We start from the raw sequence: 279161 nt of genomic DNA on the forward strand, positions 1-279161 counted from the left end.
TGAGAATGAGGTGGAGTAAGGAACATAATTCCAAATGCAACATATCACTTGGTTAAATCTCCTGGAAATAACTTATGACACCGGGTATTTGGATGAAACAGAGTTGGCTTCTTTTATGACATTCTTGTTTCCCTGCCCATATTTTAGTTCTCTTTTTCTGAGTGCTTTACTCTCTTCTTGATCTACATTTCACATGTGAACATTTGCAAATATTAATACTGTTCCTCCATTTGCACCCCTTTAAGGCACAAGTCAAAATGCTCCCAGATATATTATCCATCTTTCATGTTTTTGCCCTGCCTTGTCCTTGGGTTTTTTAATTCCATCCTATAGAACAAAAAATGCATGAGTATATATAGTTTGAAATGGATCTGAAGAAAGAGGCTTAAATCATGTAATATGTGAAGAAGTCATTGTATTTCTTAGGAACATTTCCTATACTTCCATACAATAAATGATTTCACAAACTGTCGTAAACATGGTATCAATTGCAGCCCCAGCAGCCTAAGTTAATAAGAAAAAAATTTCATTAAAAATAACAGGGGCTATTGTTAGTAGAGAATTACCAAATTGTTGACCACATTATTTAGCAACAGGTTCTCCAGATTAGCTTTCATTTTATAAACCTAAGCACTTCATAAAACACTGATATATATGTAACCCTTTCCTCTCCTCTATCTGAAACACTTTCCTCCCTCCATGCTCCTCCCAGTTCTGCTTTTCCCTCCTCTGGTTTGTCTGGCTTAGCCTTCGGATTGTGTTAATCATCAATTTTCCCAGAAGTCTAACCTGACTCCCCAGGTCTGCATAGCAAACCCACCTCTGGGCACCCAGAACACTGTATACTCCACCAATTGCAGTTTGTTGACAATTCAGTCACAGATCTTCTGTCCACCCTTACTCCTAACCATGTCCACACATGAAATGAGCCATCTAACAATGAGAAGGTGAAATCTGTGGGTCTCCCTAACTGTGTTCACAGTTCCTCACCTGTGTTCCCATTACCCATCCTCACAGCCACAGCCTACCTGAGTTTTGTCATCACCCAAAAATCATGAACCCTGATATTCCATTCCTTAGCCATATCCTCACATCTTCTTGGTTTTCTCGTTTCATTATTTCTACTAGTTTCAGGGCCTCACAGAATAGTCCCACTACTTGGCCCTCCGTTTTTGTTTAACAATCAGCAGCATTTTGTCTTTTCTGCCAAGCCTATAACCATGGATGTATTCTCCTAACCCTGCTCTATCAGATAACTTGATTACCTGTTTGTATTTTGAATATTTGAGTTTGTATCTTTATACCTCATTTTTCATGAAAATTCCAATTCTTACTCAATGCTCCAATCCCCACTCTCCATCCATATCCCTGCCAGTGGTAGACCACCGACACAACTCTGGCAACTCAGAATTGGCATCACTGCCATCGTGGCTTCCAAATTTATTGAAACACCACTTGGTAAACCTCTAGCTTCTCCTGGATCAGCACCCACAGCCATTCCCACAATAATTTTTTTTTATCTTAGGAGGTTTATTCCAACGAAGCAGGAACAGGATGGAGAGGAAGGGGAAGGGAGGGGGGAAGGGAGGCCGGAGGAAGATGGGAGAGCAAAGAAAAGCAAGAGAGAGAAGAGAGGGGTAAGAGCGGGGTAAGAGCGGGAGGGATAAGAGCCAGGATAAGAGCCACAATAATTTTTTAATGTATATAATTTATCCCCTACTCCATACTTCCTCATTCCTTTTTTTAAGATTTATTTATTTGAGAGAATCAAGTTGGCGGAATAGGTAAGGAAACGTTTAAACAGATGGAAAAACATTTAATCAGGATGAAGCAGAGAGGACATATTTCAGGAACTAGGAAAGGACAGAACAACAGCAGAGGAGAACCTGGAGACTGACAGACACAGGAAAGCAGCGGACACAACAGTGTGGTGTTACAGTGACTGATATTCCAGCAGCATTCAGCTAACAGCAATCTGAACTCCACCAGCAGCCAGAACTCCACCAGCAACCAGGTGGGAAGGCACTTTCACTGGGAAATGAACCCAGACAAAGAACTGTCAGTCCTGCTGGTCTGTTTGATTTCACGAAGAGCAGAGACAAAGCAGCAGATCCCAGATGGGCAGTGTGAGAACAGGGTGGATTTCATAGCCCAGTCAGCCCCTAGAGCTGAACTGGGTGCCATTTTGCCTAGGAGGCAAAGGCAAGGGAAAGGACTGAGCATACGCTGAGCTGGGAGTGAACTCATTTCTGACTCAGTGAATTGCAGCAACGTGGCATTCTACAGGTTCCACCCAAGACAGGTTTGGGTAGCCCTCAGACCTGATGGCCAGCAGATCAAGAACTCTAGTAGTGGTACATCAGGTGCCATTTTGCACACTGTGGCAAACGCTTTAGGACTGCAGGGGACAACAGTGAACTGCGCATGTGCTGAGCTCGCGAGAACTCACTGAGGTCCGTGGATTGCACTTGTCCCACAGGAAAATAATACCGACTGTGGCATTGTACGGGTCAAAATAGGTCTGTGCAGCACCCAGACCTAATGTCCAAAAGGTTCCAGCAAGGTCAGCGCCACCAACAGCCCAGCTATATAGGACACCTGGTGTCTACCTAATCCTGGGACCTGTTCCAACAGGGAAGTGGGAGAAAGGTTGCAGAGACAACAGTGCAACCTCAGCATGATAGCACAGGAGGTGGAGACTGGTGAACCAGGAGCTGGGGCTGTGGAGAGCATGGTGGAAATCTAACATAAGAACCCAGACGTGGAACTCACTGGAGGTTGTGGCACAAGTGGCTGCAAGGAAAAAGTTGTGTATCAACTGCAATAAGTAAAACCGCATTGTAGCCCTGTGGGTGACACAGCTTAGACACCTGCCCCCAAGGAGAAGACTCTGCTAACCAGAAGTACAATGACCAAGAGCAAAAGAAGAAACAAAGGCACAATGAATATTACCAAAACTCCCCTGCAAAGGAGCAAAACCCTATGTCAACCTCAGAGTTAACTGAGGAAGACATCAAGAAAATGGGGGACACAGAATCCATAAAACTCATTTTAAAGCTTCTGGTCAACAATGAGAAGCATATACAAGAGTTCAAAGAATTTAAGGAAGCAATAAAACAAATCATGGCTGATATATCAGAAATTAAGAGCACAGTGGAGCAAATTAAAAGTACAGTGGAGAGTCTCCAAAATAGAATGAAGCAAGCAGAAGAAAGAATCTCAGAATTGGAAGATATTTCCTGTCATCAGGGGGAAGCAAACAAAAAGCTGGAAGCAGAGCTGTATCAGGCCAAAAAAAGTATTCAAGAATTGAAAGACACTGTTAAGAGGCCAAACATAAGAGTTATGGGAGTTCCAGAAGGTGCAGAAAGAGAAGCTGAGTTTGCAAATGTATTTAATGAAATAATACAGGAAAATTTCCATAATCTGGGGAAAGAAATGGGAAACAAGATCCATGATGGGCACAGAACTCCCAACAGGCTTGATCAAAAGCAATCTTCACCAAGACACATCATCATCAAGCTCTCTTCAATTGAACATAGGTAAAAGATCCTTAAATGTGCACGTGAAAAAAATCAATGGACATATAAAGGAATGCCAATTAAACTCACAGGAGATCTCTCACAGGAAACTCTACAAGCCAGAAGAGAATGGAGTGACATATTCCAGATTCGAAAAGAAAAAAAATGTCGGCCTAGGATAACATACCCAACAAAGCTTTCTTTTGTCTTTGTAAATGAAATAAAATTCTTCCACAGTAAAGAAAAGTTAAAAGAATTTGCCTCTTCCAAACCTGCCCTACAAATGATACTTCAAGATGTTCTCTTGACAGAAAAGAGGAATAGCACCTACCAAAACCAAAGGCAAATGGGAAGAACATCCCAGTAAAATGACAACAAAAGACTAAACCAATGAACAACCTATTCCTAAAATGAGAGGACCAAAGTACCACCCATACATATTAAACTCTGAATGTAAATGGATTAATCTCAATCAAACGTCATAGATTAGTAGACTGGATTAAAAAACAAAACCCTTCTATTTATTGTCTAGAAGAGACACACTTCACCAACAAAAATCAGCAGAAACTGTATCACATGGGTTTTGTTGTTTTCTGTTAGTTTCATCTCTTCAAAACATTTTCTCCTGATTAAATCATTTAATGACTCATAGATCAAACAGTAGCATCATGTTCTTCAAGAAGGTTCGTGATTTTCATTTGTCCAGCTACACATTAGTCATTTAATAGCATGTTATTTAACTTCTTGGTGTTAGTAATTTCTTTTTTCTTCCTGATGTTGATTCTGCTTTGTGACTTTTCATTAAAGGGGATGTATAGTAGCTGTGTAACGGAGACTGTCATATCTAGTAACATGTTATTTAACTTCATGGCATTGTAAATTTCTATTTTTCTTCCTATTGTTGATTTTATATTGTCAGTTTTCATTTAAGGGGATGCACAGTAGCTGTGAAATGGAGACCTACATATCCGGATGTGAGGATATAAGGTAGTACGCATCTCTACTTCCAGACAAAGTTGGACTTAAAATAAAACTGTTTACTATATCTTGATAATAGGATGCTGGATTCTCTACCATTGTCCATGCCTGCAATTATGGACATATGACTGTGTATGAAGAACTATACTTGAGTAATGAGACAGAGGAACTCTGGGGTGACGGGGAAGTTGGAGGGCAATAAGGGAAATCCCAGAAGTCTATGAAACTGTATCATAAAATGATAATAATAATAATAATAATAATAATAATAAAATGTAAAAGAATTTTTAAAAAGATACATACTACAAAAAAAAGATTTATTTGTTTGAAAAGTGTATTCACAGAGAGGGAGCAATGGGGGAATGGTCATCCATTTGCTGTTCACCCTTCAGATGGCCACAACAGCTGGGGCTCAGTCAAGAGGAAGCCAGGAGCCACAGCTTCATCTGGGTCTCACACATACACTGCATGCCCAGGCATATTAGCAGAGAGCTAGATCAAAAGTGGAGCAATTGGACCCAGCACAGCAGCCTGGTGGCTAAAATCCTCGCCTTGCATTCGCTGGGATCCCATGTGGGTGCCAGTTCATGTCCCAGCTGCTCTACTTCCAATCAAGGTTCCTGTTTGCAGCCTGGGAAAGCAGTCGAGGACCATCTGGGAACTTGGAATACTGCACACTTGTGTGGGAGACCCACAGGAGGCTCCTGGCTCCTGGATTCAGATCAGCTCAGCTCTGGCCATTGTGGCCACTAAGTGAGTGAACCAGTGGACAGAGAGTTTTCTCTCTGTCTCTCCTTCTCTCTGTAAAATCTGACTTTCCAAAAACAAATAAATAAATCTTTTTTAAAAAGAAAAAGATAAAAGAAGAAAAAGTGGGGCAACTGGGACTTGAACTGGCATCCATATGAGATACTAGCACAGCAGGCAGCAACTTAACAGTTATACCACAACACCAGCTCCATGTTGCCTCATTCTTTGTCCAAAGGGTGAGATTATATGAGGAAACATCAGAAGGTTCATGGGAAATGCATATTATGAAAAAACTAGACACATGTCCAAAAATCTTTGCAACAAAATTAACTTAGCTTTTAATTTTTTTTTGCAATGGCAGATATACAGAGAGGAGGAGAGACAGAGAGGAAGATCTTCCATCTGATGATTCACTCCCCAAGTGACTGCAACAGCTGGAGCTGAGTCAATCCAAAGCCAGGAGCCCAGAGCCTCTTCTGGGTCTCCCTCATGGGTGCAGGATCCCAAGGCTTTTGGCTGTCCTCAACTGCTTTCGCAGGACACAAGCAGGGAGCTGGATGGGAAGCAGGGCCGCCGAGTTTAGAACCAGCAACCATATGGGATCCTGGCGCTTGCAAGGCAAGGACTTTAACCACTACGCTATCGTGCCCAGCCCAGCTTTTAATTTTTTATATGCCTCTTCAATGGGTGTGGAGAGAGAAAGAGGGAATGAATAAATTCTCTAATGTCACTTATTTTTTATTTTAGTTATTTGAGAGAGCACTCTAACCCATGAGGCTGGCTGTTCAAATGTCTGCAACAACTAAAGCTGAACAAGGCCAAAGCAGAGGGCCTGGAATTCAATCTGAGCCTACACAATGGTGTCAGACACAACTACCTGAACCATCACCTACTACCTCCTAGGATACACATTCAGAAGAAGAATTGGGAATACAGGAATAGCTTGAACCCAAGCATTTTCATGCCAGCAGGCATCCCAACTGACAGTTTAATTGCTAGGTCAAATGTGTACCTTGTGACGCCACCTCTTATAAAGACAGTAATCACATTTGGTCAGGCCTCATCCTGACGACATCATTTAATCTTTTTAAAAATATTTGTTTATTTAAAAGGCAAATTTTACAGAAAGAGAAGGAAGGGTGGGGTAGGGCGTTCTATATACTCATTTACTATCCAAATGATCACAACAGCCAGAGCTGAGCTGATCTGGAGCCAGAATCCAGGAGCTTCTTCCAGATCTCCCACCTGAGCGCAGGGGCCCATGGACTTGGGTCATCCTCTGCTGCCTTCCTAGGCCATAAGTAGGGGGCTGTGTCAAAAGCTGAGCAGCTGGGACACAACATCAGCACCAAAATGGGATGCTGGTACTGAAGGCAGAGGATTAGGCTGATATACCACCACACAGGCTCCCATCATTTAACCTTAATTACTTTCTCATTATGAAAATAGCCATAATGAAAATGGTGTTTAAGACTTAAGTATATGAAAGCAGAAGTGACATACACTATAGCAACTTTAGAACGTTTGTGGAAATGGAATTAAAGGTTAAGTTTATTTTGGTGCAAAAAGGTTTGAATTTCATGCATATCATTTTTAGGCTTATTATTATTATCAGCATCATCATTTTATGATAGAGTTCCATAGGCTCTGAGATTTCCCTTATCCTCTCCCCAATTCCCTCCCCCCTCACTGAGTTCCCCTATATCATTACTATAGTATAGTTTGTCATACACAGTCATATGTCCATAATTGCAGGCATGGACAATGGCAAGGAGTTCATCATCCTATTTTTAAGATACATTTAAAAGTTTCATTGGGAGTCCATCTTTGATCTGGAAGTAGAGATGCATACATTGTATCCTCACATCTGGATATGATAGTCTCCATTACACAGTTACTATGCATCCCCTTAAATGAAAAGCCACAATACAAAATCAACAGCAGGAAGAAAAATAGAAATTTACAACACCATGAAGTTAAGTAACATGCTACTGGATATGATAATCTCCATCACACAGTTACTATACATCCCCTTAACTGAAAAGCCAAAAACGAAAAACATCCCAGTAAAATAACAACAGAAGACTAAATCAATGAACAATCCATTGCTGAAATGACAGGACCAAAGTACCACCCATTCATATTAACCCTGAATTAAATGGCTTAAACTCAATCAAACGTCATAGATTAGTAGATTGGATTAAAAAACAAAACCCATCTATTTTTTGCCTACAGGAGACACATTTCACCAACAAAGATCAGTGGAAACTGTATCTCGTGGATTTTGATGTTTTTTGTTAGTTTCATCTCTTCAAAACACTTTCTTCTCATTATTCACTAATTCATACAGATCATACAGTAGCGTCATTTTCTTCAAGAAGGTTCTTGATTTTCCTTTGCATTTCTTCAGCAACACATTAGTCATTCAGTAGCATGTTATTTAACTTAATGGTGCTGTTAATTTCTTTTTTTTTCCTGCATATCATTTTTATGATCACTTTTTCACTAAAGTTATTGAAGACCTCTCATACATCAGTCTATAACACATGGCCCCAGCAATTTTGATCCGTTCCCTTGAATCCTGGAAAATGTGGGATTCTCCCTCCCATTGATAAAGCACCTTCCACTTGGAACCTCATGCCCATATGCCTGTATATCATCCTCTGCAGAATCTTGATCCAAAAGTAAACCCACGCTGTCTCTCTTCTATAAAGAACATGAGACAAGAACAAGACAGCACCCTAGACCTCAAAGAATGTTGAATATGCTTAGAGAAACCAAATTAAGAGAAACAGGGGCAAATATTGAAGATGGACAAGACAGGTAAAAACTTCAGACCAATCCAGCCACATTAATTTACCATTCAATCATAAAATATCAGTACTGAAAGAGACGACAAGGTCATCTGATATTCCTGTCCCAGGCATGCAACCAACTAAATGGACCAAGAAAGACAGCTATCCAGCCTCCCATTAAAAACTTCCAGAGACAGAAATTCCAACAAGTTTCCTTCCCAAATTGGCAGTCTCAGTACCCTTAGGAGCATTCCAGAAGGGATATATTTTGATGGTGAGCCAACCCTTTCAAATTTCTCCTCTTTCTTAAAATGTCTCATTCAAAAAGACCACAATGCAATCAGCTAAAATTATTTTCTGGAAATGAATGTGCAACTCTGGGGAAGTGCAATCAGCCACAGAACTAGCATAGTTCTGATATCTCAGTTCATTTTTGGAGTGCTTGATGGCTCATGAGTTATACCCTTAGAAAGTAGAATGGCTTTTGCCTTGTAGCCAAAGGCAACCTGAACATTCTTGGACACATACACACATCTACACATACACATTCTGCTTCAACTGAAACTTGTGAAAGCCCTCTGCTTTTTTGTTTTGCCCTGTGAGGCTCCATCTGTAAGCTTTTGAGATTTGGTTGTCCTTCTTGATAAAAGTCATCCAACCCTATACCGTCACTGCCAGAGGCTATGCAACAAAGTCATTAGCCCTGGACAGGCAGCCAAGTCCAACACAGGAATCGCTAATCTGATGCTCTCTGTTGGCCATAGAGCAACTTTACCTCTTGCCTGGGCATCACAGATAGACAAAATAGCCTAAGAACGAGGAACACTACACAGGGGCCTGCAGAATGCCCTAAGGAAGAACCCTGCCAATGAACATGAGACCATCTGCAATCACCATTAGTTAAGATCCCAGTTATAAATATTTCCCTGTGATGCCGCCAAACTGTATGTCCAAGATATATATCCCCCAGATTTTCCATTGCTAAGATAATTTTCCTTCTTGGAAGGATTTAGTCACTAAAGTGTATGAATATGTCTTGAAGATATTAGAAAACAGTATCCGGGGGTATTTTAAAGACAGGGGGCAAAAGTAAGGACAGAACTGAGACACCAGACCACTAATGCTACAACCATCAATAAGGCTGAGTTCTCTATAGCCAGGACCACAAAATAAGAGGAAATGAGAGAAAAAGTAGGAACACAATTTAGTTGCTTTGAAGATGATGCATATACTTATGACACTACTGTTGCATAGTTGTTAAAATGACTGTAGTTTTATAAAATAAATAAAATAATTTGATGTGTAATATACTTAAAATCATTATGCTCTATCAACTTCAAAAGACATGGTGGCATAAAAGTAAAGAGTACTAAATGGGGATAATTTTCCCTCATTTCTCTAAATGAGAAATCCAAGACCCAGAGAATTTTACTGATTTTACAAAATCTCACAATTTCAAAATGGCTAAGACCAAATCCCCTCCCAGGCCCTCTATTTCTATAATATGCTTTTTTTTCTCCGTAAAAGGGAAAAAAAGTTCTACATAGCTTATCCACAATTCCATCAGTTTACTGCTTCTCTTAGAATATTCTTCCAAGTTACAATGCCACCTTCCTCTCCTTGAGCAAATTCTACAACAAATTTAAAATTTTTGAAGCCTTCCTGTCTCTACCTCCATCATCATAATTGCATATAAGTAGCTCTGCAAAAGTATTTATATAATATGACAACTTTTCAAAATGAACAGTACCCAAGGGAATCACTACTACAACAGGTATAATTCATAAGTTTTGCAAGTTGTTCAATATCCAATTAGGAATAGAATTTTGCATTAGTTATGACTGGTCTGGTGTGATCTTCAAAAAAAATAACCACTTTCCTAGATTATAATAGTCAAATAAAGTATTCTCCATAGAAAGAGATTTAAACAAAACACTTCGGCTACAGAAACAGATTACCAACTTACTAACTTTATATGAAGCTCTTTGGAACACAATGTATCTATTAGGAAGAATGGTTATAGCAGTGTTGTGCGTACAGATGTAGTACAAGTCCTGTCTGCTCCACTTCTGACACCTTCCTGCTTAGGACAGCAGAGAACAGCCCAGGTCCTTGGACCCCTGCATTCACATGGCAGGTCCAGAAGAAACTCCCAGCCCTTTGCTTCGGATCAGACCAGCTCCAGCTGTTATGGCTATTTGGGGAGTAAACCACTGGATGGAAAATTCTCTCTCTCTCTCTCTCTCTCTCTCTCTCTTTCTCGTGTGTGTGTGTAAATCCACCTTTCAAAAAGTAAGTCTTTAAAATAAAACAGAAAATTATTCTCCATGCCCTGCCGCAATCAACATAAAAAACTTCCACAGGGGAAATCAATGCATCCCATAGTTGCATCTAATGACAAGCTAATGTCTTCATTCTGACTAACTCTCGAATGAATATACATAAAAAAATTCCTACAGTGATGAACTGAAGAATTAGATTCAGAGTTCTGAAAGAAATAAAGCCACAGTCACGAGTGATTTAGGGGAGAAAATAAGCAGTCTGGTTCAGAATCGAGGTCTAAAAAAAAGAAAGCTAGGAAAGCAGACAGGGTACACAGGCCAGGTATGACAAGCAGGGAACAGGTGGTGAATCAGGCAGCATACTGTTTGCTGTATGCAGCTATCAATTAGCTCTCAATTACTATAAGCCTTCCTTCAGCACAGGAGAGAGACAGAGAGAGATGAGAAAAAAATGTTTGTACAGGAGTAATTCAAAAGTTCATGAGAAACTGAATTAAAAATAGAAGTGTATGTAGTTCAGGACATCCTCTAAGGGAAAACACATTTTCATCATTTTGTCCCCAGACCCTATGTCATCCAGGATCTCCTTCCAGCTGTGTAACTGAGGCATCTGAAATCTCCCAAGATGTCAAAACTTGATAATACTCTGGTTTATTCCAAATAGCCTTTGACTCCCTTAATAGTCCATTATAAATCTATTCATTTGTCCAAGGTCTTGAACTCTTACACAATTGAAGTCTATGCTTTATTGTAGAGGATGGATGTTCTATAAAAGACACTCTAGGAAGGCTTTCCTTTGTATTTGCTCTGAAGCTGCCTATCTCAGACTTTACGCATTGCTTCTAAATTCTGTCATAGTGGGATTTGATACCAAGCACACGCTTGTGCCTTAATGATTTCCTTAACTTTTAATGTACCTCCTTTAACCCACGTGTACAGGATGGCTGGAAAGCCAGGCAGATGGGACTGTCACAGTTTCTGCCAGGAAGGTTGCCGCAATTCATTTGGGGTACAGGGCACAGCACCACACCTGAGCAGATCATAAACATCATACACTGACCTGTCACGGTTCCACAGCTGGGAAGTCTGACATCAGGTCACCCACATCCGGTACGTGGACAGAGCCTGCCTCATGGATAGCACCTTCTCACTGTACGAACCCACATGAACAAGCGGTCACTCTTCCCATGATCCCTCCCCCAACCCCAGATCTGGGCTGTTTGCATGGACACCCGTAGCATCTGCTTGCTTTTTTTCTTTTTTTTCTTTTTTTTTTTTTTTAATTTTGGGATTTTTCATTTGAAGATAACCTTAACACTATTAAATTCACAAATATGTTAATTTAAATACCCAATCCTATTTGTCTAAAACACACATTGCAAACATACAAATATCTATTCTCTCCACATACCAGTACCCATTCATATCATTGTTTGGAAATGGTGGAGAATAGATTCCTCTTAACCCACAAATCAATAGGTATTTCTTTACAGTTAACATTAGCAAAATTCATACAAAATAGTAGTTAACAATGATCTTCTTTATCTGTTAACTCACAAGGAAACACTTTCAAAACTGCATTGTGTTAAAGTTTCTGTACTAAAACAGAAAAACTGAACTACACAAATATTGAAAAGTTAAAAAATTGCTTCACTTTTTATTCCTGGTAACACTACCACAATTTACAGGGCAATATACCTGATGTAATGAAAAAACAGACAACGCTACAACAGATAAAAGACCTCAGGAATGCACATCTAATTGACACTACATTGCATTAATCAATAGCTGCACTTTTGGCAAACTGTGGCTATGACGGTCCTAAACAAGAAGGGTTTCCTGTCTACGTTGCACTAACTTTTCTGACTATGGATCATCATTCCTCTTGTGACAGATTTTTACAGTTCCTCTAATGCATTTGGGACAACTGTCTTAAAGTAACCCGCAGCTTTCCTGACAGCTCCTCCCTCTCTCTCCTGCTAAGAATTGTAGCCCTTTTCTGCTGCTTTTAGAGCCTTCTGCTATCATATCTACCACTCCCACCACCAGATCCATAACCACCACCATAGGGACTGCCCAAGCTTTTCCCACCAAAACTGCCCCCCTTTCGTGGGACCATAATTTGATTGTTGTTGTCCACTATAATGTCTGAAATCATTGTAGTTTCCACCACCACCATAGCTGCCTCCAGAATTTCCTCCTTCATTGTAACCATCATATCCTCCTCCTCCACCACATCTACCACCTTGGTCCACCGCCATGGCCTCCCCTGCCACTGTAACCAGGACCATCGCTATAGTTGCCACCATCAGCTCCAAAACCATTATATCCACCATCACCTCCTCCAGAACTTCCTCTGCTGCCACCACCACCACCAACATAACCTCCTCTTCCACCAAAGCTTCCACCATGGCCTAAATTACCTGCAACATTTCCAAAGTTTTCTCCCCAGCCAGATCCACCTCCACGGTCTCTCAGTGATCCAGCAGCAGACTGCATCTCTTGTTTAGAAAGGGCTTTTTTCCCTTCACAACTATGCCAATTAGTAGTGTGGTATTTCTGAACAACAATTTTGTCAACTATATCATGATCATCAAATATTATAAAAGCAAATCCTCCCTTTTTTGCCACTCTGTATTCCATAACTTCTATGGTTTCATTCTTGCCATACTTCTCAAAGTAGTCTCTCAAATTATATTCCTCTGTATCTTATTTAATACTACCAACAAAAGTCTTCAATCTTAGATGGGCACCAAGCTTTACCAAACCCTCTCTAGAAAAAGCTCTCTTTGGTTCCATGACACGCCCATCACCTTGTGTGGTTGAGCACACATTGCTGCACCCACCTCTTCAACACAAGAGTAAGTCACAAAATTAAAGTTCCTGGAACATTTTTGAGGGGGTCTCTCATTAGCGCACAATCTGTCAGTGTGCTCCATTTCTCAAAATGTTCTCTCAAACTATCATCTACAGTTTCAAAGCTCAGACCACCAATAAACAGTTTCCTTAACTGCTCTGTTTCCTTTGGATCATGACCCTCCTCTCCCCAGCACCAGCAGCCAGAGTCAGCTGGGGGCGACCAGGCAGCTGTTTTACATCCATTTTGAGACCAGACCTGACTCTTCCAACTTGAGTTCAATATCAGCATCTTCTTGATTTCTCATCTCATCACGCTGTATTATATTCTGTGTCATATGATCTGTGTCATATTCTCTAGCCCAGACCATAGCACCAAGAGCACCAAGAGCAGCCTTCTTGTCAGACACATCACCAGGACACAGCATGCAGCCCAGAACAGTACAACAGAGAGCCCCTTCTCACCAATGAGCTCCTGATGGTCTCCTTCACATAGCACTAACTCCTTTTGTGAGGGCTCTGCCTTCATGATCAGATTGCCTCACTAAAGCCCTGACTCCTAATATCATGAACTGGAGGATTAAGAATCAACACATACATAGGAGGGGGAGAAAAGGTGGAGGGACACAAACATTCAGGCCATTCCACAAATTTTCAACAAGAATGACTGTCCAGGGCCCAGTGCAGTAGCCTAGCAGCTAAAGTACTTGTCTCATATGTGCCAGGATCCCATATGGGTGACAGTTCTAATCCCAGTGGCCCTGCGTCCAATCCAGTTCCCTGCTTGTGGTCTGGGAAAGCAGCTGAGAAAGGCCCAAAGTCTTGGACCTGAACCCATGTAAGAGACCTGGAAGAAGATCCTGGCTACTGGCTTCAAATCAGCTCAGCTCCGGTCGTTGCGGTCACTTGGGGAGTGGATCATCAGATGGAAGATCTTCCTCTCTGTCTCTCCTCCTCCCTGTATATCTGACTTTCCAATAAAAATTTCAAAATTAAAAATAAAAATAAAAAAGAGTGTCCACTCAAAGTGACTGTAAAGACCTTAGATTCAGAGTCCTCACTTTATGTCAAGGTGCCAAATCCAACCAGAGAAACAATCTAAATAGATGAATGGTAACAAGCCCCTAGAAACAGCATCCACACAGCAAATTTTTTGCTAGACTGTGGGCATTAGCTACCTCTCTCTAGCCCTTTGCTTTCTTCTGGCCTATCCATCCGCTTATTAAAAATGAGCTGTCATTTTTTCCAGAAAGTTCCATAATCCCCCAAGTCTAGGTTGGTCAGGGGGACTCCAGTAGCGCCCACTATTTCACTTGCTATCACAACACACCATGCATGGCCTTTCTCTTATCTATATCATATTTTCCAGACCAGACTGTAACATCAACAGCAGTCTTGTTGCATATTGTTAATACCCAACAAAGAGCCCAGAAACATTTGAAGCATGCATTTAATAACCACTTTTGTGATCAATAACAAATATCTCTAACTAATGTACCAAAGTTTAAAAATGTATAACCTTAACAGTTTTGTAATCTATATTTGACTGGTTTCATGAGGAAGCTTCCATCATACCATATACTTGCCTTATAGTCAGACTCTACACTCTTACCATATCTCATAAATTGATCCAATCTCATAATTCAATGATCAAAATGAATACTTCACTGAGGATTGCATGGAGAGACATAGAAGAATGTTTATAGTCTCATACCATAGCAAGATCTCCTTGACCATCCCAACGTTTTCTATTTCTTTCTTGAAATTCTGCTTGCATTGCCTCCTCGCTCAACCTGTTTCTCACCAACCTTGCCTTGGACAGAAATATTTGCTCTAACCTGCTTTTTTGCTATCATCACTCAGCTCCAAAAAGAAATGATTCAACCTGGGATCCATGGTCCAGAAAATAAGAAAGCTGACCCAGAAATACATTTTAGATGGGGATTTTTTTTAGAAGACTTAATCAACCTGACTAATTCCACTTGAAATCTATTTTGGGGCTTCAGATCCTGAAAGACTGGCTGAAAGAGATTTCATTTCATGCCGGTGGGCCTGTGACAACCATGTCAGGCATGGGAAGAGAGAGAGAGGTTGGGGCAGAAACTGTTTCGAAGCATGTTTCAAGCACCTTGAGGTCTCTCCTGCCAGCTGGACATAAAGTATTCCCCCAAACTAATTGGCAAGGTCAACCAGAGGAGCATCAGTCTGAACACATAGGATGAACACTGCCATTAAGTGTTGCTTATGCAAGTCCAATATCCCCAGGATGGACAGACATCCGAAAAGGAGAGACAACAGTCAGGCTGGAACCCACAGGAATGGCCCAAAGTTGACCCCCACAGGCAGAAACCTTTCTTTCCATTATGAGAGTCCCAGCCCTACTTTTCACTGCCACTTCTGTCATTCAGTCAGGGCCAGCCAGGTGACCCAGAACAATCTCCCTGGCTTAAAATCTCCTGATAAGGACACTAATTTTTTCTGTGAAATACTTCCACACAAGACCTAGATTGGTGCTTGATTAACAAAGGAGCCAAGTGGACACATCAAAGAAGCCATTACACTGAATAAAAACAGTAGGAAGCACTAATGTAGCATCCCATGTGAAACCTTTCACATGGGTTGTCACTCTTGTCACAATCACCCAGCACAATGTTGTATCCATTTTGCACAAGCTCTGTGGGCTCATGTTAGGTGAAAATGTCATTGACAAGTAGGTAGCAGCATGTATCTCAACCCATTTTAGCTATTAACCAACTGTACTCCATTAGTTTCAAGCGAGCCTTGAATGGAGGAGGGAAAATTCCTTCTCCAGCCTCCAACAGGTAGACCTGAGATCAGGCTTCTGGTTGGTGCCTCAATCTCCCATTTGGCTGAGCAGCCACACCTTGCATTTCCTACTAAAAGTGCTCATCAAAGAACTTCAGAGGCCAAAGATTAAGTGCAGACCAGGATTTCCCAGTAGCAGCATTGTTGATACTTTGTTGGAGAAGTGTCCTACATAGTAACCACTGGCCTGGACCTATTAGATGCCAGCAGTGCCCCCTACTACTCCTCTACCAGTGTCCCCCCAAAATGTCTCCAGACATTGCCAAACATCTCTGAAGATATGCAAGAGAGAAGGGAGGAAAGGCGGCAGATTCATATCACTTAAGAACCTCCAAAGGCAAGCAAGCAGACCGTAAGAAGGCCATTCAGACACAGAGGACAGGGAGCAGCCACCCTTTTGTCTGTCTCTCTCTCTCTCTCTCTCTCTCTCTCTCTCTCTCTCTCTCATATGTGAGGCTCCCCCAGCCACAAGGTGCCCCTCACTCTGGGTCCCCGACTGAGGCATTCATGGAGATGTTTTTGCCTGTTTCTGCTCAGATCTAAGTTTCATGCCAACACGGGCTCTGTCTCCACAGGCCTAGCACACAGCCTAAGATTTTTGCTCAACTCATACTCTTCTTTATTTTTCATTTGTATGCACTTATTTGAGAGATAGAGAAGCAGACAGACACAGAGAGACAGGCCTTGATTCCCAAATGTCCAGGCTGGAGCCAGGAACTCAACTCAGGTCTCCCATGTGGGTGGCATGAGCCCAATTACTTGGACTATCAGTGTTGCCTCCCACAGTCTGTATCAGTAGAAAGCTGGAGTGGGGAGCCTGAGCCAGATATCAAATCTAGGCACTACCACATGGGATATAGGTGTCTTAATTGCTAGGCCTAACAGCTGACCCTTCATGCTTTTCTTCAGATAAAAAAAAATAAATTTTACTGACTGTGTACCTTATGCCAAACATTGAAAGAAAAAAATGAAAATGATGAATGAAAGAAAATATAGAAAATAAGCTACATATATAATCTATTATGGCCATAATTATTATCTCAATACCAAAACATCCTTAACAATACACTATAAAGACAAACATTTTCAAATACCTGCTATCCTACGTAATTTACTTTACACTAAAACTTTTATGAACATATTTTCCATCTGTACTGATACCGGAACCTATTAAAGACAGGTTTAACTTTAGCAAGCATTATCAGGAATATCAATTAACACATTTCATGGATGGAGAAAGCGTGGCTTAATGTGTTGACAGAAAACCAGATAGAAAGACTTTTTTGTGGTGCAGTCATGACTTTAACATAACCTTGATCATTTGCAAATTCCTGGGAACGGGTCCTCAAGTCTTCCGTTCTTCCAGGACAGAAGCAACTGTGAGACCAAAGAGATAATTCCTTATGGTCCGTAACCTGGATTCTACACAAAGAAAGAGCTAAAAGCAGATGCTACTGGCATCAAATCCATTATAGACTATTATCAATAACCCCATGAGGCCTCCATTCCCACAGAATCATCCTAGGAGGCATTAGCCTAATAAATCAGGCACCCACTGTCTTGTCCTGCTGCCAGCAGCCTTGGATTTCTATATGGATGGCCATGCTGGAAATCAATTCATTAGATAGCTACAAAGAGCCTGTTACAATCAAGGATGTGCAATCTGGAAAAGACCCAAATCTAGGCAACTTACCCAGCACTCTCAATTAACACTCAACACCAATCCTCCCATGAAAAACAAGTGACCTCAAAGAAGGACAGGTCCAACACTCGTGACCCGTATGAAGCCACAGAAGGAGAACAGATGGAGAAGTAACCTCAAATGAATGCTCATAAAAAGAAAATCAATTATCTACCTTCTGTGCCATTGGCTCTCTCAACCCAACTCAGCCCACAGCTGTGAGAGACAGGGGGCATCTGCCCAGCTCACCAGTACTCACCTCGAAGGCACTGATGGAAGCCAAGTGCACAAAGCCAAACCTGTAATCCTGGCACATCTGACCTGAATAAAGAATTTTTTTTATTTGTGACCTTTAAAACAACAATCAAACCATAGCTTTGGTAGCATACCTGGCAAAATTGTCCAAGATGGCTGACCCCTCTTAATTCTAGCTCTTCATCTCCTAATAAAATGGACCACTCGCCTGATCTCACCCTCTGATCTTCAATGTCCTCACCTACACAATAGGGACAAAACCTATCTATATGTAGGGGAGGAAGTCTTGGAAGAGGGAATGAAGTAACAAATATGAGGCACGGTAGAAATTTACAGATATGAGCTCCTCTGCTCCTTAAGAATATCAAGTCACAGAGGAGAGACCAGATTTGCATGCATAAAAATCAACTCAACCAATTGCTTGGTGGTGAAGGAAGGTACACAATTCCTAAAAGTTTGACAGTCCCAGCACAGGACTCTCCAGAGGCTGAGACATAGGAATTTTATATTAATATAATAAGCTCCATTAATATTCTTCTGTTGTTATTTTAAGTAATATAGGTCTTGTACACACATCCCTTATTCCTGTTCCCAGAGCTACGTTGAGGACAATACCTCTAGAACTTTCCAAATACTAAAAACAAAAAATTTAGAAGATCCCAAAGTTATAAATTGTGGTTGGAAAAGATTATTACAAGAATGACTGGAATTAATGGAAGCAGAGAACTAAGGTCATGGGCAGGAACCTCCATTTCCCTGAAAGCTTCCTTTTTAGCTCAGGGAGCTCAACATGTCTCCCACTCTTTCCTCCCCAACCACTCACTTGCTTTAGTGTTGTCCCTCCCCTCTTATCTGCCTTCTGCTCCCAGACACTATGCTGCCACCTGGGTCTACCCGTGGGAAACGTCTACCTGCCCAACTCGCTCAGAACTTCCTTCTTACAGGCCTGAAGAACAGCCACTATTCAAAGCACAACGAAGAATCCACCAGGCCACAGAGCCAGCCCCTGTCCCCTGGTTTTCTTTGCTAACATCCTCTTGCTTATACCATTACACAGAAACCCTAAAAAATGTCATGGGGGTGGGGGAGTCGGGGGTGGGAAGGGGATAAAGTCCTCCTGCATCCTGCTGCGGATGCACAAGGTGCTGTACGCTACAGGCAGAGTTCGGGGAACACGCAGGCTCAGTCAGGTCCACGTGCAGCAGCAGAGCCAGGCCTAGCTGCAATGTCAGAGAGAGCATGTCATCCACAAGGGAAGATCAATGTGCCTGCCAGGAGCAGGAGAGACATCAGCAAGTCACTCTGGCCAGCTCTAAATCTAGGAGGTGTGACATTTGGCAGGCAGACATGGACATCTCCCTTGTTTTCTTTCTGATAGCAACTCTGGACCTAGCGCAGCCTGGATCACTGAATCCATTCAGGTCCAACAGCTCAACAGAATGACTAGCTCCACACAATGGAGGCATCCTCCACAGCAGCCTACAACCTGCAGCTGGTGGTCAAGCTCCACCTGGAGCGCTGCTTTACCCCACCTGATTAAAGGACTCACTAGACAGCTGTGAAGTAAGGAGTCCATCATGCGCCCCACAAGGCCTGACTGTGATGAGTGCATCAGCGTTAGCTTCAGAGGCCAGAGGCTGCCTCAGGAAAAGCTGACCAGATCCCCATCCCTTCCCTGGCTGTCATTCAGGAAAAAGAAATTATGGATACAATTATAAATCCTGTATTCCAAACACAATGCCAAGGCCAGGGTCCTTTCCCAAATGTCCCACGGTTTTGCAGAGAGTGACTGGGTGTACCCTGGACTACACTAAAAGGCAGCTAAGCATGCTGACAAACTTTGACCTGCAATCTCTCCCCTTTTATACACCCTGCCACCTGCCTGTATCCAGGAACTACTGTTTCTCACCTAGCAGAAGCTCCTCCCCAAACCCCACCGGTTATGCAGATCTCACAACTGCTTCTACACATGCTATTACCTCTGCCCAGTGTGCCTTCTCTCCCTCTCTGTTCTTTTGCCCATCAAGGAACTCCCACTTGAGAATCAAGATGGCAGAATATGATAAGGACATGTAAAAACAGGCAGAGATGTATTGGCCAGGGTGAAGCAGACAGAGTAGATTCCAGAAAACAGGGGAGGACAGGCCAGTGGCAGACAGGCACTGGAGACTGGTGGACACAGGGAAGCACTGGAGACAACAGAGTGGTGTTTCAATGGCCATACACTCCACTGGCAGTCAATGAGTGGTGATCTGAGCTACCCCAGTGGCCAGAGCTCCACCAGCAGCCAGGTGGAAAGGCGAGTTCACCAGGGAAATAATCAAAAAGCTGAAAGCAGAGCTGGATCAGGCTTAAAAAAAAGTATTCAAGAATTAAGTAACATTACTAAAAGGCCAAATATAAGAGTTATGGGAGTTTCCAAAGACGCAGAAAGAGAAGCTAGGTTTAAACATGTATTCAATGAAATAATAAATGAAAACTTCCCTAACATGGAGAAAGTATTTGGAAACAACATCCAGATCCAGAAGGGGCACAGAACTCCAATTAGGATTGACCAAAAGTGACCTTCACCACAATACATGATAATCAAGCTCTCTTCAGTCCGACATAAGAAAAAGATTCTTAAATATGCACATGAAAAAAATCAATTGACCTGTAGAGGCTCACAAGTGACCTCTCAGAGGAAACTCTACAGGCAAAAAGAGACTGGAGTGACATATTCCAGATTCGAAAATCAAAAAATTCTCAGCCCAGAATAACATGCCCAGCAAAGTTTTCCTTTGTCTTTGAAAATGAAATAAAATTCTTCTACAGTAAAGAAAAGTTCAAAGAATACACCTTTTCCAGACCTGCCCTACCAGTGATACTTAAAGATGGTCTCTTGACAGAGAGAAAAAGAATAGCACCCACCAAAACCAGAGGCAAATGTGAAGAGCATCCCGATAAAATAACAACAGAAAACTAAATCAAGCAATGAACAACCCATTGCTAAAATGACAGGACAAAATCATCACCTATTCATGTTAACCCTGAATGCAAATGGTTTAAACTCATCAATCCAACAGCACAGATTAGTGGACTGGATCAAAAAACAAAAGCCATCTATCTGTTGCCTACAGAAGATACATCTCACTAACAAAGATCAGAGTAAACTGTATCTCATGGATTTCGATGTTTTTGCTTTCATTTTCATTTTTTCAAAACACTTAAGATGATATATAGTAACTGTGTATTGGAGACTATTATAACCAGATGTGAGGATACGATGCAGTATGCATCTCTACTTCCAGATCAAAGATGGACTCCCAATGAAGCTTTTAAATATATCTTGACAATAGGATGATGGACTCTGTGCCATTGTCCATGCCTTCAATATCAAGATACACTTAAATAGCAGAATGATGGACTTATGACTGTTTATGAAGAACTATAGTATTGTAACAATATAAGGGAAATCAGTGGCGGGGGAGAGAATTTGGGAAGAGGATAAGAGAAATCCCAGAGCCTATGGCACTGTATCATAAAATAATTTTAAAAATGAAAAAGAAAGAAAACTCCCACCTCCATATTCAACTGCCTGAGACCTTCTTGGATCCTCACTCCCAGCTCTTCCTGACCACCCTTGCCTCCCCACCTTGTAACGCTCCTCTCATCAAGCATTCCCTACACTCTCTTGCACTTGCCTTGACACAGGTGTCTGCTCAGGGGCTGCATTTCTTTGAGGTCAGGAGTATTTAATTATGTTCATCTTCACTTCATTGGGTTCTGAGTCCCAGGTAGCACAATCAGCATTTTATATGAATTGATTACACTGACCAAGGTCAGGGTCCATCTCCTGAATTATTTACCTCTCTTCCAAAAGCAACATCACTCAGCCAGATTCACTGTATCCCTGCCCTGCTTTCCATAACAGGGAGGGAACATACAAAGAATTCTCCTTGCTGACTATTTTCCTCGAAGCTCTCACTTTTGATAAACTTCCAGGACAGACCACATAAAGAAAAAATTTGTGAACAGAGCTATGGAGCCAGGTTTGGTGGCAAGAAGGGCACCACCATGCAAGGAGACATTGGACCTCAGAGGCAGACTCCTAATTAGAAGGAATGTCCATACTCTCTGGCCAGCAGTCTGGACACATTAGACCTTTAACCAGCCTTGCTGGCCCTATACCATCTCTTTCTTCCAAGGATTCTCAGATTTGCAGAAGCATTTATCCAATGGGAGACCGCAGACCAGAGGCAACCCCAGAAAACAGGATGTGACATCACACATCTTTATCGCATTGGCTTCTGATGGCAAACTATTCTTCTGCAAAATTTGGGGATGCATTTCATAACCCATCTGATTTCCCACAGAGAGAAAAGGAGGACATGGGCGCCCCCTTAGCCTCACTGCTCATATCCCTTGCAGCATTCCCCAGCACTTGGTTCTGCAGAACAAACTGGAGCCAGAGTTGAGTGTGGAGGGGCTTATGGTGAAGCACTTTTGAGGCTATTATCTGATTTTATGTGACATCCATACGTTTACACTAAGCACAGTACCCTGAGCCAATTTGCAACTGCAGAGTTGTTTCAGCCATCTTATTAACTTTGTACAATCCTATAAATGAGGCAGACTACAGATCCCACTAATAGTGGGTAGAGTAAGGACCAGAGATCGACAGCAGTTAAGTCAGAGAGCAAACTGTCACCACAAAAGGGTCCAGGGCCCCGAAGTTCCAGTTTAGCATCCACAAATGAACTCTACTCATCAATTATAAACCCTGCATGTTTTGAAACAAGCCAATACTGCTTGCAAGTGGATTTCACTTTATAGAGGAAAGGAATTAATATGCATGCACACTCTGTCCTGCCAAAACTACCTATCAGGTAGCCATTTTTGACCAATAAAGCCCTGTCCAGAGTCCTGCCTAGTGGCTTTACACCGCAGTTTGTTGATTATGCTCTAACACAGTTTATCCCTTCATGCAGAGGACAATGTCAGACAGCTTTCCTTCACCACTGTCCCCTGAATCCAGAGGCACATCTAATCCTACCGCAAAATCACATGCAAAGAGCACGAGTGTCAGCTGGAGAAATGGATTAATTAGACAAAAGAAGCCTGGGAAATAAGGGTCAACGTTTCCACAGTTCAGCCTCAAAACTGTCCTCTCCCTGCTGCCTCCTGCTGCATTCCTGTGCCCTCAGGACTACACCCTCCCCACCCCACTCGACCCTACCTCACCCCACTCAGAAGCTGCTGGAATAGTAGCTGTCTCCAGTGAGGCAGAATGCAGGGCCAAGAACTGAGCAGTCCTCTGGAGAGCCCCATGTACGACTTTCCATTGGCCAGAAGATAAAAGCAAGCCTTTACCCACTTCTTCACAGGTGAAGCTAGAAGCGATGCAGAAACAGGCAGCTAACCTATCTCTGTCTGAATGGAAGACATCTGCTCAGTCATCCTTAGGCTCCCACTCCAGAATGTTTTACTAACACTCAAAATGGGAAGCCAAGCCACATTCCCAGCGTAATCTTGTAATGGTTGTTTTTCACTTTCACTTCATCAAGCGCTTCCTATTTGCTTTGGCATTATTTTACATAACTTACGTTTACACATTATATATAATGTACATATTTAGTCCTCACAGTAACCCAATGAACCAGCGATAGCTGTATCTCCAGTGCTGCAGAGAAGAAAACTGGGGTACATAAAGCTTAAAAGACTTATCAAAAGTGTAAGAGCCCCAACTCAACTCCAGACCAGAGGAAATCACACCAACTATGAATCATGAGTTTTTCTGCTGCTTTTATGCTCATAGAGAGTGCTCCTCTAACAGCACTTGCAAACACTTCTTAGCGACTTTTTCCCTTTTTCTAGATTGATAGCCCCTTAACAGTCAAGTCCAAATTTTACCCATCTTGAATACATATATTGCATATAAACACACACACATAAACCCTTAACACAATTCATGGCACATGATATACAGAGTTAATAAATGTTCAGTGCTTACATTAAATTATCCCCATACAATTTTTTTGTTATAGTCCTATTTTATAGGTAAGGAATTATGTATGTATTGTTTTGATCACAACTTGAAGTCAAGAGGTTGCCTCATTGCAAAAAGCTTCCAGAATGAGTCAAAAAATAAAAAAGGAGTCCACTCAGGACAAAACACCAGAAACCATAGCTTTAGAAACTTCCAAACCAAATATGTTAAAGCCCCAGAAAAAAGTTTAGGGAACCAGTCTGGGGAATCAATTTGAGACAATCCCAGTGATGGTCACTGATAAACTGCCAGGAGAGGCAGGAGCTGCTCTCCAGCAGGGCTTTTCACAAAGCTTGTTTCATCTCGGACCGCCATTCAAACCACCTGGGAAGCATGCTTTAAAAAACAAGACAGCACCAAGGCCTCACGCTGTTGCCAGCTCTATCTGTCCAGAGTGGGACTCCAGCTCATCAGCAACATTTTACAGCTCCCAAGAGGTCCAGACCAGCAGGCAACATGAGCTGGAGGGGTAGTCCAGGTGCGCCACACCCACAGCAGGAAGCATCTGTTGGTGGACTCCACAAGCTTTCCTCTAACCACAAAGGTACTGGGCCTCACATGGAAATGGAGTGTTTCTCAGGTGCCTTGCAAAGAGCAAGATGATGGGTGAGGGCTGATTGTGGCCCACCCAGGAGGCAGAGCCAAGCTAAGCCCATAGCAGGGAGAGGCCAGCACAGGTGAAGGCTGGGAAGATCACTGCCTCATCAATTGTGACAAATTAGGCCCTCACCAACCCTGTCACACAGTGAGTCACCCTCCAACCTCACCCACACAACTAAACAGCCCACCTTACTGAGCCCACAGCAACCTCCTGGCTCAGCCTGAAGTGGGAACTTTAGGAGTTGATTGCAAAGAGATGATTGCAAAGCCAGAGTGATACCTGAATTGTTCACTCCAGCGTACCCTGTGCCTCAGACAATACCTGGAATATAGTCGGTTCTCAATAGATATTTGTCAAATGAGTAAAGAAATTGGAAACGCTACAAGCAAGACAGCCAAAAATTCTCAGAAACTCAGAGAGAAAAGAGCAAAACCACAAACATTTCAAAAGCACTTGAGACTGCTTGTTTCAACCAATAACCATCTTATTAGAGCCACGAACAGCTAAATGACCCATGTATTTTTATAGTTTCATGTACTTTATGTCATCTATTTCTGTAATGTCCAGGCATGTGCCCAATATGTATAAAGTGGCTTTTAATGCATAACTCAATTGGAGTTTCAGAATAACCCCAAAAAGGTACAAAATGGAATTAATTCAACGAAACAAATGAGAAACGTGTAATTCATAAAATAACTGGCCAAAGTCAAAGAGTTAAGTGGTATTGCTACCTAAAAACCAAGTCTGCATCCTTCTTACTCAGGTTCTACAATATAAAACGTCCTGGGAGAGCCGGGAGAATGGGAGTGAAACATATGCACAAAATGCCCTTCCTCCCCTCAGTTCCTCACGCCCGGGTCTGGGCCCGGTTCCTCACTGATAAACTGCCAGGTCTGGGCAGTTGACATTAACACCTGACCTTGTCATGCTCTGAGGGAGGCATGGGAAATCCTAACAATCTTAACAGATTCAGGGACCAGGATGGGAGCAAGGTCCTCTCTAAGGGGCCCCTCATCCATAGCCATTGCAAAAAAGCAGGAAGTCAGGTAACAAGCAAGATTCTAGAGACAAGGGTCCCTAGACATGGAGTCGCCCAAGTCTGACTCCAGCCATCTGCACCACAGAAGGAAGAACCACACCCCTGCAGCCAGATGACACATGCATGGTCCCTGGAGGGAGAAGAGGGGCAAGTGTCTTGACAGGAACTGTTATAATTCAGACTACAGGCACTGTGACAGATCTTTGTATGAACAGCCCTATCCCACCCCACCTCCTCCTCTGTGGAACATCGCACTAGCCCAAGGAGACCTTCAAACCAGTAAATCTACTAATGTAAAATCAACCAGCAACTCACACACCTCTGCCCACAATCTCCAGGTGTCAGCTCCTCTGAGATGAAGCTGCTGCCCTCCTAGCCTGCTCGTGTCCCTCCACTGTGTTCTTGAGCACTCTGTACTCCCCTCTGGGACACTCCACACCATGGCAACACAAGGCCGTTATTCATGTATCTACCCCTTCTGTTAACGCAGTGTCCCCTGGGGCAGGGTTTGGGTTTTAAGCATCAGTAGCTGTGTCATACCTTGCATGTAACTGGTTCTCACACCAGTGGTCATTGCTAAACTCCAACTCTAACAGCAAATCAAGCAACATCACCCATGTCTTTAGATGTGGGGATGCACTTCTGGTTTCACATGGGGTCAGCATAAGCTGTGGTAGGCTCTGGGACCCTCATGGGCCTCTCCTGACTCCGCCAGCATGAGTCCTCAGGCATACATCTGTGTTGTTCTTACCACTTCAGTACTCAGCCCTAGCTCTGACCTCCAGAAGTGAGATGAAGCATCTTCATGACTGTGCTGACTCTTATTAAGGAAGACACACAGAATGGCCTATTCATCAGGGCAAACAAGAAACTAGACAGGCAAAAAAGGAAGTACTTGATCACTAGCCAAGGATTTTGCAAGGCTTCTATTTATCCAAATTATTTTGGCATTATTAACTGTGCTTCAAACAGTCATATGGAACTGAGGGAAACGAGCAAGGTTAAATGAAGACCCAGTGCTGTAGTTTTCTGTAATTACCACTCACTGCCCAAGGCTGCAGTGAGCTTCCCAGCAGCAACCGCTGCTGGTCCGGGGACTCCGCATGTGAGGTCTGAGTGCCATCTGTAGCTTCAAGAAACAGTGCTCATAGGAGTAGTAGACTCAAGCTTGGAGAGGACCATAGGATAACAAGATGAAAACAGGGAGGGGAAGCAGCATGCTGGCATGGCAGGTTAAGCTGGCACCTTTAATGCCAGCATCCCTTATGGGTGCCAATTTGTATTCTAACTGCTCCATCTCCGATCCAGCTCCCTTCTGATGCACCTGAGAACTCAGTAGAAGAGGTCCAAGTGCTTTGGCCCCTACACCCACATGGGAGAACTAGATGAAGCTCCTGGCTCCTGGCTTCGTCCTGGTCCATTGTAGCCATTTGGGCAGTGAACCAACAAATGAAGACCTCTCTCTCTCTCAATATATCCCTCTCTCTCTTCCTTATATAAAAAAATATATAATTTTTTTAAAAAGATGAAAACAGGGCCCAGCGCGATAGCGTAATGGCTAAAGTCCTCACCTTGAACACGCCAGGATCCCATATGGGCACCGGTTCTAATCCTAGCAGCCCTGCTTCCCATCCAGCTCCCTGCTTGTGTCTTGCGAAAGCAGTTGGGGACGGCCCAAATCTTTGAGACCCTACACCTATGTGGGAAACCCAGAGGAGGCTCCTGGTTCCTGGCTTCAGATTAGCTCAGCTCCAGCCATTGCGGCTGCTTAGGGAGTGAATCATCGGACAGAAGATCTTCCTCTCTGTCTCTTCTCCTCTCTGTATACCTGCCTTTCCAATAAAAAAAATAAATCTTTTTTAAAAAATGAAAACAGAGGGTAGTGCTTGGGTGTTCGGATCTGCGCGATCAGGCCACCGGCGGCCCAGAAGCCTAGGGGTACTGCTTTCCTGCATCCAGACTTCCCACAAGATGAACCACAGTCAAGTTCCAGCTCACCACTTACAAACCATGAGACTGGGAGCAAGCTATTCAACCTCTCTGATGGTGAAGTGATAGAAATGGGGATACTGACCACAGTCCTAATAAAACATGAGATGAGATGGTGGGTCTGAAAGAATTTGAGGAGTTCGGCAGGGCAAGGAACGTTTGATCTCGGTTCCATGAGCATGTGGCAGTGCCGCACGGAGGTTCTGGGGGCAGCTGGGTTTGGGGATTCTCTACAGGCTTGGTGCTGTCCACAGTCTCACTCACCTGTCACAAAAACCCCCAGCACCCTTCCGATCATCATCTCTTGTGCCCGCACAGTTACAATGTCCCATGGCTATGTTACCCAACCGGAGGGCATTTTCTTTGAATTATTCACATCTCACAGTTCTGATCAACCTCGCCTTTTGGAAGCTCTTGACTTGGTCCTCACAACAAGACTGCACTTCCTGGCTTTCTCTTGCCCCTCAGCCTGACCCTCACTTATTTTCCCAGTTCCAGCCTCGGCCCCTGCTCTCCTTGGTCCCGTGGATCCATTGCCCTTTGGTTTCACTGTCACCTGATGAGGACTCACACCTCCTCTGGCCCCTCCCAGGATGCAGGCTAGAATGTCCAGCACCACCACCCCCGCCCCCGGGTGTGTGCAGCTCAGAAGGTTTAAATGGGATTAGCCATCATTCCCTCTAACCAGCTTGTCTACCCACTCAACACTCAAGCTGCATGTGCTTGCTCTGTCCACTCGACATTCCAAGATGCAGAGGGAGTGAGCATGCTGGGGAGCAAATGCCTGCAGACGGGCAATGCAGCAGTAAGAAGGACAAAGCCTCTGCCTTCTGGAATGGGAGAACTCAGACAACAAACGGAAGGGAAAGTGCTGAGAACAACAGCAAAGATATTCTTTGAGATACCCACCTCATAGCACAGAACCAGGTTTTGAGTCCAGCTCTGCTTCCTATTCATCTTCCCAATAATGTGTACCCTGATAGACAGCACACAGTCATGCAAGCACAGGGGACCCTGTTACAACTCCTAGCTTTGGTCTGGCCCAGCCCAAGCTGTTATTATATCCCCAAGATATCGGGGAATGAACCAGTGGATAAAAGATCTGTGAGTGTGTGCGTGCATGTGTGTCTTCTGTCTGCTTTTCAAATAAAATGGAAATAAAGAAAAACAAAATAATTGAGAACTAAATATAAAATATGTCAGCTAGCAATAGGTGCCTTAAAGGAAAATGTAGCAAGTTTAAAGGATAATATCCATGGGAACTCTATTTTACACAAAGGTTTAACCTATGAGTCCACAGGCATTCTAAGAAGCCAAAGAGATGGCTCAGGGACCTGGTTCCCTGCCGCCCTTGTGGGAGACCTGTACTGAGTTCCAGAACCTGAACTTCAGCCTAGCCTACACTCATCTGTTGTGGACATTTGCAGAGTAAGTCGGCAAATGCTGACCTCTCTCTCTCTATCTCTCTATCTCTCTATCTCTCTCTTTCAAATAAATTAAAAATAAGCGAGCAAATAAACAACTTTTATGATACATAAAATAGAGACAGCAAAGACAGATGACCCTTGCCATGGGGTCTGACTATCAGAGCAGAGAGGGATAGCGGCCGTTATAGTAAAGTGCAGAACCAAGGTTTTCTTGTTAGCAAATGCATCATATATTTGTACTGGTGGAGGGGATTCAGAGGAGGAAAATTTAAATATTCTGCCAGGAGAAGAAGACCCAAGTGTGGCAGTGAAGCCCCTGGTCACAGATCATTCTTGGGAACCACAAGCACAGGTGGGGAGTTCAGCTTCAGACAGGACAGCGGCTGTTCTCTGGGACGCCTTCTCCCTGAACCCTAATCTCTCCTCTCCAGTTCAGATTCCTGAGATCTGAAAGCTTGAGGCAATCACTCTGTGGTCGTTTATTCACTCTAGAAAATCAATCACTTTTAGCACATGTTCTTCATTCTCACTGCTGTCACTCAATCACCAAATCATTACAAATCTCCTTATCTATGGAAGATGACAAGACACATTTGTCTTACAGTCAAAGCACAAGCTCACAGAGCTGCGACCTGCCCAGATGAGCAGGAAGACCAATCTTTCCCATCATCCCCTCTCCACTCTGAGTGGAGCACCAGACTGCACACGCAGGCCAAGGTTCAGCTGTGGAATAATGCAAACTTCCTGACACCTGTCCCCACAGTCTCTGAGGTCAGAAGGCTAGTCCCGGTCACCTCCTGTCCATTCAGGGACACACACCTGGGATCCTTGCTGAGGATTGCAAAGAAGTCCCCAGTGGTTACCTTGATCGTCAATGTCCAGTGGCAGGCAGGGAGGAGAGGAGATGATTCCCCAAGAGGATTTTATAAGCTAGGCCTGCAAGAGATGTTTATGGCCACCACTCACTGCAGAAGGGCCGGGAGTGTCTGGTCTACCTACATCCCCAAGAAGAGGAGAAACCGATTTTTAGGACAGTAATGATACATGAATATGTTACTGGCCTGGGGTAATTACATGGGTTTTTTTTTAAGATATTTTTTAAGATTTATTTTTTTTTTATTGGAAATTATTATTCACTCCCCAAGCAGCTGCAATGGCCGGTGCTGCGCCAATCCTAAGCCAGGAGCCAGGAGCTTCTTCCGGGTCTCCCACAATGGGTGCAGGGTCCCAAAGCTTTTGGTCATCCTTGACTGCTTTTCTAGGCCACAAGCAGGGAGCTGGATGGGAAGTGGTGCTGCCGGGATTAGAACCAGTGCCCATATGGGATCCCAGTGCGTGCAAGGTGCCACTAGGCTACCGCACCAGGCCATAAGATTTTTTTTTAATTGGAAAGGCAGATCAGATTTACACAGAGAAAAAAGGTCATCTAACTGCTGCTTCACTCTGGTCTCCCTCGCAGGTACACAGTTCCAAGGCTCTGGGTCATCCTCTACTGCTTTCCCAGGCTATAAGTAGGGAAGCTGGATGAGAAACGGAGCAGCCAGGACGTGAATCAGTGCCCACATGGGATGCTGGCACATGCAAAGTGAGGATTTAGCCATTGAGCCATCACGCCAGACCCTAATCACTTATGTTTTACTAAGATAAGCTAAGGATAAGAGATTAGCAGTGATACATAGTCACCATGTTACCGGACGCAGCCACACAGGTCAGCAATCAGCCTCCTGACTTTTTCCCTTCCCCTCTCTCCCCTGGCCTCTCTTCCCTCCCCTCTCTCCCCTGGCCTCTCTTCCCTCCCCTCTCTCCCCTGGCCTCTCTCCCCTGGCCTCTCCCCCCTGGCCTCTCTCCCCTGGCCTCTCTTCCCTGGCCTCTCTTCCCTGGCCTCTCTTCCCTGGCCTCTCCCCCCTGGCCTCTCTTCCCTGGCCTCTCTCCCCTGGCCTCTCTTCCCTGGCCTCTCTCCCCTGGCCTCTCTCCCCTGGCCTCTCTTCCCTTCCCTCTCTTCCCTGGCCTCTCTCCCCTGGCCTCTCTCCCCTGGTCTCTCTCTCCTGGACTCTCTTCCCTGGCCTCTCTCCCCTGGCCTCTCTTCCCTGGCCTCTCTCCCCTGGCCTCTCTCCCCTGGCCTCTCTCCCCTGGCCTCTCTTCCCTTCCCTCTCTTCCCTGGCCTCTCTTCCCTGGCCTCTCTTCCCTTCCCTCTCTTCCCTGATCTCTCTCTCCTGGCCTCTCTTCCCTGGCCTCTCTCCCCTGGCCTCTCTCCCCTGGCCTCTCTTCCCTGGCCTCTCTCCCCTGGCCTCTCTCCCCTGGCCTCTCTTCCCTCAAACCCTCCTGCCCTTTTTCTTCTTTTCTATTCCTGATCTTTAATGTTTCTATAAGATCTTCTTTTTTCAAGTTACCCCCTACCTCCCCACCCTCTCAAAAAAAAAAATGCTGCATGTTCCTCCACAGCCTTCAGAACCAAGTCCTAACCCTGGAATTCCACAGCAAGACCCTCACCCCAGCCTTCTGGCTCTTCCACTCCTATTCCCAACATGAAGCAAACCCATTCTGAGCCCTCCATGTGGGGCTGCTGCAGTAGCATGGTCTGTCCACTGGCTCACTCAAACCTTACTCAGGATTCAAGACCCCATTGATTTGCTACCCCCTCATGAGCCTCCACGGGCCACCTTCTTCAGCTGAAGTCCTGCAGTACACCTCTTTTCTTCCTGGACACTTGGGACACTTCCTGTGGCTCGCTAACTCCCACCTGTGTCAGCCTTCAGGCCACAACCATGCTGTGATTCCCAAGAGCAACAACCACTGTCTCTTCTTCCTGGATCCCACTCTTGCACCTAAGTCAATATACTCTGCAGGAAAGGTGGCTAAAGGAATAGATGCCATCAATGCACAGGCTTGTCCTAAGATGCACGAGGAAGCGCTCAGAGCTGAGCTTAGTGCCCAGGCATAACATTTTCAGCCTGCATGATTAAAGACAAGGACATCCTTAAAGACATGTCTACGGGAAAGCTAACTGCAGCTGGCCAGCAGAGTAGCCAAGAGACACAAAAAGCACCACAGAAGCACCTGAGCCATGATGTGCCCTCAGCAACTGCTACTTCCTTTTCCCAGCCACCCCACCTGAAGCTAATGACACAGAATGACAGCGGACAACCCTGTTAGGGGACCGAGTTAACAAATCTACCTTCCATACTGAAGCTCAGAGACCCTGTTCCAGGATGCTTCGTTCTTTTGACAAGGACTGATAACCCTAAACTGAAACGAGCCTCAGGAGCCGGTGAGGTGCTAGCACACTGGAAGTCAGAGTCAAGCATCACCTCCAGCCCAAAGGTTTGATCTCAGCAGGATACTGGAGATTGCCTGCCACATTTTCCAAAGGAGGGTGAGTGTTCAACCCTACAGAGCAGCAGGTCCAGCAAGCCCCCCAGTTCAATAGTCCAATGGTTTTGAATTGGAGCTGTCCTTTGTTTATCTATCTACCTACCTATTTGTTTATTTGTTGAAAGGTTGTTTTATTTAAAATTAAAGGGAATAGCACTGTGACACAGCAGGCTAAGCCTCTGCCTGCAGCACCTGTATCCCTTAGATGCCAGTTCCTCCACTTCCTTCCCAGCTCGCTGCTAATGACCTGGGGAGGCAACAGAGGATGACCCAAGTGCTAGGAACCTGTACTCATGCGGGAGACTCAGAAGTTTCTGGCTCCTGGCTTCAGACTGGCCAAGCTGTAGCCATTTGGGGAGCCATTTCCTTCTCTCTCTCTCTCTCTGTCTCTCTCAAACTCTGCCTTTCAAATAAGAAATAAATAAATCTAAAAAAACTAGTGGGCCCTGGGAACAGAGTTAGTTCGTTCCAGCCCCCAGCATCCAGGTGATGATTTTGTCCTTCTCTATGATGTGGACAATGACTCCCATGCCCGACACCACATCCCAGCATGCAGCATTCATAATGGATTGGCAGGGGACTTCAAACAGGTGTTTTGCATCTATGTCGGGCCTCTAGAGTGACTTACACATCCCACACATTCATTCAGCACAAGTACCATTGACTATAAAGTCATCAGGTGTCATCAGACAGCCAATCAAGGGCTTAAGCCCCTGGGTGCAACCTAGCAAGGACTGGCTCAGTGTAGCGCGGGCCAAACCATCTCTCATACAAGAGGCTGGCCCCCACGCTCATGAAGGTATAAGACTTGATCTACTGACCTTGCTTCTGCTCAGAGCCAGGCTTGCTGGCCCAGCATCATGGCACTACTGCCTGTCAGCAGATCCAAGGGCAGAAGGACACACTGCGACAGTATACCAAGCAAAAACAAAGACCAAGCCAGGGAAGCCACCAGCGTACTGCCAAGGGGATTTAAGGCGTGAGAACTGCATATGTCCATCTCCACTCTCCAGGTCTCTTTCAGGGTTCAGTCGCTCCTCAAGGCTCCCACGTGACTGCCCAGTCGCCTTATTCCAAGCCTGCTCTGTCTCTGAGATACTCACCTGTAGTAGCGCATGTGCAGTGCTGCTGCCTGCTGTCCCTGTATTTCACAGATGAGAACACTGAGGCCTGAAAACGGCATTCCCAAGATCACAGAGCTGGTTGCTGGCAGAGCAGGAAGGCAGGACTGGAGACTCCGAAGCCACCTTCCTGCCCATGCCTCCCAGGCCTTTCTCAAACAATAACCCACCAGGCCTTCACAGCTCTGGCTGCAAAGGAAGAAGAGTCGGAGTATGGTAAGCCGGCACTGGGCCCAGTGGCTGTGCTTCCCTCTGCATCCGACTTAGAGAGCCTGTTACAGTGTAAAGGCACCAGGAGGAGCGTGACAGGTGAACATCACCCTGATGATGCTCCTGTCCTACGTCTATGGTCTCAGGGGGCCTCCACAGGAGCAGGGCCTTTCACAACTCAAGAAGGACCAACCGGTCCAGGAAAAGGCTTGTATACAACCCCTGCACACTCATAGCACCAAGCCACGCACCCAGCCGCCACCCAACACCGAGTGTCCAGCACCAGCCCTGGCAGAGAAAACTGCACCTACATGGCACAGCCACTCGCCCTGAATGTGTCCCAGAGTGTCCATGCTGGATCCCTGACCCATGACTGGGCCCAGCTGGTTCTCATTCGCTTCTGAGGCCAGACCTGCTGTGTGGCTTCATTTAATTGTGTATTTTGATGGTTTGATATCTGTAGCCAGAAGCCTGCAGGCAGTAAATGCCCTTTTCCATCAGTTCAAGCAAGACAATGTACCTGTCATGGTAGTATTTGCTTCACTGCGCCGCTGACTTATTTTAAGAACTGAATCTTTCCTGTTACTATATTTTTCACTCTAGGATGTGTACTCCAAGACTGACATTCAGAACGCGAAGCAAGGAGCATCCTCGCACGTGAGCACATGGCGCCACCTAGTGACCCCTTTCTCAACAGCAGCCAAATTAAACGGCGGGCCATCTGACAGCCGAGAGTGTTCTGCGCCTTGCATGAGAACACGCACATGGATTCTCTTCTCACATAACAGATCTTGCCTAACAGCATTATGCTCACTTTATTTTTAAAATGAGCAGGTTAAGACGCAAGGCCCCAGCGAGAAAGCTGAGTACGTTTTTCACTTACCAGTTGCTTCATACTTTCCAGCTTTGGTGGCTGTCATTTATGAATGATGAGCTCATGAGAGAGAAGGGCTAATGCAACCTGCAGAAGCGAACAGAAAGAAAACCTCCTGTGGGACCTGATGCCATCGTCTTGGCTTCATTCAGCTTCTCATACCAGCACCACTAAACTCGGGGTGTAAGACTATGCTTACGGCCCCTCTAAGCAGGCTAAATTCCAGAGTTCAAGATCTACCAGTTGCCAAAGCAACTCACATGCAAGGAGGCAGAGGCCTTTTCCCTGTGCTGGGGAGAGGGAGAGATGGCACTGTTCACATCCCTCGAAGCCCAATGGCCCCTGCCTCAGTAGTGCGAGAATCGTGTCACCCTCCTCTCGGCACTCTGTAGTAGTGCTGGTCTTATAAACATCTAATTCAGAATCTCTTGAGCCTGGCACTGCTGGCTCGGATCAGGCTTTGCTCCTGGGGTGGCCGTCTCTGTGTGCTCTAACAAGCAGAACACATGAGAAGCCAGGAGCAGCTGTCACACCCTCGGCCCAGAGCCCAGCAGAACAATCCTAACCTCCACAGACCCTGCCCAGCGCTCCTGCCCTGGGCCTGCAAAACCACCCCCTGGCTGATAACTCTCACCTCCAAGGCAAATGCTGGCCACTGCACTAGGAGAACAGCCACCCACCACCACAATGACCACATCCCCGATTTACAAGGTACAAACTGCCCAGTGGTCTAAGAGAGAAGACATGGCCCTCCCTTAAGGCACAAACAGTGACCTTCAAGGCCTTATTCAGGTCCACAGCCCAGAAGCTAGTTTATGGTGCCTCTCTAAGGAAACAGACTACAAGTGACAAAGATGAAGTTCAGAGATGCTGGGCCGGCGATGACCCAGCTACCACCTGGTAGTTTTCCTGACTCCTAATGCTCATCTTCACCTCTGCCTCCCGGGGCCCAGGACAGTCTAGGGGCCCCGGAACTGCTGGGGCACACCTGCACTATTAGAACACATCCCGACAGGGGCATAAAGACTGCTGCTGTTCTCCATAGGAAGACCCATCCACAGTGCCAGTGCTCGGGGCAGGCGATGCTGCCACAAAGACACAGAGAGTCCTGGGCTTGAATTCAGGCCCTGTGCCAACACCCTGGATTCTGGTCATTTGTTTGTAAGACAAAAAGATTGGGAAGATCAGCTGGCACATGAGAATCACTTGGGGAACTTTGGGGAAGCAATGTTAGCACCCTTTTCTCCCAGACTCACTGGGGCCTGGGTACTGGGATGCAGAGCTGGAACTGAGACCCATGGGGCCACAGGCACTGTACTTCTACTTCAGCCCCAGACCACTCAGGTTGGAAGCCACCTGCAAAAACTGTCTCCTAAGACTGTCCTAAATGTCTTGAAGGATTTCATGGAGCTCCGTCCCTTGCACCTGGCCTCCGTCCCCAAAATGACCAAGTCCAGGATTTCATTAGTCTACCAAAAAGGTAACCGGAACGAACCGCATCCTCCCGTGGTACAAAGAAGCTGGAAACCCCTGGGAGACCTGGGGAAGTGACAAAAGACAGCTGTGCTGGCTGAAAGCCCGCCTTCTCCATGTCTCCCACTCCCTCCTGACCCCGAACACTTACCCCACCTGACACCAAGAGGATTCATTCTAAGCCGTGATCTTTCGGGAGGTGAGAAACCCTGCTCTTTCTGGACTCACTTTCTTGGCTCACTGACTCCTATCTCAGATCCCAAAGTCGAGAGACAACATCTCACTCAGCAAGTGCCCAACAAAACCACAGGGCTCAGCAACCTAAGAGCCCTTGCACTCCAGCCCCCTCTGTGCCCCCTGCTCCCCGTTTCCTGGAGTGACCCTCTGCAACAGGATGGCCCCTGAGCCCCCACTCACAGGGAAGGCACCCAGTATCCACTCACACTCCCCAGAGGCCAGGCTCCATGCACAGCATTCACAGGCCTGTTCCATCCACGCTTCAGGATGTTGCATCCCCCGTTCACTACATCGCACCCTCCGTTTTGCTCCCTCGACCCTACTAATCACCTGGACGTCTGCATCCCACACTGGTCTGTAAGCGCTACAAAGCGGGGACCACAGCTTCCCACTAGATCACAGATGCTCTGGTGGAGGATGAGCTGAGAAACCATTTCCTGGGCAATGCGTGGCCATCTTGGGTGCGATCTGGCCATGAGGGCTGTGGAAGAGAGGATGCTGGGAGCATCGTGTGGTCCACAAGGCCAAGCGCTAATGAGAGCCCAAGGCCTTGGGTCTTCATCTGGGCCACGCAGTGGTCAGCACAAGCCGTTTCCATGGAGCTGTGTGAGCAAACACAGAGTGGGTGAGTGGAATGGATAGGAGCTAAAGCAGTCACCAGAACTCACAGAGGCAACCAGCCTTTTCTGATTGTATTCACTCAGGAAACTGACAGACAGTGCTCCGAGGCCCCAGTCCAGTTCCCTGCCTTGGCCAGGCTGGGCCCAGGTCCCATGTGAGTTGCACTGGAGCAGAAACCTGGAACCTGGAGCGGAACCAAGCATCAGGGAGAGGCAGAGCAGATGCCCACTGCAGCAGGGCTTTTGGTTTCACTGGATGATATTCCCTGCGAGAGACGTGTTACGGGTGGGGAGGGATACAGGACACAGTAGATACTGAGAGGGCAGGTGGAGAGGGGCTGGCTTAAGTGAAAGGTCCAGGTGGGTAGCAGAGGGGGAATGGGGACCCCCCCCACCATGCTGACCGCACAGCCACAGAGTCACTCAGCCCCTCTTCCTGGGTGATGATGGGAGCCTGTAAAGCTAAGAAGTTTCTTTGCAGACACTAAGGGGCAGAGCCAGGCTGGGACTGGGCACTGGGTCCCCGAGACAAGGAAGCCGCAGCTCCAAATCCTGTATAGCCTGCCCTCCTCTGCATGTCAGCAAAAGTGAGCTGGGAACAGGTGTAACCTATAGGCAGGATTCAAAGCAAGGCAGACCCACCCCCAACGCCACTGACCTTCCACTGCCCTGGTCAGCCCCCGGCCTCTGACCTGGAAGCCATCAGCTCTCTCCTCTCTGTTGGTCTCGAGGCTCAGGGGAGCCCACCAAGCAAGAGCTGAAGTGTGTAGGTGACGCACGCCCAGCAGGGGAGGCTTGGCGGGGGCTCACCTCGCCCTTCCTCTCCTTTCCTCCTCAGCCCTCCAGACTCCTGGTTCCCAGAGCAGCCCAGGTGGCGCTGTTAACCGGCCCAGCCCTGCACCCTGACCCAATGGCATCATGCATGGCCTTCGTACAACTATTTCCCAACTCAGAACTGAAGTTCATCCTCCAATTCCATCGTATAGCCCAGCACCTGGTCACAAACCGGTCCAGGAAAGGGCTGTTGGTTGTGGAGGAGCTGAGGATGCAGAGGTAAGTCTCCCCACACTTTTAGAAGGTGGGCGCATTCCACGAGGCCCAAGTAGACCAGGCTACATTAACCGCTGAGCTGCCACCAGGAGGCCAAACGCTGCCATTCCCTGTGCCCCCAGGTCTTGCCTGCTGAAGGCATAATCAGCCCTGTGTGCCAAGGCATCCAGAGGGTACAACGGCCCCGTCCACCAGGCACCCAAGCAGTGGGAGTGGATCTGCTGGAACCAGACCCTAGGGCCCCAGGACCCCCGCTTCTGAGCCCTCACCCCACCCTCAGTGTTTTGGCTCCCTACAGCCTCTGTGCATCACTGGGAAGCCCCGATACTGGGCCAGCTTCACTAGGTTCAGCTGCTCTAACCTCTTCCTGGACACTCAATGGAAACCTTGAAGGCAGGAAGCACACACACCTTGTCCACTTTGAACCTCCTGCACCTGATCAAAGGCACGCTCGAGGCTGCCCAAGGCACGGGGCCACACCTGTCGCATGCCTTTGCTCTGGTCGAGTAAAGCAAAAATGCACACTTCCTCTCCTCCTGGCCCCTGCCCTTCTTTGGCCATCCGGGGCTCCTTTCCCTTGGGACCATCTGCTGTGGGGTTGGTTCCCTGACCGCCCCCATCCTATGGGCCTTTGCTCCCCACACCTCCAGCTAAGCAGGGCAGATGCACCTGACGCCCACCTGGGCTTCGGAGTCGGCTTCTACTTGGACAAGTTCAGAAAGCCCCTTTGCCAGGCTCTGCCGTGGGCAGGTTGGTTGGCTGGCTCACTTCTGTGTGTGCTCGCTGCATGTCTGCCTTTGTTCTCTGAACTTTCCTTAACCAACTCACTAAGACAGGAAGCAAAACCGCTCACACTGCAGGGCAGAAGGCCGAGCCTTCAGGGTGGCGTCTGCCACCAGTTCATGTAAGATCTGACGCCAGTCCACCTCCAGCTGCCAAGGGACCAAGTGTCACCGCACTACAGTGGAGCTAGGGCACAGCACCAGCTTCCGGGGTAGGCAGGAGCGACACCTAGGCTCTAGGCCCCAGTCGGCCTTAACCCACCACCCCACTGCTTGTCAAGGGCTGAGCTGTGTCCCGCAAGTTTACATGGGAAACCCTAACCTCCATACCTCCCAAAGTGACCTCAGTTGGGTTAGAGTGAGGTCATCAACATGGGTCCTGACCACGCCAGGCACCAGCGTCAGGCTGAGACCCTGCAGGCAGCAGGGCCGGGAAAGATGAGTCAGAAAGCCTAGGCTTCGCACTGGGAGGGTGGCATCGCTGGGGTGTCAGGCGCCCCACGTGCTGAGAAGAAGGGCCCCTCGGCGTCCCGGCGCAAGCCTGGCACACAACACCTCCGCGCACCGGGCCTGGAAGGCAGGCCTAGGAGAAGGCCAAGGGGAGCCGGTGGAGCTGAGGCGGCCCGGCGAGGAGAGCCCTCCCTCGGCACGTCGGGGGACGCTCCCGGGTGCGGGGACGCCGCGGCACGACCGGCGGGGCTGCAGGAGAAGCCGCGCGCCCCGGTGCGCCCCTCGGGCAGGCCGGTGACGGGAGCCCGCGCGGCGCCCACGGAGCGGGCAGGCGGCTCTGAGGGCCGAGCGGCTGGCCGAGGAGGACGCGGCCGCGGCCACCCGCCACTCACCGGCCACTGGGAGCACGCACGCTCCCGCCGCGGCCCTGGAACAACCGCGCGACCCTCGGCACGGGAGCCGACCCCCCGAGCGCGCTCCTGCCTTCACAGCACGCGAGGCTGACCCGGGGGCGACCTCGGTCACCAGGGCACCGGCTTGCTTTTCTTTCTTTCTTTTCCCCCTTTGGCTTTTCATGGTCTTCCCCGCCTCCTCACCGCAGGCAGAGGCTAAAAGGGGTCGTTCCTTCCGGACCGCTGCAAGCCGCTTTGCTAGTTCTCACGTCTTGGATTTCTGGTGTCCGCCAAGAAAGGCAGGCTCCATAGCTCAGTGGTTAGAGCACTGGTCTTGTAAACCAGGGGTCGCGAGTTCGATCCTCGCTGGGGCCTATTGCTAATCTTTACTTTTTTTTTTTGGTCACAATTTTCTACAGTCGACACAGACAACACCGGGATGGAAAATGCAGTTTCTGAAAACATTACCTCTGGCAGAATTGAAAATTGAGTCTGAACCAGAAGGTGACGGACTTCTGTAATTTGCTTTAGAAGTAACCTGGACAAGAGAATATTCCAGAACGCGTCAACAAGGAATGAAGAAACTTGGCAGTAGCGGTATTACCCCGACGGACTGGGGCGCCGGAAACGGCTGGCTCTTCCCGCGGCCGTCAGAGTCGCCCCCTCAAGCCCCTCAAGTCCCCCAAGCCGGAGCGGCCGGCCTCGCCGTGAACTCGGCCGCGGCCAGCTGGGCTGAGGCGCCTGCAGTGCCGCCACGAGGCCGCCGGGCGGCGCTGTGGCCTCGCGCCCCTCCGCCTCGCCGCGGGCGCCTGCGCGACGGCGTGGCCAGCCGGGCCAGCGTGGCCAGCCAGCCGGACCCGGGCTGCAGCCGGCGCTGGGGTCGACACGTGGCGGCCCGGCCCGGCTCGCAGGCCCTGACCCTTTGGACTGGAGGCGGAGGGAGACCTCCAAACATAAACAGTCGCGGGCTGCTCAGGAGGTCGGAGTCTACAGCGTGTCCAGCCCCCCTTTTTCCCTCTTTTTTTCTTTGAATTCCAGAATGCCCCGTGACTGGTCGCCAGAGAAGCTGCCAAGAGATTTTTCTGATGCTCCAGTTTTGCCGGGCCAAGTTTCCCTTTCCCAGATCCCTGGCCTTAGTCTAGTGAAGGGCTCTGTGGACGGCAGGCCCGAGCCACACCTGCACCCCAATGATTGAAATGTGGCGAGCCAGCCTTGAGCGACACGAATTTAAGTCACTTGACCACCAAAAGGAGGATACAAGGGGGCTTTGTTCCTTTATTTGAAAGAGTCACACAGAGAGGAAGAAATACAAAGTGATCTTCCTGACACTGGCCCACACCTCAGATGGCCCCCTAGGCAGGGGGCTGGGGCTGGTTGGGCGAAGCCGGAGCCAGGAGTTAGAAGTTCCTCCATGCAGGTGTGGATGCCCAAGCACTTGGGCCTTCTTCCACTGCTTTCCCAGGTCATTAACAGGGAGCTGGACCAGAAGTGGAGTAGCCGGGACTTGAACTGGTGCCCATAGGGGATGCCAGTGTAGCAGCCTGGGGTTGATTATGCCACAGCTGTTACCCCTGTTGAGAATTTTACAATTGGTTACCTGTTGAGAGACAAAAAATGTTGGTTTTATTGGAGGACTCAAATGTCTAATTGCAATGAGGCTTATTTCTTTTTACTAAAATACCACTGGAAAAGAGTCAAGTCTGGTGGTGGTTGATTGCAGCTCTCCTTATCTTTCTGCAGGATGGCACAGAGTCCTGTGACCTTGCTTTCAGGTTAATTCTTAACCCGCGCGTCCATCAGATGCTCACAAACTGGAACGGGTGGAGAGAAGCTTTTCCACCTGTGTCTGTGTTAGAACCAGCAATGGTGCTTGCGGTGAGCCGCAAGCACCGCGTTCCTGGACATGACGTTACATAGCTCCCCCACACGCAAGCAGCAAGGGACTGTGTTTCTAAAACAGAATCCGCTTGGGAGTCCTGCCACCACCATCTGTCCTCTGGAGACACATTCCTTCGGCGGGTTCCGTTTGTCCTTCTGTGCTCAGGGTGTCTGTTGCTAGGAACGCTGTGGAGAGGGAGTGTTCAGAGTGCCGGGGATTGCGTGATGCAAGCAAAACATCCTCCAGGACGGTGAGGGAGCCTACACCACACCCAGGGTGGTGGCCTTTCCGCAAAGCCCTCTCAGGTCGCAGGACTGTCTCCTCCAAGGGACGTGGCCATCCAGGAACAGTGAGAAAAAGAAGCGTTCTGCGCCATCCCCCTACCATCAGGCCGCAACACCAGCTCCGGCCGACCTGTCCGCTTTCCTAACCCCTAAACCATCCTAGCCATATCCGTTAAGGTTCACGGGCATTATCTGCCATCTTGTAAGCCAGTGAGCCAGAGAGGGACATGCTGCCAACCCACCCCCCCCGGCTTCCCAACATTAAGGTGTCCATCGCTTCCCTTCTGCCCTATTCAAAACTTCCAGCCCCTTCTATTGAAACAAGAACCCAGAGCTCAAATAATTGCAGGTCGGACTGTATTTTTGCCATGTGTTTAAAAGAAAGATCCAGTGGGTCAAATGAGGCTTTGGGTCCAAAGGTTGAACGCCCCCAGGGTTTTAATACATCTTTCAACACAATGTTCCAGGATTTAATATTTCTCCAGATACCTTCCTCTGAGAAGGAGCTAATAGTGCGTTTGGTGGGACAGTTCAGATCCTACCTAGCACATCCACATCCCATACCCTGGTGCCTGGGGATCAGGTGCTGCCTCCACCTTTGCTTCTAACTGTAGCCTCCTGATGACACACATCCTGAGAGGCAGCAGAACGTGGGGTCCTGCCACCCACATGAGAGACCCAGGTGGACTTCCAAGCGCCTGACATCAACCTGGCCCAGTCCCAGCCTGCTGTGGGCATTTGGGGAGTGAACCAACCGATGGAAGATCTCATTTATTTCATATCAAAAATTTTAAAATAATAATAGGGTTGCTCAGATCCTGAAGAGTATTTGCAGGAGCTGCCAGGAAAGCTGTAGGGCAAGAAAGGAAAGGGTGCTATTTGGAGGATTAAAGGGATAAAATTAAAAGATCATCCAAAAAGCAATCTTCAGAAAATCATGGAATGCTTTGCAACTTTCATAAAGACTGAATAAAAAGAAAAAAATCAGAAATGTGATGGATTGAGGGGCGGGGAGGAGCGGGCACCGAAAACAGAGCCTGCTTTTATGGAAGTCTCAGAATCTGCCCAGGTGTAACCAACCCTAGCTAAGCAGTGTCACGTGACCTCAGTTTAGCCTTAACAGTTCCAGGATTTTATTGTTTCATTCCTCATTAGCCAAGTGGCCCCAAGCATTTTGATGGTTTGCATGATCTGAAGTACTTCAAGAAAACGGGGATCATTTCTTCTGTTCTAAGCCTTCTCATATCAACCCTTCACTACAGCCCCTTGGGGAAGGCAGGTGCCTGGGAGATGCCAACAAGGCAGCAGTCAAGGCTAGCTGAAAGGTTCCCTGCTGCCTCAGCCCTGCAGCCTGTCACCTACCTTGCTGAAGCCTCACTGTCTCCATCCTCAAATGCAGGTCTACAGCAGCCAAAAAGAGAAAGGTAGTGAGGTTTCAAGAGAAAGTACATCAAGTATAAACTTGGCACATTATAGGGACAAAATAAAAGAGTTAAGTTTATTACACTGTTTGCCAAGGCTAAGTGGTGGGTGTTGGAAGGATGAAAATGAACCCACACTGGGTTCACTTTGTGAACTTTGGGCTGGGGCAAAGGGGTACCACTTCAGAGGGTACTTCCACCTTCCATGGAAGCTGTCAATGACAAGCCTCCTTCCTAGATCCAGACGAGGCAGGGTGGAAATTACAGCTCTCAGGCAAACTCTGTGAGGCAGGCTAGATTTCCTAATGCCAGAGAAGCATCCAGAAGCTCAAAGGACAGGGGTTAGTGTGCACCAATGTTAATTTATTCCTTCAGCTCACAGGCATTTACAAGACATCCCAGAGACATCCCAAGGAATTCCAGACTGGTGGACCCAGTAGCCACCCAGAGAGACTTGCAGTGGGCAACATGGCCTGCCTGCAGAAGCATTGTGTATGTGTACAAAGCCCACTTGTCACTCCGTAGATGGCAAGCCTTGCCAGAGAGGACAACCATGAGAATCTTGATGGAAAGTCCTGCCCACCTGCTCCTTCCTCCACTCCAACCTCAGGATGAGCAGTAGCTCCCAAGTGACAAGCTGGAGTTCTCTCTGCCACAGTGCCCTGGGCCACCTTCACCAAGGGTTAAGGGAGACGACCCCCTGCTGGCCTCCGCTGTGCTGAAAGCCTTGTCCTGCCACTGCGGGCGTGCGGGCTCTTCTTCCTCAGCCCCTGGGAGGCTGGAAACCACGCTCTGGCTTTCTTCTTTCTCCCAGGCCCTCGCAGCCTTGTCTTGTTGCGTGTGGCAGAAGCCAGCTTCTTGGATGAGGCCCGGTCTGCACTGGAAGCCAAGGTGCCATTGGATGTTTTCCTGGCAGCTTTCTCTGATTGCTCCTTTAGCAAATCCAAGACCGTCTCTGGGGAACAAGCATTTGTTTGGTGAGAAATACAAATCCCTGGAAAGTAGCTAGAAGGGCAGCACCTCCCGGGAAACCCATAAGTGCATGGAGGCTTTCACTACCTGGTCTACATCTATGTAAACATACCGTCTTCCAGGCAAGGTCAGTGCAGAGATGCCTGACTGGGCGTGCTCCCTTCGATCTAGCAGCATCCTCTCTGGGTACCTCCTGACTTCCTGGTCTCCCTGAGGAAGACTTCCTCACCCTCGGGGCCCTCTGCATGCCCTGGGCAACCTTCCACGGCACAACCTCAGGGCTCCCTGTCTCTATACGGCCTGCCCGACTCCAGTTCATGTTTGACTCTGGAGTGCTCTGGATCACAGACCTTGGCATTCACTGCTGCCCACACCCTCCAGTGCCTGCCATAACATTAAGTACTGAATGAGTGATACATAAATGATGAAAGTTATGAATGGACAGACAGCAGGCCCCAGGAGAAGCAGGTGTCCTTCCCACTCACTGGGAGTCACGGAAGATGTAAACAGACTGAACAACAAGGAACAACCTCATTAAAACATTGTCTCTTAGGGAGGAAGCTAAGACACCCCACCCCACGCCCAGGATTAGACTGAGGGCACTGAGGCGCCTGTCTGTGGCCCTGGCAGGCTAAGCCCTGAATCTAAGACCCAAAGACAAACTCACTGGCAAGTGGCCGGAACGGAATCCGCTTACTCTTGGTTTGCACTGGCACTGGCTTGTGTTTGCACTTGCCTGGGGGTGCACGCCTAAAAAATGAAGAGAGAACAGGGTGAGGTCACAAGACTCCCAGGATTCCATCAGGAAGGCAGGTCACCAGGACACACACACTGGCAGTCCTTACCCAGGGGCGTGGAGTAGATACTAGAAAACCTGCTGTGAGCTCAGCTGAGGGAAGAAAGGGCACTTGAGATCCCCTGGAGACAGTAGGGGTTAAGAGCAAGGGCATAGTAACAGAACTGGGTCCTAACCCCAGTGACCAGGGCAAGGAAGACTTGTCCAGTCTTAATTTCTGCATGTATGAAATACAAAAAGTAATAGTACCCATCTTGCAACCACACAGTGAAGATTAAATGAGAGCTGGGTATCTGGAACGACACAAGTGACTGATTAGGAAAAAAAAAAGACAGTTGGAACACATAACAGGTGCTCTAAAGATGACAATAATGAGGAGGAGCAGGAAGAGGAGGAAGATGACGGTGGTGGTAGCAACTTCAAGAAATTGGGTGACACAGTCCCCTTAAATAACACCCAGCTCCCTGCCTCGTAACTCACTCAGTCTCAAATCGCTTGTCCCCTGGGTGGCTTTTCTGAGAAAACAGGGATGCTGGTGGTGGTAAGCTCTGCTGCTGGTCAGGGTAGAGCTGAAACTTCCCAGCAGCCCCCACTGCCTGTCTGCCTTCTCCAACTCTGAGCCTCATTCCACACCCCCAGGAAGAAGTAGCTTTATTCATTAGGCAAACCCCTAGAAAGTACCTAGACACTATTCTAAGTGCTTCAGAAATATTAACTCATTCAGTCTTCATACCATGCCTAGGAAGCAGGTGCTGTTATTATTCCCACTCAACAGACAGGAAAGTATGGTACGCAAAGGCTAAGAAATGGGCTCAAGCTCACTGACAAAGCCGAGATCTAAACACAGGCTCCCGAGTCTGGCTTGCTGACCACTATAGTTTGCTGCCTCTTAAAGATGGGCAGGAGGAAAAGCCAGGAGAGGGGGAAAATGTATCAGTCAACCAACTGCCCATGGGATGCAGGGACTGCATGCTGGGGCAAACGCAGGCTGATTAAGTAAACAGAGCAGGTCCGGTTCATTACAACAGAGTGGTACAGAGCCTGGGTGCTGGGATGGACGCAGCTGTACTGAGTGAACAGCTGATGAACTTTGACCAAGAGAAAGGCTTCCTACCTCAAGCCAGTCCTTTCACTTTCTCAGACTTCACTTCCTTATTCATGGACTGTGGCTGTCAGCCTGCACGGGTGAGGAATCTGTTAGCATGAAGTGAGAACCTGCACACAGCACTCAGCACAGCAGCTGGAACACAGCGATGACTCAGGGAACAGCAAACCCAGACAAAGTAAGTGCAGAAAGACATCTTCCGCATGGTACAAGGCTTTACAGCTGACACTCCCACGGATGCTCTTATGAGAGCGGAGTTCAGGACTGGCGCATTGGCTCAACCCACTAATCCTCCACCTCCAAGAGCAGCATTCCATATGGACACCGGTGCTAATCCCTGCTGCTCCACTTCCCATTCAGCTCCCTGCTTGTGACCTGGGAAAGTAGCAGAGAATGGCCCAAAGCCTTAACGCCCTGTACCCATGTGGGAGAACAGAGGAGGCTCCTGGCTTCAGATTGGCTCAGCTGTACTCATTGCAACCATTTGGGGTGTGAGCCAGAGGATGGAAGATCTTTTTCTCTGTCTTTCCTTCTCTCTCTAGAAATCTGCCTTTCCAATAAAAATTAATAAAAAAAAATTTTTTTAAAAAAGGGAGTTCAGCTAGCCACAAACCTATCAGGAAACTGCCAAAGAAGAATGACTTCACACAGGAAACTTGTTAGGGGGAAGAGCCGAATTCCTTAGGCAGGTGTGCCTGGCCCTGCTCCATCCCTGGTGCATATGTGGGATACACACGGAGGTAGACCCGGAACAGGAGACAGCCCAGTACCAAGTTCATTCCTCGACACTGTGCTCCACACTCAGCCAAGAATATGCAGCCCAGGATCCAGGTCAGAGCCTCTTGCAGAAACTTCTGACAATGCACCAAGTAGAGGGAGGCCTTGTTGTCAGATAGAAGCTGAGCTAGGCCAGAGCTGTCAGCCCAGAGCTCTAATCAATAACTTGGACCTAGTTACCTAATGTCTACTCAACTCTAACCCAAATATGTGTTGCATAAGCCTCAGAGGGAAGTTTTGCTCTGCAGATTTAATAGCTCAATCCCAGAAAGACTTCCCTGGTTTGGGTAAGAATCCTGAAACAAATTCAGCACTCGATCCAGAGTCCTCATGGTGGAAATACTGCACCACCCTCCCAGGGGCAGCCACAGTGACCACCTGCTCAACAACTCACCAGTGGCAACTTGTATTGTGGACCTGGGCTACTCTGTTGAAGGACTGTTAGCCTTGGAGAGAGGCGAACAAGGGAGAAGTTAACAGCCTGGTATGCACCAAGTGCCTGGATACTATAACTGAGTTCCAGAGAGGCCAGGTGGAGAGGCTTGAGACAACCCAGCCCAGGAGAGAGAGCACCAATATTCACTCAGCTGCTCACAGATGGACACCTGCTGTCAGATGAGCCCAGACATTTTCAGAAGCACATGTTTTTTTTAGGAGCCACAGATTGAGACTGGCTATTCTGAGTCTCTAGATCTTTATCTCCAACAGCTGCAAGACCATTTCCCGAATCTTCCCTACTTCTTATAAGTACATTGTTTTGCACGTTTATTTAAACCACTTTACATCTATCTTGGCAGGGGTAAAGAACCCACAGGCTGTAGGCCGGGAAAATAATTTCTTTTGGCCCTGCCAACACCAATTCAAGTGTGACTCAAAATTTAATAAATCCATAGTACGCTAGTTTTTAAGTTGATCATTTTGAATGACCCACGAATGATATTAGAAAAATCCAAATGGGTCTTGACAGACAAAAGATGCCCCACCTCGAAAAGTTTGCTTCCTCGATCATTCTGGTGATGCTCTCAGGGGGCAGAGGATGTGACTGCCATCAAGGTGAGGGCGGACAAAAATGCACCTGAGCTGAAAAGGACACCACAACTCACCTGGAGGGGTCAACAAACTTGTAAATAGATCCGTAGGCTGCATAGGCACTCGGGTATGAGGTGGCCAGGAAGTACAGCTCCCCTAAGGAAACAGGAGGAAGTACACTGTGATAACACATCAGGTCAGCTGAGCAGAGCTGCACACAAAGAAAGCCACCAAGAGGAGATTGCAGCCCTTGAATGCAGTAAGGCCCTGTTCAGGGCCCTGGATCCCTGGTTCACAGCCAGGCCTTCACTCCCCTGCAAGGGAGTAGGGAAAAGCAGTCATCAACAATGCCCCAAAGCTCAGAGTGTGGCCTAGCAGTGGTAACTGTATGTGAACTAAAAATGCCTCTCCCAGATCACCTCTTTGCTCTTGGAAGCTTTGCCTCTGCAAGCACCTGTTTCCTTCTCCAACTTGTTAAAAAAAATAAATAAATAAAAAGATTTATTTGTTTACAGAGTGAAGGAGAGACAGAGAGGAAGCTCCCCCATCCGCTGGTTCACTCCCCAACTAACTGCAATGGCCAGAGTTCAGCCAATCAGAGGCCAGGAGCTTCCTCTGGGTTTCCCATGTGGATTCAGGGGCCCAAGACTTTGGGCCATCCTTGACTGCTTTCCTAGGCCACAAGCAGGGAGCTGGAAGGGAAGTGGAAATCAGGGACACAAACAGGTGCCCACATGGGATCACAGGTGTGCAAGGCAAGAACTTTAGCTACTAGGTACTGCACCAGACCCACTTTACCCAACTTTTTCACGTGATGGGGATTCTCCAAGAGCCCTCTGGAGCCCACAGTGAGTAGACCCCTTCCTTAAGTGCTTGATTCCACCAGCCCCACCTGAGGGCCGTTTTCCCTAAGCCTCACTCTCATTTTCCCTCTTCCTTCTCCATTTCTTGACACCCTCCCCACACCCAGCCTGCCTGCTGCTTCCTCCATGCCCCCAAAAAGCATCTGTACCCATGTTCTCCCACGTGCAGCCAGTTTCTTGCTATGCTTTAATGCTTGGACTGTGGAAACGTGGCTCCTTTCTCACAGTGGTTCCACTTCGATTCTTGCTCTGTATGACAGCCACGCTAACATAGAGCTAAGAACCCAACTTCAGGACTACCAACGTTTCAGGAAATTTATAGTTGAGGGCCCTGTACAATAGCCTAGTGGCTAACGGCCTCACCTTTCATGTGCCGGGATCCCATATGGGTGCCAGTTCATATCCCAGCTACTGCACTTCCCTTCCAGCTCCCTGCTTGTCGCCTGGGAAAGCAGTCAAGGATGGTCCAATGACTTGGGACCCTGCACCCATGTGGGCGACCCAGAGGAGGCTCCTGGCTCCAGATTTGCTCAGTTCTGGCCATTGCGGCCACTTGGGGAGTGAACCAGCAGATAGAAGATATTTCTCTCTGTCTCTCCTCTCTGTAAATCTGACTTTCCAATAAAAATAAATAAATCTTAAAAGAAAATTGTAGTTGAGTTCTGGTAACACCACTGCATTATCTTGGGTGACCTCTTAATCTGCATAACCCTTGGATATTTAAAGATTTATATATATATATGTTTTATCATAAGAGAAATATTCACTTTAAACTACAGGTCTATTGCTTTATTCATGTGCTTCAATTTCAACGCTGTATAGACAGTCTCCTGGGGGCCTTTGTCTACTAATCCAACTCATGGAAAACTTAACCTTCCTGCTGCCTTCAGGGAAGGCGGATGAACAAGGTAGACAGGAATGGCTTCCAAGACCTATCTTCCCATCAAAGACACTTCAGTGTGAAATAGCAAAATGCCTTTCCAAAAGACCAGTAATGAGCTTCGGAGGTCTGTGCACTTAACAAATTTCACTAGACAGATTTATTTCTTTTTATTGAAAACACAGATCAGATTTACAGAGAGGAGACACAGAGAAAAAGATCTTTCATCCTCTGTTTCATTCTCCTAAATGGACACAACAGCTGGAGCTAAGCTGATCCAAAGCCAGGAACCAGGAGTATCTTTAGGGTCTCCCACATGGGTGCAGAGTCCCAAGGCTTTGGGCTATCCTCCGTTACTTTCTCACGCCACAGTAGGGAGACAGATGAGAAATGGAGCATCCAGGACATGAACTGGTGCCCATATGAGATCCTGGCACTTGCAAAGTGAGGATTTAGCCCTTGATCCATCACACCAGGCCAACCCTCAGATATTTATTTATTGGTAAAACGGGATCCCAACATCTCAAACGATTCTCAGATACTCAGAAGGGTCCTATAATCCTGGTTCCTGCTGGTGCTTTGGCTTGCAACACTGCTATTGGCTTGGTGCCTTGGTGCAATTACATTAAATTAAATCCACTGGCTATTGCCTTACATTCTCTTCCACGTTGGTTTGGAAGAAAATATCTGTTAAACAGCAAGTCCGAAAGACCTAGAGCTTTTTACACAGCGCTGGAGAGTGTCAACAACAGCTTTCCTTGAATGTGCAGAGAATGGTTCCAATGCTTGCCTTGGGCACACTGTGAGGTGGCATGGATTTCTCAGAGCCCCTTGCGTGGAGTGACAGCCACCAAAAGAGCTGTTGGTTTGTGGACAGATGAGTTACGCTGACTTCCTAAGTGGAGGCCACTTAGGAATGCCACGCACCAGGCCCCATGCTCATGTTCTTAGTGTATACATTTTAGGAGGACTTGAGGAACACAGGGCATACAATGTGAATTGACTGCAAGCAGCATCACTTTGGCCAGCCCTCTTGGGAACATGCCTCAGTGATTGACATTCCACAATCCTGACAGTTGGGCAGTCCCACACCTGCCATTCACTCAGGGATTCTTTATTCACACCAGCTATGAAACTCAACACAGGAAGTAAGAATTTTCCTCAACTGACAAGTGATAAGAAAAAAAAATGAAATAATGCTCAAATCTAAAAATGTCTCTAAGTGGAAAAGACTATGCTAAAGAGCAAAAAGTATGCAAGTGTTTGTGCAAAAAAAACTCGCAGCTTCCCAAGAAACAAACTTGCCTGGGGAACAGTCACTGGCTTTAGGGCTGCCCTTGGGCAGTGTTTGATTTAGGAACACCTTGGCCAACCCATGTCCTAAAATTGAGCCAAGAACACTGAGGTTTTTTGCAGTGAATGTGTTTTTGCAGCTGCCTGTTTTCTCCTGTAATACATCTGCAGGCACAACAAACCAATCCATCAAAGCTGGGGGCCCTGTGGTCTGTCCTTAAAGGTGACCCCAGTGTTCCTGGGCAATCCTGCCTCCTGGGGGCAGGGCAGGGCAGTGGGGAGAAGCCCACCACCATCCCCTTTCCAACCTGTGCTCACTCTACTTTTCTCTGTGCCTGAACTTTCCATCAAAATTCATGTTGATTTCTATTAGAAATGCTTGAATTTTCCAGAATGCCATCTGATCCTACAGAATGTTCACATCAAATTCTCTATAGGCTAGCTGAGAAGGGTCCCAGAGCTGCCTCATCTCTTCCTGACCTGCCCAGGGACAGGTCTACCAATAAGTCTGCCCACAGCTCAGAGCTGAAAGAACCCAAGCACCTACAGAGAATCCAGGTCTGGCAAGGACCTGAAAGGCCATTTTATCCTCATTTCTTACCTTTAAGCATGGCCATATCCACTGGCAAATACTGGACTTATTTAAAATGTGAAAATGTTATATTTCAAAATGAAACCTAGTCAAGATGAAGTTAGAAAAAAATTACAGATTGGGCATAAGCCACGGAGATTACAATGTTACAATGTCACTTGAGCTGCCCATGCTTCATATCACATGGCCTGCTGGAGTCCCAGCTCCTCAGCTTCTGATCAAGCTTCCTGTTGACAGACACTCTGGGAAGCAGCAGATGATGGTTCAGGTAGCGCGTCCCTGCCACCAGGTGGGAGACCGAAATCAACTTCTGGGCTCCCGGCTGAGGGCAGGCCCATTCCTGGCTGTTGCAAACATCTTGGGGTGAACAAGCAGAAGAAAGATCTCTCTCCACTACCACCACTCCATTTAAATAAAATTAAAACAAATAACTTTTAAGTCAGTTCTCTGTAAAGTATGTGGAAATTATTTTTTAAAGAATTATTTGATTTCAAGGTCAGAGTAACAGAGAAAGAGACAGCAAGAGATTGTCAATCTGCTGGTTCAAGCCCTGGTCTAAAGCTGGGAGCCAGGAGCTTCTTCCGAGTCTCCCATGTGGCTGCAGGAACCCAAGGCCTTGGGCCATCCTCCACTGCTTTCCCGTTTGCATTAGCAGCGAGCTGGATTGGAAGTGGAGAAGGCAAGACTAAAACCTGTGCCCTATGGGAAGTCATCACTGCAGGAGGAAATTATCTGGCTATGCCACCAAGCCAGCCCCATATTTAAAAGTTTTGTAGAGCTGAGCCTCTCTCTTTCTCACCTATGCATATGTGCTTTTCTTTGCCAATACCCTTAGTATATGCCTAGTCTGCCTACTGAGCAAACTCTCACCTAGTGTACTCTTACATTTCTCACAAAAAAAATACCTTGGGAGGACATTTGGGTACAGTAATTAAGATGCCCCTTGGGGCTGGTATTATGACTACTGCCTGAGTCACCAGCATTCCACATGGGTATTTATTTGTGTACTAGCCACTCCACTTCCAATCTGCTAATGACCTGGGAAAAGCAGTGGAAGGTGACCCAAAAGTTTAGGCACTTGCACCAAGTGGATGAGACCTGGATGAAGCTCCTGGCTTCTGGCTTTGCCCTGGCCTGGCCTGACACTGGCCATTGCAGTCATCTGCAGACTGAACCTGCAGGGAGAAGAGTGCTCTTCCCCCCCACCCTCACTGTCTCTCCATGTGTATGTGCATGTGTTTCTCCCTCTCTCTAGACTCCTAACTTTCAAAATAAAACATACACCTTTAAAGGAAAAAAGAGAGATACTACTTGACACACTTGTCAGAGTTCTGGCTTCTAATTCCAACTGCTCTGCTTCTAGTCCAGTTTCCTGTTAGCAATTAGCACAGCCAGGGAGGCAGCATGTGTTGGCTGAAGGTCTGGACTGGGTTCCCAACTCTGGCCTTCTGGCTGACTCGGAATGGCTTTTGTGGGCATTTAGCGAATGAACCAACTGATGGAAGATAAGATCTCGATCTCTCTCTCTCTCTCTCTCCCCTCCCCATTCCCAACAAAACTAAATAAATCATGTGTGTGAGTTTATTTGTTTTCTTATTATTTTACTTTTCCCTTGCTCACAGATGCTTCACGAAGTCAGGAAAGAGCCCAGCCCCACCAGCTGGTTTATCCTGAGCCATGCCCCTCCCACCTGGGCAGACTCCAACAGGATTCTCACACTCTGCTCACCTTGGCCCTGTGTCCTTTTTCTGTAACTGGAGTTAGAACAGATCAGGGACCAGAGCCAAGCCTCCTCAGAGGCTCAGACAGAGAAGTGGACAGCACAGTCAGGTGTGCGTGGAGGACATGGCAGTCTATTAGAACCTGCAGAGGATACCTGGCACTACAACAGAGGACAGAACTAATCAATCAACTACCCCAGCCATATGTTGGCAGTGAAAAACTGGGCAAATGGAGACTCTAAGGTGGACTATGTCAATCAGTGGATTCTGCAGCAACTTCATCGTGCTTGGAATGGTGGGATTGGCAGCAATTCAGAACTGTTGAACTATCAAAACCACTTGAACAAGACCCTCAAAACATGCCCCACATCAGGGACCTTGGGTGGGTGGGAGACTGGGTGGGGCTTCTCCCTTTATCTCCCCATTTACCCCAGATACAGAAAAAGAAGAAAATGTGGAAATAATAGTCTTACCCATTTCCTGTAGCCCTTGAACTTTGTGCCCTACTTAACCATGTAAAGACTGTCAAAAATAAAGAAAAAATTTAAACAAAAAGAACACATCAGGGAAGGAAGGGCTCGTGAACCTCCTTTGTTATTAAAAGAATAAACAGGTGACAGCATAGATCTTGACAATCCCTGGCCATGAGGTGTGTGGCTCAACCCAGAGTGGAGGTAGACATATTCAGTCCATTTCCATGTCGCTGAACTGAGCAGACTGATGGCAATGCAGGGGAGCTGCAATGCCCAAGTGATGTGGAGAATGTAAAGTGATGAGAAGGAATCCAGTTCCTGCTAAAACAGGACTAGAAGGCAGTGATAATGGGAGAACAGCGGTCGCCGTGTCAGCACAGCAATAGCAAGAAATGCTCACTGAGGCTGACCAACCTGACTTCATGTTTGTTACCTGCTTCGTCTTCGGCAAAGGAGATGATGAACTTGCTGTAGGTGCTGATCAGCCCTGGGAAGGCACAGGTCACAGTGCTGCCCAAGCAAATGTCCCGCTTCTTCCACTTCTTGCTTTTCCTATCTTCCTGCAAAGCCATAAGTCGACTACATGAAAAATAAAACCTTATATTTTAGGAATCCATATTGCCACTCTGCAGGAAATTTTTTCATCTAGAATCTCTGAATCCTCAAGTTCAAGAACTGGGTCTCCCACAAAAAGATGAATAACTAATGGTCCCCCCAAAAGCAAAGCTGCTCTAGATGGGGAAGTGTATACTTTAATATTATAAAACAAGTGTTTTGTTTCATTTTGTTTTGTTTTTGTCTCAGTTAAAGTCCTTGCCTTGCACACACTGGGATCCCATATGGGCGCCAGTTCTAATCCCAGCAGCATCACTTCCCATCCTGTTCCCTGCTTGTGGCCTGGGAAAACAGTCAAGGACAGCACAGACCTTTGGGACCCTGCACCAGGGTGGGAGACCTGGAAGAAGCTCCTGGCTCCTGGCTTCAGATTGGCTCAGCTCTGGCCATTGTGGCCACTTGGAGAGTGAATCAATGCATGGAAGTCTCTCCTCTTCTCTGTCTCTCCTCTTCTATGTATATCTGACTTCCCAATAAAAATAGAATCTTTAAACACACACACACACACAAGTTTGGTGCCCTGTGAAATTCGTACCACTGTAAGACTTACTTTTCTGAGTTCTGTGACCTGTGGCTAGTTGTCTAGCACATGTAAGCTGCAATTTCCTCATCTGTAAAATGGTAACTGTTGTGAAAGTTAAAACAACCAATCATGTAATAAAGACCTCACCAGTATTTCTGATAAGGGCTCACAATCCACTAGCTGTTACTATTACATTGACGTAATAGCAAGTAGTTGCCTCACAGCACACTTTTTATTCCACTCTATTATATAGAAGCTAAAAACAATAAACCAATAAAGAAACTCAATCTGAGAAAATAAAAGATACCTATTGTCTCAGATCAATGCTCATTCACATGTAAGACCCAACAGAATATTTTTTTAAAATAGCTACTAAAACCAGCGAGGAATTAGCAAGGCTGCCAGATACAAGATCAATATGCAAAAAAAAAAAAAAAAATTCTGCAGGATAAAGAATCATAAATTGAAATTTAACAAAATACCATTTATATAGTATCAACATAGATTACAAGACCCTGCCCTAAAAACTACAAACATTATAACAATTTACTCACAACATCCCAAAACTCAGTATCCATCACTAAAGAATAGGTGAATAAATTATAATGCCCTCATACAAATGAACACTGCCAAGCCATCAAGAAGAAAAACTACTGATACATGTTCACAGCAAGGATGAATCTCACAGACAACTCTCAAAGAAAGCAGTGCAATCACTATGATTCCATCCATATAGGAAGTTCCAGAAGCAGAACTAACGTCTGGTGAGAGGAGTTCTCTCTGGCTATTCTATGTGCAGGCACACATGAAGGGAATGAGAATGAGAGAGAGAGAGAGAGAGAGAGAGAGAGAGAGAGAGAGAGAGAGAGGGCTTTGACAGGTTAATAGAGAAGGAACCTTCAAGGATGACAGATAAGCTCTGCATTATGACATGATTAGTGGTGATACATTCATAAAACTTTATCCCGCCATGCTCTTAAGAGCTTGTAGTCCATCATATGTAAGTGACACCCAATAAAAAGTTGCAAATAACAAAGGTAGAGGTTATATTGGTCCTTCCTTACCCACTCATGAAGTCCCCAAAGATGTAGAAACCGTTCAGATTTGGAGATTCACATCCACGGTAGACATAGCCTCCTGTGACTGACTTCCCCACAGCGTGGCCATAGGCATAGATTGGCAGAACATCATCTGTCCAGGAGCAAGGCAAAGGTGTCAAGGGCACTTTAAGGAGGAAGAAAAGGGCTTTGAAATACAGTTGATTGGCTCAGTGAGGAATACTTTATCTCTTTAGTCATCAGGACAGATTGGCAAGTGAATTAGTCATTCTTCCCAATAAACCAATCATATTATGATCTGTTTTTGAAGTTAAATATTCTCACATATCTAGATTTTCCATCAAAGTTTATAGGGCAGGTAATCAGGTTTAAGGAGATGGAAAGTATTGTGAGGCTCTATACAACTGCTTGGTAACTTAGAGGACAGACACAACTCAGCAAGACTGATGGAGTCAGAATATTTGGCTCTTAAGCCAGGCAGAGTTTCCAAAGGGCAGTATGATTGTTGATTCTAGGCACTGCACTCACAGATGACTGGATGCAAATCATTTCAGGGGGCTGTCCCAGTGGGGAAATAAATAAGCTGGCAATTTTGTTCTGCCAGTTGTTCTCAAAATCATGTAACTTCTCTCGAACATATTTATGTTAAGAACATCTTACATCAAGGCCATTTCCCCAGTCCACTCAAGATTTTGATTCATTAGGTCTAAGCAAAGTCTAAGAAAATACATTTTAAGAAAAACATAAACTTAACTAGTTTTATTACCTATTCAATAGCCAGACAACACTCCACTTCACAAAACAGAATAAACATTCCTATGGCCCAAAGATCACTAATTTTACAGACAGAGAAGAGCTTCAAGAACACAAACTCAGAAACAACAAGCAGATTGGTCATTTGAAAGCTAATTTCCCCATAAGGTGGGACAGGGAAACCAAACAATAGACAAATAATTGATTGGTCAACATCAAGAATCTACTTTTCAGCAAATACTGCCAAGCATCTCTGGTGCCAGCAGTTGGAGGATCACTCAGAGAACTGCTGTCCCACAGGACACAAATAAGGCATCATTCAAACCACCAAAGGTGGTATTCCTCCTTCCGCATCCAAACCACCCATGTCATGCATGAAATCACCCAGAGAACCGCTTACTTACTCAGTGAGGTATTGAGGCAAAGCTTTCTGTCGTAACATTCAAAGCCTTCCTTGGCCCTCCAGCCATAGTTCCCTCCTTTAACAATGAGGTCAATTTCTTCAAACTTGTTCTGGCCCACATCCCCACAGAATATCCGGCCTCGGCCCTGGCGTGTGATGGGGTCCCCTCGGTCTACAGCACAGCGCCACATGTTTCGGACCCCATAGGCATAGACGGCGGGGTGAGCTCCCGGCTCGGAAACAAATGGATTGTCCAAGGGGATTCGGTACTGCCTGCCACCAGAGCCTGCCCCATTCACGTCGATCCTTAATACTTTTCCCAGCAGTGAACTTCTGAAAGATGGAAGGCCAAGAGGCAAGCACAGGTGAACAAGAGCATTAGAGCAGACCACTTGACAGGCCTGACTGATCATTAACACTGGCAGGAGCCACTTGGGGAAACACGACTTGCATCATTCTTTTAAATGTATACAAGAGATTAAGATTTGCCCATTTAGGGACCAGAATAGCATAGCAAGTGAACCACGTACTTGTGATGCCAGCATCCCATATGGACACCAGTTTAAGATTCAACTGCTCCACTTCAAATCCAGCTTGCTGCTAACACACCTGGGAAAGCACCAGAAAATGGACCAAGTGCTTGGGCCCTTGCACTCCCATAGGAGACTCAGAAAAATCTGCTGGCTCCTGGCCTCAGCCTGGCACAGCTTGCACTTATTTGGGAAGTAACCCAGTAGCTGGAAGATTTGTCTCTTCCTCTCTCTGTGTAACTCTGACTTTCAAATAAATAAATCAGTCTTTAGAGAAAGACATTTGCCCAGTTTTGGCTTCTGCAGAACTGCCAAGCAAGCACCCATATTACTTCTTATTAATTTCTCTTGGGTCTCTGACATCAAGCATAGTGCCTGGAACACAGTGCTCAATACTGTTGAGTTTAACTCAACTGGATGATCGGCATGGTAGAAAATGTCCTGCTAACATGCATTTGAAATTCTGGCTCCTTCCCTACATAGCACCCTGAGAGTGACAGTACATGCGCAGAGTATTAACTACTGAAATACACAAGGTCTGGAATCTGTAGGCCAGAAAACCAAACATCCCCCACCTGCCTCAGTGAATGGGAACTTAGCTTATGGTAAGCGATTTGGGTTTGCCTCCATCCTAGCGAGAGTGCTGTCTCAGGGATTCACTCCGAAGGAACTGCCCCCAGCTTACTTGTTCTGAGCATTTCCAAACGTGCCAAAGGGATCCCCGGCCTGCCCTCCATCCCCAGTGAATATATACATATAGCCATCCAAGCCAAAGAGAAGTTGTCCACCGTTGTGATTGGAGGCTGGTTCTTCTATCTCCAAGATGATCCTAGATGCGACAAAGAAATTATACATTAGGGTTTGACCCAAGCTGAATATAGCCCCATCATCTCGTAATACCCAGAAGTGACAACAGGACCTGCCAAGGCAACCAAAACTCCCCACAGAGTTTCCATGAAGCAGGCAACTGTGGCACTCTAAGATACCCCATGTTCCCTGGTGTGACTCTTTTATGGGCCATTTTTTTTTCCATACTGTGACCTCACAAGCTGCAGCCCAGCCATGACATCAATTGTCCCTTTCTAAGGCTTGTCCCGACTCTCTGCTGCACCAGGATTCCTGATCTCTTCCTTTAAGCAACTCATCAGGACCTACTCTATCTGTTCAAGTTCTTTCCAGTTATAACATGTAAAGACAAGGCAGAAAGGAGAAGGAAAACAAGCAGAGGGGTAGAGCAGAAAGAACGTTTGAGTTTGAGGCCAACTTCAAGTGAGTCTTCATCTGACCATGGCCTTGTGCTGCAGCTTGCTGTGAGGATGGGAAGTCATGTCCTGGGATATAATGGCCATGAACTAATTAGAGGCTATTATTCTATTTGATGTATCAAGACTATCTGTGACAATTTCCCAAAACCCTAAGGTCACGGACTGTTGCTTATCCTCTACAAAAGCAAACAAGCGTGACCCTCATTAGGGGAGGGGATGACTGTGCCTCCACAAAGACAAGTGACTTGAGTGACTCGTGGGCTGTCTGATTTCTAATCAACAATGGTCCCTTTTTCAACTTCCTTGTCAAATGCGCTCAACCCAGTACGGCCCCCTCTTATCAACTCCAAGGACTGACTTGCCACTATATGGGCACACCTGACGGAGCTACAAACCCTCACCTGTGGATCTCACCTCTCAGATTTGGGGTCAGCTTTGTTGGGATCAGCCCGAGAAACCTTCATCTCACTAATTCGGATCTTTTCAACCTTCTTTCTGCCCAGAAAGGAATAATAAATATAGAACTTGCGGTTGCGACGGAATTGAGGATGAAAAGCCAAACCCAAGAAGCCTCTTTCATCTCCAATCCACGGAGTGGTCAGCACAGCGCTCTTGAGGTCCAGGAAGGGTTGCTCCAGGCGGCTGCCATCAGGGAGGTAGACCCACACCACTCCCACTTGCTCGGCCACAAAGAAGCGATGCGAGCCGTCCCCTGCATGGACCATGGCGACAGGGTTCCTCAGCCTGTTGGCCACCTCAGCAAGGCAGAGCTGCAGGCAGCCTTCATGGTCCTCAGCCACCACACCCAGCCTGCGGTTGAGCTGGTCGTTCCTCAAGACGTTGGGGAAACAATAGTCCCTGTCAGGAAGGTTGAGGAGGTGGCAGAAGCGGGCACTGTCCTTGTCCTGGGCGTCCTGGAGGTCACGGTCATTGGTCAGCAGGGAGATGGCGGAGTGGCAGTTAGAGTGGAAAGCAGAGCAGTAGTCAGAGCAGAGGCCTGGGAGGTTCCGGAGTGGCGTGTGCGGGTTCTCGGCGTCATATAGGTGAGCGGCATAGGGCGAGCACTCCTGGAAAGGGAAGGAAGCTGGTGTGGGTTTGAACAAGTAAACATGGGAAACTTCAGGCGCTGGGGGGGTTGTGACCAATTACCGGTAAGTCACTTCTCTGTGACCCAAGTTTTCTGCATAGTTAATTATTTAGAAAGGCAGAAAAGAATATGGATTAACCTCTCACTCTGCCCTACACTGTAGCCTTCTTAGCTTAGTTCTTGACATGCAAGTTCTATCAAAGAATGAATAGAGTTATAAGAAGACAGAACCAAATATTACAATCTTTCCCTTTCTTACAAATGTTAAAGTTATGAGATTTGATTTCCCTATCTAATTCTGAAGTAATTGAAGTAATTTGGTAGAGAGCGCATGTTCGTTGAATCTGGAGGTTGGAGCTACAGTGCTAGTTCCTTCAGAGGCTGTGCCTTTCCAGGTTGGAAATATAATTAAGATGATCAAAATGGACATTCAGTCTGTCACTGCCAGAGATTCAGTGTCTGAATCATCTCTTTACATGTTCATTAGAAATACTTAATTGTTTAACATATGCAAAGCATCAGCACTGAGGAGACCGGCCACACTTCCTGTGGGTACTGCTCTGTCTTACTGCCCCTGACTGTGGGCTGCCGAGCAAGCTTCTACTCAGCTCACTCAGCAAACATCCCTGCTTTCTGGGTGAGGAACCTCAGTCCAGGAAGCGTCTCCATTTGGAGATTCAACAATTGAGTCTCCTATGCGCACGGCTGGTGAAACTACTCATGCTAGAGCTCAGAAAATCACTCAGTACATGGACCAGTCCTGCTATTAGTTCCGTCTCATGACCAAAATGCCACAACTTGGAGTCTAAGCATCTAGATTTGTGTCCCAGGACTATATGACCTTGGACAAGTCATTTACAATGCTGGATTTCTGATAGCACAGAAGTCATTATCACTGCCTGTACAGTCTTTCCTGGGAACACACTGCATGTGCAGGGGAGGACTTGTTGATGTTCTTTTAAAGATTTTTAAAGTTTTATCTGAAAGGCAGATTTTTACAGAGAGAAGAAACAGAGAAAGTCTTCCATCCACTAGTTCACTCCCTAAATGGCCACAATTCCCAGAGCTGAACTGATCCAAAGCCCAGTCTCCCATGTGGGTGCAGAGTCCCAAGGCCTTGAGTCAACCTCTGTTGCTTTCCCAGGCCATAGTAGGGAACTGGATTAGAAGTGGAGCATCTGGGACACAAATCGACACTCCTATGGGACACTGGCACTGCAGGGCAGCGGATTAGCCTATTGCACCACTGTGCCGACCCCCATCCTTGTATATCTTTAACAAATGGACACAGGGACGCTTATTTGGCTGACATTTTCCTAGTGCCTCAAATCCACAAAAGAAAAAAAAATTAAGGATTTCTTTTTACTGCAAAGTCTGATATATAGAGAGGAGGAGAGACAAGAGAGGAAGATCTTCCATCCAATGATTCACTCCCCAAGTGAGCACCACGGCCAGTGCTGCGTCGATCTGAAGTCAGGAGCCTCTTCCAAGTCTCCTACTAGGGTGCAGGGTCCCAAAGCTTTGGGCCATCCTCAGCTGCTTTCCCAGGCCACAAGCAGAGAGCTGGATGGGAAGCAGAGCTGCCGGGATTAGAACCAGCGCCCATATGGGAACCTGGCGTGTTCAAGGCAAGGACTTTAGCTGCTAGGCCACCACACCAGGACCCAAAAAGTTTGTAAATCTCAGAAGTAATTGGTGTGAATGCTGTTCACAAAAGTCCTGCCACTGCCCACATGGTTATCCCAGGGTTAATTCTCCAGGAAGCTACTGAGGGCTGGACATTGAGGGGAAAAAGTGTTGCCCAGGGCTGCACTACCTAGGTGGCTGGCTCTGGGCCCAGCCTGGCTGTGACTTCTCCTGTACACTCTGGGAAGCTTGGTACTTTGTGTCCCTGGCAAGGAGTGTGGTGGTGACCAGCATGTTCCAGCTGAGTGGCAGCAAGAAGCATGAAGAGACAAGTGGTGGGTGGCGAGGCAGTTGTTGGGATGTGCTCAGGGGTGGTCTCGGGTCAGCCTGGACTTTGTCTTCTCCCTAGAGTGACCCTCCCCGGCATCACCTCCTACACCAGCTCAACAAGGTCAACCTCTGCCCCTGCACTGCTAAACACTATGCAGTCTGCAACCCTCGGTGTTCAGGCGAGGCCTCCCTGGGATGTGGATTTTGGCTGTGGGAGAGCCCGGAAAAGCAGAAACTCTGAGTCACCGCCACTGTGCTGCTTGAAGTTCTGTGACGCTGGGCAGGCAGGACCCCAAGGAAGAGGCTCCAGCCCCAGCTGCGGCACACAACACTCCAGAATCACCCGGGCGGGGAAGACTGGATCTCGGCAGAAACCCCCTCCATCTTGCACTCCACTGCGGTACAGGTTACAGGTGGGAGTTGAACCCAGCCCTTTCAGCACTGAAAGGAGGCCTCCCTCTCTTCCTCAGAAGAACCCCACAGGAAGAACCTGCAGTGCCTGTGGAAGCCTAACTCAGCATCCTCTCCCTTCAGTGGAGCCTGCAGCTCCAAGGTGAAGTACCTGGCTGGTGAGCCCCACAAGGACTGGGTCCCCTAAGTCCCTCCCCCCAATACCCTCCCTCTGCAACCCAGCACCTCAAACCCCAAAGGGCTGGCAGGTACCCTGCCCAGGGCTCCCTCTCCATTCCTTCAGGGCTGTGCCCAGGGCCTACCTGGCAGAGGATGTCTTTAATGTAACCTCCACATAGCTCATGGCCCCTCAGATCGAAGTAATCCATGATGTCCTGGTATCGGGCTGCGACACGGCGGTCCTTGTGCTGGTCACAGCAGCCAAAGGACTCATAGTCGGAGCAGAACTCAAGGCGCCGGGATGGCCGGAAAGGGGGCCCATAATCCAGGCACTGGGGGTGTCCCTGCAGGAAGGCCACCTGGCCCAAAAAGATCACAAGGCAGAGGCCACAGGACGACCAGGGGGGTCTACTACTGGGACCACCCCTCAGACCAGAATTAGACCTCCTGGCCATTTTAGCCCCGGGGACACTCTGACTACTGTTTGCTCAGGTTGGCTTCCCTGCTCTGCCCAGTTCCCTCCCTCTCTTCCTCCCCTGTCTTCTCTTCCTTCCTGCCCCCTGCCCCGCCCCATCCCCAAGTTCAAAGAAGGTGGATTCTGAGCAGTGACCTTCAGAGAGCAGTAGGAGGCATCCCTACCTGCCCCACTCCACCTAGGCACAATGCTGGCACAAGCTGAGACGCTGGGAACGCACGGATACTTAGCCTAAAGGTGCAAAAGCGTCTGTGGCAGAGGTGCTAAGAATTCCTGCCAAGCAGCAGGTGGGGAGGCCAGGAAAGTCACACATTTTATTATTTCTTCACACGCTGAGCAGCCCAGTCCCTGTGATTAGACTACATGTTACATGGTCCCAGACAGGACTGAAGGAAACCTCAGGGACACAGATGCAGGGCTGGGAAGATGGAAGCAGCGAGGGGCAAGGAGAGGACAGTGAATGAGAATGATGTTGTCTTGGTTCACACTGCCAGAACAAAACACCTCACCGGGTAACTGATGGCTAGTGGAAATGTATGTGTCATGGTCCTGGAGCCTGGGGAGTTCAACATCTGAACAACAGCAGGTTCTTCACTGCTGGTGCCTGCTGCTGCTGCGTGCTCGCAGGGCAGGAAGGAGCAGAGTCTGTCTTCCTATGGTGGAAGGGAGGGAAAGAACAAACCACTTCCTCCAGCCCTTTGGTTGGGGCCTAATCCCGCTAATTAAGGAGGAGCTCTTGGAGTGCCTAGCCCCTCCACCTCTTAATACACTGCTAGTTACTTTCCCCACACAGGCTTGGGGAAATAGAACCAGATTAGGGCAGGAGTGTAGCCCGGGGAAAACCAGGAGTCAACAAGGATGGTTGTCTGGGACATCTGGGTTGTTTCTGTGCAATGTCTGCCTGCTCTAGGGGCCCTCGCCTCACTCAGGGTTGAGATCACATTACCGTCTAGGAATAAGCTTTACTTTGTACAAGTGCCTTATATGTAGCAAGCCTATGATGCACATTTCTTGCAAAGAGGATGAACACTGGAGTCCCCAATTCACACAGTCCCACAACCAGTCGGAGGGGCAGCAGGCAGGAAGAGGGCTATGGGGACATGGGCTTACCTGCACTCACTCTCCCTTTTCTATCTCCACGGTTCTAGCCCACCCTGCTAAAGTTTCTCTCTGAGATACAGATGAAATATAAGCTGCTTCTTGTTCAGAGGCACACCCCTGGGGATGCCCTATGGGCTCCCCAGTCCCCAGCACAAACAGCCTTGACCAGAAAGTCCTCGAGAGAAACTTGTCTCCATCTTACAGGCACACACTCACAATGCCCTTGGTTACAAAAGCCCCAAAGAGTATTCAAACTACAAACTGCCTAATCCTGGCTTTCCAATTTGTCCTGCTCAGAATCATACCTAATTGGGTGCTGTTTACAACAAAAAATATGGCATCTGTGATTCATAGTGATGGTGCTGTTTCCACTGTGTTGTTTGCTTAAAGGTCAGATAACGTCACACTCTGGAAGCCTCGGATAGGAGGAGCAACACTTGGGCTCCTGTCAGCCAGGAAACTCAGGGCCACCCGGGCCTTCTCGGAAATGGGAAGCAACCATCGGGCCATGCAAGAATGGGCACATTCTCTCCTTTCATGTAAGACCTGGGACTATTTCTTACTCTTCTACTGACACACATTTATAACTCAATTTTCTTTCTGTCACGAAACAATACAGGTCCCCCTACTGTTCAAAGAATCAACACCCTGAGAGCCTGAGAGTACGCTTATTAAAATAGGTGACATTTCAGACAGTACTGCCCAATACTTGTGATAATAATTATGCCATAACTGATTGTACAAGAGGTGTTCAGTGTCAGTTCAGAATCTGTATTATGTGCAAAGTACTATGCTGCAAGAGAAATATCAGCAGACGACATGCTCTGAGAAGTATCGAGACAGGAGGAGGGGTCCTTCTATACTCATAATTTCCTTTCCAAAATTCCAACAGAACTTATCACCAAAATATTTCCTCGTGAAGCTAAGTCCAATACAGATCAATAAGAATCTAAAGAAAGAATATCAATTCAAGTGACAGTACCACATGGTGTATTTTATTACACAGTTTCAGAGAAAGATCTGCACATGGTAACTGCTGTAGTATTGTACTAATTAAACAAATGTTTTTCACTTTAAAAACTATTTCTTAATAAATGTTAGTGTTACAAACAAGAAAATACATACTTTCAAGGAGCAGACAGTGAAACTCTTTCTTTAGCAATAATTGAAAACAAAATACAAAAAATATACAAAAATAAATTTGTGTAGTTGTTAAGACAACAAATAAATATAAACATTAACCAATGAAATACTACTTGGTAGCTACTGTAAAATAACTAAATGTTATTATCAGTGTCCTGGTTTTACAATACTGTATTTTTTCACTGATTTCTTCATGCGCTTAATTTTTTTCCTTAACATCTGATGATCTTGTTTTGAGATGTATCGAAAATATCTACAACCTAGAGGGAAAAAAAAGTTTTAATACTTATTATCAAATTTTACATTTCTACATTTAAAAAATTTTCCTTCATCTCTAGCATACTAATGATAATGAAAACAGATTTACATTACTATACCAATATACCCTAAGCATTTAAATGTCATTAATGACTGAAATGTATACCTGTCAACATTTGAAGATGTTAGTGATCTCCTAAATTAAAACACATACTTTAGCTTATCTGCTACTCTCTGAAACCCTAGTTATAGAAGTATGCATGTTACATATTATAAATAGTCATATATTACATAAACCTTCTTCAAAAGCAAGCTACTATAATTCCCTTCCCAATGTCAGCTTGTAAATCAGACATAGGAGGAACATCTACAATTTAAAAAAAATGAAAAAAATAAAAAGCTATCTTTTAAAATTTTGGTGTTCAGGACTGGAAAAAAACACCAAAGGTGGGAAAATGTCACACATTTTCTGCTTCTTCAGCCATGTGGTAACTGTAACGCCGACAAAGGGGCTTAGCACTACGTAGTTTTATATTGCAAACAGAACGATCTATCAATACTGCAAAATAAAATAAAACGTCTGTAAGAAAACTGTAGGGCTGGCGTTGCGACAGTGCTGGCATCCCATAGGGCACTGATTCACATCCCGACCACTCCACTTCTGACCCAGTTCCCTGCTAAGGGCCCGAGAAAAGCAGCCAACGGTGATCCCACGTGCTTGGACCCCTAATACCCATGTGAGAGACCCAGAAGATGCTCCTGACTCCTGGCTTCAGTCTGACCCAGCCCCAGCTATTGTGGCCAGCCAGGGAATGAACTAGAGAATGGAAGAGTTCTCTGTTCTCCCTCTCTGTAACTCTTTCTGAAAATTCATTTCCATTACATTCTTGGCTTACTTCTAGGAAATTGCTAGGACATACTGTACCTTGAGGAATCATTTTATTAACCTAGAAAGCAGTATGCCAGCATTTCTAACACCTTAATAGCTGGATGCAAAGGTGTTTGGGTATCCCTAAAATAATTTCTGTTTCTGCTTTTAACTAGCCCTAACCTAGAAAGGGACTCACTACCACTCTAGTAAAAAAGAAAAGCCTGAGAAACAATGAAATTTTAATTTGGTTTAGGTATCCTAGAGAGTTAAGTCATAGACTACCAAGAAGCCAAAATTCCAAGGATCCAAGGACTTTCCAAAGAGAATCAGGCCTGGCTTGCTTTTAAGCAGAGTATGGGGGGGGGGGGGGCAGGCGGTGGAAGGCACAAAGCAATGACAGACCACAATTATCTGAATTCACTGAAGGAATGCTGGCAACCAGAACCAAGCAGAAAACTCCTACTGTAGGGTAGGTCCACTTTCAGGCCTGGTGACACCTGATAGTCAGGAAAAACTACAGAATGTGTAAGACACTTGGATGTAATGTTCACTGAACGGTTACAACAATTCTGGAAGCAAACGAGGACAGGTGTTCCAATATCCACTTCACTGAGAAGTTTCCCAAAGGGTGTCTGTCTGATAAAAGTTACAGGTGAAGAACTGGAAAGCAAATCCAAGTCTTTGGACACTGTGTAGACACCTAACATCTCCAACTACCTATGTTAGACAATTCTGTACTTAGGTCCAAGTTACACTTTTGTTCCTTTTCATCAGTGTATCAGATAGCAATTTTAAAATTTCCCAATTTATTAACTTCTTTCTTCCATGAAATCAGCATTTTTCCTGATCCCAGGAACTATCCTGATGACTGTGGGCACCTACTCTACAGCACTGTTACGGGAATGACACTGGTACAGGGCCATGGGGGCAGTGGCTCTCACACAAAACAGCCACTGAGAATACTAACTCCAAAATAAAACATACCCCAAGATAAGCCAAATCTCTTCAACAGATTATATATATATATATATATATATATATATATGTGAAAATAACTGTCTTGCAGCTATTAAAACACCAAAAATACAATCAGTAACTGCTGAAATACTCCCCAACAACAGATGGCTTTCTAGTAGAGTTCTTTGTCTGGTTTAGTCCTTTTCTTTCTGAACACATTTTGTACTTCCTGAACAGATTTTAGTTCCTGGCTATTTTTTTTATATTTCAGTGACACAAAGAGGTCATAGTTTTATCAGACAAAATGTACCATAAAGAAAAGATCACATTCTTTTGAAAGGACTTGCAATAAATTCAAGAAGGCATTGTTCCTCTGAAGGAGAGAAAACATTTCCTTCCTACAGGAATAGTTAAGTAAACATCAGATACAGTGCTAATAAATAAAACTGAGGTCAGTAAAGAATATTTTTGTACTTTCAGTGAAGTGGACAATATCAGTAAATTTTCTATACAGCACACTAAATGGCCACTCCCTGTGAAAGCAGGAGGCACCGGGTATCTTGAAGCCCTAACACTCAAGGCAGATCCTGCAGGCAAGCACCACAGAGAATATGAAATCACTGTTCTAACCCACAGAGGTTCCTGACAGGCACACTGCCTGGTTCCAACTCGGGATGCACTCTTCCCATTGGTGATAAACATTTCTTGGTGCACCTACCAAGCAGCTCTCAAATGCATGGCGTTCATATTATGTCATTTCAAAATCAGCCAGAAGCTTTGTCTAGACAAAAAGGAAAAAAAATCTACCTTTTCCTAACAGCATTCCAGCTACGAAAGCTTTCTCACAGGCCAAAGCTGTATCTTCTTTCCAATCACTTTTTGCCCAAAAGTAGCTAAAGTGAAAAACTGGCCACCAGTTCTTCCTGGAGTTCCACTCTTCTTGAACCCATGCACGGTGATTCCTGAAGAAGTCACAAAACGACGTCAGTCATGGGAATAAATTCACACTGTCAGAATTTATATTTAACTGTAGTCCGAGGAAAGACGACGAGGAAGATGTGTTCAAGCTAGCTTCTGAGCAAGGTCCTGGCATGGCAGAGGAGAGGTGGCAGCATCAAAGCACAAGTTTGTTCTCTTTGATCCTCACATTCCATCCTCAAGTAACCTCACCATTAGCTCATTAAATAGACTCAATATAGAGTCTATTGGCAGCACAGACTCTAAAGCCAGAATCCTGGATTCAAATCTCAGATCTTCCAGTTACAATCTATGGGGTCCTGGGCTTAACCTATCTCCAGGCCTCAGTTTCCTTATGGGTAGCATGATTAATGGTACCTGTCTCACAGCACTGTTACTGGGATTAAACTGCTACAATACTATGGGGGGGGGGGGGGAGCGAGATGGGGAGGGCTCTCACATAAAAGCAATTGAATAATGTCTATTACACAGTAACTATCCCAAAAATGTTAACTATCTCTCATTACTATGCATGTCACTCTAGAAGAGAGCAAAAGGCATAGTAGTTAAGACCCTACGTGCAGTGCTGCATCCCATTATCAGAGGGCCTGGTTCAAGTCCCAGTTCCACTCCCAAACTAAGCTTCCTGTTCATGGGTCTCCTGGGAGGTGGTAGGTAATGGAGCAAACTGGTTAGGCTCCTGCCACCTACTTAATACACCTGTCTTGGGTTCTGGGGTCCTTGTGTCAGCATAACCCAACTCCAGATGTTGCAGGCATTTGGGGGAGTCAATCCATAGGTGGAAGATATGTTTGTGTTTATATCTTTACCTCTACCATTTGAATAGGTAATTTATCTTTTTCTAGATATTTAAAAATATTTTTTAAATTTTATTTATTTATTTTTAAAGATTTATTTTTATTACAAAGTCAGATATACGGAGAGAGGAGGACAGACAGAGAGGAAGATCTTCCGTCCGACGATTCACTCCCCAAGTGAGCCGCAACGGGCCGGTGCGCGCCGATCTGATGCCGGGAACCAGGAACCTCTTCCAGGTCTCCCACGTGGGTGCTGTGTCCCAAAGCAATGGGCCGTCCTCAACTGCTTTCCCAGGCCACAAGCAGGGAGCTGGATGGGAAGTGGAGCTGCCGGGATTAGAACCGGCACCCATATGGGATCCCGACGGATTCAAGGCGAGGACTTTTAGCCGCTAGGCCACGCCGGGCCGTAATTTTATTTTTAATGATGTCTACACAGTTGCTCAGGGTGGGAAGGGTTGAGGATCAGGGGACTACAAGGGGAGAAACCATGCCCAGCCTCCCAACTGCCTCAGTATCAAGAATTGTTATCCAAACTAAGACTTCATTATTACACAAAAACTGAACACATAGGTTTTGACAGTTAAATTTAGCAATGCTGTTTATCAACAATTAAAAGGGCTGGTATTGTGGTACCACAGTTTAAACTGCTTCAAACACTTGCATCCAGCATCAGAGTACCAGTTTGAGTACTGGTTACCCTGCTTCTGTTTTCAGCTTTTTGTTAATGTGCGTAAGAAGGAAATACAGACTAATCCAAGTGCATGAGCCCTTGCCACGTGTGTGGTAGACTAAGTGGAGTTTCTGGCTCCTGGCTCAGGCTTGACCCAGACCTGACTACTGTGGCCATTGGGGAGTCAATCAGCAAATTAAAGATTGAAATGTCTCTCTCTGTGAGATAGAGATGCCTTTCCAGTAAGTAAATAAATAAGTAATCTCTTTAGAAATAACTTAATCGAGCACACACTTATTTAGCACCTGTGTTTTCCCAAGGATAGAACCTTCAGAGGTTCAAAAATTCATAGTACATTTCTTGGCTTTCAAGCATCTTACATATCTGGTAGGGGTTTATATCGTTCTTCAGGCATGGAAAGAGATTTATAGTAAGTCTGCCAACAAATCACACTGCCATGATCAAACTGTCTGTCCCCCCAAAATTCATTATGCTAAAACGAATCATCAGCATGCTGCCATTTGGTGTACCTGGAGGGTAATTAAGTCATGAGAGATAAATGATGAATCTGATTAGTGTCCTTATAAAAGAAACCTTGGGGAGCTGCCTTCCTCCCTTTCATTACACCATCTGAGAACACAGTAAGAGAATAAAGTCTGTGAACAGGATGCTGCCTTGCTGAGACACCAAATTTGCACATGGACCCTGCACTTCCCATTCTCTCTAGAACTCTAAACAAAAATAAATCTACATTGTTTGTAAGGTACATAATTTATGGTATTTTGTTAACAATAGGCCAAATAGACTAAGAATCACGAAAAACCATTCTATAAGCAGCACCATTCTATCTTCAAAGCCAAGTCATTTCTTAATCTTGATGCAACTTTGTACTGATACTAAGTTTCCTAAGCAAGTGAACTGCCTACAGCAGTCACTCAATGCTTAACGAAGGGGATTTGTTCTGAGAAATGTGTCATTAGGTGATTGCATACCAAATGCACTGACACAAACTAAGATGTCTATGATATCACCAGGTGATAAAATCTTACGGGATCACTGTCACACATATGGTCTGTTTTGGACCAAAACACCGTTTTATGGTATTTAATAAACTTTGTATTATGGTATGTTTTAAACATGTACATTACTATGGAATTAATATATATTTTGGGAACAAATGGTCCATGATGATGTTGAGAGGCTGAAAGGAAGAGCGTTTCCCATGTGAGCACAGACATGGGTGACACTCCTGAGTACCACAGACAATCAAGTTCACAGCTGACAGTGTTAAGCAAAGAGTTTGCAAATAACACAGGTTTATTACCTAGCAGTACTGTGCTAACAGAGTACTTACTTCATTAGCACAAAAAATCCTGATAGAACTTCTACCTGTTATGTTTATTTGTATTTCCTTTCTTTGGTATCTTTAGAAGAAAATAGCTGAAGATATTGTTCAAGAAATCCAAATTGCAACTGAAACAGGTGACAGGTATTAGGAAATATTACTTATAATGGCCTAATAATAAATGCCATGTATCTCATACTTACTGCATTAAAATCTGCTTCAGATATTTTGCCAAATATTTCCAAGCAGTTACATTCTTTGTGCACCCAGCAAAATCTAAGACTCCAAACAAAACTTCCAACCCCAGTTTATGGTGTTCTTCGTTTTCTGTAATGGTCATAAAAGCTCAAGTTTATATCTTATTGAATACACAAAGCTAAAAATATATACACAACTGATAAAACATGAGGGAATCCTAAGTCTTCTAGTTTGGTTAAAATTCACAGTTTATTATAACACAGTTCATTTAATGAGGTCTGGGGTGTGATCCCTACATAGGCTCGATTCCTCCACTTACACTGACATTACTGAAAGCGCTTGCTGTATTTGGACATTTTTCACCTTTTCTCTCAGGAAGATTTGTAAGTCTTGGTAACAACTGGGAAATTGTAAATATCATTTTTATACTGGGCTGAAGCCCAGTAGACTCAAATGAGGTGAATTATGCAAATACTAGTAATTTTTTTTTTTTTTTGCTAAATATTGTTAAAGCAAAGTTAGACATTCCCCACCATTTTTTTCTCTCCCTGTAAAGGGCCAGGTAACAAACAGTGTATGTTCTGCAAGCCCCATAGTCTCTATCACAACTACACAGTTCTGCCATCACAGTGCCAAAGCAGCCACAGATAATACATAAATGAATGAACTCCAACAGAACTGACTTATAAAAACAGGGAAGGGGTGGACCAGTCCATGGGCCATGGTTTACTGAACCCTATTCTGAACCCATGTTTGAATAGGAAAGTATAAAACAGGAATTAGGAGCCAGTGTGTAGCATGGCAGGCAGTCATCACCTGCCATGCATTAACCCATACTGATACCAGGTCAAGAACTATCTGCTCCACTTCCAATCCTGCTCTCTGCTAACATGCCTGGGAAAGCTGCGAAAGATGGTTAACTCTTGCTTGGGCCCCTGCACCCAGATGGGAGACCTGGAAGAAGCTCCTGACTTCAAGTCTGGCAGTCCCAGCCACTGTGGTGATCTGGGGAGTAATCAGCAGATGCAACACTTTCCTCTTTCATTCTCTGTAATGCTGCCTTTCAAGCAAATAAAAATAAATTAAAAAAAAAAAAAAAAAACTTACCTGATTTTCTAAGTAATGTATGGAATTCTAACATCAGCTTATGAGATGGTACAATTTGATACAAAATCTGAAAGAAAGAATAATCTTGCAATTTTTGTACACTGAAAAGGCAATTCTCAAATTTCAGCTTGCTTTCTTATTGCCTAGTGTGCTCTGTGTAAAGGAATTAAGGATTTAGAAAACACCTTGCTTTTATCCATTTTAAATCTGGGTATAGAATGTATTCTAATACTAATTTTTAAAAATCTCAGGCAACAAGATAGAGGACTTGAAAGAAATGTGTGGGGGAGGGTGTTTGTTGTTGTTTATCTTTTTTCTGTTGATTTTTTGGGCTCCATACACACACATATATTGCTTACCACATGACTGAGGAAAAAAAAAATAAAGGGAAAAATAATACAAAAAATATAGGCTTGATATTTATCAATCAGAAATCACAGAATATTTTAGAGATTGTGTTCTGAAACACTGTACACTAAGATTATCAGCAAATATCTTCACCTTTTTTTACACAACACAAATAAACACTTTGAAGAAATGAAGGGCTTTTAAAATAAATATATAAAAATGAAAAAAGTAAGATGTAGTATAAAATTATATTACTTATTTTAGCAATTTAATATTAGAAATCATTCTAGATCATGGCACAAAGGATGAAGCCACTGCTTGCAACACTGCATCCCACAGGAGTTCCAGTTCCAGTCCCAACTGCTCCACTTCCAATCTAGCTTCCTGTTAATAACCCTGGGAAAGCAGTGTCACCAACCAGGGAGACCTGGATGGAGTTCCAGGCTCCTGGTTTCAACACAGCCCAGTTCCAATCATTATGATTTGGAAATGAATCAGTGGAAGGTTTCATTTGTCTTTTCAAATAAGAACAGCAGAAACAGGACGCAGAAGAGAAACAAGAAAATCAAGAAAGAAGTGGAAGTGGAAAAACAGGAAGGGGAAAGAGGAATGAAAAGAAGGAGGAAAAGAAGAAAAAACCAGAAGAGCAGGAAGAACAAAAATGATAAGGATGAAGACAGAAAGAAAAACAAAGCAGGAAATGCAACAACAACAAAAAAGCAAATTCTTTTTTTATAAAGAAAAAAGAAGAAATGAACTAATTCTGCTCTCTCAAGTATTTGGTCATATGCTGAAATAATTTCCAACAAAATGAAAAGTAAATTTTGTTAATAACAACTAGGGCCGGTGCAGTAACGTATCATGCTAATTCTCTATTAGTGCCAACATGCCGTATGAGCAACAGTTTGTGTCCAGGCTGCTCCACCTCTGATCTGGCTTCCTGTTTATGGCTTGGGAAGCAGCGGAGGTGGCCCAAGTCCTCAGATCCTTGTACCCATTTGGGAGGCCTGGGAAGAAGCTTCCATCAGCTCAGTTCTGACTGTTTAAGCCATTCAGGGAATGAACCAGTGGATGGAAGATCAGTATTTCTCTCTTTCTTCTTCTCTCTCTATAACTCTGCCATTCCAATAAAAATAAATAAACACATAAATAGGACCTGGTGCAATGATTCATATAGCTAATCCTCCCCCTGCAAGTGCTGGCATCCCACATGAGCACCAGTTTTTGTCCAGGTTGTTCCACTTTGAATTCAGCTCCCTGCTGATGGCCTGAGAAAGCAGCAGAGAATGGCCCAAAGCCTCAGGTGCTGGAGACCTGGAAGAAGCTCCTGACTTCAGACTGGCTCAACTTTGTTCTTTGCGGCCATTTGGGGAATAAACCAACAAAAGGAAGATCTTTCTGACTCTTTTTTCTGTAAATCTGCCTTTCCAATAAAAATAAATCTTTAAAAATATACATATAAACCAACATCAACAATAAAAATCCAGCCAGCCATTGTGGTCATTTAGGGAATGAACCAGAGGACAGAAAATTCACTCTCCCCTGCTTCTTCTCTTGTAATTCCACCTTTCAAATACAGAACTAAAAAAAAAAAAATTTAAGATATATTTATTTTATTTGAAAGACAGTTACAGAGAGGCAGAGGAAATCTTCCATCCATTGGTTCATTCCCTAGATGCCTACAATGGCGAGGGCTGAGCCAGTTTGGAGCCAGGAGCTTTATTTGGGCTCCCACAAACGGAGCGGAGACCAAAACCTTCAGGTCGCCTTCTGCTGCTTTTCCCAGGCCATTAGCAGGGAGCTAGATCATAAGAAGAATATATTCAATGCCACTAAATTATAAACTTAGACATTCTAATTTTACATTGTACATATTTTATCATGATAATAAAAATGCTCAAGCAATATTATACATTACAACACCATGAAATGTTTATGTATACTGTTAATATTACATGTACTAAAAACTCTGAAACATTTTAGAAATAAACTAAACATTTAACTGAATATACAAACATGCCATGTTCATCTCTGGCATTAAGATGTCAGATCTCCCAACACAGAAGTATAGATGGAAAATCTTTGAAAAAAGTCTTATAAAAACAGAAAAACAGCAGCACCTACATATGGCCAACTGATTTTCAACAAAGTTACCAACAGAGAAAGATATCAATGGGGAAAGAGCAGCATTTTCGATAAACAGTGCTAGAAGAACCATCTGGAAAAAATAAACTTTGTCACTTAGAACTCAATGCTACACACAAAAATTACCTAAATATCAAAAACATAACACATTGTGTAAGATCCTATTCACATGAAATTCTTCAGGATGTAAAATTAATTTGTAGCCACAAAAAAGCAGATGAGTGTTTGCCTGGGGACTGCAGTGTACAGGGGATTGGTTTTATAAGGAAACAAGGCATTTGGGGGAGAGACAGAAATGTTCTTAATCTTAATTATCATGGTTATATGTTTTATATATTTGTTAAAATGCATGCAGGCACACTTACTATATATAAATTATTTCAAAAAAGTTGGCCTTCACAATACATTAACACAGAGTTTTCAAACAAGAGTGGAAACGGGTTTCCTAAAGACTGAACTCTACTCAGTCTTGGGCAATAGGAGCCAGCAGACACAGGACCTTTCTCTGTCTCCCTCAGAGCACTGTCCAACTAGTGTGATTTTCAGTGGACGCTATAACAGTTGAAAAGCAATGACCTGTCTGTGTTTTAACATAGACCCACCCACACACATACAAAGCTGTTCAAACATGGAGCTAAAACTTCCATACCTTTAGCACACTTAGCAGTTTCGCTCTTGGTGCCTTCTCCCTCTTCAGGAAGTTGTACAAATAGATATGGGCATTTGGATTTGAGGGAAACTTGTCATCATATGCATAATTAGTGAGGACCTTTCGGGCTTCTTCGTGATCACCACGAAATTCCAGCATCTATACAGAAGTTGTAACATCTTAGATAAATCATCTGACAGCCATGGAAAGGGCAGCTTAACTCTACTGCTGAATACAAAACTGACAAACAGGGCCACGCAGAGAACAACAGGAATGCTAACTTTTGCTTCCACTAGCATGTTATAACATCCATGCAACAATAAAGGTCTTTCCTTTACAACAGTGTTATTAAAATACACAATTTTAGAAATTATTTCCTGGCAATAGATTGCCACATGGCATTCACAAATTTTCACAAATTATTATAAAAATTTATTCCTAGGGTCCAATGTCAGAGCTGTATTTTCATGAATAAAAAGACATTTTTTAAATAACAAGACATTTTTATAAACTTCCTAAAAGCCATTTTTCTTAGTTCCATGTACTCTGGCCTAGTTCCAGATTTTGTCTTCTAAATTCTACCAAATCATTAAAAAAAAATCTTTCTGCTTTTCTTTTAACAAGAATAATACAGATTGACATTTAAAACTTTACTGTTATTTTATATATTTTGGACCTGATGAGTTATCCATGAGTTACGGGGAAAATAAATAAGAGAAACATTTATATTACACAAAATTTCTGTAAATAGGAAATATTCAAACTAAAAACAGACACTATGGTAGGCAGGGGCAGTTACAAGCTCCATTAGGCTCCTTCTGCTGAGACAAGATTAGGTAAGTGGTCTTTGTATAGGTTTATGACAAAATGGACATAATACTATTTTATAAAAAGTCTACATACCTCTACATAACTCTTGACAAATGGGTCCCAAACTCCAGGAGTTTTAAGCAATGCACACAGACTTGCAGATGTCTTGCAACTGAGGCTGAGCACATTCCGGGTTGCAGCGCCATAAGAGTAATCATTTTTATCTGTCCAAAGATGAAAATTTTTAATAAACATGGATGAAACTGAGGCATGTGCAATGGCACAGTAGCCTAATCCTCTGCCTAGGTGCTGGCATCCTGTATGGGCACTGGTTAAGTCCTGAATACCCCACTTCTGATCTAGTTCCCTAATAGCTTGTGAAAGCAGCAGATGGCCCATATGCTTGGGTCCCTTCCTCCACAGGGGAAACCTGGAAGAAGTTCCTGATCCCTGGCTTCAGACTGACCCAGCTATGGCCATTGCAGCCATTTGGGTATGAACCTGCAGATGGAAGATTTCTTCTGTTTCTCATTCTTTTTCTCTCTCTCTCTCTCTCTAACTCTTCCAAATAAAAAAACCTTTAAAAATAAACATGGATCTGATCTGAATAAAGATTTTTAAATAGTTAATAATAATAGTAATAATTCAAGGCATTGTGGAGGACCAGTAATCACATAACTTCCCATGAGAAAAGCTCAGATCCTGACAACTTCATCACTGGATTCTGATAAACATTTCAAAACATATACCAATCCTTCACACACTCAGAACATAGGGAACATTCCTGACCCCAATATTATTGATACCAAAATGAGTCAAAGACAATACATGAAAAAAGATCTTTATCTCTGATGAAGATGAATGCAAAATCCTCAACAAAAATGGTAGAAAACTAAGTCTAATAAAAAAATTACACACCCCATCTATGAAGTCAAACTTAGCCCAACAAATAAAAATTCAACGGCATAAATAAAATAAAGCTGTCCATTTAAATCGAAATAACAGAAAAAAAACCACATCATGATCTCAACAGATACAAAAAAGCAAGACAAAAATTCAATAAGCCTTCATAATGAAAACATTCAACAAGATCTTCCTCAATCTGTTAAGTATCTGAAAACATCTAATTAATGCCAAACTTAAATCAGAAACAAAACAAAATTTTCTCTTCTAGTATTTCTGGTTTTTTATACTGAAGTAAAAAACAAAACAAAAAAAATAAATAAAAGGCACCCAGACTGAAAATGAAGACCATTATTTGCATATGACATTGTCATGTACATACAAAACCCTAAGAATTCACTAGGAACTAATCAGAATACATAAATGCACTAATGAAAAACAAGACAACTTATAGCTTTACACACTTCAAGAAAGAATGTAAAATGGTGCAGCTACTCTGAACAGTCTAGAACAGTTACATTACCCAGTAATATCACACGTCAGTAAATACTCACATATGAAAAAAATTTTCACATGAATGTTTAAAGCTATATTATTCATCTAGGCAATGGCTCCATGGATGTTCATTTTAAGTGTATTTCTCACATCACAAATTTGTTTTATATACTTCTTTTTCACATACTTCGTAATTGTAAAGGTTTAAAAGGAAAATTACTTAGCTTTAAAAGTAACAGCTAACCAAAACACAAAACAAACCAAAGAGGCACTGGTATTTTTCATACCAATGGGTCAATTTTTATATATGTATCAGTATGAGCTTGGGAATGAGACAGGAAAATACATAAGAAATTAAGAAATGACACGGAACATTCTTTTAAAAAGGAAAAAGATTAGCATGTAGATCCATGATTAACCCTTTATAACTAAGAAGGTTTCCAGTCCCCAAGTACACCAAACCCAATCAAGAAAGAGGCATGGCAGCAAGGACAAAGCCCAAACTGCCATTGGGCATGCACACATGCACGGTCCTTAGGTGCTGGTTATATACAACTTGTCCTTCTATTCTCATTAAATAGACATTTTAAAATTATTTTATTCATTCAAGTTTCCCCCTGTTGGTTCACTCCCCAAATGCACCTTAAGGCTGGTGATGGACCAAAAGAAAGCTGGAAGCCAAGAACTCTAGGTCTCTCCAAATGCCTGCAATGCTGTGGGCTGGGCCAGGCCAAGACTAGAAGACATGAAATCGAGATCTCCCACATAAAGTGGCAGGGACATCACTTCCCACCTCTCGGGATCCACAATGCAGGAAGTTGAAGCCAGGAGCAGTTAAGGATCAAACACAGGAAACCAGAAAGGGGACACAGCTTTCTTAACTATTTGACCAAATAACTACCCCAAATGTATATTTTAAGCAAAAGATCATCAAAAAGTTTCACGGGGCTGGTGTCATGGCTCAGCAGTGAAGCCACTGTCTATAATGTTGGCATCTCTTATGGGCACCAGTTTGCGTCACAGCTGCAATCCTGATCCAGTTCTTTGCTAATATACTGGGAAAGCAGCAGAAGACAGCACATGTCCTTGGGCTACTGCACCCACATGGAAGTGCTGGATGGGGTTCCAGGCTCCTACCTTCAGCCTGGCCCAGCCCCAGCCATTGATGGCCATTAGGGTAGTAAACCAGCAGACAGAAGTTCACTTTCTCCCTCTCTGTCTCTGTCACTCCGTCTACCAAATAAATAAATCTCTTCCAAAAATTATCCTATTATCCTATTTTCATTTGTTGCTACTGAACAAAGTACAAGCTACAGAAAGGTATTGAGTCATCTACCTATAGCAGTAACAGTAAATATGCCATGTTCCAACTACTTTAATCATCAAATATTTGCATGACTTGTAACCAACCCTATGCCAAGAAAGCACATATTGACTTTATAATTGATCTAATCAAGTTCGGCCAGCAAGCACTTTTTTTAAAAGAAATATTATGCAATAAACTATGGCAAAGTAAAAGCAGAACAGAACAGATATGTGGTGTTGAAAGGGTGCTTTGTTTAAATGAGAAGGAACAACCTAAACCACATCTGAAAGAAGTCAGGATCATTAAAAAGCAAGAGATGCAGAGCTGATAAAGATGAAGACATTGACAATGCAGCTGACTTACTGGAAATAAGGCAGAGGAATGACAAGATCACCAAGACAAGTGCCTCGGGAGAGATCAACGACAGGGAGAGGGAAAGGAATGGAGATCAGTAAATCTACACGCCCAGAGACCAAGAAAATACTACTTATCACATAAGGATAATAAGGAAACACTTCTTACCATATACCGAGATAACACCTGGAGTGAAACTTGGATGGAAGTTATGAAAAACAGAAACGGGTTAGAGAAACTAGCCTGTAGCTTCCCCCTAGAGAAAGCATGGGAGAAAACTAGAAAAGTTGAAGATACAGCGAGTCCTACAGCTTAGAAGAATGCACATCTAGGGGGCACAAGATGATATTACCACAAACAGGAACACACTTTTGGAACTGAGTGGCCAATTTCTGGCATAGTCAGTAAGTCAAGAAAACCTTCCATTGTAACCTTATATTGAAATGAAATGACTTTAACATGACCTAGTCTTTGAACTTGTTAGATTCTGAGAAATAAAACTAAATTCTACTCCACATAGGGGAAAAAAAAAGGTTTAAATACATACATATATATGTATTACATATAGCACGTATTATAAGTATAAAGACTATAAGCTTTCTCAGAAATTGACAAAGATCTTGCATTGGCCAAACTCCAGCCAGGCTCTTCAGAGACCTCTCTGGGGCTAACTTCAACACTGACCTACAAAGACTTGAACAAGCATGAAGATAATTTCTAACGGCTCAAGGTCACAGCCCTAGGATGACAACAGTCCACCTTCAACCAGTAACCTGACAAGGTTACTGTTGGTTCCAGTTCACACACAAAGACAGGGGCTCATCTATCAATTGCCATGGGAGGGTGGGAGTTCACTGTCCATAAGCTCAGGGACCACACGGTTTTAACATAGACCAACTCGCCTTTCTGTTTTTGAAACTTTCCACTTCCCTGATTCTAGTCAAGGCTTCAACATACTGCCAACCCCTTCATTTTCCTCTGAAAACACCAAGTCACTTTTCACAAACTGAAATGGAATTTAGCTTCTTTCCCTTAGTATGAATATCTAACTATGTTTATCTTTGACAAAACTATGGTTTAAAAAAAAGCAATAGGTTGGGCCAAGGAAGTGGCATAGCATCCCATATGGTCCCCTGTTGGCATCCTGGCTGCTCCACCTTCCATTCAGCTCCCTGCTTACAACCTGTCAAAGTAGAGAAGGATAACCCAAGTCCTGGGAAACCTGGAAGAAGTTTTGCTTCCCAGCTTTGGATCTGCTCAGCTCTGGCCACTGCGGCCATTTTGGGAATGAGCCAGTGGAGGGAAGACTTTCTATCTCTAATCTCATCATAAATTCTGTCTTTCAACTGAAAATAAATAAATCTTAAAACAAACAAACAAACAAACAAACAAAAACAAGGCAATGGAAGCTAACACCAGGGCATGTAGGTTAATCCTCTGCCTGCAGTCCTAGATGTCCCATTTCCTAATCCAACTTCCTGTTATTGCACCTGGGAAAGCAGCAGTGACGGTCCAGATCTTTGGGCCCCTGTATCCATGTGGGAGACTCAGAAGCTTCTGCCTCCTGGCTTCCAGCCCAGCTCCAAACATTATGGCCATCTTGCAAGTGAACCAGTGGATGGAACACTCCTCTCTCTTTCCCTCTCCTCTTCTCTCTCTATACTCTGCCTTTCAAATAAATAAATAAGCCTCTGCACTCATTCTCAATTATCCTAAGAAAAAGATTTATTTATACTCACTCACCAAGCTTTGATAATTCCATCTTCTTTTCTGACCAAGCATAATAATCCAAAAGCCCTTTGTAGGCCTGAACAAGGTTGATTAATGTTTCCTGGGAAGACGACTTTTCACCATATCTCCATGTCTCTGCCTGAGTGAGGTTTCTGTTTGCATCCTCCAGCATTCCATGATGTACAAGATACAATGCATGTTGTAAGGAGATCTGCAATAGTAAGACAAAGCCCACAGGCATTTTAGTCATTGGACAGGGACGACTCGAAAAGACCAGTAAATACATGACATCTGCTGGGCTAAGACTTTGGTAGCATAGAAATAACAGGACACTGCCCAGCCATCAACATTCTCCACTTAACAAAGAGGAAAGATACAGGAAACAATACTCAAGATGAGAGCTAAATTATGCAAAGTCACAGTGTGATACAGTCAAAGAATAGAGGCTTTGAAGACAGTGTCTTGGCTTGGGTGTCATTTAAAAGCTAAATGAACTAGGCAAGTTACCCACTCTTTGCTAGTCTTGTCTTTGTGAGTCTCTTCTGTTATATGGAACAATCATGATTAATTCTCCAGAAGGGTTAAGGAGATAGTAACATCAGTGCCTGCTTTGTTAACAGCATTAACAAATGCTAGGCATAGCTTTAGCTCACATGGAAAGGACCAATGGTTTCCTATTACAGGAGGCACACTAAAAAATACGCAAGAATGAGTATTCCAAGAAAGGATGACATTAGTGAGAATACAATGAAACACATGGGTACAGCCAGATCACAACATTCAATGTTCTCATTTCAACCTACTGCAATGATTTCCCACTAATCCCAATCCCTCCCCCTTGCAATCCACATTCCTGTGGCTACAGAAGAAAGCACATTTTGCTACTCATTTGCATAAAAGCCTCCAATGGCTCACACTGCCCTCAGGATAAAACCCAAGCTCCACAGGTAAGGCACATGGGGCACAGCCAACCTCCTCTGTCTTCCATCAAAGTGATGGAACCAAAGCATGGGTCAAGGGCCAAGAGTCTTTATTACGCCCTGCCATGCCAGACCACTCTTTCCCCTAGTCTGCCTAATGAACCCTACTCATTTTTGCTTTTATTTTTGTTTAATTATTAATCATCACTTTCTATCTTTTCCTGGTTCACTCAGTCTCAAAACTCTCCAATTTCAGAGCTACATTACTACCATAGTGCCTGCAACACTTTATCCCACTTAAATGTCCCTTCTACTTCAATATCTCTATCTACGAATGCGTTGGCTGGGAAACTGCAAGGGCTTTCTATTTATTCTAATTATCACCCTGAGATGCTAAAAAAAAAAAAAAAGAAATTCCCTTCCAGACTTTTTACTTGAATTGAGTATATTGTATGAGAAACAAAACCAATTAATTTACTTAAAACTTTAAACCATCATATAGCTATCCAGGTTCTTCTTGGGGAAGGAGAAGACACACACAACATAAAGGCAGGCGTTCCTTCCCCCCTGGAAGGCTCGTCCTTGCATGGAAACAGAAGCTGACTCCTCTTTATTCCCATGCTTCTAGCATGTAAGTACTCTTAGATATCGAGAACTTGTTTTCTTTTTCTAAATTGTCATCTTAAAAAAACCTAAACTGGGGAAATCTGTTTTCAAAATCAGAAAGTGGCAGAAATACAAAATGGTACAACCATAGTAGAAAACAGTTTAGCAATTCTTACAGATGTTTAACATAGAAATGGAGCACAAAGAATTGAAGACAGGGACTGAAACATTAACCTCAATCCAATGATCATTGAGACATGATTCACAACAGCTAAATACAAAAGGAACACAGCAGATAGACGGATAAGCAAAAGGTGACAATCTGAATAATACTCAGTCATAAAAAGAAATGAAGTTCTGATGCGTGCCACAACATGAATAAATCCTGAAAATGTTATGCTAAATGAAACAGGACACAAAGGACTCCATTTATATCTAGAATAGACAAAATCAGACACTGAAAACAGACTGGAGGTCCAGAGGGGCTGGGGGGGGGGAGAGAATGGAGAATAGGTAGTTATTGCTTAATGAGTACAAAGTATCTGTTTGAAGTAACAAAGTTTTCAAAACAGTGGGACTCTTGGAAAAACAATGGGTATAACTGTAATATAACTACAATGTTACTGAACAGCATACTTGAAAATCATTAAAATCAGGAGGGGGAAGACAAAGAAAATGGTTAAAATCATGTTTTATGTTACACATACCTTATGACAATAAAAATTTAGGAAAATTTAAAAATTAAAAAAGAAACTTTAAAAAGAGTCAGAGAGTAGACAATTTTAGGTTTCAGCTTCCAGCTAATGTTCCTGCATAAAGTAGCAGAAAATGGTCCAGGTATTTGAGCCCCTCCATCCACATGGGAAACCTAAATGAGACTCCTGGCCACTGTGGCCATTTATGAGGGAACCAGCCCATAGAAGACCACAGAAGACTGGTATCACTCTCTCTTTGTAACTCTTTCAGATAAATAAATCTTTTTTTTTAAAAAAAAGCATAGTCACAAATTGGATAATAATGAATGTGGCTACATTACAATAAAACTCTATGCTCACTAAAAAAAATTGAAAGCTATACATCTTTTAAAACTTTATTGAGGGGTTGGTATTGTGGTAGAGGACAGTAAGCCATCATCTGTGATGCCAGCATCCATATGCGTGCTGGTTTGACACCCAGCTGCTCCATTTCTGATCTAGCTCCCTGCTAGATATGTAGCAAAAAAACAGAAGAAAATAGCTCAAGTTCTGAGGTCCCTGCAACCATGTGTGAGACCTGGCAACACCTCCTGGCTTCAGCCTGGCACAGCTGTGCCTTTGCAGCCATCTAGAGAGTGAAGCAGTAAATGAAATCCTTGCTCTCCCTCTTTCTGTGATTTTCAACTAAATAAAAACAAATCTTATAAAAGAAAAAAAAAACTTTATATTAAAAAATTGGGGGCAAAAATACACCAGAAAAAGAGGGAGATACACTATTTGTGAATGCCTCACTACCTTCAGACAAGACTTCACTAGCAACCAGGTCTATGGTGCAGTGGGCTAAGAAGCTGCTGGGAAGCCCACGTCCATATTTCAGTGTCCGAGTTCAAGTCTCGGTATAGCCTCCTACCAACTTCCTACTTATTCTCACTGCACTCTGGTAGGTGGCATCTGATGCTCCAGGACTTGGGTCGCTTCCATCCACATGGCTCAGGTACTTGAGTCCCTGGGAGCCTGACTGAGCTCCAGGCCCTTGGCCTCAGCCAATGTTCCTGCAGGCATCTGCAGAAGCAGTAGCAGAGAGAGCACCATGTCGCTCTTTGTTTCTATGCCTTCAAAATGAAAATAAAAACATAAACAGTTTTGTAAAAATAAATGTTACAAAAATAAAGACTTTCATTGGAGAATATATGAATTTGGAAAGAAGGTTCCACTTAAACACAAGGAACACTGAAATATTTTCGTGTCTTTAAATTGCCTATTTAGCTCTCTATTTTTACTAAAAAAAAAAAAAAATCCCCCCCCACACAACCAACTCTCAGCTCAAACGCTGAAGTGAACATATGAGAACGTGGCCCACTGACATAATGAAATGTAACTGCTCTCTCTGGTTTGGACAGCCAGAGAGACCCAGATGCAGTATCTTCACCTGACAACGTGACAAGTGACTAGAAACCAGGAAGTAAGGTTCTCATAACGCTTTCCGGAAGTTCAACTTCTTCACCCATACACCTTACCCTCTGTCCCACACTTTCTACATTATCTTCCATATAACAAATACAGGCAACTTTGAACATGAACACTGAAAACATGAATTCACAAAACTGACATTCTCACCTTTAAATAATTCAAAACACCAATATTTTTCATCCGGTCGGCAAAGGTATTGAAAGTCTCCACATTGCTTTTGGGATGATAAAACAGAATTTCACTTCCAAGCTTCCAAATAATCTGTCAAAGCAGAAATTACTACCGAAATGTGATTTCTTATTTTATCAAATTTCTGCCTACAAGGTTTTTTTCCTACTGATCACAACATTTTTTTAAAGATTTATTTTTATTGGAAAGGCAAGACATACAGAGAGAAGGAGACAGAACGATTCCCCCGTCCACCAACTTACTCCCCAAGTGGCTGCAATGGCTGGAGCTCAGCAGATCCGATACCAGAAGCCAGGAACCTCCCCTGGGTCTCCCACACAGGTGCAGGGTCCCAAGGCTTTGGACCGTCCTCCACTGCCTTCCCAAGCCACAAGCAGAAAGCTGGATAGAAAGCAGAGCAGCTGGAACACAAACCAGCACCCACATGGGATCCCAGCGCATGCAAGGTGAGGGACCCAGTCACCAGTCCATCACACCAGGCCCTGATCACAACATTTTATAACAATCTGCAATTGCTTTCCCTAGAGATTATGTCAACTGTACTTGAACTCCGCCTAGTAAAATTAATATTATATCTGATGTGACCAAGTATTTTCAATTGTTTAAACCAGAATACTAGATAAACATAACAGTGCCATTAAGTTAGTGGTCTAGAGGCAGTTATAACAGGTAATTAGCACAGGAGGAAGAATATTAAGGACAGTTTGGGTCCCAGCTTCTTACCACTACTGGCTTGATTACTAGGCTCATCTTTATCACTTGTAAAATGAAGGCAATGGATCTGATGTTTCCTGAGATTCCATCAATACTGACTATTAATTCTATATTTAGAATGTCAAATTAAAATTTTCCTTCACCTATGGGCACATCTTAATGAAAAACAGTTTCTCCTGACAGCACCAAACAGAACTTGAAGGTCTTCCTTTTTCATGGGAGTAAATGTCTATTTCTCTTACCCCAATTTAAAGTATTTTAACAAGACTCACCTTCCCAACTCAAAAACAGGCCTCTAGATTTCACTTGTAGAATACCAAGTTACAGTATTTGGACCCTTAAAGAAAATTCAAGTTATTCTTAAACCCAGTTGTTAAAAATAAATATTATAAGTAATCAGACCCAGGTGAGGTAGGACTGGGGTGAACAGAAAAACGTATATTTTTAACAAAAGCCAAGATGACTGTCTGGAAACCACTAACCAAATTCTTTCATTTTAGGGCACTGTGCTATGGCACAGTTCTGGCAGCATTGGTTTGAGTCCTGGCTGCTCCACTTTCAATCTTGCTCCCTGTTACTGCGCCTTGGAAGGCAGGAGAACATGGCTCAGGCTCTTGTGCCCCTGCCAATTTCATGGGAGAAATGGATTTCTAATCCACTGACCCAGCCCTGCCCACTGCAGCCATTGGGGAATGAAACAACAGATAGAAAATCTCTCTATCCCTGTCCCCTCTTCAATCTCTGTATGCTTACCTGTCAAATAAGCAATCTTAAAAAAAATTATTTAACAAAACAAAATCTGGACAGAGTTTATAACTTGTCCAGTGATGTACAGATCTACGTAGCTTTTGTTCCTAAACTAAATATTCAATGATTATATTTTTTCACATTTCTTGGGTGCCTTATGTATAATTAAGTGGTGCTGTGGTTACGTTATTAGTAAAAGCTATCTAAGACATTCATGTAAATTTATGTGTAAATAAACTTTTACCAAACAGATTTAATAGTATATTCCAGGTACTGCTTTATCTATGCCCCATGAAATTTGCATTCCAGGTCAGAGAGAAAACAATAATCAAGAAACATGATGACTGAATTGGAAAGTTTTATGGAAAAAGAATCAACAATATTGGATGATATTCTGCCAACTGTGCCTTCAGACCAGATGGTCTCCCCAAGAAACCGTTGAATGTATCTGGACAATAAGATGCTGGACTCTATGCTTTGGATCAACTTGGCTCTGGCCATCTTGGCCATTTGGGGAATGAACCCATGGACAAAAGACCTCTTTGTCTCTCTCCGTAAAATCTTCCAGCTACAAACAAATCTTTAAAAAAAAAAGTTCAATTTAAACAGATCAACTGTATTATCTAATTCAGTCTCAACAGAACTGAGGCCACCCTAAAAAAGCATTACTCTAGTTGGGAAGAACTCTTTTAAGGAGTTTTGTTGAAATACAGCAGAAAACCAGGACACACCCTGTAAAGCAAGTGGCAGTCAAGTGAACATTTTCAGACAGGAGAAACCACAGCCCACAGAGTAGGGAAAATAATGAGACAGGGAAATGAGGAGGAATAACTGGAATGAATGGATGAATACTAGGGAATCTGAGAATTAAAGAGTTCAGACTACAACAGGTTAAAAAAAAAAACTGTTCAGATACAAACTCTCCACCTAAAACTACTTGTAGTAACTTTGTTCATTTGATCCTACTGCTGAGTTCTGCTGGAGGGAGATCAGACTTGAAGTCTGTTTACCTCTGGTGCAGCCTGCTTTTTGTAGGTATCTGAATCTTCCAAGGTCTGAAAATAACTGTGCATGTATTCTGCAGCTTCCTGCCACTGGTGCTTCAGCAGAGCCGCTTGGATAAAACCCAGGCAAGTACTTGTTGTCACGGCAAAATCCTTCTTCCTCTTCCCTCCGATCACTACAAAGAAGAAAGAGAAGACCCTTTACTCACAGTAACTTCAATCCAAGTATTCAAACAGTTTCCTTCTGATAAGCAGGTTTCATAAGCTGAACAGTAGGAACTGTAGATCCCAACCCATTCCCACTACTAAAGCCAGCTTCACTGGGAAAAATTCTCCCATACTATCAACTACTTCCAACGAATGTTTCTGAAAATTCACTGTGATATCTTGGGCTACCAGAGTCACATATTCAATCTGCGACTTATACCTAATTCATTCATCATTTCTGCCTTGCATCGAACAATCTGCAGAAAACCTAAGAAGCCCTCAAAGGACACACCCAGGAACTTAAAACAAGCAGAGTCATTCCAGGCAAGGCTACCAATGTGCTGAAACCCTAAATGGATTTCTGTTTATTGCAAGACCAAGTTCAAGATATTCAATTATATCAAATGCAAATGGGATTAAAACAGTTAAAGATAATGACTTTTTTTTTTTTTAAGATTTATTTGTTTTTATTACAAAGTCAGATATACAGAGAGGAGAAGAGACAGAGAGGAAGATCTTCCGTCCGATGATTCACTCCCCAAGTGAGCCGCAACGGCCGGTGCTGTGCCGATCCGAAGCCGGGAACCAGGAACCTCTTCCGGGTCTCCCACGTGGGTGCAGGGTCCCAATGCATTGGGCCGTCCTCAACTGCTTTCCCAGGCCACAAGCAGGGAGCTGGATGGGAAGTGGAGCTACCGGGATTAGAACCAGCGCCTATATGGGATCCCGGGGTGTTCAAGGCGAGACTTTAGCCACTAAGCCACGCCGCCGGGCCCAGACACTGACTTTCATACCTCTGAAACACTGACAACCCCATGCTAACAGCATTTAGGCTGGGACCTATACTTCGGCATAGCCAGCAAAGCCATTGCCTGGGGCCCCAGCAGCCCATACGGGCACTGGTTGAAGTACCAACTGTTCCATTTCCAATCTAGCTCCTGTTAGAGCACCTGTGAAGGCAGCAAACGATGGCCTCAGTCCTGGGTCCCACACCCACACGGGGGACTGGAAAGAAGCTTCAGGCTCCTGGCTTAGGTCTGGCGCACCTCACTGTTGTGATCACTTAGGGAGTGAACCAGTGGATGAAAGACACCTCTCTCTTTAACTCTGCCTTTCAAGTAAATAAATCAATAGTTTTTTAAAAAGATCATTTGGGATTAGTAACAAGCATATAGGGAATTTATCCCATCGAAAAAACTGCATATGTTAAGCACTAGTAAAAATGGGGAAAATAGCTTTTCAAAAAATTTACTGACTGGGCCCGGCGGCGTGGTGGCCTAGCGGCTAAAAGTCCTCGCCTTGAAGGCCCCGGGATCCCATATGGGCGCCGGTTCTAATCCCGGCAGCTCCACTTCCCATCCAGCTCCCTGCTTGTAGCCTGGGAAGGCAGTTGAGGACGGCCCAAAGCTTTGGGACCCTGCACCCGCGTGGGAGACCTGGAAGAGGTTCCAGGTTCCCGGCTTCGGATCGGCGCAGCATCGGCCCGTTGCGGCTCACTTGGGGAGTGAAACATCGGATGGAAGATCTTCCTCTCTGTCTCTCCTCCTCTCTGTATATCCGGCTTTCCAATAATAATAAAATCTTTTAAAAAAAAAAAAAATTTACTGACTTACTTGAAAGTCAGGGCGAAAGAGACAAAATCTTCCAGGCACTGGTGCACTCCCCAAATGGCCAACAACCAGGCCTGGGTCATGGCAAAGTCAGCAAGCAGGCTCTCCATCCTGGTCTCCCACATGAGGGGCAGAGGCCCAAGTACCTTAGGTCATCTTCCGTCACACTCCCAGGAGCAGTCATAACTGGTCCTGTAACTCTCTACGGAAAGCCAGCTTGGCAAGTCAGCTTGGCAAGTTGCCTTTTGACCCACTGTGCCACAACACCAGCCCCAACAGATCTCTGAAAGTTATTACACGATCATTTTTGCCTGGAATTATTTCACTGCAATTCAACAGAAACTTCCTGGCATATGCTCCTCAGTGGCAGAATTTGTACCTTCTTCACCTGAGTCCTCAATATTCTGTAAAGTCAGAGATACAGGCACTCATCAAGTATTACTGGAAAAGTGTATCAACCATAAAATAAACTGTCCCATTTCGAAAAAAAAAAAAAAAAGTTTCTTTCTAAGATTTGCTTATGGCCTAGTTAAAAAAAAAAGTCTTGCATATTTCTATCTAGAAATTGAACCAGTTTAATTATTTATATTGTATCCATACTGAAGCTTACCACCTCCCTTCACTGCAGAGAGCATGTCAGACCACTTACCCACAGTTTCTACCAGCTTTTGAAGCCAAGGATAATGCATTCCAGTACCGGCAAGCACGGCCGCTTCCCCCTGCTCATCCTCCGATGCTGGCCTTGTGAATTCTTCACTGAAATCGCTCATACCTATTCCAAACTGAGAAAGTCAGTTACTCTCTGTACACTGTAGCCCCCATGCTTTGAAGGTACACAGATAAACAGCTGTGTCTTATAAATATCACTTGATCACAAAATTTCATCGTACCTACTACTCCTTTTCAAGTCAAAAAAAATTGTTTAACCATATTAGCAACAATCCACTAAAAAAAAACAAACAGAACTATTGTTTGAAGCACACACAAAGATAAATAACATACTACCTATTTTTTAAAAATCAGGTCTAGATGAGTAAAAACCAAATGTAAAGAAAAGTATAAAAACTACAATAAAAATAGTGGTAGTTCACATGTATTGGGTTTTTATTATAAAAGTATACTTACTACACAGTGTGCTAGTTACTTAGATGGTAGAAATTGAAAATGGCCTAGAAAAACAACATCGAACCACGTGGCAAGCAGAAACTGGGCATGTGAGGGGGAGGGGCGTGAAAGGCAGGCAGACCCGAAGGTAGGGCTGGGAAGGCAGAGATGTGGCATGCCCAGCGGGGACTTCATCCCCCAAGGATGCTTGGGCCGGACCCCTGTCGGGCCCCACGTTAAAGTGCTTGCCAAGCTGCCTTCCAGACTTCTCCCCACACGCCGCCTTGGGCGCAGTCCCACAACGCTGGTCTAGTTCGGACATCTTTCAAGTGGGTCCGGATCCTTGCCTTGGAGCTCTAATTACTGACTCTGCCGCAAACGTTGTCCACCGTACAGCCAGAACAAACATTTTAGAGGCAAATTCGGTGGTTGGTAGCACGAGTTTAAAAGAACACCTGAATCTACCGCCTAAAGAAGTCATTACACAAATCTCCCCCTTCCCAAGTCTTCAGACCCAATGGCGTCCCGCTGTTGCCACGGTAACCCAAGTTTTTCCCATTTTCCCCTTCCCTCCGCCGGTATCAGGGCATGAGAACACAAACGAATCCCAACACACCTGGGCCCTCGCCACTTCCAACGCAGAAGCCAGGAAAGACCTCCCCGGTACTTACCGGCCTGGGGGGCCAGAGCTCGTCGGTGAAGCCGAAGTCTGGCGGCTCCGGGGCCTTCACGGGAAGCCTCGGCGCAAACGCGAAGCGCCAGCGCTGCCGCTGAGCATGCGTGAAACCTGCCGGGGGCGTTCCCGAGGCGCAGACTCGGCCCCGCCTCCAATCCCTTCAGGGCCCGCCCCCAGGCCCCGGAAGTGGTTTGGGAAGTGCCTGAGGAGAGCCGCCCTCCCAGTGGTGTGTCCAGTTCTAGAAATGAGAAACTTTCATTGGAAATGGAGATGGCGATGAAAGAACAGAGGGTGGACGCCGAGCGCGGTAAAACAAAACAAAACAAAAAAAGCAAAATGTCACTTTGAGAAATTGGCTGTCTGATGGCCCGTTGATGTGTGCGCCGCGCGGTCCAGCTGTGGCTCTCACAGGTCAATACGTGCCTCGTCTTTGCGACCTTCGAAGTTCTCTTCTGTTTTAGCAGTGTTTCTAGGAGTTAATGATACATATTCTTCACTAGTCACAATGTGCTTGGGATTTAAATTACATTTCCCCTTCGGGTTGAAATCAAAGAGTCTTAGCACAGTGCAGTCCTGCGTAGGATCTCTGCCCTCCCGCGTGCGTGAAGTCCAGGCGGGGAGCAGCCCGGGCTTAACCCGGGCGTTCGGATCTGAAATCTGAGCTTCACTAGCGCAGCTTAACCTACTGAATCACAGTGCCATCTCTTATGGTCCTCTGTCATGGGTAGATGATTGGAGGATTTTTTTTTTCTCTTGTCATGTCAGCTTTGGTGTTCCTCATTTAAAATAGTAGTTTTAAAATAATAGTTTTGACGTTAGTTCTACATTGTTTCTTTTACTCTTTTGTTGGTGAGTCTTTCTGCCTGGGTTTGGTTCTGTGTTCTCAGTCAAGAACCCGAGGTGTCGGTGAAGATCTAGTGTCTCAGCGCTGCATGGCTTTGTAATCACTCATCTGCCTTCCCAACTCTGGCAAACCTTGCAGAGCCTCATGGGGCACCTTTGTACCCAAAGGGAATTTCCATTTAGGCTTTTAGTATGATGCACACACACACATGCACACCATAACTCAAACATCGTATCCCATGTAATGCCAACCATTTGACAACCTTTGATTCTTTTCTCTTTAACTCAACAAAACCACCCACTGAGCGTCGGCTGGAGTACACCTGTGTGTTTTGATCTCTGCAATCACAAGTAGCCTATTGAATACCTGGAAATACTTGCTGTAAGTAATTTTTTTTTCTGTTCTACTTTAGTACTCTTATGGTAGGAAATCAAATTATCAGTTGCTCTGTCGTGGTCCAGAGTAAAAGTACTAAATGCCTTCCATCTTTGTCCATCAATAGTGCTAGAGGTATCCACTGACCAGGCTAAATTACATAAAAACTGTAATGTTTCACATATTCAGCAGTTTCATTGTCTGTGGAATGCAAAATTAATGGAATGAATAAACCTTCAGATGAGTCTTTGAAAAATAGACTGACCAAAATTTGTAAGTCAGTCCTACTTAAGTAATGTTTTATCAGCATCTTTATGTCCATGACCTCTACAACATGTGGAAAAATAAAGTGACTCATGAAACTTAACTACAATTCAAAAGATAGGATCTTATGCTATTTTAATACTTTGTATAATTACAAAATTATTACAGAATAGCAAAAATATTCCATCCACAAATTAAGATATTCCCAACTATTTTGAAAAATTATTTTCTTCAGTCTAGCCCAAAGATTAGATTCACTTCAAAATGCCCTGGGAAAGACATCCCCTGAATCTCATGAAGTTAAGTTCATTGGTCTCATGTCACTGTGACATAACATAGTGCCAAGATTTCTAGTCTTTTTTTTTTTAATGATCTTTACATAGTTGATTAGGGCACAAAGGGTCAAGGGCTACAGAAAAGTGGGTAAGACCTGTTTCCACATTCTCGTTTTTCCTTCCTGTATCTGGGGGAAGGGGAGAGACAAAGGGAGAAGCCACACCCACCCTCCCTACCATCCCAGGTTCCTCGATGTGGGGCATGCTGAAGAGGTTTCGATAGTCAAACTGTTCTGAATTGCTGCCAATATCACCATTCCAAGCATGATGAAATCTCTCCAGAATCCACTGGCTGACATAGTCCGCCTTACCGTCTCCACTTGCGCAGACTTTCACTGCCAACACTTGGCTGGGATAGTTGATCAATTTGTTTTGTCCTCTGTTGTGATACCAGGTGTCCTCTGCAGGCTCCAATGTACTACCATATCCTCCATGTCCACTGCTCCATTTGAGCCTCTGAGGAGGCTCAGCTTTGACACATGCACTCCACGGTCAGACCATGGAACCTGCAATTCTCTTCCTGGTTGGGGTTCTGAGATCAGCAGTTTGTTTGAGGAGATCCCCAAAGACTTTGTCTGAAGTGATCCCAGACCAGAGTCTTGCCAGTACAGAGTTCAGCACAGATTGTTGCCCCAATCAGCCTAAATACATGCTGTTGTTTGCAATTGCTGGGTCAGTTCTGCCTCCAGCCTCATCTTCTACACAAACCAATGGGTGTTGGAGCCCATCCCAATCATGCCCAACACACATTTGGCCATGTAAACCAGTGGGAGCTGTAGCCTCACTGGGACAACCCCCAACAACCCTCACCAGGCTCGCCCCCTGCCTTGTTTCCCATGCTTGCCAGTATATCCAGTAGACTGGTCCACTCTCCCGCATCGCATTCAGCTCTCCTACATTTCAGTGAGCATTGAAGCCCAGTTCAACCCAACTAGCCTCACTATCCAGCCCACACGAATGTCAGCAGGTGCCACTCTCTGTCTAGCCATGTCTGCCCTACTCCTCGTTCTCCTTCTCCCCAGACAGAGTGGCAACCCAAGAGGGAGGTGCCCACTGTTTCCCTACTGGAACCACTCCCAGATCATGCACTCTCCAGGTGGTTCTGCAATATGGCTTGACAAAATTAGTCCCCCGTACCAGCATCTGCCAGCTGATGCTATGGCAGAACACAACCAACCCACACCCACTCTGACTTATACTTATACCAGTAGAAACAGTCAACCTAGCCTGGCTTTTCCCTGGTCCAGCTCACATGAGGGCCACAGGTGTTGTAGCCCTGCCCTTCTGGTCTGCCCCCATCCCAACTCACATGCTGCAGTGAGAATGGTGTTCCAACAGGGGAGCCCCATGCAGCCCCACTACCAGCGTTGCCCCCGCCCCACACTGGGTGTTGAGTGTGCCTGTTGGATGCCGTGGCCCAGTCTGGCATGGCCTATCTCACCTCAGCTTTTGCCATTGGGTGCTGTAGTCTGGCCAGGCCTGGCCCACCCCCAATTCCAGCTCAGGTTGGTGGGAGCTTCAGCCTAGCCCAGCCAGCACCCAGCCAGCTGTAATGTGTACTGGTATGTGTTGCGACCAAACCAGACCTGACATTCCATTCTGGTGCTCGGATTTGCCAGCAGATGATGTGAACTGGCCCTGTCTGATTCACCTCTGACCTGTGCCAAATGTATGCCGCTGGGTACCATTCCCTGGCCTGGTCTTGGCTGCTGCCTATAGTGGTTCTTGCACTTACCTGCAGGGACTATGTCCTGACAGGAATTTCCCAGACTCTTCCATCAGAACCTCTCCCAGTACCAGATCTTGTGCACATGGGTGGGTTCATGGGCCAGCCCTAATCAGTTCACCTCCTCACATAGCAGAAACAATGGCCTTTCCTGCCCAGCCTTCATCCCTTTCTGGTTATTATTGTTGGGTGTTACAGCCCAGTTTAGCCTGCTCCACATGTAGACACAGCTCACACCTGGCTCAGCAGGGGCAAAAACCTAGCCTGGCCTGTCCTACACCTACCATGGTTCTCACGAGCACCAGTGGATGCTGTGATCTGACCCAGTCCAGCGCACTCAGCCCCAGTCCACACTTGTGCCAAGGAACACTGCAGCAATGTCCAGACCAGAACACGGCCTCCATTCCAGTCCTGCGTCCATTTGAGACATACTGAATAAAATGTGTACTTATTCTGCTGACCTTTAATTACCAGTCCATATCAGGAGTCTACACAATTTCTCTGTAAAGAGACAGCTAGTAAATGTATTGAGCTTTTGTGGCCTGTCGGGCTGTTGTAGCACAAAAGCAGCAGCAGACAACCTGTAAACAAACGAGCAAGTCTCTGCTCCAGAAGAATTCTGTTCACAAAAGTCAGGGTCAGGCCTAGCGTGTTAGCTCAGCGGCTAAAATCCTCACTTTGCATGCGCTGGGATCCCATATGAGCACCAATTCTAATCTCGCTGCCCTGCTTCCCATCCAGCTCCCTGCTTGTGGCCTGGGAAAGCAGCAGCAGCAGAAGGCCCAAAGCCTTGGGACCCTGCACCTTCATGGGAGACCTGGAAGGAGCCCCAGGCTCCTGGCTTAGAATCAGCTCAGCTCTGGCAGTTGAAGCCACCTGGGGAGTGAATCATCAGACAGGAGATCTTCTCTGTCTCTCCTCCTGTCTGTATGTCTGACTTTCCAAAAAAAAAAAAAAAAAAAAGAATCTTTTTCAAAAAAGATTAAAATATGTAAAGTCTTTGCAATTCACATATATTTTTTACTTCTGGCACATCTCAGTTCAGTGTAGGCCCATTTACATGTAGCCAAAGCCACAGAAAGTAAGGACTGGAAAGCCAAGAGCCAGGAACTCTGTTTTTAGTCAGCACCCAATTTGATACCACATATTGGTACATTATTTTTTATAAGCAGGACTTAAATTTGTGTGGTAAGACTTAAAATACTTTTGACCAAAGCTCCTCTGGCACTCCTACAAAAGAGAGGAAGAATGATCAAAATTAACTTCAAAGACCCCAAGTTTTTGTACATATGATCAAAAGTTGAGTTTTTTGTTGTTGTTGTTGTGATAGCTATTAATTTCATTGGTGTTTCATATGAAGTCTTTAAAAAGTACAAGTGGTACATCATCATTAAGTTTCTTTACTAGCCTTGCTTTTATTATTTCTCATGAGTGTCTTAAACATTTATTATTATTTACAAACAAATAAATAAGAAGTGGCATTGCAGTGGATAACGATAGTGGGAATAAAACACAATTACAGTTCTGGATGGGGCCAGAATACATAGTTAGTTACATAAATGCTTCTTAGTAGAGCTCTGTTGGATTTTTGGGGTTGGATATTCATACTAGCTGCAAAATACATACTACCTCTGGCTCTGGCTATGGACTTTTAGTAGCACCCTCAGTTAACAAAAAGATAAAAGTTGCCCACAGGCTTTTCCAAATTCCTGGTGGAATGCTAGCACCTCCCCATTCTGAGGTGCACTGCTTAAGATTGCTGTTAAATCCAATCAGATAACAAAGAATTTGTGGTTTAAAATATCCTGTATTCTCTACTTTTACATATGCACTAAAAGGATTATAACATCAAAGTTAAAAAAACAAAAGCAAAAAAAAAAAAAAAACCCCTCAAAGAGATCCCAAGCTATTGCACATCTAAGAACCTGCTTTACTTCCCCCAACTTAAAGACTTCACATTTTTTTTTAAAGATTTATTTTATTCTGTGCTCGCTTCGGCAGCACATATACTAAAATTGGAACGATACAGAGAAGATTAGCATGGCCCCTGCACAAGGATGACACGCAAATTCGTGAAGCGTTCTGTATTTTTTTTTGTTGTTGTTAACATTTTGGTTACTCAGTACTATGTCCACTAATTCCATAACGTTATAAATTGTTGCTAATGTTATGTTGGGGCTTTTAATTGATCGGGATGATACTCTGCCGGCTCTACCTTCAGACCAGAGATGGTCTCCCCAACAAGCCGTTGAACTTATCTGGACAATAAGATGCTGGACTCTATGCTTGGTATATGGTTGCAATGAAAGAATCTCAATTGAACTTGAACTGTGGCAATGCAGCAAGGTGGAAGAATCCACCATGGGGGAGGGTCTGGGGAGGGGGGGGGAATCCCAGTACCTATAAAACTGTGTCACATAATGCAGTGTAATAAAGAAAAAGGTACATGCAACATTAAAAAAAAGATTTGTTTTTATCACAAAGTCAGATATGCAGAGAAAGGGAAAGATAGAGAGGAAGATCTTTTGTCCGATGATTCACTCTGCAAGTGGCTGCAATGGCCAGAACTGAGCTGATCCTAAGCCAGGAGCCTGGAGTCTCTCCACCCCCAGGTCTCTCACGTAGGTGCAGGGTCCCAAGGCTTTGGGCCTTCTGCTGCTGCTTTCCCAGGCCACAGCAGGAAGCTAGATGGGAAGCAGGGCAGCCAGGATTAGAATTGGTGCTCATATGGGACCCCAGTGCATGAAAGGTGAGGATTTTAGCCACTAGGCTACTACGCCAGGCCCCTCAAACACTTCACATAAAATAACAAAGATGAAGTAATTCAGAATCTTCATACTGACTTAGCATTGGTATAATAATATTTTTATGTGTGAGGTTAAATGAGTCATAATTTAAAAGTGTGATTTCCTGAAAATTTAATTACATAGGTAGCTGGCTTTCTATTCTACTTCTGTTGGCAGCATTGTCCTAAGGAAGCCATGAGAAAGACAAGACATGTGAGGCTCAGTTTAGATTCTATGTAATCATTCTGGATTGATGTCATTCCTCCATCCTCTTTTGTATTCCATACCACTTTGCATGCCATGTGACTCTAGATGGAAACAAGCTTTCATATGATTACAGAGAACTCTTATTTTCCAGTATGTAGTTGCTCAGTGTACACATTTGGGTACAGTCTTCCAACAGGTGTTGAAGCCCCCTGTTTCTCATTTTATACCACATGTATCAGTGAAAACACTGAAGATGCAGTTGGCTTGTTTGATCTCTCAGTGCTTGATTGACTGAGATGTTATCCTCAAAAAGCCCAGTTCTCCTCAGCACTCAGCGGCACTTTCGGGAGGTGCTTTGGTTCTTTCAAGCTGGCCGAAAAGGATGTTACCGGGCTTCTTTAGTGAGAGTAACTTTGCAGCATTGCTGCTGCCTTCAAACTAGCTCCTTTGTGATGACATCATTGACTGGCCAAGACTCTTGTTTCACCATCAACCCTTGAGTTGTCTGTATCAGCCAGAGATTTTGCTGTTTGTTCCAACAGAAAACATAAATAATCATTTTATATATCTCCTGTTTTGTTTTTTAAAAGCACACTATAGTTTTAATTTTAGCCCCAACGTTATAGATGTGGAATCCAAAGCTTGAATCTTAACTGCCTGCCCGTTGTCACCTTTAGGTTTTCTGACTGACGGCATTGCTGGCCTCTGCTGTTCTCATGGTAACGCAGTACTTCCTGTGTGAAAACTACCTGCATAAAGGCAGTGTGTGCTGTGGAGACAGAGCTGCACAAACCACACCCTGGAGTTTGTTCTGCATTTGTTTCAAAGCAGCAAATATTTGACTTCAATGGAAACAGTGCCAAGGTAAATTTGGCAGAACCGGAAACAGGATATTTTATATAAATCTATATACTTGTAGAAACTTTAGATGTTTGAATTTGTTTCTGGGTGTGGTAGAAATTGGAATAATATTCGCCACGACTGGACAAATAGACCATGCTGGTAGAAGATCTTACCTTGTTTATGACGCACTTCCTGTAGAATATTCTTTGACACGATTTTTTAAAGGAGGGATTTAACCTTATTGGTCATGCTCAACAAATACCTCTATTCTCCCTGGCTTTCTCCCTGGCTCTCACAACAGGTGCGTCTTTAAATTCCACATCAGTTATATGACCCCTTGATCTGACAGCTTTCTGTGTTTTTATTCTATGTAAGTCTAAGTTCTTGTGCTTGATTTTAAAGGGTTTTCGTAATGGATACATCTTTGTCACTCAATTTTTTCCCATTATGCAATACAATCCTTTCACTCTAGTAAGATTAGGTCTCCTTACTATTCTTTAAGCATGTTACCTTTAAAAAAACTAATTAACCTACTTTTAAAAATTATTTGAAAGGGAAGCAAGAAGGTGATACAGAGTGAGATCTCTCATCTGCCATTCTTTTCCCAAATTCTCTAAACAGCCAGAGCTGGGCGGGGAGGAAGGCAGCAGCCAGGAATTCAACATGAGTCTCCCATGTGAGCAGTAGAGAACCAGCCACTTGAGCCAGCATGTAGCACCTCCCCAGTTATGCATTAGCAAAAATTTGGAATTAGGATAGAGTCAGGACTTGAAGTGAGCACACCAGGGCACCCTAACCACTGCACCGTGTCCACTCCAACATACTGCTCTCTGCTGTGTCTATGTGGGGCTGTCTTGCTCCCTTGTCCTTTCTCTTCCCTTTTTATAATCTAAATCCTATATTTATGTACCTCAGATTCCACCACTTTCACTTGCTTTCCTCTTAAATATTTGAATGCTTGAAATATGTACCAAAATATATGTTAACAATTTGTGTGGCAGGCTGTTCTTACATCTCTCCCAACTCCCACTCCACCCTTATTCTTACTAAAATTAATAATTTATGTTACAGAGTTTTGCTTATCTTTTAAGAGTTTCCACCCCAAAGTATATAATGAGGATCCAGGTTAGTCTTCCTCTTTCAGGATAGATCGAAGATTAGGGTCCTGTGGGCATAGATGTAAAGGTGGGCCCATCTCTTTTTTTATTATTATTATTTTAATTTTTTTTTTTTTTTTTACTTTTAGATGATGTTAACATAGTTCATCAGAGTGGGATGTATCAAGGGTTAGGGGAAAGTGATCATTGTTTCCAAATATCTGTTTCTCCTACTTGTTTGTGGGGAGTGAGGTGAAGCAGAGGATAATGGGAGAAGCCGTACCTAACCTCCCAACCACTCCAGTACACAGGGATGGAGAATGGCCACTCACTGCAAAGCCAGGGTCCCAATGTGGTACATTCTCCAAGGGTTCTATCCACATGGTTTCGATAGTTCTGAAATGTTGTCGATCTCTCCAATCCAAGGATGAGGGAACCCTTTCAATGTCCATTGGCTGACATAATCGACCTCAGACTCCATTCGCCCAGATATTTGCTGTTAACATTTGGCTGGGGTAGTTTTCCAGTTTGTTTGGTCCTCCTTCCTCTTGGATAGTACAGATGTCCCCTGCAGTGCTCAGTGGGCTGCCTTATCCTCCATGTGGATCTGGGCCAGCTGTCCACTACTCCATCTTTCTCACTGAAGGGGACCAGTTCCTGCAGGTAGGCCAAGGACTCTAACCAGGTGACTCAGGCCCCGCTGGACTTGCTGCCCCCAAGGCTCATGGACCCATCACTCACCACGCAGGTGAGCTAAGAACCCAGGGCCCTGTGAATCTCCCTCCCCTCATGGACCTGGCCCCACTGTTCAGGCGTGCCAAGGACCCAGGCTAGGCAACCCAGGTCCTGCTGCCTCCTCGCCCTAGGGCTCGGAGATCCAATACCCACTGTGCAGGTGAGCCAAGTAACCAGGGGGTGTATCACTTAAAGAGTGATACAATGAATGACATTAGACTCCAAAAAAGAGGGAAGAGAGGAAGGAGATGCTAGATGCCCAGCAGGAAACAATACTGTGCAGGCTGACCTGACAGAGTAAAGAAATGTATCTTTGTTGTCCTTTCTCTCACATTTTTATGGCCAGTCATTGTGGTTTGGTTATTTTTGTTTTAATTAACTAAATTATTTATTTGAAGTAAGAGGAAAAGAAAGATCTTTCCTCAAATGATTCGTTTCCCAATGTAGCCCAAGGGCCACCATGGCTTGGGCTAGATGAGGCCAAAGCCATGATCCAGGAGTTTCAACTTAGTCCTCACAAGTGACTACTGCTTTCTCCAGGCCATTACCAGGAAACTGGGTCCAAAGTAGAGCAGCCAGGACTCAAACCAGCAACCATAAAGAATGCAGGTGTTGGGCCCAGTGTCGTGGCCTAGCGGTTAAAAGTCCTCGCCTTGAAAGTCCCGGGATCCCATATGGGCGCCAGTTCTAATCCCAGCAGCTCCACTTCCCATCCAGCTCCCTGCTTGTGGCCTGGGAAAGCAGTTGAGGACGGCCCAATGCATTTGGACCCTGCACCCATGTGGGAGACCTGGAAGAGGTTCCAGGTTCCCGGCATCGGATCGGCGCAGCACTGGCCGTTGCGGCTCACTTGGGGAGTGAATCATCAGATGGAAGATCTTCCTCTCTTTCTCTCCTTCTCTCTGTATATCTGGCTGTAATAAAATGAATAAATCTTTTAAAAAAAAAAAAAAGAATGCAGGTGTTATAGGCGGTGGCCATTGTCTGCTAGGCCACGCTGTTGGTCCCAGATGTTTTTATTTTTACTAAGATTCTGGCTACGACTTGCCTGATTTATAAAACATCAGTTATCTTGAAGGATTGCTGAATCTTTTCTCTTTTTGTCTAACCATACAGATTTTCTCCATAGAAATTATTTTACTTTGTTTAAGCATACGTGATGTTTAAATATTTAAATTGTGCGGTTTTATGAGGTTTGACACATGCAAACACACCCGAAATTGACAGGAGCTTGAGTGGGAGGAACTCAGAGGTTTTCAGTAATTGCTGTGTCAGCAGGTTTGCAGCCCTAACTCCATTCCCTACATGCCAATTCAGCACAACTGTTCTTCCATGATGCACCCAAGCTTCCTCCACCATGACAAAAACACCTCGATTGTTAACACATATGCACTGAGCTCTCTGTGGGGAGGTTATGGAAACCTCCCAGGAGATTATCATGTGCACAGAACCCTGCCCCAGCTTCACCCCCATTGGATATCCAATTGCCAAGCACAAGACCAAAAACATTTCCTCTAGAATCTTAAATATTTTCATTTAAAAATATTATTTATTTTCATTTACTTGAAAGTCAAAGAAAGAGTTTTTATTTGCTGATTTACTTCTCAAATTCCTACAACAGTCAGAGCTGGCCCAGGCCCAAACCAAGAGCCTGAAACTCAATCCAGGTTTCCCACACGGGTGGCAGGGACCCAAGTACTTGAGCTTTCATCTGCTGTCTTCTGGAGAACATACCAACAAGAAGCCGGAATGCAAAGTGGAACCATCACTCAAACTGCATCTCAAGTGGCAGCTTAACCACTGGTCCATACACCCACTGCACTGCTAGTAGTTTTACAGCTTCAGTTCTTAGGTTCAGATCTTATGATCTATTTCTATCAGCAATGTATGAGGGTTCTCGTTCATCCACATTCTTATTGGCACTCATTACATTACAGCTGTCCAGGGGATTTGAAGCAGTGTCTTATGGTTTTGATTTACATTGCCAAAATGCAAAGATAATGAGATTATTTTTCTGTCTGATTATTGACCATTTATATTTTTCATAGATGTAACTTACTATTCTGCTTGTCCTTCAATTTAAAAAAATTATAAAAATGTGTATTTAAATCATTTGCCCATTTTCCAATTGAGTTCTAAGAATTCCACTTATATTCTAGATATAAGTGCAAATGTTTGAATTGCAAATAGTTTCTCTGGTTTAGTGTTATTGCTTTCTCATTTTGCTAGTGTCCTTTGAAGTACAAAAGCTTTAAATGTGATGAAGTTGGGGCGACATGGTGGCACAACATACTAACCCTCTGCCCTGTGGTGCCTACATCCCATATGGACACCAGTTCACCTCCCAGTTATTCCAGTTTCAATCTGACTCTCTATTTATGGCTTGGGATATCAGCAAAGGATGCTCCAAATCCTTGGGACTCTGTGCCCAAATGGGATGCTCGGAAGAAATTCCTGGCTCCCAGATTTGGATCAGTTCAGCACTGGCTGTTGCAGTCATTTGGGGAAGGAACCAATGGATGGAAGATCTTCTCTTTCTACATCTTCCTCTCTCTGTATAAAATCTGTGTTTCAAGTATAAATAGATTTCTTTAAAAATGTGATGAGCTTCAGCTTTCTGTAACATTGTGATTGCTTATGAGTTTAGAGTATTGTCCAAGACACTTTTGCCTATTCAAAGCTTTATTCCTGTTTTAAGAGTATTACAATTTTGCTCATATTTGTATTTCTAACCTGCGAAATTTTTTTTAAGGATTTATTCATTTTATTACAGCCAGATATACAGAGAGGAGGAGAGAGAGGAAGATCTTCCGTCCAATGATTCACTCCCCACGTGAGCCGCAACGGGCCGATGTGCGCCGATCCGAAGCCGGGAACCTGGAACCTCTTCCGGGTCTCCCACGCGGGTGCAGGGTCCCAAGGCTTTGGGCCGTCCTCAACTGCTTTCCCAGGCCACAAGCAGGGAGCTGGATGGGAAGTGGAGGTGCCGGGATTAGAACCGGCGCCCATATGGGATCCCGGCGCGTTCAAGGCGAGGACTTTAGCCGCTAGGCCACTGCGCCGGGCCCTTGACACAGGATCTTAACCCTAGGCTAAATGCTCACCGTTGCTAAGTTCGGAAGATACTTAATGCAGAAAGGTAAATCTGTCACCCCATCTTGGACAAAAACTATAGCCCTTAATAACTATTTCACACCATTCTCTCGACATTGGGAGTTTCACCCTTGTCAACAAACAGGGTTCTTCCTGGGAGCTTCAGTGTTAGGTCTTTTGGCTGTTCTGGGCAGGCAGCGTGGCAGGTTTATAGTACATGTTAACGTGATTTCTGTTTCAGCTCTCACAGTCTTGTCTGTTATGGGTCAACCATACATCAAAACCCGAATGAAGTAAAAACCGTGTGCTCTGAGGCTTGGGATGTGAGAGCAAGAGTTCTAGGGTGGTTTGCCTTTTGCTTAGGCACATGGGAGATGGAAACCAAATTTTTATTCAGCTTCCTATCAGCAATGGGGAAGACTAAAAGGAGCAGGGTTTGAGAGAAGAAATACAGAGTTGGGTTTTCAGTGTACTGTCAGAGATGACTAAATCAATACCTAGCAAAAGAGAGGAAGAATGACAGGCACCCAGATGAAGGCCTGGGGAGTCCCTGTGCCTGATCTTGCAACCATAGGTCCTCTCCAGCCAACAGAAGCCTGCCGGGGCAGTGGGACCCTGTGGACAAAAACCAGTACCTCGCCAGCATCTTCTCCATTCAACTGCATGGGTTCCACGGAGAGACCATATTCTTCCCTTTCACTTTTTAGGAACCCAGTAAGTTTGGGAGATCAAGTGATGGGTTGGTGGTTGCCGGCCATGAAAAGCTGCTGGGCACAGACAAAGGCGGAGAGCTCCAGCCAGCATTGGAGCCACTCTTCCTCAGACTCAGCTGCCTCTGTCCCTTCCCCTTTGTACACGGAACACACAGACGCATGTTTGTATAAGAGTTTTGGGAGGAACTCTCCCACTAATCAGAAAGGAGTTGCAAAAATGGCCTGTCGCTTGATGGAGGCTCTACAAACTAGTGATGAGCAAGGGAACACAGCACCTGAGTTGGAATACTAGCTCCAACCCTCGCTAGGTGTGGGAATGACTCCAGGCCTCATCTCTAACATGGATAGCATCAGAAAAACCTACTATTATAAAGAGCTGTTGTATGAAGTTGAAGTGAATGAGCACATAGACTCACAACTGGGCAGAAGGAAAGTACGCAGTAAATGGCGGCTTATTAAACTAGCTTTCTCTACTCTCCTGCTCAGTCTTCCTCATTTTCAGGTCCGTGGGCTTCCACTAAGTTGAGGGTGATTTTAGACACAAACCAGGGCTTGCATGGCCCTGGCCCACCGCAGAGCTTGGTTCGGTGTCTCTATCATGAATGGTAAGCATAGAATGGGAGCTCAAGGGATTCCTCTCTAATGGACAATTCTCAAGATCTGAAAGAATTGTCTCCTGCCATCTGCTCCCCCCCCTTAGAGACCCAACTGGTCCCTAGCTCTAATGTACACCCCAATCCACTTTCCACCTTCCTTCCCCTTTCCTAATCTAAGGGGGTCACAGGGTGGGGATCCCAGCGAACCCCTGGGAATCATTAGCGAATGGAGCCTCGAAGCGGACCCAGCGGTAGGAAAGCCCCAAAGCAGCAATCAAGGGTGAGGGCAGGTGGAGCGCGCCGGTTCGAGATGGAGCGGACCCCGCGTCCGTGAGCGGGCGCGGGAAGGACTTGGCAAGCGTTCAGTGGCCGCTGACAACGAGGCAGGCACGTGGAGGGTCCGCTGCGAGCCGGACGCCGCAGAGGCCCGCGATTGGGCGAGCGCGGAGACCCAGAGTCGCGGTTGCCAAGGCAGCGAGCGGAGAAGGCCTCAGGCTGAGGAGGCGCCGCCGGTGCCCTCGGCTCCGGCCGCCGCCGCGTCCCCTGCCGGAGCCCCTGCTGACGTGTCGGCCGGGAACCGCTCGGACCCTTCGGGCGCCGCCCTCCGCGCCGCACCTCCCACCCGGCCCCCGCGCCCCGCCCCGGCGCCGCCCGCCCGGCCGCCTCCTCGGCGTCACAGGCTCCCCGGGGTGACCACAACATGGCTGCGGCGCCGGGGCTGCTTTTCTTGCTGCTCGTGTTCGGGCCGCCCTGGCGGGGGTCGGGCCAGCCAGACCCGAGCACCGATCGGCGCTTTTCGGAGCACAAACTCTGCGCGGACGAAGAATGCAGCAGTGAGTGCGCCGCGGGGTGGGCGGCCGGCCCGGGGTCTCCGAGGCTCGGCGGGGCGGCGGCGCCGCCCGGGCTGCGCGGGGTCTCGGCTCCAGAGCCTCGGAGACCCATCACGGTGTATGTGTGTGGTGCTGATGGTGGGGAGGTGGTCGCAGCCCGGGCCGGCGGAGCCCGGGGATAGGCAAGCCTTTGGGAGCCGGCAATTGCGCCCCTCGGCTCTGTCCCCAGCCAACGTGGCGGCGGGGGGCTGCACCTCCCACTTGTTGCCAGCGTTTTATTTTTCACTCTGCTGACCGGGGCGAGGCGTCCGGTTGGTCCCTGGTTCCCTCAGGGATAGCCGTACAGGGACCCCTTTCCCTCGATCCGGGGCTCTAGGTTGAGGGGCTTGTGTACCCCGAGATTCCTAGGCTGCAGCCGAGTGCTTCCTGCCCTCGCCACCAGGACCTCTGTGGTGCAGCAATTGGGCAGATGCGCTCGGTGCGTGTGTTCCCGGTGGCACGAAAGTGGCTCCTGGGCCAGGGCTCATTGGCACTGTCCCTGCGTCCTTCTTATCTGGGGTTTGAGTTCGTACTACCTTTGGAGCTGGGCTTGGATGTTTGGTTTGAGTCGGGAGGGCAGGTACGCAGTGGTTTCCGAGGGATCTCTAGGACTCTGCCTCCAGCCTTGTCGTTTCTGTGCGTGGAATCGTCCTTGCAAACTGCCAGGCAGGGCAGCAGGCGGGCCAGAGTCCGTGGCTCTGGAAAGAGGCCGAGGATCCGCACCGGCCACCTGGGACAGGCAGGTTCCGCTTCGCTTCCCAGTCCCAGCTTGGAGATGGGTGATGGGGAGAGAGCAAGTGTCTTCAGACCGAGATACAGAAGGTCGTTTCTGTAATCATCGTTATAAATGCACCAAGGGCCTTGTAAGCAGAACCGGCACTCGCCTTGGTTGTGTGGGAATCTCTGCCTTGGCGTTTGTCAGGTCTTAACCTTATAACTTACAGACCATCCTGCAGTAATGGTGGTTCGTAAAAATCATAAGCAATAGTATAGAAATACATTCATTCTAAAAGGGCCAGGAAGCCTACTGCTTCACTGTATGTATGTATTGAGGTTTGTTTTCTGAGAGTTGATACTTTGAAGGGCTTGTAGCACTGCAGCTGAACAGGAAAAGGAGGCCATCTCTTATCGGTGTTAAGGGGTTCCTAGAAATAACCCTCCCGCTGATGTAAAGGAGCACTACCCTGGTTTTTCCTTCAATTTGCTGTCTTGGAGCATTACCAAATGTCTGTTTGCCATTAGAGATGGCCAAGTGTTCGCAAGTCTTTCAAGCACTATCCTGCTTGGGTTCCTCCAAACCAGTAACCCACGTCTCTGATGCTTCTCCCATACCGAGATGCCTATTGGAAAAGCTGGATTCTGTGAGCGACCGGAGAAAGGCTGCAGGTTTCCAAACATTTGTAAACACAACAGGCATTACCTGGCTCAGTGTTGTGCTTTACCAAGTTTGAGTAAGGTTTTTCCTGAATGCTTTGCGAATAAGTGTTCCTCTGTGTGCAGTATGTTGTCCTCTGATGGGTTCCTACCGACCCTCCTATGGGTTCCCACCGACCCCAACAGTCCTGGTGGCGAGGGCAGGAAGCACTCGGCTGCAGCCTAGGAATCTCGGGGTACACAAGCCCCTCAACCTAGAGCCCTCGCCATTTCTAATTTCTGCAGAATTCCCAACCTTACCATTTTCATTGTCTTCAAGCTGGCTTCTTCCCCAGTTCCAAATGAAGGTGCTGACATGTCTGGAAAGAGTAGTAGTTGAGTTTCAGGACACAGTCCCTTCCAAATGTTTGTTCCCTGCATATCTATTTTTTTTAAAAAAAGATTGGTGTAATTGTCTTTTAGTGCTAATTGACTTTTAGAAGAAAAGTGATAATTTCCATTCCGTCCTTGTTTCTGCTATTAAATCGCATTTATTGTCCATTTAATCTTACATCAGAAACTATGTATGTGGTCAACAAATGGAAAAATACTGCTCCAACCAGTTTCTAGATGAAGTGTGATTTAAGTCCTGCGTTTTAAGCATGAAGGTATCTGTTGATCTATTTTCATCATTTCTGCTTGATCCCTGCCAAATGGAATGCCCACTTTTGATTTTATTTATAGAAAAATACAGCTAATGGCATTTCCTCTTTGTATTGAAACATCTTTACTGGCGGGTACAGTTAACCGTACTTACTGTAGGAACGTGTTGCCTTGTGATGTGATTGGATCTGTTCATAATAGGGTGTGATATCCTGTCCCATTTCTTTATTCCCATACTGTACAGAGAGAACAACTTGTCTCCAAATGAAATTGGTGATGTTTCTTGTTGCATAGTAGCAATTGCAGCCACTTAAAGGTAGTGCCTTTCAGTGATTAGTTCAAGTTAATTGACCCCTTGGGTGTCCCTGGGTGCTCTTCTCCAAGTAGCCAGGCTTAAGCCAGTTAGCACCTGCACTTGAATTCATCCATTAGCAAAACGAAGCTTTATATGATTATGAAACAGAAAAGACTGAGGACTAGGTTAGCAAGGGAATCAAAGGTTTGACTAGAGCCCAGCAATGTGTGGGGTGGCCACATTGCTTCTTGTTTCTCAGCATTCTTCTGGACCCCTCTCCCTATCTCATTGCAGAGGGTGCCATGATGTAAGCAGTACAGTGCTAAGGATTCTAGATACTCAAAGCATGTGAATGGAAAAGCATTCTGAGGGAGTACTAGAAAAAACATGGTTACTTACAGTGGGATGCTTAAGTTTCCTATAAATTAATATGGATTGTGAAAATTAAATCTGATATCTGGTAATTTTTTTTCCTGTCTTTGTATGCAGTGTTAATGTACCGGGGTGAGGCTCTCGACGATTTCACAGGCCCAGACTGTCGTTTTGTGAATTTTAAAAAAGGTGACCCTGTGTATGTGTACTATAAGCTGGCAGGGGGATCACCTGAAGTTTGGGCTGGAAGTGTAAGTAGAAAATTTGATATACTTTATTTTCTTGCTTTTTGTCGTGTTGTTTAGTACTGTAGATTTCAGTGACCATGATTCCTTGAGGCCTTTGATGGAGTTAACTTGTCCTCTCTAACAGACTGTGCTGAAAGATGATGAGCCCTCGTTCCTAGGCAGGCCTCAGAGCAGGTACTCAGCAGAGGGCTCTGAAATGCAGCTGGACTCATTCTCACTATTGCCCTTCAGCATCCAGTTCCAGGATGCTCTGTACACATTGAAGGTTGGGATGGTGAAAACCTGGGCGTTCTTGCCTTCCCTGCTTTAGAGTTAATCCTGTAACCTACAAATGAGGTAGTGGTGCAGACATACAGCTTGCCTCCTCCCTCCTGCTCTCCCTCCCTCCCTCCCTCCTTCCTGCTTTCTTTCTTTCAATTCATTCATTTATTTGAAAAGCAGATTGACAGAGACAAACATTCCATCCCCTGCTTCACTACCAAATAGCTTTATCAGCCACTTCTGGTCCAGGCTGAAGCCAAAAAGTAGGAACTCCATCCATGTCTCCCAAACCGCTTGGACTATCTTCCTTGCCTTCCCAGGCACGTTAGCAAAGAAGTGGGGCAGCTCGGGCTTGAACCAGTGCTCCAATCTAGGATGTTGCAGTATAGGCAGTGGCTTTGCTGCATCCAGGCATGCAGGTCTCTAATAGACTTTGTTTTTCTTCTTTTTCATAGTATTAATGTAAAGCAAAATGTGTCCACTGTATACCTTCTTGGTTTTTTTTTTTTTTTTTTTTTTTTTTTTGGCTTTATTTGTTTGCGACTTCTAGGGCATCCTATTCCTGCTTTTGGGATGCTGGTAGTTGGAGTTCCCTCGCTGACAGCCTCTTGCATGCCAGCGTGATGAGTGTCCTGGTATCAGACATGGCAGTCGGTAGCTGCCTCATGCTTCCATGTTTTGGTGCAAAGGTTCCCCAGAAGTGGCTCAGTTCAGTGGTGTTTGGGTTTTTGTTCTTAGCTTTCTGAAAAATGGGACATGTGGACTCTATTTCTTTAAATTAGTAGTGAGGGTCCTTGATGACTTTATAATTGTCCCCATTTGCAGACATTTCCAGTCCCAGTTGTGAACGTTTTCAGCCTTAATAAAACACCACACAGGTAACAGAAAAGGTTGGAGAAGGTTCTGTAGAGAAAATAGATTCATCTTGGTGGTGTTCAAGATCTGAAGGAGGAATCATGAAACACCAACTGGGAAAGTGCTACTCTGATATTTAGAGTGATGCCCTTGTTGAATTACTCCGAGTTTTTTCTGAGTCCATCAGATGAGATCTCTTGATCATCTTTAGGCGTGGGAATGTTTTTCCATGTGCCATAGCGGCATTTGTCCTGGAGTTGTGGCATTCCTTTCCCCTGCACCTCTTTGATGAGCGTTGGGATAAATGACCTTGACTTGCTTTTGCTTCCTACCACATTTTTGCTCTTGACCATGTTCAGTTCTCAAAATCTTGTCCATCTTTCTGGGTTGCTGCCCTCATTCCCCCTTCATGGAATACTGCCCTCAGCACCCAGTCAGGGGAGATCTTTGCTGTCAGATGGTCATCTAGGTGTTGTCCTGGTTGCTCTGTGTACGTGTGCTCACTCTTTGCATCATGAGTAGCATGTTTACTGCCCTAGCTCCCCGCCCAGGCCCAGCCTCTGCAACAAAAGGGCCCAGGGCTTATCTGTCTTGCTTGGGACAGACTTCCTTACCGGGTAGTGGCACTTAGGTGTGTGCTGATAATAGCACATGCAGAATTGGCTCTCTTGAGACTGTACTCTGTTTTCTTTATTAGTACCTCTGAAGGAATGCTGTGTGGAAGCCAAATTAGGCCCAAGATTACTTCTAATCATGAGAGCCCCTGATTCTGGAGTTTGGTTTGTCAGGTTATAGGAAATGGGCAACTACCCAATATATAAATTGCAAGTTTTTTTTTTTTTTGGTTGTTGTTATTTTTTTTTTAAAGATTTATTCATTTTATTACAGCCAGATATACAGAGAGGAGGAGAGACAGAGAGAAAGATCTTCCGTCCGTCCGATGATTCACTCCCCAAGTGAGCTGCTACGGGCCGATGCGCGCCGATCTGAAGCCGGGAACCTCTTCCGGGTCTCCCACGCAGGTGCAGTGTCCCAAAGCTTTGGGCCGTCCTCAACTGCTTTCCCAGGCCACAAGCAGGGAGCTGGATGGGAAGTGGAGGTGCCGGGATTAGAACCGGCGCCCATATGGGATCCCGGGGCTTTCAAGGCGAGGACTTTAGCCGCTAGGCCACTGCGCCGGGCCCGTTGTTGTTATTTTTTTAAGAACTACAAAGACAAAGAGATTGTTCATCAATTGGTTCATTCCCACAAATGCCTGGGTTGGGCCAGATTAAATCCAGAATCCTGGAACTCTTCACGAATTTGAGTATCATCCTTATGCAGGGTCCATACTAATCTCTGCCTCATTCCAGTTTTAGTATGCATGCTGCCGAAGTGAGCCTGCAGATGGCAGGGAGCCAAGCGCTTGTGCCATTCTCCACTGCTTTTCCAGGCACACTGGCAGGGAACTGGATCAGAAGTGGAGCAGCCAGGACTTCAGGGTCCATTCGTATGGGATGTCAGAATCTCAGGTGGAGGCTTAATGCCCTGCACTGTTAAACTGACTCCGAATGTGGACTCTTATATGACCCGTGGTTTCAGCTTGACAAAGAATAAGCAAACACAAATACAGTTGCTTTATCCAGGAGTCTGTGATTTCTTTCTCTTTTCTGGTTGTTCCCTTAGTACATTCTTCCTCAGGGACCAGCCTTGTGGCACAGCAGGTTACCCTGATCCAGCATCCTGATCATGGGCCTTGCAAGGCAATAAATAATGACCCAGCATTTGGGCCCTTGCCATCCATATGGGAGACAAGGGTGGAGATCATGACTCGTGACCTTGGCCTGGTCTCTCTGTCATTGGGCTTTTTGAATGAATAAGTATGTCTTTAATTTTTTTTTTCTCCTCAAAAGGGAGAGTTGTATTTTCAGTGTTTCCCCTCTTGTTTCCTGTGTATCTCCCTTCACATTTCATGAACCTTTACATTTATGAAATTAAAAAAAGAAGGCCTTGCACAGGAGCCTAGTGGCTAATGTCCTTATAGGGTCCCACATGGTCACCGGTTCTAATCCCCGCAGCCCCGCTTCCTATCCAGCTCCCTGCTTGTGGCCTGGGAAAGCAGTCAAGAACTGCCCAAAAGCCTTGGGGCCCTGTACCTGTGTGGGAGATCCAGAAAAGGCTCCTGGCTCCTGGCTTTGGATCGGCGTAGCTCCAGCTGTTGCAGCCGGTTGGAGAGTGAATCAACGGATGAAGAGTTTCATCTCTGTGTATCTGACTTTCCAAGAAAAATAAAATAAATCTTAAAAAAAAGAAATAAAAAATAACTCTTTCCCTAATCTCTAAAATGATTTTTATATCTGATTCTTAATGTTTATTCTGTAGGTTTCTGGTTTTGTTTTGTGTTTTTTTAATGTTTTTTTTTTTTTCCAACTGTTTAGAGCTCCAGACTTGACTTGCCAGTTTAATTGCCCCGCCTTCTCGCTTCTGAATTCATGTACTGGCGACGTGGTGGCCTTTTTCTTTTCTTTTGTATATTTGATTTACCTCTCAATCTCCTTTAATGATTGGGGCAGAGATTTACTGCTGTCTTTGAGACAGTAGCTAGTGGAAGTGTGTTTCTCAAGAGGACAGAGATGCTAAGTATACAACTGAAAGTACACATGTGATACACACTGGTGCTAAGAGATAAAACACTTTCTTTCGAGGATGTATTTGGCAGGAAGCTGAAGCCTGATGTGGCCATTAGTATGTATTGCGTTGTAACTTTGTCTACTCCTGAAGTGCCTGTAAATATAGTTGTTGAGAAAGTATAACACATAATATCAATAAGTATTTATCCCTTATTGTAATGGTCAAACACATCAGAAACTGTATGTTCATTTTACTTCCTAATTTTTATGACTTGTTTATGAATTAAGAAAGACTTGCAAGTATTAGTTTATAAGCTGTACTGTGAAATGTGCAGGTAATTTCTAGAAGTGTTTGGAATTATGCTTCAAGCTAGCTTTAATTTGCCTAGTTTTATTCATATTTAATGTTCTCCTATGCAGATATTTTATCTACTTCTAAAATCAAATTTCATGTATTTGAATGCCTATGTATCCTGTGTACCTGAGAGCAAGCTGAATATAGAAACAACTTTAATAGTTTTAGATCAATTTTTGTTGAAATAATGATAGCAGTATAATTATAACAGCAATTATGTATTCATTTTGGTTGTATCTTCCTACCTACCTATGTATAGATTTCCTGTCAGTGCTGAGAAGTGTCATGTTTTTATCTGTCTTATATAGAATTTGATTGATGTTTTACCTTTTAACAATTCTTTTATATAGGTTGGGAGAATTTTTGGATATTTTCCAAAGGATTTAATCAAGGTAGTCCATGAATATACTGAGAAAGAACTACAAATTCCAGCAGATGTAAGTTTGCATTTCTTTTTGTTCTCAGTTGCAAATTGGCTTATAAATCCATCAGTTGTGTTTAATTAAGAATTTTGGAAAATTTGAATGTATTTTAACCAGGGAAATAAAAAAAAAAATCTAACATTTGTGTCTCAGCTCTTAATTTTGATTTTTTTTAAGAGGAATCCCTCTAAAAAAAGGAAGAAAAGCTAGAAAAGAATTGAAGGGAAGGCTTGAGTATTTGACCTGGCAATTATGACAGCAATTTAGATTCCTGTGTTTTACATTGGGATGCTTGGGTTTTACACCTGCTTCTCCTCTGATGCCAGTTTTCTGCTAGAGAATACCCCGGGAGGCAGCAGGCGATGGCTCAGATGATTGGGTTCTGACACGCATGTGGGTGACATGGATTGAATTCCCTGCTTGTGGCTTTAGCCCTTGCTGGGGAGCCCCAGAAACATTTGGGGAGTGATCCAACAGAGGGGAACTCTGTTATTTGTTTCTCTTTCTCTCTGGCTATTGATTGAACAAATAAAAATTGTGGGGAAAAGAATTTTTAAGATTATATTGAAATTAGACGCTGGTCTAATATAGTGAAGCAAATGCCCTTGTTATATAGCGAAGTTATAAGCTCATATATGAGACTTTTTCTCTATACATATGTGAAAAAATAGGAGATCAATATTTTTGTATTTGGTTATTCAAGAAAGAAATAATTTCATTAACAAACTTATCACACAAAGGAGAATATATTCTGTTTGAAAACTACTCTCTCAATAGCAACTGGGCATCTAAAAACTGTAGAAATCAGGTTAAATTAATTAGCACTAAATTGTATCCTGGGTTCAGTCTTGCAAGGATTTTCTTATTGTTGATGTCAGTGACTTAACGGATTTTGGTTATATTATAGTTTGGAAGAGGGATTCTGGGAGCACTGAGTGAGGCCGAGCCTTGAGTCTGAAACACTGACTGCATGCTCTGTAAGGCATGTCTGCTTTCAAAGGCGCTGGGCTGGCTTAAAATGGTTTTATGACTAAGAAGACTGTTGTGGATCCTCATTGCAGCTGATTATTTTCTAAAGTAGTTAGTTCCCATCTTCATTTTAAAAACCTGTGCACAGAGCAGACATTTATAAATCTGGCAGACCAGGCCAGCAGTTGGGTTATGGTGGTTCTTTGCTGAGACTGGCAGTGTGGATCAACCGGAAGAGCTATTGCTCTTCTTACAATTCCCTGATGGCCTCAGGAGCCATGAAACTACCCCATTGCCTGTTGAGCTTTGCTCCTGAAGAGACTTCTGGGACATTAGGGTAAGGTAGCCATTCAGGGGAGCAGAGACCTCACCTATTTGGGAATCTGCCTTCTTATTATCCCTCCCATTGCATGCTTCCCTCCATGTTTAGAAAACAGCACAAAAATGCATGTGGTGGGGACTGGCATTGTGGCATAACAGGTGAAGCTGCTGCCTACAATGCCAACACTCCGTTTGAGCCTTGGTTCAAGTCCCAGCCACTGCATTTTGAATCCAGCTGCCTGCTAGTCTTCCTAGGAAAGCAGCAGAAGATCCTTGCTTCTGCCCCTGTAGCCATGTGGGAGACCTTTGTGAAGCTCCTGGCTCCAGGCCATTGTAGCCATTTGGGAAATGAACCAGCAGATTCAAAATATCTGTCTCTCCTTCTTCCTCTCTCTTTGTAACTCTGCCTTTCAAAAGTAAAAGTAATCTTTAAAAGCAAATGCATGTGGTAGAAAGAGAAAGCTGTGCGTTCCTCTGGCAATGGACAGGTCTTTGCAGAATATTGGCAAAGTTTAGTTAGGAGAAGAAAATTGCCCTTGTTGGATTTTTAACTTTTTGCCCAGTTTATGGCTCCTTCTATGCCAGTTTGCTTACTAGTAGGGCGAAGGGAGAATCTAGATTTATAAGTAGTCCCAGGAGAAGAGCTGAAGGAATGCCTGGAGCCCTGATTTACAGTAACGTGTATATCCTGCTGCACCTTGTGGTAGGTTGCTATTGTGGCAGTAAAACAGCAGGGAGCACCCTTGAGGGTATTTTCTGTCCCTTTTGCATTTTTGCTTTCTTTGTACTTGCATTTCAGTAAGGTAGTTCTTCTTTTCCTAAGTTTGGAAAGGCAGTTTTACAGAGAGAAGGAGAAACAGAAAGATCTTTCATCCACTGGTTCATTCCACAAATAGCTGTAATGACTAGAGCTGAGCCAATCCAAAACCAGGAGCAAGGAGCTTTTTCTGGGTCTTCTATGTGGGTGCAGGGTCCCAAGGCTTTTGGCCACCTTCTACTGCTTTCTCAAGTTCCAGGCAGGGAGCTGGATGGGAAATGGAGTAGCCAGGTCATGAACTGGTGGCCCTATGGGATACTGGTGCTTGCAGGGGGAGGATCAGCTAGGCCCACTATGGTAGTTCTTAAGCTGGTGTCCAATCCAAGGAAAACATGAGCTAGAAATCCCTGCAGCCATACCTAGAGGATGACAAGGTGACCGCCTGTTGTCCATCTGGGTGAACAAAACAACATAGTGTGCATCACACCTTGGGAGAGCATCCGGATGCTGCTCGACTTCTAGACAGATTGCTGTGCTGTAGAGCTCCAGAATGTCAGGCATAGATTTTGGGATTTAGTGGAGAGGGGCAAGAAATAATACCTCATTTTTTTCTGGTAGTGCTCATAACAAATTAAGAGATTCAGGTATGGGGAAGATGGAAGCCAAATATGTCACCTGGTATTTACAGATAGATTCCTTTGGAGTTAGTGAAATGAGCAGAAGCAACAGGTCTGAAAACACTACAGTCTAGAGCAACCCAGACTCAGCCAGGCCCAGACAGTGCTACCCAACTGCAGGCCCTCTGACAGCATACAGGGGCAAAGTATTTGCATTCCCTCCAGCAAATTTCAAACAGAAGCTAGGGGCCCAGCTTGCTAGCCACAGGAATCATTCCTGTCCTGATGAAGAGAGTGAAAGGAAGCTGGTGAATGTTACTCAGGAGGGCGGGCCCCCCCCCCCCCCCCCCCCCGGCCTTCCCACCCCAGGTGGGCCCGTGAATGGCCCAGAAGTGCCCTCTGGAGCCAGTCATGAATTTGAGAGCATCTCTGTCACTAACCTAAGTTTGGAGTTTGCCTTTGTGACATGTGATTCTTGTTCTTTTCTTTCCCTTACAGGAGACAGATTTTGTCTGTTTTGATGGGGGACAAGATGATTTTGATAATTATAACATAGAAGAACTTTTAGGATTTTTAGACTTGTATGATTCTGCAACTGGAGATTCAGAACAAAGTGGGAAACATATGTCTCCCTCTGGGGAAAAAGTTCCCACAGTATCCAAGGAAAGTGGCCTTGAACCTGAACCAGTAGAAGCCAATGCAGAAACAAATGAAAGCATGAGCTCTGAAAACACTAAGGATCTCGAAGCTTCATTTGTGGCTCAGAAGAACCCCGTTCCTTCAAATAGTGAGGCGCATGCTACTCAAGAGGACCTGTCTCCATTTGAACCTTTTGAAGAAATACTGCAAGATCCGTTAAAAGGGCCAGAAAGTGAGAACAACAAAACCAGCAACGGTTCTCAGGCTTCCAGTGGACAGGAGAAAATGGACGCATACAAACTCTTAAAGAAAGAGATGAGTCTGGACTTGAAAACCAAGTTTGGCTCCACTGCTGATGCGCTGGTATCTGATGATGAGACAACAAGGCTTGTCACCTCCCTGGAGGATGGTTTTGACGAGGAGCTGGATGCAGAGTACTACACCATCGAGAAGGAAGAAGAGGATGACAGTGAAGACTTGGACACGCTTCCATTGCTAACCTTCACGAGTGGAGAAGATGACAGCACTCCTGCGATGCCTGGAGTTGAGAAACACTCAACAGAGAAAGAGCAGCCTGCAAGCACAGAGCACGAGGTTGAGCTGACTCTGCCCCCTGACTTCAGAAATGACGATACGGATATCCTGACGGACTGGGGCGATACTCTCTTCTCTATTGTCACAGGGGGCAAAGAAAGACCAGGTCTGAGGGATCTAGAGGGTTCTAATTCAGAGGAAGAAAGGAAAGAAGATGATGACATGTTAGGCCCAGAGAGCAAGCAGGAGAAACCACCACCACCAACAGATCCTGTTGCCCTTGACGTTGTAGGAGACAGTCCTTTGAGTGCACAAGTACCCAACAGCAGTCCTGGAAAGGACTCAGAAAATGATCCTGATCTTCACCTGGAAGGGATAGGGAAACAAGTTCAGGAATCCCAGAAGGCCCTGGAGCAAGAGATGGCCGATTCAGAAAACAAAGAGCAGGATGGGTTGGCTGTGTACAGGCCTGCTCAAGTCAGCGAGCCCAGCTCTTTGCCAGACCCTGAGAAGGGTAAAGACACATTAAAATCAACCTCTGAGGACAAAGAAGATGGCCTAAATGAAGCAGCTGTTCATATCTCAAAAGATACGCCCCACGAAGTGAGACCTGTGAAAGAGATTCTGACAGGTGGTGCCGACAATGAATCTGCACACGGTGCTCAGGGGGGTCAAAGGAGCGAGGAAATGAGCAAGGAGGAATCCTTAGTGGTGGCTCCGCTCCTGGGCGATGCTCAGCACAGTGTATCTGTAGGCGATCCGGAGGAGGGAGAGGCTTCCATGAATCCGCCGGAGCCTCACTCACTGTCAGTGGAACATCCACAGGCGGAATTTAAAGACCCAGACGCCAAGATACAGGATCAAGCCAAGTCCTCCAGTTCTCCAGGTGGAGTGCCATTTCCAGAGAAATGGGGAGAAGAGGTTCCCGTTCTGGGAACAAATGTCTCTTGGCAACAAGACGGCAATGGTGCTGCTGCTGTTATTATGCAGGAGAAAGGGAAGATGAAACTGGCTGGGGATGAGGGCCAAGAGGACGCCACGCACACAGAGTTGCCTCATCACAAGACAGTGTGGGGCACCCAGGAAGTGGGAAAGACAGACCCAGCTGCTGGTGCACAAGTACCAGGCTTCCAGATGGAAAAGGCAGGTGCTGAAGAGGATGACCACCTATTCGAAGAGCTCCTGGAAGATGAAAATGCTCTAAGTGCAAGACAGGCTAAGGAAGAAGGTCTTGCGCCTCAGGACAGGAGATTCGATGTCAGTCTGCCGGTGCCTGAAGTGGTAGTTTTAGGAACAGCCAAGCCTGATCCCCAAGCTCAAGCAAACAAGCAAGAAACTCAGATGATTCCGGAGGCTGAAAGCAAGAGTGAACCTGCAGCCGAAGGAGTAGGTGGGCTGGGTGAGGAACCCAGCAGGATGGGACTGGCAAAGGAAGAAAGGCCGCAGGTTGCTGAGAAAGCTCAGAGCTCCTCTGAAGTCAATGACCTTCCTGATCACCAAACTCAGCCTCCAGAGTCAGGCCAAGTGTTCCAGCAAAAAGACGCTGCTTTCTTGAAGCAAGACCACCCCCAGGAGCAGCCGAAGAGCACAGAGCTCTCACAGAAACTCGGCAGGGAAACAGGCTCCGAAGAGGATGCTGAGGACGGGGAGAAATCCGCGGATGAGGAAAACCAGGGCTCTGCCTCTGAGGCGCTTGAAGATGACCTGCTCCCCGGGAGTCCCCAGATGCCTGCAGAGCCCGGGCTAGGGCCAGGTGGCCGCACTGAGGACCTGCCTATAATAAGCAGCTTCTTTAAAGACGAGCAGTCTTTGCAGCGCTTCCAGAAGTACTTTGATGTCCGGGAGCTGGAAGTCATGCTCCATGAAATGGCATTGAAGCTGAAGTCGGTCCAGCAGGAGAGCCTGCCCTATAATGTGGAAAAAGTCCTCGATAAAGTCTTCCGTGTCTCAGAGTCGCACATTCTGAGCGAAGCTGAGAAAATGCTTGATGCTCGAGTGGCCAAAAATAGAGACCTGGGAGTGAAGGAAAATAACATATTTGAAGAGGCTGCAGTGCTGGATGATATTCAAGACCTGATCTATTTTGTCAGGTACAAGCACTCCGCAGTGGAGGAGTCGGCCCCGCTGATAACAGCCCCACCTCCCGAGGAAACCTGGGGAGGACCCACAGAAGGTAAGGGGCCTGCCTCTGGTTTGGGAGAGTCAGACTGGGGCCCCAGGCTGGGCTGGTGGTGGGTGCTGTTTCTCTACAGTGCACATTTCTAGTTTGTAAAGTTCTGTTTACAGTTTCCAAGTACCTAAAGGAGAGAGTCCGTTCATGGAGGTCCCTATGGCCCTTCCTGCCCTCTCTCTTTTGAGTTAGAACATACAAAAGGGTTTATGCCTCCTTTAGGATGGTTGATACAAGTTAATGTTTTCAACAGAAAGCTATAAAAAGCTAAATGGGTAGGGGTGCAGTGCCTGCAGTTCCTGCATCCCATATGTGCACTTGTTTGAGAACTGGCTGTTCCATTTCTGATCCAGCTCCTTGCTAATGTGCTTGGGAAAGTACCAGAGGATGGCTCACATCCTTAGTCCCTGCACCCACATGGGAGACTTGGAGAAGCTCCTAGCTCCTGGCTTTGATTGACCCAGCTCTAGTCATTGTGGCCATTTAGGAGAATATACCAAAGGATGGAATATCTGTTAGTCTCTCTCTGTCTCTCCTTGTATCTCTGTGACTCTGCCTTTCAAACAAAAATAATTAAATCTTAAAACCCAACAAGAAAAGCTGATGTACAAAGTAGGCCTATTAGCAGTGCCCAGATTTCATAGGCCCTTACGCAAGGGCTTTGCAGAGCTTGGTTTGGATTGACTGATAATGCCTTTGCCTTTTATCCTGTGTGTGGCAAGTTCTTCGCTGCCTCTCGGGAGTCCAAGGGTCTTCCCTTCAGGTTCTCCACCAGCAGAAGCAGGAGGAACCTTCTAACTCAGCATTTGACCCACACAGGTGTTTGCCAAATCCACCCCCAAGGCAATACTGTGACATAGCTTTTTGGCTTCCTACTTCTATTGTGTTATTGTCTGAACCCTTATTTTTAAGACTGGGGTACTTGAACTGAGGCTAGATGGTACATTATGGGGACACATAGAGCCCCTGGAGAATATGTGCCCGTAAAGTATTTGCTTTTTGGTTTTTTTCTTTCTTTTTTTTTTTTTTTTTTTTAAACTAAGGTTGATTTGTTTATGTGAAAGAGTTATAGAAAGAGAGGGAGCCTAACAACGGACCAGAAATGGTCTCCCCAAGAGACTGTTCAACCCATATGGACAATAAATAGCTGGACTTTATACTTGGTATTTGTTTGCAAGGAAAGACTCTTGATTGAATTTGAACTGTAATACTGCATCAAGGTGGAGGAAGCCACGGGGGGAGGGCCGTGGGGGGGGATTCCCAGAGCCTATGAAACTGTAACATAATGCAAGATAATTAATAAAAAAAAATAAATAAATAAAAAAAAAGAGAGGAAGCATCAGAGTGAGGTAGAGGTCTGACGTCTGCTGGTGTACTGCTCAGATGGCCATGATGCTAGGGCTGGACCAGGCCTGGCCAGAGCAAGGAACCTAGAACTGCATCCAGGGCTCCCACCTGGTAGCAGGGGCCCTGGGCCATCCTCTGCTGCTCTCCCAGGCACACTAGCAGGAAGCTGGACTGGAAGTGGAGCAGTCAGGACTTAAACTGGCATCCACAAGGGGCGTAGACATCACAGGTATTGCCTTACAGTGCTGTACCACAGCTCTGAGCACTGGCCCTCTGATTTTGTTTTGTTTTGTTTTGTTTTTTAGGACTGGGGAGAAGGATGCATTGCATTTAATTAATGTAGATCTAGTTTGAGTAAAAACCCTACATTCTGAAGAATGATCAGGATAAAACATGAGTCTCCAAAGAAATCGATCTTTGCTGCGGGTCCTATTGGACTTTGGCTGGAGCCTCTTCCTTTGTACCAGTTCTGTGTGACAGGCGTGTATGTGTATGAAACAGCTCATGCTATTTCTGTGTGAGACAGATGTTTCACACGTATGCTCTTGATAGCAGTTCTTGTCTGTACATTTATCTCTGTGTTGGTTTGCCTAGGGAAGTTGTGGTAATCCTTACCCTAAATATTTTCATTTGTGAACTACTTTGGATTAAAGGCCATGTAGGTTAGTTATCCTTAAAAAGGCACAAAGGAATTGAAAGTCTTGCTTCCTCAACTGTTCTCCCAAATGCCTGAGCGTGGAGGGCAGCATTGTGATGGGGGTGGAGGGTGGGCCTGTGGGATCAGCTGAATGGGCGGTGTCCCCAAGCAGGACTAACTCAGTACCTTCTCTCTTGTAGAGATACAACCACCTCCTGAGGCTGACTTCCCACAGGAGAGTGTGGGAGACCTTACTGTGCAGCTTCCTGAAGAGCCCAGCGGCTTGGATCAACCCGTGCCTGGGGACACAAGTATCTCAGAAAAGCCAGAGCTGGAGGAGGCACTGAGTCCTGAGGAAGACTCAGGTCCAGGTAAATTTTGCTAATTTCCACTGTAAAGAAGAGGCATGTTCTCAAGAACTGTCAAGGGAGTTGTTGGCACAAGTAAGGAGTGCCGGGACTGGGGCGGGCATGCAGCTGCATACAATGGAAAAACTGTAGAACGTTTTAGGAGAGAAGCAGGCTATAAGATAATCAAAAGCAGGAAAGAGACAAGAGGCTACCACTGAGCTAACAAACCAGTGTTTGTCTGTCTCTAACTGTGTAGGTAATTTTAATCTAGAAGATTATTCTTGGGGCAAATACTTGACCCATCAGTTAAGATGCGTGCGGTGCCTATCGGAGTACCTGGTTCCTACGCCTGGTGCAGACGCCTGACTCCAGCTTCCTGTTAATCCACACCCTGAGAGATACAGAGGCAGCCGGAGGCAGATCTTCGTCTGCTGATTTTTATTTTTCCAGCAGCCTGTGATAGCCATTCTATGATATTACAAGCTAAAGCCAGAAGCCTGGAAATCAGTGCAGGTTTCCCATGTGGTTGGCTGAAACCTAAGAACCTGAGACATGTGCTGCACCCCAGGGTGCACGTGAGCAGTTAGCTGGATGGAAAACCAAGTAGGTAGGATTCGAAGCAAGCATTCTAATATGGACTGTGGGTGTTCAGAACAGTGACTTAACTGCTGTGCCAGCTGTCAACTTCCAGTATATTATTATTTTAAAAAATTATTTGAAAAACAGAGTTACATGGAGAGAGAAGGAAAGACAGAGAGAGCTTCCATCCGCCCATTCCAGATGCCTGCAGCCGGGCCGGGGGAAGGCTGGAGGCTGGAGCTAACCAGAGCAATAGCACCAGAAGCTCTCAGCAGGCCTCACAGGAAGGTGTGACCCCTGTAGGCTAGCGTTTGAGAACTGTCGCTCAAAAACTCCCAAATTCTGTTTTGCTTCCATTTCATCACCTTCTCTCCATTCCCCAAATAGAATACAAAGTCGCTCAGTTCTGTTGTTGTTGTTTTGATTCATTTATTTTTATTGGAAAGGAAGATTTACAGAGAGAAGGAAATATATAGAGAAAAATCGTCCCTGTTTTTGTTCACTCCCCAAGTGGCCACAGCAGCTGGAGCTGAGCCTGTCTGTCTGAAGGCTTGAGCCAGGAGCTTCTTCTGGGGTCTCGCATGGGTGCAGGATATCAAGGCCTTGGGCTGTCCTCGACTGTTTTCCGAAGGCCACAAGCAGAGAGCTGGAACCTGCACCCATTTGGGATCCTGGTGCATACAAGGCAAGGATTTAGTCATTAGGCTCTCGTGCCAGGCCCAGTTCCTTCATGCTCTCTGGACATGGTAAAGAAAAATGCATTGAGGAGATATTTCTATCCAAAGCATATCCTCTATGCTTGTCAAAAGCAATAGAGAACTTGGAGTATGGAATAGTCCAGTTTGACAGCTCATGGTCTACATCCAGTGGGAGACAACAAAACCATTTTTTAAAAAGTACAAAAGAAAAGCAGAGCCCCATCATGTACTCAGCTGCTGTCTCATTTTTGGGTAGCTTCCTTTCATTCTACCAGTACACCAGAAGCAGCTGATGGTGTTGTTTGGTCTGTTCGGCATGGTGATGTGATGACATCCTTACTGTGTTTTGTGTTTTGAGAGGGTCTTGTCTGTAAGTATAACTGTCTCAGCACTGGGCTAACTCCGTCTCCTGCCACCAACACACACACACACACACACACTCAACACACACACTCACACAGTTCCAATATACACACGGGGTAGGAGGGGTCAGCACACAGAGGAATTTAGCTAATTTGAGGAGGAATGACATGACATTGCATTCTTATGTAACTCTTTACTTTTTATTTATTTATTTAAGATCTATTTAGTTTTACTGTAAAGGCAAATTTACAGAGAGAAGGAGAGACAAAAAGATCTTTCCTCTTTTGGTTCACTCTCTAAGTGGCCGCAATGGCTGGAGCTGAACTGATCTGAAGCCAGGAGCCAGGAGCCAGGAGCCAGGAGCTTCTTCTGGGTCTCCCATGTGGGTGCAGGGTCCCAAGGCTTTGGGTCAGCCTTGACTGCTTTCCCAGGCCACAAGCAGGGAGCTGGATGGGAAGTGGAGCAACTGGGACACAAAACGGCATCCGTGTGGGATCCTGGCACGTGTAAGGTGAGGATTTATACTGGGCCCATAATTATTTGCTTCTAATCATCCCCCTCTTTTTCGGAACCCAAAAAGATTTGTTTGCTAAAGATGAATCATATGCCATTAAGATTTGTTACTGTTTTTGCTCAAAATTCAAGGAACTTATGCTCACGGGATCGAGAACAAGCTCTTCGTTCCATTCCTTTAGTTCTCTCACAAGATGACACTCATGCCTCTTACAGAGAAGTCTCTGCAAATGGCCCCGCATGCTTCTCACATGCTGAGGTCCTGGCCTGGTGGGGAAAACCTCACCAGTGGTTGAAGTCATGGGTCAGTACCAAGTGGCACCTCATTAGACAGAACAAAACCAACTTCTCACTGATTGTGTGTTGGACTTTTGCGTTTATAAAACGTGCTCCAGTCACACATAACTTCTTGAATTCCCTTCCCTTCCACCCCCTTCTGTGGCAATCCTCTGAGGAGTAGCTGGACTTGTACCTTGTCCGCAGAGTCACCATGCCGGTTCCCTACCCTGTGAGCGTTCTACTTGCTGGCCCCGGGCATTTGCTACATTCCCTTTTGTGCAGCTCTCCTTCATCCATTCAGAAGGCAGTCACTGAGCACTTGCCAGGAATCCGATGCTGGGCCAAACACCTGCAATCTGCAAGCAAGACACACTCTTTTTTTTTTTTTTTAAAAAGATTTTATTATTATTGGAAAGCCGGATATACAGAGAGGAGGAGAGACAGAGAGGAAAATCTTCCGTCCAATGATTCACTCCCCAAGTGAGCTGCAACGGGCCGGTGCGTGCCGATCTGATGCCGGGAACCAGGAACCTCTTCCAGGTCTCCCACGCGGGTGCAGGGTCCCAAAGCATTGGGCCATCCTCAACTGCTTTCCCAGGCCACAAGCAGGGAGCTGGATGGGAAGTGGAGCTGCTGGGATTAGAACCGGTGCCCATATGGGATCCCGGGACGTTCAAGGTGAAGACTTTTAGCCGCTAGGCCACCCTGCCGGGCCCAAGACACACTGTTTATACGTGACTTCATCAACACCAAATCAAATGATTGGTAGATGTAGCTGTTTCTCTTTGGAAAGAGTGCAACATTCTGTATTTCTCAATGACCACGAGCAAGTTTGGTTCCCGCAGCAGTTGCATGGGCAGGGAGTAATGGAGGGGACCGGTGGGGTGAAGAACTGGAGATGTGTTCACTCTCTTATCAGTGGGCGTGGTGATTCCCATTGGGATTTGGAAGTTTCTTCTTGGTGTCTTTGTCTTTAGGAGAATCACATATTCTAGGTCCTGTGACTGGGCCTTAGTGGTCACTGAATGTTAAACTGAGAATTCTCATTCTGAAGCATAAAGTAAAATATCCCTTCTCCCCTCAGTCTTAGGGCTGATTGCAACGGAAGGCACTCCTGTGAATGCTGTGGATGTGCAAAAGCAGCCAGAGACCAAGGGGGAGGAGTCAGCAAGTGCTACGCCTTTGGAAAATGCAGTTCTTTTAACATATTCATTCTTGCTTTATGTAAGCAACACGGTAAGTTTAACACATAATTTCTTCAGCCAACATATTGATGATTGACAGTTTTTAAGTTGATTTTGAGCACGGGGTAAAATGTCTATCTGATAATGACACCTGATTCCTTTAAAGCTGGCCTCCTAAATGAGCCACAGGTGTGTGACTTTCCTGTTGTCTTAGTTTAGCCCACCAACAGGCTTTGCAGTAGCAGGGCTGGGCCATCCGTGCACCTGTAAAGCATGGTTCCTGCCCCTCCAAGCCCTTCAGGCTGGCCGAGAGGTAAAGACAGCTCCTTGAAATGACATGTGATGTGGGCAGAGAGCAAGGTGTTTAGCTGGTGGTAGAATGCTAGATTGCATGCAATGGTTTGTTGTGTTTAATGGATGGCAGTTCAAGATTAACTGCCAAACATTTTAAGCGGAGATGAAGTTCAAATGGGAGTCTGATGAGTAGTTTCCTGTGGAGTGGACAGGCTAGGGGAGGAAGAAGGGGGAAGCGTGAGACATGGAGTCATGAAGAAAGGGGTGCAGGGAAGGCGTGAGTAGCTGGTGGTGTTAAAATGTGGAGCTAGAGCAAGTCTGTTGGACGGAGGCTGGGGCAGTTCCCGGGAAACCACGACGAATGGTGTGCGACTGACGGAGGTGGGAAATCCCTGCAAGGTGTGAAGCAGGAGGGGGACAAATAAAAAATATTTCTTAGAATTACTTTAAATAGAGTATTTATTTAAACTGATCTCTTTCTAAAGATTGTCATCATCCAAATCCTTCTGTTGGTCTAAGCTTTTTAGGAGGTAGCTCCCCCTAGTGGTATTTCTTGACAGTGATGATTTGTCTTAAGAAAATTGAGGGCTACAGTAAGCAAGCTTTTCCAAGCTGCAGGCCAAATTGCCCTTGGGGCTACTGAGAAATGATCCTCCTCAACAAGAGTGGTTTCCTCTAGGTTTTGTTCTTTCAAGAGGATTTTTCTGTTGTTGTTGTTTTGTAAAGTATATTGATTTTGTGCCAAGGTGACTGGTTTCAAATTCCAAAGTCATTTTTTAGAAGTCTGGGGCAAATGACTAACCTTTGACACTTTGAACTTCAGCTTTATCATCTGAACAAAGTAGATAATGCCCAATCAAGCTGATATGTGGATTAAATGAATTGATGATCTAAAATGTCTGGTGCAGTGCCTGGCATTTTGTAGGATTTCATCCCTCACCAAATGCTCAGACGGATGATCAGAAGGCAGATTTCAGACACTGAATGTCCTGCTGAATTCTTTGGAAAGGCCATGAGAATGAGAGTGACAAAAGAAAGCCAGGTCGGTTTTCTACACGATAGTGGTTTGTGATGGTGACAGCCACTTGGGTAAAGATGTGTGTGATCCATGCAGTTAGAATAGTGATACGCCCAGGGATCAAGGTAGCTTCCACATTCAGAATTTAGTCATCACCACTTGAGATATTTAACAGCCTCCAGCTTCAGGAGCAATCCTGTCTTTGCTGTATTTCCAGATGGTGATAGAGCCGTCTTGGCCTGGGCTGGCAGGCATGGTTGTGGTGTAGGGTGTGGTCTACAGTTAGGGTGAAAGGGAAAGGTATAGACTTAAGAGTAGGGTAGCGAGGCAGAAAGTTATTAAGCACTCTGTTGAAAGGGATTGTCCAAAAAAAATTTTTTTTAAGGGTTTAGTTATTTATTTCAAAGGCAAAGAGAAAGAAAAAAGAGAGAGTGAGAGCCACTTCACTTCTCAAATGGCTACAATGGCCAGAATCCAAAGCCATTAGTTCCCAGGAGCCAAGGGCTTCTTCCAGGCTCTTCTGTGTGGTGCATGGGCCCAAACGCTTGAGGCCATCCTCTGCCATCTTGTCAGGTGCACCAGCAGGGAAATGGATTGGAAATAGAGCAGCTGGGACTTGAACTTGTGCCTATTTGGGATGCCAGCACTGCAGGTAGCAGCTTAACTTGGCATACCACAGCGCTGGTTCCCTCAAGAAAGCATTTTAATGGCTCAATACATACATTATGTTATGCCTGATATAAAAAATTCTAAGAAGTATAAAGTGAAATTCTAATGTTTGAAAAGCTTCATGAAAGGGCTTGTCAAATATGTGTGAAAATTGGGAATATGGAAATATGTATGAACCAGTCTAAGTGAAATATCAAGTGCTATGGATATTGGTGTGGCTGACTGGGAGTAACAGGGTGTTAACTGAACCAGAAAAACTGTATCAGATGTCAGACTCACAGATCAATAAGTGATCAATAGTTAGTGGAATCTGACAGCAGAGACCTTAGAGGACTGCTTGTCAAATTTCTTACTCATTGCGGTCATCTCTTCTGCTACAGCCCTGATCATTGCATGTCAACATTTCCTACAGTGAAAGCACCTATCTTACAAGGCTATATGTTCCTCTACTTTTGTATCACTTAAAAAGAAAATTATTCGAAAAGCAGAGTGGCAGAGAGGGAAAGACAAAGAAAGAGATCTTCCCACTGGTTCACTTCTTAAGTGGCTACACTAGCCTGGGCTGGGCCAGGGTGACACCAGGGACCCAGAACTCCATCTGGATCTCCCATATGGGTTGCAGGGACCCAACCACAAGGGCCATCTTGTGCTGCTTACCCAGGTGCCATAGGAGGGAGCTGGATCAAGAAGCAAAGCAGCCAAGACTTGACCCATGGCTCTGATGTGGAGGCTTAGCATGCTGTGCCACAACATTGATCCCTGCACTCTTTTTTTTAAAAGATTTATTTTATTTATTTTTATTGGAAAGTCAGATATACAGAGAGGAAGATCTTTCATCCGATGATTCACTCCCTCAAGTGATCATGACGGCTGAAATTGAGCCAATCTGAGGCCAAGAGCCTCTTCCAGGGTGGCAGCCTCTCCCACGTGGGTGCAGGGTCCCAAGGCTTTGGCCCATCCTCGACTGCCCTCCTAGATCACAAGCAGGGAGCCAGAAGGGAAGCAGGACAGCAAGGACATAAACTGGTACCCATATGGGATCCCAATGTGTGCAAGGCAAGGACTCTAGCTACTAGGGTACCGCTCCAGGCCCAATTCCTTTACTCTTACATTGCACCCAGATGTCCTTCCTTATTTTCCCATTGTGGAATTTCAGATTCATGGCAATACAAAGGGACTCATATATAGGAGTGAAACTGTCTCCTTGAATGGTAGGCTTGTATTTTCTCTTACAAGAAGCTGCCAAGGGCCTGGCACAATGGCTCAGTGGCTAAATCCTCGCCTTGCAAGCACTGGGATCCCATCTGGGTGCCAGTTCATGTCCCAGCTGCTCCACTTCCCACCCAGCTCTCTGCTTGTTGCTTGGGAAACAGTAGAGAATGGCCCATAGTCTCGATGCCTTGCACCTGCATAGGAGTCCTGGAGGAAATGCCTGGCTCCTGGCTTCAGATCAGCTCAACTCTGGCAATTGTGGCCACTTGGGGAGTGAACCAGCAGGTGGATGATCTTTCTCTCTGTCTCCTAATCTCTGTAAATCTGCCTTTTCAATTAAAAAAAATATATATATATGTATATGTATTTTAAAAAGGAACCTGCCAAACAGTTCCCCATAGCGGCTGCCCCGTTTCCTACTCCACCAGCGGTGTGTGAAGCTTCCTTGCTGGCTCTTGGCGGTACATTTCAGCAGGCCTTGTGGGCACGCATGCATGTCTCTGTGGAGCCGACTTCCTGCTGATAGGAGGCCAAGCACCCTGTCACGTGCCGGCTGGTGCTCCTGTACAGCCATTCACTCCGGGGAGCGCCAATGCTTGGGCCTCCCAGTCCTCTCGACAAGCTGACAGGTGCTCTCTCCCCTCATCTTCTTGTTCTTTGTCTAGCCTTGAGGAATGTTTACTCAACACAGTACTGCTTGGACCCACAGTCCAGCCCCAAACTGGATGTGGATACCCCCAAGTAGCATCCCAGCTGCTAAGCCACATGTCTGCCCTGAGAGATTTAGACCCCAACTGAAACTTAGAAATGAAAACTACAGAGTTCCAGAGAAAATAGGCACAAAAGATGAGATTCTTGACAAATTCAGCATTGCAGATGAAGAGAAAGGTGAATGTGGAGACGGCTGAGGGACACCTTTCAGCGACTGGAGTCGCTCTAGAAGAAAAGAGAAGTGTTCTAGAAGAAACAATGCCCTCCCCGTTGCCCGAGTGTGGGAAAAGTAGACACTCAGAGATCTGGGAGGCCCACTGAAACCCCGAGCAGCGTAGAGAAAATACCAAGATATATCAAGGTCAAGTTACTCTGAGCCAGTGAACAAGAGCAGTCGGAGGAGAGAATGAAGGTGACAGCAGATCTCTTGTCAGGAGTACGGTATGAGAGAATAGAGTAATATCTTCCCTGTACCTTAAGAGCAATATTGTTGGCCTACCTTCACATATGCAGCGAGATACCATTCAACAATGAAGGTGAAGACTTTTTCTCACATACAAGAGATGAAACAATTCACCACCACATTTGTACCATGAGAAATGTTAGAGGAAGTCTTTTAGGGATAAGAAAGATGATAACATTGTGGGAATCCTGCAGCTGCCCATAGGTATGAAGAACACTGGGAGTGGCAACCCTGTGGGTAAATATTTCAGGCTGTTTGCTTGTTACATGTGTTACAAAGGCAACTGGCTATTTAAAGATCAATATTACCAATGTAACATGGAGTTTAGAAAAACACCTGAAAGTAAGTTGTAAAAATAATAGAAAGATCAAAAAGATGAGGAATGGTAGTCACTGTTTTAAAATTCTTATTCAAGACATGAAGGCATGTAGTGTCATTTGAAGGTAGAGTGGAATAAACATGTATTTTACAGACCCTCCAGCAACCACTAACATAGCAAAACCATATAGCTAATAAGCCAGCAAAGAAGATAACCTAGAATTATTTACAAGACTCCAGAGCAAAGTATATGACTAGGGATGAAGGGAATTTATTTCCTAATGACAAAGAAGTCAGTTAATTAAGAGAATAGTAGCATCCTAAGTACCTGTGCTCCTAAGATAGTATGAAGCAGGGGCCGGGGCCATGGCGTAGTAGGCTAAGTCTCCAGTTGTAGCTGTGGTATTCCATATGGATGCTAGTTGGTGAGCTGGTTGCTCCATTTTCCATCCAGATCCCTGCTTATGGCTTGGGAACAGCAGAAGATGGCCCAAGTCCTAGGGTGCCAGTACCCATGTGGGAGGCCTGAAGGGAAGCTCCTGGTTCCTGACTTCAGATCAGCTCAGTTCTGGCCATCGTGGCCATTTGGGGAGTGAACCACCAGATGGAAGATATTTTCTCTGTTTTCCCTCTCTGTAAATTTACCTTTCCAGTAAGAATAAATAAATGTTAAAAAAAAGAGAGAGAGAAACTAGTTAGAAAGGACAAATTAGTTTTCAAATAAGCAGAAGAAAAGAAGTAATAAAGATCTTTGAGAAGGTAAATTAGTGAAATGGAAACAAAAGAAAAATGGAGAAAACAAAACCCAAAACTGGTTCTTCAAGATTAATATACTTTATATGTTCTCAGTAAACACAGAAAAAGTATTTAGGTTAAGAAATCATTGACTAGTGATCTAAAAGCCAAAAAGCTAGCAAAAAAAGGGTTAAAATTTTTAAGATTTATGTTTTATTCATTTGAAAGGCAGAGTCATAGTAAGAGAGAAGGAGGCAAAGATGGAATAAAGATCCTCTAGCCACTGGGTCACTTCCCAAATGGCTACAACTAGCTGGACTGTGCCCGGCTGAAACCAGGAACCAGGAACTTCCTCTGGTTCTGCCATGTGGGTGTTGGGGCCCAAGGACTGCTTGCCCAGGTGAATTGCAGGGAGCAGATTCAGAAACGAAGCGGCTTGGACTTGAACTGTTGCCCATATGGGACCCTGGGATTGCTGGCAGTGGCTTTACTAGCTGTACCATAATGTCAGCCCCAAGGATGAAAAACTTAAATCAGTCTCTATGGAAGACTTACAGCCAGCATCATACTTAATACTGAATGACTGAATGATTTTTCCCCAAGACCAGAAACACAGAAGTCTACTGTCACCAGATAAAAATTTACATCTAAAAACAACCATGTTTTGGAGCCAGCATTGTGGCACGATGGGCCAAGCCAGTGCCTGCAGCACCAGCTTTCTAAGTGTCAGTGCTAGTCCTACCTGCTCCAAGGAAGTTTTACTTAGCAATAAAAACATAAACTTCTATACATAGTTTCACATATACATGCAGCTGGGTAGATGAATCTCAATTTTTGTTGAATGAGAGAAGCCAGAGAAAACAGAATTGATGATGTTTTCTTCCACATATATAAAACTTCGGAAAACACAAACCGTCATGATCCCAGTTCCACCTGGGCATGAGGCACCGAGAGGAGTGACAAGAGACATTGGGGTTACCAAGGCGGTTGAGGAGACTTTGAGAGTTTAAATGGTCATTATCTGAGTTATGATGATGGCTTCACAAGTCAATGGATCATTTAAGTGCATGTAATTTATTGCATAATTTTACCTTGACACTCTGAAAAATTCATTTTTCTCTTTGACTTGCTTAGATAAAAGTAGCATTCCAAACATACTTCTTCTGTCTCTTGGTTCAAATGTATTTTAGAAACCATACCCTACCCGATCCTATTTATATAGCCAGGGAAATATAGCCTAGCTGTATGTAAAATTATTTTACCTCTTACATACAGCTTTGTGATATACTTTGGCTCATTCAGCAGTTCTTTGATGGATATTTTGGTTGCTTGCAATCTTCTTGTTACCGTAAATAAGGCTATACATAAGGCTGAAATGACAATTTTGTGCATGCATCCTTTTGTTTTAGGATCTTTTTTTTATTTGCAAGGCAGAGTGGCAGGCAGACAGAGATCCTCATGTGCCCATCTCGCCAACATTTTTCTTTTGCTGCATTGCCATTGTTTTTGAGCTGTATCTTGAGAAGTGCTGTTGTTGAGTCAGCAGGTGAATTGGCAGATCATTCTGGGAGAGGCTGCGCAATTCTCATTCATGTAAAGTTGTGTCATTTTGTGTGATGATAGCCATGTTGGAAGAGAGGCTGTCTGCCTCACCTCTCTCCAACGGCCTGTTGTCAGCTGTTTGGATCTTGCCAACCTGAGTGAGAAATGATACCTGGTGTAGAATCTATTTGTATTTCTTTCCTGATGAGCGAGGCAGATGTTTCTGTATTCCTTATGTTTACAAGCCATTTGCATTTCTCTGCCCAAGATCAAGTCATTTCTTCAGCCCATTTTCCTTTAGGTTTGCTGGCCATCTTCGTGTGTTTGTAAAGCTCTTTGTATTTCAGGAATATTGTATCTTTTGTCTGTAACATGTTACATGTATCATTCCCTCAGGTTGTCAATGGCAAATTGTGTTTATTGCAGGAGGTTATAGGGAGCAGGGTAAATTATTTTAAGTCATAAAAACATACATTTTTCGTACATAGAAAAAGCCCATTTTTTCCTAGTACTTGTCTTTATTTTTTGCATTCAGGCTTCTGATCTTTGTAAACAATGAGAACCCCCCCACCCTTTTCTTGAACCATTTTCCATATGGCCGTGCTAAATATTTCAATGCCATTGATGAAAAAGTCGACTTCTCTTCCGCTGATTTTTATTCTCTTACGCCAGGTGTGCAACGCAGCTGCCTCCTGGCTTTTCTGCTCGGTCTCATGGTCTGCCTTTTGGGATTCATGGTCTACTTTTTTGGACTTCCACAGGGTCCAGCCAGGCTCTTGTTTCAGGGTTTTCCTTGTTCTTTTGAACTTGGCTCTATGGAACTGGAAGACACGTCTTTAAAGATCTACAAATGCCGCTTTTCTCACCCCAACGATAATTTTCCTCCCAAACATTTATAATACAAGTCAGTAACCTTACAAGCCTCATTACACCACTTAGGTATAGTGGTGATGATGGCCTGACTGCTTAGGACAGGACAGGAGAGGGAGAAGTGAGCCCAAGGAGGGTGTGGGCAGAAGGCAGGTCTCCGTCCTGAACCCGCGGCGGGCGGGGCTACAGGCCCTTCGGAGCCAGGAGGCATCGCTTCCGGGGCCTGGGCATGTGTGGCCATTGCATGGTGTGCCAGCGCAATCACCCGCTGGGGGTCTCTGCGCCCACCGCGTCTCTCCCTTGCAGCTTCCCCTGGCGTCTTCACTCCGCAGAGGGGCCCCTGGCTTCGCCGAGACTTGGGTTCTGTAGGTTTCCTTCGCCCTTCTCCCCCCGCCCCACCGGGAAGTTGGTTTCTTCCACTCTGGCTCCGCCCCCGCGGACCCGCTTCCGTGTCATCACGCCGACTGCCCCCTGGGGAGCAGTGTCGGGTGACGTGTGCCACCGGAGGTGTCCGGAGGGCAGTGCTAGTGCCGGGTGAAGGCCCAGTTCATTCCCGGTGACCGCCCCCCTGAGCCGGGGCCTTTCCCAAGGCGGAGGCGTTGAGAGGGGGCTGTCCGGTGCCTGTCGGCAGGGAAGCGTCGCCGCCAGCATGGACTCGGTGCCCGCCACGGTGCCTTCTGTCACGGCTTCCCAGGGGGACCCGGAACTCCTGGGACCACTGTCGGTGCTCTACGCAGCCCTGTTTGCCAAGCTCCTGGAGGTGACGGCCCCGTGCCCAGGGCGGGACTCCCGGTTCTGGCCGGCGGGTGGACGAGTTGCGAGTGGAGTGGGTGGGTGCCTTGGCTGGTGGGGCCGAGGCGTGCGTCCGGCCCAAGGCCGGGCAGGACGTGGCTGTGCTGTGCTTTGGGTCCACTGAAGAAACCTTTATCACCAGTTCATTTTATGGTGGAGCACTTAAAGCGATAGATCCTGCTGCTGCCTTCTGGTGTGCTGTTGTGGTCAAAATACACAGGGCATGGCGGCCCTGCCGGTCTTTGCCCTGTGGGCATCGCTGGGGAACAGGCCGGTGTGCTTAGAGTAGTGAAAGCAGTGTGTGGCAGGCAGGTGTTTAACTCCCGTCTTTGAGAAAGTGGTTAGAATCAAGGCATGGAGCTTTAGAGACAACAATTAAATTCCAAAGTTTAGCTAGACCAGTCACCTCCAACTGTCTGAATCTACTCAGCATTTCTTGTTGTTTTTCAAACCAGAAGAGTGGAAGTTATGGTTAAAGATCTTACATGGAGTAACACATTGTTGGTGTTATTGTCATGGTTAGAGATCTTACAAGGAGTAACACATTGTTGGTGTTTTTATCGCCATACTGGTTCTATATGCAGCCTTGAAAATCGATTATTTCTATAGTATGTTTAAGTCACTCCCTTAGGTGGTTTTGGTTTTTGTTTTTGTGGGATATATTAGTGTGATGTGGCAGGCCCCGTGCACTGCAGCATGAAAGGACTCGAGGGTACTCAGTTAAAAAGAATTTAGACTCAAGGGACTCCAAAACACCAGGCAAGACCAAGCAGAAGCAGGAGGCTGCTTGTACTAGCTCTTTCTGGAGGCTGGTGGCGGGGAGGAGGCTGGTCATCTGATGTTGGTTTAGAATTTCTAGGACGGCTCCTTGGAATACTGCGCTGCAGATTTCCTCACAGTTTCTCATCCTTTGTAATGCACCTGTTTCAGCTAGTTGCCACGCTGCCCGATGGTGTCCAGCCAGGACCTGATTTTCATGGACTGCCCTGGAAACCTGTTCTTCTCACTGCCTTCCTGGGAATTGCTTCCTTTGCTGTTTTCTTCTGGAGAACCATCCTCGTGGTGAGTAAACTAAACTAAACTTTGATGCGTGAGTCTAACCTTTTTTTTTTTTTTTCTCAGTTCCTAAAAGCTGAGTGCGTATAAATTTAGGCTGATCTTGTAAACTATACTAATTTGGTGTAATGTTTATGTTGGTAAAGATGAAAGCAAATGAGATGCATATGATCTCGGTGGAAAAACTTCAATTTATAAATCCTTTTATGAAACTGTTATAAGAAGTAGGAGTGTGTGTGTGTGTTCTACAAATAGAACTGGTAATTCATAAAGCCATCCTCAAAAATAGTTTAATAATGTGTATCAGAAGCCTTAAAATGTTCATATCCTTTTTACATCCTGTAACGTCATGTCTAAAAATCTGCTCTAAGGAAATGACCAATCCTGCGTTCAAGATCTTATACCAGAGTTCGGTGCAGCAGTATTTATTAGAGTGAAAACACAGCCTAAATAACCCTTAGGAGGGAAATGTAAATGACTGCACATCTGTATAACAGGCTGTTTGATGGCCTTGTTTATTTTGAAGACATTGGGGTACAGCAGATTCTCAATAGTAAGTGGGTGAAAGTAGACTCCAAGATGTCAAACTGCAGACAAGCTTTGTTTTATACACACACACACACTCTGAGAAAGTACTTAAAGGAAATCCAACAAAATGATAGAAATTCTTGTAACTTTTTGCTTGTATAGGAAAATTTCTGGAAAATTGAAGAAATAGATATTTTAGTGCAAAATATATATATATTTTTTCATAATATATATAAATATATATTATAAATATATAAATATATATTATATATAAGTATAATATAATACATATTTTCTGTGAACATTTTAAAGAAATCATACATGCATGGGTTTCAAAATTTTCGCCCCAAAATAAGCTTATCTTTTAATTCCATTTTCCATGAACTTTTTGAACTATGTAAGGAAGTCTGTATGTCATTCTGTTTCATAGTTACTTAACATAATTGGTAAACATTATTCAGTGTAAAGGAGCTTTGCAGATAAAAAGCCTTCAGTTGAATTTTAACAATTGGAGTTGCCAAAAGCACTGAATACCAATCTTTCTAAAGCTAAGGGTTTTTTTTTTTATAATTTTATAAATTATACCAAATGTAATTGTGTTTATCTTGTACAGCTGGGTCTATAATTGCTTGAAAAGAAATATTCTCTTGACAAGTTCCTGCTTGTTCTCCTTTGGGACTTCTCTAACCTCCTATAGCTGTTCCCCATGAAAAGGAAGGGACAGGAAAGGTGCAAACACCGTTCCCCTCTCCCTGGTCCCACAGCGACGGCCGGGCCTCTGGGCTTTCCTATGCTTTGTGTCCTGACACTGCTTCCCAGCCTCAGCATCTGACTTGGGCCCTTGGTCTTTAGTCTTAGCGTTTTCTCACTTTCCCCTGCGTGTTGATGGGAAGAAAGGGAGCAAAGGAAACTTTCGCTCTAATTAGCAAGGCTACGACATTAGATAAATAGTAATTTGTTGCTGTGTTGCAGTTTTCTGAATGCATTTTCCTCTAACATTATTGTAAATGGTATGTAGATACTATGATATTATTGAGATGCCACAGAGTCTTCTGCCATGGTCTGAATATTTCTTCATATCTTGGCTTACAGAGAAATTTAGTTATGCTTATATTTGTCATAATTAATTAATTTAGTAATGCTTATAATTTATAATTACTGATTTGGTTCTATTATCATGTAATTCATTGCTATCTTTGGGGAATGCCACATTTTTTTCCCTTGAAGGAGGGTATCGGCTGATATTCCTCTTTTTTTGGTAAGATATATGTGTATTTGAAAGAGAGTAAGTCAATCTCCCATGCATTGGTTTACTCTCTGAATGGCCCCAACAGCTGGGGCTGGGCCAGGCCAAAGCCAGGAGCCAGGAGCTTCTTCTGAGTCTCCCACTTGGTGTAAGTGCCCAAGCAGTTGGGCCATCCTCACTTCTCTTCCAGGCACATTAGCAGGGAGCGGAATTGGAAGTGGAGTAAACTGGGACTCCAACTAGTACCCAGCCAAGCTCTGCGGGTGTAGCTTAATTCACCACACCACAGTACCGGCCCAATACTTCTCTTGTTGGTTTTTTTCTCAAGCAATCTAACTTTTGAAACCTTTCAGATTTATAATCACTGATTTTAGTGATCTGAGAAAGTCAGATGATTTAGCTTATTGGATATTTCCAGATTGAGTAAGTAGCCAACTTGTAGTATGATTTCAACAATTTTTTTTCTTCTGGAGAATTAAAGAGGCATATCTTGGATAAAAATTGTATCTTTAATTTTGTTTCTGTATAGAGTCTTTTTGAAAATCATTGTTTCTAGACCTCTTTCTGGCTATTTGGGGGTTGTCAGATAAACCCTTTGGGTAAATAAAGCATTACTGTATTATTGTGAAAAAAATTAGCCACTTTAATAAAGTTAGGTGCTTACTTCTTAAGACTGGTGCTCATTTAATAGATTATTAAACATCTTTGGCTGAAAGTAACATACTTTAGTGCTTTTATTGATCGAAAATTGTTTTTGGGGTCACTACCAACTAGATTTGAGTTGTTGATTGACCTTTCCTTATTTTTTAATCTCATGGAATTATTATGCTGAGCCAAACCATTATTAAAAGTCTACTTGACTAAGATTTTGACCATCAGGAAGTGAATTCTGTTAGTAAAATGTTTTATACCAATTCATTTTATTTCTCTTCTAGGTAAAAAATAAAGTATATCAAGGTAAGTTTTCAGGCTTATTTTGTTATTTTGTTGTACTATTCTTCCTTTGTATTGAGTTTTAGGTGAAACAGAGGTAGATCTATATGGTGACTTCTGATGTCAGATTGACCTAACTCTCGAGGATTTTACTCTTGCTAGCTTGCTGGCTTGGAAAGTGGAATAGCTGGAGGTGATGAGGAGTTGGGTGATGGCGATTAGCTTAACTTGGTGCAGGGTAGCTCTGGATGTTGGAGTAATTCAGATTCCTTATGTGTGAACTACATGCCTGTGCTAATGATTTTAGTCATGTTAACTATTTGCTTAGATGGATGATCTGAGGAATAGAAGTGAATAGTAATATGCTTGAATTTTCTGCTGCTTCTTTTTTTCAAATGGTGTATTTGAAGTGATCCCATTTTCTGAGAAGATACTTGTGAAGTGAGCTATAACTTTTTGCTATCTTTCAGATCTGAAATATATTGATGGAATCTCACTGAGTTTTTAAGTTCAAAAATTTTACTCCCCTGTTGTTATTAGCAATAGATTACTATTTAAAAAGATTTTTAAAAAATTTTATTTGAAAGACCTGGCGTGGTAGCCTAGTGGCTAAAGTCCTCACCTTGCATGTGCCAGGATTCCATAGGAGCGCCAGTTCATGTCCCGGCTACTCCACTTCCCATCCAGCTCCCTGCTTGTGGCCTGGGAGAGCAGTCAAACACAGCCTAAAGCCTTGGGACCCTGCACATACTTGGGAGACCTGGAAGAAGTTCTGGCTTCAGATAGGCTCAGCTCTGACCATTGTGGCCACTTGGGGAATGAACCAGCAGATGGAAGATCTTTATCTCTCCTTCTCTTGTAAATCTGACTTTCCAATGAAAATAAATAAATCTTAAAAAAATTTATTTAAAAGGCAAATTTACAGAGAATGGAGAGAGAGTGAGATCTTCCGTCTGCTGGTTCACTCCTCAAATGGCCAACATGGCTGGAACTGAGCCTATCCAAAGCTAGAGGCCAGGAGTTTCTTTAGGGTCTCCCATGTGGATACAGGGTCCCAAGGACTTGGGCTGTCCTTTGCTCTCATCCCAGGTGATAAGTAGGGAGCTGGATTAGAAGTTGAACAGCTGGGACCTCAACCAGCAACCACAGGATGCTGAATTGTCAGTGGAGGATTAGCCTGTTTAGCCACTGTGCCAGCCCCTAGAATGCTTTCTAAAAATATTTATTTATTCATTTGAAAGTAACAGAGAATCAGAGTGTGAACTCTTCCATCTGCTGATTCAGTCCCCAGATGTGTGCAACAGCCAGGTCTGGGCCAGGCTGAGGCTGCGAGCTAGGAACTCCATGTGGGTCCTCAGTGCGGATGGCAGTGGCTGCAGCCCTGGCGCTGTCATCTGCTGCTTTAGCATCAGGGAGCTGGAGCGGAAGTGGAGCAGCCAGGATGTGAATCTGTACTCTAATATGGGATATGGTGGCGGTTTAACCGATTGCACCACATGCTCATCCTACGAATTATTTTTTAACAGAAGATTATTTGAATGGCACACACACACATTTGCTGGTTCATTCCTCAAATTCCTACAATTACATAATAGTTGGATTAAGTGAGCCAGAAACTTATCCCTACAACCGCTGTGGGTGGCAGGAAACCAAGTCTGGGGGCCACCATCTGCTGTCTACCTAGTGCATTAGCAGGAAGCTGGATCTGTGGTAGAGACAGGACCCTATCCAGGCACTCGGATATGGAATGTGTAGGTATCTCTAGTGATTGCTTAGCCCACTTAAAACTCATCCACAAAGCACTTTTTAAAAAATATTTTATTTATTTTTATTGGAAAGTCAGATATACAGAGAGAAGGAGAGACAGAAACATCTTCCATCAGCTGGTTCATTCCTCAAGTGGCTACAATAACTGGAGTTGAGCTGATCTGAAGCCAGGAGCCTCCTCCAGGTCTCCAGAGTGCAGGGTCACAAGGCTTTGGGCCATCCTTGACTGCTTTGCCAGGTCATAGGCAGGAAGCTGGAAGGGAAGGGGAGCAGCCTGGACACAAACTGGTGCCCGTATGAGATCCCGGTGTGAGCAAGGCTGGGCCCCACAGAGTACTTTTTAAAGGCATGAATGTACCTGAGCAAATTCTTTTCCTCATAGTGCCAGGTAACATGTGGGAAATATGATTGTGTGTGTATTATTGATCACAGTAATCTTAAGGATTTTCCCCCTTTTTAGTCACTGAGCAGCAGATTTCTGAGAAAGTGAAGAATATCATGAAAGAAAATGCAGAGCTTGTACAGAAATTGTCCGATTACGAAAAAAAGGTAAAGGTATTCTTTCAGTTTTTTTTTCCCTCATTTTTCCAGCATATTTCCACCTGTCTTATAGTTCAATTAGTATGTTTCAAAATTGTATTTTCTTATTATTGCCTTGCAGTTGTCCAAATCCTAAACAGTCATTAAGTTACAAATTAGTGCCTCTCTTTCTAAGGGGTCACTCACTTGAAAACAAGTTTTGGTAGCACTGTAATATTCCTGAATTCTCAATGTTCGATTTTATGTAGATCAAAGAGTCTAAGAAACATGTTCAAGAAACCAAGAAACAAAATATAATTCTCTCTGATGAAGCAGTTAAATTTAAGGTAAAAAATCTCATCTTTTAAGATTGTAATCTAAAATCGAAAGTAAATGGCATGAGTATTACTAAGTATTTTCTTTTGGTAGGATAAAATCAAGCGTCTTGAAGAAAGTAATCAAATCCTGGATGACACTGCTAAAAATCTTCGTGTTATGTTAGAATCTGAGAGAGAACAGAATGCCATGAATCAGAACTTGGTAAGAATTCCGCTGCTGTTACTGTAACTTACCTTGGAACTATTTTGCATGTTGTATGAATTGAACTTTGCCATCCTGGCTACCCCATCCCTCTTGAGCATGATCATTCAGCTGAGGTAGGAGTTGCCAGGTGTTTACACTGTAAAATGAGTCCCCCTTTTTTTTATTTGAAAGGCAGAGTTACAGAGAGAAAAAGAGATCTTCACTGCTTCTACTTCCTGTATATGGCTGCAACAGCTGCAGCTGGGCTGTTCCAAAGCCAGGAGCAAGGCACTTTTTCTGGCTTTCTCACGTGGGGTTAGAGGCCCAAACACTTGGGGCATCCCTGCTGTTTTCCCAGGCCATTAGGGCAGGGAGATGGGTTAGAAGTGGAGCAGCTGGGTCTTGAACCAACGCCTATATAGGATGCTGGTGCCACAGGTGAAAACTTAACTGGCCACACCAAGGCACTGGCCCCCAGATGATTATTTTTCAACCTTTTCTTTCCTGTATTCTTGGGAAGGAAGTGATTATGCACAGCTGGATCTATAAACAGCAAGGAATTGGGTTTTACCTCTAACATCATCATAAGCTATTTGGGATTCTTCTGTATGTAACGTTTATGTGTTCTTTCTCAAATTCTACCATTTAATATAGTCAGGTTAAGTTTTCTTTAAAGTTTGTTTGTTTATATTGGAAAAGATTTACGAGAGAGAAAGATCTTCCATCCTCTGGTTCACTCCTTAAGTGGCCACAGTGGATCCAAAGCCAGGAGCTTCTTCCAGGTCTCCCAAGCAAACGCAGAGTCCCAAAGCTTTGGGCGGGCCATCCTCTGCTGCTTTCCCAAGCCATAAGCAGGGAGTTAGAAGGGATGTGGAACAGCCAGGACATGATCCGGCACCTTTATAGGATCCTGGCATTTGCAACGTGAGGATTTAGACATTGAGCCAGGCCCAGCCAAGAGTATTTTTAAAAAATTTATTTTATTTAGGACCTGACATGGTAGCCTAGCGGCTAAATCCTCACCTTGCACGTGTTGGGATCCCATATGGGCGCCGATTTGTGTCCCAGGGGCCCTGCTTCATATCTAGCTCCCTGCCTATGGCCTGTTAAAGCAGTCAAGGACAACCCAAAGCCTTGGGACCTTGCACCCACATGGGAGACCTAGAAGAAGCTCCTGGCTCCTGTCTTCGGGTTGGCTCAGCTCTGGCCTTTTGGTCAGAAGATGGCCCCACTACTTGGGCCCCTGCCACCCACGGGGGGAGATGAGTAAAGCTCCAGGCCCAGCCGTCACAGACCTGCTCCTGTGTATCTCACTTTCCAATAAAAATAAGTAAATCTTTAAAAAAATTATTTCAAAAGCAGCATTACAGTGGGCAGGAGAAGCAGAGAGACACCTTCCATCCACTGGTTCACTTCCCAAATGGTCTGTGATGGCTCGGCCTGGAGCTTTACTCATCTCCCCCCGTGGGTGGCAGGGGCCCAAGTAGTGGGGCCATCTTCTGGTATCAGCAGAGAGCTGGAACAAAAGTGGAGCAGCCAGAACTGGAATAGCGGCCATATGGGATACCAGTGTTATAGACGGGAACTTAACCCACTTTAGCACAGTGCTAACTCTTAGACAAGAATTTTTGAAGTGACTTTGGGATTTTTTTTTTTACTCCTAGGGTAAAAACAAACAAACAAACAAACAAAAAACATTAACTTGAACTTGTTTACATGAAAATGTTTTCACTTTGTTTGTCTGGAGATCCAATATTACATTATTTCATAACCAGACAAAGTTGATAGAAGCCATTAAATATTTACACCTTTGATTATTTTCCGTCATCTTTTTAATCTTGAGTTTCTTTCCAGGCCAAGTCAATCTCCTGCTCTTCCTGTAATGTAAAGGGTGGCTCAGGATATGCTTTGTTAGTGTGTGTTCATTCAAGCATATACCCCAGAATTTTAAGTTAAATCCTAATTCATGTTTCCTGTTCTACTTCCACATGACAGATACTGGAAAACAAGAAATCTATAGAGACTTTAAAGAATGTTATTTCAATGAATGCTTCAGAATTTTCAGAGGTAAAAATATTACTACTACATCTTAGTTTTGTTGAGCAGAAACTAGTTGTGTAAAACGTATGCAAAAATAAGAACAATATGAAAACTACATCTATGACAGTTTTTCTTCCTTTGGAATTAATTCACTAAGAGGATTACTTTGCATTAGGTTCAGATTGCCCTTAATGAAGCTAAACTTAGTGAAGAGAAAGTGAAGTCTGAATGCCACCGAGTTCAAGAAGAAAATGCTAGGCTTAAGAAGAAAAAAGAACAGGTAAGCAAAATTCATGTCATAGATCATCAAGAGAACTAAAGGTCATTGTCTTATATAAATTTCTTTCCTGGAACTGTTTTTAAGATAATGAAATATTCATGAAGAACCCTGTTCTTGGATATTCAGTTTAAACTATGCTTCCAAATTGGTGCAGGTGTATGTTCTACAGCTGTTCTGGATTTTCTATTCTTGTGTACAATTCATTGCAGCTAGGAGAGTGTTTAGTCTTCATCTTGCCAAACACCAACTTACCAACTTGAGTAGCTCCAAAGGGTTGACTAGATGGACTTTTTAAACCAAAAAATTAGGTCTCCCATGCCTGGTGCAACAGTTACTGTTAGGAGTTTGGACTTAGGCGACAATGAGACATGTTTGTCCTTTCCTATTTGAAGTGATTTATTTGATATTGCCGCAGTTCTCTGAAATATGCAATAAAGGGGGTTCAACTTGATAGTTCTGATATTCTTATTAGTGCTTGGAAGGATTGGGTCACCCTTCCCTCACTCTTAGCCCATAGTGACATGCCAAGGGACATGATTTTCTCTGCCTGGCACATTCACATGACCCTAGTGTCTCTAATCAAGAGCTCTAAACTGTAGGAATTCATGTGCTTTGGTGTTTCAGTTGCAGCAAGAAATTGAAGATTGGAGCAAATCACATGCGGAACTCAGTGAACAAATCAAATCATTTGAGAAATCTAAGATAGATACGGAAGTAGCTCTTACTGACAAAGATGGTGATGTCAGTGTAAGTTTGTTCGCCTGCTTAATACTCGGGAACTCTCACAAAATCTGCCTAAATGTAATTGAGGGATTCTACCCCGTTTGCTTCTCTTGCAGGCTTTGACTAACTGCATTACACAGCTGAATCTGTTAGAATGTGAATCTGCATCTGATGGTCCAAGTAGAGGAGGAAATGAGTCAGATGAGTTAGCCAAAGGAGAACTAGGAGGTAATATCATCTTAGGGAGGTGGGATTTCTGTTTGCTTTTCTGTCTTTTAAATACACTGATGCTGCTCTTCAGCTGGTTGTATTTCATCTTTTTAAAAATATTTATTTGTAAAACAAAAAGAGAGGCAGAGAGAGAGAGATATCAGTTTCCATATGTTAGTTCACTCTCAGTGACTGCACTGGCCTAAGCCACAACCAGAAGGCAAGAATTTATTTCATTCTGGTCTTCCCTGTTGGTGGCAGGGGCCTAGGGCCATCTTCTCCTGTTTTCCCAGGCACAGTAGTGGATTAGTCAGAAGTGGATTAGTTGAGACTCAATCTAGCACTCTGATTCATGATGCTGGTGTCAGTGGTCGCTTAAACTGTTCCACATGCTTCCCCTGGATTTCTTGAATTCAAACTGTAGACACTTGTCACTAAATTTATATACGTGTCTGTTTGCATTGAGCAGAAGTAGGCTGATGGGGTATGGAGGTAGCAAAACAGCTTGTAAGCAATGTTGATTTTATTTGCCTTTGCAGTTGAGGACTTTGTGTTTTATGCTTCTAAATACTGAAACACTGTACAGTAGGGAGAAGTTATTTCTCAGCCTTATGGAAATGACATTTGATTTTGATACACCTCATCTCTAGCTCTTTGACTTTGACACTTACCTCCTGTTTTAATGGTATTAAGGTGGTTGGAGCCATAAACTAATGACATTCAAAAGCTAGAGTGTGCTGGGACTTGAGGGGAGTAGTGTTTAGTGATGAGGAAAATTTCCAGACATTGTCTTTCAAGTTGGATCTTGCCTGCATACTGTTTTAAACCAAACATTTTGGAAAAAGGGGTGTGAATCTTTCTGGATAAGACATTTGCCACTGTGGAGTTGGGTCTGTGATAGAAAGACTTTATCTCACACATTTCTTCTTATTCACAAATGGCATGGATAATATTGTCATTGTACAAACTGAGAATTCACTTTGTGACTCTAAGCTTGTCATTCTCTTAGGAGTCAGTTCTCTTGGGTAATTGATTTTCTCATTCGTTGTTGAAACATGATAATCATTTAACTTTGGAGAAATCAAGAAAATTTAGAGTTAAAAAGCAAACAGGGGAAATCACAGGAAGTTTTTGCTTTTTAGGCAACCAGAGCGAGAAGATGAAGAATCAAATTAAGCAGATGATGGACGTCTCTCGGGTACAGCCCTTCATAGAGCCCCACAACTAGCCATGGATTGTTCCTGTGCCTCATCTTTAAGAATCTTTCTTTTGCAATTTTTAGACACAGACTGCAATATCAGTAGTCGAAGAAGATCTAAAACTTTTACAAAGTAAGCTGAGAGCCTCGATGTCCACTAAATGTAGCCTGGAAGGTAGGTTATTTTTTGAGAAGAAGCTGTCATATGTTGGAATGATGTAAAATTGTGTTGGAAAGATGTAGAGGGTTTCTTACTTCCATGCTTCCTGCTCCTCTCAGCATTCCCCCCTTGACCAAATCCTCAAGTCCTTGAGCACACATACATCACCTGTTTATCTTTTATAGACCAAATTAAGAAATTACAAGATGACCACAGTTCCTTGCAGTCTACCAAAGCTGAACTGGAAGATGAATGCAAAACACTAAAGCAGAAAGTGGAGATTCTGAGTGAACTCTACCAGCAGAAGGAGATGGCCCTGCAAAAGTACGATTTCCATTGTTCTCCATTAACAGTGATATTGCCATTATGATTAAGTAGATATGCTAATACAGTTTCATCTTTGAGATGATCTAAAGGCTTTTCCAGCTGTAATTAGTCTTTCTTCCTTCTGCTTTGTTTTCCATCCCTTTGAATGCTCTTTCCATTCTGACCAACATGCACAAGTTAATGCCCTTCATTCGGATGAAGGGAGTGGCTTCACAGTCCTGCTGCACACAGTGCTGCTTTTGGCGATCCATACCCTTTCTTTGGGTCCACCACTAATTCTTTTTTTCCATGGTCAGTTATATAATCCTGATTTTTTGCATTTGTTCTGTTAGCTCTTAAAATAGCCTTTGAAAATCCTGAATGATTTGTATTATCTGGTTCTTAGTTACATAAAAGGAATATATAGTTAGTGAAAGTATCAGATGTACTTATTATAGTCAGATACTCAGACTGCACATAGTAATGATGTCAGAAGTTTCAAATATGGAACTACTTGTTTGGTATGTATATTTAAGTATTAATCCTCTAAGACTTACATTGCAAGTTTGGAGATAGAGATCTTTTGGAACATTTTTACAGTTCATTTTAAGATTTTTCTCCACAAAAACATCTGAATGTTCATCTATTCTGTCAGTCCCCCATGGTCAGACCCTGTATAGCCTCTATAGTACCATTCTGTATATCATTGTGGTGCTTAGTTTGCCAAGCACTTTCTTGTCCTTCCAGAATCAGCTCTAGATTCCTTGCAGGAGGAGGACACTTCTGCAGCTGCACCAGCCAGCAGCCCCTCCTGCCTGTCCAGGCGCAGCTGCACTCGCCAGCTCCTTCATACACTGCAACCTCTCTGTATTTACATGTGCTGTCTTCTTTGCAGTGAAACAAGGGTTTTTATTATTTCCACTTAGCAATCTGCTGCTTACTCAAATGTCTGTCCATCTTAACATTTTTTTCTGGAGTCAGTTGTAGCATAGATAGATGAGCACAGAAACTGAAGGAGCAATATTTTTTTTTCTTATAATCTAACTCTTGAACATGTATGAGCTGAAATATACAGAGTGGTAGTTGCTTTCTGCTTGATGGCATGTTCTGTGTTCCTTTTTCCTCCTTTCTCACAGCTTGTTTGCTCTTACCTTGTTAAACTTGGTAACTCTAGGTTGTTTCACTGAACTTCATATAAAAACCTAGAAGGCCATAGCATGTATTCTGGACTTCACTAAGAAGGCTGCAGTTGGGGTAGATTTGTGGCTTAGCAGTTAGTAGGCATTTTGGGATGCCTGCCTCTGATGTCCGAGTGTCCAAGCTAAATTCCTAGTTGTGCTTCAGTTCCAGCTTTCTGTAATAACTGTGCACCTGGGCAGCAGCAGGTGACGCTCCAGTGGTTGGGACCATCACCCATGTGCGAGACCTGGATTGAGTCCCAGGTTCTTGGCTATCCTTAGGTGCTGCAGGTATTTGTGGAGAGACTGAGTAGATGAAAAATTGTTCCATGTCTCTCTCTGCCTTTCAGATAAATAATTTTCTAAACTAAAAAAAGTCAGATACAGATGAACAGCTTTACCCCCTTCTGGGCTTAGCTCATTCATGACTTAGACCTGTTACGGTAATGGATTTTAAAAATTTTTAAATACTTTCTTCAAGATTTGTTTTATTTATTTGAAAGGAAAAGTTACAGGTGAGAGGTCTTCTACCCAGTGGTTTACTACCCAAATGGCTATAATGGTCTGGTTCAGACCAGGCAGAAGCCAAGAGCCAGGAGCTTCTTCTGGGTCTCCCATGTGAGTACAGGGGCCCAAGGACTTGGGCCTTCTTCCACTGCTCTCCCAGGTTCACCAATAGGAAGCTGGATTGAAAAGGGAGTAGCCAGCATTTGGACTGGTGCTCACACGGGATGCCAGCACTGCCTGCAGGTGACTGTTTTACCCAGTTTGCCACAGCGCTGGCTCCATAATGTATTTTTTTTTAAAGATTTATTTATTTTTATTACAAAGTCAGGTATACAGAGAGGAGAGACAGAGAGGAAGATCTTCCGTCCAATGATTCACTCCCCAAGTGAGCCGCAACGGCCGGTGCTGCACTGATCCGATGCCGGGAACCAGGAACCTCTTCCAGGTCTCCCGCGTGGGTGCAGGGTCCGAAAGCTTTGGGCCGTCCTCGACTGCTTTCCGAGGCCACAAGCAGGGAGCTGGATGGGAAGTGGAGCTGCCAGGATTAGAACCGGCACCCATATGGGATCCCGGGGCGTTCAAGGCGAGGACTTTTAGCCGCTAGGCCATGTTGCCGGGCCCTCCATAATGTATTTTTAATATAGAGTCAAAAAGAAACAGATCTTTATTTTTATTGCAAAGTCAGATATACAGAGAGAAGGAGAGACAGAAAGATCTTCCATCTGATGATTCACTCCCCAAGTGACCGCAATGGCCAGTACTGTGCCGATGCCAGCCGGGAGCCAGGAGCTCTTCCAGGTCTCCCATGCAGGTGCAGGGTCCCAAGGCTTTGCGCCATCCTCAACTGCTTTCCCAGGCCACAAGCAAGGAGTTGGATGGGAAGCAGGGCTGCTGGGATTAGAACCGGAGCCCGTATGGGATCCTGGAGCATTCAGGGCGAGAACTTTAGCCGCTAGGCCACAGCGCCAGGCCCGAAACAGATCTTTTAATGTGCTGGGTCACTCTCCAGATATCCTTAGAGGCTGCGGTTAGCCCAGGATGAAGCTTGTTACTTGATATGGATCTTTCACTTTTATGGCAAGAACACAATTGCTTAAGCCATCACCTGATGCTTTCTAGTGTCTGTATTAGCAAGCAGCTCAAGTTAGTACTGCAGCCGGGACTTGAACCTGGCAGTCACCGGGAGAGCAGGTGCCTTACCTGTTAGGCTGGACACTCCTCTTTCCTTTGTTCTTTTATTGGCGCTGTGTTTTAATACTCCATGATTTTACTGCTTTTTACAGTGATATCCCATCAATATTCATTTAGTTTACAGTTATAGTTTCCCTAGTGCTTCATTTTGCATCTTTAGTCTTCTATTTATTTCTGTTCCACATGAAGAACATCCTCTGACAGATTTTGTGAGCTACTATTAATATGAGAATGTCTTGATTTTGATTCCATTTCTAATGCATCTTTGTGTGAGTTTTAGAACTTCAGCAGTTAGGAGCCAGTGTCACAGTGGCATAGTGGGTTTAGCTACTACCTGTAACACCAAATCCCATATGTGTACCAGTTTGCATCCTGGCTATTCCACTTCCCATACAACTCCCTGCTAATGTGCCTGAGAAAGCAGTAGAAGGTGGCCCAAGTGCCTGGACCTCTGCAGCCACCTGGGAGACATGGAAGAAGTTTCTGGCTCCTGGTTTTGGCTGACCCAGTCCAGCCCACCCCACTGGGAAGTGAATCAGTGGGGAGTGAATCAGTGAATGGGAGATATTTCTCTGTAACTCTGCCTTTCAGATAAATAAATCTTAAACGGTCAAAAACATCGGCAGTTACTTAATTTTAGCACTTTAACGATGCTCAACTAATTATCTTCTTGTTTTCAAGTCCTTTTAAGGAATCTATTCTTAATTTTTCTTTTTGAATGTCACTTAGCCTTAGCTGCACCGCGTGACTTTTACCCTTTTTGTGTTGTGGCAGTCATGTTGGGAGGTACCTAACTGTAGCATCTCTCTGTCACACACACTTGGACTCATAATGATCTCTTGAATTTGAGGGACATTTTTCTCTCAGTAGTTCTGCCTCATTCTGTCTTCTGATTCCATTGAAATATGCTAAATTAAAAAAAAATCCGTATGTCTCTTACTTCCTGAATTTGCTTCGTTCTGGATGTTTTCTTCTGACCCAAATACCAGTGTGCTAACAGTCTCAGTTGTCCAATGTGCTAGCCATTTACTGAGTTCTCAAAATTTCAGTTACCTTTCAGTTCTGTAATTTCTAATCCTGCTAAGATTAAGAATCTTGATGCTTATTCCCTTGAAAAAAAATACACATAAATACATATGGCACAGTACTTTACAATCTGTGGCGATAATCCCATGCTGTGGGTGTTGGAGACAGTGTCTGTTCTTGTAGAATGCCTGGGTAGTTTTGATTGAGTGGCCGGCAAGGCATGTGATCATTGCAGTGAACATTTTAGACTTTGACAACTGGCTTTTATCTAAGGAAGCTGAGTCAAGAAGAGTACGAGCGGGAAGACAGGGAGCAGCGGCTGTCAACTGCAGATGAAAAGGCGGTTTTGGCTTCAGAAGAAGTAAAAACTTACAAGTGAGTTCAGCTTCTAAAACTGTCTGTAGCTAATGACTAGTGTTGGCATGTTTTACATTATCCAGGGGAAAACTGCACAGTAGCACAAAGGATGAATACACTCATCTACCATAGGAGAAAAAAATTTTAATGAATAATGAAAACTTGTTTACTGATATTAGCAAGTATAAGCGTATAGCTAGCCAGGCCGTAGAATGAAGTGCACATAATTCTGAAGTAATTCTCTAGGAAAGCACTTCATTCTGTGACGTCTTAAAACCCATTAAAGGAACTGTGTTGTTTGATACAACCAATAGGCATACACAGCTCTCAGAAATTTCTATGGATATAACTGAATTAAAAAAAGCTTTACGGAGGAAGATATTCCCAGTTGGATTACTTGAGAACATACTGAGGAACAAATAAGGAAATTATGATTTATCAATTCAAAATTATAGCCATTAAACAATGAATAAGGAAATTCTGTTCTGATCATATTGAACTGAACTCTGTAAACATGTTTATAAGCACCTGTCAAAGTCTAAAAGTATAGTTAGAGTAAAGGGAACATGGTCAGATTGTTTCAAGTTTGAGTGAATTGTATTTTTAACTGATAAAAATAACTGTACTTCTTAGGCGACGAATTGAGGAAATGGAGGAAGAATTGCAGAAAACGGAGCGCTCTTTTAAAAACCAGGTAATAAGCATTCCAGGTGCAGAATTCTTTATACCTAATACAGACTACCTTAATGACTATTCTAATAAATTTCTAATTTTTTTTTTTTTTTTAGATTGCTACTCATGAGAAAAAAGCTCATGAAAATTGGGTAAGATTTTTTTCTTTCTTGCCTATACTTTGTGGCCAATCTGCCACAACTGAATTTGAATATTTTTTCCAACTAGCTCAAAGCCCGTGCTGCAGAAAGAGCTATAGCTGAAGAGAAAAAGGAAGCTGCCAACTTGAGACACAAGTATGTGATGTTGAGATCTGCATTTCCAGAGTGTTGGTTTTTTTTTAAGATTCTGCTGTATGGCGTCTGATAGGGAAGTGATACTGTACATTTAAGTCTGTTCTTTCCCTAAATTGAAGATTACTGGAAATGTCTCAGAAGATGGCAATGCTGAAGGAAGAACCTGTGATTGTAAAGCCCATGCCGGGACGACCACATCCACAAAGCCTTCCACGGAGAGGTAGGGAACTGTTCATGAAGGGCTGCAATCTGTTTTCTGATGTAAAGTATGTGTAAATCACTCTGGGTTTGTGCCCTACAAGTAACCCTGAGAACTTCAAAAAAGAAAAAGCTGTCCTAAAGTGGTAACAGGCACTGTCATCTCCAGGTCCCCTGAGCCAGAACGGCTCTTTCGGCACATCCCCGGTGAGTGGCGGAGAATACTCCCCTCCGCTGCTGGCAGAGCCGCCCGCGAGGCCCCTCTCGGCTACTCTCGGCCGGAGAGACGTGCCTAGGAGTGAATTTGGTGAGCTTTCACATGTGCTTTATGTAACTGTCTCAAGAGGCTTTAAAATATTTAGGAATTCTAGTTGTAAACACTGTAGAATGTGAATGTGATCAGTGCAGAGAAGAAAATGTCTTAAATTGTCAAAGTGGAAGGTTTACTGCAAAGTCTGCCTTAGAACAGAAAATATTTCTATTTTCCTGGAGTTCTCTCCACTGGTGTTGTTTCTTTTTCTTTTTTTAAAAAATTACTTTATGACACATTTCCATAGGCTCTGGGATTTCCCATTCCCTTCCCTGTACTAACTGCCCCTCTGTTATTACAGTGGGTAGTCCTTCATGAACAGTCATATGTCCATCATTGGTGGTGTTTCTTGATTTTAATTTTTTATTGGGAAATATAAGATTTTGTTTTTAAATAGATTTTGATAGGCTTCTTCTCACAAATATTGTAGAAGTAGTTTCAGAACGTTCCAGCTTCTGCAACATACATACTTGGATTTCCCATATAATACAAAATACTGTAAGTCTATTTGGAATTTATTCAAAGGCATGTTTATTTACCTGAAAGGCAGAGTTACAGAGAATCTTCTGTCCACTGTTCCACTCCACTAAAGGCCACATGACTGACTGGGCCATGCCTACGGGGGCTTGGGCCACATTCTGCTCCTTCCCAGGCGCATTGGTGGGGAGCTCAACTGGAAGTGGAGCAGCTGGGACCAAAGCCAGCACTCTGATGGGATTTCAGTGTTATAGGTCATGGGCTTAACCCACTGCATCACAGTGTTAGTCCCTATTTTGAATCTAAGTATGTGTATACTTTGATATGTGAGAACAGATTACACATAGACCAAAAAAAGAAAATTGGCCTATAGAATTACTGTGAACTATAGCTGAAAGTTCAGGACCAGTGCTGCTCATATACAGAGTTTACTGCTGTCTTTTCAGTCTAAGGCAATTATTTTAATGCATTTAAGTGATTTCCCCTCACAGATTCTGGGAGAACTGTTTTAATGTTGCTTCCCATGTAGAGTTGAAGCCAGTCTATCCACAGTTGGTTTATGTCTTATGAAAAATGCATGCAAGGGCTCTATTTGTTTTTCAAGGATCAATGGATGGGCCTTTCCCTCGTCCTCGGTGGCCACCAGAGGTACCTGGGAAACCCCCTGCCTCTGGTAAGAGCACCCGAGTGGCCGCAGGCTCCAACATTGTGGACGAAGGGGGTGGATCTTTAAATGCTCCCTCACAGAGGGCACAAGTCTGAATCGGCTCCTTTCCTTGAACAGATCCAGGATCTGGCTCGACACCCATGTTAAAAAGCAGCTCAAGAGGCTCTTCCCCTACCAAAGGGATGGACGAGGGCAAGGTAAGCACTTGGAATGTAGGCATTCCAGAAACCTTTAACTTGCCTTACAACTCTCTGCCTCATCTCCTGTTTGTGTGTTCTGTCTATATTACCTCATTCATTGAAAACAAAAAAATAACAAAACAAAAAAACAACACAACACACTGCTCCCAGGAGCCTGGAGGCCCCTCGGCTCCCAGCACCGCCTCTGGGCATCCAGCAGCAATAAAGTATTTACAGGCTTTTGTTTTGTTTCTGAAAGGAAAACTAGAAACATGACACTAACCTGTTTGCTTTATAATCACTTGGCAATGTTCATCTTATTCTTCTCCTTGACTTGCTTTAAATCACTTGGTAATATTTACTCTTCTCAGTTTGGGAGTATTACTGGACTGTGGCTCACAGTTGGTTGCTTGGTTTTTTTTCTTCTTGTTTTGGTTAGTGTTAATCTATGTAGAACACCTGCTATAACTAACAAAAGATGGGAAAAGGCATCACAGCTTTATATATTGTTTCAGTGTCTTAATGTAGTTCAGTTTTTTAAGATTTATTTTTTATTTTATTTTATTGGAAAGTTAAATATACAGAAAGGAGACACAGAGAGGAAAATCTTCCATTCGCTGATTTACTCCCCAAGTGGCCGCAATGGCCGGAGCCAATCCAGTCCAAAGCCAGGAGCCAAGAGTCCCTTCTGGGTCTCTCATGCACTTGCAGGGTCCCAAGGCTTTAGACCGTCCTTCACTGCTTTCCCAGGCCCCAAGAAGGGAGCTCGATGGGAACCGGGGCTGCCAGGATTATAATCAGCATCCATATGGGATCCTGGCACTTGCAAGGCGAGGATTTTAGCCGCTAGGCTACCACACCGGGCCCAGTGACAAATTTTCTTAAACAAACTGCATAACTAATCATTACTGTCTTTGAAAATACATAAGAATGCCTTAATTTATATTTAGGCAAGTCTTATTTTGAATGATCTGAAATTACACATTGATAACTGAAGAATATTGAAAGTTTCACTAAAATGAGAAAATATGTAAATTATCCATGGAACTACTTCCTAGGAATGACCCTGAGTGTTCAGCTCAGTGCTGTGGCATGTGCACAGCTGTAACAGCTGTGAGTCCTCTCGGCCCAGCACTGCTTATCCACATTGGAATCAAAGTCTGAGTCTGCAGTCCAGTTTTCCAAATGCAGTGATTAGTGTCATATTAGAGGGTTAGTGAAAACAGGTACACAGGAAGAACTACACCTTTTAGACATGTAATTTTATTTATACTTAAATATATATTCTACATATTATGTACAGGATATATACTTATAAACATGTTAACTTATATGTATATCATGTTTCTGTTGGAAAGTACAAAACAGTTCCAGTGCATGAATCCAGTAATACGTTTCGTAAAAGATTTTTTTATTCACGGGTAGCTTGGGCAAGATCCAAGGCCCTTTTGAAGTAGAGAAGTTCCGAGAATAGAGACCTCTTGAAAGAGAAGCTGTGGAAAGAGCAGAGGCTTGGAGTCTAACTTGGTATTAAGTAGTACAGTTTGACCTCTTACATGCTGCGTGGCCTTAAGCAGATGATTTAACTCTTTATTTCCTTCCATTTAGAAGATAATAATTTTAGATATTGTCAGTGACCAGACAAGATATTATACGAAAGGCCAATTGAACATACTTAACTAGTAGTTGTTACTGCATGTGGAGAAAGAGTTGTGTTTTTTTTTTCTTGCTCTGCACTTACTGTAGAAATAATGAGCTATTATGAAAGGAAGGTAACCTTAGAAATGGATGTATTGTATGGCTTTTAAAAATTAGGAATCACTTCCATTAATAACGTCCGTTCTCTTGCTTCCTCTTCTGTTTTTATCTGCAAATTACAGTGACACTGTCACTGCTGTCCTGTGGCATCCTGTTAACCTAAGTGCCAGTGGAACGAGTGGGGGGGGGTAGCGCTGGTGTCAGGGCACAGGTTTTGCTTGCTGGACAGGTCCCTGGTACCCACTTCATTCGACTCTGAGCTTGTACTGATGTCAGTGCTTTTCTCTGTCATATCTGAGTATTTAAAAACTTTACTTTTATTCCTACAGGTTAATATGGTGACAAAAGGACCCCCTTCTTTCCCAGGAGTGCCTTTCATAGGCCCTCTACCACCACCCATTCGCTATGGACCACCTCCTCAGCTGGGCAGGCCTTTTGTGCCTCGACCGCCGCCTCCACCATTCGGTATGATGATTCATTGTAGTGACTGGTGAAGCACAGTCACCTCCTGTAGTCCCTGCTGGAACAGTTCTGTTGCAGGGCTTTGCACGGTGAGGATAAAGCTGAGCACATTTGGCTTTTCCTCCGTTTTAGAACCCACGAGATGCTGCATAATCTCCCTGTACTCAGCTTCACAGCAGCTTCCCTTAGACAAAGAAAGGGGGTCCTTCTCTAGAAAGCCAGAAGTATAACTTGTGCAGCTGTTACAGAAAGGTGATAAAGACCTGTCTCATTACTTAAATTGGACAGTACAAAGCTTTTCAGCCACTGGTAGCAGTCAGATACAAAGGAGATAATAACAAAACTTCCCTTCAACAGAGCTCTGTGTTAGATTCATGGGTAACCTACTGCGTAAGTTATAAACTGATAATACATTTTATGAACATTTATTGCAGTTAAATGTTTATTTCATAATCTGTTTTCTTGGCATGATATATGTTTCAAAGCACAGAGCTCTCTGTGAGGCAAGGAAGGCAAAACCGTGTAGACAAAATAGTTCCAATCTGGAGCTAGGTAGAACCATGTTTTAAATCCTGCCTGTGTTGCTTGATGGCTGGTTGGCTGGCCACAGGCATGTAAATCAAACTTGCTGAGCCTCAGAATGCCTCATATGCAAAGTTAGATGTTCTAGGGTCATGAGAAAGTAAGAATTTATTAATGTACTAATAATTTAGAATTATCTAGAACCATCTCAATTTAAATGTCTTCTTACCTGTCTATGTCACTGTGTGTTTTCCAGTTCCTGCTATGCGTCCACCACTAGGCTTAAGAGAATATGCACCAGGCATTCCACCTGGAAAACCGGATCTGCTTTTTGACCCTCGGGAATTTGTACCAGGACACCCACCCTTTAGACCTTCAGGTCCTCCTGGTCCAAGAGAGTATTTGATTCCTGCTACCAGGTTACCACCGCCACCCCAGGATTATGCACCATCAGCTGCTGCAAGAGACTTACTGCCTTCAGGTTCCAGAGCGGAGCCTCAACCTGCTTCTCAAAGCAGTAGCCAGGACTGTTCACAGGCTTTAAAGCAGAGCCCATAACTGTGACCTCTGACCCGCAGTCGGAGAGAAGCGGACTGTGTACTCTTCGTTACAGTAAGGAGTTCAGTGACTTCAGAATCCAGAAGTTTGTTTTAAAAGGTTTAGAGAACTGTGCTGCCTTGGCAGTGTGCATTTTTGAGCCACACAATTCAAAAATACCATTTTCTCCCCTAAAATTCATCTCCTTAAGCTAGAACATCCTTACGACTTTAAAATGTGCAATAAAGAATACCTGCGTTTTAGTTAATGTAGCATATGTAATCGCTAAATGATTTACAATGTCATGAAAAATATGAACATTTCCTGTGGAAATGCTTTAAGAACGTGTATTTCCATTATCCTATTTTTAGTGTACACCAGTTGAATACAGAGCAATGGTGTTTATAAGATTGATTTTTTAAACAAAAAAACCTGGTCACAAAGACTGTTACACTAAAAGTGTTTACTAAAAGATCACCAAACTATTTTCCCCTCTTGCTCAAGTTCTTTGTAGTAATAGTTCATAAAAACTTGTTTATTACTATATTCTAAGCGTCCGTTGATTCATTGGATTGTCAGGAGACTGCATCATGTAGGACACACGTAAACCTGGGCTCCCACAGCTGCAGCTGAGTGGCAGCCCACGGTCTAGGAGGCTCAGCCCGAGTCATCTGTAAGCTCACAAGTCATTGCTACGTTTTATGGCAATGAAATTATTATGCCACCTGTACAGCATTTGTTTACTTTCTTATTGCCCACTGGAAAATGTTTGAGTTTACATTAACAGTGAAGATTTGCTTTATGTTCTGTTTTTACCATTCTTTTAAAGATTCATAACACAAAGAAAATGATAATGTGTGCCCATAAGATAAGGAAACTGCTTTTTCAAAAATGTACAGCTTGTATCTTTCCTATGCCTTGCTACTGATTTTCAAGGAATGTGGAAGAAAAATCAGAAGTGTATAATACAGTGATAAAGAATGATTTGGAACTACACAGGTTGTAGAATGCTCTGGGTCAGCAACCATACTACTACAAAATCATGTTTGCCCACTAGTGCTTTATTTAAAAACAACTGCACCTAAGAATCTGGAATTACACCATACTGAAACTCTTATACCCATTACTATATTGTACCTTTAAAAATATTTCTAAGAACTAACTCTTTAGTGACATTATGGACTTTCAATTAACAAAAAAAATAAAAACTTATTTATATGAAAGGCAGAGTTTTGGAAACAAAGTGGGAAAAAGATCTTTAATCTGCTGGTTCATTCCCTAAAAGCCGCAGAGACGGGGCTGAACTGGACCAGACCCAGGAGCGTCTTGCAGCACGTGGGCCATCTTCCTCATCTGCTTTCCCTGGCACATTAGCTGAGGGCTGGACTGGAAGTGGTGCAATTGGGACTCACATGGGATGTGTCATCGCAGATTGCAGCTTAACCTTCTGTGTCACAACGCCGGCCCCTGATTTGAACTTTGATGGCACATTTCAAGTTTAAGAGTAGTAAACAAAGCCAGAGGCTGTTGCGTACTGTTAGGCTGTGTTCTTGTACCTGGAGGCATCACCACTATTTTGAAATTTTACCCACTACTACTCTAAAATGGAGCAAAAGCTTCAATGTGAAACAGATCATCTCTTTATCCTACACTACTGAAAACAGTAATTGAAAAGCTAAGAACCTTTGAAAGAAAGAAAATCTTTCAAATTTCCTAGGGAACACATAAGTTCTTTAGGGAAAGTATTAAATCTACATGTCTTCCCCTATAATAGCAATACAAAAAATTAAATCCAAAATGAAAGCTCCACAGAAAAAGCAGGGGTCATTTCTAATCATGTCAATTAGGTGTGGGGAACTTTTGGCCACAGGCAGCATAAGGCCTCCAAGTCCATTTGGTCTAGCCTTAACAAGACAACTGCAGGTGGGACTCAAAATTGAGTAAACCGAGAGCAGCATGATTAAATTGATAACTTGCATGATCTGCAAATAACAGAAATACCCAAAGGGTCCTTGGCAGAAGCATAGTGCCCAACCCTGATAAATGAAGATCCAGTCACAAAGACAACTTCTGAATATATATCATTATTTCTTTAGGATACAAACTAATGCTGTTAATAGCTCCTAGTTTTAAATGGCCTTTACATGTGGATTATGTATGCCAGGAAGACAACCAAGCAGGAAAGATAAATTCTATTGTTTCATTCAAAATCAGACCATTTCTTTCCTCTAACACCTGTTAATTAATTCTGTCTCATTTCATTAAATAAGTAAGCTGGATAGAGATTGCAATGTGGCCTACCTGAGCAGTTCTGCATCAGTCACCGGCCGTCTCCTTCACCATCCAGTACCACCTCCATAGGAAGGCTTGAGGCAAAGCAAGCTGTTAATGTACACACAGCACAGGGAACACCAATCCTCAGTTAAGTCAGACCTGGCCATCTGCAAAGTCACAGCTATTTCAGAAGTCATCTCCAGTAACTGTTTCTGGTTTAGTTGTTAAAATGGTCTCATTTATGATGCAGCAGTATTTCAATGTAAAACCATTTCTATTACAGTTGTTGTGACTGTTAGAAATGGCTGATTGGAAAGCAAACAATCTGGGATGTGGAGCATTCTGTGCCAACTGCTCCGAGACAGTCACTCCTGATCATTTCATTCAGGTCTGAATCAAAGCTAAACCAATCACACATGGTCAATGTAAGCTTCTTTAATAACTGATGAAAGGCATTTGTAGTTCATAAACCATACTTAGTGAAGGACAGCAGATGTTTCTTTACATATAAATTACCACATTGATTACATCTTATGGTCATGAGGAAAAGAAAACATATTCATTTGGCTACATTTTAATAGGATTTTAAAGGGATTATTTTAAGGCTGGTTGACAACACTAAACCTGTAGTGAGTTCTCCACAGGGCACGGCGTGCTGCCAAGCACCTGGGAACTCTGAGTGACACAGAGGAAACCTCCTGGCTCCTATTGCTCCTTGAGGAGCTTACAGTGTGGAGATTGGACAAAGGAATTCCTTACGGCAAATTCTTTATCCTGTTAGAGCTACTGTGTACTGAATCACTCTAGAACCTGGAATTAATCCAATCCATAGGAGACACACGACTGAATTTGGCTGAGAATTCTTTGAGGCTCATATACTTTTTATTAATATCAAACTAATAAACAGAACTGACCTAACAGACAACTGCAAGTAAAGAGTAGATTTCTTGAAGTACAAGGGCTAAAACAACTAATTATGATTACCTATTTCAAAAAGCATACATAGTGGCATGACTAGGGTTATTATACTAGTTTAAAAATAGGCCAAGTACTGAAATTGCATTCCCCTCATGCATTGTTTATTAAAATAGTGAGTGTCAGAATATACAGGATCTACATCTAACCCACAGAACGCTCATCATAAATTTTAATGTTCTGTATATCAAATAGCCACCTCATGTGTACTATGAAAGTTTTATTTATGCCCTGTGAAGTCAACAGTAATGTAAATAGGCAAATTACAATAAGCCAATGACCTACATATTCTCATATGGATGAATTTCAATATTCAGTATATCTAAATAGGAAATAAATGGCAATCCTATCTAGCTATATTTAAAAAAAATAGAATATCTTTCCAGATTTTGCATACTTATCAGGTATGCAGGTTTTAAGGTTTTACAATCAGTTTTCAGAAAAACAGCAGTTCCTGTAATATGCTAGCAAGTGACTCACTTATTTTAGATTACATGATTTGGAAGACATTGTAAACCTACGTAAAAATTTGTATTTCTGAGATGGTTCCAATGTTAACCCTGGAGTTATCAGAAAGAATAACAATGTGACGCAGAAGAACAGTTAATCAACATGATTAAAAGTATGCTCACTTTCAGAATAACAACCTGGTCATCTGGAAAAACTCACAGCCACGGGATGCTGATCTGGCCAAGGCACACTGTTTCTAAGCGATCAGATCAGAGTGAAGACAGGCTACCTCGAAGGAGCAAGCCTGTCATCTCCAGACAGACCACCTCAGCGTAACTGGTCCACCTCCTCACAGTGCAGCTTCATGTTATTCGACCCACCTCAACCCAAAGTTTGAAATTAACTCAACCTAAGTTAGAGCATATTGGAGCAACAGTGAACAGATGTATAAACTCTCGCACATTCTTATTGCTGTATTAAGTCTGAAGATGAGCAAACCTACCCACAACAGTATATTTCCACAAAGCAGGGCAGAAGTAGTGGTAACTTACAAAACATACTATTAATTGCATAATTAATAGAAAAGTAAAAATATGGTTTAAAATCTGCAATACACCTGTATCCAAAGGAGTCTTTTTACGTCAGTGATGTGCTAGATTTTGAAGTTTGTGGTGCAGCTTTGCAGTGGACTCTGGCCTGTGGGCACAGGTACGGCTTGCTTTCTGATTTCTGAAGGATGAACATGCTACACAGAGCTGTGATGGTTTCTAACAAGTGGCAAAATCCACAGAAATTCCAGGTTATTCATGTCAGCATCATTCCTTGTGCAAAGTCTGATGTAAATGAAGGTAAAGTGGTTTCTTGGTCAATAATTGTAATTTCTTTCTTTTAAAGTCAGTGGGTTTCTTGTATCTGTAACCACAATGGAAAGACCATTATTTAAAATATGTTGATGGCTGATCTAGTCTAAGGTTACACCTGGATTCATGGTCTAAGAAGAAAGACGTACTAGTAATCATTAAATGAGTAGATACTAAATGCACATCACTTACAGTTCTATCACAATTGGCCCAGGTTTAATTTCATCCATCTCCATGAAAGCAAAACACTTGGTGCTGGTAAACCTTTTCTTGGGCTTGTAGTGCTTGAATTCAAAGAAGATAGCTGCACCTAAAGCAATTGAAAGAAAATATAAGAGGCCACAGAAGCAAAGACAACACATTTCTTATGTGTAAGTAAGCTTTTTTTTGGTCACCTGAAGCATTATCAACAAACAGCAGTTTGCCTAAGTGTACAGCATAACCTGGGTCAGGCAGACACTGATGGTGACTCATGCCTGTCACCCAGTGAGTAGTGTACCATTTCTCCACGTCATCCAGTTCTACACAGTACACAAACACTCCCCGATTTATACTGACCCAAGAATGTATGTAAACCACAGAAGAATATAAAATATTAAATACCACAAGAAGATACTTCAGTGTTAGCAATACCCATAGAAACTAATTAAATGGAAAAGACCTTTTTCTAACAGTTCCTAAAACAATTCAGGTCTGAGTCATTTTTCTTCCCCCTGAAATAAAGTCAATCTTGGGGATGTTACAGAGTTCAAACATTAGTCACATGCTAGTTCAGTTGTAAAGTGTTAAGGGTTTCCTAATGCTTTTTGCAAGTGTGCAAAGCATACTATGGAAGGAAAGGGACTCTAGGGCAAGCCCATTCCATTCTGCAGTGAGCTAGTGATAATGAAGGATTCAGACCAGTTCTAAGTCCCCAAAGGAAAAAAGCTGGAAGTAGACGACCTCGTCCGCAGTGTGCCAAGAGCAGTTTCTGTGAAGGCACAGAAACTGATGGAAGTCAGGGTCTCACGTTTAACTGACTACTTGTTAATACCTTACACTCGCCAGAAAGCTGCTGGATCTTAGCCTTTAAAGATAATCTTCATGTCTCTAATACTTTTGAGTGGTGACAAAACTCTGAAGTGACGAGAAGCTCAACAACATCCAGACATGTAGTACAGCCTAGCACCTCACCTGGCAAAGAACGAAAGAACCATTCCCGCAGCAGACAATGGCAGGTGGGTGAGGGAGAGGGGCAGTTAGTCTACCCGGCACACACGGAGACGTCACAGGGAGGTCCACCTCTCTTCCCTAGGTGGGTAACTTGCCTATCCACAGGAGAGGTGGGGCTTCTCTTCTCCCTCCCGCAGAGGTCTCTGTTCATTTAAAACCCTCAGAAATTTTTAAGACAATAGATCACATTTCTTAGAGCACTCAGCTATGAAACCCATCTTTTCAGCATAACCGTGTATGATGTCTAAACAAATGTGAAAATAAAGGTGTTTCAAAGGTCCAAGTATGTTTCCTTCCTTTCGAGGAAGTTGAATTTTCATTCATCTGCATCATCAATAAATGATGGATTTCCTGTCTCCTTGATTTGTGTGCCCTATAAATCGTATTTACAAAAGAAAAGTTAGTGGCTGGCACTATTGTACCAGCAGCTCAAGTCCTGGTTGCTCTACTTCTGACCTAGGTTCCTACTCCTCTGCTTGTGAAGCAGCTCCCAGCCCTTGGGCCTGCATCTGTGTGGAAGACCTGGAAGAAGCTCTTCATTCCTGGCTTTGGCCTGGCACAGCTTTCGCCATAGCAGCTAACTGAGGACTGAACCAGTGGATGGAAGATCTTTTTCTCTATCTCTCCCTAACTTTGCCTTTCAAATAAATGTTTTTTTTTTTTTTTTTTAAAAAGGTGAGACCATTTTAGGAAATTAATTGAAAAACTGAAATGCTTGGGCCCGGCGCAGTGGCCTAGCGGCTAAAGTCCTCGCCTTGAAAGCCCCGGGATCCCATATGGGCGCCGGTTCTAATCCCGGCAGCTCCACTTCCCATCCAGCTCCCTGCTTGTGGCCTGGGAAAGCAGTTGAGGACGGCCCAATGCATTGGGACACTGCACCCGCGTGGGAGACCCGGAAGAGGTTCCTGGTTCCCGGCTTTGGATCGGCGCGCATCGGCCCGTTGCGGCTCACTTGGGGAGTGAATCATCGGAAGGAAGATCTTCCTCTCTGTCTCTCCTCCTCTGTGTCTATCTGACTTTGTAATAAAAATGAAAATCTTTTAAAAAAGAAAAAAAGAAAAACTGAAATGCTTGTAAACCAAAGTCTTCATTATCGTTAGTATCACTTAAAACCACGTAACTAAGTTTAAAGGCAGGGATGGTGAATATTCAAATCTTGAATATAGTACAATTTTTTAAAATTTCATTTCTTTTACTTGGAAGCCAGAATTACAGAGAGAGGGAGAGACAGAGATCTCCCATCATCTGGCTCACTCTTCAAATGGCTGCAATGGCCAGGGCTGGTCTGGTCCGAAGCCAGGAGCCAGGAGCTTCTTTCAGATCTCCCAGATGGGTTCAGGGGTCCAAGGTTTTGGGCCATCCTTTGCTGTTCTCCTAGGCCATGTGCTGGATCAGAAGTGAAGTAGCTGGGACTAGAACCAGCACCCACATGAGATACTGGCACTGCAGGCAGCTTGTACTGCGCCAGCCCCTATAGTACATCTAAGTAGTCGACAAGGAACAGAATGTAATAGAAAAGTCAGCCCACAAAATATTCCATTTTTTTCCTTTCACATCAGAAACATTTCTCACAGCAATGGGAATAAGTAAATGGGAAAATGCTACTAGCACTTTTATTCAGAAGGCATATGTCATATTGAGATTTCTCCAACATTACCAAGCAGCTCCTCTATGCATACTGTTCCTAAAACAGCAACTCTTGAGCTTTGGTGCTTATCAGAACCACCAAGAACGGTTCTGACAACCAAGGCCCACCTCTCACTTTCTAATTCAGGTCTAGGCTGGGATCTTAGTATTGGTATCTAACACAGTTCCAGGTGCTGCACTCCAGAGCTGCCATCTGAGAGGCCCTGCTCCCACTGAAGCAAAGAAAAGTAAGACTTTGAGTGGCTGGTGGAGGAGGCAGACAAGTAAAATAAATCCAATATTCTAGAGGCTGAGGCAATGATTTCAAAAGGCTTCTGTACATACAACACAAGCTTCCTGGGAAGCATGACATTTCCAGAAACCGTAACTGAATGTCAGGTGGTACATGGCCTCTGCACCTGACTTTTTGTGGAATGGGACATTCCTACTGGGCAGACCCACAGAGAAGCAGATAATCCTAAAAATGGCTCAACTCAGGAGTGCAACCCCACTATTCTAACAACTCGTTTTAGTCCTTTGCTATCTTCCTGACAACTGAGTGCAAGTTGGGTTACCTTTCTAAGCAGTACAGTCAACTGAAGAAAAAGCTGAGTCTTCAACATACAGACTGGGTCAGCAGCGAGCCGTGGGAGCCCCTGCATGCCCAGTTTGTCAGGATGACAAAGCCTGCTGTTCCTCCTTAAAGATGAAATCCAGTTCAGCATTAAAGACATTTTACTGTGTAACAATGTTATACAGCTAGATAATGTTATTCTTGATTGCCTTATGTGTTTTTAAATTGTATGTTTTATCAAGAAATATTCCATGAATTTACTTCTGCCAGAAATGCTTAGAATGTCATGTCCCTGCACATGCAAACATGAAGGAAACAAGGACTTGGTTCATAAGCAGCCAGTTATTTATGATCACAAACCTTTGGTTAATTTTTCAACATGCTTCTGGAGCTCAATGTCCACATTAAAGTGAACATACGTATCTTCTTTCCTTGAAGCCACTGGAGTATCTTGCACAGGAGTTAAATCTATGCCATTTAGATCTAGAGAGGGGAAAAGAAAGATTCCTGCTTAAAAACATTCAAACACACAGGCCCCAAACTGCAAACAAACTGCAAATGTTGTATTTCCTAAAGGGCCCGGGAGAGAGCTAAGAGAAGACTTGTCGATGACATTCCCATCTGCAGAGGCAGCCACTGAAGAGCTGTGGTGTGCTTAGAGGAACACAGGGGAAGCTGGGCAGGGTACATGGGACCTGCGCAGAGAGGGGGCGTTCTTACAGGACCAGGTACAACAGAAATCTGGCGGAAGGCAGAATTTGATCTCAAGAGCTGACAGAAACAAATTTTATTTTTCCTTAAGGAATAAGCTGCTATGTTTTTGTGTGCATTAAAAATTTGCAATGTAAATACTATATTGCACAATGGGACACACCTGTGTCGGGAGGGAAAGTTTGTTAACTGTATCCTGGAGTCTCTGTCTGTTGTTAAAGACTGTGTGTGTGTTATCAGCCAACACCATGGATGGAATCCAAAAAAACACAATGATAGATCTGAAGACAAATTCAAAAGCGAAAACGAGGGGCGGGCATTGTGGTGCAGCATATTAAAGTGATGCCTGTGATGCTGGTATCCAATACTGACTGAAGCCACTATGATAAATTCTGATCTAGTTCCCTGCTAATGCATGTGGGGAAGCAGAAGATGGCCCCAGAGCTTGGGCTCCCGCTGTCACCATGGGACACCAAATGGAAGCCAGGCTTCTGGCTCTAGCATGGCATAACTCTGGCCATTCTGATCATTTGGGGAGTGAACCAGTGGATGAAGATCTGTCTCTCCCCCACCCTCTTATTTTGCCTTTCAAATAAATGAAATCTTTAAAAAGCAAAAGCAAAAGTGAGTATAAGTTACAAACAGAAAGATTTTTAGTAAATCTCTTAAAACTGTAGAGTGGAGGAAGTGTCCATCTCTTCCAGGAATTTGGCTTCCCAACAGAATAAATTAAAGTAAGTTATCACAGATGTAAGAAGAGCTCACCCACAAGAAAATGCTGTCCCAGGGTGGCCTATTTGCCCACCAATAAAGATGGCTCTGTGTCATATCATACTGTAGTACCTGGGCTCATCGCTTCTTGGCCTTTTGGTTAAGACCAAGTGTATGTAGTACATTGGCCCAAGGTCCAGTTTCCTGCTAAGACAATGCTGCAAGGCAGCAGCAATGGCTTTAAGTCTTCGGTCCCTGCTACCCATAACAGGCCCAGATTGAGCTTCTGGCTCCCAGCTTGGGCTCAACTTAATCCCAGTGATTTAGGGTATATGGAATGTGAATAGTGGATGGGATGTCTCTCCCTCTGTCTCTATGCCTCTCAAACAAGTAACTGTTAAAAGGTTTTAACTGCCCCTAAAGAGAGGCAACATTATAAAATTCACCAGAGGGAAGTAAACGTATTTGCAATTATTTACCCTTTACACTAACTGTAATATAGGGATCAATGCACTGCCCAGCATCTTTCAGACCAATCTTCTCAATTCTGATTGTGAGTAACGTCATTCCTGGTTCTGAGGGCAACCTCGGTAATAAAGTACCTGGTAAACAGAGAAATGGCAATAAAGGTTAGCTCTACCAATAATTTCAATGGAAATATCTTAAAGACAGAAAGGAAATAGTCTTGTTCTTAATAGCCTGCTTTTCATTGGCTTAGTAACAAGCCAGGTGTTACAAATTCTTGGTTTCCACAATTCTCAAACATTTGCTATTATTCTTTTTCAATAATTACAGTTAAGTCTACCTCTGTGTCTCATATTTATTATCAAAATTTACTTTGTTAAAATTAAAGTCACTCTAGGAAGCTGAGTTGTAAATCGTATAATAAAATGCTTAATATGTACTCATATAGAGATTGTATTTTACATCTCAATATCAAGTGGTAGAATGAAAACAAGAAAAATATTTTTAAATAATTTGTCAAATCATAACAAAGTTTGAGAAATCTAATACCACAACTAATAAATCCTTTACTATCTAATAAAGTACTGATAAAATAATGTATAATTAAATATTTATGTATATAATTGAATGTTAGTCGAATTTTCCTTCTCTATTCCTCATTCTGTATGATTCTCTCAGAAATCAGTACTACTGAAAATGCAACATAAAACAAGTGTAATTTATATAGTTAAGATCTTTTCCATACAGCAATTCAACTTTTGAAAACTGAACGACCCAGAATGCCATAAGAGTACTTTCCCACTGAGAAAATTACAGCAAGGGACAAGTCAACAGTGTAGTATGTTCTTTCCTTTTCAGTCATCCATGGAGAACAAATGCAAACAGTAGCTGACAGTAATCCTGTACTGTCTACACACCCCAAACTCCAAACACACTGCTCGACCATCTCCAGTTCACAATGTCTTAACCTGATTTTAATGACAGGCACAGACAGGACTCAATGAACTTCTTGCACTCATAAGTACATTACGCTTGACTGACTGCAACCAGTCTTAGAAGGGATTTTGGGAGGTCACAGAAATGCTCTAAGCTTAAATTAATGTCACAGCTGCACAACTCTATAAAAATTTATCAAAAGTCATTGAGTCATATACTTACAGTAGGTGAATTTTATAACAAGCAATGTAAATTTAATACAGATAAAAAAACAGTTTTTAAAATGTGCTAAGGTTTTTTCCTGGAGTTTAAAAAAACAATTAGCAGACAAGACAATACAAAAAATGCAGGAACAGGAAAGAATGAAGGTTTTATTCCACTGTTGCGTGAACAGATTTTAATGGGTTAGGGATGATAAGCCTCAACATACACAGAGTCAGAATTGCCCTATGCCCGCACTCCCCACCCAAAAAAATTAAACGAGCTGGCACTGCGATACAGAGAGTTAAGCTGTTTCTTGCAATGCCAGGAATTTCATATGGAGTGTCAGTTCAAATCCTGTGCTTAGGTTCCTGCCACCCATGTGGGAGTCCCAAATGTAGCTCCTGACTGTTAGCTTCAGCTTGGCATAAGACCATCTGTTGCAGCCATTTGGAGAGTGGCCAGTAGAGGACAATTTCTGTCTCTCCACTCGACATTTGGCAGGACATACACTAAAATAAATCTTTTTTTAAATAATCCATGTATATATGACCTAAGACCTGTGCCGCTGTGTCTGCCTCATTCACTTACAGACACCTACAGATCCACAGTCACACTCTTCTCAGGATCTCAACAGAGTTTCCTCCAAAAGAGTTTGAGTGGCTACGTTTGTTAAACAAAGACCTGTTCAATCAAGAATGCTTCAAGGACCGTAATAACTGTCTCACCAAGGAATAAGGCTGGCTCTTAGCAGATGTCACAGCCATCAGCAGTGTGCAGAGAGGGGCTTGGGTAAGGGAGGCTTCCCCCTGTGGGGCTGTGTGTGTCCCAGCGGACCACCAGCAGCCAGTGAGAGCACCACTCCCTTCTGCGGAGGAGCACCTGCAGTCTTGTCCCTCACCTGCAACTTCTCTGCTCCAAAAGGATACTGACAGAAACTAAGTTCCTAGCACAGACTCAGCTCCTGTCACATGGAATGCTCCTCTGGGTACGGCTAAAGACGCGGGGACGACGGAGCCCTAGGGACCAGGAATATCAAGGAACACCAGTCTAAGAATCAGGTTCTGGCTTCTGCAGAAAGTGACGCCAGTGGAATCTTGTAAGACATTGTTTTCCCATTTAGGAGAGGAAAACAATCACTTCTCTTCTTATCTTTTCTTCTAAAATGTTTATATCACACATTGTAACAAAATGAAGTTTTTTAGTAAAAAATGGGCAACAGTATGACAGTAACTACCTCCAAAATAGCAATGTGCAATTACTTAGGTCAGAACATTACAGAGGCATGCCTTCTCAGAAAAGTACCAAGGATTATGCCTTTTGTAAACACTGTGACGAGGCTTTAGTATCAAGTAATTTTATTTGCTTTACATTTATATGATATTGTACAGATGTTGTCACAGGCACTGGGACTTCAGTGAGATGAACTGGTCCTTACACTGCCTTGCTGCTTTGGAAATTAAACAAGGAGAGTAATTTCTTGTCCACATTTTTAGGACAGAGTTAAATCGCAAGTCAAAAATACAGGCAAAGCATTACTATGAATTTCTGTGTAGCTGTGTGCACATTGCACTAGTGTTCATTGTTACAGATTTATCATATTTGTAACTAAATTCATGCATTTAGTAGTACCAATTCAGAGTCTGCCATCTAAATATACATATATGTAAATTTTAGAGGAAGAGAAACAGAGAAACACACAAGAGAGCTCATGCCCTGAGTTTTCCTCAGGTGCCTTTAATAGGGCAGAATTTTTGTCTCTCCCTCTTATTTTCAAGTATAATAAATCTTAACAAAGAAAAAAGGCCTGTCTCTTTTAAAACTATCTCTTAGCTACCTGTTTCATTCATAATGTTCTGGTTTATTTTTTTAACAACTTTACTATTCAATATTTGCAATAAATTTTGAGGCTATAAAAATAATAGCTCATAAATTTGTAATTGCTATTTCAATGAACACCATCAAATGTAACTTTAGAAAAGTTAATTCTGGGCCTGGCACAGTGGCCTAGCAGCTAAAGTCCTTGCCTTGAACGCGCTGGGATGACATATAGGTGCCGGTTCTAATCCCAGAGGTCCTACTTCTCATCCAGCTCCCTGCTTGTAGCCTGGAAAAGCAGTTGAGGATGGTCCAAATCCTTGGGACCCTGCACCAAGTGGGAGACCCAGAAAGAGCTCCTGGCTCGCGGCTTTGGATTGGCGCAGTATGGGCCGTTGCGGCCACTTGGGGCGTGAATCATTGGACGGAAGATCTTTCTCTCTGTCTTTCCTTCTCTCTGTATATCTGACTTTGCAACAAAAAGAAAATAAATCTAAAAAAAGTATTAATTCCTAGATTGACCTAAGCCAGTTACTTAACAGAAATTCTAAAATTTGGAAAGGAATTAATACTAAAAAAAGATAAGCCAAGCTTAATTAATTTTTTTTCTTTTAAAGAAAAGTTGGTCCAAAGTTATTTTCAGGTTTTTTTGTTTTTGTTTACTTGAAAGGCAGAGTTACAGACAGCGGTGGGGAGGGAGGGCAGGAGGGAGACAGAGTTTTCCACTCACTGGTTCATACTACAAATGGCCACAACAACTAGTATTGGGCCAGGAGGGAATCAGGAGCTTCACTGAGGTCTTGATGCGGGTGGCAGAGGCCCAGACAGCACCTTCCACTGCTTTTCGTAGGCCATTAGCAGGGAGCTGGATTGGACGCGGAACAGCTGACACAGAAACTGGTGGCCTTTTGGGATGCTGGCATCCCAAGTAGCAGCTTTACTTACTATGCCACATTGCTATCTCCTATTTTTACTGCCCTTTGTCAGCCAGATCAACATTTCATACCTTATTCATTAGCATGTGAATATTAGTGCTAGGCTTTCATATTTAGGGCCTTGCTTAATCTCAGTAAATTTACAAGTCTGGCATTATCTCATTTTATAACAAAAGAGGTTCAGACTGGTTTAGGAAACAAAGTGAGCTCACTGAACTAGTGATTTGACAGAGGCCAAACTAAAAAGCTCAGGTATCTGTTGGCTTAAGTCCCTTATTGTTCTTCCTCCTAATGCCCCTCCCCTAAGATTATTGAAAGTGCTGGAATATTACTCTAATTATGAACAAAGTGATCTAGATGACAAATTACATTTACATCATAAAGTTTCTAGAGGCGATTTTAAATGTATCACAGTATACTACACTGCTATGCTTCCTGAAGTGAATTAACTTACCAGAAATAAAAACTGTGTACAACATATAACTGTGTACAACTGTATAGCAGTACACAACAGTAACCAGGAGAGGCCAGCCATTCACCTAGGGTGCTTGTCTAGGTTATTTGCAGAGGTAAGAACTTTCACTGAGATCTTTCGTAAGTAAGCCTCTAGTCCATGTTTTGTTTTCCAAAAACAAGATGGAGGGAAATAGGCAGTTGCTCATATCCATTCTCTTGCTACAGTGTTAACCCTCAAAGTTTGACTAATAACTAACAAGAGGAAATTATGATAGTTCATAGAAAAACACACAACAAGCCTGAGAATGCTGTGCTCTTAGACCCATTTGCAGCTAAATCTCATGGTGGCATCCGGGGATTCCCACCACTCATTGATAAGAATGGTCACTGTGCCTAAACTGTGCAAACAATATGATCTATATTGAACACTTGCTTTCCTCTGGAGTCTGGGATGTCAATGCATGTGAGGCAAACAATGTCTACAGGATCATTCTCAAAGAAAACCCCTGGCCATGGAATCTCTTAGGAACTTCCCTGAAAGACAAATTGCATTCATATTTGTGAATAGCTGCATTCATATTTGTGAGATAGAATTCTTTGAGATTTGAACTTGACTTTTCCTGGTCTTCATTGGCGTGCCTTTTCCCTTTGCTGATTTGTTTGTGGGCTTCCTCAGTGTGGTAACTCACAGCTGTGCATACAACTTTGTGCTGAGTCCTTGATGCCTACTGAATCCCTAAACTCATGTTAGATATCTGTTAAATATCTGAAGATCCTGACATAGCCAGTTAGATAGCTTCATACTATGCTTATTAAAAAGCTACTGCAAGTAGGACAGCCAAGAAAATTGTTTACCTAAAGGACTACACAGGTTCTAAAGAGGTTTTACTCACCACTAGCAAACACTGTGACCTTGGATTAAGTCAAGTAATGCCTATTTTAAACAAGAGACACCTACCAGGAACTCTAGCAGGGAAAGAATCAGGAGATCCTGCTCCAGCACCACCCTCCTCTTCATCTTCTTCAAATTCCAAATTCTCTTCTTCACCAGGTGCCAAAATTCTTCTACATGAAAAAGGACAGAAATGACAGTGAGCCAACACACTAAATATTAGCGAAGTTCCACAGTGAGATGGTGACATAAAGAATGCTGACATGGTAGTATTAATAATATCCCTGTTTATCCCAGGAATACCAATAATATCCATGACACCAAAATGGATGTAAAAGAAAAACTTGAAATATTTGAAAAAACAGATGTAAAATAAGAAAACAAATATGTATACTTCAAAATTTACCTTAACGGGACAGGCTGAACATCAAATGGAAATTCTTTATTATATGTAAGAATATTCTTTAAGACTAGAATAAAGAGATAAAGAATAAGTTATATATTAAATGGCCAATTGATGTTGTCATGCCTATTAACATATGCTTTAAATACTCCAGCTGTACTATTATTCCAAAGTCATACTGAATTTGTCCATCACTGGTCTACAAAAATGAAGCTTCCAGTAGTTTACTCCACATTCGTGTATTTTCAGAGTACTTGTCTCATCTTTAGGGAAGAGTCAAATCCAGAGTGTCAAGAGTCCTCATGGAAAATGGATCAGAAAATGGTTCTTATGTGTACGAGGTGCCAGGTGAGATCCAGGGTACCAAGAAAGAGAACGCCTCTACATATGCCACGTTCCTTGAGACAGATGTGTGTGAACACATCTTCATCTTTGTCCTGAGAAGACTTCCTCTCAGCATCACCAAAAAAGGAAGATTTGAAGCAGCAAGGTTATTATTTCCATATTGCTTTAATGGAAAACTTATTATATGCACATAAATAACTATGTATTCTTACATGGTTACATACGTATGCAGACAATGGGAAAGCCAAACACATAAACACAACAATACATGGTTGTGTTCATTGTCATGAGGGACATCAACAGATGATGGTAAATGCAGTCGGTGGGATGGGGCAGGACTGAGTGGAATAGCAAGGACAGATGCAGTGTGCACACTGTTAGAAGACATTTGAGCCAAGACCTAGGATGAGAGGAATTACCCACAGACAGCTGTAGGGTAAGGGCTTTTCAGATATCAGAAAACAGACCCGAGCAACGACAATCAAAAGTTTGGCTTGTTGAGGAACTAAAGTCAATCACATGACTGAAGTTTGAAGAGCAAGTTATGTGGCAGAACAGGAAAGTTAGAAACTTTGAAATCTAGTCCTAGCCTTACAGTTATGCTAAGAACTTGAACATTCACAAGACCAATTTGAGCCCAATCCTAAAACAGAAATATTACTTCCTTTAGAGATTGATGAGAAAATTAATGCATATGTATGAAAAAAAGCACCATAAAAATATTAGCTTGCATCATGACATGGTAATTCATTCTCTCCACAAGTTTCATTATCCAGATGGCTAGAACCCTACTTTTGCAGGTCTCATTAAAAAACACTTTCTTTTTTAGATCACAAGATTTGTTCTAAATTTGTTAATCCAACTAACAATTACCAGTTAATATTTCAACTCAATAATCAATTATAACAATTGATCACGTACTATTTGTTGGATATAAAGAACAGATGACAAAAATTTGTCATTCAGACCACAAAACATCATATTTTAACAAAACAGAAAAATCAACTCTGAAAAAAATATATGCAAAACACTACAAATAAAAAGGTTGAAAACCATATCAGTTATCAAAAACATCTCCTTTTTGTATTACAACAAAAGAATTAAGTCATATTTTCCTTTCTCAGGTATAAAAGCTCTGAAAAGGAAATACCTGTTTGGCACTTTTAACAGTCTCTATTTTGCTTGTACATGTAGAATCCTGTGAATAATTTTAGAAGAAAAAAGATCCATTCTCAAGTTCTGTAACTGTACAGTGAGTTCCTGTTTCTTCCTTTTTAATCAACTATGGTATAAGAGATCCTTTTTAATTTAAAAAAAAAAGATTAATTCATTATTTGAAAGAAAAGGAGATAGGTCTTCCATTTAATGGCTTACTCCCCCAGTGAATACAGGCTGAAGCAAGGCGCCTGGAACCTCATCTAGGTCTCAAACATGGGTGGCACTTGAGCCATCTGCTGATTTCCAGGCAAGTTAGTAAGGAGTTGTACTGCAAGTGGGGCAGCTGTGACTGGCAACCACATACAAATGGTGTGCAGGTTGGTGTCTTAACCCACAGTGCCACATACAAGCCTCTCAACAAGCTTTTGAAGTTTTACTTCCATGAACATTAGTAGTGATATTTTCAGAAGACATGGAAGAGTTCTCAGAAGGTATTTTGTTTCATTTTTTTGTTTCAGATTTATTTACTTTTATTGGAAAGTCACATATACAGAAAGAAGGAGAGACAAAGATATTCCATTTGCTGATTCACTCCCTGGGTGGCCTCAATGGACTGAGCTGAGCCAATCTGAAGCCAGGAGCTTCTTCTGGGTCTCCCATGTGGGCACAGGGTCCCAAGGCTTTGGGCCATCCTCTACTGCCTTCCCAGGTCACAAATAGGGAGCTGGATGGAATCCCCCCACACATGTCAAAGACTTTAGCCACTAGGCCAACGCACCGGGCCCATAAGGTATTTTCATGAGTGCGAAGTCCACAGGGGACCGATAGCCATTCCTGGCAGGTTCCTGGCAATGGGCTCATTAGTACAAATGCAGTACTTCCTTCTCGCAGAGCACGGACCTGCCCTTTCCAAAGCTTACACTTCAAAAACAACACACACAAAAATGTCAAAATGTGTTCTCTTTTTGGGGTTGACTCATTTCATTTTTGTGGTAGGCAAAAAGAACAACCGTGTCCCATCTGAAAAGTCATTTAAATTATGGAAGAAAATCCCCTAAAAACATTCAACTTAACAAAAATTTTCCAATTTCATACTATATACAAAGCATTGAATTAGACTCTGCATGAACTACAAAGGCTATTCGCAATCTTTTTAGGAGTAGAAGAAATCTAAGTTAACAATAATGCAGAGCAGATGGTGATTCTGGACATGAAATATGCCATCAAGGATAGGAGGGAAAGGTCAGTTATGGCAGAAGAGAAAATTCAGGGAAAAGTGAAATTTGAGGATCTGAAGGATGTATTATTAATAGAAGTGAATTTTACAGACTGGTAGCTGAGTAGATATGCTCAAGAAAGCAGTAGTCGTTTTTACTGAAAATTAAATAAAATTATTTTATTTAGTTTTAGTATGAATGTCAGATCTTAGTTTCAAGATATAAAAAAAAAAACTTCGCAGGAAGAATATATTAGCAAAAGGAACCAACTAAATCCAACATCCTGAAAGTTAGTTTCACTAACTTTCGTTAAAAGCAGCTTGATTGAGGGCAAGCTTGACCAAACTGGCTTTATGAAGTCAGATACCAATTTGTACAAAATGTCTGATTCTGATAAAATGAATACATTGTAAGTGTATACTTTATAAGTGAATAAATGTATACACTATATTGATATAGTAGACACATTTATGTTCCTTTAAAAATCAATAGCAAATTAAAGATTTCCTAAAAAGATACTAAGTCCAAAAAAGGAAGAAGTTCAAATGAAAGTGTAAATTCAAATGCAACTGAGGGAATTAAAGAAATCCTTTCTATACTCTATTTCCTTTTCATCCCCAGCCCCACAACTTAAAACAGAAACAAAAAGAACAAGAAATGAGGAGCAGAAGACTGACTCGGGGCCAGCACTGTGTCACAATAAGTTAAACCACTGCCCGTCATGCCAGCGTCACATATGGCACCAGTTTAAGTCTCAGCTGTTCCACTTCCCATCCATCTCCCTACACACAGGCCTGGGAAAGCAGCAGCAAACGGTGGAAGTACTTGGACCCGTGGAACCCACAGGGAAGATTAGAAGAAGTTTGGGTTCAACCTGGCCTAGCCCTGTCGTGGCCATTTGGGGCGCATGAAAGTGAATGAAAAATCTCTCTCTCCTTCTCTCCAACATTCTTTTCAAATACATAACAATAAATCTTAAAAAGACTGATGCAGATTGTAGCCCACTCTTCCCTTAACATACGTGTCAAAGATCTCTCAGCATCTTGAACAGAAGAACTCTGCTGTTTAGGATGGACGTCATCACTGCACCAGCACAACGGTATTAGTAACAGAGTACAGTAAAGGAACACAGGCTGCCCCATGAGATCCTAAAACGTTCCAGATGTTGAAGCAGTATTGGGTCTCAGGCAAGGGTAGTAATCAGTAAAACAAGGTGGATAGGGCTAAGCCAGTGCTCAGCATACAGCTGCTTCTTTTAAGGACAGTAACCTATCATCGATTAAAGATCTTACAAGGCAACCAGAGAAATCATCAAGAATTTTTATAATAATAAATATTACAGGACTTAAATTTTGTTTGGAAACAAAAACAGACAAAATTAATGGAAAACAGCATAATTATAATTTAAAAACTGAACCTGACAATTTTTCTCAAAACAATTACCTAAAAAAAGACATCCTAACTATTGTTACAATCTTTTTTGTAGCTGTCATTAAGCTTTTCTCAAAATAATCATTCTTTAGCCAGTCATGAAAACTGTGTGATTATCTCATTTACAAAAATGACCAAAATAGGTAAATTTAGACAGAAAGTAAATTGCTCAGTGATAGAGCTGGCAACTAGAGAAGGAGATAGGACATGGAGAAATGAATGACAGTTAATGGTTAAAGAGTATCTTAGTGGGGTGGTGAATATTCCTAAAATCAATCATGGTGGTAGTCACATAGTTCTAAGAGTATAATAAAAAACACTGAGTTGTACATTTTAAATGGGTGAACTGACTGATATGTGAAATTATAGCTCAAACAACCTTACAAGGATGGACATTCAATCTAGCAGTTACGGATGCCTGTGTCCCATGCCAGAATACCTGAATGAAGTACCTGATCCTGACTCCAGGTTCTTACTAATACATAGTCTGAAGCAGGTTGGAAGGGGAGGCAGCAATGACAGCTCATGTATTTGGTGCCTGCTATCCACGTGAGATCTGGAATGAGTTCCAGGTCTTGGTTTTGGCTGTGGTCCAGCAGCAGTTACTCTGGGCACTTGCAGAACAAACCAGCAGAAGGGAGTACAATCTCTCTTTTTCTCTCAAATACATATTTTTTTCCCTAAAATCTAAACCTACACCAATGTTAATGCCTTTTTAGTGAAAAATATGGTAGTTAAAAATCTTTGATTTGGGGTTGGTACCATGGAATGGTAGGCTAACTCTCCCTTTGTGGTACCTGCATCCCACATGGGCACTGATTCATGTCCTGGCTGCTCCACTTCCAATCCAGCTCCCTGCTTATGGCCTGGGAAAGCAGCAGAAGATGGCTCAAGTCCTTCGGTCCTTGCACTCATGTGGGAGATTTGGAAGAAGCTCCTGGCTTCAGATCAGCTCAACTCTGGCTGTTGTGGCCACTTGGGGAGTCAACTAGTGTGTGGGAGATCTTTTTCTTTCTCTCTGCAGCTCTACCTTTCAAATAAAAAAATATAATTTTAAAAATCTTAAAGAAATTTTATGTGATTGCTGTTGTTCTATACATTGCAAATAAGCAAGAAATACTGTTTCTGTTTCTGATTTTAAAATTGTATCTTTTGCAACAAAAGGTTCATGATCCGGATTACATAAAGTAACCAAAAGTATTAAAATGACATGGTTAATCATAACTCTTGGTGTTCTGAAGAGATGAAATACGATCACCTAACCATTGTGGAAAAGCCACCACAGTCATAACAAATGTCCTATTTTTTATTCTTCTACCAGCTCAAACAGAAAGCAGATAGCCTTCAGTGCAGACTGAGAACTCCTTTCGTATCCTGGACCTACAGTTACAGCGCCATTCTGACTACCTCAATCACGTCTATCAGTCTTGTATACAAGAATTAGAAATTAGTAGCTTATGGAACTTACATATATTCTCTCCCATCTACAGGCACAAATGTGATCTTTTATGTCTTACCCAGAGGACAGAAACATCCAAAGGACTGTCCTGGTGTGAACAGAGCTGGACTGAACAATATCCTGAGGTTTAGGCCCTCCTGTTCAGCTACTAACAGTCAAAGTGAAACAGGGCAAATCACTTTATCTCCTTCTTCAATGATAAAATGAAGGAAGTTGAGTACTTAGCTCTCTTCTGTGTTCCAAAGTGGTATGACTTTATGACTTACATAGACATAAAAGGTAAAAGGTGGATAAAGATACTCTTCTCTACTAACATGAAAATGTTAAGGTGTGTGAACTTGTCTCAATGAAGAGAACATTGACTTACATTCAATTTTAGATTCAACTTTGCGCCTCTGTCCACACTGCAAACATTTCTCCTAAGAAAACATTTGTTTGAACTAGCAAAAAACAAAAACAAAAACAAAAACAAAATACCTTTATTTGGCAGCATCCTAACCACCAAAACATTTGAAGGAATTGTTTGGAAAGGAAATTGGAGATGAGAAATATTTCGTAGTACAGTTCCAAGAGCTGTACTTTAGTTTCTAATGGTATGTAGAGTAAATGAGCATCAATGACTACACATTTATATCTTCTACTATAGCCATGTAAATGTTTATCAGAGTAATTAGAGTATCATTAAAGTGATTAAGACAAAATAAAGGCTAATACATATTTGGTCCAAGTAAAATCTAATATTCATATAATATGAGATAAACCACTATATAATATATAACATTATATATAAGTCATTATATTACATGAAATTACATTATATAGAACATATATACATATTATAATACATGATATAGTAATATAACATATATTCTATATCTCTTATATAAATATATATTTATATTATATACACAAATCTATTATATATAATATATGAATATTTCATTATATATAATATATAAGCATATATTGTATAATAGTATATAAGCATGTTATATGTAAGATAATATATAAGCATATATTATATATAATTAGAGATGAAAATCAAATAATTGCTGTAAACACACAGGCATCTTAAAAACACCTAAACGATCATAAAGGAATGAACATTAGCAGAAATAAATCGTCATCTTTACTACATACCTATAATAAACTGCTTTTTAAATGAGTATCACTAAAAATGTAAAATAAAACTCACTTGGTTCTAGCTTCTTCAGATCCTCCAGTTTAAATTCTTCTTGGGACTGTGTGGACTAAAGTTAAAATTTGCACATTAACCATTTTATTACAAAGATTTCACTGCTGTGTATGTCTCTTAAGCTGTAAGAACTGGTTAAAAAGAATCTATTTCTTATCGAACTGCTTAACTCAGAACCCTAACCACAAAAAGAGAAAGGACAGAACAAGTCAATCAACCACCCTCAGCCATATGTTGGCAGTGAAAAACTGGGCAAATGGAGACTCTATGATGGACTATGTCAATCAGTGGATTCTTCAACGACCTCATCGTGGTTGGAGTGGTGAGATTGGCAGTAATTCATAACTGTTGAATTATCAAAACCACTTGAACAAGACTCTCGGAGCATGCCCCACATCAGGGACCTTGGGTGGGAGGGAGACTGGGTGGGGCTTCTCCCTTAACATCCCCCTTTACCTCAGATACATGAAGGAAACAATGTGGAAATAATAGTTTTACCCACTTTCCTGTATTCTTTGAACTTTTTTACCCTAATTAACTATGTAAAGATTGTCAAAAATATAATAAAAAAATATATTTTTTGCTTCTAAGGCCAAAAATGAAAAGTCTCAAAGTGGTTGCTTTTATCTTTACAATTCACAATACAAATTAAATCATCCAATAATAATATATGAATACATAATATAAGAAGTGACATTATAAATCCCTCTGAGACAGTACTAGTTTTGGCATGAATGTCTAAAGCTTCACCAGGTAGTTCTGAATAATTTAACTTATCTTGTACTGGAAAGGAGAAAACCACTTACCTGCAAAGCTGCACTTCGCAATTCCAAGCATGTTGCAATTTTGCTGATGGTTTTCTGTAGGAAAAATACATAAATGCCCAAATGCTTATTACTTTTAGTTGTTAAAATCAAATTAATATTTATTGACAAGAGAGCTACAACTCTTTCCAAAAAGTTGATTTCTTCCCAGCATCTTGCAGTGTCTAGACAAAGAAACGGGAGGGAACCCCAGAGCTGCAATAAAGGACAAGTTGCATATATGTCCTCTCCTGACCGAGCAGGCTATACAACAAATTCTAAATTAGTTAACATTAGTGATGGCTTTATTTTATAGCTTTTCTTCTTACTTGCTAAATGAGATAGGCAATGCAAAGCAAAATCAATATATGTAATGAACAGTTACAAATTTTATGAACAGGCTTGTTTTATATAACATAATGAGCTATAAAATATAATAATTGGACCGGCACAGTAGCCTAGTGGCTAAAGTCTTCGCCTTGCATGTGCTGGGATCCCGCATGGGCACTGGTTAGTGTCCTGGCTGCTCCCATTCAACTCCCTGCTTGTGGCTTGGGAAAGCAGTTGCAGATGGCCCAAAGCCTTGGGGCCCTGTGTCTGTGTGGGAGACCCAGAAGAAACTCCTGCCTGGCTCCTGGCTTTGGATGGGCTCGCTTCAGCTGTTGAGGCCACCTGGGGAGTGAAACAGTGGATGGAGGATCTTTCTCTCTAAATATTCTTTGGAAATCTGACTTTCTAGTAAAAATACATAAGTCTAAAAATGTAAATATTACGGCATAGTCCTTGCCTGTAATCAGCTTGTGTTGTATTATGTGAGATAAGACAGAACCAGTTTAACATAAGACACTCAAACCATACGCTAAAGAACAAGATCTTGTATTGGAAGTTATGCCCCAACCATCCCAGTCATTGAATTTCTAAAATTAACGAGTTTAGAAAATTGTCATGGCTCAGGCCTGGCGCGATAGCATAATGGTTAAGGCCCTCGTCTTGAAAACACCGGGATCCCATATGGGCACCAGTTTTAATCCTGGCAGCTCCACTTCCCATCCAGCTCCCTGCTTGTGGCCTGGGAAAGCAGTCAAGGATGGCCCAAAGCCTTGGGACTCTGCATCCGCGTGGGAGACCCGGAAAGAACTTCCTGGCTTCTGGCTTCGGATCGGCACAGCACCGGCCATTACAGCTCACTTGGGGAGTGAATCATCGGATGGAAAATCTTCCTCTCTGTCTCTCCTCGTCTCTGTATATCTGACTTTGTAATAAAAATAAATAAATCTTTAAAAAAAAAAAAAAGAAAAAGAAAATTGTCATTGCTCAATTGTCTGACATCCCAAACTGAATTCAAAAGGAGATAAGTTTTAAAGGGGACTGAGGTATGGGTACTGTGGTCCCCATAAAATGGGCTTTCACGAACCAGCCAAGGAATTATGATTACATTAGAACAAAAGACACTTTCAGATCTGTTCTTTAAAAAGACAGCTATGGTAAAACTAAACATAGATTGAAATTAAAACAGACTGAAAGCAAAACCAATCAAGTTATCTCAACTGTCCAGGTAAAAAGTATTCAAAGTAACATGAATGACCGGGGCAGGAACAAGGAGATTCACACAAGAAACAACTATGGTGGGTCGCCCCGACTGGGCTGCAGACCCCACTGGTTGATGAAAGAGTCAAGTGCATGCTGGGCAGTACCAGGCTGGACTGCAACACCCTTGGTTCCAGTGCAAGTCGGGACTGAGAATGGAGCCAGCCCAGCGATTGCAAGCACCAACTGATTGTGGCGATGGACTGTGCCGGAACCAGTGCTAGCTGGAACATGTGGGAATCTAATCTGGGAATACCTCTAAGTCTCTTTGGTGATCTCCCCAATCGAACTGCTGGACTCAGAGCCCTGGCTAGGAGAGGACGTAAGACGGAACAGGTCAATCAACCACCTCAGCTAAACGTTGGGCAGCGAAATACTGGGCAAACGAAGACTCCATGATGGACTGTGACAATCAGTGGCTTCTTCAATGACCTAATCGAGCTGGGAGGGATGTGACTGGCAGCGATCCATAACTGGAAGACTATTAAGACCACTTGAGCAAGTATCTCAGCATGTCCCACATCTGGGACCTTGGGCGGGTGGGAGACTGGGTGGGGATTCTCCCTCAATATCCCCCTTCACCTCAGATACATAAATAATATATATAATATATATTATACATAATATATATATATATATATATATATATATATATATATATAGAAACAACTATGGGATTGGGGCAGCTCAATTATGCCCTTCAAGACTTTTCAGTCCTCCCAAAAGGGATATTTATATGTTATTAGAAATAAATCCAGACCAGAAGTGCAGTAATCACATACATTGTTTGTAGTGCCTACACGATGAAATATTCAAAAAGAAAACGACATTTTGGCGCTCGGGTTATGACAGCAGGTAACACCACAGCCTGCAATGTCAACATCCTATATAGGCACATGTCCTGTATGTCCTGGTCGCTTTGCTTCTGATTCAGAATCCTGCTGATGCACTTAGGAAAGAAGGTAGCCCAGGTATTTGGACACCTGCCAACCATGTGGGGGCCCCTTTGGATTCCCTGGCTTCTAGTTTTAGTGCTAGTTTTTAAAGTCTTTTGGGGAAATCCATCAGGTGATGGAAGATCCCTTTTTCGGTCTCTCCCTCTCTCTGTAATTATTTCAATATAAATAAATAAATCTTTTTTTTAAAGAAAAAGAATATAACATTTTGAAAATATATACATGACCTGTCAAAGTTTTAAACCAGACATGGTGGTTTTTCTATCAATTTTCTTCCAAAAGCAAATGAGGAGCTCAGAAGAATAACAAGCATTGTTCTGACCCTTGGCACTGAGGCTAGTGGGCACTATAGCTACAGCAACTCACAGAAGCAAGTCACCACTAGGCAAGATAGGATTCTCAGGCAAGGATCTAACAGGGTAAACAAATCATCTCCAAAATCTTTAAGAATTCTATGTGCTCTCAAAATAACAGTTTAGAAATGTTTAATTTTATTTTGAAAATTCAATTAAAAATTACGTTTATATATAGCCTAACTGCAAAACAATTCAAGAGACTCATAATAAATTAGTTCACCCCCTCAAAAATCTGTTGTACAGAAATCAGCCAGTCTTGTCTATAAAAAAAAAAACTACATCTCCAAAATTGTTCAAACTATACCACTTAACACTGATGAAACCAGCAAATAATCTTATAACTGTAACTGTAATAGTAATACTACTACTAATGGCTAACAATTACTAAGCACTCCAATGATGTGCTCTCCTGACTGGAGAGCATTTATTTAATGCTCACTCTAATTCTATGAGCTAAATATGATCATTTTATAGGCATGAACACTGACGCACAAAAAGGCTGAGTACTTGTAACTAGACATCAATGACAGCAAGATATACAAGCAACACACTTTTAATACCAGCCAGCTGTAACTTATTATATTCCTTTAATTCCACTTGTAGGATATATTTTCTCTCTGTAAAATGAGCTATGTCAATGACTAAATATTGTAAAAATATTAATTAGGAGGTGGGTATTTGGTGTAGTGTTCAGACTGAGATGCCTAAATCCCAAATCAGAGTGCCTTTGCTCAAGTCCGGCCTCGGACCTCACTTCAGCTTCTCGCTAACACGCACCCCGAGAGGCAGCAGGTAATGGCTCAAAGGCATCAGTCCCTGCTACCTGTGAGGTAAACTAGGAGTTGAGTTCCTAGCTCCTGCTTTCAGCTTTGCTCAGCTTCGGCTGTTGCAGACAGTAGGGAAGTGAAACAGTGCATAAAAGATTTCAGTCAGTCTGTCTCTTATCTTGTTAGTTCTCACTTTCTGTGCCTTTTAAAAGTATTCTAAAAATAAAAAAATTAATACATTAAAATATTAGCTTCTTTCCATTTTTAGCATAAAATCCATTTGATTTTATGTTTTCAAAATTTAAGATAAAATGCTTCATCATGTTCAACAATTCAAGTTCAACAGAAGCAAAAAAAAACAAAAAAGACTTTTTCTAAAGAGATCTGCTGAACCATGGCAAAAGACCAGCAGGCATTATTCATAACTATTTTAAGGAGACACACCCAACCTCAGTATTAAAATAAAAGTGGAACACTAGCATTTCAATTGTGATATTAGCTTTTTAAAAATATAGAATTTATTGATGTCAAAACCTAGAACTTGCTAGTATAGTTATCTCACTTTTTAAAAATAAATATATGGTTTACAAAAATGATTATAAAGTATAAGAGTTCCCATGAGTGTATGTACTGACACATACATTAAGACTAAATAGTAACAGCAAATGTTTGTTTATAAAGACCCAAGAGCACTTCATTCAGATTAACTGATTATAACTTAATATGGTACAGAAATAGAAAACAGAATACTGGCTATTTTACTTTTTCATTATTAAGAAAACTGACATTTTAAAAGATGACTTAAAGGAAAAGATAGCTGAAAAATACACAACTAAAGAGGAAAATTAATTTTGCTGAAATGCACTACAATTACATAAGGAACAATAGTTTTTAAATAATCACACAGTAGTATAGTCTTACTTGATTTATATTTCATTGTTAAACTTAAACATTCAGTTGTTCACAGTGTAGTTAGAGAGGCAGGGGTAAAATGAGGGATCATGGGAACAGAACACAGAAAGTTCTGAAATTCTCATTATCACCAAATGTTACTCAAAACAGGGAAACCTTTCTAAGCATCATTAGACACGATGTTCTGCTCTATTCAAAAATGTACATGAGAAAGTCTACTACACCAAAGGAGTGGCATGAAAGCCTTTGGCAACAATCTGTTGGTTACTAAACCCAAAACTATTGAGAATTGAAACAAAAATTAAGTGAACTAATCATGAGGGAGGGTCAAGGAAGGATCATAAACCTTCTTATTCTAAACCAGAGACTTTTGAGATGATTAAGATTAGAAAAATGCATACAAAGTTTCTGTAACATCAGCAATTACCAAAGTTTAAAGAAATTAATAACTGCTTTAGAGTTATTTTTAGAGTTACTTAGACTTAAATAAATACAGCAAAAACATTTTTTCAAAACTCATGATGTATCTTAAAATGACTGTATATTAATAAACATCAGTAACCTAAAATCCAGCAAAGCATTTACTCCTCACATACATCTGAGAACTCACTGTGAGCTAGATGGTAACAGAGAAGGTGCTTTGGAAATATGGTTGGTACTCTTTAAAGGCCTCTTTCAAAGTCCTACAAACTACAGCATGGTTGTCAAAATTCTAAAATTTGCCATATCCACAAAAAGCCCTGAAAATAACAAGAGTATATAGAATACAATTCAAGCTAGGAAGCATAAATAACTGTGCGCAGAATAAGGAACATTCTCCCTCTTCCTCTGTTGAAGAAAACAACTGACTCTCTTCGTCAAGACAGGTTCAAGTCTGTCATTCATTTAATTTGGCAGGCCTAACAGCTCAGATTAACATTTCTCATGATGTTTTCAGAACATTAGACCCAATCAAATCTTCTACAAAAGGGGCAAGGAGATCTCCAAAAGCAAATGACCTTTAAAAAGGGCTGCATATACAAAATATTTGAAATATTCAGCATACACTTTAGTATATTAAAAGCTTTTAAGAATCACCAATCATCTTTGTTCAAATATTTATTAACTTTTCAATAGAAATATTCCCCAGTACACTTCTAGAAGACATGGTCTTTTATCCTGTGGTAACTTCCAACCTTTGACAACTTTTTTTCTTATGACATTCAACTAAGGCTTCTATATTAGTATGAGATATTTCTACTCCATTGTTAATTTTTCACTCATTTTTTAATGAAAAATTTTAAATCTATGCAATTTGCCTCATATTTGTAACAGGACACAGAAATTTTGGGGCCCTTCTCCAAACCCAAGGAATCAGCAAGCAGGTATAAGTTCTCCCTCTACTCACAAATGCCTTCCGTCGGGTGTTATAAATAACTAACTGCCTCAGAAAGCCTCCAGAAGAGAAGGTGATGCAGAATACTTGAAAGGCAGTAGAAGGAAGACTTGGGGTACCTTTTAGGATCCTTTAGGGTTCTCTATCCCTCATCTCATACGTGAAGGCCAGGGCCAAGAGAGGATACACAACTCTTAAGTTGTGGCATTTCAAACCAATTTATTGTCTTGATATTTATGAAAAACAGCAGTGTAGTCAGCAGTCACAATGCTGAAGAACACTGAATAAGCGTTAAGCCTTTTAGAGGCCGGGACAGTGAACTGCTAAGATTAGGAAATAGTCCAACAAGGCAGTAACATAGTTCTCACAGTAGGGACATCAGTTGAGACAGTCCATTCATGATGTTAATTACAACAATGCAATGGAAATATCTTAGTTGAAATTGAATATTTTCAGGTTCTTGCTGTAGTAATTTGCAACTAGCTTCATAAGTCCTAACAGTCCCATAAACCAACATTAGTGTTTAAATATTAGATTAAGAAACTGACTTAAAACTGGAAGCAAAATTTCTCATCGTTTGTTTTGAAGGTCATTTGTTATCTTACTGAAATATGTTGGCAAAGGAATAAATTAGGATGTTAATTCTTTTACTGTGTCATAAGTGAGAATTCAAATTCAATGAAGTGCAGACGTGAAGAATGGATGATGAATATCTATTAAATCTGATGAGGAAATGATTTCTAGTGGGAGCAAAGGGTGGGAGCAAACACATAAGGGTGTATTCCTGATAATCTAATACTAGAAAATATCTTACTGGAGCAGCTGAAGCAATAATCACTTATTTTATATACTTCTATGCATAGGAAACCTCCAGCTCAAAAAAGGATGATTTAAAACAGAAATCTAAGGCACACAAAATACTAAAACAAGTCAATGAATTATCCCATGTTACATGTTCAAGAAGGAGATAACTATTTGTACAAGATGATGGTCGATCAATGGACACGTCGTTATTTACAATCCCTTCATAGTCCTTTGCTTCAATTAGTCAAAAGCTTTAAACTGATACTTTATACCATATACTACTTTAATAAGTTAGAGCAAGATTTTCTTTAGAGAGCTTACTGGAACTGTTTGCCTTTGCACTAAATTTTTGAATGTTAGCAGTTGTGGACTTCCTATGGCATTTCCAAGGGAGAAGTGATGAGAGGATACAAGTGTTTCATTGAAGGTTCTTCTTGTTGAAAATCTAACTTAGGGATAATCCTTTTCTTAATGTTTATTTTGCTATTAGAAACAAGTGAATAAAAAACCACAGCATTCCTATATTACAAGAATCTGATGTTGGAAAAAAAATATGGGGCCGTTAAGAATTTTTCCAATTGGGCCCGGTGGCGCTGTGGCCTAGCGGCTTAAGTCCTCGCCTTGAAAGCCCCGGGATCCCATATGGCCACCGGTTCTAATCCCGGCAGCTCCACTTCCCATCCAGCTCCCTGCTTGTGGCCTGGGAAAGCAGTCGAGGATGGCCCAAAGCTTTGGGACCCTGCACCCGCGTGGGAGACCCGGAAGAGGTTCCAGGTTCCCGGCTTTGGATCAGCGCGCACCGGCTGTTGCAGCTCACTTGGGGAGTGAATCATCGGATGGAAGATCTTCCTCTCTGACTCTCCTCCTCTCTATATATCTGCCTTTCCAATAAAAATAAAATAAATCTTTAAAAAAAAAGAATTTTTCCAATTCTCTAATTTTCATTATATTTCCATATTCACAATATACTTGTTAGCTATTCAGATGATCTGAATTTCTGTTCATAAAAATAAAGGTGTGCCGGCTCCCAAATCTTTCAGAGGTATGCAATCTTCATTTCTCCCAACCAAGTACTAACCAGGCCTCATTTCTTTCCTTAAGCAATCAGTGATTTCCTCTGTGCTAATTAGTTTCCAAAGCTAAAACCGTAGGTGTTGTAATTTTACTGTGGATGCTAGCAATTATTTAGGAAAAAGAAAAAAGTGCCCTACCCTTCTAAATTATAGCATTATGATATCTGGGCAGAAAAACAAAAGTACACTAGATAATGTAGATCTTAAAAATTTTTAAGATGCAAATACATTAACTTGTGCAAGAAATATGCCTAACCCTCATTCTGCGGAATTTTTCTTTTGAGTGAAAAACTCCTACAAACAAGGGTCAGATAAATAGAGACCTACAGACTAAAACAGATTTGCTCCCACTTATTATAAAAGTATGTAAAAACTCTTCCCACTCCCCTGTGTGTGGGAAGAGGCAGAATAGAAGTAAATTAAGTCATCACAGTTTTCATACTACCTTTTTTTTTTTGAAGAGATGAGAGAGACAGATACTTTTTTTTTTTCATTATGTACAAGATTAAAAGTTGACTTAAGACAAAATACTCTCAACCAGGGTGGTAATTGTTTCCTCCCATTTCTTCTCATTCTTCTAGCATTCTTAAAAGTATTTCAGTTTTCATAATCAGTTTAAAAACTCAACTTGACAAAAAATTTTTTTTGTTTAAAAAACTGTTTTTACTTGAAACTCAAAATTACACACAGAAGAGATCTTCCATTCGCTGGTTCACCCCCCAAATGGTCCCAACAGCAGGAGCTAGGTTGATCCAAAGCTGAAAGCCACAGGCTTTTTTAATGTCTCCCACATGGATGCAGGCACCCAAGCCTTTGGGCTATTCTTTGCTGCTATCCCAAACCATGAGCAGGGAGCTGGAAAGGAAGTGGGGCAGACAGGGCTTAAATTAGTGCCCATCGCTGGTTCACGTCCTGATACACCACTTGTCTTCCACCTGGAGAGTGGGTCACTGGAAGAAGATCTTTCCCTCTGTCTCTCCTTCTCTCTGTAAATTTGACTTTCCAAGTAAAATAAGTAACTAGCAGAATAAAAATAAACTAGCGCCATAGAGGGATGCTAATGCTGTAGGTGGAGGATTAGCCTGATAACCCATCAAACCAGCTCCTTTTATACAAAAACTCTGTAAATTCAAGCAGAAAAGGGATCATTGAAACATTCTGCAATTTTATGTTACTTGTTGACAAAAAATATTTTTAAGATTTATTATTTTTTAGCCTAGGGTAGTAGCCTAGTGGCTGAAGTCCTCGCCTTGCATGTGCCAGATCTTATGGGCTCTGGCTCGTATCCTGGTTGCTCCACTTCCCTTCCAGTTCCCTGCATGTGGTCACCCACATGGGAGACCCAGAAGAAGCTACAGGCTCCTGGCTCTGGATGGGCTCAGCTCCAGCCATTGCAGCCACTTGGGGAGTGAACTAGCAGATGGAAGACCTCCCTCTCCTTCTCTCTGTAAATCTGATCCGAAGCCAGGAGCCTCCTCCGTGTCTCTCACATGGGTAGGGTCCCAAGGCTTTGACCCATGCTTGACTGCTTTCCCAGGCCACAGACAGGGAGCTGGAAGGGAAGTAGAGTAGCTGGGAACGAACCAGCACCCATATGGGAATCCCAGCACATGCAAGGCAAGGACTTTAGCCACTAGGCTACTGTACCCAGAGCCAACAGAATTTTCATGTCAAATTCTTGAACTAATTTTTTCAGTTTTGGTTTTATTTGGTATTTGGGTGTATGTATTCTGAGAGGAGGTAGCTGACAAGTTATTAAAGAGCTAAATATTGAAATGGAATGCATTTACTCTGAATCCTTTTATTTTTCCCAAGTGGCTCTAGACAAACTCTATCTAGTCTCTGAGTTTCCCCTCAACGAAAGCACAGATGATCTCCACCAAAGTTAATCAAAGCCTAAATGGCTGAGGACAGAAATCACACATTGTCTCTAAATGATGGCTTAGTATTAGGCCACACATAGTATCATTCTTTTAAATGTAACAGTTTTTGTTAGTTTTTTGCTTAAAAGGTTTGACAAAACCATTTTCATTTGGAATCTGACCTATGCAGAGATTATTTTATGATACCTTTTGCTCTTCTGTGAATTCGGAATTATTGTGTTGGGCTTGCGCTTCTTTTTGTAGATGTCTTGCTAATCTGTAAGAAGAAAACATTTTTAGAATCATTGCAGAAAAGCAAATTGTCAACTGCAACAAGGTAAAACAATTTATACCTTTTCAAAACAGTGAAGTATGAAAATATGTTCTGTTTTCAAAGTATAAATCTATATTATCTTTACAATGAAGTTCTTTATACAATGATAATGAAAACAAGATATTTTCCATACCATTTCACTGGAACAAACTTCAGCTGTAGGCAGTAAAAACAGAATCCTACAGCTGGAAAGAATCTCAGAGAATCTAATCCAACTTTCTTTAGCATGCATGAATTTCTTCTGTAACAAACCAGTAAGTAGTTGCCAAATTCCACGTGAACCACAATAACATCAATCAAAGATACTCTATCAGACCATCATTGGTTTGCCAAAAAGAATAATCCAAGTCAACATTACAGCAATGACAAAGACATAATATTCTATCATTATCTACTTTTTGTTTTTTTTAGTATACTTTATTTTTAATTTTTTATTTGTAAAAGGGAATTTCATATACTTCATACATACATTTTAAGGGTACAATGGTATTTACCGCCCTAGTCTCCCTTTCTCCATCCCACCCTCCCTTATTATTTTTAATTTTCACAATGACATACTTTCAATTTTTTTTTTATAAAATCCTAAGTTTAATCCTCTCCCCAATACAGAATTCAAGCAGTAGTAAGAAGGCAAACTGCTCCTCTGAGGCATAGACAAAGGTTATAAACAATAAGCAAATCTCAAAATGTCAATTTTGGTCATCCACATTTTTTTTGTGTTTGGTACATCAGTTATCATAAGTCAAAAGGGGCCAGTGCAATGGATTAACTGGCTAATCTTTCATTTCCAAGCACCAGCATCCCAGGTTGTGACTCAGCTGCTCCACTTCCCATCCAGCTCCCTGCTTGTGGCCTGGGAAAACAGTAGAGGACAGCCCAAGTTATTTGGGACCCTGTACCTATGCATATTTGGAAGAGGCACAAGGCACCTGGCTCCTGGCTTCAGACTGGCTCAGCTCCAGCCACTGCAGCCATCTGGGAAGTGAACCAACAGATGGAAGATCTTTTTGCTTTCCCAATGAAAATAAATAAATCTTTAGAAATAATAAAAAGAAAAAAATTATTTTAAAAATCAAGAAAAACATGACATTTGTTTATTATATTTTGTCAAATAAGCCAGTCACAATCTACTTGTAAAACATTTATGGAAAACAAAGAAAATGTTTTACCAGTCATAAATTAGAAATATTGTATACTCAATTACTATCATACTTAAAAACAGCAGTCAGGCTTTGAAGGAGTTTTCAAGGACGGTGTATTTCATTACTCTCTAAGCTCAACAGTGAGGGTCACTGTTGAGTAATAACAGTGATCACAGTGAGTAATAACAGTAAAAGTTATTACTGAAACAAAAAAGGGGGGGGAGACTGATTCTTACAACTAAATATTAGAAAGAGATCTGGAAAGGCACCCCTCCAAAGACACACACACAGTCCACAAGCACATGAAAACATGCTCAACATCATTATACTTCACTAAGAAGGCAGCATCAGAAAGAGAGCTGAAGGAAATGTGTCATCAGCTCCCCTCCCCGCCGCCATGGTTGTCTCTAAAACTCTCCCAAAAACCAGTAACCATTACCTTCACTGTGGTAAAGCATCAGTTGAAAACATCCTACATGGGGCCTGGCGCTGTGGCCTAGCAGCTAAAGTCCTCGCCTTGATTGCTTCAGGATCCCATATGGGCACCAGTTCTAATCCCGGCAGCTCCACTTCCCATCCAGCTCCCTGCTTGTGGCCTGGGAAAGCAGTGGACCCTGCACCCGCGTGGGAAAACCGGAAGAGCTCCTGGATCCTGGCTTCGGATTGGCTCAGCTCCAGCTGTTTGCAGCTGCTTGGGGAGTGAATCATTGGATCTTCCTCTCTGTCTCTCCTCTCTGTATATCTGCCTTTCCAATAAAAATAAATAAATCTTTAAAGAAAAAGAAAAGAAAATATCCTACATGGTAGCTTATTGTGAACCTGGTGATGACCTACAACATCAACACAGTAGGATTACCATCACTGACATTCCTACTTCCACTTAACACACACACACAGCCGGAAAACAGGCAGTCACCAAGTTTCTGGAAATCTCTGCTATATCCTAGAAAATTCTATGCAAAGACTTTTGCCTCCAAATGAAGGAACGGGATGACCCCAAATTTTGTGGGGTAGAGTTCATTCTTGAGCATGCCCACACTTCTTTCAAGAGTACACTGCGCTTTCTCTCTTTGCTAATAATTATATTCTTTTGCTAACCTTTATCTGTGTCTTGTTGTCTGATTCTTAAGTTGGGAAACAAGAGCTTGAATTCACCCCTCCCAGGACAATTAGTCAATAAAGAAAGGCGTATCAAAGGCATAATAAAGTGTTGGAGACGACATTTTGGAAAAAATTGAGACCCTCATACACTGCTGGTGGGATTTAAAATGATGTCAACTATTACGCAAAATAGTTTGGTAATTCTTCAAAAAAGTTAAACTCAGGATTATCATGTGATCCAGCAATTTCAAATTCAAGAAAACAACAAAACTATTTGTACACAAGTGTTTACAGCAGCATTATTAATAGCCAAAAAGTGGAAACAAGTCCATCATGTGATAAATGGAGAAGCCAAATCCATATCCGTTCAATGAAGTTTTATTTGATCATTAAAATAAAGGCAATACTGATAATATCCTACAGTATGGCTGAACCACAATATTATGCTAAACAAAAGAGCACATGTAATTCCATTTTTAAGAAATGTCCAACATAAGTAAGCTGAGAACTGCAAACCACATTAGTGGCTGTAAAGAGATAAGGTGAGGATCCAATGCGATGGCTTGACTTGCTGTCCTCCACTTCCAGGTGTCAGTGCACCAGTTGGTGTCCTGGATGCTCCACTTCCCATCCAGCTTCCTGATTGTGGCCTGTGAACAGCAGCAGAGAATGGCCCAAAACCCTGGACTCTGTACCCCGGCGGGTGGATAAAGTGAGAGTGACTAACATTAAGCATAAAGTTTCTTTGGGGAGTAATGGAAATGTTCAAAAATTAAAATTGATTTACATAAAATTAATTATGGTTACACAACATTGTGAAAACACAAAAGAACTGCTCAATTATACATTTAAAATGTTGAATTTTATGTGATATTTATCTCAACAAAAAACAAACTGTGCAATCATCATCTGTAAAGATCAGGCACGAAATTCTTTGTTCTTAATGGCCTATATCCAATCTATGAAAAGTTTACATCCTCGGGCCCCGCGGCGTGGCCTAGCGGCTAAAGTCCTCGCCTTGAAAGCCCCGGGATCCCATATGGGCGCCGGTTCTAATCCCGGCAGCTCCACTTCCCATCCAGCTCTCTGCTTGTGGCCTGGGAAAGCAGTCGAGGACGGCCCAATGCCTTGGGACCCTGCACCTGCGTGGGAGACCTGGAAGAGGTTCCAGGTTCCCGGCTTTGGATCGGCGTGCACCGGCCTGTTGCAGCTCACTTGGGGAGTGAATCATTGGATGGAAGATCTTCCTCTCTGTCTCTCCTCCTCTGTGTATATCTGGCTGTAATAAAATGAATAAATCTTTAAAATAAAAAAAAAGTTTACATCCTCTTATAATGCAGGAAGTTCATATTCCCTCTCTTTCTCTCCCTCCCGCCTCTCTCTCTCACACAGCCACACAGCCACACACACACACACCACACATGCCAGCATTTGCCAGTAGAGCTTCATCAAACAGTCTTTCATCCATTTCTTTGTTTTCTCCCAAAGAAACTCCACTGGATGTTTTTCCTAAAATGTCACTCCCAGTGGTATTAACCTTTGATGGTTCTACACAGAAGCCACAAACAGAAGCAAACCCCACCACTGTCCTTGTGTACATGGTTTCTTTCCCAACTCTTGCTGGCCTCTCACCGACAGGGTGAACTCTTCAGGAAATCAAGGCCTATGTGACCTTGGTAACACAATTCTACAGGCCTGAACTCAGGGAAGCCGTAGGGTGGCACAAATTTCACATTTGAACAATTCTCTACATAACTTATTGATAGTTAGAAGTCAATCTAGGCAGGGTTATCATCACAAAAAAGAGTATTCCTTTAAACTACAACTATGATAGTAATAATCAGTACATAAATGCTGAATTTAAGAGAATCCTGTTTTTAAAAATTAGGAACTAGAAATATTTGCAGATCATATAAAAAATAAACAAAAGGCTTATATCCAGAATATATAAAGAACACTTACAATTTACTAAAAGACAGCAATTTAAAAAGTGCAAAAGATTTAAACAGACACTTTACAAACAAGACTTACAGAGGCAATATAAGCATATGAAAAAATGTTTAACAACATTAGTCATCAGAAATGTAAATTAAAACCACAGTGAGGGTACAAAATAGACTTATTAGAACAGTCATAACCAAAATGACAACAACTGCTGGCAGTGTGGAGCCAGCAGTAAATGGCATGAGTTCAATCACTAAGCAGCTTCTTTAAAATGTTACACACAGATGTACCATATGGCCAAACTCCTAGGCACCTACCCAAAAGAAAGGAAATTACATGTCCACACAAAGACTTGCATGCGAATGTTCTGGGCATCATCTCTGAAAGCTGTGGTTCTGCTATGGTTTGGATGCGCTCGCCCAGGATCTGTGTTGCAGGCCTGGTCTTTGGTGTTGCAGTGTATCAGGTAATGGTGCAGAATTGCTTAGAAGTGAGGCCCAGTGGGAGGTCCAGAGGTCACAGCCCTCAAAACAGGATAAGGTGGTGCTTGCTCCTGGGTGCTAAGATATCTGAGCTCTCCAACAGTGAGTTGTTATGAAAGCCTGAGCATGAACCCTGAATTTCACTCTGGCTTCCTCTTCCTTAAGGTATAGCGGTGCACCATGACATGAGGAAGCAAGAGGGCCCTCCCCAGAGCTGTGCCACTGCAGGGACTAGGACCTTCAATCCTAGTACAGCTGTGCACTAAATACCTCTTTCTTTCTAAATTTGCCTGTCTCACATACTGTATTATATTATAGTCATAGTTAAAATTTAAGTTCCATCATTTAATGACTGTCTCATTTGGAAGACAAGAATGGTGAACAAAATGAGATTTATTTAAGTTTAAAAGCTCCTGTCCCAGAAGTCAGGAGAGGGTGACCCAAGGGAGAAGTTGCTAGAGATGTTTGTGGGTACATGCTATTTTATGCACAAAGCGACTCTTTCCAATAAACCACATATTTAATCAATCAGAGGAGGAAGAGAATAGCAGCTAACAACCAGAGGCAAGGATAAAACTGTAAGAGTGCTGGAACCGACAGTCCTGTCTAACCTGATCTCCTGATAAAACTAAATGCTGCTGAAGGCAGCCGCAGGGAAGCAGTAAGCACTTCGCACACTCTTAAAGGCACTCTCGTCCCTTTTCTCACTGAGACAGGAACCTGATCTATCAGCCTAAGTACTCACAATGTTATTCATCAACAAAAGGAACAAAGCCCTGATACATGCTACAACACAGATGATACTTATACCGTTATGCTCAATGAAAGCAGCCAGATGTAAAAAAGCATACATTCAATGATACAAAGTATGTGGAATGTCTAGAAAAATCTATGGAAACAGAACATTACTGTTCACCTGGAGCCGAAGTGGGATTTTGGAGAGGTTGCAAATGTACATAATAGATCTTTTTGTATAACTTCTTAAAATGAAAACATATTAAATTGTAAATATAAAATGGGTGACTTTCATGATATATTGAACCTGAAATCAGGATGAGAGGAGGATGTCCACCTTCAACACACTTATTCAATATAGTAATAGAAATATTAGCAAGAGCATTGAGGGAAGCTAAAGACAAAGTGCACCAAAACTGGAAAGGAGGAAATCAAAATATTCATGGTTGCAGTTGACATGATTTTGTACATGATAAAACCTAAGCACTCCACCAAAAAGATATTAGAATTGGTAAATTAATTCAGCTAAGTAACAGGTTATGAAATCCACATACAGAAACCAGTAGCATTTTATGTTCGAATAATGACCTTGCTGAGACAGAAATCAAGAATGAAATGTCATTCACAGTAGCTATCAAAAATTCTAATTTTTAAGAATAAATTTAACCAAAATGAAAGTCTCCACAATTAAAATCAAATATCACTAATAAAAGAAGTCATTAGGAACACAAACCATAGAAAGATATCCCGCAGGGCCCAGCCGGCTAGCCTAGCAGCTGAAGTCCTCGCCCTGCATATGCCGGGAACCTATATGGGCGCCAGTTCTAATCCTGGCAGCCCTGCTTCCAAGCCTTGGGACCCTGGACCCACACGGGAGACCCGGAAGAGTCTCCTGGCTCCTGATCGGTGCAGTTCTGGCCGATAAGGCCACTTGGGGAGTAAATCATCGGATGGAAGATCTTTCTGTCTCTCCTCCTCTCTGTATATCTGTCTTTCTAATAAAAATAAAATCTTAAAATCTTGCTCACAGATTAATATTGTCAAAATTTCCCTATTACCTAAAACAATCTACAAACTTAATGTGATCTCTATTAAAATATCAATGGTATTTGTTACAGAATGAAAAAAAATCCTAAAATTCATACAGAAACACAAAAGACCCAGAAACGCCAAAACAATTCTAAACAATAAGGTGAAGCTGAAGGCATCATACTACCTGATTTCAAAGCATGCTATAAAGCTACAGGAATGAAAACAGCATGATATAACGGAATAGAGGGCCAGCAATCAATCCATGTACATACAGCCAGCCACATTTTGACAAAGGTGTCAAGAACATACACTGGAGAAAGGATAGTCTTTTCGGTAAATGGTACCGGCAAAACTGAACTGACAAGAGTAAAAGAATGAAATTAAATCTCTTCCTGTATGAACGGATGTTCTATTTTCACTGGCCATGTGGTCAATAAATGAAAGATACAGTTTCCTTTCATGCAAATGGTATACTGCCTGCTGTCTTAAGGAATAATGAGTGGGCCCGGCAGCGTGGCCTAGTGGCTCAAAGTCCTCACCCTGAACGCGCCGGCATCCCATATGGACGCCGGTTCTAATCCCGGCAGCTCCACTTCCCATCCAGCTCCCTGCTTGTGGCCTGGGAAAGCAGTCGAGGACGGCCCAAAGCCTTGGGTTTCTGCACCCATGTGGGAGACCTGGAGGAGGTTCCAGGTTCCTGGCTTGGGATCGGCGCAGTATCGGCTGTTGCGCTCACTTGGGGAGTGAAACATCGGATGGAAGATCTTCCTCTCTGTTTCTCCTCCTCTATGTATATCCGCCTTTCCAATAAAAATAAATAAATCTTAAAAAAAAAAAAGGAATAATGAGTAAAAGAAATTTCCAAATACTGATTTACATGAGAAGACCTTGTATCAATTTGTTACTGTAAAGGCTTTAACTTTGTTGAATCAAGTCTCAAAAAAAAAAAAACCCCAAAACTTTATTTTTATCTGAGAGGCAAATTTACAGAGAGCAGAAAGAGCTTCCATCTAATAGTTCACTCCTCAAACCAAACGGCCACAATGTTCACAGCTGAGCAGATCCAAGGCCAGTAGCTAGGTGCTTCTTCCAGATCTCCCATATGCGTACAGGACCCCAAGGCTTTGGGCCATCCTTCAACTGATTTCTCAGGTGCACCAGCAGGGAGCTGGATCAGAACTGGAGCAGCTGGGATTTGAACTGACGCCCATGTGGGATGCCAGTGCTACAAGTGGAAGATTAGTCTGAAAAGCCATCAAGCCGACCTCTCCAAATAAATTTTAAAAAGGAGGGGTAGGGCTCCTGTTGTGGTGTAGAGGGTTAAGTCTCCACCTGCAACTCCTGCATCCCATAAGAGCAATGACTCATGTCCTAGGTTCTACACTTCTAATACAGTTCTCTGCTAACATGCCTAATTAGTCAAAGATGGCCCAAGTACTTGAACCCACGTCACCCATGCAGGAGATCAACTAACAATGTAAGTTAACTGTCTTTCAAATAAAAAAAAAATCCTCAAATAAACATAAAGGTAATGAATATAAAACACTACGTCTGAATTTCATTTTTTGGCACCAAAAACAAGCGTATTCCCATGTAATTCTGAAACGTTCTCAAATTTTTACTTAAATTTGAAACTGAGGTTTTGAATTTGCAAACTGACTCTGAATCACGAAGTTCAAAGTTTAAGATTGAGATTCAGCAACGGATTTGTGTTTACCTATTACCCAAATCCAGATATCCCTATAAATTCCAGTCTGTACATTCAATTTTCCTTCGATATACCTTGGATGTGGTATTCCTCTTTCCCCAGGGAGGTCGGCTGCCCACTGCCCACAGGTGTTGGGTCCCACCACTTCACAGGTGAGCCAACTAAATCAGTTTTAATCAGCACAGAGGAGTCCATAGGTGTTCTTCTCAAGGATATTGTGTCCAGCAATGAAGGCAATCCCATTTGTCCAAACCAATTACGGAATTCCATCAATGCTTCTTCTAAAAAACATGTTAAGGACTACATAGCAGAAAAAAAGTGTAGAGTTTTTTTTTTTTTTAAATAAAAAGGACCCTCAGATTTCAGTGGAATTGTGATTTGAGGAATCGGTTTAGCCTCAGCTTCCATTTCCTCAAACTGTGAAATGGGGATAATTATGCTCACACGATGGCTGCAAGAGCAACCAAAATTACGTCAAAGTGCAGAACAAACCCAAGTAGCTACTACACATGGCAAAAAGGCCCAAAGCATGGCTGTTTCCTGGCGTTTGGAAACTTGTTCATTCAAAGTCAGTTAGATGGAGTTAAAGAACACCTTGTGCATCTAAGTTATCTCCAAGGTCAGATTTAAAAACAACTATCAGGATTTGTATTCCATCCAGAAGACAACAGGAGACAGGAGTACAAGGATCTCACTCCTGCACGGTTTCACACTCACTGAACCTCAAACAATGATAACTTGCTTTGAACCAGCGAATTAATGGCAACAGTTTGCAAATAGTAACATTTACGGAGGTAATTCCCACGTTCAGTAAAACGTTCAAGAAAAGAAGCAAGAATTTATATAACCATAAATTTTGTCTTTTAACTTGGGGGGGGGGAATCATTAAATTTTGAGGTGAAAACAGCGCAAACGGTGCTCACGTGTACCCTGCGGCTATACATCAGACACAGGAAAAGCAGGAGGGCGCCTGGGAGGGAGTGGTGGCTCCCGTGCGCAGTCTGAATTCATTCTGCTCTCTTCGGTTCACATCCTGCGAGGACTCCACCCAAAGCAAGCAAGCGAGGGGGTGGGTGGGACTCATCAGCCTTAGCAAATAACAGTCCCAGAAACCGAAACGAAATCGAGGTGGAACTGTGAAAACAGGGCTCTCCAGACACAGGGTGGAGAAGGGGCGCGACAGGGGACCCTTTCTGGTTGGCAGGAAAGACATCCCTGGCCCTCGTAGCTTCCCGGGAGCATCCCTGTCCCCCTCGACCGCCACCAACTCCCTCCTCTCCCGCACATGAAAAAAGAAAGACACCCACACGGCAAGGCCACCCATCCCCGAGACGTGGGCAGAGAGCACACTTAGGGCTCTTCAGAGGTTTCAGACGCGAAATTTAGGGGTAGCCACCCCAATAACCCCATGGGGGAGGTGGAGGAGAAGCGGAAAGGAAACTGGCTGCGAACGGGGCAGCCCCGTGAGCCAAGGGGAAGGAACTAAGCGGGGCGGCAGCCCGGACCAAGAAGGCTACCTGTTGAATGGAACCGGTCCTGTGGCTGCAGAGTGCGAGAGAAGGGTTAGACGCAGACGCCCGAGCCGGAGGACCCGGGGTGGGGGGATCCCGGCCCAGGGGCTGCGGGGCCCCACCCCGGGAAGCCTTGGCTGCAGCCACGGGGGGCACAAGGGACGCCGACAGAAATGGGGGGGATGGGGAGAAGGCGGCTGACGGCAGCCGGTCTGGCCCGCTCCCGCCGTTAGTCACTCACATCTGATACTCGTCTATCGCCTCCACCAGCTGGCCCCAAGAATCGAAGTCGGCGCCTCTCCTCAAACTGGCGCCCCAGCGCTGCAGGAGACTCCGGGTCACCTCCGACATGGCCGGGCCCCACCCCGTATAAACCCTCCCGCCCCTGCCCCAGCGAGGCCGGGCTCTAGGGCGCCATCCTCCCCGGGCCTGGCCCCGACATTAACAGGGCCAGGAGGAAGCGCTACGGTCACCACCGCCACCCGCCGAGGAGCCGCCCAAGCCCATTTGCCGCCACAGCCAAACTTTGCGGCTCCGAGGCGGCCGCCCCGCCCCCGCGGGCCCGCCTCCCACGCCCCGCTCCGCGTCACGTTGAGGCCGCCCCGTTCCCACTGGGGGCCGCCATCGCTAGCGCGGCGTCCTTCCTCGGCTCGCAAGGCCTGGCCAGCGCTGCCCTTTGCTCTGAGAGTTTGGGGTCGCAGCCCACGAGCGGACGACCAGGGAGGAGCCATTCCAAAGGGCTGAGGGACAGAGCGTGCTGAGGAGAGAAGCCACCCGCCACCCAAGGCCGCTAGCGCTCCACCTCGGTAGCTGTCATGGCCGCCGGCCCACGTGACTGTGTCCCGGCGCCGGCCTGGCTTCCTGTCTAGTTGAGTAGTCTCGGTTCACCGACTCCCTCCTTTCCTCGCTTGTGGACTACAGCACGACCTTTCCTTAGAAGCACTGCTGACAGACTCTGAGACATCCTCCAGTAAGTACGTTAGGAGGCTGTAGCCCTCTCCCCGTGGTTTCCCTGGAGGCCCTAGCAATAGGATCACCCCCTTTTCCACGCATCTCCCTAGATCCCGAGACGGTGGTTTAAAAGTCTGATGCCTTGAGACAAAGGAAAGAAAAGCCGTATTGATCCCCGTGACCAGTGGCATTAGCAGCTAAGTTTTCTAGACTTCCCTGCAGCTCCCCTGACAGTTGGAGAGCTGATTCTGTGATCTAAAAGGAGTGTTTGGGGGTTCGTCGTTGGTTGGGGCGATAGTCGGCCTTCCCAAAAAACGCCCATTGGGAAACGGAGGGCTGGGCGCATGCGCCTGTCACCGCCCGGCGCCTTGTACGGAGCGGGCAGGGAAGAGACCGGCTGGTAAACAGGAAGTGAACTGGGAGCTGGGCTCAGGTAGGTTCTGGGGGACCTGGCGCCTCGGGAGCTGGGGTGCCCTGTCGGGACTTTGAGTAGGCCTGTGGAGGCGGGGTAGGCGGCAGTCTCCGTTCCAGTGTGGTGGTTGCTGTGAAGGCACCGTGGCACCTGTCGGGACTGGCAGCATTCTTCCACCCCCATCCGCAGCATTCCTTACAACTCGGGTTGCGGGCTGAGGAGGGGGGAGGTGAGGCAGGAGTGGAGAACACTGTACTCGCCCCTTCCCCCTTTGTACCTGCATCAAGAAAGTGGGAGACCGTCCTAGCAGAAGTATTTGTAAAAAAAATCCTCCTGGACAGGATCGGGCGCAGAGTGTGTGATTATCTGGAAGGCGCGGTTGGTATGTGTGTGTGTGGGGGTGCCTTCTCTGCCCTATAAATGTGCAAGACGCTAGAGGATACTTTCTAAAAGGACTTGCTAAGCGTTTGAGCCATAAATGAACCTGTCACAATGTCACCGAGTGTACGATGCGTTCTCATCGTTAAACACTGCGTCTTCCCACAAACTGGTTTTGTCATGAATGAGTAAATATAAGGAAGTTGCTGAACTCTGTTATTTGATAGACCACGTAGCTCAAATATTTCTGTTGACAACCGTGTGTAAAGCCTTCAACTTAACCCAATATAGGCCCTTGCCCTATATGTAGCACCCTTAGAAAGACAAATTGAGCAGTAAGGATACCACTTACGGTAACTTTGAAAATGTGTCACTTAATGAGTTAAGTAAACTTGAACAGAATTTCTTCGGTATGATTTCCTGGAATAGCTACAAAGAACCATAGTTGGTTCTTTGGCTAGATTTTCCTGTTTTATCTGCCCTGCCTGCCCAGGGATTTTTTTGCGGGGTGGGGCAAGAGACCATATAGTGCATCTTGTTTTTTTTTTTTTTAAAGACTTGAAGATATGGTAGCTTATTTTTTTTTAAGTTGTCATTTCACTAAGGTAGTTTTTCACATGTTAATGTTTCTATGATAGATGTTAATATTGTGCTATTTATTATGAAAATTAGTGATTATTAGTTGCCTTATGACAATAGTTTTTATCATGGGGATACACTATAACCAGTCCTTGACATGACCTAATGTGAGAAAATAGAGTAACTTAAAGCCTCACGTCACCTCAGCACTGTACATGCAAGTCCCTGTTTGAACTTGTTTTGGAAATTGCATTCAGCTGGTCAGCGCACGAGTCTCTTGAAGCTGTTTAACCACACCTAGCATTTGGCTTCTACAAAGTGGAACCTGGGACCTACATTAGCATTTCAGGTTCTGTTTTAGGCTGTGGAATTAGGATCTGCATTTAACACACCGCCCCACAGTGGTTGCTATGAATGTTAAATTTTACTGGTCTAGAATATATTTTTGTCTGCATATTGTTTAACATATAGAGATTGTGCATTTTCATGAGATATTCAATATGTTAGATAATGTCCAAATCAGGATAAACACAGTTGTCAACCCAAACACCCTTTCTTTGTGATGAAAACCTTCAAATTTTGTCTTACAGCTCTGTGAGTGTGTTTGTTTTTTACGAACGTGCACAGTATGCTGTCGTTATGTGTAATTGCCCTACTGTGCAGTGGAACACCAGAGCTTCCTCCTCTTAATACTCTCATATATTTAGCATTGAATTTACTGAGGACAGAATTCCAAATGCTGTTTTTATAGACCTGATCTAAACATGGGTTACCGTAGGTAGACTATTAAACAAAATTGACTTGTGGTAAAAATATTATGCTTTAGGGCCTAGCGTGATAGTGTAGCAGCTAAAGTCCTCGCCTTACGTGTGCCAGGATCCCATATGGGCGCCGGTTCCCATCCAGCTCCCTGCCTGTGGCCTGGGAAAACAGTCGAGGACGGCCCAAAGCCTTGGGACCCTGCACCTGTGTGGGAGACCGGCATAGCTTTGGTCATTGCAGCCACTTGGGGAGTGAATCAATGGGAAGAAGATCTTCCTCTGTCTCTCCTCCTCTCTGTATATCTGACATTGCAATAAAAATAAATAAATCTTTAAAAAAAATTATGCTTTATATACAGGATATATGTATTCTGTAGTAATCTTTTACTTGTCCTATACTATTTACAATGTTAAAATGTTTTTTAATTTGTACTTACATATTTTTGTCCATAGAAAACATCTGGAGAAGATGACACACTGGTTTCATAGGAACCCATTAAAAGCCACAGCACCTGTGTCTTTTAACTACTACAGTGTAATCACTGGCCCTCCTGCTTCAAAAATCTGCAAGTAAGTTTTAGTCAATCTCAGCAAATACTGATTGGGTCACTTTTATATCAAGGTACTTTGTAGGTTGTGTGAGCTATTCAAAAGTGTATAACTCTGTCCCTAACGTTAGACTCCATATGTACTTAAATGTTAGGTAAAATGCGATCAAGGACTATTTAAACTTTGGCAGTCACCTAGGTCAGGGTCCTCAATTTTAGATGAGCAAACAGGTCCCAGGGAGGCCAAAGCAATCACAATAGAAGAGTTAGGCTATATATTATGTCTAAATACAATCATTTAATTTCATAAAGTAATATATGAACATTATAAATTGTCCATCTAGTAAATTCACTGAGTTCAGAGCAGGAGAGTTCCCTGTAAGTTAAAATGATCTTCAGCATTTTTACACAAGAGAGTGAACTTGAGCCAGCATATAAATAAATTGAATGGCTTAGATCCCATATGATTTGACAGACTACATCCCACAGGTCTCACTCACTGATATTTTTTTCAGTTATTTGAAGGGCAGAGAGACAGAGCAGAGAGAGATCTCCCATACACCAGTTCACTACCCAAAAGGCTGAATAGCCACGGCTAGGCCAGGCTAAAGTCAGGATGTAAGAATTCAGTCTGGGTCTCACATGTGGGTGGTGGCAACCCGGATACTGGAGTCTTCTGCTCTTTCTTCCCAGGGTGCACATCAGCAGGAAGTTAACAGTAGAGGTGGAGCTGGGGCTTGACGGACACTCCAGTATGAAGCACTGACATCTCAAGGAATACCAAGTGCTCGTTCCCACTGCTTATTTTATCAGTGAGATTTTGCTGGAACAAAGGCAGCCTCATGTTTGTTTATGTATGGCTGCCTGCAATCACTTTGCAATGGCAAAGTTGAATAGTGGCCTGCAAAGCCCAGAATATGCAACGGTCCTAACCTTTACAGAAAGTATTTAGGGATCTCTGATGTAGGTAGACGGAAAAGGAAGAAATGATTTCTATTGGGAAAAACCCTGGTTCTAAGGATAGTGAGTAGAACGGTTTGGCAGAGACCAAAAATGAAAGAGCTATTTGAAAGCAGGAATTAAGTAGCGTGACTAGCACATTTGCTCTGGGAGATTGAAAAGGATTCACAGTGTGGGAGACAGAAGATATTCAGACATTGGTGGGAACAGTACAAAGAAAACGAGGAGGGTTACTGCATCTGTGGGAAGATGTGGTTTGAAGCAAAAGAGAGGAACATTGGTGTGTTATTTCAAACCCCAGGTCAGTAAGGTGTTTTTTTCTTTTAATAGTGAAATAGTAAGTATTTTAGGCTTTGTGGACCGCATACAGGACTACTGCTATTCTTTGTTTACTCATATCTCTTTAAAGATGTGACACCCATTCTCAGTTTGAGGGCTGAGCAATCCTGTTCAAAAACAGGCTGCAGGGTGTAATCTGTCAATCTCGACTCCCAGACTTTGGCCCAAATTTAGCTGTTTATCTGTAGCAGTAGAGAGGTACCTTAACTGATTTGTAATTTGTTAAGTAAAGAACCTAAATTAGCTGTTTTCCAAGGTAACATTTTTTTTTTCCAAATGCTATAATTTTAAGGTGAATATAAATTCTGAGTGTGCAGTTATTACTCATGATGCTTAGATTCAGTTACGTACACCCATTTCAGGAGTCTTCGGTCGTTGACCATGTAGTCTGAGTTTTGAAATCCACATTAAAATACAGAAGAGGGCTCAGTGTGGTAGCCTAGCGGATAAAATTCTCGCCTTGCACATGCCAGGATCCCATATGGGCGCCAGTTCTAATCCCGGCAGCTCCACTTCCCATCCAGCTCCCTGCTTGTGGCCTGGGAAAGCAGTCGAGGACGGCCCAAAGCATTGGGACCCTGCACCCACCTGGGAGACCCAGAAAGCTGCTGGCTCTTGGTTTTGGATCTGTGCAGCTCCAGCCTTTGTGGCAGCTTAGGGAGTGAATCAATAGACGAAGATCTTCTTCTGTCTCTCCTCTTTGTATATCTGCCTTCCCAATAAAAATGAAATAAATCTTTAAAAAAAAACTTCCTTAAAATAAAAAAGTAAATAAAGAAGAAACTTGTAGAGATGAAAGGAGTGGCTGCAAAATTCAGTGTTAATGGAGTCCTGGGAGGCAAGGATTTCAGGAAGGAAAAATAGATTTTTTTTTTAGCAGATTTGTTTCTATTTATTGCTGCAGAGAAGCAAAAGTGAATGGAGACAAAGCAGTTTCAAGACAACTGTTTTTATATATTTTTCATGTGTGTTTTGAATTACAGAATGCAATGTCTTTTTTAATATGACTTCTCACCTAATAACATATTTTATTACTTTGTTTAATGTGTAATTTGGAAATTTAAGTAGATGCTAATATTAAACTAAGCTTACATTTTAATTTTTCAAAGCACTTTTGTTACCTAGCTAAACTTATTCATAATTCCTCTCCATATCGTAAATATGTGCAGTTTGATTTTTTAAGTTAAAATTGTGTATTTTTATTACATGATTATATCTGTGATTTACCCCTGATTGGATTGGGTTTATTTCGGTACAATTTTAAAAACAATTGCAATTAGAAACTTATTTATCTTTTTTAGACTGAATCTAAGTTATTCCTGTACACATGGTAATAACTTAGAAACAGTATGTGGGGAAGGGTATGTGGTGCTGGGAAGCTTGTATGTTGAAACATGGTATTTTTACATGGTTTCTTTGTAATTGTTCTTATGAATCTCATCTTTCTCCTGGAAGTGAGCTGAGATCATCCAGAGCAAGACTCCTTGAACTGTTCACTGATTTAAGCTGTAATCCAGAAATGATGAAGAATGCAGCAGATTTGTATTTCTCACTTTTACAAGGTTAGTTATCTCTGTCGACTTCTATATCGTTGGTTTTTTTAAAGGCTATATTCTTTGGTATGCTTAATTTTAAGAAATCTGAGAATGCAATGATCACATACAGTCTTTGTGATGTTCTGAAAATTAAATGTTAGATTAGGATAGGAGAAGAAACCTGAGTTAGAAATTTCGCCCAGGGCCTGGCAAGATGGCTCAATTGGCTGGTTCTTCTCTTGCAAGCATGGGGGCCCTACTTACATCAGTGCCAGTTCATGTCCTGGCTGCTCCAGTGGCCTAAGAAAGCAGCAAGGATGGCCCAAAGCCTTGGGACCCTGCCTGCATGTGTGAGAATCAGAAGAAGCTTCTGGCTTTTGGCTTCAGATTGGCTCAGCTCCAGCCTTTGTGATCATTTGGGAATGAACCAGTGAATGGAAGATCTGTTTTTCCTCCTCTCTATAACTCTACCTTTCCAAGAAAAATAAATAAGTCTTAAAAAAAAAAAGCTTTCACCCAAACCTTAAGAGGTAAATGTCTCAAAATATTTTTTTCTCTCTTTTTATTTTAAAAGATTTATTTATTTGTATTGGAAAGGCTGAGTTAGAGAGGGAAAGAGAGAGAGAGAAACTACCACAATGGCTGGGGCTAGGCTAGGGCAAAGCCAGGAGCCTGGAACTCCATCTAGGTCTCCTGCTGGGTAGCAGGGGCCCAAGCACTTGGGGTATCCTCTGCTGCTTTCCAAGGTCAGAGCAGGGAGCTGGATCGGAAGTGGAGCAGCTGGGACACAAAACGGCACCTACATGGGATATTGGTGCCACAAGCAGAAGTATATACTATATGCCATGGCACTGACCCCTGAAAATATTTCTGAATAGAGCACTAAATATTCTGAAACCAGATTGTCTTAAATCCTTTTAAAGGTTTCATAAATTCATTGGATGGATCTACTCAAGAAAGCAAGTTACGATATATTCAGAATTTCAAGTGGACTGATACATTACAAGGACAGGTTCCCAGGTAAGCAATGATGATGTAACACTAAATTGAAGCTAGTTTTCTTAAAGATGTAACTAGCGTGTAACTCATCGCCTCTGTGTTTGAAGAAGAAATGTGTAGGTATGGTCAACATTTTCTCTTCTCAGGAAATTAAAACACTGAACTTAAATTCTGGTAAAAATACAGTTTGTTTCTTCCAGATTATATAAATTTTTGAGATAATCACTGCAGATTTTACCTAGATTCACACACGAAGAATGGTTTGGGAATTTTGAACCCATACCTGATTTTCAGTGTGCTGAGGTCAAGCTGAGCAGATCTGTCTTGTTCTCTGCTTTCATTTTTAATGGGATCATTCAGATGTGGCTAATTAGTCCACCTGTCTTCAGCTCTGTACACTTTGGTTTCACAGTGTTTATTTTGTTCCGTATGGTACTGTTTCTTCAATTCTTGAAAGCTTCAAAGCTTTTTCATTACTCTGGAAATTTTAACAGAAAACAGTTCATAGTGGACCTAATTTTTTTTTTAATTTATCTTTTAAAAACACTGAATTTCTAACATGCCCATTTATTTTCTCATTTGCTTTAAAAATAATGTTTTATAAAAAATAGAGTGAAGAGAAGAGATGGTTGAAATACCTGTACAAGGGGTTACAGGACAGTGAGAAGGCCATGGATGCTGGATTTATATTTACTGCTATGTAATAGCATGTAGCAGCAAGCTGCTTCTGCTTAGCATTGTTTTCAGCCAACAGATTCCGGGCTGCCTTCTAGACTTTCTGTCTAGAGATTGAAGTCCCAGGAACCTGTGTTTTTAAAGCTGCTTTGTGTCTAGTGAATTTCAGGAATTACTTATCCCATATTTATTATGAAATGGGTGTAGTACAATACTGAGCCATTATATGTACCCATTCATTGTAAATTACTTGAGGATTCTGTCTCCCCATCTTTATTAAACATAAAATTCATTTTGTATATGCCGTTAACATACAATTCTGTCGTTTTGATTTTGATGTCCAGCATCTTGATGCAGCAGCAGAATCTGATGATTGTATTTTGAATTCCAGTGCCCAGCAAGATGCTGTGTTTGAATTGATTTCCATGGGGTTTAATGTAGCTTTATGGTATACCAAGTATGCTTCAAGACTGGCTGGAAAAGAAAAGTAAGTTAAAAGGGAAGGGGCATATGTTTATATGTTACTTTTCATATATATAGTACTTCATTATTAAAATGTCTAGGCTGTTGATTAAAAACTACTTTGGAGAAACAAGAAATTGCCTCATAATGTTAGTGGTTTAACTACTAGAATTACAGAGTGTGGTGTTAAGGAGAATAGGGGTTAATCTTACTTTGTTGTAGGCTTTTTAAAGATTCCAAAGCAAGAAATCATAGGGGAAGAAATTTTAATATTTCACTATCTATAAATACCATAAACAAAATGAAAAAAGGGAAAAGATTGGTCAAAAACATTGCAGTGTATGTGATAAATTATTTTTAAAGTGTATATACTTACAAATCAACAAAGACTACCAAGTTAGTTAAAAATAGTAAAAGACAATGACCAGGCAATCAAAAAGAGAAATATGGAAGGTCTATAAGCATGTGAAAAATGTGTTTTTGTGAATTAAAGAATTGCTACATTACAGTGTAACTTATAATAGCTGAAGTATGCAACAATTTGAAACTGGCACAGTATTTCGTATGTGAGAATAACATGCAACTATTTAAAAATGAAGTGAATTTGTAAATGCTGATATTAAGCTATCTCTAAATTAAGGTGATTAAAGCAAGACTGGGGTCATGAAACAGCTATTACTTTATGTGTTTTAATGATAACTAAATATTAAATGTATAATATTTTATACTTTTTTATATATATAGGATGGCTGGAAGGAAAGCAGTGCATTTCTGTCTACCTATAGGCAAGGCTTTTTTTCATGTGTAGTATTTTCTCTTTCAGTATCTGCTTTTGTTGCTTTTTAAGTGTCAAATTTAGATTTTTTTTTTTTTAAAGGAAGAGAAACTGACAAAAACACAATTTCCTAATTGGGTTTTTTTTTTTTTTTTATGACTGTCATGGGGAAAAGCTGATATCCTCTTAATTCTTCCATATTCTACTCTCTGGATTTCTTTCTTTCTTTCTTTTTAATTTCATTTTATAACACAGTTTCATAGGCTTTGGGATTCCCCCAGCTCCTCCAAAAAGCCCTCCCCCCATGTTGGATTCCTCTACATTGTTACAGTAGTACAGTTCATATCCAGTCATGTTTCCTTCATTGCGGGCATGGACCATGCATAGAATCTAGCATCTTATTGGCCAGATAAATTCAACAGTATCATTGGGAGACCATCCCTGGTCTGAGAATAGAACTGGCAGAATATCATCCCCTCCAATGAAAAGTCACAGCACAACTTCAACAACAATTTACAACATCATGAAATTAATTGACATGGTATTGAGTCACCAGTGTGTTAGAAAATGCAAGTTCTTAACTACATCCTGTGACTACTTCATTGACATTTCGATTTTAGTTTATATACAACCAGCTTCTATACACTTTAAAATGGTTATAAGGTACTATTCAGCTGTCTCGTGTCTATTTTCATTTTTGTATTTAGCAACTTATAGTATTGAAGCACGATTTTTACTGAACTTGACGAATTTTAGGATAGTTGAAACAGGCTTATAACTCTAACAAGGCATATGTCAACAGTTGAAGTGCAGAACAGTTTTTAGGAGGGGTGTGCAGAGAAATCTTCAATACCTTAGTGAGGAGTAACTAATCTTTGTGTCCTACCTGGTAAGGTATATGTGAGTCCAAGCTGACTGTTTCCTGTCTGTTCTAAGCTTTCCTTATTGGTCTCTATCTATCTACTCTAATTCTTTTGGGTGGGGGGCTCTGGAGCGACCCTGATGGTCATTGCAAGAGAGGGTGGGGATCCAAAGTTGGAACTAAGTAAGGACCAGAGAAAGCTCCTCTCCCAAGTCCTGAAAGAAGTTTACTGTTCTTCTGTTTCTGAGGACCACTGAGGGATCCTGGCTGTTGTTCTGATGACATTAGCTCCTATAAGGAAGGATCTGGGCTTCTTCCATCCCGTGTGGGAGATCCGATAGGGAATGGATGACCTCAGAGTTCTTGGCCTATGAGGGCACTCCAGCTCCCGTGTTCTCGTTGGTAGTTGGGATATAGTCCTTGATGAGGATCTGGGAGTCTGCAGGGTTGGGATACAAGCCTCCTCCTGTCCTCCTGCTCCACTCTGGGGTCCCCCCTGCTCTGTGCATATGACCTTATGTTAAAAGGTTGTCAGAATCGCCTAATTGGGTTTTATGATACAGTACTAGTTGCTTTAATACCGCAAACAGGTTTGATCCTCTAAACTAGTGTGACCCCTTTCTTTAAGCATAACAGAAGAAGAAGCAAAAGATGTCCACCGAAGCCTGAAGATTGCGGCTGGGATTTTTAAGCACTTAAAGGTAAAAAAAAAAAATCAATTTTTAGATAATTTTCACATTGTTTCTGTTTTAGTGAGTGAAGAACTGTTTGATTATATGAAAAGAGCTAATAAAGTTGTCCCTTGGTATCCTCAGGGGATTGATTCCATGGTCCTGACTTTCTGTGTTCAAGCTTTTATATAAAATGGCATGGAATTTGCATGTGATAGGTGCACATCCTCTCTCCTGCATACTTTAAATCATCTCTAGTTCAGTGTCAGTGCTGTGTGAATGGTTGTTCTGTGTATCGGCAATAATGACAAGGGAAGAAGCCAGCACATGTTCTCGTCGACAGTTTTTCCCTTCATGTAGTCTTACTTGAGGTTGAACTGGCAGATCTATGTGTGTGTTTTCCTCATGTTAATTACCTTACTGAGGAGTGCAGCCAGTTACTGGACATTAAGTGTCTTCATTGTGATATTAAAATCATCAATGATTCTTATAATTAGAAAATTCAAGCTGTAATATGCTGCTCATTTTTGTCTCTTCTAAAATGAGGAAAAAGCAAAGCAGAAAAATGGGTGACTCTTACCGTTATTGTACCGTTCTGCTGCAGTTGCCAGAAGCAGTCATGATTCCACTAAGCTGAGCTTGTGACTGTGAGCTCAGCGTCACTGTGCAGTGCTAAGAGGACCCTGATGACATTGTATGTACAAGATGTGAAGGGAACCAGGAGAAAGAAAGAAAAATGTGTTCCAGTCAGATTGTCCCTGCACCCATTCTGATTAAACCACTATTTACTAGGGCCTTCCTGGGGACCAGCATTGGCTTTTTCCCATGATAAAATATGAGTGACCTGGTGCCTTTAGAGGGATTGAGAAGCTGTGGTCCTGCCTTAGGTGGGGCAGGGAGGAAGAGTTTTTTTTTTCTTCTTTATATCTTTAATTATTGTGAATGGACAATTCAGGCAAAAGAAAATTTTGGTTACAATTTAAATAGTTTGTGAAATTAAGGTGTGGCTTACAAATTAAACAGTCTGTTATAACCCAAGTTTTATTTTTGGGTTTCTTCTTACTATGGTATTTTGTGTGAGTTTATCTTTGTTCCTTTTTGTACTTTTTAAAATTTTTCCCTAAATTTCTGCCAAGCCCTCAAATCAAGTGTATCAGAACTTCCATTTTCTTCATCTGTAACAATGGGTTGAAATGAAATGTGGCTTCTTTGTTTTCTTTCTTCCTCAGGAAAGTCAACTGCCAAAACTTATCACACCTGCAGAAAAGGGAAGGGATTTAGAGGCTCGGCTCCTAGATGCGTATATTATCCAGTGTCAGGCTGAGGCTCAAGAAGGTATTCGATACGTTGCAAGATTTTCTTTTTAAAGGAAGACTATATTGGCATTGGTTCTTTGAAAAAATCAGAATTAGCTGCAATTGAGTTTCAGGTTTTGAGAAATTTATAGTGAGGCATGATTTTATCTGTAGTGTTTGCCTTGATTCTCAGTAAGAAACGACCTTTTAAGAACATTTTTACTTCATGCCATTTCTGATAGCATAAACTTGTGCTCACCCCATAATACCACACTCATTATTTTTTCCTCTCCCACTATTTGTATTAGCTTGCCTTGAAGTCTTCGCTTTTCACTGGCGTGAAGTGATGGGAATAGTGTGATGATTTAATTTCTTTTTATTTTTTATTTCAAACTCCAGTTCTCTGAAAGTATTTTTTCTACCATTTCATGCTGCTTTGTGGTAGTAAATCACTGTGATGAGCTAGTAATTGGCTAATAATTTATTTAAAGAAATGATATCAAATGAAAAACCTTGGTGTTTTCTGTTGTTTGTGTCTATACTTTCTGTTACTTTTCATGCTACAACTTTTAACAGACTAGGAAAATTCAAAAACACCATCAGATTGTATTTTGCTTTTGTAATTGCATGTAGGATACATAGAAATAAATTTATACATTTACTTTATTGTATTTGGTTACAGTAACAATTGCTCGGGCAATTGAATTAAAACACGCGCCTGGACTAATTGCTGCTTTGGCATATGAAACAGCCAATTTCTATCAAAAAGCTGGTGAGTTTAAAATTCTATTACACTTTCAGTTTTCAGATTTACTTGCTTGTGGATGAATAGGGAACAAAATAAAAATCCTTAGATTATTTTATTATTGAAAAACAGTATTTCCATTATTTTAGTTAGCTTGTTGAACATAAAAAATAGTTAACCTGATCTCAGTTAATATGCTGCTTAACTTCTAATGGAGAAGTCAGTAGTATACTTCTCTTTTTTTTTTTTAAAGATTTATTATTATTGGAAAGCCGGATATACAGAGAGGAGGAGAGACAGAGAGGAAGATCTTCCATCCGATGATTCACTCCCCAAGTGAGCCGCAACGGGCCGGTGCGTGCTGATCTGAAGCTGGGAACCAGGAACCTCTTCCGGGTCTCCCACGCGGGTGCAGGGTCCCACTTGGGCCGTCCTCGACTGCTTTCCCAGGCCACAAGCAGGGAGCTGGATGGGAAGTGGAGCTGCCGGGATTAGAACCAGCGTCCATATGGGATCCCAGGGCATTCAAGGCGAGGACTTTAGCTGCTAGGCCATGCCGTTGGGCCCAGTAGTATACTTCTTAAACTGTCATACTGAATAACCATACAACTTTTTAAAAAAAGTCTAGAGACTCAGCATGACTAATTTATAACACAACTGCTGTCAAGTGGGAGATTCAGAATGGAACGTCTCCCTTTCGTTAGCCTGTTATCCTTTGTATTCACTTATTTTAGGAACATGCTTGCTTCTGTTTATGAGATCATTATTGTTTTAATTGCTGAGTAGAGAGAAATAAAATGGATTCACAGTATGAGGCAGATATATGATCAAATTATTTTGTCATGAAGTAAGTCATTACGGCAATGAAACAACCTACATGGACTAGAGCAAAGAAAGCTTTTTTGAGAGATTGTGTTTTAGCCTTATTTTTAAATATCAATAGAGATTCTTTTAGAAAGCTTTACGGGGTTAGGAACCCTTTTTCCACTAAAGGTCATTTGTTTGTTTGTAACATTTACAGGCCATATAAAATTATCAGTTTAACTTAACCTGCTGTAGACTTCCTGAATTTCTTGTCCTGCCTGCAGTTGCTTTGGCAGGACACAAACCAAATGATTTTGCAGACTTTATATGACCCATGGGTTGTGTATCCCACCCTTAAAAATTCGGCATATGGGATCAGAACAATTTCTAGTATGTACAGAGATAAGAAAAACTTAGTGTGTCCTGGGACCTTACCTGTGCACTGTTGCTGTTAGCTGAAACACCTGATGAGGGATAGGAATCAAGATTGGGAAAATGTATATGTGTGAGATCAGGGATTGATTTCTAAGTCTGGAATGTTTGGATTTTATTCTGTGGGTATTTGGGATCTACTAAAGAATACAAAGCAAGTTTGACTTAAGTTTGAATATAAGAACCATTCCTACATTTTACCGAGAGCCAAGTTTATCACATCAAAGAGTAACAGGCTGCCTTTACTCAGCTCTTAGAATTCTTGGAGGCCAGTGTTAGGATACAGTGGTTAAGCTACACCTCAAGGCACCCACATCCCACGTCAAGACACGTCTCAGCTGCTCTGCTCCTGATCCAGCTACCTGTTGGGAGGGCAGCAAGATACTGCCCAAGCAGGTTCTTAGGCCTTTGCCATTCAGCTGGGAGAACAGGAGGAAGCCTCTGACTCCAGGCTTCAACCTGGTCCTGATCTGGCTGTTTTGGCCATTTCTTTGGCTAATGAATTACCATACAGAAGATTTTTCAGTTTCTCCCTGTTGCTCTGCCTTTTAAATAAACTTTTTTTTTTAATGGTTATAGTTTATGAAGGAAATGAAAGCTTAGACAAAGACGATGAAACGTAAATTGGAAAAGTGGCAGAAGGCTACGTGGGGGTGTTTTATACAAGTTTTATGTATGAGGGAGTAAATGAAATATGAGGGCTTTCCATGTTTCTGACTTGAATGTTGTTACATGAATTTTTTCTTAAAGTTACAAGAACCAACAAATCAAAGAGCTGTTCTTGAAGTTAATCTTACTATGTGGCTTAAAATACAGTTTGGGGAAATAAATGGTTTGAACAAAGAATTTTATTTGACTAAGTTTTCTTGAGTTAGTGTCAGAACATATTAACTGAAAGTGAAGCAGGGTAAAATTATATTTTGCTTTTTAAAATGTAACTTTAGATCATACTTTATCCAGTTTGGAGCCTGCATACTCTGCTAAATGGAGAAAATATCTTCACTTGAAAATGTGTTTCTACACAGCTTATGTGAGTATTTATAACCTAGAAAATCAATGCAAAGTATTGTCCAGTCCCTTGTGTGCCAGGGCTCTCATCTCAGCACACTTTTCATTAGCATTTTGCAAAGAATGGAGAGCTCTCAGTAACTGCATTGATAGGGAGCCATTGTGGAATAGAGTGAGTAGAAAGAGATAATGTAGAATTGTAGAAGAGAGCTGCTGTCTGCTTCAGAACTCACATTCAGACTGCATATTGAATGAGATTTCTCTCAGTTGTCTCATCTTTTAGGCTGAGAAAGATACTTCTCATGCTAACCTTAAGATGTGACATGCAGTGAATGTGTCTCCTTGACAGGTGAAGGATCACTAATGAGTCCCTTACCAGCCTTTGTACTCACCCTACTTTTCCTGATTGAATATTGTGGGAGAGAACCAAAAAAACTTTTTGAGTTCTGAGTAGATGCTTTTATTTCTTATCATTTGTTTTCAAGGCTACTCTGTAAATCCTTGTACTGTTGTAAAGTTTAAAAAATAACCTTTCAAGCTGATACATTTCTCTTGAAACTGCCTTAGTCCTTAACCTCAGAACCCACCCTGTTCCTTCCCCTGGGGGAGTACAATAATCTTTGTGGTTCTGGTTTGGTTTTTGGTTTTGTTTTTAAATTTCAACAAGTAACTTGGTTACTCAGGACATGGTTAAAAGGCTATTTTGGTACAAGTCTTGATGCGCTTCTGCCTTGTGTATCAAGAGAAATGGGGGAACGCTTACCTGAGTAGAGATACAGGATTGCATTGATGCTTCAAACAATGAATAAAGGCAGTTTAAAAGAGAATGAGTAAAAATGTATTTCTTTCATCAGGCTTACTGTTACCATGGTCAGACTTTGTTGGCTAGTGACAAATGTGGTGAAGCAATCAGGTCTCTACAAGAAGCAGAAAAACGTAAGTCATTGTGCCAGCACAGCAGCGTTCTTTTTATAAGTTTTCTCACCAGAGTATAAGGCATGTTGGGTGGCGGCGGGGGGGTTTAATGAAGGGGTTTTGGCTTGCTTGGTTCATAAAAGGGAATGCGAATGGGTCAAGGTGATTGGAAAAAAAGAGTAAAACCTAGAACATATAAAAACTACTTTACAGTTATTTTTTTACTAGTATTACTATTATTCTGGGTAAAAAGCAGTAAGTCTTATCTCTGACATAAAGCTTTTTGAGTATAAGCAAGCATGATTAGTTATGCTCAGACAACTTTATGTCTCTTTCACATGTAGTTTATGCAAAAGCAGAAGCACTGTGCAAAGAATATGGAGAAACCAAAGGACCTGGACCAACAGTCAAACCATCGGGACACTTGTTCTTCAGGAAGCTTGGAAACCTTGTGAAGAATACACTTGAAAAATGTCAGAGAGAAAATGGGTTTATGTGAGTACAACCTAGTGTCACTTTAGTAATATTAATGGTGTATACTTAAAGTATATAAGAATATTAGTAGTTCTTGTGTGCTTGCTTCAGCAGCACATATACTAAGAATATTAGTAATTCTAGTGGTATCTCCATTTCTGTTGATCTCTATCCTCGTTAATTGTATTGCAGCTTAGCACTAACTTTCTGCTTAAATTGGTATCAATTCAATCATCTAAGACCTAGCTTTTAATTCTCCTTATGCTGATGAGAATTAAAGCAGTTTTTTTTTAAGATTTATTTATTTTATTACAAAGTCAGATATACAGAGAGGAGGAGAGACAGAGAGGAAGATCTTCCATCCGATGTTTCACTCCCCAAGTCAGCCGCAACGGGCCGGTGCGCGCCGATCCGAAGCCGGGAACCAGGAACCTCTTCTGGGTTTCCCATGCGGGTGCAGGGTCCCAATGCATTGGGCCGTCCTCAACTGCTTTCCCAGGCCACAAGCAGGGAGCTGCATGGGAAGTGGAGCTGCTGGGATTAGAACCGGCGCCCATATGGGATCCCGGGGCTTTCAAGGCGAGGACTTTAGCCGCTAGGCCATGCTGCCGGGCCCAAGAATTAAAGCTGTTTTAAAGTTTAAACATGAAGTGTTAGCATATAGCTGTCATCATTAGGACACTCACACTATCCTATTTTCTGTTAACTTTGTTTCCTTGTTAGTTTTTCTGGTATGAGACGTGTATCTTCTCACCTCTCTCTGATTTCATCTCAGTCTGATTTCAGCTACTTAGCAGGTGCATGAGGTTTTGCAATTCTTCCTAGTACTTTTAAACATTTCCCGTGATTAAGTCAGCATCTTTCACACTTTGAGTTACCACTTGTACGGTTGGTAGATCCAGTCTGGTCCCACTTCTCTCTCTACATTTTTCCCTTCTATTCTGTGTCTGTTTGTGTTGACTTTATCATTCCTCAGATATCACGAGTTCACCTCTATACACTTCCTTTGGAAATAGTCAATGAATACTTAAGGCCAGGGCTGATTGCCCATTTTATGGTAGCATTCTCCATCCTTCATAGCTTCAGTTACCTTTCATTGTGACTGAGAAGTTTCTTAACTTTCTCACCTATTCATCAGAGTACATGAAGCACAAATACCTCTCATTCATCATTACATTGCTATTATCTCCAAAAGACCTTGAATATATTAAGCACTCAAATAGTCACTGAATAAAAGAATGAATTGCTATTTAAATTGCTTTTTACAGTTATTTTCAAAAAATTCCATCTGAAGCTCCGCAGCTGGAACTCAAAGCAAATTATGGTCTTGTAGAACCTGTACCTTTTGAATTTCCTCCTACAAGTACTCAGTGGACACCAGAGACGTTGGCTGCCTTTGACCTCACCAAGAGACCCAAGGATGACAGTGTATGTGCTGATTCTTTCCATTCGTTAAAGTTAGTTTAAATGGGTGCAATTGGATAAGACGAATAACTTTCAGGGTTCTATAGCACAGGAGGGTAGCTATGGTTGATAGCATTTAAATATTTCAGAATAACTAGTACAGAGGATTTTGAGTGTACCCGACAACAAAGAAATAATGAATGTTTGAGGTGATGGACATACACATTACCCTCAGCTGATCGTTATAAGTTGTGGACACATTGAAACATCATACTATACTATGCATAAATATATGTGAATTAAAATTTTTTCGAAGATACTTAGCATTTTGATATTTTTCTCTAAATAGAAAAATGTATTTGTCAAATGTTAAATTAGTTGGTTACAGTGCTTGGTGTGATCTGTTAAGAACACTGTCAGAGACAAGACATCTGGGCCTTCAGAAATGTCTTCTTCTTGTCTACAAAACGGATTGATGTTGTGTTCAACACAATCTTTTCCCTTCAGTTTGACGATGCATTCTTTTTTAAAAAGACTGTAGGAAGAGATTATTCATGTTTATAGTGCTTAGGTGAAAAGATCATGTTTATGTTGCCATAGCAATACTGTTTTCAGTTTAGCATATTGTAGGTAATTTTAAGATTTGACTTCATTTCAATATCCCATGAATAATTAAGGGCTAAAATGAATGCTTTTTATGTGTTTGTTTTCACTTTTATGTAAGTGTATTTTGGTGTTATAAATCAAGATGTAGATTAAGTGGTAATTTTTGGCTCAAACTAACAAAATAATATTTGCAGTCATAACTCCTTTCCTGACATCACACTGAAATAGCTATTGTAATATCCTGTTAAGCCTCTAAAATAGCTTATTACTGTACTAGTTTACACTGAAACTTTAAAGTTTTGCATTCATAGGTTCTTTTTCTCCCTCTTCAGAAAGAACATTGAATTGGGAGAAGAGTGGCTTAATTTTTGTCCACCAGTTTTGGTTTTCATCATAAATGAAATGTTGTCTTCACATTATGTATTAAAATAAATTAGCATGTGGCTTCTAGAATATAGCCTTGTTAACCCCGGTGTTTTTTTCATCTAGCATACTTTTAAAAGCCTGAGATAGAAAAGATCTAGTGTTTACGTCCTGAGCTTAGCTGTTTTTCTTCCTCCCTAGGCCAAACCCAAGTCAGAAGACGATGTGAAACCTGTGAAAGAGCCAGATATCAAACCTCAGAAGGACACTGGGTGCTCCCTATCCTAACAGACTCTAGAGATAAGATAGACACCGAGCTAGCATGAACCATGGAATTCCACTCAGTTTTCTTGAGATGATTTCTTTGGAGCTTGTAGAGTAATTATTCCACTCAGAAGGAACCAGCCTTCGGTTTATATGTTCTTGATTTTGAATACAGTGGAGAAGTTTCCATGCTTTGTTTCCAGACTCTCCTTTTTAATCAGGACAATACTTGAAAGTTTTTCTTGTGCCTCGGAAGGGTGTACTGGGGTAGATCTTGTTTTGAACTCTGGGTAGTAATAATTTCAGGTTGATATAGACCCTAATCATGTAGTTTTCATATTTAGGTATATTTTTATGTTTTCACAAGATAAATTTATGTTCCTCCTTATTTGACAAAAAAAGAATGATAGGAAATTTTTTAACAAAGAGTTTTTTTTTCTCAGCATTTTACTAGTTTTAGTAGACTTGAAATGTTCTCAATCATTTATCTTTTCTGGTAGAAAAACTGTGACTTAAAGACAGAGCACCTTCGTAGCAAATTCCTTACATAGATTAGAATCTGTAATTTACTTGAAAATCTGTGTTTATAGGTATGTTGAGTCTTATAAGAACATATATCTATTCTTGTAACCCTGAGTTTCATTTTGTTTCAATAACCCTAATTGATTTTTACTAGTACCTTTTCTGATGAGTTTTTTACTTAGAGAAAGAACTTTGTAGTAGCTGTTAATGTTTCTATGGAAAAGAAGACAGTGAGAATGGAAAGTGTTTTTTCAAGTAAAATTTTGCATGATGTAGAGAAGAAACTAAGCTTATGAGGTAGGTTGTCCTGAATTACACCGGTAACTCTTTGTTAAAGCAGTTACAGTAAAACGCCACTGTTGCCTGTTTCAGTATACATTGTTTTATATGGTTTTCTAATACAAGTGCTCCTTTGGGATTGTATTGCTTTAGGCTGTAGACCACAGCATAAATTTAGAGGATAAATTTAAATGCAGTATAATCCGAACAATAGATTGTAATCCCAAGAATTAGATTAGTATATGCAGATTTGGGAAATAGTGGAGGCATAATAACAATGACAGACGTCCTGCATTTGTGAGATTATCTTCTTTTGATGATTCTCCTGCCATACTGGCTAGTTTTCCTGTTGTAATGGACAGATTGATAATAATAATGTGTATGGAGAGCTTGCTGTGTGCCAGGTGCTATGCTGATTAGTTACATGATAAACTGTTGATTCCACAGAGCAGCCCTGTGAGAAATAAATGAAAGCTGCATAAAATTCTGACATAAGAATACATATTTCATTATGAAGGATGAATAGATTATGTGTGTCTGAGTCACTGTTGTTCAGATGAATGACTACTTCCATTCTGTATTGTAGCTCACAGTTCGTAGAGACACTCCTTAGGAAAAGCTACACAGAATCAGTGTGGTGATTTTTTTGTAAATGTACAGATTTGCTCATTGCTGCTTGTATTATGATATCTGATATTTGAGGCTGCAGCTTCCAGAATAACTGGAGTAATAACAAACAGGACTCTAGATTTATTTCGATGTCTGTAGGAAAAAATAACTTAATAAATTTCCACAGATTTTTGTGTGATGCCCATTACAAAGTCCATTGTCGTCTTTGCTGTGAGCTGTTCGCTAACAACTACGCAGTACTACACAGATGTTTTCCACCTGTAGGATTTATTTATCTTAGGTAATAGTGCGTGTTAACCTAGTTACTATGTTTTCACATTGACATTTTTGTGGATTCTATTACCAAACATGAACTGGAGACATGTAATATCCTCCGTGCTTCTGTAGAGCTCAGTAAACATGGTATTACTTTAAATCAGTAATTAAACAATCTGTTGGCTCAGCAAAGATGATGCTTTGTGACTGAAATATCCTATCCCATCGTATATAATGCTTTCTGGCTTGGCGTTGGAGATTTGGGGAAATTATCAAATGTAATGAAGTTATGTGAAGATTATACAGAGATGTAATAATTTGTGTTAACTGCATTTCATCTCAAGCAGTGACAGCTAAGATGTAACTTCTGCTAAAGGTGTTATTTGTATAATAAGTTATCTTTTTATTTATGAAAATAAATAATTTTACTTATATGGTGGAATTTTTTTTTGCTTCTTGATATTTTTAATTTACTAAGCCAATAACAGAAATAATATAATGCAAAGTCATAATTCTTTTCACTAAGTTTCAAATGACATAGATTCACAATCAGTTTTATGCCTTTATGAATTCATTAAATATGTAATGCTTGACCTGTCCAGTTTCTACTGTGTTTCTTAGTGCCTTTTGCCTAGTAGGATTGCAAAGTGGGATTTGATTGGCCTTTTTGATGCAGTGTTACCATGTGTCTGTACTGTGGTTAGCTGAGCTACTCCATGTCACTGTACTCCCCAAGGTTGTAGAAAACATACTTGGCAAGCTAGAGGTGATGTTTTCAGTTCTTTGTGAGTGTACTCAGAACTAAAATTGTATTCATAAATAGTTCCTAGTTTTCCAGAATGACTGTGCTTTTTAGTTTTTTTCGAATATTTCATATGAAGGGCAGTTACAGAGAAAAGGAGAGACAAAGAGAGAGACATCTGTCCACTAGTTCACTGCTCAGATGGGTGAAATGCCAGAGCTGGGCCAATCCAAAGCCGGAAGCCAAGAGCTTCAGGGTCTCGCACTTCAGATGTATGGACCTGGCAACTTGAGCTGTTCTCCCTTGCTTTCCCAGGTTCATCAGCAAGGAGCTAGGTCAGAGGTGGAGCAGCTAGAACTGCAGTTGGTACCCCAGTGTATTGAATGCTGCCTGTGTTTTGCCTGAAGTGGTGATGAATTCCCACAAGCACTCTGAGAAAGTGTTCAGTCATCAAGGACACGCAGCATGCTTCCCTAATGCCCAGCTTCTAATCATTTACCTAAAAGGCTATTCCTGGTGGCAGGCTGGGCAGTACCTATGGTGGCTGCAGCTCCCAGGCTGATCATATGCTGTGATGTGGAAAATGTTGGATAACATTTGCCGTGGGGTAGGTGTTTAGGTAATTGCGTGCTTGAGCACAGTTCAGTACTCAATAAAAAATACTGCCAGGCAGGCCTGGCACAGTAGCCTAGGGGCTAAAGTCCTCGCCTAGCATGCACTGGGATCCCATATGGGTGCCGGTTCTAATCCCCATGGCCCCACTTCCCATCCAGCTCCCTGCTTGCGGCCTGGGAAAGCAATTGAGATCAGTCTAAAGTCTTGAGTTCCTGCACCAACACAGGAGACCCAAATAAAACTCCAGGCTTCTGGCTTCGGATTGGCTCTGCTCCAGCCATTGCAGCAACTTGGGAAGTGAATCAATGGATGGAACATTGTCCTCTCTGTCTCTCCTCTGTGTATACCTGCCTTTCAATAAAAATAAATTAGAAAAAAAAAAAAAGCCTGCCAGGCCATGTTCTGTCAGTAATTTGCAAGGAACAGCTATGGCTTGTTTATACCTTTATTTATTTGTAATTCACATTTTTCCACATGATTTCATGTCACTGTTTGCACACCCCTCCCAAGTATGTGTACACACACACACCACTGGAGAGAAATGATACCAAAGGCTGCTTATAGCAGTACTACCCCTGAGGCTGAGCAGTGAGATTTGAGATGTCCTGTCCTTACTCTCACCAAGATTTTGACTTTTAGAAAAAGAAGACAGAAGCAGGAAGGGGCTGCCAGAGGTAGCCCAGGCTAATGGTGCTAATTAGCTCCTGTGTGATCTCCCAGCACTGGTACTTAGCTGAATTTTTATCTGGGCCATTTGAAAAACATTCCCTAGATAATTGAAAGCTGAACACTAGAAAAATGACAAGGTGTGGAGCTAATGTGTTAAATTCTTGGGACAGTTTGAGTAAACAAGGCAAGTGGAGGTGCATGTTGAACTTAAGAGTGGAGAAGCCCCTGAGCCAATGAGAGCATTGTTTGGACACAGCTCAAGCTTCTGACTCTGCGTCCAGCCAGGGCAGATCTGTGAAGTGGCAGTGCTGGCTCAGTCACTGGTTCATGCCACCCACATGGGAGACCTGGATTGAGGTCCCAGTGTCTGGCTTGTTCTGGTTCAGTCCTGGCATTTGGTGCTGGTTCAGTCCTGGCATTTCAGGCCTTTAGGAAATGAACCAGTGGACGAAAGATAAACATTTAAAAGCAGAAAATACAGTGACTGATGTATTCTTATTTTTTCATTTTATTATACAAGACCTTATCCTACTCATTAAAATGAAATATATAACTATTAGAAGATAACAGCAATCAAGATAGGTGTAAGAACCACTCACACTGTTGGGGGCAACACTGGGAGGGAAGAGAGAGAGGAGAATGTGGAGTATGTATGTTCAGACACATGCTGAGGAGGAGAAAACCAAGGTCAGATGTGAGGGGTGGCTGAGGATGGAAAGGGAAAAGAAGGTTGCTGTGCGGAGAAAGGTGGGCAGAAGCTTGCCCTGAGGTGAGCTAGGGAACAAAACTGAAGGAGGGAAGAGCAGCCAACACCTGGTCCCTGCTGTCCATGCCTGTGCACCGGGACTGTGGGAAGAAGGCCAACTCAGAGAAGTCCAGTGAGGTGTACAGGCTTGTGTTCCGCTATGAGGACTTGGGCTTTACACTCCCTGAGACGGGAACTTACTGTGGTTTTATATAGAGGAGTGATAGAATCTACCTTAAAATTCAAGTGTTTGAATGTAGACTAGGGACCCAATGAGGAAGCTGCTGCAACAATGCAGGTGAGAGATGGTGGCTTACACTAGGGTGGTGGTGGTGGACTGGTGAGATGTATTAGGGTTCTGGAACTATCCAAGGGGATTACATGATGGATTTAATATGAAGTATGATTAAAGGACAGGAATTCAGAATGACTGCACTCTTTTCAGCCATTCATTGAGAAGGGAAGACTGCCAGAGCAGTAGAGGAGCACTGTGTGGGCATGTGTGTATGATTGGTGCAGGGAGGGGAGCTTGCACTGAAAGGACAAGTGAAGATTGAGATGAAGTAGGAGTGACATGCCTATTGAACATCGAAGAAGGGCTGTCAAGGTGGCAGTTGGAGCTGTGAATCGAATTGAGGGGACAAGTGTGACCTGGACAGTGTACATGGAAGTCACCTGTGCAGATGGGAAATAGTGATGGTCATCCGCCCAGAGCAGGAGGCTCCATCGCTGAGATGATGTAGTCTGCTAAATTACATTATGTACTTATAAATTATCCCGGGGAACCTAGAGTTGGGGCTTATAAGAAACAAAGGGGAAAAAAATCAAAGAATTGAATTGAAGCAAAAAGCTGGTTGTGAGGGTGGGTGTTTGGCACAGCAGTTAAGGCACTCCTTGAGATGCCCACATCCCATACCTCAGTACTTGGGCTCAGGTCCCCATTCTGTACTCCCAATCCAGCTTCCTGCCAGTGTACACCCTGGGGGACAGCAGGTGATGGTACCAATACTTGGGCCCCTGTCACCTTCATGGGAGACTAGGATGGAGTTCCGGGTTTCTGGCTTCAGCCTGGTCCAGCCCTGCCTGGCTCTTGGAGATAGAAGACTGATTTCTTTCCTTCCTCTCTCCTTCTCTCCCTCCCTTCCTATGTTTCTCTTTCTTTCTCTCTCTCTCTCCCTCCCTCCCTCCCTCTCTGCCTATGTCTCTCTCACTGCCTTTCAAATATAAATAAACAAAAAACATGTTGCAGGTGGTATCAGGACCTCTGGAAAATCATGAAACATCCATCTCTAGGTATTTGTCATACATATATGTTGCCAAGGCCTTTGTAAATCAAAAATAAGTAGATTCTAAATGGTTCACTATTGAGCGTCCTCTTTACATAGGCACTGTGGTTACAAAAATGAATCTTGCGTAGCATATTCTCAAATGCCCATTAGGTGGCAGAAACACATTCACTAAATCCACTGTGAGCTAGGATTCCATCTGCAGAAAAAAAACAACATTCAAAATGTGCTGTGAGCTGAGTTGGTTTCTTTACATCTTTCTCCCTCCCTAAAGGCACTCTAAATTTAAAGATAAGTGTATATGTCTCTTTAATGCACAGCACTGTTAGGAAGAACAGAGGTTAGCATTTCTAAGCACCAATAGATAACAGTCTAGACTATAATGAAGTAAGCCAGGTGTATGGGAGATAAGGGTGTGAATTCGTATTTCATTTGGATTGGAAATATGAATTTGAATGGTCTTGAAAGAAGTAAAGGCTTCACTTTCAAGTTATTTTTTATTAGAATTTGGAAGGGGACTCAGAAAGTAAGAAATACCTCTTGGAAAACAATGTTTTGGAAGCAACTGTTTGAGCCCTTGACCATATAAGAACTCACTAAATCACAGGTCAATTTCAATTGTCTTGGAAGTCACCTGCTTTTACACTTTGATTACACACCAACTATCAAAACACAGGTCTCTGTGATTTGGAAGTTGCCTCCTTTTCCATTCTTCTTAGAACACTGGTCCCAAATTTGTCTGCACATTGGGATGACCTAGGCAGTTTCAAAAATGACTTATGCTCAAGTCCCATTCAGATACTGGGATTTAAGTAGTTCTGAGGCACTGCATGTTTTTAAAACTCCTCTCAGTTGATTGCAAGGTGCCAAGTTTGAGAGTTGCTGAGTTAAGTTCATGGAGAGTGTGTAAATACAGCACACCTTCCCACAAATCAAACACGTTCCACCCTTTAGACACACAGGAGAACACTTCCACGTCAGCACTGGCAAGGGCTTCGGAGGGCCTTGGCTTAGTTTTACTAACTTAAATATCAAGCAACTTCTAGCAACAGACTTTGTGCTATTTTCAACACCAGATGTAACTAATTTAAGCAATGAAAGAAAAGTTCAGAGGATTTATGTGAGTTACTTTTTCTAAATGTTTTGATGTTTTGATTGATTTCTAAGGGTTCTGATGCTATATGCTTTTCCAACCTTGTGGTCAGGATGCAGAGTTGATGTTACCAAAGTAGAACGGGTGTTTTTTGCTACTTTTGGCATCAAGGTAGATGATAATTCCCCTTCTTTGTCTTATCCAGGCTTATCTGTAATTTACTGGCACTAACTTGGGGCAGACAACGTTGATCATTCACATCTTTCTGGCTCTTGACAAAGTATAACCTCAGCATTCTGCTACTAAGATTTGGCATTGTAGGCATACATACATAAGCACATGTAAATAATAATTTATATGAGCACATATTCCATTTTGGTTTTACTGTCAGTAAAATTTTTTTTAAAAATTTCAACTATGCTAGTCTTCATTTTAACACCTGACTGGTAATTTATTTACATCTCCTGTGATTACTGAGTTACTGGAGTGATTGCCAATCTTCTTTTTCCGATTGTGGTTTTTCCTTGCTCATTTTCTGTCTTGTTTCTCTCCCTCTATCAGTTGGATTTTTTCTTCTATGGTGTTTGAAGCTATGCATTCCAACTCCATCATTTTTTTCTAGTTCTCTTTAAATTCTTACCAACCTATACTAGACAGCCTATTACACAACACTTAAGAGACCCACCTCATATTTTTGTTGCTGTTTACTACTTAATACTGCTTTGTCTTTATACTGTCCTCATCAAAAGTGTGTTTTAAGAATTGTTTGAAAAGCAGAGCAAGTAAGAGTCCGAGACAGTAGGGGCATTCATTCTATCTACTTGTTCGCTTCATCAGTGCTCTCAATTGCCAGGATTGGGCCAGACTGAAGGTCAAAGCCCAGAACTTAGTTTTGTCTCCCAGGTGAGTGGCAGGGACCCAAGTACTTCAGCCCTCACTTGCTGCTTCCCACAATGTGCATTAGGATGGGAGCTGGATTCGTGAGCTGTTCCTTGAATCCAAGCACTCTGGTTGGAAGCAGGTGTCCCAGTGTGATTAACTGCTGCAGTTCATGCTCACTGCTCAACAGTGTTTGTGCAGGCTAAAGTAGTGGCACAGCACGTACAGTTACCACCTGCAATGCTGGAATCCCATATGGTCACCAACTCAAGTCCCAGCTGCTCCAATTCCAGTCCAGCTCCCTGGTAGTGGCCTGGGAAAGCAACAATAGATTGATTGTCCAAGTGTTTGGGACCCTGCAACCCTGAGAGAGATCCAGGCACTTGGCTTCAACTTAGGTCTGACTGTGGTGGACATGCCAGCCATCTGAGCCAGCAGAGGGAAGACCTCTCTTCCTCTCTCTTTCCATATAACTCTGACTTTATAAATACATAAATATTTTTTAAACACCAAAAAGTTAATACTTATTAATATATGTCATTCAGTTTACTAATTTACTCACTTATTACATATGACCCTTCCCTCTGAGTTGGTCTAGCTGCAAGTTTTTGTAGATCTGAACATGTCATTATTTTACTCCTCAGTTGATGTTTAGCTGATTATTGGATCCTTTTTGACATGAATCCTTTGTCCTCTGGTTTCTGTTGCTTTGAACTTGAGTGTTGGTTGAATCATTTTGACTTAGATGAGCAGTCTGCCTTCTCTAATCCAAACTTGTAAAATCTCTGTCATTCTCATTACTATATTTGATTCCATTTTTATTTATCCCTCTTAGCATTGTTTATGTTTATCAGATTTGAAGATTTATGTCTTTCTTCATTTATAGAAAATTCTTAGTCATTACAGATTCAAACATCACCACCTCCATTTTTTCTGTTCATTTCTGAAATTCTTATTAGATATTAGAACTATACAACTTTATCATCAATCCTTCATAATGTTCTTCTTGTTGTTAATTAGTCTGCTCCTTTTGGATATTATATTTTACTTCCTTATGTAGCTCTTTTTATATAGAAACACGCCCATTTTGAGTTCTCCACTGTTCTGTTTTTCATAGCTCTTGGTGAGGACCCTCCTGATGGTTTCACCTGCTGAGATCTCCTGACAATTTTCTTCCTATGGTTTGTATGATTTTGCCAGAAGCACGTCCTCAACAGGGGGTTGGCTTTAGTGGAGATTCCTTGTACACAGTCTCACTGAAGGCCTTTGCATGGAGGTTTTGCTTTCTGGCTGAGTTCTGTGGGTTACACTGTCCTCAGATCACTCTACTTCACCTTTGTCCTCACACAGTGGGAGCAGTATGGGTGTAGGCCATACACTGCCATACAGTACAGGCTTGGTGTCCCGTTTTTTGTTTTTTTTCTTTAGGCGGCTATTCCCTCCTTTCCCTTCTCTTCTCTTCTTTTCTCCTTCCCTTCATGCCTGCCTGTCCCCAGGCTCTCATTTATCTCTTTAATCACTTCCTTAATGCGGCTATGACTTAATGTTTTTGCTTATTTAATTTTATCCAGCATTTCTATGTGTTTAAAACAGGAAAGGGAATATTCATCAGCTGTCTACCATGTTTGCTAAATAATTTTTAAATATATTAACACTTAGTATATTCCATTTTTTCTTTTTTATTCATATAATGAACAAATTTCCCATATTTCACAGATTTAGGAGCACAGCAATACTTCTCACTCTACCCCTCTCCTGGCTTTGGCCTGGCCCAGCCTGGTTATTGTGGGCATTTGGAAAATGAACTGTCAAATAAAAGCGTTTTCTCTCTCTGTCTCCTTCTTTGTTTTCAAACAAAATAAAAATAAGACTTTTTAAAACTTAAGCCTTGCTTTTCAGCTCCTAATTTTTCAAATTTTTGGGATATAATTGAAACATAATACAATTAACTACTATAAGTATAGAATTTAATTCACTTTAACAAATATATATATATATAATCAAGTAACCACAACTACAGTCGTGATACCCACTGGAACATTGTCATTACCCCTAAAGAATCCTTTTTCCCCTTTGTGGCTAATCTCTTCTCCTTACCTCCTCAGCTCTAACACCTACTACTTGCTTTCTACTACTGTAACTTTGCCTTTTCTAAAATTTCACACAAATGGAATGATATACTATGCAGTGTCTGCTGCTTTCACTGAGAGTAATGCTTTTGAGACTCATTTATAATGTTGCAACTGCTAGTTGTCCATTACTTTTTATTGCTGAGTAGTGTTCCATTGAATTGATAGACCACATATTGTTTATTCATATACCAGTTGCTGGATATTGTGGTTCTCAGATAAAATGGACATGAATACTCACATAAAAAGAATCTTTATGGATACCTGCGTTCAATTTTTCTTGTGTAGATTTCTTAAAGGTGCAATAGTAAGGTTATATGGCAAGTATCTGTTCAGCTTTTAAGAAACTGCCAAACTGTCTTCCAAACTGAAACCTTTTGCATTCCCACTAAAAATGTATGAGAGATTTTGTTGCTTCTCAAATTCCCAACACTAGGTGTTGTTAGTGCTTTTAAATTTTAGTCATTGTCCGAAGTATATTATGGTATCTCATCACAGTTTCAATTTGTGCTTCCGTAAAGACCAGTGACAAGCATCTCTTCATGTGTTTATTTGCCACCTACAAATCTCCTTTGATGTCTATTAAAATCCTTTGCCTGTATTTTAATGAGGTGTTCATTCTTTATTTTTTGAATTATAGCAGTTCTTTAAATATTATGAACATAAGTCCTTCCTGATTATATGTATATTTTGTGCATTTTTTCCTGTCTGTGAAAAGTCAGTACTCTTTCTTTAAATTTCTTTTTTAAAAAGATTTATTTATTTATTTAGGAACGTCAGATATACAGAGAGGAGGAGAGACAGAGAGGAAGATCTTCGGTCCATTGATTTACTCCCTAAGTGGCTACAATGCTCAAAGCTGAGCCAATCCAAAGCCGGGAGCCTGGAGCTTCTTCTGGGTCTCTCGTGTGGGCACAGGGTCCCAAGACTTTGGGCTGTCCTTCACTGCTTTCCCAGACTACAAGCTGGATAGGAAGCAGGGCACCAGGATACAAACCAGTGTCCATATAGGATCCTGGCGCATGCAAGATAAGGACTTTAGTCGCTAGGCTGCTGTGCCGGGCCCAAAAGTCTGTACTTATAAGTAGAATATTGAGAAGTTTCTGCAACCATGGCTCCTTTTCACTGGAAGTTGTGGGTTTTGCAGTGACAACTCAGTAAGGGAAAGGCTGCTGAATTTTTTGTTTCAAGACCCTAAGTCCACATTCTCATTTTTAATAGATCTCGTCCATTTGGTACAGAACTGAACAGTCCTTTCTTGGTTTGAAGAGCTGATGAGATCAAAGCTCTGATTTCTGCTGAACTCTCAATCTTCTTCATCACTGAAAAGAACTAGACACCTTCCAGTCAAATAAACAATGCCTGGGGAAGTCGGTCCTCAGGTGTCCTGTTTTTAATTCCCTGTTGTGTGTTTCCTAATGGAGAAAGATAATTTCCAGCATTTACAACCAGAGAACAGTGGACCTTCCAGCATGACTACTCCCAGAAGAATTATCCATTTTGCTGATGGAGACATCATGGAAGAATATAGCACAGAGGAGGAAGAAGAAAAAGAAGAACAGAGCGCAAATTCAGCAGTTGACTCTGTAAGCTCTTATTCTTATCACAATGGGACTGAATGAATGAGAGATGAGCCAGAAAACATTATAGAAATTCTATTTTTACAAAAGAACTGTTTTATTTACTTGAAAGACAGAGTGACTGAGAGAGGAAGAAACAGAAAGACATCCTCCCATCTACTGGCTCAGTTCAAAATGGCAGAAACAGAGCTGTGCCAAGCTGAAGCCAGAAAGTCTACCCTGGTCTCCCAAGTGGGTGACAGCGGCTCAAGTGCTTGAGCCATTTGCTGTGGCTTTTCCAGACACATTTGACAGGGAGCTGGATTGGAAAACAGGCAGCTGGGACTTGAGTCAGCACTGTGATAGAAGACGGTTAGCTGTCTGCACCACAGCACCATCTCCCAGAATACAGTTTGAAGCCAGGTACCTCATCTCTCTGCTTTCTAGATCCATGTATAGGCAACCTATAATTTAGATCATCTCAGTTTTCTCATCTATAAGAGAAAAAAATGAAACTTTTAAAAGTATTTTGAAATCTCTGATTAAGACTATAGATTCATTATTTCTGTTTTGAATTCCTGACTTGATTTCTCTTTTTTCTTCAGTCTAAACTTTCATGGAGGTCCTCTCTACTGTTTTGGGCAGCACGAATAGCAAGCACATCATTTTCCAGTGAGTACTGTTAAGATTTTTTTCTGTCCTAAATATGTACCCATACACCTCATAGTTAGATGGGACTTCCAATGATTTAATCCATTCTGTGGCGTTCTGAGGAGTCTGTGCTATAACCTTCCCAATAGTGTAGACTCACGTCTTTAGGCAGATCCTTCCACTTTCTGCCAGTGCTTTTCAGTAGATTTGTTCAGATGCTGGCCCACATTTTGAAAGCATCTGACAATCTTCCTAGAGTGGACTCTTTTCCTAATAATCATGGCAGATTTTAAAACAAAATTCTTGTATGAAATAATACTAAGTTCTCTCTTTATAACCTCTTTGTATTAAAGACAAACTTTATTGACTCCTTCCAGAGGCATAATAAATGGCACAAGTGGCTATTTGCAATAGATGAAGTATTATATCTTATTTTTCTTGGCACTGGTTTTCTTCAGAGCGTTATTATCAGATTTACATTTGTGTATGCATAAGATGAGATAAAACTACCTCAAGAATTGGGAGAAATGTAAAATATAGCTCTTTGAAATGAATCATTCATTCACTAAAAATATATTACTGAGTATCTCTGATATGTCCATCACTGTCCTGGGCACCAAGACACAAAGGCAAATGAAAAATGAGTTACTGTTCTCAAGCGGCTCCATCGTCAATTCATAATACAGACCATTGAACATGGCCAGGTTCACCAAGACATTCTGAGATCACAATTACCAGAGACGTGGGAGCCAAGAGACTGCAAACTGGGAGACCCAGGCATATGGATGGAAGGGAGCTCCACAAGTATGAGTGGTTAAGGTCAACTTGGAGACAATGCAAATGACCAGAGTCTTTACATTGCAATACAAGAGGAGAAGATTTATCAGATGATTTTATCCTTGAAAGAATTAAGTGTTTTACACCAGGGTGGGAATTTAGTGATTTGGAAGTTACTTCAGGGATCCTACCATGTTCATATATGTTGGCAGAAAAATTCTGTCTTCCAAACAGCATTACATCTCAGTGAGTGCATGATTGTTGGAAGAGGTGATATGTTTTGGAGGGAGAGGAGAGTAAGAGATTAGATTAGGCAGAAAAAAGGAGAACTCAATATAGGGTTGAGAGTAAGCAGAATAGGAACTATAGTAATTTGTGTGTTGAGTTTTGACATAAAGTGGCAAGGATAGTATCAATGTGAAGATAGTTGCCTTGAGGGTTCCAAACAGAATTGTAGTGTTATCATGCCTCCTGCTTAGGGCTTCTAAACTGCAGTAAAGGATACATATTTTATACCAGCAGATGTTGCCCTGATCTCTCCACAGAAACTTTGGGTAGAATTGGAACTCAGGTGACACTGATAATTTTTTCACTTACAAATTTTAACAGATCCTAAGCAAGAAAGCCTCCTAAGTTTTATTCTACTATTTTAAAGATTTCTCTTCTATGCTTCTATGCATTTACCAGCCTTATAGTAAAAAAAAAAAAAAAAAAAACAGAAAAAAGGGATAGGATACTCTAAAAAGAGAAGTCATAGGTTAAAAAAATAGCGTTGTTTTGATGCACTGAACAAAAGGTAGAATAAATCAAGAGACTCACAAGGTTCTATTGTGTGGTGGGAAGGGGCAGGAATTGAAAGACCTTGTGATTTAAAGGGAAACATCTTCAGAAGACATCTAGCAACCCACTTGTCATTCATGCTAAACCCTCGCTCCTCCCTACCCTAACAATCACCGTTGTGCTTGGAGGCACAATGAGGAAACCTTGAACTATTGTTAAGAAGTTTGTCTTCATACATAGAATAATTTTAATCTGAAATATTTCACAGCTGATGCTCAACCAATATGCATGATGATCAAAGAATCTGCTCTGATTGCTCAGGACCTGTACTTTACCTGTTGTTTGGTATTTTGAAAATTCCTCCTGATATATTCACCTGGAAAGTACAGGTGGAAAGTACAGGTGGAAAGTACAGTAACTGTAATCTCATGAAAAAACAAGACTTGAAAAATTTCCTTTGAGCCCTAGAATTTGTTGAGAGTCAAAGGGCATTGACATCTGTCATCAGCCTTGAAGTTAACTGTAGCAAACATCCCTCACTAGCAAGTTAAAAAGTCTTAGCACTTCAACTGATGCTAAGCTTCAATTATTAACTCACTTTATCCAAGTATTTATTCTTTCTTTTAGCATGTGAATTTCTCGGTGGAAGATTTGCTGCCTTCTTTGGTCTCACTCAGCCCAAATATCAGTATGTGTTAGATGAATATTATAGGATACAGTGTAAGGTATGTGATTTCCTGATGGGGACACAGGAGCTCTGAGATGAAAATGGTGATTGTTCCAACTTCAGATAGTGTAGAAATAGTTTTCTTTCTGGCAATTATGGACTACACTTTCTGTGAGTTCCTATGGTTATACTGACTGTTAATTTTTTAAAAGATTTTATTTATTTTTATTGGAAAGTCAGATACACAGAGAGGAGGAAAGACAGAGAGGAAGATATTCCGCCCACTGATTCACTCCCCAAGCAGCTGCAATGGCCAGAGCTGTGCCAGGAGCCAGGAGCTTCTTCCAGGTCTCCCACACAGGTGCGGGTCCCAAGGTTTTAGGCCATCCCCGAACGCTTTCTCAAGCCATAGGCAGGGAGCTGGATGGGAAGCGAAGCCACTGAAATACAAACCAGTACCCACATGGGATCCCGGGCATGTGAGGTGAGGACTTTAGCCATTAGGCTACCGTGCTGGGCCCAAGACTGACTTTTAATTTTTAAAAAAATGTTTTATTTCATGTATTTAGAAGGTAGTAGAGAGAATCGGAGAGACATAGGGAGATGATTGACTCCTCAAATGCCCACAGCTGCTGGGGCCTCAGCCAGGGGCCAGATTTCGATTCCGATCTCTCAAATGGATATCAGGGACACAGCAACTTGAAACCCATTCCCTGGATGTCAGGGACCCAATGAAGCCTTCCAGGATGTACTTTAGCAGGATGTTGGTCTCCAGAGCAGGCATCCCATGCAGTGCTGTGCCAAGTGCCTGCTCCTGATTGTCTTATTTTTTTTTTCTAATACCTCTTGTTTCATGACACTGCCTTCTGTTGGCCTCAGTCCTACAAAGTCAGGGGGTGTCGTGATGTGGTCAGAGGAGGCAGCTGACTAGCAAGCCTGAGATTGTTCACAAAGTTTCCAACACAGACACTTCTACTAGAGAAGAGTTCAGAGGGATTGGATGGTAGAGTTAAGCTTTTCCTGATTTTCCTCCATTGCAGGAAAATGACATGGAAAGTGAAGGCAATGAATCAAAGGCCCAGGACACAGAGGTTCCTGATGAGAAGTGTCACCTGGAAGCTGGAGGCCAAGAGTATGGGACCTGCTACCAAGACAGAGCAAAGGCTGTTCCTTGATGTGATGCATCGTCCAGGAAGGACCACAAGCCTAGGGCCAGTCCATGATGAACAGCAGTGGCTGGAGTGCCACAGGATCTCTGATCATGGGCAACTGGCTACCATTGCAACAGCATCACAGATAGCATTTATGAACCAGGTTCGATCCCAATCTCAGAATTTATTTTCAAGCATCCAGGGTAGCAGGCAATAATGTAATTTTGGATACTTTCTCAATTTAAATTTTATCTAATCCTTTACACTGTGACTCTCTCAGAGGTTCAAGTTCTGATAGTATATTTATGGCTCAGTAGTATAAATTTCTTAGAGAATTTGGGACCTGGAAGTTTGGGGCTAAAATTCTTTGTTCATTGGGTTAGGGTGCAGTGAAGAAGTTCTGTCCCTCAGAATAAAGTTGGGGACCCAACAAAGTCTAACCAGTCCCTTAGCAGGGTTTGAAATAAGGTGTATATTTTAATTGTGACTGGTTTTACGGTAAGCAAGCATTATTCATAGTCCTGTTACAATATTTGTATAAAAATCTTTTAGAATTAAGTGTATTTTCCCAATACAAATTAAATACATAAATACATAGTGTAATCTCTAGAAAGAATATTGTTTTAAAACGTGGATGGTTTTCTCATTTTTTATCCAACAAATTTTCAAGACCTGGGAAGAATAAATATGGAAATCATGGCCAAAGAGCGCAAGTTGTGTTGGGTCAGTGGTGATGGTGATACTGTAGAATCACAGGACTTAGAGCCTTGAGTTCAAGTTTCAGATATTTCATGTACCAGTTGTGTGATTTTAGGCATCCAGATTTCTGAGTCACCATCTTTCTTTTATTTGTTCCTCAATGGTTATTTTCAAGCAAAATGAGATAATAAATGTGAAAGCATGTCTAACACTGAAGATGTTTGTTAATACTCGAATAATAGCATTTTATTGGCTGTTATTTTGGTGATCCACAGAAACCATATCTGATGGAATTCAGGCTTTTGTTGGGCTCAACCCACACTGACTCTAGGATTGGTTGTGTGACTTGGTTGGGAGAATCCGATGGTAGCAGATGGGATGCAGGCAAGCATTTGTACCCCGGGGCTTGTCTTAAAAAACTTCATGTTCTTAAGCTTAAACTGGGTTTCCAAAGGAAGAGAGGCAAGAAGAAGAAAGCCCTCCCACCCACGACAGGATAAAAGACCATTTTACATACCCAGCTCCACCCCAACTCTCTGACAAATGCAGTCACATGATGAAGCTTCTGCTACCCTACATGGAGCAGGTGAACCATTCAGTTTAGCACAATCAACTCTCAATTGTGAGAAATAATATCATGATTGCTTAGTGTTCTGGAGTGGTTATGGAGTCATATGTGATTGAAAACAGCTCTCTGGAATTAATTTGATAATAAATCAATCACAAAAGTAGGCCTGGAGTATAAAATGTGATTAATTGGATATAGTAGGAAGACATGGATTGTGTCGCACAAACAAGAAACTCCAAAACCTATTGGTTTAAAATAGCAAAAAAAAAAAAAAAAATGTATCTCTTCCTCATGAGAAGTTCACCATTGGTTGAAGGGCCTTCCCAGGGACAGTTTCTCCAGGTGTTGACTCAGTGGTACATGCTCACATGATCGTTATTCCCCAGGTTTATTTGTTCATTCATTCATTTATTTGTAAGACAAAAAGAAAGGGAGAAAAAGAAAGAGAGGTGGGTGGGGGCTTGGAGAAAGAGAGCTTCCATCTGCTGGTTCATTCTTCAAATGGTTACAACAGCCACATCCAGGCCAGGCCAAAGCCAGAAAGCAGGAATTCTGTCCTGGTCTCCCATATAGGTGGCAAGAGTCCCAACTACTTGAGTCATCGTCTATTATTTTTCCTGGGTTAGAAGCGGAGTAGCTAGAGCTCAAAACTGGCACTCTGAAATAGAATGCTAGTGTGGCAAGCAGCAGCTTAACCTATGGCAACATGTGCAGATCCCTGTGTCTTTGGTCTTCTGGGTCTTTCGTCCTGTGGGACTCTCAGGGGTGACGAAGCAGAGGCAGAATGAGGGGTTAAGCAACCAGTGGCTCTGCTAAGAATGATTCCTGCCGCCTCCACTAGGCTTCTTTCAGCAAAGCCAGTTTCATGGTCATAATCAAGTTTTGGGGGTGTGAGCCTTCTGAGACAGTTCAGAAAATACTTCTTTTTACTGACAGATAGATGGATAATAGAGTAGAGAGTCAATATGGCTATTGGTTTAATGTCAGCTCTGCTGCCTCTTTTTAACCTAGTATTCCAATGCAAAGTACACAGTGTTCTTATTTACAAAATAAGTTTAACATAGGAAACAAATCCAATTTAACCAGAACAAAAATAATTTTGGGGGAAAGACAATGAAGTGTCTTACGAATATTAAGGACAGAAGGGTACCAAGGAATTCTAGAACATCCTAGCCAGCAAATAGCTAAGCAGGTGCTTTTCATTTCTCATCCTTCTGGCACATGAGGAAAAAGACCACTGTCTTGCTCTTTGAGATTTATGTGACTGGAATAGTGACCTTCAGTTCTTTTTCTAGACATATATGGAATAGAATCTAATAAGCATTTTTATAAGGTAATCAATTCCTACTTCAATCAACTGGGACCCAGCGGGGAGGAGTTTTGTAGTAGTGGTGGTGGGTGTTGGTGCAGGACTTACTTCTGAGTGAAGGTGGCTCTGAGAAAAAGGGAACTCAAATGATGCAGCAGTTAAGACACCACTTGGGACACCCCATCTCATGTCAGAGGGCCCAAGTGCCCAATCCATTCTCCTGCTGAGGAAAGCCACAGATAATGGAAAAGACTTGCTCATCCTTCTAGGAGACTCGGGCTTCTAGATGTGGCCTAGCCCAGTCCTGGCAATTGTGAATGTTTGCGGAGTGAGCAAGAGGATAGAAGATCTCTCTTCTCTCTGTCTCAGCCTCTCAGATAAGTAATTAAATAATCCTGTGCAAATGGTTTGCTGGAAGTTGAATTAAAAATGTTTATTCTGGGGCTGGCACCATGGCATACCAGGTTAATCCTCTACCTGTAGCACCTAGATCCCATATGGGTGCCAGGTTGAGTGCTCCATGCTGATTCAGCCATCAGGGTCTTCAATTTACTAAGGGGAATATTTTTCTATAGTATTAGTCATGTGTCTTCTAAAGCAAAGACGTTTAGGCTCCCAGAAAATGATTTAAGTCTCTTACTCACACATCCATCCTATTTTGCCCAAAACATACAATGTCAGATTGACTTAGTAGGAAGGGTTTTATCCCCAACCACACCCCATAAGCAGAACCAATACTCCCCTAGCCACACTGTAGATCCTGACCTAGTCCTTGTCACCAGTATAGACTCACCCTCCTTGCTGGTAAGGTTCATCTTGGGCCGTTAGTATACTTTTATGCTGCCTAGCTTTGGTAAATATGCTCTCAATCTCTCCTAACTCATTTTTATGGCTTTGAACTTTGGAATAAGTTTGAGTCTTTTTCCTCTCAGAAATCATCTATGTCCCTTATAAATTAATGGATGCTAAGCAGTGTGTGGAGAAAATGCATTTCCCAACTCTCTCTGGCAGCTTCCAAGATTCCATGATTTATTAGGAAAGGGGTAAATAACTCCTGCCAAGTCAGAAATACTTCTGGTTAGACAAGTTACCTAACGGAAAGTTTTTTGAGCTAATAACCCCAATTTCAATAATTCTCTAATCATGGATGTTTTAGGTTTTATCACCACTCCAGTGTATGTAATGTGTATAAATGAAAGTCCAGTTTGCTGATTCTCTTTCCAAAGATGGGTCACACAAATTTTAACCTTCAGAGTGGAAATTCAGGTAGGCTGCAGTAATCAGAGATGCCGTTTGGAAAACGCACACATGCATGTCTTCCTTTATCTCTATGCATAAAACACTTACACATCTTTCTCTGAATGAGCAGCCTGCCAAGAACTGCTTGGGTCTTTTCCATCTTTACAGGCTAGAGGTGCTCTGCCATGCAATTATCCTTGCATGCCTTTCTGTCTTCAGCCAAGCTGTACCACCTCCAGCTGAAAGATATAATTATTTCCTAGACCTACAGGAAAATGAACCCAACCACACTTTCAACCATTTTCTTTCTCAAGTACCTTATGAAAATTTGCCAAGAGCTGATAAATGGGTAATCAACTTTGCAGACAAAATTGGAGAAATGATGAGCATCTTTGTGGGAAATTGTCCTTGTAAGTCTTAATTTGGGAGCAAAAGGGGAGTGAGTAACATGGTACTATTAATCTAAATTTAATTTAGGGAAGGGCACTATGTGCACTGTGAAAAACAATGAAGGACATCTCACAAATTACTTAAAAGAAGATAGATACAGGACAATGGTGCCATTGACAGAAGCCTAGCCTACTATGACACAGCATCATCCCTCCCCTCATTGACATTTTTTATGTGCAAAAATATTAATGCTTATTTTAAGCAACTTGCTGAAATAGCCGTCTTTCCTCTTTGGCTGATCTGATGTTTAGTTTCATGTGTCAACTTGGCTAGGCTCTAGTTCCAATTTATTTAATGAAACATTAATATAGATGTTGCTGTGGATGCTGTTTGTAGATGTGGTTAACATTTATAGTTTAGTTGACTTTAAGAAGATAGCACTCTCTGTTTGAATATTTGTTCCCCTAAACTCAGAAGTTTGACCCCCAAGTCTTACATTCCTGGTACTAAGAGGGTTGGAACTTAGTCCAGTTGTGGCGCTTGGAGTTGGGGCCATTAGGCAGTGGTTGTTCGGCATGTACTGTAGAGCCTTTATGTTTAATCCTGGTGATAGTAACAGACCACATGGGCATAGACATACACATTTCTTGTCCTTTGCCAAGGAATGCTGTGTGCCACCTCAGGGCTCTGCCAATAGGAACATTATCACCAGGGGCCAAACCAGTAGGCTATGAGCTTCCAGAGCTGCGAGCAAAAGGAAACCACTTCTTATGAAGCTAGTTGCATCAGGTATTTCATTATGGCAAACAAAAACTGACTAATACGGATTACTTTGAATCATTGGACTAATTCAATCAGGTGAAGATGATTGGCCTAATATAGTTGAAGGCCTGGAGGAGCAAAACTGAGATTTTATGGAGGGAAAGAAATTCTACTTCAAGATTATAGTATCAAATCTTGCCTGAGTTTCCAACTTCCTGGCCTATCCGAATGATGTCAGACTTGCCATCCCCTATAAGTATGTGAGCCAATCCTTTGAAATAAATCTGTTGAGTTTGTTTCTTTGGAAAACTCTGATACAGCTGGTGTCCAGTAATTGTTTAGGAAGTTAGCACTACCATATTTAGTGAGCTCTTACACAGGCCAGTTCGCCACTTGGACCATTATGCAATGCTTGGGACAGAGTTCTCTGCTTCAGGTTGCTTCATATGGCACAGATTTAAACACACGTAAATTTACATTCTCATGCAAAAACTTTATCTTGGCTTCCTCAGGGTCACCAAATGACGTCCAACATCCTGATGTTTATGAAGAAGTATCTGGTCTTTTTCACTCTTCTTGCAGATTAATTGCAATCACGTAGAACTGCGTAACGAAGAATTAGAAATCCTCCATCAAGCTGGCTGGGAGACCCTGTGTGGATGGAAGACAGGCCCTGCAGTTCCACCCCCGGAGCCTGAAAGTGAATGCTTGGAATCTGGGAAGGAAACATGTCTCGGAGTTTTAAAGGGAAAGCATAGAGACTATCACAGAGTCAGGAAAGCTAGATTTTAGTGCTTTTTTTTCCAGTTTTTAGCTGGGTTACCATAGACAGAGTTGTCCTCAAAATGGGAATATTAAAACCAATAACAACAAAACAACTGGCCTACATAAGACAGACGAGAATAAATCGGGATCCTGTATGTGAATGTACTATTCAAAGCCCTGCTCCAATGGCATATAAGTGTAAATTCTTTCCCCGCACCCAACCTCTGCAATCCCTATGGACAGTACCTCAAAGCAGAAGACTGTACAGTGAGAACATATGCTAAAGCCTATTCTGAAGATTGGCTCTGATTTTATTCCTGCTAGAGGTATGGTTTTATGGAAAATGAAATCCATCACATTCACCTCCCACCCCTAATTTATACAGAATCATAGATGGTTCAGTTTAGCTGCCACTCCTGGGATATCTCATTGTGTGAAAAATGCATATATGGCCCTAGTTTTCCCCAGGAAAGTTGGAGCTTGGTAAGATACAATGTCACACCTAAGGCAGCTAAAGCAAGAGAGGATTGTACAAGAGCATATGAGACATGATCAGGGGTCCAAGAGTACCCCAAGGTGCACATCCTCGGCTAGGGGGATAGGACCCCATGGGAAGCAGGAAGACAAAGCGCAAGAAGGGGGGAGCTGCACAGCAAGCAAAGAAGAAGACAGAGGCAGTGATGATCAGCTTGAAAGGAAGAGACATTGGTTCACAAGAGCTGCACGAAGAGCTCTGTTTCTATACAGAGATCTCTCAGAGGTCCCCGACCACTCAGCAACTAATTTGGTCTACCCGCTGGAAAGGTTGAGGAGGTTTGGCAGGAGGGCTTCAGCTCTTCCCCCAGCCAGCCACTTAGAGAGAACTTCCTGCCAAGGGAGGGCAGCACAGGACACACTAAGTCCCCAACTCTCTGAGCCTGTTTCACAAAAGTTCCACAGATCACCTCCAGCGCAGTCAGAAACCCAAGCTGCTGGGCAGCACACTATATAAGGAGTTATGAAAATTAGATTCTAGGTCCTGACTTGGCCACTGAAAGGTTTTCTGACCTTGGAAACGTCATTTCTGTATGTGGTTTTCTAATGTATGAAATGAAGGACTTTGAGCCAAAATAGCTTTAGTCCAAGTATGTTATTTTGCATATGAGCAAGTTTTATACAAACCAAGAAGATCTGAGTTTGTTTAAACAAAAAATGAGGAGAGCATTGTTGTTACTGATTTTCAGAGTGCTTAATACGCTTATGTGCATCATTCAGGTCCAAAAATCAAATACCGTATATAATGCTTCCCAGGATATTTGGTCGTAAAATCACTTGTGCATGGAACATTTCAAGAAGTCTAAGGAACTTACTTTGAGACATGCTAAACCAGATCATCTGTAAAGTTCCTTTTTTATTCTAACATTCATATTCTGTACAGCTGGAATGGTACCAAGACAATGGATATTTGCTAGACATGTGAAGTAATGCTCAAACAAGAAACATTTTTTTATTTTTTACCAGCATATCGTTTCGAGTTTCAAGTTTTCTATTTTTTTAATGGCATCACCAGTTTTGCTGTCAGCCAAGCTGGAAATCTCAGTACTTTAGGGGTAAACTTGACTCTCAGTCATTAATCTATTTTTGCAAACTCCTGACAATCCATCCTTTGTGGTAACTCTACAAACTCTTGGAAATGTCAGCAATCCTACTTCCAGGCTTTGCTGATAAACCTGTTTCTGTAGTGTTGCTTTTACTGGAAGGAATACTGAAAGTCTCTGTAGCTAACAGAGGGCATGAGAAGTCTCCCCTCCTGTGTGTCTTCTTTACCTTCCTGCTTTGGGTTTTCTTCTGAAACACTAATCTAGTGAGGTCACTTGCCTTCTTAAAAGTCCTCAAAAATCCCAGTGTTGCAAAATAAGATTTTAACTTCTCTGGCGTTGTTCATGGTCTAGACCCAACTTATGTTTCCTTTCCTACCTCTATAATCCAAAGCTCCTTGCTTTTTCAAAATTATTTTGCATCTCTGTTCACATAATTTTCTGTCCTTGGGATTGCCACTTCTTATGTCTTCTTCTAAATACACTGGTATCATTCAAGACTCGATCTAACACCACTTATTTGAGCTTTTTCTTCGAATCCTTATGTAGATGTGAGCTCTCCATTCTCAGCACATGGTAAATACCTTTCTCATCTGAAATCCCTCTACTAATGTGATTTGTAAACTTTAGAAAATGGATTTATTGAACATAGTGCTAATAAATGACTGTAACAGATCCAGTCTCATCCCATTTCTTCACTCATTCAGCAGCTGCTTCGTACTGTGTTGTACTTAGGGGAACATAAACACTAAGACCCTACAAGCAATCCCTTGGCTGCCCCATCTGGCTCCAGGTCATTAAGAGGCCCGTAGGGAGAGTCCAGCTCACACCAGCCACATACTTCCTGATCTCTAATGAGTAGAATGAGAGCACAAGCCCTGAGTGGTGCTACTGAGGCCTTCTTCTGCCCAGGTGGCAGGCATTCTCTCATTTGAGATCTTTAGTGGTCCTTAAAACCCAACATTAAAAGACACCTGCCCTTTGATCAGACCTCTAAAGCCTCATTTTCAGATTCCTCCTATGAAGGCACTGGAACAAGCCTGCACGAAACACCCCACAAATCCTGGTACACTTTTCTTGAGTATTATTTACCATAACCTTCATGAAGTGTGCAATAAACATAGAGAAGTCCCCAGTGCTGAAGGCTGGAAAGATGTGGCAGGATGATAAATCAGCTTTGATGATGATTTCAATGGATGATAATTTCTTGCTTCCACAGAGACTCCACAAACACAGCTGTCAGAAGTGCATTGTGAAAAAAAATCAGATGCTAATTAAATTAAATTCCCACTAGAATTAAGGCAGCAAAGCATTTGCCTTGTTTTCTTGCAGACTGGGTCTCTAAATCAGGACAGCTGGAGCGCTAGCATTTCAGGTATGTGGAGGAAACAGCTGCAGCAAAGCGAAGAACTGCCTTAGGCATAAAATCGCCAACAGTAACAGGAAAACAGATGCCATCTTAGAGTACATTTGAGCTGTTAAAATTGCAAATAATCCAGTAACAGCAGAGCTGGACTGGGAAAGAAGAGGTCTGGGTTCTGATGCAAGCTTTGGCAAAACAATTTCACAGCTTGGCTTTGGTTCCTTCTTTCTTTCCAGCTTCTTTGTCTTCTCCTTCCTCCTTCTTCTGAGTGTTTGTCAAGTGCCAGCAACTGCCAGGAAATCTGGGTTCTGAAGACCCAAAAATAAGGAAGACATCCTCCACCCTCTGGGTGTTCCTGGTATTTTGAAGCAACCCACAGATGGAACTCAATGACCTCAGCATCTTCTGGGACCAAAGACAAACTTTGATTAACCAGTGTTGAGGTGAAATCAGGTTTTCTTTTTTTTTCTTTTATTATTATTATTAATTACATTGTATTATGTGACACAGTTTCATAGGCTCTGGGATTCCCCCCAATCCCTCCCCCTCCCCTTCCCCCATGGTGGATTCCTCCACCTTGTTGCAGTATTACAAATCAAATTCAGTTGAGAGTCTTTCATTGCAAGCATATACAAGCAAACAGTCCAGCATCTAATTGTCCAGATACATTCAATGGTTTCTTAGGGAGATCATCTCTGGTCTGGAGGTAGAGCTGGCAGAATACCATCCTGGTCAATAAAAAGCCCCAACTTAACATCAACGACAATTTACAACATTATGGTATTAATTGTCATGGTATTGAATAACCAATATGTTACAAGATGCAAGCTCTCAACCTCATCCTGTGACTACTTCATTGACATTTTTGTTTTGGTTTATATATAACCAGTTTCTATACACCTTAAAATGGCTATAGGGTACTATTCAGCTGCCTTGTGTCTATCCTCATTTTAGTATTTGGCAGTCCATAGCGTTGAGACATAATTCTGCTGAACCAGGCGGATTTTAGGATAGTCTAAACTAGCTTATAACTCTAGCAAGGCATATGACAACAGTTGAGGTGTAGAACTGTTTTAGGAGGGAAATCTTCCATTCCCCAGTGAGGAGTATCTAATCTCTGTGTCCTACCTAGTAAGGTATATGTGAATCCACACTGACTGTTTCCTGTCTGGTTCTAAGCTTTCCTTATTGTTCTCTGTCTATTCTGATTGTGTTTGTTTGTTTATTTGTTTTTGGGGAGGGGGCTCTGGAGCGACCCTGATGGTCCTTGCCAGAGAGGATGGGGATCCAAAGTTGGAACTAAGTAAAGACCAGAGAAAGCTCCTCTCCCAAGTCCCGAAAGAAGTTTTCTGTTCTTCTGTGTCTACGGACCACTCAGGGCTCCTAGCTGTTGTTCCAATGACCTTGGATCCTATGAGGAAGGATTTGGGCTTCTTCCATCCCATGTGGTAGATCCAAATGGGGGTGGGTGACCTCAGAGTCCTAGGCCTCCAAAGTCACTCCATTTCCCAGTGGTCTCTTTGGCAGTTGGAATTTAGTTCTTGGTGCCCATACTGATAGCCCTTCTTGTACATCCAGGGGTCTCCAGAGTTGGGATACAAGCCTCCTCCTGTCCACCTGCTCCACTCTGGGGTTCCCCCGCTCTGTGCATATGACCTCCTGTTAAGAGGTTGTCAGGATAGCTTTTGTCTCCCCCTATATGTCGTTGTAGTTTTATTATTGTCTAATGCTGATTCAAGTCTGTTATCTATGAGTTACCTGTTTTGTTCCTGATAGGTTATATTTCACGTCATCCTCACATACTCTAAGGAGATGGGAGACTTCTCTGCCTTCCTGCCCCATTACCGAGTAACATGTTTTACAATTATTTGATGTAGGTCATAAGCAGTCTGACTCACACTGGCTGTTGGTTCATTGGTTACATCACAAAATCATTGCATTTGGTACAGGCTATCTGAGGTAAAATCAGGTTTTCAGAAATGTGCCCTAACTGAGTGGGATGCAGAAGACAATGGCTGCCCCAGGCTTCAATTTTGAGAGGACAGTTGGAAATCGAAGCACACACAACTGAAACAACATTTATAAATCACCTAAATTGTGTAGATAAGTATTGAGGCTGGAGTTTAGAGAAAGAAGTCACTCAATAAATGCTTTTTTCCCCCACTTACTCACTCAAACATTTGCTGAATGTGTACTATATGCCTGTTTCTCTGTGCTGGAGACACCAGACAGACAGTTTCTGCTATCAAGGAGCTCATAATTATTTGGAGAGGCAAATGCAAACAATGGAAATTATAATAATAAAAAATTGGGCCCGGCGGCGTGGCCTAGCGGCTAAAGTCCTCACCTTGAAAGCCCCGGGATCCCATATGGGCGCCGGTTCTAATCCCGGCAGCTCCACTTCCCATCCAGCTCCCTGCTTGTGGCCTGGGAAAGCAGTTGAGGACGGCCCAATGCTTTGGGACCCTGCACCTGCGTGGGAGACCCGGAAGAGGTTCCAGGTTCCTGGCATCGGATCGGCGTGCATCGGCCCGTTGCAGCTCACTTGGGGAGTGATATCATCGGATGGAAGATCTTCCTCTCTGTCTCTCCTCCTCTGTGTATATCTGGCTGTAATAAAATGAATAAATCTTTAAAAAAAAAACAGTTGTCTCAGCAATGATACAATCATGAAAACAGGACACACAGAACAAGGAGGCTTCCTTTAAAAACAAAGCACCTCAATGGACCTGGCATTGTAGCCTAGTGACTGAAGTCTTCAGTTTGCATGCTCCTGGATCCCATATGGGTGCTGGTTCATATCCCGGCTGCTCTGCTTCCCATCCAGCTCCCTGCTTGTGGCCTGGGAAAGCAGTCGAGGACGGCCCAAAGCCTTGGGTCCCTGTGCCCACATGGGAGTCCCAGAAGAAGCTCCTGGCTCCTGGCTTTGATCAGCTCAGCTCCGGCTGTTGCGGCCACTTGGGGAGTGAACCAGCAAGTGGAATATCTATCTGTCTCTCCTTTTCTCTGTAAATCTGACTTTCCAATAAAAATAAGTAAATGTTAAAAACGAAGCACCTTAAAGTACAATGAAAGTATTCTGCTTCCTCCATCCTTTCTATTGTCTCTAGAGTTTATGTCCATCTATCACTCTGTGTCAGTGTTCTACAAGTAATTATGTGTGATGTCCCTGCTTTGTACAAGATAGCTCCTGGCATGTGAGAGCGGTATCTTTCACAAATGCAATCTAAGGCCAATGATCACTGACTCAAGAATATATTATGTTATAATAGAAAAGTGGAAAAACAAATCAGCATATTCATATAATGGGAAGCAATGTGGCAATTAAAAAGAGTGTGTCTCTGATAGACACAACAAAAAGAATAAATCTCAAAAACATGTAAAGGGAAAAAAGCCTTAAATAAGAACATGCATGTTCCACAATTCCATTAATATAAAGTTCTATGATAAGAAAAATTAATATATGGTGGAGAAAAATTACAATCTCATCAATTGGTAAGGGGTACAGGGAACTTTCTGGGGTCATGGTTCTATATCTTTTTTTGTTTTTAAAGATTTTTATTTTTATTACAAAGTCAGATATACAGAGAGGAGGAGAGACAGAGAGGAAGATCTTCCATCCGATGATTCACTCCCCAAGTGAGCTGCAACGGGCCGGTATGCGCGCCGATCCGATGCCAGGAACCTGGAACCTCTTCCAGGTCTCCCACGCGGGTGCAGGGTCCCAAAGCATTGGGCCGTCCTCAACTGCTTTCTCAGGCCACAAGCAGGGAGCTGGATGGGAAGTGGAGCTGCCGGGATTAGAACCGGCGCCCATATGGGATCCCAGGGCTTTCAAGGCAAGGACTTTAGCTGCTAGGCCACGCTGCCAGGCCCATAGTTCTATATCTTGAAATCAGTTCAGATTATATGAATACATACATATATATATATATATATATTATATTCTGGGTTATACAATGCATACTTAAGATTTGTATATTATTTAATGTAAATTTTATCTCAAACAGAGTAAGAAGCAAATACTGAGCTCTAATTAATTATCAATATGATGAAGTAGTTAGAGAGAAATGTAAGTAAATTTTATTTACTTATCCAGAGGCAGAAAAAAAGAAAGAATTCCTATTTGGTGACCCACTTCTCAAATGTCCACAGTGGGTGGGACAGGGCTAAACTTAAGCCATGAGCTGAAAACAATCCAGATCTCCTACATGGATGGCAGGAACCCAACCATGTGAGCCATTACCTCCTGTCTCCCAGGAAGCTGGTATCAAGAGCCAGAGTCCAGACTCCAATATTGTTATTCTGACATGGTTCACCAGTGTTCTCACTGGCATCTTAACCACTAGACTAAGTACATGCTTTTTTTTTTTCTGTAAATTAATAAACCTTTATTCACATCACTGGGTCAGATGACAATTTTATCAACATGTATGAGACCAAGCGTCCCTGGCTGCTACAAAGGGATAGCAGACAGGTATAGTAAGAAACAACCTTATTTTGAGCAGGGGGAACGACAACACAGCACTGAACAGCTATATTGTAGTCTGAATCCTGCTTAGTACATGCTTTTGTAGTTTATTCTTAAATGCACCAAAAATCAAGGCAGTTAAGGGTGGACAGAGCAATGAATAGATAAATGGGTGCGGCCATCCTGAGGCCAGCATCCAGGTTTGGGTTGGCAGGGGAGTCACTATAATATTCCTTCTATTGGGATGCATTTCATAATAAGATATAGGGGCTAAGAGGATACATGATCTCCTGGATTTGCTGTGAGCACTACCTTAGAAAAAAAGTGCCCTCTTTAGGTGATGCTGTGCTTCTCCAAGGTTCTATCCTGGGGTGGAGTACCTGGCCTCATAGGAGCGAATTAGGTTACCTTTATATGGTATTTAAAATCCATGTACTGGGCCCGGTGGCGTGGCCTAGCGGCTAAAATCCTCGCCTTGAAAGCCCCTGGATCCCATATGGGCACTGGTTCTAATCCCGGCAGCTCCACTTCCCATCCAGTTCCCTGCTTGTGGCCTGGGAAAGCAGTTGAGGATGGCCCAAAGCTTTGGGACCCTGCACCTGCATGGGAGACCCGGAAGAGGTTCCTGGTCCCGGCATCGGATCGGCGCGCATACCGGCCCGTTGCAGCTCACTTGGGGAGTGAAACATCGGATGGAAGATCTTCCTCTCTGTCTCTCCTCCTCTCTGTATATCCGGCTTTCCAGTAACAATAAAATCTTTAAAAAAAAAATCCATGTACTGATCAGAAGCACATTCCTTCACAAGTTACAAGAAGTTAAGCCTAAGGATGGTGTGATGTGTCTCTCAGCTTGGGAGCTCTGATTCCATGTGAAAGGCAGTGAGTTCCCAAGTTTGGGAGCAAAAACGGGAGAACTTGTGGTAAAGCGGGTAACCTGGCTCCAGGTTTTGGGAAGCTTGTTTCTCCCCCTGGCTTCCACAGCCACTCCTCCTTCACTCAATTTCCACTTTTGCTGCTTTCTCTTTCTTATCTCTCCTTCTGTCTTCTCTATCACTTTAAAACACAAAAGCAAAGACATTACATAAATGGCCATGTCTCTCTTCTTTCTGCCCCAATGCCTCCCACTCAGACTTTGGAAGGGCTTCCTCCGCCCCAAAGATTTATTTTACTATTATTTGAAAGACAATCAGAGTGAGAGAGAGAGAGGAGAGATCTTCCATCTACTGGTTCACTCTCCAAATGGGTGCAACAGCCAGGGCTGAGCTGATCCAAAGCCAGGGGGCTAGAACCTCTTCTGGGTCCTAAGGACTTGAGCCATATTCCACAGCTTTCCCAGGTCATAAGCAGGGAATTGGATTGGAAGTGGAGCAGCTGGGACTCAAGCCAGTACCCATATGGGATGCCAATGCTGTAGATGGAAGCTTAGTGTACTATGCCATGGTGCCAGCTCCTGTGTTCACATTTGTAGTGTCCTTAACACCTAGTGTAGGACATCTACACATGGCAGGTACACTGATAAATTTCACAGAAAAGACAAAGTCAGGACTGGAAACAAAAAATCAGTGGAGGCTTTTTTCCATTTCATTTGAAGATGGATGCCATTTCCAGCAGATTTCCGTGGCCTGACTGTCTTACTGCTAATTAATTCTTCATCATCAGTAGTTGCTTTTTCCTGTATATCATACATTTTTGAAGGTATAATCTCTCAGAATTTATCCAGGAGTAGCATTTAGTGAGCTGATTTTAATTACTACATGAAGTTGGAAGCTCTTTTATATACATAACCTTTCTTAGTCTCTAAGAAGAGCTGAAGAAAATTTTGTTCTGAGTCATCTTTCTGCAGGTAGAGATTTAAAATGGTTGGAATGACTAAAATGGAGAAAATGACACACCAATCTACGAACTCCAAAGGAGCAGGCCATTTCCAATGGGTAGGCTCATGGCATTACTGCTCTCCCCAGTCCACTTACAGAATGTGTTGTAATGGCTTTTCTTTGCCTAAGACCCAAGCTACAAGGTATTATGCTCCATTTCCCTGGATTTTGCTGTAGACTGATTCCTGTGGTGAACATCTGGACATGTGTCTCTGAACTTTTGTGGTCACAGCAGACAAAGAGTTGAAACACATTGATCAAAGAGGCTTAAGTTAGAGTGAACAGTGAAGTAATATAGAAAGGCACAAAAAAGTGGATTTAAATAATGTAAGCAAAAAAACAGAATAAATATTTCCCCAATCAGTAAATATGATACTAATTCAGCATTTCTTGAAGCATGACCCTAAGAATATTAGTCCCAGGCAGTGCTCCATTAGTGTGCATGCACACACACAAACACACAACACACACCTCCTATCATTACCACCTTGGCCATGTTGAGTTAAGATTGGGGAATGCTACACCTAATAATCCTTTCTTGGAACATATGTATTTTAAAAAATTGTTATTTACTTATTTAGTTTTTATTTGAAAGGTAGATTTACATAGAAAAGAGAGAAAGAGACAGATATTTAATCTGCTGGTTAATTCTGCAGAGGATCCCAATGTCCAGAGCTGAACTGATCTGAAGCTAGGAGCCCAGGCCTTCATCTGGGTCTCCTTTGTGAATGCAGGGGCCCAAGGATTTGGTCCATCCTCTGCTGCTTTCCCAGGCACACCAGCAAGGTGCTGGATCGGAAGTGGAGCAGCTGGGAGTTGAGCTGGCAGCCATGTGGAGTGCTGGCAGCACAGAGGTAGGCTTCACATACTATGCCACAGCACTGGCTCCTATTTACTTATTTAAAAATGTTTACATTATTCACCTGAAAGTCAGAACTACAAAGAGATGGGGAGATATAGAGAGATTGTTCTTCCATCTGCTAGGTCACTCCCCAAGTGGCTACAATGGCCAGAGCACAGCAAGGCTGAAGCCAGGAATCAAGAGTGTCTTCTTTGTCTCTCTTGAGGATGGCAGCGGACCAAGCACTTGCATCATCCTCTACTGGTTTCCCAAGTGCATTAGCAGGGAGCTGGACCAAAAGTGGAACAGAGGGGATATGCAACAGTACTCATATGGGATGTTGGTGTCACAGGTGGTGGCTGTTCACGTTTTATTACAATGCTAGTCCTTAAAGATTTATTTATTTGAAAAGCAGAGTTACTGAGAGAGACAAAGGGAAAGAGTAAGAGAGAGATAGAGAGATATCCTCCATTCACAGGTTTACTTCCCAAATGGCCACAACAACTGGAACTGGGCCAGGTCAAAGTCAGGAACATGGTGCTGGGATCTCTCTGGGGGCAGGAGTCCCCTGTCCTCCTCCATCCCTGCAGCATATTTTTATTTCTGAAATGTCCTTCATAAACAGTTCCATTTGCTTTTTGTTTAACTCAGAGAGCCCTGAACTTACTTGACGACAGAATAACTGTTATTAACATCATGTGGAACTAGTGATCCAAAGAATGATTCTCAAATTTACATCAGCGTGGTTCCAACCAGGAGAGAACAACCACATCGTAGTTTGGGTGATGTTTAATGCAAAGAATTGTTGCTGCAGAATAGGATTGGCTAATAAGAAATAACAGAATTCCGAAATATCCCTGAATAAGTGGTAACCAGGAGCCGGTCCCTGACTGCCCCAGGGCTGGCATGGAGAGCACAGGGAAGAGCCTTCAACCTCACCGCTCAGGTGGAGTCATGGCAGAGAAGGTGCTGTGGTGGCATGTCGCTGGAACTTGCTGGAGAACTGCCACCTAGAATATTATGAAAAGCTGTTGGTGGAGAGGTTTCTCAGTGCAGACAATGAGTTATGACATTGCCTGAGGTCAGGAATGTGGGGAGGCTGTTTTCTGCTGGTGTGCAGGGGTGCCATGGGATGCAGGAACACGCGCTATGCATGCTGCTGTTGGGAGTGTAGGAGCCTGAGCCAAGTCCCATGGCAACCAGGAGGGAGGACCTCTACTTCTGCAGTGTGTCTCAACTCCCCCACTCTGATTATGGTTACTGCCAAAGACAATGGGGAAGCAACATACAGGGCCTGGATTCACTCCCATAAAGTAGGCGACACAGAGAGAATATGAAAATGAGAGGCAATAAATGGATACCAGCTGCGATCATTTAAAATGATCTAATAACTCATTAGTTAATGTTCACTGGTCATTTGTCATAGGCCAAGCACTAGTATTACATACAAATTCATTTAATCTTCACATAAGTCTATGCAAAAAATATTGTCAGTATCCAGCGATTTTATGTGTGACCAAAGCATAAGAATCCAGCTGCTTGCCCAATGTCAGAGATCCAGTGTGAAGCAGATTGGAGATCCAAACCCAGGTCAGTGTTGCACTCACTGTCTCACCTGAGAGCAAGAAACACTTTTGCTGTGTGCAATGCTATGTCTACTGTGCCCACACAAAGAAACATCCATTAACATTCACATACTTCAGTTCAGTGTTCTCAGCCCTTTTGCAAAACTCTTTGTTCCCCATCAACCAAGGAATCCTTCTTGATATTTTTTTCCTAATTGCCCTTCATGCTAAATGTTAATGCAATAGGTATGCTTTATATATATTTATGTACTGTGTGCATATCTGGGCTTTATACATTAAAAAAATTAGACTACTACCCTTGATCCCAAAACAACTTTTTCTCCCCTGAGGGCAGTATCATCTCTATTGAGACTACCTACCAATGCCAGTAGGAATGGTACAAATTGGAGTTAGTTAAGCCTTGTCTGCTATGCCTGGGTTGAGTCCTGGCTGCTTCTGTTTCAGTCAAACTTCCTGCTAACGTGCCTGGGAAAACAGCAGAGGATGGCTCCAGTACCTGGACCCCTGCCACTCATGTAGGAGACCCCAAGAAGCTCCTGGCTTTTGGTTTTGACAGTCCAGCCCAACCATTGTGGCCATGTAGGGAATAAACCAGCAGATGGACTATCTCTTTGTCTCTCCCACTCCCCTTCTCTTTCTGTGAACCTGCCTTTCAAATAAAAAGAAATAAACACAATGTAAAGACATACAAGTACTGAATAGTGAAAATATCAAGTTTCAAGGAAAGAGCTTTTGGCCTAGTGGTTATGATGCTTTAAGGAGCCCACTGTGGTAGCCTAGTGGCTAAAGTCTTCGCCTTGTACATGGTAGGATCCTCTATGGATGCTGGTTCTAATCCAGGATGCTGCACTTCCCATCAAGCTCCCTGCGTGTGGCCTGGGAAAACAGTAGAGGACAGCCCAAAACCTTGGGATCTTGCACCAAAGTGGGAGACCTGAAGAAGCTCCTGGCTTTGGATTGGCTCAGCTCCAGCTGTTATAGGTACTTGGGGAGTGAACCAGCAGGTGGAAGATCTTTCTCTCTATATCTCCTTCTCTGTATAAATCTGACTTTCCAGTAAGTCTTTAAAAAAAAAACACGCTGTTTGGGCTGGCCACATCCCTCATCAGAGTGACTAGATTTCAGTCCTAGATCTCCTGATTACAGTTTCTTGTTGATGCACACCTGAGGAGGCAGAAACCTGAAAAGGCAGGAAGGGATGGCTCAAATATCATGGTTTCCTCTACCCACAAGAGAGATGTGACTTGAATTTTAAGCTTTCGGTTTCAATCTGGCCCAGTCCTGGCTGTTCTGGGCATTTGGAGAATGAACCAGAAGATTGTAGCTTTGTTTCTCAAATTTTTTAAAACAATAATTTCCTTCTTTTATGATTTTTTACTTTTGTATTGTTTCTTTGATTAAATGAAATGCCTAAAACATAAAGGAGGATGTAAACTCAAACACTGAGGCATGTTTTTAAAATTGATTATGCTGTTTTGCTTTTTCTGTTTTTCTTTCTCTTTTTAAAAATATAATTCATTGACAAAGATTGTATATACTCAAGTTACACAACATGATGATTCGATATGCATATAGATTGTATGATTACCACATTCAAATTAGCACTGCCATTACCACCTACACTGTACAACAGATCTTCCAAACTTGTTCATCTTAAAATTGAAATAAAATTAATATTAACAAAACTAAGTAGCAGAGGACTTTAACACACTTCCAACAATGAATAGATCATACAGACAAAATATCAATAGGGAAATAACATAGAACAGCACTGCAGACGAAATGATCAAACGAATCTAACTGAACTTTTATCCAGATACATGTTTTATCAGTGTACACAGTACTTACTGTAGGACAAATCAAACGTTGGGTTTCAAAACAAGTTTAATAAAGTTAACAGGACTGAAATCATATCAAGTATCTTCTGATCCCAACAGTACAAACCCAGAAATGAAGAACAAGAGGAATTTTTGAAAACACAGAAACCTGTGAAACTAGCACCTTTGAATAAACAATAGATCAAAGAAGCAATTGAGAGGCAATCAAAAAATATCTGGAAATGGACCATAACATACCAAAATCTTAAGGTGGTGAGTGTTAACAGGAGTTTATTGCAATGAATACCTACATTGAGGTGAAAGAAAGAAGCAGGTAATACTCTGCTTGAGATGCCAACATTCTGCCTCACAGTGCCTCAGTTAAGAGTCTTTGCTCTACTTTTAATTCCAGTTTCCTACTAATGTGCACATGGGGCGCTAGATGATGGCTTGGATCCACCTAACACATGTGGAAGACCCAGATGAAGTTGCAGGTTCCCGGGTTTGGACTGGCCCAGTCCCAGCTGTTGCATGCATTGGATGAAAGATCTTTTCTGTCTCTCTACATTTCAAACAAAAAATAAGAATAGAAAAAAAAAAGGCCTAAAATAAAAACCTAACTTCACACTTCAAAGAACTAGAAAAATAATAAACTGATCTCAAAGACAGTAGAAAGAATTAAAATTGGAGTAGAGATTAGTGAAATAGGAATCAGGTAGACAATAGGAAAAATGAATGAAATTAAAAACTTTAAAAAATATTTGTTTGAAAGAATGTCAGAAAGAGAGGTAAAGACAGACAGAGGACATCTAACTGTTGCTTCACTTCCTCAAATGACCCCAAGGGCTGGGGCTGGGCAAGACCAAAGCTAGGAGCCCAGAGCTTCTCCTGGGTCCCCCATGTGAGTTTACATCATTTTTTCTGCTGCTTTCTCAGGCACATTAGTAGGGAAACAGATCAGAAGCAGAGTCAGCTGGGCCTTGAATTGGCTTCCATTCCCCTTCCCCGTTTTTTTAAAAACAAGCAAAATTGACAGAATGTTAACTAGGCTAAGTGGAAAAAAGCAGAGAGGACTCAAATGCATAAAACCATAAATGAAAGGGGAAATTGGCACTTGGTCTAGCAGTTAAGACATCAGTGAGGCATTCCAGTGAGTTCCAGTGAGGTCTGTAACTGCATTAGCAAAACGATAGAGTTGGGAGTTCCAGTTGGATACAAAACCCAAGTTCTTTGATGCAGGATGTGGAATGCCTCACTCCAGAAATATAAGTGCATAACCCTTTTAGATGGAATTGTCAAGAAATAGAAAATCCCAACATATCAGTATGAGTGAGGAGATTGAGTCAATCACCAAAAAACCTCCCAATAAAGAAAGGCCTGAGACAAAACAGGCTTCATGGGTGAATTCTACCAAACGTTTAAAGAAGTCATGCCAATCCTTTCATCCTTTCCAAAAGTTCCGAAGCAGGGAACATTTCCCCTGTTCTTCTAAGGGATATTAACTTAAGTATTTATAATCACCTAGGCATAGGCATAGGTCAACTTAGAAGAATGTAATGTGCCCTCACTCAGTGTCAGTTGTCATTGATGCATGATGCCTTGCGTGACTTTGACCATTTTTTTAAATTAACTTATGTATCTATTTGAAATAGAGAGAAAGGGAGAGATAGCAAGAAAGATCTATCCACTGATTCAAGCCACAATAGCCAGGGCTAGACCAGACCAAGATCAGGAGCCAAAAACTCGAGCCTGCATCATAGATGCAGGATTTGGGCCACCTGTCACTGCTGCCTCAGGTGCATTCGTCAGGAACTGGATTGGAAGTGGAGCAGCCAGGACTCCAACTGGCCCCTCTATGTAGCATTGGTGTAGTAGGCTGCAGCTTAATGCGCTGTGCCACAATGCTGAACTCTACCTTGACCGTTTTTCAAGGTGCTTTAATTTTTGCTCAATAATATTCATGCTTTTGATGAGTCATTAAATGAGGGAAACAGTAATAGATGCTGAGGGGAAATGTGTCACGATAAGACATTGTGTTGAAATGACAGCACTATAAGTTTCTGTTTTGTAGATGGGTGTGTATACTAGGTCTCTGTGGAAAATGTGTTTCTTTTTGAGGGTCAGGATTAAAAATTAAAATTAAAAATTGGAAGAACACTGATCTATTTCACCACACTGTGAAATATGCACTGGCTTCTATCCAGCAGGCATATCAGGACTGCATAATATGTGATAAAATCTCACTCAAAGAAGAAGTGGTGTGATATTTCATGAGGGATAGTGCCAAAAACGATCACAGAAGAATAAATGACAAAGGGTAAATAGTCTGAGAAATTTTGGATAGGAATGAATCTTCAGAGTAATCACATCCTTAAAGAGTGCATAGCATGTGACAGTTGTTGAAGCTCATAGTGAACTGGTTGTTCAAGCACATAGCTTTCCTTTACTAATTATAGATATTTTCATATCATTTCTTACATTCATCAGCGATAAATCACTTTCTTCCTATTCTCTCAAAAGACACCCCCTGCTATATTTCTTAAGCCTGAATGAAATAATCTGAAAACATGTTTTATAAACCTCTGGAGCAAGGAATATAGTGGAAACAGGTGACAAAACTGTTAAGAATTATTTAAAGCTGCAGTCATAATGAGTGACTGAAAAGTGAACTTGATCAGCAGTTTAAAACCAAAATTCCAAGAAAGGCAAACAGTCAAGAAAGATAGGATTCCTGTGTGTGGTATTTTCCAAGGCAATGCTGATCTTCTGATACAGGAAAGCAACAGACTCTTGTAGAGTGTTCATACTAATTTCTTGGTCTTTCAGAATGTGTTTTGATTTTTGAAGAAGGGGAGGAATGGCATGAAGATCTTAAGTCCTCTAGGAGCCCCAAGATACTGAAGGGAGCCTCCAGTCAGCCAAATGGGTCAAATTCTGCCCTGCCATTGGGAAATAGATGGAAAACCACGAAGGGTAGGAGAAGAGAATCACGCCAACTGCCTGTTTCACTTTCTCTCATTCCTGCAACTTCTCATTTCCCAATTGCTAACCATTTGTCACATTTGCTTTCTAAGGTGTACATGTAAAGTAAGTTGCAGACATCATGGCTGTTCATCCTCAAACACTTCAACAACTGTCTCCCAAGAATAAGAAAAGTTCTCTATGTGAATACAATATTGAATGTGGATTTGGTAATGTCTCTTCCTGCAAAGCTTAATCTAAATTTCCCCAATTGTTCCAGCACCTGGTATTCTTGACCCTCTGCCAAGACTGCACCCCTCAGCATGACCGGTTCTCAGACTGAACAATTGACTACCTTTGGCAATCTATCTTCCTCGCCCTGTGTGAAGGGCCATGTCCGACAGCCAGGACTACACATTAGTGCTCCACCTCCCATCCTCACCAGCATTGCAGGATAAAAGGAATATGACTAATGTAATGGATGGGGACTATTGTGGTCTGGAAGTTTTTCTTTAACCCTACATGGATGAGTTGGGGAACTATGATTTATGGGATTGTCTCTCCACATGGGCCTCTCCACAAAAGATCTCCTTTGTTAGAGGCACGTCTGCACCTAGCACCAAGGCTCAGTCCACCTCCCCACCATGGCATCCAAGGCACCCTTCAAGAACTGGCTTTTGTTGGCCTCTCCGACCTCCACTTCACAACCTCTTATTCAGCCTCCCCTAGCAAATGAAATTATCTGTGTTCACCTCCCCCCAGTCTTCTGCTTGATACATCCTCTTATTGTCCTACCTTCCCCCTGCCTGCAAATCTGTGTGAGTTACTCCTTCTCTGGTTCCTATTGCTCCCAACATCTCCTTTTTGCGCTGCCACACTCCATTGCAATTGCCCATTTACTTGTCTGTAGCCCTCAGACCCTAAGGACCATGTGGACAGAGAGAGATCTCCTCTATCCCTACTCCAGCATTAGCACATAGCACATACTTGAGTACTATTTCTGAAACAAGTCTCTGCCCATGGAGGGAATTCTTGCTTAGAAAAGAGGCCTATTGTAGTCTATGCATTCCTTGACAGCTTGTTTCATGCTAGGGGTACAGGGGAAGGTAAGTACCATATGATGGACTCCTCCCCTCCAAGAACTACTCCCCACATTGGGAGGTAAATCTGATATGCACAAAAGGCCAACTATCCATGCAAGAAATCTGGGCATGAAATGACTGAATGATTACATCTCCAGATCAGATAATGTAGCAGAACCAGCAGAGACATTGGCTAAAAATATGAGTTACTGGTCTTACTTTAAGGTTTTAATGAAAACAGGCCCAGGGAGTTTCTTGCTGTAAAGGACCCAAGGGATGATGAAATGCATGTATTATGGACTGGCCTTTGGGAACTATTGGTGATTGAAGGTTATAACCTCAGACACGGGAGGTCACAGCTAAGGCCCCTCCAGCAGACCCTTTGTGTGAGTGAGAACAAGGCAACCTCTTTAGAGGGTACCACCCATAGGTGCACAGACTGGTGTGTGGCCAGGCTGCACTTCAGTTCTTCTTGCTCCTTGATTGACTGCCTTTGTAGAGAACACAACTTGTGTGTACAACAACTCGAATCAGAGTGAAGCAGGGGGAACATCACGGAGCGAAGAATTCAGTGTAGCTTGAAGAGGTAGGATGAAAGGAGCACAGTAACACGACTGTTCTGGCTGAAGGCCAGTCTAGGTGCCAGTGCCTGAGTCCATAGGTAACACAGCCTTTGAAGGGTGCTGAGGAGGGCTATTACTTGATGAAAGAGCACAGTATTAGGAATCTGATAACACGATGATTATTGCCTATGGAAGTGGGAATGAGAAGATGGTTCCAGGCATCTGTGTTCAGTACTTCAAAGGCCTGAAGTGGCAAAAAGCAAGATGTGAAAGAAGACAAGTATGGCTGGGGCTAGGAAGCAGCAAGTAGGGACTTATTGTCCACACTGAGGCATGTGCATTGTTAACGATTGTGCCAGGATGATGTGTGTAAATGAGGACTGTCCTGGCCAAACCAGGCAAAGTGTGTATGCATAAACAGATTAATGCCTGATGAATTTGCATGTGAAGATAGCAACCACATCCTGCAGGCCCTCTAACCCTTTGGAGAGCCTTTGCGTTTCACTCTGAGTGCAATAGGGAGGAAGCCTTTGAAGTGTTTTATGTCAGCCAGTGTCATGATGTTCCAGCTTATGCATGGAAGGGATCCTCTTGTGAAGCCATAAAGGCTAAAAATTCAAGAGCAGGAATATGAGGCTTTGATATCAATCAGTGCCTTGTTCTGGATGCCCCTTAAATACTAAGCAGGTCTTCATTCACATTTCTTCAAAGAGTCCCTAGCTGCACATAATGAGGTAAACAAGGGTCATTACAGTATATCTTGGCATCTCAGAACAAGTAAGAGCATTTTCCATTTTGGCTTGTCAAGCAAATCCCAGCAACATAGAAACCACACAAAACAAATGAATCAAACATTATTATTTGCCTTACATCTTCCACTTCAAGGCAGCCAAACCCTGGGCTGTTGCCATCTAATCAAGGGCGGCGATTCTAGATACGAGATTCCCCAGTGAGCATTGCAAGCAACATGTGCCTTCAACACTGAAAAAGGCATGTCTAGTTGTGCAGATATGACCCTCCACAAGGTCCTAAAAGTCAAACACAAAGCCTTGGGGGACCCAACTAGCTATTTTCCCAAGAAGTGAACCTTTGTGGTCCAAAGCTCCCTAAATATTCCCTGATACTGTAACACAGAAGTTCTATATTCAATGTGGGTGATGTAGATACACAGATAAACAAGTCACAGTGTTTGTCCTGAAGGAGGTATTAATACAGCAAACAGAAAATTCCATTTATATAAGATGGTGTTGTAACAGCTTTTTAAAGGATTCAAAGATATCATTACTGGTAAAATGCAAAAAGAAAGTTCTAATCTACACAATAAAACTGACCAAAGTTTTGGAGCAGGTGGAATTTATGCTGGACATTAAAAATGAGTAGCATTGATTTTGACTAATGCTACTAGAAAAGAGATTCAGGCTACTGGAATCTTGGCTAGTCAATGAAATAGCTGTGTGGTCTTTACTTCTTTAGGTTTAATTTCATTTTGAGTAAAGTTGGGAATATGATGGCACAAATGCAATGGTCTGTGTGTCCTCCCTTAAATTTTTTTTGAAATTTTTTATTTTAAATTTTACTTCTTCTTATTATTGTCATTTTATGATACAGTTCCATAGGCCCTGGGATTTTCCTTACCCCTTCCCCAGTCCCCTCCTCCCTCACTGAGTTCCCCTATATTATTACCATAGTATAGTTCTTCACAAACAGTCATATGTTCATCAGTTGCAGGCATGGACAATGACAGAGAGTCCAGCATACTATTGTCATGATATAGTAAAAAGTTTCATTGGGTGTCCATCTTTGGTCTGGAAGTAGAGATGCATACTGCATTATATCTTCACATCTGGATATGACAGTCTCCATTATGCAGTTTCTACACATGCCCTTAAATGAAAAGCCTTAAATTTTTTTTTTAAAGATTTATTCATTTTATTACAGCCAGATATACAGAGAGGAGGAGAGACAGAGAGGAAGATCTTCCATCCGATGATTCACTCCCCAAGTGAGCCGCAACGGGCCGGTGCGCGCCGATCCAAAGCCGGGAACCAGGAACCTCCTCTGGGTCTCCCACGTGGGTGCAGTGTCCCAGTGCATTTGGGCCGTCCTCAACTGCCTTCCCAGGCCACAAGCAGGGAGCTGGATGGGAAGTGGAGCTGCCGGGATTAGAACCGGCGCCCATATGGGATCCCGGGGCGTTCAAGGCGAGGACTTTAGCCGCTAGGCCACGCCGCCGGGCCCGGAAAGCCTTAAATTTTTATAGTGAAATCCTAATCCCCAAGGTGATGCTATTAGGAAGTTATTAGTTTATAGGGATGGAGTCCTCATATTGGGATTGGTATCCTTAGAAATGAGAATTTCTTGCCCTTTCTATTATATGAAGACTCCTCAAGAAAGCAATAGTCTAAGAATCAAAAATTGAGCCCTCATCAAATACATTCATCTGGAACCTTGCTCTTGGGTTTTCAGTTTTTATAACTGAGGAATTTCTATTGTTTGGAGCAACTTAACCTATGGTAGTTTCTTACAATAGCCTGAACTGGGTAAGACACAAGGTTGTTGTGAGTACAAAGCCGAAATGACACCCATGAGGGCACTTACTAGAATACCCAGCATTTGGCAGGTTTACCTAAACATCTGTTCTGCCTTTTCTTAGTCAAGAGGAAGAACTAGGAGAAATAATCTCCCACATGTTTTGGGGAATGGGCAGCTGATCCATGTGAGCGAAAGGCAGGGGGAATGGAGAATATGTCTGGACACCTGGTCTGGTCTGGGTCAGGTGAGAGTGGCCCTGTGCTTACGAGTCTTTAGATGATGTGTTCGATGTGCTGCCTTTGATTGGCCATGTTATGGTGGGTACAGCTGTCAGCATCTAGTCAGGATCTTGGTAACGATTCCTCAAATCCAGCCCCAGTTCAACCTGAGTAACTGACCAAGGTGAAGCTGTGAATTTACTCTCTCACAAAACTAATCTCTAATGGAAACTAAGCACTTCTGCTATTTTAAGAGCAACAACTTAATATAAATAATTATTAACTTGGATTCAAAAAATGAGCAATGACTAAAATATTGCAGTGAGAGCAGCTTCAGGGAGTGAGCTGGCTCCCAAGGGCTAAGGAAATAGAGAAGAGAATGAAGAGATGAAAACCTGAAAGTCTGAAATAACATAGAAATTCCTCAAAAAAAAAAAAAAAGCACTGACAGAATTACCATATGATGTAGCAATTCCACTCCTTATACATACCCAAGAACACTAAAATCAGGGAAACAAAGAGGAAACTGTAGTAGTATTATTCATACCAGCCAGAAGGAAAAAGCAACATGAGTGCAGAAACAGAGTGGGGCATATACATACAAAGGAATATCATTCTCAAACACACTTCAGCGCAGGTGAGCCTGGAGGCCACACTCAGTGAGGTAAGTCGGGCCCACATTGTGAGGTTCTCCTCACAGTAAGCACTTAAGATGGGCAAGCTCATAGAAAGCAACAGATGAAGGACAGTTGCCAGGGGTGGGAGAAAGGGGAGATTGGGCCATAATTTAACATGCATGGAGTTTCAGTTTGGCAATATGACAAGTTCTGAATATTGGTAGTACAACAGTGTGAATGTACTTAGCACTACTCAACTACATACATAAAAGAAATGGCAAAGGCAGTAAATTCTCTGTTGTGTGTTTATCAATATGGAAACAACGAAACACTTAGCAGATTGGAAGAAGAGCTCTGCATAGCCAAAAATCAGATCAGAGTCAGTGTCTCAGCCCAGAAGGTCCTGTGGGACTTGAACCTTGACCTCTTAGGGGAGCTAGCACTGACCGGCTGACTGATACTGGAGTCTCTGAAGGGACCACCATGAAGCTGACTTCTTCTGTGGTGGGAAAAAAGCAAATTGGAACAAACTGACAGAATTACAGGAATTGCTACTCCTGGTTTTAAAAAAAAAAGGCTGCAAGGGTGATATTGCACTAGCAGACACAAGCAGTCCAAAGCCTTTGTTCTCCTTCATGGCAGTATCCCTTGAGTGCCCCACTTCAGCAGAGACCTGTGTGGAGCTAGCAGCAAACTAAGGATTGTTCCCTAAAGTCCTGCTGCCAGGGGTTGATGAGACAATGAGTGGTGCAGTTGGCCAATGAACGAAAGGATATAATCAGTTTAGAAAACCCTTAATGGTGATAGTGAGAGAAGAGACTGAAATAAGAGCGATCTTAGAGACTTGAGTCAGTCCAGGAAGGATACCTGAACTTCACAAGGTTCTTAGGAAAACTGAATTAAAGAACGTGAATGTTCCATGAACTTTCAAGCTCCCAATACACCGAGAATATAGCCTTAAATTTGCTCCCATTCTGACATCAAGTTTTCTCCCCTAATCCTGAGTCCTGAATCCTATTCCCAGCTTTATCTTTAGCTGTGGGAATTGGATCTCTTTCCAACTGTGTGTTGGACAATTATAGCTTTCCCATGATTGCTTAGATATATTGGGGGGCAGCTCAGGGCTCTAGACTGGAAGTCCTGCTTGAGTCCCTACTATGATCTGCTTTAAATGGTATCATGCTTTAGGAAACTGTTCAGATATCCTGTTATTTCTCTGAACATTCCAGGGACCAAGAATTTACCTAGACCTACTGCATGCCATGCTAAGTGCAATAGTTTCAGAGATCTAAACATATACTTACAGTACAAAGACAGAAAAATAATAATTGTTCACCCCTGTTATGGGATGGAAATCTTTAAATGTTTGAGGTATTAACTCATTTGAACCTCACAACAAACCAAGGAAATATGTTCTGTATTATACTCGTTGTCTATGTGGTAAAACTGAGAAAGAGATTAAGGAAATTGTTCAGGGGTGTGCAGCAATGGACATACTGGAACTGACATTGAAACCCTAGCCCAGTCTGTGCCTGGAATGCAAGGTTCAAAGCTTGATGTTGGAAAAGTTTAAGAAAAATTGCAGAGGACGATTCCAGTAGAAATAAAGCAGATTGACAAATTAGGTTGTTTACAACTGAACTGGAGGAAAGTGTGTTTGAGTGTGTGTGTGTGTGTGTGTGTAAATGTGTGTATAGAGATGTGTGTGTGTAGAGGTGTGGTGTGTGTGTTTAGAGATGTGTGAGGGTGCTTGTATGCATGTATGTGAGCAGATACTTGGCTTTTCTTGGAGCTTTTTAAAAACTTATTTCATAGTATGATTCTAAGAAGACAACTATACTTTTTCCCTTCTTTTCCTCCTGCTTACAACCCTCCCTCCTTCCTTATTTTTTTCCCTTTTAATTTCTGCAAAAAATGATTTCAGTCCTCTGTATGATTATAGACCAAATGCATCACTAGTCCAATGTTCAACAAGTAAAAAGAATAAAGACTTTAATCCCACAGGAGTATGAACAAGGGCTAAAAATTATCAGATCACAAGACATTGACTTCACTCCTATGTAGTTGTTGTATTCTGTATTGACCATTATATAGAAAACCTATGATATTTGTCTTCTGAGTACTGGCTTATTTCACTAAGCATAATAGTTTCCAGCTGTATCCATTTTTGTTGCAAAAATAGGGTTCCATTCCTTTTTATGGCTGAGTACTACTTCATAGTGTATATATAACTACGTTTTCTTTATCCAGCTATTACTCGATGGACATATGAATTGATTCCATATCTTTGCTATTGTGGGTTGGACTGCAATGAACATGGGGATACAAATAATTCCTTCATATGCTCATTTCATTTGGGCAAATGCCCAGGAGTAAGATGGCTAGGACATATAATAGGTCCATTTCAAAATTTCTGAGCAATCTCCATACTTTCACCAATAATGGTTAAATGAGTTTACTTTCCCGCCACACTGAATTAGGGTACCATTTTTCCCTCACCAGAATTTATTACTTTTTCTTTTTTATGATAGCCATTATAACAGTGGTGATGTGAGACTCCATTGTTGCTTTTATTTGCTTTTCCTGGTGGCTAGTGATCCAGAGCATTGTTCATGTGTCTGTTGGACATTTGTTTTTTATCCTTTGAAAATGTCTGTTCATGCTCTTTGCCCATTTATTAACTGGATTGTTTGTTTTACGGTTGTTGCAATTCTTGAGTTCTTTATGGGTCCTGGATATTAATCCTTTATGTTTGCAGAAGCTTCTTTTTGTACTTTAAATATTTATTAATTTTTATTGAAAAGTCAGATATACAGAGAGGAGGAGAGACAGAGAGGAAGATCTTCCATCCGATGTTTCACTCCCCAAGTGACCACAACAGCTGGAGCTGAGCCATTCCAAAGCCAGGAGCTTGGAGCCTCCTCTGGGTCTCTCATGTGGGTGGAGGGTCCCACAGCTTTGGGCCATCCTCAACTGCTTCCCGAAGAAGCTGGATGGGAAGTGGGGCCTCCAGGATTAGAAATGGTGCCCATTTGGGATCCTGGCATGTTCAAGGTGAGGACTTAGCTGTTAGGCTATCGTGCTGGGCCTTAGCTTGATGTAATCTCATTGGGCAATTTTTGCTTTTATTGCCTATGCTTCTGCATTTTTTTTCCCAAGAAGTCTTTGCTTAGGCAAATGCCTTACAGAGTTTTCTCTCAATGTTTTCTGCTAGTAATTTGATGGTATCAGGTTGTAGATGTAAATCCTTGATCAACTGTGGTTTGACTTTTGTATGAAATATGAGTAACGGTTTTGTTTAATAGTTCTCCATGTGTAGATACAATCTTCCTAACAACATTTTTTTGAGAGACTATCCTTTCTCCAGGGATTATTTTTTTAGCTAGTTTATTAAAGATTGGTTGTAGATGCATGGATTAATTTGGGGAGTTTCTATTCATTTTCATTGATCTACATGTCTATTTTATGCCAGTACCAGGCTGTTTCGATTATAACTTCTCTGTAGTATGTATTGAAATCTGGTAATGTGATACCTCTGGCTTTGTTTTTGTTAAGATTGCTTTAGCTATTTGGAGTGTTTTGTTTTTTCATAGGAATTTTAGCATTTTTCCTCCTAGACAGGAAAAGAATGTCCTTGGGTAGTTTGAATAGGATTGCATGGAATCTGTATGTTGCTTCAGGTAGTATGTACATTTTTAGGATATTAACTCTTCCAACTGTTTTAATAATGTGAAGTCTGCAGTGGATGTAATTGGCCATTCCCTTTTTCCTCCCCTTCTGCCCTTTCTTTTAGCCTACCACTTTTACACCAAAGGCCAGAGTTGAAGGGTTGTGTGCTCTATGGCCAGTTGTTGGGATGGGATAAAGTGTGATTATCCATCTCGGGATACCCTGTTGCACTGCTGTATTTAACAATGTCAAGCAAACTAGACTCTTTTCCATATTGGCCTCCATTCTATTCCTTAATAATATCCACTTTTATCACCAAATGAGATAAAGTATAGGAGTATTCTGTTATTAAGTGCCATACAAATGTTAGTTATCATTATTCCTACCACCTTCCTCACCTGAGTGCTGTGAAATTCCTAAGAAACTCATTGAAAAATTCTTATGTTGTTTTTGGAACTGGTCACTAGGTGCTGCTGTTTGATAACATATGTTTAAGCCACGCCCCTTCCATTCTCCTGCAACTGCCTATATTTTATTTATTTATTTTTGCAGAGGTATTAAAATGATTTTTTTCTATTTGATTTTGAAAATTACTAATTGTGGTTCACAAAATCAAGTAGAGGAGGCGAATCGTGCTTTGTCTTCCTTTCTCTCCCTTGAGGAAACAACCATCTGTCTCACTGGGGTGCCTACCTACAATGCTGATCACTCCTCAAATCCTGGTTCATCCATCCAACAAATATTTACTAAATATTGTAAGTATACTAGGCATTCAAGTCGGAACTGGAGGCACAGGAGTGATTAAAACAGTTTGGCTGCTATGCAGACTTCTTGGGCGACAGATTCATGTTTCCAAACTTTGGCTGCACAATGAACAGATGAGAGCATTTGTCTATTTCTTTTACAGAAAATCTCCAAAGAAAGAGTCCATGAAGTTGACGTTGTGCGTAGGACATCTCATATTCAGCCTGAGCACCATGTCTTGGCTTGAATGGAAATGCTACTCACTCTGTCTAGTCATCAAACTCAAAGTCCATTTTTCTTTAGCTCCTCTGCTTTGCTCCCAGCCCAAATCTATTGTCAATTTCAAGTTCTTAAATGCCTATTCCCCTCGTCTCTTTGCCCAAAGCCACCACTTGCACATACCTCCTCAGTATTGCAGGCCAGTACACTGGAACAAGGAAGGAGAGTTGATACTCTTAAATCTCTTCTGTTAGCCTGGTAGTGCACTATCACTGAGGGTTTTCCTAATGCGCACTGCGTTGCTTAGTTTCCTTTACTCTTGCTGTTTTCCTAAGTTTGGTATATTGTCTTCCCTGTTCTCTCTCTACCAGCGAAATACTACCCATCCTTCAAAGCCAACCCTGTTGTCAACTCTTCCCTGTCTTTCCTGTGTTCCCAACTTGACCATTCTTTTCCCTTGAGGAAAAGGGACCGTAAGGGTATGTGGTGTGTGTGTGTTTCTTACAGTTCTTACTTCTGCTTCATTAACGGACCATTCTTTATTGTTTTGATTTATCTGTTCTTCCCAATTCAAAGTGTATTATTTGAAAGAAAAGTCTCTTACTCATTTTTATATTCCCAGTGGTACCTACTACTAGAATTTGTACACAGTTGATGTTCAATAAATATTGATTTAGCCTGAACAATGAAAGAGCTCTGCTAGAATAAAGACAATTGTACATTTTTGCTTGAAGAATTTTGAAACTATATCATTTGCTTTTCGGAAAAACATATTGAGTCCTTCTCTATTCTCTTGTAACTTATATATGTAAAGGGAGTAATCTGGTGAAGAGGACAATCCAGATACTAAATGTTCAAATGTCACTTTGTCCATATCTACACACAACCTGGTTAGAACAGACATATTCATAGTGGATTTTCAGACAGCACTCTGGAGGTATTATCGGGATGGTCTAGAAAGCAAGTATGATGGAAGAGGTACTTCGAAGCTTAATTTTCAGAAAATGAGAACTTTTACCTAGAAGTATAACTCTTTTTTCTCCCATTCCCTAAAGCCATGGCCTCTACATTTGAGGATCTTTTCCCATACCGTTTTCTAGACTTAACATCTAGCCTTCACCTTGAAATATCAGGGAGCCCAGAGAACAGCTTCAGAATCCACCACTACCTCTTAGTCACATCGCATATTCTTGGTTCTAAATGTTAATTGCAAAAGTGTAATTGAAATATGTTTCACTTGTTATAATACATTTTTAAAAATGTATTTTAAAAAATTTTATTTATGTTTATATAAAAGAGAGAGAGAGAGAGAGAGTGAGTGAGTGATGGAGAAACAGAAATGTTCCCTTGGATGGCTCATGCTCCAGCATGAACCTGGGCTGGTCTGAAGCCAGGAACCTGGATTTTCTTTTAGGTCTCCCATGTGGGTACAGGGTTTCAAGGACTGACTTGGGCCATTTCCCAATGCTTTCCCAGGCACACAAGTAGGGAGCTGGATCAAAACAGGAGCAGCTGGGACTCAAATTGGTATCCATAAATAATGCCAGTGCCACAGGTAGAGACTAAACCTACTATGCCATGCTGGTGGCCCCTCTAAAAATATTTATTTATTTATTTATTTATTTATTTATTTATTTATTTATTTACTTACAAGGGAGATAGAGGGAGAGATATGGAGAGATAGAGATAAAGATAGATTGGGGAGGCAGTGAGAGAGAGAGAGAGAAACCAAACCAACTTTTGTACTGGTTCATTCCCCACATGGCATCAATAGTTAAGTCTAGGTCAGACTGAAGCTAGAAGTCAACAACTCCATCTGAGTCTCTCATGTGGGCAGCAGGAACCTAAGCATTTGAACTACCATCTATTATTTTTCCAAGTACATTAGTGGGTACTAGATGGAATGTGGAGCAGTAATCTGGTATGTAATGCCAGTGTCTCAGATGGTGACTTAACTCTTTGCACCACAATGTCAGCCCCCAAATAATTATCTTCATGTAACTCTAGGCTAGGAAATCTCATTCTCATTTTCTCAATGGAATTCTACACAGCATGAAAAAGATTGAGCTATGCTTACTGCCAGCCAACAACTTAGTTGAATCTTTGGCCGTTATATTGAGCAAAAACAGCTATTCAGTAGAGTTCCTATATTAAAAACGGTGCTTTCAAGTACTTGACCCATCCTTGGCTCTTTATATGGTATACAGAAACAGGAAGGTGAACTGGGTGCAGAAGCAGGACTCAAACCAGGCTCTCTGATGTGGGAGGCAGGCATCCCAAATATCACTTAAAAAACATTTTTTAGATTATTAATTTTTCAATGTTCTTTTCTCTTTTTTTTGTTTCCAAATTTTTTATTTCTTCTTGCTTCTGTGGGAAGGAGAGGGATAAAGGGGGAAGCCATATTCAGCCTCCCAAATGCCCCAGTACCCAGAGATGGGGAATGGCCACCTGATATCAACCCAGGGTCCCGATGTGATGCATGTTCCGAGGGTTGTAACCAAGTGGTTTGGATGGTTCTGAAATGCTGTCGATTTCGCCAATCCATGGATGAGACAGCCTTCCCAATGTCCATTGGTTGACATAGTCAACGTCAAGTCTTCATTCACCCAGATTTTTGCTGCCATTGTTTGGCTGGGGTAGTTGTCCAATTTGTTCTGTTCTCCTTCTGCTATGGTACCCAATAGGCTGCCATATTCTGTATGTGCATCAGGGTCTGTGACCACTGTTCTGCCTTTTTCACTGAGGAGAACATATTCTTGCAGGTGGGCCCAAGGACCCAGGCCAAGCAACCTGAGTCTTGCCAGACCCTTGTCCCCTGGGGTTCATTAACCCAGGACTTACCACACGTGTGAATCCTAGGACACAGGATGGGTGACCTGGGTCCTGCTGGGCCCTGCTTCCGGGACTCATGGACCCAGCACTTACTGACCCCAGGTTGTCATGGCTCGCCTCACCTCAGCATTCCCCATTGCATTGTACAGCCTGGCTCTGTCCAGCCTGCCCCCAGTTCTAGCTCCTGTTGGTGGGTGCTACAGCCTAGTCCAGCCCAGCCAGATCCCTGTCCCAGCCTTAATGTGAACTGACTGGTGTTGTGGCCTGACCTGGCCCCTCCTGCACCCTGTCCTGGTTCTCAGATCTGCCAGTGGATGTTATGAACTGGCTCAGCCTGATCTGTCCCCAGACCTGACCCACATGTATGCCAGTTGGTACTATGAGCACAGCTCTTGTGCTCACCAAGGGCTTCACTCAGTGCTATGGGTGCCCAGAACACCTGAGGCAGCCACCTGACTTGAGTGTGTTAGGTCCCTAGCCCAGTGTGGCAGCCAGGACCATCTGAGGTAGCTGTCTGACCCGGATGTGATGGCAGGGGCCACCCAAGGCAGTCTTCTGACCCAGATGAGTTAGGTCCCCAGTCCAGTGTGGCAGACAGGGCCACCTGAGGCAGCTGCCTGACCTGGGCATGGTGGCTGGGGCCGCCTGAGGCAGTTTCCTGACCCATGTGGGTTAGGTCCCCAGCCCAGTGTGGTGGCCAGGGCCACCTGAGGCAGCTGTCTGACCCAGGAAGGGAGGGGTCCTTGGCTTGGCATTGTGGTCAGGGTCACCTGACTCAGGCAGGAAGAGGACCCCAGCCCACATATTGTCTTAAATCACTGTGCCAATAATAGGCAAGAAAACTTTGTATTTGTTGTGAGGATTAAATGAGTAGATACATACCAACACCTTGGAAGAGTAAATCAACTGAAGTTAGTGTGGCAGAAGACAGACACTAATACCCTTCAGAAATAGATTGTACCCATCACATGGTCTGAAGGAAGTCAGATGATAAACAGCTGCTGCTGAGGCAAAGCCCCACGGAAGACTGCTCACCTTCAGTGGGACTTCAGGCAGAGGTGATGTCAGCAGTGAAACAAAGTTCACTGGAGGGCAGGAAGTAGAAAGGGGGCACAAAAAGGACAGGCAGCCCTGTCTAGCTGAGGTAAGGGGCTGAGCGCAGAGGTCAGCGCATTATTTCTCAGAAGGCTGGGGAGGGTGGGAGAATTGGGAACTTTGATGTATACAGAAGAAACTACAGGGAAGTTTCCAGCAGGTGCTCCCACTTGAGAACTTCCACAAGCCTTCCTCAAACTATGCCAAGTAAGTACAATTTATGACCAGCATGCTTTGCAGTTTAAGAAAAACACAAAACTTGCAGGCTTACTTTGGACATGGCTTCAGGAAATTCCCCTGGCTTATCCTAGCCATGTCACTGGCAAGGTCTTTCTTTCTCGCTCTCTTTTTCTCTTAAACCCAATGGGAACAGTTCCTAGGCCATGAGTCGCAGATGTTCTGATGAGATAGATGTGAATAATAGGATCACCTCCTTCATCTGGGTCCAGGATCAGGTGCCACTACTGTGTTCCCAAGTGTATTCGATCTAGCTGCATACTGAGCCCACAAGTGCACTGCTAATAATCTACTCTCTTTTCCTGTTTGGTGGGAAGAATGTGAACATGTTCAGAAAGGTTGATTAACAGAAATACCATTTGTTGATAAAATATAGTATTTTCTTCTACTTTATTCTCTTCATTTCTACTTTATTCCTCCAGGATTTTCATGTTCAAAGTAATAAAGTAGTGGTTGGGAGTTTATAATAGATGTTACCAGGTGGCTTTGGAAGTGCTTTTAAAAATACTATATTTCTGATATTTCAAGATATAAATGTAAAAATGTCTCCATAATAGACCAAACTGCACTTAAACTGTCATTGTCAAATTAATGGATAATCATAATCTAAAAGTAATTATAATCTGCAGTAATTATAATGACATCATTAAGTTCTTAATGTCTCAACATTTGTTCTACAGGAGAATTACTTAACTCAACTACACTTTAACAACCTGAATGGCTCCATAATTGCTGTCTGAAACTTGTAAAAGGTGACACCGGGTATTTCACAAACACTTATTTTCTTATTCTGATCATGTTTCCTTCTTTTCTTTTTAATCTCTAAAGAAACGTATAGGAAACGTAAGGACATTGAGAATGGAGTATAAGCTATTCGTAAGCATTTCCAAAAGAAAAGATGATTCAAAACATGTTTTGAGTAACAGAAAAATGGAGCCTTAGGCAAAAAATTGTAGACGAGATGGCATTTCTCTAGCTATAGAAAAGGCAGCCTGAATCTTTGTATGGGTCTCCAAAGTATCCTAATGTGAGTAGACATTTTGGGTTGGTTCCAATGCTGTGGGTTTCTGGAAAAGCGTATCACAAATTGCTTTCTGATGATTAAATGACCTGTGCTAAACCAAACATTTTTAGGTCTCTATAAATGCAGGGCATACTTCACCTTTTCTTTTTTGAAGATTTATTTATTTTTATTGGAAAGACTGATTTACAGAGAGCAGGAGAAACAGAGCAAGAAAGATTTTTCTGGGCCTAAGGCAGTGGCTCAACTGGCTCATCACTCTTTAAGTGCCAGGATCCCATATGGGTACTGGTTGGTGTACTGGCTGTTTCACTTCCCATCTAGTTCCCTGCTTGCGTTCTGGGAAAGAAATAAAGAATGGCCTAAATCCTTGGAACTCTGCACCCATGTGAGAGACCCAGAAGAGGCTCCTGGCTCAGCTCTAGCCATTACAGCCATTTGGGTAGTGAACCAGCAGATGGAAGATCTTTTTTCTCTGTCTTCCCTTCTCTCTGTAAATCTACCTTTCCCACAAAAATAAACACATCTTTTTTTCTTTTAAGATAGCAACTTTCATTTTTTAAAAAATCTGGATCCAGGAGCCTCTTCAGAATCTTCTACATGTATGCAGGGGCCCAAGAACCTGCACCATCCTCTGCTGCTTTCCCAGGCCATAGGCAAGGAGCTGTATTAAAAGTGGAGCATCCTGTATATGAACCAGCCCCATATGGGATGCCAGTGCACAGAGCATTAGTCAGCTGAGCCATCATGCCAGCTGTGGAATACTATAATAGATGAGTTTGATTTTCTGTAAGTAGTTAATCAAATTTTCCTAAGATCAGGATCCCTAGGCCCAAAGAACAGCTGAGTCCATGAAAATGCACTAAAATTCCTGTATGTGTGCATTGCCTGGGCCTGGAAGAATTAGTGCATATTTTTCAGCTTGTTCTCAGAAAGAAAATCATTCTTATGATAGATATGGGGTTGAGAATCACTGGTCTTTGGATGAGATCAAGGGAAAAAATCCCAGTGGTGCAAGAACAGAGCCTCGTGTTAGTCTAAGACAGCTGGAGGGCCGGTAAGAAACAGCATGAGCAGTGATCCTGAAGCTTCAGACTAGAAAAAACAGCTTTCTGAGAGGAGACAGGGCTATCTATCCCAAAAGAACAGAGCTTATGTGCCGTAAATACTCTGAGGTCAGCTTGCTAAAATTGATTTTTTTTTTTTAGGAAGACTCAGACAAATCATTCAGGTCAAGACAATCTCCTCCCAAGGAAAGGAAAAATGCATGATGTGGACCTTAGGTAGGCAAATACTTCCACCAAGGAGCAAGGGGTTGAAGAGAAGGAGGAAGTCGATTGGCTGAACAGAAACCAAAGTCCCATTCTTTCCATTGTACCCTACAGCTCTCAGGGCCAGAGTCTGGGCCACCTCAAATACTTAGCACCTGCTCTGTGTCCCAGGCACCTGGAGCAGCTGTCTGTTTTTGACCTGCTGGCCCAGGGAGTACTAGAGCTTGGGGCTGAATGTCAGTTCTGCCACTGCCTGGCTATGTGTTGAGCAGTGCCCTCATCTACAAAATGAGGACAGTAAGACCACTGCCCCTACGGCTGGGGAGAGAATATAAGGGACAACAGCTCAATGCCTGGCTCCTAGCAAATGCTTACATCTTTAGCTATCTAGAGAACAAACAGGGCCTACAGTTTGCAGGAGGCTAGAGTTGATGCTGCCACCTGCCAAAAACAGACTCATAATCATTCAGATCCAGGAAGGTCCAGCCAGCTTGTATGCAGTCTACCAGTGACATCCCTGGCCCTTCCTTCCCTTGACTCTGCACCATCGTCCAGATGACCCAGCAGGTCCTACCTGCCTGGCTGAGCCTCTGTATGCTCTCTCATATTTAGGATAAGAGCTTTGGAGTAGCAGGCCTGGGATCACAACTCCATGACCTTCTCATGGATGAGTACAGGCAGATGTGTTAACCACCTCATGCGTTAGGTTTCATTTTCTACAAAACAGGAATGATTGAGTACCTGGACTAAGGTGAGCATGGAATGAGATAGCATCTGGGAAGGCACAAGCACAGAGCAGGTGTTTCATAGGCATCCCATGATTTAGGTTGAGTATTTCAAGTCTGGGCAGTTGGTCCACCCCGTCTGAAAGTAGCACATTTTTGTTTATCCAATCTCAGGCAGGAATTTAACAAGTGTGGTGACACTGTGCCAGCTTAAGGGACATGGAGAAGGCAAGAAGGAAGGAGAGGATGGAGGGATATGAGGAAATGAACCCAGAGACACAGCCAATTCATGTAATGTCACACTTTCCAGTAGCAACGGTGGGAAGACCAGGGACTAAGGTTCTGGGCTGGTACATGGAGGTGCTCTCATTACAATACAACAATAATTATTATTGCATTATTTCATCAATTCTTGAAGCCCCCCATTTTTTAAAGACATTTTTTAGGGAAATAAAAATACTGCTGGGTGGATCAGTGCTTAACATTTTTTTAGCTAATGCCTCAATTATTACTAAATATCATGACAAAAGATTGGGAACAGGGAGGAAATATGACAGGACTCATGACTTTCTCAGTAATTTTGCTGAAGGAACCCGCCTTTCTCAGAATTCCTGTCCCAGCAGGATTAAGTCAGCAGTGGCCTGCATATCAGAGGTACTGTGTGGTCATATTTTTGAAATAAAACTTTCCTCAAGTAACCTGACAAGCCTAAGTGTACTGACATGGAAAATGGGATAGGATATTTGAGATGATAATGAGCTTTAGTCAAAGGTGGCCGACTCTCATTTAGCTTATGGGGTTACACCTTTTGCAACCTACAATTAGATTTGCTGGCTGGGTGCCACATGTAATGTAAGATGGGAATTTTTCTTCATTTTGAAAACTGTAGAAAAATTAGGGGTCTAAAAATTTGGGTAGTATATTGCTTTTGATTTGGGTACTATGGCTTAAAGACATTTCATTTTTACAAACTGTAGTTTATGTTCATACATGCAAATGTTGAAGAAAAGTTGTTAAGGTCTGTAATAAATGTATTTGGGCAGCCAAAGATGAGCTGCTACAAAAGCAAGGTGCATGCTTCTGATGTTTTGAAGGACATGTGAGAGCCTGGCAATCTCGGAGAGCTGCTGTGTGGGTTGGGTCTGGTTTTAAGGTAAGCTGACACAAGGTATAGAAAATTATCTAACTTCATAAATGAGGTCTCTGTGAGACCTTAAGTAAGTTATCTTTTTCTTTAGGTGAAAAGTAAACAGGAAGGAGAAAGTGAAAACTGAGTTAGGTGGGTAACCCAATATTTTAAGTGTTTTATGTTGATTTGGTCAAAAGAGTAGGTGTAGAAAACAGAGAGAGAAAAGGGAGAAAGAGGGAGTAGTCCCTAACCCTAAAAAACTGTACCATGAAAAATAAGAAAATATGAAGTATTTTAAAAAAGAACTAATTATTTTTTTAAACTGCATTTCACATCAAGATTGGATGACTTCAGTATTTTGAAATATGCCTGCTTGTTAAAGGAGCTAGGAATATTTTTCAGCCTTCTTTCACTTCTGCTTCTAAGAAATGACTCATGTTACACTGACATGTAAACTATTTGAGTCTGAAAGAGGCAGAAAGTTCTTACACAAAAAGAGATATTTTCTGAGTTGTGTGTATTGTATATTTGTCAAGGAAAAACTGTTAGCCATTTCACTGCTTGACTTTTTAATGTTGTATATTATTTAAATAAACACATTAATTTTAGAGCGGAACTACTCAGACAGTGACCTCTTCTGAGTCATCAGACCACTCACTCTTGATCATCAGTTTTTGTTTATTTTTCAGTCCTACTGGCTGTCACTTGACTCTCCTTGTAGCATCCACTTTCCTTCACTTACCATGTTATCATTTGCTTTCTTCTGTGTCTGACTTTCTTTAGTAGTAACAGTAGATTAAGTTAGATTTTTTCAGAACTTCCAGCTTGAAGAATGATTCCTTGTATATGATAGAAGTGAAGTCTAGCTCTTCCTTTCATGAACATTTCCACTATTCATTAGTTTTGAGAACCAGTTTTAGTACATGTGTATATATGTATATATATACAATGTATAAAACTTATATTTTTATATCTTCTTAGACCAAAAATTGAGTGATGTTAGGTATACTGATAAAATCAGAGTCCAAGCTGAGTTTATCTGTATCAGGCAAAATAGACCAACACGCACACACACACACACACACACTTTCTAGATCCCTTTGAATTTTAGAGTCAGAAGTAAGATCATCTTGCCCGAATTATCATAATTCACATTTCTTGTTAAAGCACTGAAGGAAGAACACTATCTATCATTCAGCTCTCAGGTAACAGCTCCTGCTGCTTGCTTTAGTCTTGGAAGATTGAGTGGGAGAGTGTCTGTTGAAAAAGAAGCAGAAGGTCTGGCACGATGGCTTAATGGATAAATCCTCATCTTCCAAGTGCTGGGATCCCATGTGGGTGCCAGTTGTCCCAGATGCTCCATTTCCAACCCAGCTCCGTGCTTGTGGCCTGGGAAAGCAGAAGATGATGGCCCAAAGCCTTGGGACCCTGCACCCACGTGGGAGACCTGGATGATTGGATTGACTCAGCTCTGGCTATTGTGTCCATTTGGCGAGTGAACCAGCAGATAAAAGATCTTTCTGTCCTTTTGTTTATAAATCTGATCTTCCCAATAAAAGTAAATAAATCTATATTTTAAAAAATGAAGAAGGAGGAGGAGGAGGGTGTAATAAACGCAAAGGAAAACATGGGCTGACACACATGATCAGAAACAATCAGAAAGACATTGATGGCACTAAGAGCCAGATGAGAAGCCCAATACATGGAGGTTTCTAATATGAAAGGGGATTTTATCAGAGCATGTTAAACAGGAAAAGGAGGTGAAGGTGTTGGAGAGGGGGAAGTGTAGAATGAGTCTAGAGAGATCCCTAGAGACTCTAAGTAGGAAAAGCCACATCTGCCAAGGAATTGGATTTTTATCCCTGAAATAATGTGAAACCATAACGCATTTTCAAGTATAGTGATGATGGTAGCAGTCGTTTCAATTGTAGTTTCAGTGTGCTAGGACTTTTTCTAAGTACTTTAGGTGCAGTCATTTATGCAGCCTTTACACATCAACTCTATAAGTACCATAACCACCTCTACTTACAGATGAAACCCAAGCACAGAGAAGTTAGGAAAATCTGAGGTCACACGTAGTTCGGAATTGACAGAGCTGGGGTTTGAATTAAGTAAGAGAATGTTGGCAAAAATGACTGCTACTACTGTAGGGTGCAGGCTAGATTTAATGTCTAGGAGTCCAATTGGAAGGCTATTACAATAATCCAAACAACAGAGCAATGTGAAGACAATGACCAGATGGAATAGAGCATTAGAAAGTAAATGGTTTCAAAATTTTCTTTCTCATATGCTTGTAAATAGGTCCAAAGAAATCTGAGATCTCCAGGATGCTTTCATTGTAGATCAGAACTTTGATAAAGCATGTCAATAAAAGAAGATATATATTGTATACTTAGTGCATGCAATTCCTCGTATACCTTCTCTCTACTTCCAGATATGTCTGTCTTCTTTTTTATTCCAGCTTCATTTTCTTGCAGGAGTACAGCCTAGCATTTAAAATGTGGTAAGGTATTTCCTTAGTGTATGGCATTCCCAGAGAGATATTCTTTTATGTTTCTTGACCCAAGTAAAATAAGCTACTCAGTGTCTTATATTAATCCCTGTCAGAAAGTGGCTCTTGTTTTGGCTGGGTTTGGGCAGGCAGTGGGCCAAACTCTAATGATTTTAGTAAATCATTGTAACCCAAACACTCTCTTCTTGTTTTAAAACTTCCCTAGACTAATGGGAGGCTGTCTAAGAGCTTGGTTGTTCCTGACTGCACTCTCCTCATGAGTCCTTGTCACCCACACAACCTCCTCTGTGTGGTGGATGGCAGCAGAGAATGCTTTTGCTGTTCCCAAGAGCGCTGTGTTTGATCTACTCCAACAAGGCCACCAAGGCAACTTGGACTATTTCATGGGAAAGTTGGGTTTGAGATCAGGTGTTCTGGGACTTTGTTTCTATTCACTCTGCCAGTATATAGACCACACTTGTTCACTACCTACTTGACAATCCTTTATTGAGCACAATTACATGCTAGGATTTGTGGGAAGTGTCCAATAAAACCTGGTTTCTCACTTTAGGAAGGTACATGCTAGCTCCCTGTATCAAGGCAGGAAAAGAAACACCACACACTGGTTCACTTTAAGAGAGAATTTGCTATTGGGAACTGGTTTAATGGATGATGAACAATTGAAAATACAAAAGAAATCATTGAGGTGAGAGAGAGAGAGAGAGAGAAAGAGAGAGAGGGAGAGAGAGAGAGAGAGAGAGAAGCACACAGAGCTATAGGAAGCAGCTACAGGCTCTTTGAGATCTGAGGGTAAGGCAGGATCCACAGAAGTGGCATCTGGGACTCTGAGTAGCCATTGCTCTTCCATTCCAGATTCTCTGAAGGATCCAAGGAGACAGGTTTTGGAATTGAATCAAACTGGAAATTGGTCCTCACAGTCATTTTTCAGGTAAAGGGTAATTCACAGGTGACACTGAGAGAAAATAGGAAGAAGACAAAGAAGAGCAAGATTGCTTCTCTGTTCCCCAGCTTCTGATATCTTTGCATTGCTCTTCGTGGCAAATTCTAGCTGTGAGCCACTAGCAGAGGAGCCAAGTTTTCAGGGTGGCAATGTGGAGACAGACACACACTACTCAGTCTAGCTGAGGCCCAGTCCAGGCCCATTCTGGGACTGAAGCTGCTTAAGCATGTTGCATGTTTGAGAACTAGATATCCGGAACTTGATCTGTATGCTCCTGCCTCAGGGACTTTGCCCCGGCTATTCTTTGTTCAGATATGCTTTCTTTCACTCTCCTCAAGCTGCTGCTCACATGACACTTCCTGAGGCTATAAATTCCTTCTCTACCCTGCCATATGCCCTTTCATCTTGCTTTGTTTTTGCTCAAAAATTTTTATTATCATGTTAAATAAACATGTCACATTACACTAAATAAGCATTTATATCAGGTTAAATAAATATTTTATTTTTTATATTTGAGAAAGAGAGACAGCAAGAAAGGGTTCTCCCCTACTAATTCATTCCCCAAATATCCACAATGGCCAGGGATAGACAGGAGCTAGGAACTCACTCCAGATCTCCTACTTGAGTGGAAAGGATCCAATCACTTGAGTTATTACCAACTATCTCCCAGACTGCACATTAACAAGAAGCAGGAATCGAGAATTCAGTCAGAACTTGGACCTCGACATTTTGATATGGATGTGGGCATCTAAATCACTATGCCAAACATTCACCATAAAGATCACAATACACTTGTAGAGCTTGGCTTTGTTTTATATTTTTCTCTCTTCAGAATTTGGACTGCAAGTGTGTCAGTCAGGACTCTACGGAGAGATAGGATCAATAGGAGATAGGTGATGGATCTATCTATCCATCTATCATATATATGCATATATATACTCATATATGGATAGATAACTATATATGTATGATAGATATGTGATATATAGATATATAGATAGATAGATAGATAGATCCATTAGGGGAATTCACAGGAGGCTGAGAAGATACACATGCTGCAAATTAAAAATCAAGGAATATCAGAAGTGTGACCTTGTCCAAGCCTGAAAGCTTCAGAAGCAAAGAGCTGATGGGCTACCTCTCAGCCCATGACTGAGGTCCTAAGAGCCATAGCGGCCCCAGGACAAGCCCTCGAGCCTCATGCCTGAGCAGCCTGCAGCATTGACATCCAAGGACAAAGAGGAATGAGACAAAATCCACAATTTCTTTGCCTTTGTGTTCTACCCAGGCCCACAAGCTGGCGGGATGATATCTGTACACATTAGTCATGGATATTCTTCACTCTACTGAATCATACTCCCATCTCCTGAGACGCCCACACAAACACATCCAGAAATGATACTCTACCAGTTACATAGCAATTCTAAAGACACCTAAAGTTAACTAGCACAATAGAAACTCATAGCACCAGATTTTGTTCACCAAAAATTTTGTTTATCAGCATCTAGAAGTAGAGATGCTCCCTGAATATTTGTTGACTGAACAGATAAATGAGATCATAATACACTTATGTATTATATATCATATATATGTATTATATAGCATAAGCACTTACTGTGCCTAGTTGAGAAAGAATAAGGGTATTCTTTTGGGCAAAATGGTGAGCAAGTATCTTTTTTAGACATTTTTTATCTCTCTCCATGTAGAGAGGAGTTGTACCCAGAAAACAGGAGGTGTTATTTTACAAACAATATCTGCAAAATGGGTTTCAGCCTAAAATGGGTTTCAGGGGAAAGAGTTTGACCTGGTCCCTGTTCTTGGGCAGCTGTGATATCTCTGAAACTATAGGCAAGTAGACACTGTTGAAGTCAGTATTGAAGAGGCCGTGGAGGAAGAAGCCATCCTTCATTCGGTATTTTTCTGTGAATGTGGGCTCCATGTTCATTTTCAAGAAATGCCACATATATGCCCTTCTGGTATTCTTTGGGTTGTTCTTCTCCACTATCAAAATTCTGTCTGAGGAGTGGGCCTTTGGCTCAGTGGAATTTGAGATGCCTGTGTCCCCATGCAAGAGTATCTGGTTCAAGTCCCTGCTCCACTTCTACCTGTCCGGCAGCAGCTAATGGCTCATATATTTGGGTTCCTATAATGTTCAGCAGTGGCTGCCACAGTCATTTCATGGAGTGAACCAGTAGGTGAAAGATGTCTCTCTTTCTCTCACAGCATTCCTTTTTGGAAGGAACTAGCATTTTAATTTACTAGGATTCATCTTTCACAATAGAGATAATATTGAATTACAGAAGATCGACATCTTTATAGAAAATACATTGCTTTTAGTACTTGCAGAATTGAGAATTGTTATTATTATTATTAAAGATTTGTTCAGAGCACGTGTGCGCACATATATGAGAGAGAGAGAGAGAGAGAGAGAGAGAGAGAGAGAGAGAGAGAATGCAAGAAAGTGACTTCCCAATGCTGGTTCACTCTTGAGAAGCCCACACTGGCCAAAACTGGGCCAGACCAGAGCCAGGAGTTTCATCTAGATCTCCCAGGGGGTGACAGGGCCCCAAATACTTGTGCCATCTTCTGCTGTTTTTCCTAGGCAGGAACAAGTAGCTCAACTTAATTATCCCTCAATTCATAATCTGTAATTAATGCAATCTTACACCAACTGGTTAATATAGCAGGGAATATGCTGTTGTGATTACTTCCAATTATAGACTAGTTGACTTTG

At 42.8% G+C, this 279161-nt stretch overlaps 6 protein-coding genes, 4 non-coding genes and 1 pseudogene across 14 annotated transcripts; 5 read left to right on the plus strand and 6 right to left on the minus strand.

Annotated features, from left to right (window-relative positions):
- Positions 1 to 12091: 12091 nt before the first annotated feature.
- LOC101520556 (heterogeneous nuclear ribonucleoprotein A3-like) lies at positions 12092 to 13428 on the minus strand (annotated as a pseudogene).
- Positions 13429 to 39911: 26483 nt separating this feature from the next.
- On the plus strand, positions 39912 to 39984 carry TRNAT-UGU (transfer RNA threonine (anticodon UGU)). Its single transcript has one exon. It is a non-coding gene; the product is annotated as a tRNA-Thr (tRNA).
- A 3617-nt stretch (positions 39985 to 43601) lies between these two features.
- Positions 43602 to 62967, minus strand: HHIPL2 (HHIP like 2). The gene is made up of 9 exons (XM_004578905.3): positions 62598 to 62967; positions 59256 to 59908; positions 58262 to 58405; positions 57048 to 57379; positions 55897 to 56023; positions 54128 to 54273; positions 47947 to 48028; positions 44833 to 44915; positions 43602 to 44148 (listed from the first exon to the last, which is right to left on the minus strand). The coding sequence occupies exons 1-9, from the start codon at positions 62907 to 62909 to the stop codon at positions 43877 to 43879; spliced, it is 2151 nt and encodes a 716-aa protein (XP_004578962.2). The 5' UTR covers positions 62910 to 62967; the 3' UTR covers positions 43602 to 43876.
- A 2065-nt stretch (positions 62968 to 65032) lies between these two features.
- On the minus strand, positions 65033 to 91042 carry TAF1A (TATA-box binding protein associated factor, RNA polymerase I subunit A). Of its 2 annotated transcripts, none has more exons than XM_058669200.1 (11): positions 90981 to 91042; positions 89910 to 90042; positions 87450 to 87619; positions 84937 to 85050; positions 81111 to 81309; positions 76403 to 76533; positions 75500 to 75658; positions 72358 to 72424; positions 71256 to 71379; positions 68067 to 68221; positions 65033 to 65433 (listed from the first exon to the last, which is right to left on the minus strand). In XM_058669200.1, exons 2-11 carry the CDS (start codon positions 90028 to 90030, stop codon positions 65321 to 65323), a joined length of 1353 nt encoding a protein of 450 aa, XP_058525183.1. In that variant the 5' UTR covers positions 90031 to 90042; positions 90981 to 91042; the 3' UTR covers positions 65033 to 65320. The 2 variants fall into 2 exon arrangements, with proteins under 2 accessions (XP_058525183.1, XP_058525184.1); XM_058669201.1 differs by having other exon boundaries at positions 89910 to 90032; positions 90981 to 91018.
- Positions 91043 to 96569: 5527 nt separating this feature from the next.
- LOC131481345 (U6 spliceosomal RNA) lies at positions 96570 to 96676 on the plus strand. The gene has a single exon (XR_009246234.1). It is a non-coding gene; the product is annotated as a U6 spliceosomal RNA (small nuclear RNA).
- An 8603-nt stretch (positions 96677 to 105279) lies between these two features.
- On the plus strand, positions 105280 to 155630 carry MIA3 (MIA SH3 domain ER export factor 3). 2 transcript variants are annotated; one of them, XM_058669202.1, is made up of 28 exons: positions 105280 to 105487; positions 108324 to 108457; positions 112885 to 112971; positions 116119 to 118966; positions 121148 to 121318; positions 124814 to 124965; positions 134468 to 134599; positions 137303 to 137324; positions 139528 to 139616; positions 139856 to 139933; positions 140016 to 140126; positions 142104 to 142175; positions 142324 to 142428; positions 143053 to 143175; positions 143268 to 143379; positions 144504 to 144559; positions 144644 to 144734; positions 144905 to 145043; positions 149201 to 149302; positions 149918 to 149978; positions 150073 to 150108; positions 150185 to 150252; positions 150372 to 150472; positions 150620 to 150757; positions 151842 to 151910; positions 152022 to 152101; positions 154171 to 154306; positions 155082 to 155630. In XM_058669202.1, the coding sequence occupies exons 1-28, from the start codon at positions 105355 to 105357 to the stop codon at positions 155381 to 155383; spliced, it is 5748 nt and encodes a 1915-aa protein (XP_058525185.1). In that variant the 5' UTR covers positions 105280 to 105354; the 3' UTR covers positions 155384 to 155630. The 2 variants fall into 2 exon arrangements, with proteins under 2 accessions (XP_058525185.1, XP_012785793.2); XM_012930339.2 differs by lacking the exons at positions 105280 to 105487; positions 108324 to 108457; positions 112885 to 112971; ... (1 more) ...; positions 121148 to 121318; positions 124814 to 124965 and adding an exon at positions 133259 to 133505.
- LOC118759165 (U6 spliceosomal RNA) lies at positions 110849 to 110952 on the minus strand. The gene has a single exon (XR_004996014.2). It is a non-coding gene; the product is annotated as a U6 spliceosomal RNA (small nuclear RNA).
- Positions 155631 to 158055: 2425 nt separating the features above from the next.
- On the minus strand, positions 158056 to 198524 carry AIDA (axin interactor, dorsalization associated). Of its 2 annotated transcripts, XM_004578621.3 has the most exons (10): positions 198392 to 198524; positions 188369 to 188438; positions 178473 to 178526; positions 177667 to 177721; positions 170865 to 170928; positions 170525 to 170631; positions 165235 to 165357; positions 163694 to 163816; positions 160114 to 160231; positions 158056 to 159973 (listed from the first exon to the last, which is right to left on the minus strand). In XM_004578621.3, the coding sequence occupies exons 1-10, from the start codon at positions 198499 to 198501 to the stop codon at positions 159877 to 159879; spliced, it is 921 nt and encodes a 306-aa protein (XP_004578678.1). In that variant the 5' UTR covers positions 198502 to 198524; the 3' UTR covers positions 158056 to 159876. The 2 variants fall into 2 exon arrangements, with proteins under 2 accessions (XP_004578678.1, XP_058525188.1); XM_058669205.1 differs by lacking the exon at positions 165235 to 165357.
- Positions 198525 to 198988: 464 nt separating this feature from the next.
- On the plus strand, positions 198989 to 217554 carry BROX (BRO1 domain and CAAX motif containing). Of its 2 annotated transcripts, none has more exons than XM_012929996.3 (13): positions 198989 to 199120; positions 201685 to 201801; positions 204534 to 204640; positions 205537 to 205633; positions 206679 to 206774; positions 209015 to 209087; positions 210287 to 210392; positions 211035 to 211124; positions 213278 to 213363; positions 214196 to 214277; positions 214601 to 214751; positions 215999 to 216158; positions 217305 to 217554. In XM_012929996.3, the coding sequence occupies exons 2-13, from the start codon at positions 201701 to 201703 to the stop codon at positions 217389 to 217391; spliced, it is 1236 nt and encodes a 411-aa protein (XP_012785450.2). In that variant the 5' UTR covers positions 198989 to 199120; positions 201685 to 201700; the 3' UTR covers positions 217392 to 217554. The 2 variants fall into 2 exon arrangements, with proteins under 2 accessions (XP_012785450.2, XP_058525186.1); XM_058669203.1 differs by having other exon boundaries at positions 199002 to 199124.
- Positions 217555 to 228554: 11000 nt separating this feature from the next.
- FAM177B (family with sequence similarity 177 member B) lies at positions 228555 to 233161 on the plus strand. The gene is made up of 4 exons (XM_004578618.2): positions 228555 to 228797; positions 229376 to 229442; positions 231606 to 231703; positions 232686 to 233161. The coding sequence occupies exons 1-4, from the start codon at positions 228630 to 228632 to the stop codon at positions 232818 to 232820; spliced, it is 468 nt and encodes a 155-aa protein (XP_004578675.2). The 5' UTR covers positions 228555 to 228629; the 3' UTR covers positions 232821 to 233161.
- A 12736-nt stretch (positions 233162 to 245897) lies between these two features.
- LOC118759602 (small nucleolar RNA SNORA63) lies at positions 245898 to 246028 on the minus strand. Its single transcript, XR_004996292.2, has one exon. It is a non-coding gene; the product is annotated as a small nucleolar RNA SNORA63 (small nucleolar RNA).
- Positions 246029 to 279161: the final 33133 nt, after the last annotated feature.

Source organism: Ochotona princeps, chromosome 10, assembly GCF_030435755.1.
Source record: "Ochotona princeps isolate mOchPri1 chromosome 10, mOchPri1.hap1, whole genome shotgun sequence".
Lineage (NCBI taxonomy): Eukaryota > Metazoa > Chordata > Mammalia > Lagomorpha > Ochotonidae > Ochotona > Ochotona princeps.

Bases quoted from the DNA above. Each gene is read 5' to 3' on its own strand.
- HHIPL2 (XM_004578905.3), bottom strand. From the start codon at position 62,909: ATGGCCAGGAGGTCTAATTCTGGTCTGAGGGGTGGTCCCAGTAGTAGA. The intron at 54,274-55,896 runs GTAAGGAAGGAC...TTTTTCATGTAG, and splicing joins TTTGGGGACTTCATGAGTGG to TCGACTTATGGCTTTGCAGG. The intron at 44,916-47,946 runs GTGAGTTGTGGT...TTCATTTTTTAG, and splicing joins AAGTTTGTTGACCCCTCCAG to GCGTGCACCCCCAGGCAAGT.
- TAF1A (XM_058669200.1), bottom strand. From the start codon at position 90,030: ATGAGCGATTTCAGTGAAGAATTCACAAGGCCAGCATCGGAGGATGAG. The intron at 85,051-87,449 runs GTAAACAGACTT...CTGCTTTGACAG, and splicing joins AAAAGCAGGCTGCACCAGAG to ATTATTTGGAAGCTTGGAAG. The intron at 76,534-81,110 runs GTGAGTGAGTAT...ATCTTTGGACAG, and splicing joins GATGGAATTATCAAAGCTTG to ATAAAAATGATTACTCTTAT.
- MIA3 (XM_058669202.1), top strand. From the start codon at position 105,355: ATGGCTGCGGCGCCGGGGCTGCTTTTCTTGCTGCTCGTGTTCGGGCCG. The intron at 140,127-142,103 runs GTAAGAATTCCG...TCCACATGACAG, and splicing joins ATGCCATGAATCAGAACTTG to ATACTGGAAAACAAGAAATC. The intron at 142,429-143,052 runs GTAAGCAAAATT...TTGGTGTTTCAG, and splicing joins TTAAGAAGAAAAAAGAACAG to TTGCAGCAAGAAATTGAAGA.
- AIDA (XM_004578621.3), bottom strand. From the start codon at position 198,501: ATGTCGGAGGTGACCCGGAGTCTCCTGCAGCGCTGGGGCGCCAGTTTG. The intron at 188,439-198,391 runs GTGAGTGACTAA...TTCTTCTTACAG, and splicing joins GCGATAGACGAGTATCAGAT to ATTAGCAAGACATCTACAAA. The intron at 163,817-165,234 runs GTAAATAATTGC...TCCCCTCTCTAG, and splicing joins TATTACAGTTAGTGTAAAGG to ATCTAAATGGCATAGATTTA.
- BROX (XM_012929996.3), top strand. From the start codon at position 201,701: ATGACACACTGGTTTCATAGGAACCCATTAAAAGCCACAGCACCTGTG. The intron at 214,278-214,600 runs GTAAGTCATTGT...TTTCACATGTAG, and splicing joins TCTACAAGAAGCAGAAAAAC to TTTATGCAAAAGCAGAAGCA. The intron at 214,752-215,998 runs GTGAGTACAACC...TGCTTTTTACAG, and splicing joins CAGAGAGAAAATGGGTTTAT to TTATTTTCAAAAAATTCCAT.
- FAM177B (XM_004578618.2), top strand. From the start codon at position 228,630: ATGGAGAAAGATAATTTCCAGCATTTACAACCAGAGAACAGTGGACCT. The intron at 228,798-229,375 runs GTAAGCTCTTAT...TTTTTTCTTCAG, and splicing joins CAAATTCAGCAGTTGACTCT to TCTAAACTTTCATGGAGGTC. The intron at 229,443-231,605 runs GTGAGTACTGTT...TCTTTCTTTTAG, and splicing joins AGCAAGCACATCATTTTCCA to CATGTGAATTTCTCGGTGGA.